Here is a 288,358-nt window from a genome sequence, read left to right on the forward strand (position 1 = left end):
ACAAATCCACCCACACAGGAATCAGCACCATAAGAGCCCACTTTGCTTGTGGACAGCAGGGGAAGTGACTGAAAGCTGTCAGAGAGCAGAGCAAGTGCCATTGTTCCCTCTCGGACGCCTCCCCCACATCCAGCATCACACTGCAGCCACATGGGTTGCACTGCCCTGGTGAACACCTAAGGCTTCGTCCCTCACTACGTAACAGGTACATCAAGACAAAAAAAAAAAATGGCCCAAATGAAAGAACAGATCAAAGCTTCAGAAAAAAATACAATTAAGCGATGAAGAGATAGCCAACCTATCAGATGCACAGTTCAAACACTGGTAATCAGGATGCTCTCAGAATTGGTTGAATTTGGTCACAAATTAGATGAGAAAATGAAGGCTACACTAAGTGAAATAAAGAAAAATGCACAGGGAACCAATAGTGATGGGAAAGAAACTGGGACTCATATCAACACTGTGGACCAGAAGGAAGAAAGAAACATTGAACAAGAACAGAATGAAAAACAAGAATTCAAAAAAAAATCAGGAGAGGCTTAGGAACTTCCAGGACATCTTTAAACATCCCAACATCCGAATTATAGGGGTACCAGAAGGAAAAGAGGAAGAGCAACAAGTGGAAAAGTGATATGAACAAAAAATAAAGGAGAACTTCCCCGATCTGGCAAAGGAAATAGACTTCCAGGAAATCCAGGAAGCTCAGAGTCCCAAAGAAGGTGGGAACCTTCCCAGGAGGAACACACCAAGGCACATCATAATTACGTTAGCCAAGATTAAAGATAAGGAGAAGATCTTAAAAGAAACAAGAAAGGAGACAATCACCTACAAAGGAATTCCTGTAAGGCCGTCAGCTGATTTCTCAAAAGAGACCTTACAGGCAAGAAGGGGCTGGAAAGAAGTATTCTAAGTCATGAAATCCAAAGACCTATATCCAAGATTGCTGAATCCACCAAAGCTTTCATTTAGAATGGAAGGGCAGATAAAGTGCTTCTCAGATAACATCAAGTTAAAAGAGTTCGTCATCACCAAGCCCTCATTATATGAAATGTTAAAGGGATTTATCTAAGAAAGAGAAGATAAAAAATATCAACAGTAAAATGACAACAAACTCACAATCATTAACAACCACACCTAAAACAGAAACAAACACAAACTAAGCAAACAACTAGAGCAGGAACAGAACCACAGAAATAGAGATCACCTGGAGGGTTATCAACAGGGGAGTGGGAAGGGGAGAGAAGGGGAAAAGGTACGGAGAATAAGTAGCATAGATGGTAGGTAAAAGAGAGAAAGGGAAAGGGTAAGAATAGTATAGGAAATGTAGAAGCCAAAGAACTTATATGTAGGACCCATGGACATGAACTAAAGTGGAGGAATGTGGGTGGGAGTGTGTATGCAGGGCAGAGAGAAGTGAAGGGGGGATAATGGGACAACTGTAATAGCATAATCAATAAAATATATTTTAAAAAACATAGTATTGGCTGGGTGGGGTATTTTGGGTAAAGGGGTTCAAAAGGTACAAACTCCCAGTTATAAAATAAATGAGTCATGGGGATGTAATATACAGCCCTTAGCAACAGTTAGCAATACCATATCGGACATTTGAAAGTTGCTAAGATAGTGAATTAGATCTTAAAATTCTCATCATGAGAGAAAAAATAACTATTTATGGTGATGGATGTTAACCAGACTTATTGTGGTGATCGTTTTGCAATATATAAAAATATATTAGAAAATAGTCTGGGAGTTCCCCCAAAGATTAAACAAACAATTTCTCTGTAACCTAACAATTCTATATGTCGTATATTTGAGAGAAATGAAAACGTATGTCCACACAAAAAGATGTATAAGGATGTTCATAGCAACATTACTCATAATAGCAACTCAAATGTCCATCAACAGAAGAATAGATAATTAAAATATGGCCTATTATCTATACAACACAATAATATTCAACAATATAAAAGAACGAAGCCCTGGCTTGCGTAGCTCAGTGGATTGAGTGCAGGCCTGCGAACCAGACAATTGCGGTTCGATTCCCAGTCAGGGCACATGCCTGGGTTGCAGGCCAGTACCTGGCAGGGGCCAGTCCCCAGCAGGGGATGCAGGAGAAGCAACCATACATTGATGTTTCTCTTCCTCTCTCCTTTCCTTCCCCTCTAAAGATAAATAAATAAAATATTTTTTAAAAAAGAATGAAGTACTGACAAGTGCTACAACATGGATGAAATGTGCAAATCTTATGCCAAGTGAAAGAAGCCAGTCACAAGAGACCACACTTTATATGATTTTATCTCAATATTTGGAAATAGGCACATCTATAGAGATAGAAAGTGTATTATTGGCGGTCAGGGGCTGGCGGGGGGTGCTGCTGGGAAGAAAGGGGGAGTGACAGGTAAGGCGTAAGGCTAATTGGTACAAGAGTTTCTTTTGAGAGTGAGTGATGGGACTGTTCTAAAGTTGTCATAATGACTGTACTACTCTGTGATTACACTAGAAACTCTCAAGTGTATATTTTAAATGAGTTGATTGTATGGTGTAAGAATTATATCTCAATAAAACTGTTTTAAAAAATTAGAATGGGCTCCTGTTTCTCCCATTTCCCCCTCTGGTTAACAAAACTTTCCTGCTCCTCCTTACTAGGAGGGGCCCTCCTTCCCTTTTCAGATCAATGCACAAAATTATTTGAAACCAGAGAAGACATAATGCCCCATAAAGTTGCTGGCTCATAATTTTCCAGAGACAGAATACACACATGTGAGCTATAAGTGTTGCTAAAAAAGTCTGCTTTCCCAGTATCTGCAGGGTTAATAGCCAGCTTAATTTCTTCATGACAGAGGTGACAATATTATTAACAAATATTTGAAAGTCAGAGAGAAGGTAATCTACCTCAAGAATAAATTTCAATATATTAAAATGTCACCATATTTGCTAATTCAACTATTTTATTTTATTTTTAATTGAATTTTTTGGAGTAATATTAATTCACAAAACCATAGGCCTCAAACTTGACTCTGAGTAAAAAAAAAAAGGTCCTTCTTTCCAATTTGTGATCAGGCTTTGGCTTTCCATTAAAACATAATTTTTTAAGAAAACTATCCCACATACTGAAAATGATAGGAGGTCACTGAACAAAGGTCTTCTCAATTCAAAAGCAATAGTGGCCACTTAATATTTCTACTAAAGCAAAAATAAGACAGGAAGAGATTCGTCTGCAGCAAATGACTAACCTACAGATTTCTTGTACCCACACAGAAAATTATTTAACAGTGAAGTTGTAGTTTCTCTCTTTGAAGAGCTTTAAACGTAGACCTTGTCTTTACCCGCAGGCAAGGATTGCCCTGTGTTCCAGACTGTGAAGGAAGAAACATGAGTCAAAGTGACCTGTGAGCATACTCGAACAGCACGACCATTTGAACAACAAACCAGAGAAATGATTTGTCTTTTTGGAGCACTGCCTTCCTTCCTCCCCAAATAAACACTGCTTTGGGGAAGAGTCATAGGTCATTCATGAGTCTTCGTTGGTGGGACACAAACCAAGTGTCTCTACTGACTGATCTCTATACTCACTCATCCAGGCTTTGAATACCTCCTCCTATAAGACAAGGTTTCCAAAATTTATATCCCCAGGCCTGACCCCTCCCTTCAGTGCCACACTCCTATATGCAATTGCCTACTCAACATGTCCACATGGATAGCTTATAGGCACCTCAAAGTTAACAGCTATCATACCAAACTTCTGCTACTCAGTGATCCCCTCCACACACACACAAACCTGCTCCCTGTGCTGGCATCTCCATCTGCATTAATGACATTTCCTGCCGTCCCCTTGTTCAGGCCCAGACTCTTAAGAGTCATCATTGATGCTTCTCTTTTTCTCATGGACAAACCATTAGCAAATCCTTTCGTTTGTACCTTCAAAATATATCCCGAATCTGACTACTTCTCAACACTTCCACTATTACCTTAGGTTCCAGTCACCATCATCAATCCTAATAGCCTCTTTTGAAAAAAATCCTCACCAGAGGACATGCTTATTGATTTTAGAGAGAGGGAAAGAGAGGGAGAGAAACATCAATGTGACAGAGAAATATAGATCTGTTGCCTCTCCTACATGCCCTGACAGGGGACTAAACCCGCAACCTAGGCTTGTGCCCGGAACCAGAATGAACCCCACGACCTTTCAGTTTACTGAGATGCTCCTACCTGAGCCACACGGGCCAGGGCAATCCTAATAGCCTCTTAATTGGTCTCCCTACTTCCACCTTTGTCCTACCTTTAGCCTATTCTCCACAGAGCATCCAGAGAGATCTAAGTCACCATTCTCAAAACCTTTCTCTAACTCCTCATGTAACTCAGGGTAAAGGCTAGTCTTTACCAAACCCTGCATGATCCGGACCCCTTACCTCAGGCTTCAGTTCATCACCAGCTCACAGGCACACATGCACTCAAGCATGCACTCACGTGCGTATGCACCTGCACTGGCACACACCTGAATGCACTCACTGCTTCAGCCACGTTGATCCCTTTCCTGTTTCTTGAATTTGTCAGCACTCTCTCATCTCAAGGCCTTTGCCTCAACCATCCCCTCTTCCTGAAACACTCTCCGCCCCAGATACCCCTGATGACTTCCTCACCTCCTTAGATCTTTGCTCAATGTCACCTTCACAGCACTGAAAGTAAGCAGAAGGCAGTCAGAGACTTACTGATGTTAAAATGAGGGGAGGGTTTGGGTGAAAAACAGTGGGTTGGCCAAAAAGTTCACTTGGTTTTTTTTCATAAGATGGCTCTAGTAGCGCTTAGTCGCCCTTAACTTCCTTTGAAACAATTTTGATAGATTGTATTGTGACAGCTGTCATATCAGCGTGCATTTAGAATAAACATCAAAATTAGTGAATTTTTGTGCATCCACTTTAATATCAAAGATGGAGGAAAATCTGCAACATTATCAGCACATTATGCTTTATTGTTACAAGAAAGGTAAAAACGCAACTGAAATGGAAAAAGAAAAGATTTGTGCACTGTTTGGAGAAGGTGCTGTGACTGATCGAACGTGTCAAAAGTGGTTTGCAGGGTTTCCAGCTGGAGATTTCTCACTGGACAAAGCTCAGAGGTCGGGTGGACCAGCTGAAGTTGATAGCGACCAAATCAAGACATTAATTGAGAACAAGCAATGTAATACCACATGGGAGATAGCTGACATACTCAAAATAGCCAAATCAATAAAGCTATCAGTGAAAATGAAAAATGCATCCTTTATTTTACCGAGAAAACCCATACGGACGCTTTGGCCAACCCAGCAAATGGGAGGAAGTTCTGTGAGTGACACTGGTCTCTAACTGCTGCTGGAGCAAGACATTGGCAACAACCATTTAAGAGGCATCTCCCCTTCTGGGCTGCTCTGGGCTTCTGCCCTGGGGCAGATGAGTTGCAGGGTTTTTCTGGCACCTTCAGAAGGTGCTTACTGGCGAAGATGTTATACAGAGACGTTGACTTTCAATCCTTAGGAGCAACTTCTAAAACTGAATTGCCTCCTAGTGCCAAGCACTTATAAGCAAGCTCAAGACATGCAATGAATAAAATGCCTCTTAATTTTCTGATAGATTCTGAAGACATTTGTTTGTTTGGGAAGAAAGTAAAATATTACAACTTCACATACTGTCATAACTCAATTTACAAGAGGACACAGGTTTTACTAATAACTTACTAAACAGCATCAACCCTCCTGAATATGATTAAGAACTAGAAAAAAAAGAAAATGACGTGTTTTTTTTTTGCAATTGGAGTAGCTACCACAGAGTCCCTAAGATAAAGCTGATATACATGAGTAGTTGACTATCACAGCCCTACTCATAGTCCACTGACTCCTATTTTGAAGACAATTCTAACAAGTTTCTAGCTCATAACAACACATCCGAAGGAGCAACGAAGGAGGCAGGAGAGAGGATTAGGTGATAAACTGCTAGTTGGCATAAACTGTTAAAATAATAGTAGCAAGAAATGACAGCTAACAGAGAGGGGATATATGGAAAGACTAGAAAGCCAGGCATTACAAATTAAAGAGGCAGAACAATCTATGTCCAATATAATGTAGGGACAACAGCCCTCCACAATTTAGGAGCCCTCAAGGCAACACTATATACAGCACTTTAATGTTGGCTATTAAGAGGATGATAACCTTGAGTCATTAAGAAAGGATGCAGCCCTGGCTGATGTGGCTCAGCTGGTTGAGGGTCATCTAGTAAAGTGAAAGGTCACCTGTTGGATTCCTAGTCCGGGCACGTGCCTGGGTTTCAAGCCAGGTCCCCGCTGGGCACGTGCCAGAGGCAGCTGATCGATGTTTCTCTCACACATTAAAGTTTCTCTCCCTTTCTTTCTCCCTCCCTTTCCCACTCTCTGAAAATAAATAATAAATACAATCTTTGGGAAAAATTTTAAAAAGGAATTTTAGAGTAAATGTCCACAACTTTTATGCTAGGCTTTCTGGGTTCCCAGGATAACCCATCTAAGTAGATTTAAAGAAAGAAACTTCACATCAGTGCCAGGGGTTGTTTAATAGATGCCAGAGATGAGGGTGAGAAATAAGATTCCCTTCTTTCCAGCTCCAGATCTATATTGGCCAGCTCCTTCTCAATGTTCCACAAAAACCACATACCCAAAACTGAACTGAAAATCTGTTTCTCCTCTCCATTTCCTTCTTTAACGATCTCTCTCCACACCCAGTCATCCTAACTAGAAACCTGGAATTAACCTAGTCTCCTTCCCTGTTCTTCAAATCTCACACCTAGTCACCAAGTCAAACAAACTTTACCCTCTCAAATTCCTCAATCTTCTCCCCTGTACCCCATCTCCAGAATTGACTTAGTCCATGCCTACGTCCACTCTTGCCCTATTTCCTAGAATTGCCATCTTACTGGCCAATCTATTTTGGGTCCTCTTCCTCTCTGCTGCATACTTCACATGCTGTGTCCCCCACACAACTACCACAGTGATATCTGTGACTGGCAAGAAGCCCCACCATGCATTGTCATTGTGGACCACCCTGCACACCGTGCATTGTACAGCTCTAGCAAGGGCCAGTCTGTGTGAATGCAGCCCGTAAGGGTTTTTGCAGGGCACGACCTGTACAACCATATGGAGAAGGCATTGCTCTATCCCCCCACTTACAACACTCCAGTGAGTCCCCATTACCCTTCAAATAAAGTAAAGCCTTTTAACATGCCTTACAAAGCTCCGCCTGATCCAACCCCTGCCTACCTCTCCAATTTTGTCTCTCTTGTACTTTCCACAACTTACACTCCACTCATTTACAAAAAGTTTCCAAAACCTGTTCTGCTGCGGCCTTTCTGCTTCTTTCTGCACATCTTATTTCCTTTGCCTAGAATACCCCTCACCCTACCTATCCCCACCACACTCCACCCCCTTCCCCATTCCACAGGAAATTTGTATACATCCTTGAAGATTCAATTCATGCATCACCCTTTCCCTGAAGTCTTCCCTTAACTCCCTAAGTGGAGCCAATCTTTCCCTCCTCTGGCTGTGCCCCAGCAAGTCTGTTTTTTGGAAGCCAAAACTCACACAGCAGATCATACACAAGCACATGTAATTAGCTTATCACACTGTAGCATGTTTCTGGTAGCCTATAAATGCTCATTATTGAAATGATCTTCCAGAAAGTTCTGTACCACCATGAAAAGCTTTGTAAACCTATTTTAACTCTATGAATATTTTTCAAATACTTGAAATCCTTTTCACATGCAAGAGTATCGTGTTCTAACAGCACAGGGACAAGCCACTTTCAGGACACTCTGTTGGTCCACAGAGAGATAGACGGCACTGCTAAAAAGGCTGAAAGGCAGAAAAGTACTGCAAGCCCACATGAAAACACAGCATAGCAACTGGTGTCATTCAGGTCTGCGATGCATAATCCCAGGGAAAGGGGGCCTGCCAGTCCTGAATAAGGAGGGATATTTGACTGTGTGTTATGGCCACCTCATCTGTAGAAAACTACCACCAAATCTATTTTTTGAATGGCAGAACTCCCACTGAAAGACTTAGCTTGTGCTAAACCAAACGACAATACGAGCAGAGGAAGGCATGTCCATCCATTGCAGTACCTTTTAGGCTGGTCTGAAAAGCCCTAGCTGCACTTAAAAGTCGCGGAGGCGCATCTTGCTCTCGGCTTGCCCCTGCGCCCCCGTCTGCAGGGTCCCAAAGAAACCGAGGTCCTCCGAGCGAGCTGCAGAGCCTGCAAGCACCAACCACAAAACTTGGCACCTCCAGCTGGGTAAACGTCTGTGCATCGAGGACGGCAAGTGACCAAGCTCAGATTACACCGCTCGCACACCTGATGCAAACCGTGACAGCAGCAGAAAACTTTTTGTGGGTTTGTTGGATTTTGCTTGTTTGTCCTCGCAGATAAAAACGTCTGCCTTTGTAGTGAGGACCCCAACAGACGGGAAGCTCATGGACCAAGCGGGAAAGATGCACTAGCCAGGAAAAAAAAAAACCGGAGTCGCTGGCGGCACTGCTTATCTCCAACTGCGGTGCAGCCCGTCTCAGAATCCCAGCGGCTTTTTAGACTCGGTTTCCCCACACGTATTATTCAACCCCCTCCCCTCCCTTCTCCAACATTCGGGAAATATTACAAGGGACGTGAAGCCTCGGGAGGCTGGCTTCTGCTCTGTGGGAGCCACAGTTGGAAGATACCGTCTATTCCCATCTCTCTGGGGACACACAGGAGCGGGTGAGGACTGCAGAGGGGACCTGAACCAACGGCGGAGGAGACATCCTCACCCCGCTGCCCACACTTTCTCACGGTTCGCCTGTGGGCCATACCCTGCAGCAGCGGTGGCCGGAGAAACAACGGGAGCTGGGAGCGCCACCGCAGTGGGGCAGTGGGGACGGGTGTGCGTGCGGGGCGAGGGAAGACAAAGTGTGCAAGGCAGGCGGGCTAAAGAGGGAGCGGGAGAGGAGAGGAGCGCGCCAGCCAGCTAGGCAGGAGCCAGGGCCGCGGGAGGTGCGCGCAGGAGGGTACCTACCCGCCACGAAGACGGTTGGCAGGAGACAGAGGTAGCTGTTACTGCACTTCTCCACATGCTTCCCGCGCTCCTGGGCCATGGCCATGTCCACCTGCAGAGGAATAATCTGGGCAGTAGGCAGGGACACGCAGGCATCCTCCAGGCTTCTGCCACCCAGCAGAGGGGTCTGTGGCGCCGAGGCCTGAGGCACGTGCCGCGCCTCCAGAGTGGGCGAGCCCAGGTAGGGCCGGGAGCAGTCTGCCGCCATCCGCACGCGGGAGTCGGGGCTGGGACCGCCACCGCGGCAGTCCGCCGCTGAACTCCGCCCCGCGTCCGCCCCTGCGCGTCCACGCACAGCCGGAGGGGTCGTGTCGCCGGGCCCGTTTGGCCCAGCTGTGGCCAGCTCGCCTATCTCCCCCACCCACTAATCCGCTAGTGGGGCCAGGGGCTGCAGAGGTGGCACAGCACTGCACACAGGGGGGCCGGGAACTTGCTCCGAGTTTGGGGCCCCCGGTGGAGTGCTTCAGGCTGCTGCCACCGCGAAGGCAACTCCTCTAGGGTGAGCACACACGCCCCCGCTTAGCTTCTAAGAGGATGGGAGGAGGCGGGGATGTGGAGGAGGGGCTCAAGTAGCCAAAAGGGAGAACCCCTGTGGCGTCGCCCATTGTCAGGGAGGGAAGGCCGGACTAGGCCAGCACACGTGGTGGGAGGAGCTGGCCCGTCCTCGCACTCCCATGGCAACTCTTGCAAATCTTGGCGGTTCCTTAGCATCCTGGCCCGCACTGGCCAGAGCGAAGATTCTCCACTCGGGGGGAGTTGCTCAATGCATGCACAGGCAGGTGGCCCTGCCAGGACTGCTGACCCTGCTGGCGCCAAGAGGAGACTAGCCCTGGGGAGCATGAAAGAGTCTCTGCTGAAGCCGGAATACATGCCCTTCCCACCCCAAGCGCACGCACGCATGCACACATTCATTCCCATCTCTCGGGAAGGCTAAATCCCTTGCCCTCCAGATCCTTGATTCTTAAACTCTGGGGTCCTAGGAAGCCGCCTGTATAAATACCTGGGCTACCATGCCTCAGAGGCTTGAGTATCTTCACGCGTCTTAGGGCACAAGACAACAGGAAGGTAAAGGGAGGCGACTCTGCAAAGAAGCCTAATGGGAAAGGAAGGGAGCTAGAGCTCTTTCCTTTCCCCAAAGCCCCTAGGGATCTGGAAGAGGAAAGATGGGGCCGTGCAGGCCTGGAAGGAAAGGAGTGAGCAGGGCCTGTGGAATCCCTGGGGATCCCAGGAAGGTGCAGGAGGCAGAGACGAGACCAGGGGTTGTCCGTATAAAAACTACGCAAGTTTGAAACCAAGTCAGTGAAACGGATTCTCCCAGTTTCGCTCCAGTGCTAGAAGTCTTCATAGGGAATGCAAGTACCAATTCTTTATTTAATCCTACCCTTTTCAGAATGGGGTATCCAGAAAGTGGTCTGATGTTACATAGTCCAATCATTCCAAAAGTGGATCTTTAAGGTACTCTGTGGGGAGTCACTGGCTTACACTTGAGGAGAATAGGTCCACACGAAGTACAAAAGGCAAGAGTGAGTAGGGGAGGAATGCACGCACACACACGCACGCACTTGCACACGCGCGCGCGCACACACACACACACACAAACACACACGGAGACACTTGCCTCTAGCCAGCTTAAGCTCTGTCTGAATGTGTCAAGTCAATAGGCAGAATAGTTGCCAGCCTCTCTCTCTCTTGAATATGTGCAGAGGGGAGCGGAGCAACTGCTTTTAATTGTCCCCTCTGTTGTGGACAAGATGACATTGAAAATCCCACCAATGCTACAGTCATTCTTTTACAACAATTTAAGTTAAAAATAAATAAAAATAGCAGCCTATAAAAGTTGTAAATGACTATATAGGAGGATATTTTTTATAAGTGTGGGGTGGAGAAGGCTCTACTTAGCATAATAAGAAAGGTATGCAGTTGATCAACATACGGAAAGACATCCTGCTATATTGTCAAGTGAAAAAAAGTAAGATGCAAAACCATCCTTATAGTTTGATACCACTTTTATTTTTTTAAATATTATTTCTACCATCTTTATTTCAGCCTTTTGTGGTTTCCATTCCCATTCATTTTTTAATATACTTAATTTACTAAGTACGTAATATAGTAGATCTAGTACTTAAACTAGTGGGACTATTAGTACATGCATATCATTAGTGAATAAATAAGTACTAGTGGAGCAACCCACTTTTTAAATCTCATACATGTGCATATGTATAGAAAATAGTTGGGAAGGGTACAAACCTCTAACAATGGCAGTGTCTGGAGACCAAAAATGGCAATAAGACAATTCAATAGAGAAAGAATTTTTTTTTTCAAAAAGGGTGCTAGGACAACTGACTGTCTATATGCAAAACAGTGAAGTTGGGCCTGTACCTTACATTATATACAAACATTATTCAAAATAGATCAATAATCTAAATGTATTAAAATTACAAAACTACTAGAGAAAACAAAGGGATAAATATGAATGACCATGAATTGAACGGACAATTGTTTTTTAAATTTTTTATTGACTTTAGAGAAAAAGAGAGGAAGGGAGAGAGAGAGGAAAAAAACCCATCTATTTGTTGTTCCACGCACTCACACATTCATTGGTTGGTTCCTGTGTGTACTCTGAACAAGGATCGAACCACAACCTTGGTACATAGGGACGATGCTCCAACCCACTGAGCTACCCAGCCAGAGCAGATAATAATTTCTTAAACCACAGGCAGGAAAAGAAAAACTACATAAACTAGATTTCATTAAAAGCATTTTTAATGCATGTAAAAAAACACTATAAGGAAACTGAAAAGACAACTCATAGAATGGGAGAAAATGTTTGAAAATCATATGTCTGTCCAGAATATATAGAGAACTCTTACACTTCTAAGATAAAAAGACAAATAAAGTAACTTAAAAATGAGCAAAGGATTTAAGCAGACATTTTTCTAAAGATAATGTATAAATGATGGAGAAGGGAGAAGTACATGGGAAGATGCTCAACATCATTAGCCATCAGGTAAATGCAAGTCAAAACCACAATGCAATACCACTTCATACACTCTAGAAGGGTTATAATTATTTTATTTTTTATTTTTTCAAAAAGATTTTATTCATTCATTTTTAGAGAGGGGAAATGAGGGAGAAAGAGAGGGAGAGAAACATCTATGTGCGGTTGCCTCTCACACACCCCCTACTGGGGAGCTGGCCTGCATGCAACCCAGGCATGTGCCCTGACTGGGGATCAAACCAGTGATCCTTTGGTTCACAGGCTGGTGCTAAATCCACTGAACCACACCTGCCAAGGCAGGTTACAATTTTTTAGAAAGACAGAAAATAACAAATGTTGACGAGAATGTAAAGAAAATGAAACCTCCATTCACTGTTTATGGGAGTGTAAAATATTGCAGTCACTGTGGAAAGTAGTCTGGCAGATCCTCAAAAAAATTAGAATTAACGCATAACCCCAACAATTCCACCATGAGGTATCTACCCAAAGGGGATGAAAATGTACCCACACAGAGACTTGTACACAAGTGTTTACAGCAGTACTATTCACAATTGAGAGAAGGTTGAAACAACTTAAATGTCTACCAGCAGATACATGGATAAACAAAATGTTGTATATCCATATGATGAAATATTGTTTGACTTTAAGATGAATAAAATTTAAGTACATGCTACAACATAGATGAACCTTGAAAACAATATAGTTAAGTGAATGGTGCCAGTCACAAAAGACCACACATTTTATGATCCCATTTATATGAAATGTCTAGAATAGGCAATACAATGATAAAAAATAGAATAGTGGTTGCCGGGAAATGGGGAGGATGGAGGGATTGGGGGGTCATTGTTATGACCCCCTTCATAACAATGAAGGGGATTAGAGTTCTTTTTTCCTAGGGTGATGAGATGTTCTAAAATTGATTGTGCATATAGGTGGTCAATTCTATGAATATACTAAAAGCCAATGAATTCTACAATTTAATGAGTAAAATGCATGGTATTTTAATTTTGGGATTATTTCATTATTTATCTATTATTTATTTTGGGGGGTATTTTAATCACAATAAAGCTCTTTAAAATATCCTTAACATGCAAATAGTATTCATAAATTAATAAGAAAATGTAAGGAAAATTCCCTGACTGCTGTGGCTCAGTGGATTGAGCACCTGCCTGCGAACCAAAGGGTCACTAGTTCAGTTCCCAGTCAGGGCACACGCCTGGGTTGCAGGTCAGGTCCCTAGTAGGGGGCCCATGAGAGTCAACCACACATTGATGTTTCTCTCTTTCTCTTTCCCTTCCCCCCTCTCTAAAAATAAATAAATAAAATCTTTTTTAAAAAGCAGTTACGTGAACATCTAGATCTAGCCCCCCCAAAATCCACCCCCTGGAGTTCTCAGTTATATAGATCAATAAACTTTCTTCTGTGCTTAAACCAGTTTGTAGTTGAGTTTCTATCATTTACAACCAAAATAATCCCAACTAATGCATTATCATTGGTACATATAATCTCATTTAACTGTGAATTGGCGTCATGATACCTTCTAGGTGCACAAATAAACCCAGAAACACATGTTAATGCTGGGGAGCCTCTTTGACTGCCTAAGATAAGTAAAATCAAACAGGATAATGAATTAATGCTATTCCAAACCCTGACATTGACCTAAAGTTTAAGCTTTCTCAGGAAATTGCACAGAAACATTATTTCATTTGTTACTGTCTTTTAAAGTTTCCATTTGTTGCCATTTTAACAGCCAAAACGTTGCTTTCCAAGGAAAACGAAGTTTCAGAAGCAAATATTTTAATTTCCGCTGTTTGTTACAAGAAGTGATTGCTTGAAACTTTGCTCTGTTCTGAGGACACAATGCATTCTTTTTCTTTTTTCATCTTTTAGGTAATAGTGACAAATAAGCCAAATACTTTTTTTTAAAGAAGGGATTTTATTTATTTTTTTATTCATTGGTTTGAGAGAGACCAATTTGTTATTCCACTTATTTACACATTCATTGGTTGATCCTTTTTAAAAAGATTTTATTTCTTTATTTTTAGAGAAGGGATGAGAGGGAGAGAGGGAGAGAAACATCAATGCGTGGTTGTCTCTCCAACGCCTCCTACTGGGGACCTGGCCTGCAACTGAGGCATGTGACCTGACTGGGAATCAAACTGGTGACCCTTTGGTTTGCAGGCTGGCACTCAATCCACTGAGCCATACCAGCCAGGGTTAAGTTTTCACATATAAATATTGAAATCTTGATATTTTTTTAACTAAGAATATTTTTTCTCCTTAGAACACTGTTATTTTAAAAATCTAATCTTGAGAGTGAATACAGAAGTATATCCTGCAGTAAAATTTCAAATCAGAGGTACATTCATTTTCAAAGTGTTCTGAGGACCTCCCTCTGTGTAAAACGCTCCCAAGGTCTCTTCCTGTTGTTGAAATGGCTGATTCTGGGTTATTTATGAGGCTAAACACCTTTTTCTGTTTCCTAGTCATCTAGTTCTTCTCTTGGAGACTGTAACTTTGGTCTGTTTCCAGAGGCCTCTGATGGAATAAACTTAAGGTGGAGTGTGTGTATTAAAATAAAAGGGCTGGGGAAAGAAGGAAGTTATGGTGGGGGGTGATGACAGGAGAAGGGTGGGGGCTAGGGATGTTCTTAGGCCCAGTTCCCAGAGCTTCCTCTTGAACTTGACCACCTCCTTTTCTCTGATTTGAGTTCTCTCCATTTCCCTCCTGCCTTTCAATCCAGACCAGATTTCTTTTCTTAGGATCCTATCTCTCCTTTCTGATGGTAATTTATTCTACTCACAACCTTCTTTTTCAGTCATCCTATCTTGAGGCACTTAAGCCAGGACAGAACAGCCTCATCTGAGCTTCTCCTGGGAGGAACATGTTATAAGAGAAGATGATAATCATTTTTCAGTTTTTTTCTTTTAAGTATATTTTATTGATTATGCTATTATACTTGTCCCATTTTTCCCGGCTTTCAGTCACTTCCCCTGCTACTCACAAGCAAATTGGGCCCTTCTCGTGCTGATTCCCGGGTGGGTGGGTTTGTGTCTGTTCTAGGACCCTGTGGGTGTCTCCAACAAACTCTCCTGTGAGGCTGGGAGTCTCTCCCACTGCCACCTCAACACCCATAGGTTTTTTTTTTCAGTCAGAGATTTTGAGGCTTTATTTCCCCACACTGGAACCTTGGGTTGCATGGTCTGTCTCACTCCCCAGTTGTTCCTCCCAGTTTGTCTGCACTCAAATGTGGGACTGCCCAGTTGGCCAGCTGCTACCTTGCCATCCAGGTCCTCCAGCCACCACCTTGCAGCAAGTCCTCTCTGCTCCAGCTGCCCATCTCTGCCCCTCCTGCCAGTCTGAATGAATGTTTCTTCCTTAACTCCTTGGTTGTCAGACTTTCATACAGTCAGATTTTCTGGCAATTATGGCTGTTTTTTGTTTTTAAATTTGTTGTTGTCCTTCTTTTGATTGTGCAAGGAGGCAAAGTGTGTCTGTCTACCTACACCTCCATCTTGATCTAACGTTCCAGAATTCTTTACTGAGCCAAAATGTCAAACACATATGAAGGTATACTAAAGACATTCTGAGACATGCAAATAATATTTTAAAAACTTATCAATCATAAACTTTTCTTAAGAAATTACTAGAGAATGCATTCCCTCAAAATGCATATTAAGAAATGTGTATTATGAAAGATAGGGTTGCTGGTTTGATTCCCAGTCAGGGCACATGCCTGGGTTGCCAGCCAGGTCTCCAGTAGGAGGCGTGGTAGAGGCAACCACACATTGATGTTTCTCTCCCTGTCTTTCTCCCTCCCTAACCTGCTCTCCAAAAATAAATAAATAAAGCTTTCTCAAAAAATGCGAAAGCACCCTGGCTGGTGTGGCTCAGTGGATTGAGTGCGGGCTGCCAACCAAAGGGTCACTGGTTCGATTCCCAGTCAGGACACATGCCTGGGTTGTGGGAGCAGGTCCCCAGTGGGGGCCACGTGAGAAGCAATCATACAATGATGTTTCTCTCCCCCTCTTTCTCCTTTCCCCTCTCTCTAAAAATAAATAAATAAAATATTACTTAAAATATGCAAAAGAAAAAAAAAAGAAAAGAAAGAGGAAGACCAGGAATTTAGGAGGAAGACTAGGAATTTAGGAAGTCGTGATCCAATACAGATGCATAAACAAAGGAAATTCTAGAAAAAGAGATATGCAGCAAGTCTGGACTGCAACCAGTTTGGAAACAAAAGGACAGAGAGCTCTGAGAGGAAGTAACTCCCAACTCTTTCTACTTCTTTGTAACCAAATTCTTCACATGTTCCCTGAGGCGTTTGGTCCACCCAAACAGGCTTTAACAACTTTGCATATTAGAGAATAAAGAACTTGAGTCCAACCCCTCATTCGTAGAAGACTTCCAGGCTCCTTACACAAATATGCCACTTCCTTTTCCAGAAAGTATCTACCCACACAAATCAATACTACAGAACAAAATAAAATGTAAAGTTTTGCATCACTAGACACTCTACTCCAAAAAAAAGATAAGAAATGTCACCATATTCTTCTATAGAAAACTGTGCTCAAGTCCTATTTTTCTTTTTGTTCTCCAAGTCTGTGCTTCCCAGACACCTTCTAAGGACCAAAGTGATTTCCAGGCCTTGGGGGGCTTTTAAAAATGTGCTTAAAATGAACTGGACACAAATAGTGGAAAGGTCTTTTCCCCACTGAAAATGAATTTTGGGTGTCCAAAATTCAAAGCCAATCTTGTGTAAGTTCAGGCAACAATGAGGTAGTTTCTCAGAGACTAAGACTCTGGACTCCACAGGGAACCCACCAAGCTACAGCTATCCCAGGAAGCCCAGCCCCCCAAAACCAGATGAACAGATCTGTTCTACTAGGAATCCCAGGTTTACTACTGGTAAAGTCCTAATCCAGAAATGGGAAATTTCTGTCTGCAGGGCAGACGGAGAACTGGCAGAGAAATCTGAAGCAGGTTATCACAGTGTGTCTGTATAAATACGCCCTTAACAGAACTGCACTCCATCTGCAAGTCATTGGTCCTGCATCTGTAGGATTCTGAGGAAAAGACCACCGCAAGAAATGGAAATGACTGGCTATACTGGATGCTATTTTATATGAAAATATTCCAGGACTGACCTACTCATGCCTAAATCCATATCCTATATTAGTCTAAGGCAGCAAAATCCTTACTATAACTATTTGTCCTTAAGAGAGTCACTGCTCAGTCTGTTTCCTCAGCCAAAAGGAACCACAATTCATCATAGCCTGTCTCGCCACTTACTCTGTGAGCAGACTCTTTCTTGCTCTTAAACTTCAAATTAAACATGAGGATTTGGACCCAGGCTAGGTAGCTCAGTTGGTTAGAGCATCGTCTTGAAATGCAAGCTTGTTGGGTGGGTTCTGATCCCCGGTCAGGGCACATAAGAGAAGCAACCAATGAATGCATAAACAAGTGGAACACCAAACCCATGCCTCTCTCTCTATCCTCCCACATCCTCTCTGTATCTAAAATCAGTAATGAATAAAAATGAAAAAAAAAAGATTTGGGAACATGTGCCAAACCAACCTGCTATCAGCAACTACAAACTTAAAGAGGCCTTGACTTGAAGTAGAACTCAGGAAACATTTTTGTAAAGCATACACTGTATCACAACAGACAACGGGGACCTACAATTGTTTTATTTGCAAGGGCAACACCCGGCGAATGGAGCTTCCACTAAAATTAAATAGAACAAGCCTGAAAGATTCAAAGTAAAAGATTTTTGCTCAGAATGTACAGGGGTCCCTGACCGATGTGGGTCAGATGCTTGGGCATTATCCCACAAAGTAAACCGTCATCTGTTCAATTCCCGGTCAGGGCACATGCCTGGGCTGCAGTGCAGGCTGATGCCCAGTTGGGGCAGGTAGGAGACACACCAATTGATGTTTCTCTCCCTGCCCTCTCTCTAAAAATAAATTAATAAATAAAATCTATAAAAAATATATACAAAGGTCTGCACCAGAAGATCTTTAAGGTACCTCCCAACCTTAAGATACGTGTGCGCGTGTGTGTGTGTGTACACACATGTATGTATCCCTAAAGCCTTATTAAAATACTCTCACCCTTACTTAGTTCTTTTTTATTTTTTTTCCTCAGCTGAGACAGCAGAAGAGATGATTTATTGTACACACTACATTCAGCCACAGCTGAGACTGGAACTAGTCTAGAATGTCACAAGTCCAGGGCAAAGGACCAAAAGGGACTGTTTTTGTGTGAGCAACCTGGGTCTCTCAAAAGCATTTGCTTCTTCTTCCACTTGGCACAGAGGTTTCTTCAAGAGGATGGCGGAAAGGCTGAGAGTTTTGTACCTTTCTATCTTATCTACATATTTGAAAACATATATATATATATATGTATATACATATATATATGTATTTTCTTGTTATAAGATATATATATATATATATCTTATAACAAGAAAATATATAAAAGTAGACAACAGGCCCTGGCTGTCATAGCTCAGTGGATGGAGCATGGGCCTGTGAACCAAAGGGTTCCCAGTTGGGTTCCCAGTTTGATTCCCAGTCAGGGCACATGCCTGGGTTGCAGACCAGGTCCCCAGGAGGGGGCGCTTAAGAGGCAACCACACATTGATGTTTCTCTCCCCTTCTTTTTCCCTCCCTTCCCCTCCCTCTAAAAATAAATAAATAAAATATTTTAAACAATAAAAATGGACAACAGAATTAGACTAAGTGCTCCTTTTTAAAACTTAAGTCAGATCATGTCATACTATTACAAACTTGCATTGAAATCAGAATAAAATTCATCACCTTAACCTTGGCCTACAACGTTCTACATGAGTTCATCCCCCACTGCCTCTTTCATTTCAACTCCTACCACTCTCCCTCCACTTTAGCCACATGCCACATAAGCTCCCATCTCGGGATCTATGCATTTGTTGTTTACACTGCCAGGGTCCGCCTTCATCTGTATATACAAAGGGGTCCCTCTCTTGCTTATTTCAGTTCTCTACTCAAATGTCAACTTGTCAGAGAACTTCTCGCACTACCATATCTAAAACACAACTTGCTGTCATTCTCTGAATACGTACATTATTACATACTCAGAGCTTCCTTTGTAAAAAGATGCCATACATGACACAGAGAAAAATACTTGCAAATATATGACAAAATGTATTTTTCCTGATAAACAAAGAGCTTTTACAGGTAGGGAAGGGAAAAAATGAGCAAACTAGAAGAACAACTGGCAAAGGAAATTACTTGACAAGGGAAAAAATACAAACACCTACCTGTTTAAAATATTTAAACTAGCAAATATGCAAAGCACAGCAAATACTACTAAAAAGTAAGACACTATTTTCCTCTAAACCAGTGGTTGGCAGACTTTGTGGAGATCTAGGTGGTAGAAATTTCCATTTTGTGAGCCACAGTATGCTCTGACACACATTCTTCAGTGTCTTTTCTTTTCCTAAACAACAACTCTTTAAAAGTAAAGATGTTAACTATGCTGACTGGATTCCGCCCATGTGTCCCACTTTGCAAACCCATGATTTATTGGGGGGGGTGTACAGATGATAGAAGTTTTCTGAGGGACAGTTTGTCAATATGTATCCGAATTTTAAATGTGTACATCCTTTGCACCAGGAATCCCCCAACTTTGATTTTATTGGGTTGGCCAAAAAGTCCGTATGGTTTTTTTCTGTGAAATAAAAGACACATTTTTCATTTTCACCAATAACTTTATTGATTTAGGTATTTTGAGTGTGTTGGCTATCTCCCATGTGGTACAACATTGATTTTTCTCAATTAATGTCTCGATTTGCTCACTGTCAATTTCAACTGGTCTACCATGGAACATCATCTAGTGAGAAATCTCCAGCATGAAACCTTGCAAACCACTTCTGACACAATCAGTCACACCACCTTCTCCATATACTGCACAAATCTTTTCCTGTGTTTCAGTTGTGTTTTTATGTTTCTTGAAATAATAAAGCATACTACACTGAAAATGTTGTATATTACTTCCATCTTCAATATTGACATGGCTACACAAAAATTCACCAATTTTGATATCTTAAATACACGCTGATATGACAGCTGTCACAATGCAATCTAACAACATTGTTTCAAATAAAGTTAAAGACAACTATGTGTTCCTAGAGCCATGTTACAGGTTCACACTGACAAAGTTAGAACAGGACTTCAGATTAAGCTCTTAGAAATGAGAATACTAGCCCTAGTTGGTGTAGTTCAGTGGATTGAGCAGCAGCCTGCAAACCAAAGGGTCACTGATTCGATTCCCAGTCAGGGTACATGCCTGGGGTGCAGACCTGGTCCCCAGTACAGGACATGTGAGAGGCAACCACACATTGATGTTTCTCTTCCTCTTCCTCCCTTCCTTCCCCTCTATCTAAAAATAAACAAATAAAGTCTTTGAAAAAGAAGTGGGAATATTATACAGTTCAAATTTATTACATTTTTATATTTGAGAAAAACTGTTGATTTATTCATTTTTCTGTTTTTTTTTATTATAAAAGCAATACATGCTCATTGTGGAAGATTTTAAAACTATGAAACAGCATAAATAAACAGAAAAGCAAAGCCCAGCTTTGTCCTGGCTGGTGTAGCTCAGTGGATTGAGTGCGGGCCTGCAAACCAAACAACCTTGGTTCAATTCCCAGTCAGGGCACATGCCTGTGTTGCAGGCCAGTTCCCAGCAGGGCACGCATGAGAGGCAACCATACATTGATATTTCTCCCCCTCTCTCCTTCCCTTCCCCTCTAAAGATAAATAAATAAAATCTTTTAAAAAAGCCCAGCCTTAATGACATTATTCAATGGCCACTATAGTTAATGTTACAGCATTTTTTCTCCAGTCATTTTGAGACATTTGATTTTTTTTTACTAAGCATTAAAGCATACTCATTTCTCACTGGCAATATCTTTTTAATGAGTGTGAAGAAAAATGTGTCAAAACTTCGAATATCAAACTAGTGATGAAATGAGGCTAACAGATGACATTTGCACATTGTGTTTCTTCATGCTTCTATTGTTAAAATCTAGGGTCCTACTCAAAATTGCATTTTAAATACCACAAAAAATACCAACAATGAAACAGCAGAAGCAGAAATCAAGAAAAAAATCCCATTTGATATAGCAAAAACAAAAATAAAATATCTGGGAATAAACCTAACCAAGGAGGTAAAAGACCTGTATGCAGAAAACTACACAACACTGAAGAAAGAAATCAAGGAAGACACAAACAAACAGAAATATATACCGCGTTCATGGACTGGAAGAATTAACATCATCAAAATGTCCATACTACCCAAAGCAATTTACAGATTCAATGCAATACCTATTAAGGTACCAATGGCATATTTCACAGACATAGAACAGACACTTCAAAAAATTATATGGAACCATAAAAGACCCCGGATAGCAGCCACAATGTTGAGAAAGAAGAACAAAGTAGGAGGGATCACAATACCTGATATCAAACTGTATTACAAGGCCACTGTCATCAAAACAGCCTGGTACTGGCATAAAAACAGGCATATAGACCAATGGAATAGAACAGAGAGCCCAGAAATAAACCCAAATCTCTACAGTCAATTAATATTCTACAAAGGGGGCAGTAACATAAAACAGAGTAAAGATAGCCCCTTCAACAAATGGTGTTGGGAGAACTGGACAGCTACATGCAAAAAAATGAAACTCAAACACCAACTTACACCATACACCAAAATAAATTCAAGGTGGATAAAAGACTTAAATATAAGCCATGAAACCATTAAAGCCCTAGAGGAGACCATTGGCAGGAAAATCTCAGATATTCCATGCAGCAATATTTTTACTGATAAGTCCCCTAGAGCAAGGGATATAAAGGAAAGAATAAACAAATGGGATCTTATCAAAATGAAAAGCTTTGGCATGGCTAAAGAAAACAGCATTAAAATAAAAAGAGAACCAACTGTATGGGAAAACATATTTGCCAATGATACCTCAGACAAAGGTTTAATCTCCAAAATATACAAAGAACTCACACAACTTCACTCTAAGAAGACAACTAACCCGATTAAAAAATGGGCAGAGGACTTGAACAGACATTTCTCCAAGGAGGACATACAGAGGATCCAGAGACACATGAAAAGATGCTCGATATCGCTAGCTATCAGAGAGATGCAAATTAAAACCACAATGAGATACCACTTAACACCAGTCAGAATGGCTATCATAAACAAAGAAACAAACAGCAAGTGCTGGAGAGGTTGTGGGGAAAGGGGGACTCCAGTTCACTGTTGGTGGGATTGCAGACTGGTACAACCACTGTGGAAAATAGTATGGAATTTTCTAAGAAAACTAAAAATGAACGTGCCTTTTGACCCAGCAATTCCACTCTTAGGAGTATAACCCTGAAACACCAATCCAAAAGAACCTATGCACCCCGATGTTCATAGCAGCACAATTCACGATAGCCAAGAGTTGGAAGCAACCTAGATGCCCATTGGTAAATGACTGGATCAAAAAGCTATGGTACATTTACACAATGGAATTCTATGCTGCAGAAAAGAAGAAGGAACTACTACCCTTTGCAACATCATGGATGGAACTGGAAAGCATTATGCTGAGCGAAATAAGCCAGGCAGTGAAAGACAAATACCATATGATATCACCGTTAACAGGAATCTAAACAACAAAACAAACAAGCAAGCAAAATATGACCAAAGACAGTCAAATACGGAACAGGTTGACAGGGACCAGAGGGGAGAGAATCACAGGGGAAAAGGGGAAGGACTCACATGAAAAAGTATAAAGGACACATGGACAATAACTAAGGTGGGGGGCGGAAATGGGAGGGAGGTGGGGAGCACTGGGGGAGTGGACAGGGCTGGGAATATAAGACAGAAAACTGTACTTGAACAAGAATTAAATAAAATAAATAAATAAATAAATACCACAAAAATATTTTAGAAACATGGAAATCTTAGACAACGCTTAGACAACGCTAGAATTAGACAATGCTTTCAATCAAATGGTCAGAAGATTTCTTATAATCAAAAGGAAAGTCTTTATAGGAGAAGTATTAAATAGGCCACTAGTGGACACAACATTATTTACCGTTTGATGGCCCTTCAGTGATTGACAAGAAAGTTAAAACTGCTATTCAAATTTTACATACAGACCAATTTTAAGGCATAGAAAGAAAACAAGATAAAAATCTGTCATCCCTTTCTAGTTCCAAAATTATTAAATAGGACAGATAACTTAAATATCAGGAAGGGGCCATTCAAAAGCTTTCAGAAATATTGACAAATTGCAGAAATAATCTTCACCTGCCAAATATTTTTGTAAATTAAAATGTATTTTTAATTTATCAAAAAATATCCTGAAGCTTTCACATCAGTTTCATCTGTTAAACAATAGGACGCTATTCAATTAAAATTCAAAGCAAGTTTATATTTAGATTTCAATAGTACATGTTCATCCTTAAAGGTTATAGTTTGTTTGAAATAGCACAGCCATCTGTCTTGTGATGGCTCATATGAGTTTAATTATCAAAGAAGTCCAAGTGGAATTTCTCACACAAATATACATCCTGCTGATCTGTGCTAAAACATGACATTTGACTCTAATAGTTTGATTTTACAAGGCAATTACAGTCTTGAGTTCACTATTTTTCAGTAGTATAAACCACTAATGTCTGCCACCTTATACACTACATTCTATCACCTCATATAAAATTGTAAAGCAGTTATTACTTCTAGGATTTTCTTATTCTTGATTGTTGACCTGGCATTGCAATGATTGATTATATATTTAAGTTTTCTCTGTATACAATTTTCAATATATAGAGCTTATATAATGACTTGCACTCAAACAAAGTCATTTATTTTGGATCAATGACTTAAATCTTAAAAGGCAAGCCTATCAAATTTGTACATATCACAGAGTTTGGAGGTAGCATTATCCCAGAGATTATAGAATCAACATTAAAAATATCTCAGCACCTGGCTGGTGTAGCTCAGTGGATTGAGCACAGGCCTGCGAACCACACAATCGCGGTTCGATTCCCAGTCAGGGCACATGCCTGGGTTGCGGGCCAGTTCCCAACAGGGAACTCACGAGAGGCAACCATACATTGATGTTTCTCTCCTTTCTTCTTCCCTTCGTCTCTAAAGATAAATAAATAAAATCTTTAAAAATATATCTCAGCAAGTTGGGATAGTAGATTAAAAACCAGTGTAGCACCCTGGCTGGTGTGGCTCAGAGGATTGAGTGCCAGCCTGTGAACCAAAGGGTTGCCGGTTCGATTCCCGGTCAGGGCACATGCCTGGGTTGTGGGCCAGGCCCCAGTTGGCAGTGCAGGAGAGGCAACCACACATTGATGCTTCTCTCCCTCTCTTTCTCCCTCCCTTTCTTTGAAAATAAATAAATAAAATATTTTTAAAAAAACAGTGTATTGAGGACTACAGCTCAGACATAAAATTATGGCATTTTCATGACTTACCCATGTGGTAGCATGTCTGCATCTGTAAGATGACTTTGTGGCAGGTGCAGATCCAAAGAAAGCGACTGAGGAACTTTATAGGAAGGAAATCACTTAAGTGATATGTGAAGGCACGGGGACAGTGATTAGGCTAGTTATTAGGAAAAGAAATAGTTTGAATACAGAAGGTTCATTGAGTTCATTTGTTCATTCATTCAACAAATAGTGACCTCATACAATTTTCTAGACACTGGGGGGATACGTGGCGAGCAAAGCCAGACAGGGGTCTTGCCCTCAGGGAGGTAACAAGTGTAGTGGGGGAGAAATATGTACACCAATAAAGTGTATACTCTTATTTGGTCAAACTAAAATAGGGCCTATTTTGTGCCAGGTACTTTCCAAAGTGCTTTACTTATAGTTCACCTACATAACAACCATAGAGTGTAGACTCTGTTATCATCTCCAGTCTACAGATGAGGAACCTACAACACACAGTGGCTTGCTCAAGGTCACCCCACTAGTAACTAGCAGTACTAGTCACCCCTATGCTGTACTGCCTTGGGATGAGCACGGTGCAGATATAGAATGATGGAGGTGAATCTCACAGCTTTCTCTCAGGTGATTTTGGGTCATCAGTTATTCAGCATTTGCTCATTCAACAAACATTTCCTTTTTTTTAAGATTTTATTTATTTATTTATCTGTAGAGGGGAAGGAGAGAGGGAGAGAAACATCAATGTATGGTTGCCTTTTGTGCATCCCCTGCTGGTAGTTAGCCTGCAAGGAACCAGCCTGCAACCCAGGCATGTGCCCTGACTGGGAATTGAACCGCAATCATCTGGTTTGCAGGCCCGCACTCAATCCACTGAGCTACGCCAGCCAGGGCTCAACAAACATTTTCTAGGGGTCCTGCTCTGTGGCTGGCACTGCATCGGACAATAAGGACACAGTGATGAACAGGACTTATTTAGTCACTGCCTTCAATGGGGCCTGCAGACCAGCAGGCAAGGAAAATAGCGAACAAGTGACATGAAAAGGGAAGTACAGAGAGTGATGGGAGCAAATAGGTTGGGCCCCTGGCCCAGGTCAGGGAGCAAATGTCTCCATCACTCAGACTGCTCCTTGGCTCAGGCCCCACAGGGATCAGACCTCCAGGCTCCCCTCCAAGTAGGGAAAAATGGTATTCTATAATATCTATGCGAGACCAAGGAAGCACAAAGGATATTGTTTAGGGGCTGCAGACAAGGAGGAGAGAGGGCTTCTGCCTGGGACACCATCTAGGGAGAGCCAGCCTCAGTCACATGGTAGTGTCCACAGTGGGAGGTAGTGTTAGTGTCAGACCTTCACAGCAGCTTTGCGGATGTAGACGTGACCTCATTTGGTAAAAGGGTCTTTACAGATATAATTAAATACCTCGAATTCGGACTTCCTGCCTCCAGAACTATGAAAGGATACATTTCTGGGGGTTTTTTTCAGCCATGAAGTCTGTAGGATTGTAATTTGTTGTGCCAAACCTAGGAAAATAATGCGGATGCGTGGCTGGGCAACAGTATGTGTAAAGTTATCTGGGCCAACGTCATAACGTGGCTGATAAAGTAAACGTGGTCCTTGGCCACAGCAACAGAAACAGAGTTCACAGATCAAGGAAAGTAATTGCTCTACCATGGAGCTGCAACATTGCACTCTGTTCTTACTGCCGCCTTTGGGGAGGCACATTGATGAATGGGAGCCTAGTCAGAGACAACTGACCAGGATGGTGACGGTTATGGAAAGCTTGTCATACAAAGGATGAGTTGGAGGAAACAACATTGGAGGTGGGTATCCTGGAAAAGGGGTGGATGAACATGAGAGCAACCCTGAAATATGTGAAACAATGTCTTTTCAAAGAGGGTATCATCTTGTTTTGTGTTGCTCCAGGAGGGAAAATTAGGTCTAGCAAATGGAAAGTAAACATGAAGAAGTTGTCTAACAATTGCCAGTTATAGAAACTCAAAACACTGAAAGAATTTGTAAAAGAAAAATCTTTTGGATTCCTATTTCCAGAGACATGGCATGTGGTTCTGCCTCTGCGGTTAACTGGTTATATGACCCTGGATATACTATTTGCCCTTCTTTGAACCTAAGTTTTCTTCTATGTAGAATTAAAGGGTTGGGTCGAGTGCTTGCCCAAAGTTTCTTTGCTTTTGATTACTTCCCATTCTATGGTTTAATGAATGTGTTAAGATGTTTTACAATTTTTCCCTGGCTGGTGTGGCTCAGTGAATTGAGCTCCAGCCTGTGAATCAAAAGGCTGCCTGTTTGACTCCCAGTCAGGTTGCCCAGGTTTTATTCCCAGTCGGGGTACATTTTTTTTTGTCCAGGCATACCCATTATGTAGTTAGGGGCGGAGCCTTAGGTGTTCGCCAGAGTGGGGCAACCCACCTCCCTTTGCTGTGGTGCTGTGTGTGGGGTAGGGGTCTGAGAGGGAACAGTGTTACTTGCTCAGCTCTCTGATGGCTTTCAGTCACTTCCCCTGCTACCTACCCACAAGCAAATTGGGCCCTTCTGGTGCAGATTTCTGGGTGAGTGGGTTTCTGTATGTTCTAGGACCCTGGGGGTCTCTCTTCACTTCTCCTGTGAAGCTGGGAGTTTCTCCTGCTGCCACAACCCCCACATGTATTTTCGATCACACACTTTTGAGGCTTTATATGCATGGTCAGTCTCACTCCCTAGTTGTTCCTCTTGGTTTATCTGCACACAAATGTGGCACCGTCCACCCTGGTCCTCCAGCCACCACCTTGCCTCCAGTCGTCTCCCCTGGCTGCCCGTCTCCGCCCCTCCTACCAGTCTGGATGAATGTTTGCTCCTTCATACTTCCATGAAGTTCAATTTTCTGGCAGCTCTGGTTGTTTTTTCTTTTTAAATTTGTTGCTGTCCTTGTTTTGGTTGTGTGAAGAGGCACAGTGTACCTACCTATGACTCCATCTTGGCTGGAAGTTCAAAACACAGGTAATCAGGGTGCTCACAGAATTGGTTAAGTACACTCACAAAATAGAGAAGAAAGTGAAGGCTATGAAATAAAGGAAAGTGCACAGGGAACCAACAGTGATGGGAAGGAAACTGGCACTCAAATCAACAGTTTGGACCAGAAAGAAGAAATAAACATTCAACCAGAACAGACTCAATAAACGAGAATTTTTAAAAAATGAGAAGAGGCTTAGGAACTTTTGGGACAACTTTAAATATTCTAACATCCGAATTATAGGAATGCCAGAAGGAGAAGAGGAAGAGCAAAAAATTGAAAACTCACATGAAAAAATAATGAAGAAGAACTTCCCTAATCTGGCAAAGGAAATACACTTCTAGGAAATCCAGGAAGCTCAGAGGGTCCCAAAGAAGTTGGACCCAGAGAAACACACACCAAGGCACATCATAATTACATTAACCAAGATTAAAGAAAAGGAGAGAATCTTTAAAAAAAATTTTACTTATTTTTAGAGAAGAAGGGAGGGAGAGAGGGAGAGAAAGATCAATGTGTGGTTGCCTCTCACACCACCCCCCACCAGGGCCCTGGCCTGCAACCCAGGCATGTGCCCTGACTGGAAATCAAACCAGTGACCCTTTGGTTCACAGGCTGGCACTCAATCCACTAAGCCACACCAGCCAGGGAGAGGAGAGAATCTTAAAAGCAGAGAGAGAAAAAGAGACAGTTACCTACAAAGGAGTTCCCATAAAACTATCAGCTGATCTCTCAAAAGAAACCTTGCAGGCAAGAAGGGGCTGGAAAGAAGTATTCCAAGTCATGAAAGGCAAGGACCTACATCCAAGTTTGCTTTCTTCAGCAAAGCTTTCATTTAGAATGGAAGGACAGATCAAGTGCTTCCCGGATAAAGTCAAGTTAAAGGAGTTCATTATCACCAAACCTTTATTATATGAAATGTTAAGGGGACTTATCTAAGAAAAAGAAGATGATCAAAAATATGAACAGTAAAATGACAACAAACAACTATCGACACCTGAACCCCCAAACAAAAACAAACTAAGCAAACAACTAGAACACGAATAGAATCACAGAAATGGAGATCACATGAAGGATTATCAGCAGGGAGGTGGAGTGGGGAGAATGGGGGAAAATGTACAGGGAATCAGAAGCATAAATGGTAGGTGCAAAATAGACAGGGAGAGGTTAAGAATAGTGTAGGAAATGGAGAAGTAAAAGAACTTATATGTACAACCCATGGACATGAACTAAGGCAGGAGGGATGCGGGTGGGATGGGGGGTACAGGGCAGAAGAGAATAAAGGGGGAAATGGGAAAACTGTAATAACAATAAAATATCTTTAAAAATTAAAATCAATGAATGTATAAGACAAATAAATAATTTAAAGTGGAACTGCCTTATGACCTAGAGATTCCACTTCTGGGTATATATTCAAAGAAACTCGAGACACTAATTTGAAAGAATCTATGTACCCCTATGTTCATTGCAGCACTATTTACAATAGCCAGGATATGGAAGTAATGCAAGTGCCCACCAATAGAGAAGTGGATACAAAAGTGGTGGTACCTTTACACAATGGAGTATCACCGGGCCATCCAAAAGAACAAAATCTTACCATTCACGACAGCATGGATGGACCTAGGACAGGGGTGTCAAACTCGTTTTAATGGGGGGCCACATCAGCCTCATGGTTGCCTTTGAAGGGCCGAATGTAATTTAGGACCGTAGAAATGTAACTACTCCTTAACAGTTAAGCAAGAGCTCGGCGCTGCCGCCAGGTAGAAAACTAAGTGCCGGGCTGAATAAAACAAGGTGGAGGGCTGGATTCGGCCCTTGTGTTTGCCACCTGTGCTCTAGGGGGTATTATGCTCAGCGAAATAAGTCAGAGAAAGACAAATCGCATATGATTTCACTTATATGTGGAACCCTAAAGAACAAAGTAAACAAACAAATAAAATGGAAACAGACTCATACACACAGAGAACAGTTGACTGATGGTTACCAGAGGGGAGGGGGTTGGGAGACCAGAGCAAAGATGAAGGGATTGAGAAGTACAAACTGGTAGTTACAAAATAGTCACAGAGATGCAAAATGCCGCACGGGGAATATAGTCAATAATATTGAAATAACTATGTACGGTGCCAGGCAGGTACTGGAAGTATTAGGGAGAACACTTTTGAAAAGACGTGATTGTCTAACTACTATGCTGTACACCTGAAACTACTACAAAGTAATACTGAATGTAAACTGTAGAAAAAAAACTTTTTTAATTAAAAAACTCAGGGGTTTGCACACTCAGAGCTTTCCCCTCATCATTTCGCATGCCGTCTCTGGTCTTCCTCTCTGAAGAGAAGGGCAAGCTAGAAGGGCTGGTCAGCAGCACCCTCGGAGCCTGGGACAGCCTGGGCTGTTGGGCTGTGGGGCATGGAAATGAAAATAAAAAAAGAGCGGCAGTGTCCTGTGGAGTTTCCACAAAAGGGGAAGACAAACGAGAATGCAAGTTCTAGTTCCCTAGAATTCCATGCATGACAGGTTCAGCACAGGAAGCCGGTCGAGTCAGCCCGGAGCAATGCGCTGAAGCAAGGAGTATTCAGCCAGCTGCAGGTTTTTTTACATCATTCCTGAAGCTTTGGGGTGGGAAGGAGTGGGCACCATCCCCAAGAGCTCAGTACAGCCCAAGATCAGCATGCACGGAATTCTGACACACTTACTCACGTAAATCTTTAGTCAGTTACATATTACAATTTACAAAGAAACTTTGGGAGAAGAAGAAAGCGGATGTAATATAAACATAGCAGGAAGTAATAGTAACTGACAGTGGCATCAGAGGAGGTGCCAGGGCAACTATAGAAAGAAATCTGGTACCCACTTAAAGCCAAGGAGCGGGGGAGCATCCAAACGTGGGCATCACCATACTTCTTGCCTGGCACTGTATTGCATATCCACAGTGATGACCCAGGGTCATCAAGAGACAGTCAGGTGGTATTTTGTGCCTCCTGTATTAAGGGCAGGGGAAAAAAGGGCAACAGTATAAAAAGTCTTCCACTCAAAATGATATAGAGAACAAGTTTTGATGCCTGAATGGGTAAGTTTATCTAGAAAATCCAATTAGGTAGACATTGACAGTGGACAACGAGAGACATAATGCTGTTAAGGTAATGCAGCAAATGCAGGGGCGGGTGTGCACTCAATAAATATATCTAAAAATAGGCCCTGGCTGGTGTAGCTCAGTGGATTGAGTGCGGGTCTGCGAACCACACGATTGAGGTTCGATTCCCAGTCAGGGCACATGCCTGGGTTGCAGGCCAGTTCCCGGCAGGGGACACACCAGAGGTAACCATACATTGATATTTCTCTCTCTCCTTCCTTTCCTCTCTAAAAATAAATAAATAAAATAAAATAAAATAAAAAATAAATATATCTAAAAATAAATTTAGTTTCTGACCCTGCCTAGCCCCCTTCCTGCCAGTCCACCTAAATAAACGAATGAGTAAATGAATGAATGAAAGAAAATCGTTGTTCCTGGGGTCCCCCTTTCCTCAGGGTTGTACTATGTATGTATGGTACTTGGAGCTAGTGCGGTGTCCAGGCGTTGGGAATGGCTGAGGGCACCTATGTGGTCCTTACTCATCATCTACATACCTTAACACCTGAGAGGCCCATTCCCCCAGACTACACGGTGTCTCACACAGCCAGTTCTCCTGGCTCTTGCCAAGGCTGCCTAGGATCTTGTCTGCCTTCACACACCCCACTGTTGGTCTCTCCGTTCCTGCCGTTTCCCTGAAAGTGCTGCTTAGTAGGAGAGAGCAAGTCCTGCCTGCCCTTTGTACTCCAAGACCCCTTTGTCATTTCTCTTTTAGCAGCCCGGGGAAAGGCTCTGTAATTGTGTAATTGCAAGACACTGCAGGCCCACGACTCCCCCTTTCTCCCCTCTCCTCTGCAAACCTTCTACGTTCTTCTTAGTGATCTGCCTTCGGAACACAAGAACCGAGCTCATGAGCTTGGGACTGGCTGTCTGAACCTGAAGGTTTTAAAGGAGAAAACACGAAGAACACTGTTGTACATGGCAATATCCCCTCCTCTGTGAGCTCAAAGGCAGCTGAGAAATAGGCTCAGGCAACAGTCAGACATAAAGCAATGATCATTAATTAAATACATATTTGTTAAGTATTATCTACAGTGCCAGCATGGCTCTAGGCCATAGAAACACAGAACGGTCTAAAGCAGACAAAATGGCCATCTATTACTGGCAAAGTTGCACTTTACCATTTGTCCCAGCCTGAGGCTAAAATGAGCCCCCCCCCCCCCGCCGCACCGAATTGTATTTAAGGTCCATTTAAGAAGATGTGGTATATATGTTCTTGAATTTTGAATATGATGTAGGTAACCTTCATGTATCTAGATATGCTTACTCCTTTATTTAGCTCTAGTCTGTGTAGTGCTAAAGTGTCTTTATTACTCATTAAGAAGGCACTTCCTACTTCCATTAATCTGTGTATCCAGAAATCATCATCCGTCTTACACTAAGTATATTACAGAGCTGAGTTCACATTCGTTTTTCCACATTTTCTTCATCTGGGAAATATAAAGGATGGGGTTTATAAAGGAGCTAGAATCTAGTTTCTTAAAGTTGCATCTTTAATATACACTGTTACGACATGAAATTTGAACCTGACTCATCAAATCCTAGATGTGCCGGCTGTGGGCCTGTTTCCCCTCAGAGGCGCTCCCTGCTGCTCACCGCTCTGCCCTGCACCGTAGGGAGGGCGAGTGACCCCTGCAAACTATTCCTCAGGCTCCCATGTTAGCTGCCTGCAGCCCGTTGAAGGCACTGGCTGGAAGCTTGGGGACAGCCAGGACAAGGCAGTGTGTTTCTACCTCAGGCTGCATCTTCAACAGTGACTGAGTGAGACTGGGCCCCCAGCTGCACGACATGGCCGTAGTGATTCCCATTGCTGCCAAGCGACCAGGCCATAAGAGCCAGAACCTCTACTGCCTCCTTGTCCCACCAGCCTAACAATGGTTCTGGCCTCCTGCTCTTTCTAATCTGTGGGCCGCTTTGCATGGAGTCCCCAGTGGGGTTTTCAGCTCCGCCATCACATACGCTATCAATTCCCTATATGAAGTTCTCTCCATTTTCAATAAATGGGATGGTCTGTTTTCCACTTTGGTCTTTGATCCTTGTGGCTTAAAAACTATATTTACATCTTTCTCAGATCATGAAAGTGAACTCCATCAAGTGAGTGGGGAGGAGTGTGCGATTCATATAGTCACCCGTGTAGAGAACTTAGCTTTTGTTTCATTTCTCAAGTGAAATACCACCGAAAACTGCACTCCGATGATTTGTTGTGATGGCCGATGCAAAATGGGTTTCTTGGTCCAGTGTTTGCAGCATAGCGAGTTAAACAAAGTCCAATGGCTTTCTTTAATATTCTTTCTCAGAGGCTTTAATGTTCTAGTATGCATCGTAACTTCTCGACAAGAGACATTCATACACACAACTTCCCGATGTTATTTGCCCAGGGAACCCACTTTCTCCAGAAAACCTAATACCATTCCCTAGGACTCTAGTTTCACACAACCCAGCTTGTGAAATGCTAAATAACAATCATCTCAATCAGATTTTGATAGAGACTGGGGCAGACTCATTTCAGACGGAGTGCTGGTAATATCTCCATGTTCTTGCCTTAAGTACATAATTTAGATACCAGAGGTAGAGGCAGGTGACTAAACAAATGCCTCATGATTAAGTTGAAGGAGACTGCTTGTGTTCTCACTCACATGGCAGGAGGAAGGGGTAGGCTAAAACTTGCCTGGGACACCTGAATGAGCAGTACTTGGGGGAAGCCCAGTTCACGGACAAACCGGAAAGCCCTGGCCCTACTGCATTCAGAGGCCACCCACCTCCACGCTTGAAGTGTCGACGCGATTCCCGTGTATGGTTTGACTTGGAGTAGGACTAACTGCATCCTGATGGGCCCACAGGGAAATGACTGCACCACAGTCTGTTTTTTAATCGCTCCAGAATCCAGGAGGGCATGCATTAAGAGCCCAAACTGCAGTGTGGTGCAGCGGGAAAGGCATGGGTCAGACCTGGGTTCAGTCCTGTCGGACCAGGGGCGAGATAATGAACCTGTCTGAGCCTTTGTCTTTATCTGTAAAAATCTGGAGTTTAATGATCTGTACACAGGGCTGTTGTAAACATTAAACGAGGTATGTAAACACATTCCAGAAAGTGCTATGCAGATATTCGCTAATAATTTATATTTCAGTCTCCTCCATTCAGTTCAATTTAATGTTCCCTCAGGTTATTTTCAGGCCTCACTGTGTTTTAACTTTTTATTTTTACAAATTATAACTTTGAAATATCTTCAGACTTCAGTTGCAAAAACTAGAAAAAATCCTCATATACTTTTCACTCAGACTCACTCATTATATAAAATATGACATATATAATCACAGTACAATTTCAAATCTCAGAATATGAACATTATAACATATAATTGTACATGATGTATGTACCATAATGTTTGCTAATAACCCCACTTATATCCAATTTCTGGTTCAGCATCTGAGGACCCTACACTGCACTTAGTTATGTTGTCTGCTTAAGTGGCCGTTCCTTAGCCTTTGTCTTTTGTAATCTTTATCGCTTTGAAGTTTACAAGCCAGTTAATTTGCAGAATATCCCTCAGCTTGGGCCTGATACCGTCATGGTTAATATTAGTGCTTTGCATTTAACATCGTGATGCTTTATGTTTATTCATGCCACCAGGGGCGGTACAATGATGGGAACAGTATCCTGGTTTAAATGCATGAACTCTAGTCAGAACACCTGGGTCCCAGACCTGCCTTGACCAAACTGGGTGACCTTGGTTTGTGAGTCAGCTTCCTTAGCTGTCAAATGAATACATGTTAACGCCTATTTCACAGGGTTGTTGAACGACTATAAAGGAGTGAATATATGTAATAGTACAGTAGTTCTTAGGTGTGTGTTAGCTAATGTGGGAGGGAGCATTAGCTAATACTCCCGTATTAGTTAGGATTTAGTTGAGATTCAGTGAGTTTACTGTAGTAGTAGTCTCTTCATCAGTTTACAGGCCCTTGTAAACTGATGAAGAGACTAAAGCAGCAGCGGGCATTTTAGCCACGAGCATCCTCTGCGTCTCCCCACCCAGAGCCAGGGCTGAAGACCTGCCGTCGCAGGAACTCTGGCCCACCAAAAGGTGTGCTGCCCCTTTCAGCCAGAGGCCCACACCAAGCACTAGCTCCTAAGTCCCATGAAATGAGGACTCGGTCCTCACAGCAGTGATTTCTTCGGCATGACAGGTCCACGTACTAGAAACTGAGCCCGCATTTCCTTTCTCCATCCATTGCTGGGGAAAATGTGTCAAAATAATTTTGTTAAATGTCATGAAATGATTAAGTCCCCCTTTTTCCCCCTGACAACTACTTTGAGAACTCGGCCCTTCAAGCTTCATTAGTATGCATCCGGCACTTCAGCCACGGACACATTCACTGAATAACCATAGTGATAACCTTAGCCCCTAACCTTTGCATGTCCTTCTTGTTGAAGGGGCCAAGCCACTCAAGACTCTCACAATACTTACTTTATTGGCCAATCCGGGGCAGACTCAGCATTAAGGCAGCTCCCCGCAAGGTTGGTTGGGGGAAGGGAAGGAAGCCTCAATAGACTAATTCTAAGAGGGTGGAAAGAATCTAAGACACATCTATGAAAATTTGGTAAATGACAACTATTCATTTACAAAGTCAAAGCCACCCAAACTCTGAATATAAAACATGATGCTTTCATCTGAATACCAAATGACATTTTACAAAAGCAATGTTGATCTTTTACCTCATTCGACCACCCCTCACTCCCAAGGCACCATTTTGCAAGGGAGAAGACAGAAGATTGGGAGGGAAATGTCACTAAGTGGCCAAGCTGAAACTTTACCTCAGGTCTCACCTTCAAATACAGACCTTTTCCCATCTAATGAAACAAAGGGCAACAAAAAGTGCCAAAATGTAATGCATGAAATTACAGTGGAGAAATTTCAGTTTCTTAGCAGTGAAGGTGAGCAGAGTCTTTCAAAAGGGACTTCCATGTCTGAGGAGAGGAGGGGGGAGGAGAGGGGAGGGGAGGAGGGCGAGAAGTGGGAGAGAGGGAAAGAGGGAGAGGTGCACACACACATTTTGGACTGAATTCCAAGCTACTGTAAAATCCCTGCATCTTTGGCCACTTAAGGATCAAGTGATTTCAACGGGATGGAGACACAGACCATGTACCACACCATTTCTGATGCGTGGGCAGCAGCAAGTGCGCACTGCCAAGCACACAGTAGACTTTCAAAACGCATTTGCTGATTTGGTTGGGCTTTTATCTGTGCAGTGACAAGATACAGTCTTATTCAATCCTCCTGCCAACAGCGTGACCTCCACAAATTAGACACTGCCCTAAAGTGTCAGCTGAACGCATGGAGAAACGGTCAACCTTTTGTGATTTGTACGGGCAGAGAGGAAATTAGAAACTTATTTTCCATCACCAAACTGCTTCCACATTGTTTTTATGTCAAACAGATCTTTCCAAAAAAAAGAGGCTAAAATATCAATCATATCATACCAAAGTTTATTGATTACATCAAAGAAAATTTTTGTAATGAAAAAGGCAAGTTGCATTCATAAAAGATGGCATTCACATTCATTATAGAAAGCAACAACATAGATGTAAAAAATTGCCTAAGTGAAAAATGTCATATTGCAGTCCCATTTTGCAAGCTGAAAAATGATTCTGTCAACACGCATTAAAATCTACACATTTATATAGGCATGTTATTAAAAACGGCATTACTAAATTATTATGAATGTTGCAGATTTACGCTTCCATTCATACTGTTGCTGGTGTAAATGTAGTAGGTATGGAATTAATTTTCTCAGTTTAGTAGATGACATCCTCAAACAACGGACAGCTGTGGAATTACAAGGACATTGACAGTTCAAAATTATTCCAATGATGTAGTAGGATCCTACTATTACACTTTTCTCCTTCTCTGTCACAAAATGAGGTGGTTAGATCATAGTGCTGGGCCGACTGGATGGCTTACTTCAAGTTGTTCCATCTGTTAACCCCACACTAGCCGTTTTATAGCTCACTCATAAAATGTTTCTCAAAAAGGAGAGTTGGGTCCCCTCAGGGATCTAACCCATGGTATTACACGTCATGGCCATTGTAAGCTTGGAGTGCAAGTGTCATGTGTGGCTGAGACATGACATCCCCCTTACTCATCTTTCTCGCTGGCTGCAAGAAATTTTAATGGCTACCAGTTTTATTTCCACTACCATGGATATTCTGATCATGTCAAATCTGCAATGGCTCTGCATGAAACGACCTTCTTTACCCACCGTGGCTCTCTCATTTGTATTCACAGTCCCCAGAGTTTTTACACAAAAACAGTAACAGTACAGCAACGACAATAAAAATAAGAACAACAACAAAACATCCAAAGCTTTCTTGGGTCTCTCTTTTTAGCTCTTTGGAATAGGCAAAGAATATGTAGACTTTGCTTTTCGATACAGGCTACCAGAACACAGAATATGGACGTGAGGTGTGAATGACACCAAACAAAATATTCACAAATAATACTGACAGATGAGAACAAATGCAGTAGTGGGAATGGGTCAGTGATGATGAAATGGTTCTGACGAGTGAAATGATGTCCTCCTAAAATTTAAGAAAAGTCACACCTAAACACTAACACAAGCTAGATATGGAAGAATCAAATGTGCCATATGGACTATGTAAACACAGCAGTACGGATCGAACCCAATACTTTCCCAAAAGGGTACGCTATAAACACTAATAACAGTACAGGCAAACAGAAATGGAAACTGGTATGAACACTTTTTTAAAAACCCTTTCAATCTAGTAGTCAAATGTCACAGATATCCATAAACAGTATGTTGCATGTTTACATGTAATGATGACCCTTCACATTGACTTTTACGTTTGAAGTGAACTCATTAAGAGGCTAAAACCTCCTTTTAGCCCAGGAAGTCGAGGACTTGCCCAAGGTGGGTCTCACGGTTTAGAGTTAGACTGCTACCAGCCGAGTTTGCTGAGAGAGACAACATTTATGCCTCGAGTTGCGGCTTTGCAGGCTGAAACCCACTGTCTTGGGGTGGATCCATCCCTCCCAAATTGGCAATAAGAAAAGTGCTGAATATATGCATACATGTAGCCTCTTTCAGATTAAAACCCTTAAGTCTGAAAGAAGTTACTCTTACTTGCTCCCTACAAAGTTTTGAAAGACTGATGTGCAGAACGACCTTCCCTTTTATGTAAAGTGGTTTCATGGCTTTGCTCACCTAATCTCATCCCAGAATGGCTAATATGGGGGAAATCTGCTATAACTGAACTATTTTAAGGGGTTACTAAGTGACTGGAAATGTTTTATTTGCAAATCTAGTAGCCGCACACCCATTAAGTGGGGCTTATTCAGAAGAACAAAAATAAAATACTTTTTTTTTTTTGGATTCTCACAAAAACATCCAGGACTAACACTACTTCCACCTACGTGTTCAAGGTATTTGGGGGGCAAGGATATTCCATCCAGACAAACTCAGCATGTGGGTAAACGGAAAGGATTAATTATTCTATCTGATGCATTGATGTCATCATTTAGTCTTCCTGAATTTTCAAGTATGCCTTTCATATGTTGAAAATAATTTAAGATTATAATTCAGCAGGAACAAGAAATGTGATCCAAACAGCCAATTTCTTCCGCCAGGCAAAAAGAAAAGACAAATTAGCAAAATCTATTCATTCCCATTGCATGACTTCTATTTTATACTATTGTATTAAAATCCATTCACAAATTTCATGGGTTAAAAGAGCACCCATTTGGAAAGTTACTTTATTCTATTTAAAGCCGGAATTCTAAATATTCTTACTTTCAACTTTCATGTAATTCATAACTTAGAGCTTTGGCCATATTGGCTACTTACAATAACTGTAAATGATTATGATAGTCATTTGGTATTTAATGGACATTTATTCTGAACTCTAGACATAACAGAGTGGTTCAGTTTGTTGCATATTGAGTATCCTGAGATGATAACTTTTTGTAGTTGTTTCTTCATGCTTTCTTTTTTAGCTGTAACCACTGTCAATATGCTTGTAGGACAATAACATAGGCAGGTCAAGATTCTGATTCTGAAAAAATTTAAAATATACAGAGTTAAAAGGCTTATTTTAATAAGAGTACGGTGAAACCATCTGCATAGCATTGCCAAAAATAAATCAAGTAGTAAATTTGGTTACAATTGGAAAGCAACTGTCTTAAAGTGCCAAGTTTTATTCACATGCAGGGAAAAAGAAAAGAGTGACACAATCACCAGTTTTTAATCGTTTCGTCATTGGTCAGCAGAATCAGATTCAGATTCAGGCTTGCTTTCTGCTTTTGGACAGCTCCAGGGCTCTCCTAATAGCCGTCGCCACTGGGACTAACCTCCCACCGCAGATCCCGTCCTCTAGCCTGGGAGCACCTTGAAAACAGGGGCATTTTATTTCTATCTCCAGCGCCTAGCACGGTGCCTGGCGCGCAGCAGATGCTCAGGGCATGCTGAGTGGATGCATCCGTGACTGGTTTCTGGATGTGTGCATTTTGGCAGAGACTCGTCTGAAGATACACTGTTTGGAGAGACTGTTGTGAAAGTATTTTCCCTTTATTGAAAGAGACCTGTCTCCTCCCTGTAATGCTCAAGTTAATTTTCTTGTTGGCAGATCATGTATCTAAGGGTCAGTGGACTCTTCTGTTTTTCTCATTCATTGTCTTTTAAGGAAACAGAGAAATTTCCCTTAAAAAAACTGTACATTCTGCCCTGGCTGGCGTAGCTCAGTGGATTGAGCGCGGGCCTGCGAACCAGACGATCGAGGTTCAATTCCCAGTCAGGGCACATGCCTGGGTTGCAAACCGGTTCCTTGCAGGCTAACTACCAGCAGGGGATGCACAAAAGGCAACCATACATTGATGTTTCTCTCCCTCTCTCCTGCCCCTCTAAAAATAAATAAATAAATAAATAAAATCTAAAAAAAAACCTGTACATTCTTTTCTGTCCTCTAAATATTATCAAATGCTGTGATCGGGATGGGTTGTGATAGGCCAACGGATGCCTGAGTGAATCTGGTATGCTGAAAAGCAGAAGTCGTATGTCGAGGGAGGGAGCCTAACTTTGATTCTCTACTCTAAAATCCAACCTTTTCAAACCTGAGTGGTGGAAGGCTTTAATGGGGTGTGCTCTTTCCTTTCCATTTCTTTCCCAAGGAAGGTGCACCCTCCTTGCCGTGGCTGGAGTAGGAGTCCTGTACAGTACCTTCCATTTCTTTTCACGTTCCACATTCCCGCACTGCTCTTTCAGGTAGCAGGGTCATGGGGACTACTGAAAAGAAGGCTGCCACTGTCACACAAGTGACAAGCTCAGTGGGGTGAAACTAATTGCCAAATATTTTCCTTGGAGAACTAATGCCATGTGAATGTATATTCCTGGCAGAAATAAGTAGGTTAAAATACAACAAGTGCTAAAGAAAAGCACAACTTCCTTAGCTCTCTCTTATGTACTGTACGAGTTAAGGCCCTGGAGAGGCCAAAAGCAGCAGCAGGGTCTGTGACCCAGCCTAGTCCCCCAAACCACAGAACAAGCTGAAGACAGCAATCCAGGGGGATACAAAAATCACTAGAAAAAGTACAGCTAAAATGCACCACACAGCTTAGGACAGGACTATCTGGGACAAAAGAGTCAATCGAAGACTTTAAAGGCTCCTGAGAAGCAGAGTCATCACTGAGGGAGAACATAAGCAGGCAAGCTGCTCAAAATGGGGGCTGGGGGACCACAGATGGAGGCAAAAACCAGTCGGCTCCCAAAATAACATGGCAGATGCAGACTGTGATGAACTTGCAGGAGACAGAAGAACCGATGGAATCGATCCATTAGTTCAATATTTATTCTTTGCTGGAGTGTGAAGTTGACGGCCAGCAAAGGAGTGAGCCCATGAAGTGGACTCACAATTGTTAAGTTTCAAAACAAACTGACCTAAAATTTCTTTTACGATAAGCTTTAATTTTTATGTGTTCAGGAAAGACAGCCTGCCCTAAGCTGTATAGGGTTGTTTCCAAGCTGACAAGCTTGTAAACCTCATTCATGAGTCACTCTGAATACCCAAGAATGGATAAAAGACTGATGAAGGTCTGGGGTAACAGGCCCCTGGAGTGGGAAACGAAGTACACGTGGGGGAGTCATTCCAAGTACAAGGATTCCTCCCCTAGCGTGTTAATTCCTTCCAAATATTCTTTTGTTGGCAAATGAAATTTACTCATTTGTGGAGAAATTAATTATGAAGCAGTATACAGAATTAGGTTAGCACCCCCCTGAATGGCTTGGCAAGATTTTACCTCTGAAAGTTGAAACATTTAGCTTGAATAAAACTTGACATTAAAAGCGATTAGAGTAGACTGGCTCATTAATATATATTTGGGGATTAGACATTTACAAGGACATTAAATTTAAACCTGCAAACACACGGACACAGCACATGGAGATACAAACACATTAAATTACTTCCACATAATTCCCAAAAGAACATGCAGTGCTAAACTGACTTGATATTATACAGATGCAATTTTGGAATATTTATTTTCAATTTTTCAAATGACATTTAAAAATCAAAATTATACTTCTTGATCGGTATTAATGAGCATTTTCACACGATGGTACCGCCATTGACTACCAGCCCCTTACAAATGAAATATGTTGTATTTACTCTCCAGCTCTGAAAAATGCTGAACATTTTATTTGGGGGTTAGCAAATTTAAAATTCATATTCCCCATATTCCAAGTAATGCATCTTTATATTTTGGCAAAGAATAGTATAAAGTTCACCACACCAACAGCAGAAAAAATTTAGAGTGATATTTTCATTTTTTCTTTATAATGCTGTTAATCTTTTTCTTTAAAGCCAGCCCACTTAATACTAGGTACCTGTTACAATATATTAGATTCGTCTGAGAATGTTCGTAAAAGAAGTGGTCTGACTGAAGGTCTGGCGGACAATGAGTCAGATGCCTTTTTACAGCTCAGATTTCTCTGTAATAGTGAGGTAAAGATACTTAAAGGGTTTGAAGACTGGTTAACCTACCTGCTGACAAAAATGTAGAAGAAAAAAATCATTTTCTATAGACTACTCTTCTGGCTAAAAGAACAAATGATCACACTGTAGCAAATGCATAACATTTACATGAATACATTTAAAGAGCCAAGAAGTCTCCAACTTGAATTGTTTTCACGGTAGAAGTATACAGACATTAATAGTATGTGCCAAACTCGGGTTTTTGCCATGACACTGGTAGGTTATGTGGCAGATGAGTCAATATGGTCTGATTAGTAACCACGCCATCCTTTTGGTGAACACCTCTGAGAGTTGTGGCAGTGCCGTCAGGGTATCAAACAAAGAGAAATTTGTGCAAAACCTTCCTGTCTTGGCGAGCAGATCAGCTCTAACACACCGTGGCTCTGCTGTGCACTAGGAAATCAATGGAACCAGAGACTTACTGTCCGAGTGTCTGAAAATAATATCCTCTCCAGCGTGACGATTTCAGAAGATGAACAAATGATTAAAGAAAAATGACAAAATACTCTTAAGTATCAACAGAAGATATCAAAATGAGTCATGAGAAGTAATTCCTCATAATCAGAAAATGGTGTCAGGCAGATGAGAATGCAAGCAAGGTGGTACATTAAGAAAGGAAATCACCTTATTCACTCCAAGAGAAACTGTGACTGCTGGAGGTTTGGGAAAGCATGAAGATAGCAGATGTTCCTGAGGAGGGGAGGCGACTCGTTACCTTGTTCACAATTGCACAAAAGGTGGGAAATTGCAGTAGAAAAAAGAGAAATGCAGAAACCAAAACAAACAAAAAAAAGTAAATATTCTCTGAAATGTAAGACATTTAAAAAGAAACCTGGAGAATTTGAAGTCAAAATGCCATGTTATTTTTGAAGCCGTTACTTGCTCAAGTAAAAGTAGAAGTTAGAATTGGGAACGGTCTATTATGTGTGCAAACTACTATTTCTCTGTCTATGAATTTAAAATTATTTGTTAATGGGGAAAATGGACTATTTTGAATGAAATAATGAAAAAGTAGGCTTCTCACTGAAATAAGGCCGATCTCTAATCTGCATTTTACTAAGTCATTAATCCACTTCAAAATCCGTTGATCCGAGGTCTGTGCCCATTACCACTCTACCTTGAACCCGACTGCTTCCCCTATCCAACTGCGCACACACACTCTGAAGAGACTGCCTGCCCTTGAACAGCTGCAGGTTAAAAACCTACTCAACAACCACTGAGAAGGGTGGAAATGGGAGGGAGGGGGGATCACAGGGGTGGGATGGGATGGGAGTAATAGACAGAAAACTGTACTTGAAAAATAATTAAATAAACAATTGGAGGGAAAAAAACCCCTCCTCAAAACTAACCCAATGTACCAACATTTGGTGAAACCACGCTTTAGTCCCATCCACCTCTGAGCTGGTGCTTGACTAGCTCTATTCTAAACATAATGCGATGGGTTTCCTCCTTTCTTACGGAGAGCTCTTCAAAAGGGTAGGCTAAGGAGCTCTACAGTTTTCCTTTAAAATGCCCAGAAAAAAGTAAACACTGATAAAGTTTCACCAGAAAACCAAAAAGGTTATGTTTTTTCTTCTTATTCTATGCCTGAAGTTATAAGCTAATTTACAGACTTGCCCAAGGAAAACAGAAGATGAGCAATGGACTACGAAAATAAATCGAACAAATGTTGCTAATTACCCACATTATCTATGTAGTAGCTACCGAAAATAGGCTCAAAAAAAGAAACCAGGTAAAGTCATTTCTGTATCCAACAGAGTCCAATAAACAATTTTAAAGGCAAATGCTTGGATTTATCCCTGTTTTAACATTACTACATTTTTTCCTGTTAGTATTTTACCTTAAGGAAAGTTGGGGACATGTTGATAACATGGAAATTACAAATGAATAAAGCTAGAGAAATATTTCATTTCTAGAAAATTTTTGAAAATTGCTTTGTCTTCTATTTTGCGGGCACACACCACGATGAAGTCCCCCACCCTCATGTTTACTCTGCAAGCATTATCTATTTAAGACTGCAATATTTTGGTCCACTCAAAACCTTGCATCCAGCCATTAAAGCTAAACTTATTTCTATGAAGCACAAATTTTAGGGGCTAATAGATTATGTTACTTTATCCAGAAAAAAAGGAAGTATAAAACTACAGAAGGTGGTAAGGAACATGGTCATAGTATCTGAAGCAATCAAAACCATACAGCTGGCAGAGAATGGGAGATAATGAGCTGAAACAGTATGAAATTTCCACATTCCTTTGCAGTCATCTAGAGACCTTTGACACCAGCTCAGTTAGCAGTATATCAAAGAGGCCAATGCATAGAGATCCATCTCAACAGCCACAACGTTAGAATTCAACTTTATTTTTGTCTAATCCAGTTCACAGGACTATTATCCTCAGAACCATTGGTTGCAGGTGACCATCAGCATTTCAATAGAATGATGATTGTCACCAGTGTTATTACAAGGATAAATTGCGCTTCCAAAAGTCCCAAAGTGCTTTCTCCGGGAATTTTGCTGTCAGCCGACATCCTTCCTTGCCTTCCACTCTGAAAGAACTCTCTCCAGAATGGAATATTTCTGCTTGCTTGTGCAGACATCCAGTGCTAGGCATCGCCATATTGCGGGGCCCCTTCCTGCTGGAGTATTAGTGTCCCTATCTCTAATAGGCAAAGTCAAGCCTCCCTTTTTATTGTGGCGTTTTACATGGGAAAACTTCCATAAAGACATGTGGAAAATTCCTCCGTTGGTAATGAGAAGTGATATTTACTACCTGGCCAGAAAGTTTGGATATATTTTGCTGAGAGACAGCTCAACAATTGTGCTCAGAGGGAAACACAACTTTTGAAATACCAAAAATCCTAAACTTTAAATTTCCTCTGAAATTTCATCATACACTGTCAGCAGTGTGGCAGTGCAGCTTTGTCCATTTATAACCTATAGAAAAGCTCTATGGTTCTTAATGATGGAATCTTAGCTCAAAAATTAAGCACAGTGTGCCCTGGCAGGTGTGGCTCAGGTGGTTCGAGTGTCATCCCGTATACCAAAAGGTTGGGGGACTGATTCCCAGTCAGGCCACATACCTAGGTTGCAGGTTGGATCCCTGGTCGAGGTGTGTATGGGAGGCAGCCAACTGATATTTCTCTCCCACATGGATGTTTCTCTCTCTTTCTCTCTTTCTCTCTCTCCCCCTGCCTCTCTCTCCCTTCCTTGCTCTCTAAAACCAATAAACATATTTAGAAATTTTAAAAATAATTAGCCCTGGCTGGTGTAGCTCAGTAGATTGAGCACGGGCTGGGAACCAAAGGGTCACCAGTTCAATTCCTGGTCAGGGCACATGCCTTGATTGCAAGGCCAGGTATCCAGTGGGGAGCACACGGGAGGCAACCACACATTGGTGTTTCTCTCCCTCTCTGCTTCTCTTCCCTTCTCTCTAAAAATAAATAAATAAAATCTTTTTAAAAATGCTGAAAATATAACTGATGAATATATTAGCTTAATTATATCATTGAGTTAAATCACTGAGGACACCTATATCTGAAGATAGCAGAAACCCCCCCCCGACCTTTTAAAAATTAAATAGAAAAAAAGTTTTTCAATTACAGTTACTGTATAATATTACGTTAGTTTCAGCTGTAAAACCTAATGATTAGACATTCATATAACTTACAAAGTGCCCCGATAAATCTAGTACCCTCCTGGCCTCATACATAGTTATTACAATATTATTGACTATATTCCTTATGCTGTACTTTATATCCCCATGACTATTCTGTAACTACCAATTTGTACTTCTTAATCCCCTCACCTTTTTGAAGATAGAACTCTTGATAATGTTACTGCCACAACAGAAAAGGCCCTTATACAAGCCTTTTTCCTGGAGGCTTCAGGAGACAGTGACTCAGACACTGAGATACCTCAGTTGTCTTAAAATAAGCCATATCATTCACTCTACTGTTCTGCTTATATAATATGAATCCCCTTTATAACTTAACTAGAGTGAGACTCCTTATGAGCTGGGGGCCTTATCTGATTCATCCCTGAATTAGAAACACCTAGTAGAGTAGCTAATGTATAGTGGACCCTCAGGGAATGTGGGATAAATTGAATGGGAGTCACCAGAAAGCTGCTTCTGTAATTGTTACATGTAAATGGCTTAGCTTCTTTCTCAAAGCCCACAGAGCCAGTTTCACTACCTGCTGCTAAATTCCCTTCTCCAAGAGCCAGCCACGACCCATGTGAGGGTAGCACTAGGAGCTTAGTTGCCACAGACATTTCTAGCAATGGATACACAGTATCCAAGATGCTTACTGGTTGGTGGTCAGGGCATCTTCCACCTCTAGGTAGGGACAGATCCTTTACCCCATTAGGGAGCCTGTCAGGTAAGAGGCCAACCTAGTGGAAAAGAATCTTTCGCCTCTCTTTAAAACGAGGCCAATGCCTTAGCAAGGGATACTGAACAAAGTAGGGAGTCACTCAGGATGTCAGGCTGTTGGTCATTAAGATATGCTTTCTGCTTTATCTTTGAAGTGGCTTCTGCCTCTTTGACATGGCCAAACAGGGCCTTATGTAAACCTGTGACTTATCAGAATACCCATGGCTGTGAGGTTTTAGTTGGTCTTTATGCATTCACATTCACTACTTTACTCTTGTGTTTTCTCACAAGAGAAAAAATGGCAAAAAGGAAAAAATGGCATCACTGCTGAGTGCCTACAACATTCTGCCTCATCTGAAACTCTTAAAATCACACCGAGTCTGAAAAACCATTTAGCCTTTCAGACATTGGTTAGAAAGAGAGCTGTTCATCATTAGGTGGTTCAACATGTTCACTGGTTCAATGAGGGCAGGAATGAAGGAACGAATGATTGAATGCATGAAGGTGATGACGGGAAGTCTCCTCGTTGTTCCAGCACGTCAGCATGCCAAGCTACAGCATGGACACTAGAATTCTTCCTACAACGTACATAACCCAGGGCAAACAAATTGCATGCTGAACACCTGGCAACACTCTATGCTTGCTACGTAAAAAGGGCTGCAGTCCCAGGACTGCACGCTTTCAACAGAAATTAGGAATGTTCTCATCTTTATCTGTGACTGCTTTGTAGCCTCCTTCCATTTAACAATCATTTAATTTATATAAAAGTCATCTTCAGCCAGTACCTGATTTTTCCAGTATCTAATTTTAATAGCTCTTATCACCTAAGGATTTAGTTTTATTTTTTAAAGAAAGGGCCCAAGAAAGAGGATAAGATATGTTTGAAGGTATTGACTTCTGAGACTTTTTATCTCTACAGCACGAAGCTGGGTAGGAGCCATTATTTACTATGAGCTCCATTACCCCAAATAAGGAAAACATTTAGGACCACCCCAAAGTGTACTCCCAAATAAAAAGAATGGGAGAACACCCCAGAGATCCTTCCAAGACAAATTCTTCATTATAATAAGGTACCAAACCATTTTTTACTGTGACATTTTTTATTTGGTTCATGCAAATTGCCACTGGAGCCATTCTGAGAGGGTTACAGCAATCCATTTTACCTCTGTTCAACTGATACTAAAATATAATCACACAAGTAAATGTCCCTTTCCCATGCTCAGACTCAACACCAGGCTAGAGGGAGTTAGTCGGGCGTCTACTGGAAAGATGGAAGAGTAGACTAAGGCAGTCTTAGCCAGGTTAACTTCACTGTGTCCAGTTCTACCCATTAGGCCTGCAGAAGCAGGGAACTAAGGCTCGTTCTGACCACTTAACTGCACTGACCAGCCTCGTACAGCAAGAATCAATGTGGCTTATGCCACTGATAGTCTATTGCTCTCGGTGGGGGTCCATACTGACTTGTGTCAGTGATACACCTCTTTTATATATCTAATCACTGAAGATACTCCCACTATAATTATTTTAGTTCCCTATGTCTGCATAATGACAACCACTGGATTCTATCAATCCAATAGGCCAAAAAAAAAAAAAATCAAACAAAGCAGCATTGCGGCTACACTGGTTCAGAAATGTGATCAAATAGGTCAGATAGATATAGCTTAGACTATTTCCTAAAAATGTTCCCTTGGAGGGGCTACGAGATCCAGTTGGTGACAACATCATAGAAACAGGGTTTCATTTGGCCAAATGAGCTAATGTTGGCTGGAATGACATATTTCATTAACGTGTTGGTCAAAATTTGCCAGAAGTTTTTTGTTTTCCAGGCTAATCTACCCCTCTCACTTGAAAGGCTTTTCTAGAAACGGTCAAAAAAAATCAGGCAATGCAGGCGCCAAGCAATTAGGCTGACAGAGGGTAGTGACTTCTCATTCCCGCAAGAAAAAAAAAAAGTACAATTTAAGCAGCAAAAGTAAAACACACTTATAAAAGCATCTTGAATTTTTACAAGTGTGTTCAGGAGGGGAAGGATATAGAAACCACATCCAGGGGATTTTCTTTGGTTCAATTACACTGCTGGACAGACAGGGCTAGAAGCAACTCAGAGATTAAGCAGCACTATAATTAAAGGAAGGGGAAAGGTTTGGAAGAAGCAAATTGGGATTATCAACTGAAAAAAAAAATCTGCGAACGACCCACAAGGAAATTTCTAAGGTTCAAGCTGGAATGTTGGTGTGGAAATTCCTGGTGTGAAAATTTTAGGCTAAAGAAATACGTCATTTTGTCATTTAAAATTCCATATGGAGCATATGTGATACTCCGTATGGATTGCTAAAGGTCACACAGAACACTATGAAGGAATCTACTTACCACCTGTATTGGATAACGAAGTTTTTACTATACTTTTTATGCAGAAGAGGAAATTAAGTGATGAACCTGCAAGGAGGGGTTTAACATGCTGTAACTAATACAATTCTCTAAATGAGGCTTTTAGTTCACGGCAGATACTGAAGCTCCTTCCAAAAATCAGGTTGTAACATTAACTTAGTTCTTACCCTGGTGCTTCTTCTTCTTACACTCTTTAATACTATCAGGAGAATCTCGGGGAAAAGGCTGATAAATATTAGAAGAACTATGGCCAACCATGTGGATACAGAAGACAGCATTTGGGCAAATACAAAATACATTCTCTGTTGTTTGAGGAAAGGCCTAGAGTGGAAAGAAAATACATAATGGAAAAACAAATCAGTTCATGTCACGTGAAACAGCAGTGTAATTGAAACTGTGTTTTGTATTTACAAGGAATTTTCCTTATTTATATTAATAAAAATAATTTTCTGTATAACATTCCAAAAGTAGTAATCACATTTCATTTATCAAATGTTTGACAAAAAATGATAATCAAAAAAGAAAAAAGGTCCTGGCTGGTGTGGCACAGTGGATTGGGTGACAGCCTGTGAACCAGGGGGTCGCCAGTTCAATTCCTTCCCAGTCAGGGCACACGCCTTGGTTGTGGGCCAGGTCCCCAGTGGGGGGCATACGAGAGGCAACCACACATGGATGTTTCTCTCCCTCTCTTTGTCCCTCCCTTTCTCTCTACATAGAAAATTTTAAAAATCTTTAAAAGAAGAAAAATATATAATAAAATGCACTTGACTTTATTTTTTTAATCTTTAAAAATATGTTTATTTGTTTTAGAGAGAGCAAGGGAGAGAGAGGACACATGGATGTTAGAGAGACACATGGACTGGTTGCCTCCTATGTGTGCCCGGATGGGGGACTGAACCCACCACCTTTCGGTGAATGGGATGACGACCCAACCGAGCCACACCAGCCAGGGCAAATGCACTTGACTTTAAAACAACCAAGCAATCAACTTTAAAGACGCCAAATGGAAAGTATTTATTTACATTTGAAAATGCTAAGGCTCCAAAGATATGCAAGAAAAATGATGGTTAATTTTTATGCTAAATAGCATTTTTTCCTTGGCTGCTTTATTAATACAAGAGTAATTTGTGCTCTATATTCCAAATTTAAAATACATTTTTATAACCCCCTCAAATCCCTACATAAATACAAAAAGAACTGTAGAGCTTGTCTCTCTCAAACGGGAAGATTCTACCACAAACATGTATTGAGTACTAGCGTGTGTGCCAAGCAGCTTGACAGACAGAATATTGCCAATAGGACATTAAACCTTGGAGTTCAGAAGTCCAGGAGGACCCCTCGTTCTGATGTTGGATTTCATTCCAAGTCATGCACTGAACTACTGTTACGTGGCTACTGAGAAGCATAAACAGATTTTCTTCCCCTGCCTGAGCTGAACCACAGAGCTGCTGTTCAAGGTGGGGATTCACATTAGACTATCCTCCGATTAGGAGCCCTACGCAGATGACTGGTTGGTTCCATTTGTTAGATCCCATGTGGTGCTCACTGAAGATGAACTTGGTTCTCATTTAAGAATTGATGTTTGTGCACGCTTATGTAACATGATAGAAAAAAAAAAAAAAGCTTGTAGCTCTACACATATGAGGACCAGACTGAAGAACAAAAAGGGAGAATAGCCCTGGCCAGTGTGGCTCAGTTGGTTGGAGTGTCGTCCTACACTTCACAAAATGTTAGGAAGTTCATTCCTGGTCGGAGCACATGCCGAGGTTATGGGTTCTATCCCGGGTCAGGGCATGTATGGGAGTCGATTGATTGATGTTTCTCACATTGATGTCTCTCTCTCTCTCTTCCCCTCTCCCTAAAATCAGTAAACATATCCTCAAGTGAGGATTATTGTGAGCAGAATAGTAAAGTGGGGAAATTTCAAGAGGTTTGGGATAAACAGGCTTTCTAGGGTCTCTACCATACAGAAAAAAACTTCAGAGCTCTACCCAAACTCTAGTTTTGAAAAGCACCCTCACTGTCTAGGCAGTTAGTTAATTGAACTAGAAGGGCTCAATTAACACACAAATGACAGCTAGTCACAGAGCATTCCTTCACATGGCACCTACAATACTCTGTGATTAGTATCTCTAGATTTTTCTGTTTCCTTTTTATTTTTTTAACCTTTACTTCTTTTTATTTTGACGGTGTCTATAGATCTTTGCAGGGGAGTAGTAAAAACAGAAGATATCACAGGATTGGGTTTGGGTCTCAGAAATCATCGTCCCCACTGCCCACTCCCAAAGAGGAGTGTGTTGCAACGCCTCGGGGTTGAACGCACCCCGAGATATCAGCTGCAACCAGCATTCAGCTCCAGTTCCACATGGCTTCTAGTCACATTTTGCTGGTGGCGTTATTGCATGAATTATACAATCACATAGTAGCTCAACTCAGTTCTACTTAAGGACAACACTACAGGTAAGAAAATAAAGATTAATATTTTTAGTTAAGAATTGCTAGTGAACTAAAATAGGTATGATGATGTCAATCACTTAAAGGATTTCTTTACATTAATGAAGGATAGTACATGGTAAGAGTTAGACTCATAGAATTACGGTACTGTGGCAGAACTACAACTGCATATTACGTTTGGCCAATTAACTTTGATTCATTTGTATACTGTTAAAGAAAATAGAGGTTTAGCTTCACTGCCTCAATAATTACCTATACAGGTGCCAAATATATGCTGTAATTATACTGGTTGGAGCAGTACTTCCTTAAATGATTCAGTTTTTCATATTTTTATTTATGAAGGTTTTAATTTTTTAAAAGATTTTTATTTATTTACTTTTAGAGAGGGGGGAAAGACGAAGAAAGAGAGGGAGAGAAACATCAATGTGTGGTAGCCCCTCATGTGGCCCCCACTGGGGACCTGGCCTGAAACTCAGGCATGTGCCCTGACTGGGAATCGAACCAGTGACTCTTTGGTTCCCAGCCCATGCTTAATCCACTGAGCTACACCAGCCAGGGCTATTTATTAAGGTTTTTATCTTAAAAAAGCCTTTCAGAACACTAAGAATTTCTTCCAATTAAGTCTCAAGCAGTATAAACATGGTGCTCACATCTCTGTGATAACATGGAATGTGGTATATGTATGACTGTGCTCAAACCAGTGAAAATATGGACTTCTGGAATCTTTAGAGTTTACTCTAGTCATGTTCTCTGCTGCTGGCACCCTTATCAGGGGAAGCCGCGGGTTAATGAAAACAGCAGTGATATTAAAAAAAAACCACAGTTGTCCCTTGAACACATGGGTAAATGTAAAGCTGGCCGTATGTATCTGCAGTTTCACATACATGGATTCAACTAAATGTATATGGAAAACATTATTTTTGATCTGTAGTTGCAAGTCCATGAATGTAGAGAGCTGGCTGTCTGCAGTTTTATACAACTTTATATAAGGGATTTGAGCCGCCACGAATTTTGGTATCCACAAGAGTCCTGAAATAAATTCCCAGCAGATACCAAGGAATGCTGTAGTTTTACGTTTTTTTGTGAGTCAAAATATTGTAGGTGAAGCCCTGGCTGGTGTAGCTCAGTGGATTGAGCATGGGCCTGAGAACCACACGATTGTGGTTCAATTCCCAGTCAGGGCACATGCCTGGGTTGCAGGCCAGTTCCCAGCAGGGGACACACCAGAGGCAACCATACATTGATATTTCTCTCCCTCTCTCCTTCCCTTCCCCTCTAAAGATAAAAAATTTAAAAATATTGTAGTAGGTGGATTTTCAACTATGCAAGGAATTGGGGGGGGGGGGTACGGTTTGGTGTCCCTAACCTCCATGTTGTGGGCAAAGAAAGGTGCTGAAAATCTAACTTGTTTTCATTCCTTATAACTCTCCCAATCACAGTTATGTGCCCCTCAATGGACTGTAATCTCCTTGAGGCCAGGGGTACAGTCTACGTCTTTGTACCCCACAGAATACCTTGCACAAAATAAATCCCGAATACACGCTTATGAAACCAGAGTGAACGGAATGAATTTTAAGACCAAGTGGTAGATTCTGCCTTTATCTCTGCAAACAATGAGATGGTGATTTTAAGATATAACCCTCTGAGTATTAACCGGTGTATATTCCGTACCTCGAGCCCCTCTGTAGTGACATGAATGACAGCTACGTACCATAAAGAGAGAATAAGGGCCAAGTAGATAATAATGTACCTATCAGACACTATATTGTGTAGAAACTTTACAGGATGAGTATTTCCACCAGAAATCACACGGGAGGTCAAGCTAGAAATTAGTTTCACTTCATAGAGAGATGTTTACACACCTTCAAGCTGAAAGATTTGGGCAGAAGCTACCAGAAGGGAGGTCTTTTGAGGAACTCATGCAGTCCAAACTCGTACTTGAAATCTCCCTGAAATCAGCAGTGTTACTGTCTAGAAGTAACCTCCAGTCCATTTATACTGAATACTTGCCATCTTATATAATCAAAACTTAAAAGTATAATGTTTACATGTACAATATAGCTATACATATACCTATTTTGTTATTTACATATTACTCACACATATACATCTGCTTACCAAATAATTCCTCCCCAGAAGAATGAGAAAAACACATAAAAGGCTAAAGAACCCCAAATCACAAAGTGATTTATCCACGTCCAGAAATGAGTATCCAAGGCAAGCTGAAAAGATACAACACAAGAGATTTCATGATGGGTACAAATTGGTAATACACTATGGTATATGATTACTTGTATACAATATGATACCTATGGGGGAACCCGGCATGGGCCAGGCTTCCAGAAGAGAATGGACCTAAAAAAAGGACAAGGTCCAGGCTTTTCAAAAAGTGAGGATATGAAAGAGCTAAACTCTGCCCTAAGTCCTCTAGACTCTGGAATATAGGTATGGTCAAGCAAGAGATGTGGTCAAGCACGCGGCTAGTAGGGATGGGGCCACAGATGTCTCATTAGCAAAGGAAGGGCAAAGAACGAGGTAATGGTAACATCTAGGACTCTAGAGCCTCAAGGCCTCGGGCAGTGGCAGCCAGGGAAACGATGGCAAAAGGAGAAGTCTGAGCTGGTGGAGGTAGGTACACTGAAAAGCAGTAGAAGAGGGAAGGAGGAGCTAGGAAATGTAAACAAACTACAAAAAGAGTAATGACAGCTCAAAAACAACAGATGGGAGTAACTAAATACAAAGGCAACTGGCTCTACACACCTGCTTCATGTAGCAATGGATCACGGGTCTGACTATGTAGTATGCCTTTCAATTGCAAAAACCCTTATCTTTCAATTAAATTAATATTTTCAGTCATCTTAGATTTTAATTCCTTCATGTTCCTGTGAGGGTTGATTATTATTATTTTCAAATGCAATCTAAAACCAAGAAAGTATGGTCTGCTTCACTTGCTGATAATTTCTGGGCCATACGAATTAATATCCAGGGCATTTAATTATCAAAGAGGAGGTGGTATCTCGGCTTCCATACTTGCTGCGAGACCATGTTCCTCCGCTCTCTGATACAATTTCTCACCCATAAACAGGATACTGATAACATTGTTAATGTAGCCCAGTGTAGAATGCTCACCCTCTGGGCTGCTAGGAAACGTGTCACAATAATATCCATCCAAAGAACAGGGAGTGGATGCCTGCTGAGGGACTCACTGAAAGATGTTGCAGTAAGGCCAACTTTAACTATGAAAGGCACTTGGAAGCCCTGGGGCCATACACAAGGCTAGGAGGAAAAGGGGGTGGGGAGGCTTCCATTTCAAATCATCCTGTAAAACGCAGGAATAAATAACAACTAGCATTTATTGTACTGGGCACATTCTACGTGCCAGACTGCATTCTAAGTGTTTTATATGTATCATTCACTTCTCTCTCTCTCTCTCTCTCTCTCTCTCTCTCTCTCTCTCACACACACACACACACACACACACACACAATGCTAAAACAGGCAGGTGCTACTTTAGCCTCCATCTCAAAGAAGACGAAACGGAGGTATTGAGAAAGCCAGGGTTATATATACTCTGCTAGTGAGTAGCTAAACTGAGAAGAATTGTACCATCTCTGGCAGTCCTAAAATAGCCCTGAAATAGTAGATGCAAGCATATGCTAGTACTTTAAGGTGTAAGAAATTAACCAAGAATAGAATTTTAGTTCTGATCACTGGGCATATTAGAATTCATTTAAGGGAACTCGTTCTTGGACCCCATGTGAGGTGTTCATTCCTGGAATGATAAAAAGAATTTGATTATGCTTTCAACTAGATGAGAGCCCCAACTCATGAGCCTCAAGGGCAGCATTCATCAAGGCTTCGGAGCCATTACTACATTACTGCCAATGATTACGCCAAAACTACCCTTCTTGTGTGTTAGCTTCTATGTATTTCTATGCATTTGATCGTGATATAGGTAAATTTCAGTGATGAATACATTATATAAAATTTCATCACTTCCAAGCTCTTTTGCATACATATCCTGCTGAACTGTCTTAAGTACCCAAATTCATTTAAGGCCTGGCATTCTTAAACAAATATAGAACTTTAATATTCAAGTACTTAACATGGTAACACACACAGAGTCTGATTATATACCACTTATAACATCTAGAAGATAGCTGGAAAGAAGAAACATATTTCTAACATAAGTATAATGTATGAATTAAAAAAGTAAAACCAAATAAAGAGAATAGATAATAAACAGTAAAAAAAAAACCTCACAAATACTATACAAATGCCTAAATCTCCAATATCATACATATTTTGGTAAGCATTCAGACTTGGATGACAACCCATAATAAAAATAAAGCTTAAAAGACAAAAAAGACATATTAGTGAAAGACCAGAAAGTATTACAAAAAATGGTGTTAAATATAGTTGAATAAATAAAAAATCTAACCTTCAGAGTTACAGTGAATACTAAGACTGTAAAAACAATGGTTCCAAAAGTCCAGTTTCCATACACCTGAAAAAAAATTTATAATTACATGTACCAACAACACACAAGCCTGCTTAACAAAAATAAAAGCCAAGTTTAATCTGTGTATAACTGCGAAAAAAAGTTTGTATGAACTGTTTGGGGAATGTCAGGTCAAAAGATCAGGCCAAAATGTTGGGTTTTAGCGTGACCTTAGATTTTCTTGGCCAGGTACAGCCCATCTGTGGTTGGTAGCATTTATTTCCATTATTCCATGCAGCATCAAACAGGGAAAAGACTGGCATAATAAAGGCAGAGGAAAAGATCCTATGCCACTAACAGTAATGTCCATCAAAACAAGTCATCGCATGACTTGTCGCTAAAGAGACTGATACGGGCTTTTCCTGCCATAAAGAACTAAAGCTCTGAAAAGGGACTGATTTACAGACAAATGGACTCACATTTTGAAAGCAGAGTCTTTTGGCTGTAAATACTACAGCTGTCAGCATGTGCACATCAAAGAAAAGCAGATACCATGTATAAATCCAAACAACGGCAACGAATGGCACATATGCTTACCAAATGCTGTCAAGATCTGAGTGCATAACATTAAAACAGAAAATGAAATGTAAAAGGCTTTCAGAAACCAAAAACAAAAACTTAAGGTTAATAGAAGCAAAAAAAAAAATAACTCGATCAAATCATACATGGATGTTATGTTTTAAGTGCTGATAGCAGTTCTTACAACTTACTGTAAATTTAGCGAACATTCAGGATGGCAATATATACAGTAAAATCTAGCCTGGACACCATGAACTGACCATGGGTGACGAACTGGACATCGGCTGTGTGGAGGCTCCCTATGCACCACCTGAAGAATTTGCTAAGTAAAGGAACCATGCCAATAGGACTGCAGGAGAGTATCCACCTACGTCGCAGCAAACTTTTTAAAAAGCGAGAGTCACCTCTACATAATTCACATGCCAAATAAACAAAATAAAAAGTGCAAGTCACAGAATGAGTCACAAAGCTGAAAAAACTTGAGAAATCATAATACCGAATCCCTTCCTTTTACTGATGGGCAAAGTTGACTTAGAAAGCTGAAGTGACTTGCCCAAGGGCATGCGCAGATATTAAGTAGGGCATATTTCTTGGCAAGTGCTGCATGTACTTACTACAAAGTACTTGATCTGTATTTCCTAACAGATATGACTAGGTTCTAGACACTGCCACTGTGTTCGGTAAATTCTTTTTGAACGTTAACTTTGTTTCATATTATGAATTAAAAAAAAAGAATGACCTTAAAAGAGGAAGCCCCGGCCCTGGCTGGTGTGGCTCAGTGGATTGAGTGCGGGCCTGCAAACCAGAGGATCGAGGTTCAATTCCTGGTCAGGGCGCAGGCCTGGGTTGCAGGCCGGTTCCCAGCAGGGGATGCATGAGAGGCAACCATACATGGATATTTCTCTCCCTCTCTCCTTCCCTTCCCCTCTAAAGATGAATAAATAAAAAATCTTAAAAAAAAAGAGGAAGCCCCGAAACAGCAGACACAGTGAAAGCAGCACACAGCCACTGTGTGGCTGAAGAAGACCTGACCCCACTAGCAATTCTCTCCTATGGCGCCTCCAGGGCAAAATCGTCCCAGCGCAGGTGCTAACCTAGGTAGTCACCTGCTGGGAATGCACTGGTAGGAATGGTGTAGACTTTCTGGAAAACACTACACTACCATGCAGAAGGGGAGGAGGAAGAGAAGGGAATTCTAAAGGTATGACAGTTATTGGCCTTGAACTCCAAGCTTTGGAAGGCCACTATGAATAAGAACTGAGTAGGGCCAGACTTTGCTTTTAAAATAGGAAAAGCTTTGCTCACATCAAAGTGCAGTGGTCTAAAGTCTGAAATCCCCAAAACTCTGTTCATCTAATAAAAATTACAGCCAAGTTAATTTAAGCTTCCAGAAGGTTTACACGTAACCTCTCTAGTTAGCCATGCACATAGCAAGTGATTTTGTATACCAACACTTCTATTGTTCTAAAGAAGTTGTGAGAACTCAATACTGTACCTTTAAAGAATTTGCAAAATGATTATAGCTACAATACGTGTATGATCAATCCAGTGCCTATGGAAAAAAACGATTTTTCATAAGCCATGCTTACAATACTAAAAGAGTAATCACGTTTATCTACCTTTGCATTTTCTTCTAGGGATGAAGTCTGAAAAAGTAAGTAAGTCCCAAAGAAGAACACTGTCCCTTCAAAGGCAGCCAGTAACGTCCAATATAAGAAGGGGCCCAACTGCAGCATGGCATTGCCAGAAATTTTCCTATTGCGAAACAAACAAAAAAAAATACAGGTTAATGAATCTCTGTAGTCTGTTGATTTAAAGATACAGTGACATGCCAAGAGTGCATATGGAGTTTGACCCTGGTGTAATGAAAGGAGCTACCCCTGAGGGACCGAAAGGTCAGAGTGAACTACAAGTTTATTTTTGTGTAAATCACCTGCTGATTTTGATATTGGAGCCAACTCTCCGAGAACTTCTAAGCTAAACTTTTGGCCACCTGACAACAATAATATTGCTACTAATGAGGCCCCATTATTGAGTTATCATGTCAGAAAATTGGGTTAAGAGCTTGATATACATAGTCCATTTTTATCGATATAAAAACCATGCGACACAGGTAGTTTTATCAATCCTATCTATAAATAATAAGGAGCCTCAAAAAGGTCTATCATAATGCTTCCCAAACTTTGATGCCCCTGGGGATCTTTGAAAACACTGATGCATGGCTCCCACCGTCATTCTGATTTAATTGGCATGAGGCTAACCCGGGCACCAGGATAGTTTTAAAGCTCCCCAGTGATTCTACCGTTTGGGACTCACCAGTGGAGCAGCACACCGGAGTTCACTCATTCAGGGAGGGACAGACCTAGCCTACAGTCCTAGATTTACGTGACTCCAGATCATACGTTCTCAAATAAGCTACCTCCACTTTCCAACTACAGTTGTTAAAATATTTCTTTTAATCATGATTTCTTCCTGGGAATTTATCCTTGTTTGGTCTTGGGATGCCCTTTATCTTTCAATTGAGTCAAATCACATGCCTGAAGTTGTACAGTCATGCTTTGATGAATGGAAGGTGGATAGATCAAAAGTTTAAAATCTGTCAAAAAGTAACACAATCTTGTCAGTACAAGTCAGAATATTAAATGAGGCTACCAATTCTAATGGAGCAGAGCTACAGATAGAAGATGGATTTGTGCACAGATTTTTATTGGAGTCTATTTCAAATTACTCCTGACATTTATCAAAAGGTATTATTTAATGCCTCAAAAGCAGCACGCCAGTCCTCAATTCTACCAAGAATGTCACTGGGCTGTACGGAATAAGAAATACCCCTGTAATGTAAGTGCAACTGATCCTCATCCAGCTGGCACTGAGTACTGTGGGCTTTCCTGAAAAGGTGGTAAGTCCACGACTTTTACTTAGTAACATTTCTAGGTACATGAAGATATCTGAAATTCCGGGGACGCATAAAGCAATGCACTGCTGTTTGCCTTAGAAAAACTGCAGGAGGAAAAAGGTAGCTGCTTCCCAGAAACAAGCTCTCCCCACGGCCACTAAGTCAGATTCCCAAGGCAAATGGGAGCCACGGGGGCAGCACCTTCCTAAAGATCCTTGCAGGAACTGCCCAGTAACTGCCAGCCAGTGAGGCTTTTCAGAGTCACTGTCTTGGGCTGAGGCAAAAGTGGTTCCCATGTTTCCAGACCTTCTCTGGGAGTTACACTACAGACTGTGGGAAGACGGACGGGAGCATCATAGCGTGTTGGGTTTTATGTGAGGCTTTCCAGCTGCACCCAGGTAAATGGCCAAGCTGCCAGAAACAGACTATGGCGGCCACCATGTAGGAGAACATGAAAAAGAATATAGATCTGGGGAGCAGCTGACCAGCAGCACAGGCCCAAGCACCTCCACAGGATTGGGGGTAGCTGGTGGACTAGGACCTTTCTTTTGCCCTTTAAAGCTGTAGAAGAAACAAACTATGCCTCTTCCCTCTATAAAAGAACTAGTTTACTTTTAACATGTCTCTTAAAAATATGGAACTATCTAATTATGTTTTTTCCTGGTTTCCCATCAGAATGTATGGGAAATGCCTAAGTCAGTAAGTCCCTGGTGGTGAAATCTAAAATCTGCTACACAACTGCAGAGAGAGGCACATGCGCAGGCAAGGGCTTCGTATTTACAAAGGGATGCTTGGCGTACTGGAGCAGTCTACAGTGACAGGCTGACGGCAGGGTCTCGTCAGAGTAGGCAAGAAGGGAAACTGAATTTTGGGCTGGGCAACAGGTATGTCATGGCTTTCATTTCTGCATCAGATGTGGTGAGCATACTGTCTCTGCAAAACTGTTTAATAGTTCGTGACCTACACTTGCTGTTCAGTAAAACTTCCTGAAAACCCTTATAACAATTTGTACACAACAGTTTTCTTTGGCTTTTCAACATTCTTAATGTACAAAAGTGCTTGATACAGGCCTGAAGTGGAGGAGGGTGTTAGAATAAGATCAAATAGCTACTATCTATTGAAAACTTACTATGTGCCAGGCACTGTTTTTTTAAGAGACTTTTGCAGTTATTTTATTTACTTATTTAAGTTATTTACTTTTTAGAAAGGTGGGGGGAAGAAGGGAGAAAGAGGAGAGAAACATCAGTGTGCAAGAGATACATTGATTAGTTGCCTCTCGCACGCCCCCAAATGGGGACCTGGCTGACAACCCAAGCATGTGCCCTGACCAGGAATCGAACCGGCAACCAGCACTCAGTCCAGTGAGCCACACCATCCACGGCCAGGCGCTGTTTTTTTAAGTTCTTTTATGTGTAGTCACTTGTGTAATCCTCATAAAACCATTGTGAAGTAGGTGCTACTGTTACCTACATTTCACCAAAGATGAAACTGAGGCACACCTTAGTCCAGTAAGCCGTGCAAGGTCACACAGTTAGAGTGGCAGAGCCAGGACTGGCACTCGGGCAATCAGCTGGAGCTCTTGCTGGGACTGAGTGGAAGGGATTCTGCTCACTGCCGCCCAACCCCACGCCAAGCAGGGCAATAGCACTGTTGGCCCCCACTTTAGTTGTTGACAGAAGACGGATCACACTGTTGGCTCAGTGCTGGAAAAGCACCAGCCTGGTGATAAGAGCACAAGGCTGGTCTCCAGGAAGATTGAATTCTGAGTTTGGTTTGGCCTCTAGTTATACCTGTGTCCTTAGGAAAGTCATTAGTGCATCGTGGTTCCTCACTTTAAAAATAAGAGTATGGGTGCCCTGGCTGGTGTGGCACAGTGGACTGGGCGCCAGCCTACAAGTGGAAGGGTCGCTGGTTCGATTCCCGGTCAGGGCACATGCCTGGGTTGCAGGAGAGGCAACTGATTGATGTTTCTCTCCCCTTTCTCCTTCCCTTCCCTTCTCTCTACAAAATAAATAAAATCTTTTAAAAATGAGAGTATGGGAGATGATGCTCTGCAAGATTTCTACCAAGGTTTTTATGATTCCCCTCTAGATCTACCTATCCCTTTGCAACAAATACAGGGAAAGAAAGAGCGTGCTGAACAATGCCGTCAATGCAATGAACAAACTCTAGATCAGGGGAAACGCTGTAAGACAAACGATCCAGTTTCATCAACAAAAATTGCCAGGTTCACCTCAAGAAGCATGTTAACCAACTGCAAAATTATGTGCCCTCTATCCTGATTCAAACAAGCGTGCTATTCAAAGAAATGAGCCAGCTGGAGAAATCTGAACACTGACTGAATATTTGGTATTATGGACTTGTAAAACTTTAAGATATGATAGGCACTGTTATTTTTTAAGTCTTTATGTTGAAAGCATACACACTGAAATAACTATTTTATACGATGTTGGATATTTGCTTCAAAATAAGTCTGTGATGGAGAAGACAGGGTTATTCATGAAAAAGAATCGGCTCCGAGTTGATAATTGGTGAAGCTGAGTGGTGAGGACAGGGAAATTCATTATGTTAATAGTATTTTTGCTACTTCTGTGCATGTTTGAACATTTCCTTTAAAAATGATGATGATGTATTTTATAAATCTAGTTAAGTGTCTCAATTACTAAATGCAAATTTTATGAGTCATACCGGTCAAAGAAACCTTCCCTTCCTACATGTCAACCACCCACCTCTCTCATTTGCATTTGCCGTCCACTATTTAGCAATGCTTATTATCTGATGTAAATTAACATCTTCATCCTTAGCTTCAGGCATTACTTATTAAAAATCCAATAAAAGTACAGGTTAAGCAATTGGGGCTAGTTAGTGCCGAGTCCACCCATCCATACAGAAATGTGTGCATTTCCAATGGACACACGATGAATAAAATGGCTTGAGGAATTATTCTCTCCAACAAAAAGGTTTAGAATGGGGATAACAAAGGGAGAGAGGCTATGTTTCAAGGAGCAGTTTACAAGAGAAAGCCTAACAGAGCATCATCAGTTCAATCCATTATAGGTAGGAATAAATACTGTAAACTAACAAAGATCTTTGTGTGAGGCTTTTTTTTTTTAGTTAAAATATTATCTTCCTTTAAGACTCCAGAACTCTATGACAATGGAGGTTCAAGTTTTAGGAATTCATAATTTTGAATTACATGGTTTCACATGCATTCAAGTAAAGGACCTATACCTAGGAAATAGGAGGAGATCATTTTCCTGTTGAATGGAACAGAACCATGTGATCAAACCAGGTGAGGAGTGTGTATCCTTCCCACCTTCATATGAAGTGAAACCCACAACCCTGTAAGTCCGAGGGGGTTTTAACTGTAATGTTCTACTTACATATACAACCGGGGATCTGAGGTCAGAGTGTCAATGTTGATGTGTTGTTCCAGTAGACTATAAGCCAGGATGGGCAAGGATGTGAAGCAGATATTGTACATTGTAAGGTAAGCAGCATCATACAGTGGCTGAAATGATAACAAAGGAGAAAGAAACGTCCTGTAACAATCATCTTCAAGATGACGATTATGTGTTTGAAAAAAAAAATCACGGCCAAGACAGTTATTTTCACTTTTTGTAATAACAAAGGAAGTTAAAAAATTATTTTGAAATTATATTACTTTTAAATTATAGTTGACAATATTGTATTAATTTCAGGTGTACAATCCAATGATTAAACATTTATGTAACAAAATAATCACCCAATACATCTAGCACCCATCTGATACCACACATACTTATTACAATATTATTAATTATATTCCCTACGCTGTACTTTGCATCTCCATGACTATTCTGTAACTACTCATTTGTACTTTCCATCCCTTCCTCTTTTTCACCCAGCACCCCCCAATCTGAAAACTGTCAAAACGTTCTCTGCATCTATCATTCTATTTGTTTTGCTTGTTTATTGTTTTTTAGATTCCACATATAAGTGAAATCATATGGTATTTGTCTTTCTTTCTCTGTTTCACCCATAATACCCTTTACGTTCATCCACGTCATTGTAGATGGCAAAATTTCATTCTTTATTATGGCTGAGTCATATTCCGCTGTACGTATGGACCAGTTCTTTACTGACTCATCTACTGATGGGCACTAGGGTTGTTTCTGTACCTTGGCTGTTGTGAATAATGCTGCAATAAACATGGTTGCACACGTCTTTTCAATTTAGTGTTTCGAGTTTCTTTGGATAAATATCCAGCCCTGGCTGCTGTGGCTCAGTGGACTGAGTGCTGGTCTGCGAACTGATTCCATCCCCACTCTGTGCACATGCTTGAGTTATGGGCCAGGTTCACGGCTGGGGGTGTGCAAGAGGCAATTGATCAATGTGTCTCTCACACACTGATGTTTCTCTCTCCCTTTCCCTCCTTCCTCTCTCTCTAAAAAATAAATAGAGTTTAAAAAAATATCCAGAAGTGGAACTGCTCAGTTCTTTGTCTCTCACTAGTCTCTTTTGTCTGGTGTAAGTATTGCTACCCCAGCTTTTTTTTTTCTATTTCCATTTTCATGAAATATTTCCCCATTTTCTTACTTTCAGTCTATGTATCTTTCTACCTGAAGTGAGTCTCCTACAGACAGCATATGTAAGGTCTTATTTTCTTATCCATTCAGCCACCCTATGCCTTTTGATTGGAGCAATTAGCCATATGCATTTAATCATATGCAGGGTAATTGTTGATACCCTGGCCAAATGGCTCAGTTGGTTGGAGCATCATCCCTTACACCCAAAGACTGTGGGTTCAATTCCTGGTCAGGGCACATACCTAGGTTACAGGTTCGATCCCTGGTTGAGTTACATATGTGAGGCTACCAATTAATATCTCTCTCTTACACATCGATGGTCTCCCCCCACCCAGTTTTCCTCCAAAATCAATAAACATAACCACGGGTGAGGATTTAAAAAAATAAGTTGTTGAAAGATATGCATTTATTACCATTTTATTATTCAGATTTTTTATCTTTTTCCTCTTTGTAAAGAAAGTTTTGTAAATAAGGTCAGTTTAACTAGTAACTACAGAAAAAAAACTAACATATTGTGATGGATTTATCCATATACCCGCCCCTTTTAATAGAATCTTATTCAGAATGTTTACATGCTACTTGGCTCTATTTCTAATAAGTATTAATAACTTTCAAAAGACCTTTCAGCTAATAAAGGCCAGTTAAGTATAAGTCAGGAGCTTCTCAGGGAAATTAAATACCGGCAGTGGCTAACCTGTGTCACAGTTTTGTTTATTTGTTTAACATTTTTAAGACATTTCAGTATTTATTTTCAGAGAGAGGGGAAGGGAGGGAGAAAGAGAGGGAGAGAAACATCAGTGTGTGGCTGCCTCTCACGTGCCCCCCACTGGGAACCTGGCCTGCAACCCAGGCATGTGCCCTGACTGGGGATCGAAGTGGTGACTCTCTGGTTCATAGGCCTGCACTCAATCCACTGAGCTACACCAGCCAGGGCTGTTTAGTATTTTATATGGCTTTAAATATCTCCTTCTTCAGGATTATTTATAATAAGAAATGTGGCCATTTGCTAGAGATTAAATAAATGTATTCATGAAGCCAAAGCTAAATATATGTATACATGGTTATGACTTTCAACTCTTTCTGGTCCTGAATCGCCGAGGCTGCAGACCAGATTCTCCAACTGTCTGCTGGCTGTTCCACAAGCACCTGCAGCTCAAAATGTCTAAAACCAAACACATTAACTTTCCCCTTCAATTTGCTTTCTCCTGTGTTTCCTACAGCAGTGAGTGGCCCCAAAGTATCTGTGATCCGAGTGTCGACCTTGGTGCCTGGTACCACTAACGTGCTCAAGAAATATTATGAAATGAGCTATTTTCTTCCAACCTCACTAGCAACTCCTTCTCAGTCTCCTATTCTTCCTGAGCCCTTAGTTGGAGCGTTGCAGAACTCAGTGTCTGTAACTTTTATTTCTACTCACTCACTAGGTGACCTTGTTCAGTCCTGTGATTTTATTTTTTTTTTTAGTTTAATTCATTTTAATACATTTTAGTTTTTTTAAATTGTTTTATTGTTGTTCAGTTATGGTTGTCTGCATTCCCTCCCACCACTCCCCCCCACCCCCTCCAAACCCACCTCCCTCCCTTGCTTGCTTCTACCCTCCCCCTTGGTTTTGTCCTGGTGTCCTTTATAGTAGCTCCTGAAAACTCTTCCCCCTACTGTCCCCTACCCCTCCCCTCTGGTTCCTGTCAGATTGTTCTTAATTTCAGTGTCTCTGGTTATATTTTGTTTGTTTTCTGCTGTTGATTATGTTCCAGTTAAAGCTGAGATCATATGGTATTTGTCCCTTTCCACCTGGCTTATTTCACTTAGCATAATGCTCTCCAGTTCCATCCATGCTGTCACAAAAAGTAGGAATCCTGCGATTTTAATATTAGGTGTTCACAGCAAATTCCCTGATATCTATCTCCAGCCAGGCCTGACCCTGTATATGCAATACCCACTTGAAATCTCCTCTTGGGTGTCTACTGTATTTCAAAATTATGCCCAGAACTGGACACCTGACCTGTCCTTACCTCAAGCCTGCTCCTCTTGAAGTCTTGCCCATCTCAGAAAAGGGCAACTAAATCTTTCTGATGATTAAGAACCCAAATCTTGGATTCACCTTTGACTATTCCTTTCCCCACCTCACATCTAATCAATTAAGAAGTGTTTATTGGCTCTATCTTCAAATATATTCAGAACCAGAACACTTCTGGGCACCTCCACTATTACCACCCCACAAGCCTCCTAAATGGTTTCCCTGCTTCTCCCTTTGACCTAAACTCTATTCCAAGCCCTGAGCAGATCTATTAGAAATTAAGTCAAATCAAGTCATCACTTTTTTTCAAGGTCTGAATGTAGAAAAAAAAAAGAACATTTCTGGGGTGGCTATAAAGCCATTCTCGATCTGGCTTCTCCTATGTGTCTGGCCTCGTTTCGAACCTTTGTGCTCCTTGTTCATTCTACTCTAGTGGCAGTGGCTTCCTCATCACACCTCTAACATGTCAGGCACATCCCTCCCTGACTTAAGACATCCCTTGAACTGGTTGTCGGCCCACCTGGAACATCTTTCCTAAAGACAGTACTTCCTCATTCCCTTTACATCTCAGATCAAATGTGACCTTCTCAGGGAGACCATCCTTGATTTAACTTGCCACTCCGTCTCTCGGAGACACATTTCCTCCCCGTATCCTATTTTTTCCCTGTACTACCAATTACCTGCTAACTTACATTGTAAATTTATTATCTTTACTATTTCCTCATGCTAGGACTTGAGCTCCATGAGGACAGGGATTTTTATTTATGTTGTGACAGCTGTAGCCTGAGAAAAAGCAAAGCAGGCCCTGTCATCACAGAGCTGGCCTAACACCCACAGCTAGTCAGCGGTGTTCTCCTGCCCAACGGGCACAATTTCACAGAACTGCATATCACACAAGAACATTCTGTGACTATGATGAACCAAAACAGAAATAACACAACTCCACAACCACACCTGATCCAGAGAATGAATAGTGTCCAAATCACCCACAATGACTAACATCTCCATTCTGGCTAATATGGGTGACTATTGCTTCTTGACCAATGACGGCATTAGCCACCCTCTGGTCTTCATTCCTCCTGCATAGGATTTATGAAATACTCAACCATAAAATTACCCCTGCTTACCAAGAGCACCTTGTCTAGAGGAAGGCCCTATTTCTTAAATCCCCCTCCAAATTACCTAACTCCATTCAAATCTCATAAGACTCTCCTAACATTCTCTTTCTGAGAGGCCCCACTATTCCTCATGGTGTATATTCTTTCTCATTGCATCGAGCAATAAACCAAATTTGATCAACTACAAGTGTGTTCCTGGTAGTGTCTGCCTAGAGGGCTTTGACGATCTTGAGCTCTTAGAACTTGAGCTCTGAATGAATGAATGAGTAGAGACTGGAAGTTATAATACATATGTGAAAAATTGACCTAACATTTAAAATTTTTCTTTATGAAAAAAATCAGGGTATTCTCTGAGCCTCATTTTGATGAAAATACTTTACTTACTGAGTCCAACATTTTCCTACACTGTGCTAGATGTTGTCATAGAACCATTACCTGTGGCCTGAATAATGTCCTATATTCACCTGCATTTTCACACATATAAATGTTCTTTGGTTAATAAAATGCATTTTAAAAGATATTATTTATTTCGATTAATTATTAATTATTTTTAGATCGAGGGGAAGGGAAGGAAAAAAGAGAGGAAGAGAAACATCAGTGTGTGGTTGTCTCTCGTGTGGCCTGACTGGGAACTGAACCGGTGACCCTTTGGTTCACAGGCCGGTGGCTCAATCTACTGAGCCACACCAGCCAGGGATAAAATGCATTTAAATGTGACATATGTTAACACAGTTATGTATTTTCAAACAATGGCTACTAAGGATACACGTACTATCATCATGGGAGTTGTGTCAAAAAGGGTGAGAAAAATCTGAATAGAGCCTTAGTTCTTTCATTAGTTCACTTCAAAAACATTTACTGAGTGCTTACTAAGTGACCAGTACTGGGGCCAGAGAAGATTCATGCCCTTGTCTGCCCAGGCACACAAATCAGAGAGGAGAAGGCAGAGTCTGGGGTGTACTGAGACCTGGGGGAGCCCAGGGAAAGGGCTAACGCTGGCCTCCAGCAGAGACAAAACAAGATAACGTGCACACACAAGTCTCCATGAAGTTAAACACATGGCTTTACATAGAGCACGAAGAGACTTCCCATACAAAGATTTAAACTCAGCAAAAATATTCTACTGAATTACAAAGTACTCCCCAAAGGGGGTTACATTCCTTTTAATTCTCAAGGGAAAGGACTAGTCTGCTGGCATATAACACTGTATTTTCATCGGAAACTATCCATTTTTGCTAATGAGAAAATTGAAAAAATAACTCAGACTGATTGGTGTGCAATTTAGTCTTGAATGTCATTCAAACAAAAGAAGCATCAATCTACTTTTGTTCCATTATGGTACTTTGAGGTTACATGAAAGAGAATTGTAATTCTTAGATGCATAATTAGAGAAGATAGAATGTTTTCAAAACAAACAACAGGTTTACTTGACAATACTGTTTGTTAAACCTGTTATAAATTTTTCTTTTCATGAAGAAAAAAGATCAGTACTATTCTAGCTTTGCTAAATTAAGGGCTGCCTTTTGCTTAAAGGATCAGGATCCTGGTCACATTTCCATATTTTCCACAGCTCCCTCTCCAGGTTCGGAGTTGAAGAGAAGACCTGATGTGGACCTAAGATGAAAAGGGCTGACTGACTACCTGGAAGTATGCCAAAGATATTTGCAATCAAGGTTGCTACATTCAGCAGAAGCACCAGGCCAAATTCAGAACTAACGATATTATACATTAGGGCACCACCTCAGAGACCTTCCTTTTACCTGGTAAATTTTTCCCCTAAGTCTTAGGCCCTAAGACATCCACACAACTCCCTCATCTCCTTAATATCTCTGCCCAGATGTCTCCTCCTCAAAGAGAACTTTCCAAATCAGCTTCTCTAAAAGAGTGAACCCCTTCCCCAGTCATACTCTGGGGAGTATTGATGTATCATACTTTTTTTACCCCTTCAGAAGAGCACTTATTGGCACCCAATAATACATTTATCTGATGGTTGTCTGTCTTTCCCCTAGCACTATACTGCAAGCTCCATGGGGGTAAGGTTTTTTTTTAAGACTTTATTAATTTATCTTCAGAGGGGAAGGGAAGGAGAGAGGGAGAGAAATATCAATGTATGGTTGCCTCTCGTGTGTCCCCTGCTGGGAACTGGCCTGCAACCCAGGCATGTGCCCTGACTGGGAATCGAACCACGATACTCTGGTTCGCAGGCCCGCGCTCAATCCACTGAGCTACACCAGCCAGGGCTCTTGGGAGGTAAGGTTTTTGATCATTGTCATATCCCCAGCACTTAGTCTGGCACACAGTAGGCACACAAGAAATATTTGTTAAATGAAGGAACATACCAGTTGAGCAACTGAGGAAGCCAAATATCGACTATCCTATGTAAACCTAAGCAGTTAAGGTAACCTAAGCAGGCCCTAGACATCCTCAGGTGGGGAGCTCAGCTGCCTTTATTAAGAATAAATCTTTCAGTTCTTGATACATTTGTGCTTGGTAAGTATCTTTTAAAAGGATAAGGAAGGAACAGACTCCTTTCAAAATAAAAACAATGTTTTAACCAGATTAAGCCTATTTTCCTTTAGCATTCATTTCCCTACAATATTTGAAATATCTTACTCCTGCTTGCATTCCTCTAAACGAGGAATCAGAAACATTTTGGTCAATAGTAACCTGAATGTGCAAGAAAAACAGACTCATCAGAATTCATAAAACTCTTTGTAGCTAATACTATTAGTTTTGAATACAAGAAAGCGGATGGCACTTCCTACAGCTAGACGATTACTTAGTAAAGCATTCTGCTTAACTGGCACCACGTGGCTGGCAACATGGCGCTGATGTCAGCGAGAGCATACCAAATGGTGAAGGGGCAAGTTCAAGAGAAAGAGAGCAGTCACTTTCCATTGAGAAGAATACATTCACTTAAAAATACTGCCACGAAATTAGAACAAACTCCCTTCTACCATGAGGAATTAAGCATCCCTTAAAATTTAGAAGCTCAATCTGTAACACCTGTGGTGATGTTAGCAGTAGCTCATCTTGGCAGTATCAATGAACTGCTCACAGATTAACTACGAAAATTCCTGAGTCCTTGAGCATTAGAGCTCCTATATTTAGCTGTACTTGCACTAGAAGCAATGCAAACTCCATTTCAGTTGTTAAAGTGAGAAACCTGCCGGCTCATCCCACCACTTAAATATCAAGTTAATATATAGCATATTCTTTATGTAATAAATGTTCAAAAAACAATAAAGGCAGCCCTGACCACATGGGTCAGTTGGTTAGAACATCGTCCCATATACCTAAAGGTTGTGGGTTCAATTCCTAGTCACAGCACATACCTAGGTTATGGGTTCAATCCCTAGTTGGGGTGCATATGGGAGGCAACTGATCAGTGTTTCTCTCTCACTGATGTTTCTCTCTAAAATTAATAAATATAGCCCTGGCTGGTGTAGCTCAGTGGATTGGGTGTGGGCCTATGAACCAGAGGATCGAGGTTCAATTTCCAGTCAGGGCATATGCCGGGGTTGCAGGCAGGGTCCCAGCGGGGGACTCACAAGAGGCAACCATACATTGATATTCTCTCCCTCTCTCTTTCCCTTCCCCTCTAAAGGTAAATAAATAAAATCTTAAAAAAATAAAAATAAATATATCCTCAGGTGAGGATTTCAAAAAAAAGCAAAAGAAAACAATAGGGGACAAAAACTGCAGAGTTGTTCAAATAATCCAAGGTTTTATCCAGGAATCAAAGCTTTGTGGCCAGCTTAAAGGTCAATGTTTTTCTAGGAAATCAAACTGAGAAACTGCAAAGGTGTGAGATTTTATGTGATGAAATATTAAACTGTAGCATTTTAGGATTATTGGAAAACACTGTATACGCTAATACAAGGAAAAAAATAGAATATTCTTTAAAGCTTATCTCAATTCCAACCAGGTATCTAAATAACTTTAAAAATAAAGTAATAATAAGAACACTGCTAAAGGAAAACCACAAACATTTGCTATTGTCAAAATGGAAGCCAATAATATCAACTGTTGAGCCAAAAAAGAAAAAAAAATCTAACAACAAAAACACAAACCTCCTTTTATTTCGGTCATACTTCTCTAATAGCTACAATCCAATAAATGCTGAAAAAGGTAAATTATTAATAGCAAATGTAAACTACATTGTAACAAATAACTAGGGAAACAAACCTGTTGTGAGAATCCGCAGAAGAACTGGTACAAAAACTGTGGCAAAATGAAACAAAGGTTCTGGAAAAAAATGAAGAAAAAGGTTAATGTTTTCACTTAAGTTTTTGAACAAAACAGGAAACTACTCCAGATAGTTTAGTCGGTACTGAGCCCTTCTAATATCAGAAAGCAGTAAGTCTCTAGTCTAGAGTTGTAAGGAAATAACGGGAAAACAAATGACTAATTCATATTAATACCAACTTTTGCCCTACCAAGGCAGAAAAGATCTTACTTTATGAAAACCTCTTGTTATTTCTTTGTCCGGGGAAGCAATGTGACCATACACCACAAGTCCCTAATGGGACTGGCTTTTAAAACACAATTAGATCTGCAAAATCATTATAAAGTAGAATGACATAAAGCTGTGTGTGTGTGTGTGCAGGGGAGGGCAAAACTAAGTTTACAGTTGTTCATACGGAAAAAGACACGTAGGTTATGATTATTACGACTTTATTAACTCTGTGTTTTTACTCATAACTGTAAACCTGCTTTTGCCCAACCCATATTTTAAGTCAACTGATGCCATTAAAGAGCCAGGGAATCATTACAGTGTGTGTTGACACTAACACTATCAACTAATGCTTTACTGCCTTTATCACTGCCTCGTCAACAATCAACATATTAATACGGGTCATTTGTTCTATGCAAAGATGGCACTGTGGGTGATACAAAAACAAAACGAAACTTCTTATTCCTAAGTGACTTGTTTACAATTTAACTGGGAGAATACTGAACACAGATTTAAAAAACCCAAGCAGGGAATTCACAAGGCATTAAGTTTACTAGGTATGATTCTAAATACTGAAATTAATGTCTTCAGGCCAAACTATCAGAACTAATATTTTCAAATGAGTGCTACTCCTCAGGGCAGGCTGTGACCTTATTTGAGAGTTGCTTGTCCCCTGCTCATGTTGTCTGTGGATTTCTCTTTGGGCAGCGCTTTTAAGAACCCATTTTTGAGCCAGTCTCCTTCTTCCTGTCACACATTCTCAGTTGGTAATTTCCCAGGCTGGGAGACTTCAGGGTGTTTTTAAAAATCCAATGCATCCTCAAAGGATGCACATCTTCCTGGCTGAGGATGCTTAGGTGAAATGCTACAGGCTCTAGAGGATGTTCCTAAAGTGCTCCCCATGTTTTGAGTAACTCCTACAGCACAGGTGGAAAACACAAGGCTGGCGGGCCAAATGTGGCCCTCCACCCTGTTTCTACCTGGTGGCAGTGCTGAGCTCCTTGCCCCTAGTTAAGGGGTAGTTCCATTTACACAGTCCTAAAATTATATCCAGCCCTTTGAAGGCAACCAGGTGGCTGATGTGGCCCCCGGTGAAAATGGGTTTGACCCCCCTGTCCTAAGGCATCAGAGTGTGTGTCATAGCTCCAAAGAGCTCATCATCTGGAAGGGCAACATTCAACTGTATGCATCAGTTCTAGCAGAATGCAAAGTATCGTAGGTAGCGTTTCCAGAGTCATACTTTATTTTTTTTAAAAGTTCTGATGCTGCCCTGGCTGGTGTAGCTCAGTGGATTTGAGCGTGGACCTGTGAACCAGACAATCACGGTTCGATTCCCAGTCAGAGCACATGCCTGGGTTGCAGGCCAGTTCCCAGAGGGGATGCACGAGAAGCAACCATACATTGATGTTTCTCTTCCTCTCTTCTTCCCTTCCCCTCTAAAGATAAATAAATAAAATATTTTTTAAAAAGTCCTGATGCTGGAGGAGGCAGTGCTCGGTGGGGGTTATGGGGGTGCTTTGTGGGAAGGAGTGGTCTGACCCTCCCTCTAGAATGTAATTTCCATGAGAACAAGGCCTTTGCCTATTTTATCTCATTATGGATTCTTGGTGCCTAAAACAGTGCTTGGCACCTGGTAACACATTCAAACATAATTGCTGATTGAATAGAGAAGTTAACAGTTGAATTAGGTGCTAAAGATGAATCTGATACGTTGATAGCAGAAACCTAGGTACGGCCTTATATATTTTAAACAGATAAGGTGAGAGAGGGAGAGACTATGGGGTACCTTGAAAGCCAGACCAATCCTAGACAATGGAGAGTAGAGTTTCTGGAATACAGTTGAAAAGAGGTCTGTTGTTTTGTTTGTTTTTGAAAAGTGGCATTTTCCAAATATTAACCTGGCTAAATTATGCAAAGTAGATTGCATGGAGAAACAGAAAGCAAGACCTGCCACTGAAGTACTTCGGGGGTGAGGCGATGGCAAATTGAAGACGCAGAAAGGCTTCTTAGATCAGCAAAAGAGGGTCAAAAGTATTAGAAATCATCTTGGGACAAAAAGCAGCACTAAAAGAGGAATACCGCTCGGTCAGTAACTAAGAGATGACGGGCACAGAGATCCTATGAAGATGAGGGCACCAAGAACCTAAATAATCCCTTCCACCGGGAAACCCTCGACTGACTACACTGGTCAACATTAGCCATTTTAATGCTTGTTTTGTTTTCCTTAACAGAGTATTCCTTCCATCTGGTGGCAGTTGAATGAATTGCAGGTCAAAATTGAAAAAGAGGCAAACCAAGCTTCTAGAATTAGGGATCAGATGGTTGGCAGATCTCGATGGCAAATCTTCATGCGCGCTCCTACTGAGGGGAGGTAAGAGGGAATAACAACCCATCTCCATGCGCGGCTGTTAGGTTACTGAGTCTAAGGCCTGATAGCCCATAATTATGATGTACAGAGTCCTGGAATTAAAGTACAGCTACTGTGGAAATCTTGTTCTGGCACCTCCTAGCTGTCTCCAAAGGCAAGTTATGTAAGGTCTCTGAGCCCTAGATTCTACATATCCAAAATGGAAATGATACTAACTGCCTCATAAAATATTTGTGAGGATTAAATAAGAAAATACTTTTGTCAACCAGTGAGTTAAATTACACATACTGGGTTAATTATCATTACTGATCACCATCATATTTGGCCTGGATACCAGTTGATAATGATCAACAAGGTCTTAGCAAATATGTCAACCTGAGGTCAAGGTTACATATTTTTTTGAAAATATAAAGTTAATAAGACCCAGGTTTCATCATAGAAAACTGACACATAAAAGCAGTTGCTGAGCTTTCCCTCCTATGAAATACAGGGGAAAAAACACCCTAACTGCTTGAATCATTGAAAACTGGCACATTAACTTGATAATATACCTATAAATTGGAGTCTAATTAAGATCTTTGGGAAACTGTATTCTCTGGTAGACAAAAATAAGTATGCAGGCTCAGTTTAACATATTCTGATTGGTGCTAAATGAAAATCGAGGTGTTGTTGGGGAATCTACCTCAGTTTCCAGACATGAGGGATTGGGATACTGTACAATAGCTGTGTTTTAGGTGAGTATTTAATGTGGTGAAAAAATGCTCACAATATATTAAGTAAAAAGGGCAAAATGCAAAACAGTATGCTTTGGGGCTGACTGCTAATAGGTTTGGGGTTTCTTACTGGAGTGATGGAAATGTCCTGGAATTAGCGGTGATGGTTGCAAGTCACAGTGAATACACTAAAAGCCACTGTACTTTACACTACAGTGAGTTTTGTTCTTTGAATTATATCTCAATAAGAAGTGAAAAACTCAGTATATATAGTGCATAAAAATGATATATATACACATTCATTTGTATAGACAAAAAAACAAGTCACACGATGTTACCATTTGCTCTCTCTATTGGTATGCATTTACAGAGAACTTCAATTTCATTTTAGAAAACAACTTATGTATAAAAAATATTTGAGAAAAGACACTTGTATAATTCTCCTTTTATTTAGAGCATTAACTCCCTAAGGAACATCCTCAGAGAACCTCATCTTGAGGAGAACCATGCGTTACACATAATCAAAAAATCAAAATCAGGCAAGATTAGCGAGAAAAAACCCAAAGGGAACACAAATTAAAACTTAACCTGAATATATTACAAATAAATAACACAACCACACTGAAATGGTAGAAAAGGGGGGAAGTAATTTTGAAAACAGTATTTGACTATACATTTCAAGGCTAAAGACAAACAGAAGTAATATGCACACAGACATATTACTCAAGTTAGTGAGTCTGTTTGTCCCAAGAGTGCGTTAGCAATTTTGAAATTACTTTAAATGTACTCTAGGATTGAGTAAATAAGTAAACATATTGAGGGTAATGAGAACCAGGTTTCTTATCACTGGAGAAAGGAGTCACAAATAAGGAAAAGGGAAGAGTTAGAATGAACCTTGTGGTGTTGGCTGGCATCAAAGGTATCATCAGTATAAACTGAATTCATATACTGGATTTATACTGATACCTTGGCTTCCAACTCCATTTCCCAGTTCTGACCACTGAGAAGACCTAGGACCAAAGCCAGCTCAGCAGCAATGAATACATCTAGCACCCAGATCTTGATTTTTTATTTAAAAAAATGTTTACTGGCTTTACAGAGAGAGAGAGAAGAGGCAGGGAGGGAGGGAGAGGGAGAGAAGGAAGGAGGGAGGGAGGGAGACAGAGAGACATCAATGCAAAAAACATCAATTGGTTGCCTCCCATGTGTGCGAGGACAGGGAATCGAACCTGCAACCTTTTGTGTACAGGACAATGCTCCAACTGAGCCATGCCAGCCAGGACTTGATTTCTAAATACCATTTACAAATGGAAGAAACTAATCTAGGGTGGGAGCAGGAAAAATACAAGATGAGCCTAGAACACCAGTTGGTACCGGAAAAAAGGAAGCCTGCAAAAGGTTGGGGATGGGGGCAGGGAGTAATGGGGAGTTGCTACTCAATGGGCGCAAAGTTTTAATTATGCAAGATGAGCAAGTTATAGAGGTCTGCTGCACAATATTGTGCCTGTAGTTAACAACACTGTATTGTATACTTCAAAATCTGTTCAGTGGGTAGAGAGCTCTTACCACAATAACACAAAAAGTTAAAAATGATGGAGATACGTTGAAAGAACATAGGGGCCAAATCCATGACGATATGAGTAATAGAATAACAATAGTAATGGATTTTAACTCAGAAAAAAATATCTGTTTTAGTAACAGAGTGCTCTCTCCGCACCTCACAGAATCACAGGCTTTATGGTCCAGTAGAAGGAACAGATACAAATATACAAAGAAGGTATCATATATGTCTCGGAAGGGAGTGGTTAAATGTACACAGCAGAGTCAGGAAGGGCTTCATAGTTGAAGCCACTTGTGTGTGTGTGTGTGTGTGTGTGTGTGTGTGTTTCACTTCTAAGGGTAACTGCCTGTTTTGTTTTTTAAAACTGAATTCATCGGGGTGACATTGGTTAATAAAATTATATAGGTTTCAGGAGTACAGTTCTACGATACATCATCTGTATAGTGTATTGTGTGTTCACCTCCCCATGTCAAGTCTTCTTCCATCACTAACTGCCTGTTTTCAGGACTTGGGGATATGCAAGCTTGGCTTTTGTTTTTTTTTAAATTAACATATAATTGACATACAACACTGTGTAAGTTTAAGGTGTACATGTTGGTTGGATAAATTTTTATACTGCAACTGATTACTAGCATAATATTAGCTAATACCTCTGTCATATCACATAATTATCAACATCAAAGATGTAGAGTCTTAGCAACTTTGAAGTATATAGTACAATATAATTAACTACAATCACCATACTGTACATAAATCTAAAGAACTTATCTTTCAGTGGCAAATCTGTACCCCTAAGTAACATCTCCCTATTCCCTCTTCCCCTAGCCTCTGGTAACCACTAGAATGCTCTTTTCAAATGAAATTACACAGAACAAAGTTGTAGGGTCTTGAAAACACCATTTCAATCAAGTTATCAAAGTCAACATTATCAAGAATGAGACATATTGACCACAAGTGCCAAAAATGCATAGCCAGAATCTAACAGTAAGCAAACATTAGGCAAACTCAAATTGATGGAAATTCTATAAACCACTGGCAAAATTCCAATCTGGTATGTAGGCTAATTAATAATGTGCCAATTGAGATCAACTTACTAATCTTGATAACTATGTTGCAGGTTATCTAAGGTGTTAACAGGTGGCAAATTATTGGGCAAAATTTCCAGTCATTTTGCCACTTCTTTGTGGTCAGAAATGATTTTAAAATTGAAAGTAAAAAGTCTTTCAAAAAACTATGCTGAACATAATAAAGGACAGGAGATCACTTTCTGGGCCATCTTGGCTAAAAATGATGTGTACAGTTTAGGCTAGTTACTTCACCTTCATGTGTGACACGTTCATTATGTGTAAAATGAGCGCCTTCCATTATATTCATAGATACATAGGTACCAAATTGTGCTCTGGGGAACCTCTGGACAGGACAGGTTAGTTGAGAGAGCACACAGCTCTGGCCCCATCACCTTTTAGTCAGTGCAGCCCTGCTTCTATCTGTTGTTACCTGCGTCATTTCATTTGAAAAGAGAATACTAAAAAGAGTAGTTTAGAATAGTGTTCAGAATAAAAAGGGAACCAACTACTGATAGATGATACAATATGGATGAAACTCAAAAACATGCTACATGAAACAGGCCAGACACAGAAGAGTACCTATGATTCTATTTAGTACTAAAACAGGCATATCTAATATGGTTATTGCATAAATTATATCTAAATTTATAAATTATATGCTATATATTACAATACTATATATGTTAATATAAATCAGATTAGTTATTGGGTCAGGGGTGGAGGAGAATGGGAAGGAGCACATGAGAACTTTCTGGGATGATGCAAATGGTCCACTTTTAATTGGGGTGATAGTAACATGAATGTGTATACATTTGTCAAAGTAGAACTGTATACAGTTTTATCCTCACCTGAGGAAAGTTTTTCATTGCTGAGAGAGAGGGAGAAACATCGATCATCTGCCTCCCATAAGCATCCCACTTGGGCTGGGGCAATGGGGGGGGGGGATTGAACCTGCAACCTAAGTATGTGACCTGATCAGGATCAAACCCTCAACCTTTCAGTTTTTCAGTTTTCAGGCCGATGCTCCAACCAACTGAGCCACACTGGCCAAGGGCAGAACTGTACACTTTTAATGGGCACATCTGATTGTATTTCAACTATAGTTCAAGAAAGCTGGCTTAAAGTTTCATCTCAAATCTCTTGTATTAAAAGGAATTTCTAGCTTCTGATTCCATAAACGGATCTGTTGTAATGACCACACACTTCAGTATGAAGACAGCAAAAGGAACATGAGAAAAGGAGGAAAAACACCATGACTAAGCTGAGCCCACACTGGAGTAAGTAGCCTTAGGTTAAATTGCAAACATCTGATCACATACCTTATAGAAGAAATACTGTACAAGGTGTGCTATTCTCACATAATACAGATGTCCATGAGCCAATAGCAGTTTCTTTAAATGTTTAAACTTTGGAACAGAATAATCGCTATTCCTGGCTGCTTGGCGACCTTCTTTGCCTTTAATACCTAAAAAAAGAAAATCTCTACAGGGTGAGTATTTTATTAAATAAGCAAGACACAGGCTTGCTATTTTCATATTTTTAACTTGCTTACATGTGCCAGTTCAAATGTACTTTAGCTTAGTGGTTTTTTTAAGCAAAAAGTGCTTTAACCATGACAATGAGAGACAGCAATAAATGGTACAACAAAGTTTAACTGGTAATTACCTATTTCTAACACAATATACAACTAAATAGAATCATTATTTGAATCATTATAAGGCAAAAATTATCTTAAGAAAAAATTACATCTGGAAATTGTGTTAAGGCCACTTAGTGTTTAATTGTGCATGGCACAAGCCTGGGTACAATATTAAAGCAACCCAGAGACCTGGAGTCTGTGGTCTAGGAACTCAAAACTGAAGCATTACAATGAGATGGTGAAGTTCTTTCACTGAAGGAAACTCCCAGTAGCAGCCCAAGTTTCTATGAGCTCAAGAGGCTTTAGGCCATTGCCTCACTGGATAACCCATGAGTAGAACGAAGAGTTCCACACAACATAGGGTTACTTCCAAATGAGGAGAATTGGGGCATTTGGGAATCCAAACTGCAGTACAATAATTCAGAAGATAGTAATTCCATTATTTCTCCCCCTTCAAAAACAAACAGGCTTGCTGGCATATTAGGATGTCTGCCTACCAGCAGCCTGACCAAGGGATGAGTGGGGAATGGGACAAGCTGTGCAGAAGCTGTTGTTACGTGCCAACATATTAATTCAACACTACAGCCCAAACCACCCATAAATATCACTATGCGGAAAACCAGCCAAGCAATGATCACTTCTTAGTACCCAACAGTTAAGAATCTCTCTATAAAGATACAGCGCAGCAACATAAGCAGGAGATGTGGCCAGGAACAGAAAAACAACACAGTTTCGTGCGTGCTGCCCTAGTGAGAGCTACATGATCAATTGTGCTGCCAGCAGGTTTGGGAAATTCACTTTACGTGGCTCATGTAAAAAGATCCTCACACTTGTATTGCTATATCCCCCCATGTGTAGGTCGGTCTTTGGGATAGATACGTTACATGGGCATACGGGAACATTAATTCAATGAACGGTTATCATTCCCAAATTAGAATTCAGGATGAGCGACCCAAACAATCTCTCTAGAACATCACATCACACCACCTAAAAGCAATACTGATAGCTTACAGCTGCCATCTCATTAGATGTTTCTTACCTATTCCCACATGGGATTCCAAGATCATACTAACATCATTGGCGCCATCACCTATTGACAGTGTTATTGGGCTGCCTTTTAAGTTCTTCACCATTCTGACGATCTAAACATTAAATACAAAAGAGGTACAGAAAAGGTCAAAGTCAAATGTGAGATTGTACTGCATTAGAAGTAGATGCCTCATTCACATTTGTAAATGGAGGGCTCGCAAACAGAAAAGGAGTTTATGCATGTATGTACAACGGTCTCAAATTCTCAGAGGCAGGAGAACACAGCTTTTCAAAATACAATACCAGTGCCCACTTGCTTCTGGCTCTGTGAATGTACACACTATCAAAAACGCCTGCCTCTTATCTATATGAAAGGCCAACGTGTTTCCCTCTCTTTCATTGCTTCCTGTGTCCTCTGAGATTAGGTGTTGAATGTGTGACGGTGGAGACCAGAAAGCTGATTTGGGGCACCATGCATAGGGCTGGCGGAACAAAAGTGGGAAGTGACAGAACAATGTTTGGGGAACCTCTCCCTCTCTCCTCCCTGCTGACACCCCCACTCCCCATCGGTGCCCTCCACACCTTATTCCCAGGGACTTATCTAACGTTAAATTATTGCCTCGTGTAGCTGGCAACTACAGTTCTCCCACTGCCCAGTATCACTTCGCCTCTCCTATAGGTAGCTGCATTTGAAAAGGGGTCATCTTAAAGGTGGTGAGATTTGCAGAAAGTAGCTGAGATATGTATGTGTAAAAAGCCTGTCACTGTTCCTTGGGTGTCTCTTCAAGGTGCTGACACAGTGTAGCTGCACGCTGTGGTCATGGTAGGTACTGAATAAAATAAATCTTCTGGTGGAGTTACTTGTGGGAAGTGTATTGGGTAAGCAGCTGTCCTCCTAGTCTATGTTTTAGATAATGACTGCTCTATGTGTCAACCCTCAAAATCCCTGGGAACCTAGCAGCTTTTAAAAGCTTATATAACCCAGTAGTTAAATAATGCCTTATAAAATTTCTGGCCTCACAATTGCTTTTACCAGTTAACATAAACAAAATCCATTTTAAACACAACTGAAGTGATTAAAAATCATTTATACAAGGCTAAACCACCCCCTAGTCTTTTCTTTACACAAAATTCAGTTAGGTTTTATTTAGTATTAAATAGCATACCCCCAAAGCCACAGCCAATCAAACTGAACACAAAAATGATGGTATTGTGAAATGCCAGCTTTCCTCCAATCCCTCCTCTCATCCGGATTCTTTTACAAAACTTTTAAGACTGTCAGAAATAATCCGTGAGCCCTTGACGAAATTAGAGAACCCAAACTAAGTTGGTTTTTTATTGGCTACAATACTGGTTAAACTAATTGTACTCGTTATACTACATGCGGTAATGACTTGTACCTCAAGGAAGAAAAACTGCAGCCAGGAAAGGTCTAGGAAAGACAATGGAAATTATCAAGGGTGACAGCTTCTGCATAAAAATATAGATTAAAAAGATTAAAGCTTGTCTTCCCAGAAAGAGAAAAGGCTGTATGATCATGGACTATAAAATAATGAAAGACTTAGAGAGATAAACATGTTTTTTTTTTTAACTGAGCCCCAGGTCACCTGGATTAAGAATTTCTCTTCAATCTCTAGGATAGCTTCATGAAAAAGAAATCAATATACCAAAAGCTATTTATTGATCAACTATAACTGCATGTAACTAAATGTGCAAAACAATGTACAAAATACCCCCCAAAAATACAAGGCTTGGTCACACACCTTAAAAAGCATATGATGACGTAGTAGAGATAGGGAATGAATACAAGAATATTAGATAATTTTATTTACAATACAAAATAACAATATGCAATAATCTGTGCACGGGAATATATAACAGTGTCATCTAAGTCATCCATATAAGGTCTATGATCTCGGAGAAGGAAGAGGCTACTATATGCCACAGTAATCAAAAATGATTTTATAGAGGAGTATTTTGATCTAATCACAAGTGGCAAACACAAGGCCCACGGGCCAAATCCGGCCCTCCACCTTATTTCTACCCAGTGGCAGCACTGAGCTCCTTGCCCCTAGTTAAGGATTAGTTTCATTTATATAGTCCTAGAATTACATTTGGCTCTTTGAAGGCAACTGTGCGGCTGATGTGGCCCCCGGTGAAAATGAGTTTGACACCCCTGATCTAAATCACAAAAGACTGTTAAGGTTTATATGGATGGGGAAAAGGGGGTTGGGAGGAGTATTTCAGATTAAAAAAATGCCATGTTCTAAGACAGACAGCTAGATAAGTACAGCATACACTCAGAAAATAGAGCTGGCTTGAATAGATCCATGAGTTTTCATACAGTGGGAATGGACAGGTATACCTGGGGCCAGATCAACAGGGGGTGATATTCTGAAAGTGACGGGCAGCAGGGTGCAAGAGGAGGGGGAAAAAAAGCAAGACTGCAGGCAAAGAGAAGTTAGGTGGCTAGTTATAGGTGCAGTTCAATTAGTTGTTAAAGGCCTGGACTGGGAAATGAATGGACGGAAAAGACAGAAGATGTACTAGAAAACAGAATTCAGTGACTGAGATCATGTGGTAGGGTAAAGCATGGGGGAAGTCAACAAGGATTTCGAGGTTTTGTACAGTGCGCTCAGTAACAGATGTAGAAAAAGACAAGGGAAATGACAGTTGGGCTCCAGAGAAGGCCGAGTTGAGGCGATAATGACACACCCAAGAAGATGTGTTCAGTTAAGAAGCTACAGAGGTAAAGCAGAAACCCAAAGATTTGGGATTGGAGAAGTGACTTGAAAATCACCTATATGGCCATGACAGACGAGGCTGTAATGATAGAAATAAAACAGACTGAGGACTGCAGCACAGGGGTCCCGCATTCTTGGTGGGAGAAGCAGTACTGGGTCAGGAATTCAGACACTAGCCTGAGCAGTGGAGCAGTTAAAATCCAGGTGAGCAACTTGAACAACAATAACTGGGAGGGGAGGGATACTGCCTCCGACTAAAGGGTGAGATTCCTACGGATCCTGTTCTGGCAGGATATGCTTCCCCAGCTGATGCTAACTAGGGTTCTCAAGGCTGAACGAAAAAGAAGAGCAGCTGACTGGTGGGGATTGAGAGTGAGAAGAAAGCAGACAGCGACATTGCCCTAAATTAGGACGAGCTGTGTTTGTGTGTACACACACGTGCACGAAAGTGTGAGGCACGGGGTGATTTATATATAAAGGAGAACCCGAAAACACAGTCATCCCATGGGTGTAGAGCAAGCAGTTAAAGAATCTGAAGAAGCAAGACTAATACATACGAGGGAATACACCATAGTGTACACAGCAGTGAGAAAGCGTGTAACCGAGACTCTAAAGTTCCTTGGACCCAGTGAGTACAAGGGAGCAAGGCGAAGCACATCAATGCAGGCTGGAGGAGCTGAAAAAGACAGCCTATTCAAGTGGCCCTTGAACTGGGTTTTATTGTGAGTATACCGTATTTTTTGGACTATAAGAAGCACCCCCCCCCATTTGGGAGGAATAATGGTTGTTAATGGTACTGTCGAGTTCTGTTTACATTTACATTGGTGAAATATTATGTTATTTATGTTAGTAAATATTTTACCACATTTTTTGCTTCAAAATTTTCCCCCCATTTTCCTCCTCCAAAACCTAGGTGCATCTATGGTCCAAAAAATATGGTGATTATTAGGCCAAGGGGAATTCTGAGAGAATTCCGGATGAGAAAATGATGTGAGGAAAGCTTGGAAGTTGGCATGTGGAAAGGACACAAAGGGACAACAATCCACACGGGACACGGGAGTTACGGTGGACACAAAGTATGTAGGCACCATTTAGGGCCAACAGGGTGAACCCTCAGCGCCACACTGAGTCATCCGCCCTTCATCCTGAGGGACTAGGAAACTACTGTTTTTGAGTAGTTTCCTAGTGTTTGAGCAATAATATATGACGAGAGGAGTGTTTTAACAAGATTAATTTGAGAGTGTGGGGAAAGAGATTAAAAGAGGAATTATGAAAGCAAGGAAATCAAATCAGTCTCTGGGTAAAGTCATAAGGGCTTGGACTGGGCTGGAGGTAAGAGGTTGTAAAAGATGGCACCAGAATGACAGTTATGACAAAAGGTAGAACCAATAAAAGGACATGGTGACTATATACAGAGTGAAGAAGAGCAGGATCAGCTCTGGCTGGTGTAGCTCAGTGGATTGAGTGTGGGCCCATGAAGCAAAGGGTCACCAGTTTGATTCCCAGTCAGGGCACATGCCTGGGTTATGGGCCAGGGCCCTAGTGTGGGGCACATAAGAGGCAACCACACATTGATGTTCCTCTCTCTGTCTCCTTCCCTTCCCCTCTCTCTAAATAGCTAAATAAACTCTTAAAAAAAGAGCCGGCCAGAAGCATTGAAGACTTAGAAAGCAAAAGAAAAATGGCACTGGTAACAGAAATAATGAAGACATGAAACAAACTAGCCTGAAGGTCAAAACTTGTAGGATCTGTTTAGAATGCTAGAATTTAATGTGGCAGTGGGGAATCCATAAGGAGCTGTCTATAGGCAGCTAGAAATATGAGACATAATGAGAAGAAAAAATCAAGACTAGAGAAAACTGGTAATTAGGGAGAAGACAGAGGATGAAACCAAATAAAAAGACACTAGATTGCCTAGTAGGGGAAAAAAGTCAGGACTGGACCATCACAGAAATCAAGAATGGCAAGTTTTAAGGAGGATGTAATTGAGAGTGTCACCTGCAGCAGAGAATTGAGCAGGGGAACAGAAGCCAGCATGATGGATTGGGCAAGGAGGCCACTGCGGTCCTCCAGGCAACCCAGCAGAGTAAGATGAGAAGAAAGAATGGATGGGGCCAGGGGAGGCAGCAGACACAAATACTCAGTAGAGAAGCTTGGAAGGCAAGGAACTGGTCAGCCAACTGGAGGGAACAACAAGTGAAGCATAGGTTTAATTTAAATTGGTGTGAAGACTCCTGACTTTGACCACAAAGAGGATGATGCCAGGGAAGATGTCATAAGGTAAGAATGGCTCTTTGAAGAAGAAACAAATTGAAAGTGGACATTCGCACATGTGTAATAGAACTCCCCAGAATGGCATATTAACTAACATCCAGTCACCTGTGCTTTCTGTAACGGTGCCATCCGGCAGCAGAGCACTGCAGTGCACTTCATACAGATCTGTAGGAAAATGCTTTTGTAATTGTTGGAACTGGAGTCTTGACTAGCATTCAATATGAGTGACAATGTGGAGCCATCGATGATCAATCCATATTCCTGATGGTCTGTCCACGCTCTGAAAAAGAAAAATAATGCTGTGTTTGAATCTATTAGACACTTCTATTTAGGAGCCTGATTTCTTTGAAACTACAAAGAGAAGGATTGCACATGAGAGCCATCATCCATCTGCTTCCTATAAATTCTAAAGAAACAACGGTCTCAATGAATGGCACAACAGAGACTTTTCAGCAAATGTTTGATATTCAACCTGCCTATACTGATGATGTTAGGTTCTAAAAGGTGTAAAACTAATGAACGTCTAGCAGTCCGTCTCCATATGAGAAACTGAAAGTGTGCCCTGGCCAGTGTGACTCAGCCGGCTGGAGTGTTGTCCTGTAACTGAGGGATTACGGGTTTGATCCCTGGTCTGGTCTCAGAAGGCAGCCACTCAATGCGTCTCTCTGGCATCGATGTTTCTCTCTCTCCCTTCCCCTCTCTCTGAAAACAACAACAACAACAAAAATGTCCTTGCGTGAATAAAATTTTTAAAGGTCTGTTAAAAAAGAAACTGAAGGTGAATTTCGGAAATGACAGATCAAGCTCTGATATGAAGACAAATCATTAATCAGTCTAAAAAACTCCTTAACGATACAAGGAAAAGACAAAATGGTTTGGGGGTATATGGTCACAGAATACCTTTTCCTAATATTGTTCCTGAGTGACATAAACTATCAAGTTACCTGGCTTCTCAAGTAAGATGAAGTACCTAAAATATATGGTGTTCATACCATACAGTGCTATACGTTCCTTAAGTATCATTTTATACTAGGTTAGTGGTTCTCAACCATAGCCTTCCCATTAGATTCATCTGAGCAGCTTTAAAAAACTGGCCATGCCTAAGGTCTATCCCCAGACAAATTAAATCAGAGTATCTTGGGAAGGATTCAGCTATACATAGGTATGCTGTTTTTTAAAGATTTTATTTATTTATTTCTAGAGAGAGAGGAAGGGAGGGAGAAAGAGAGGGAAACATCCATGTGTGGTTGCCTCTCAAGTGCCCCTCACTGGGGACCTGGCCCACAACCTAGGCATGTGCCCTGACTGGGAATCGAACTGGCGACTCTTTGGTTCGCAGTCCGGCACTCAATCCACCGAGCCACACTGACCAGGGCTACATAGGAATGCTTTAAAAAGCTCTGTAGGTGATTCTCATGCACAGACAGGACTAAGAGGTACTAGGTACCAGGAAAGAAAAATGTACCCAGGGCCAAGTATTTAAGAACAACACTTGAGGGAAAACTTACAACTGAGAAAATTCTAAAAATTAATGTGTTATTTTTTTACAAAGAAGAAAAAAATAGTGATTAGTCAATATTAGCTCAGGAAATCTGGGGTGACATTTGAGAACCACTGCAGTGAAAGTAGTAGACACAGTTTGATCTCATCATTATAAATTCATTTGTCTAACTTGATGGTTCTCAAAGTTTAATGTTTAAAGGAATGTTGTTCAAGTTTCTGGGACTCTCGCAGATTCAGATTCAGTAGGTTTCCAGTGGAATATGAAATGCTGTATTTCTAACAAGCTTCTGGTGATAATGGAGCTGCTGTTCTTGGGACTAAACTCTCAGTAGTGGGAGCCTAATGAGCCTCATCTTCCCTTTAGTCTGTATTTCTTGGGTGTGTACTGCTAACACCATAACATTTTGTACTGACTCATATTTTCCTTCATAATTCTATGGCCATTTTTTTCACTAATTAAAGCAATTATCAAGCATGCGTTCTCCTTCTCTGCTCCCCTACCCACAGAGCTAACTTCATGCACAGAAAACGGTGGCTCAATAAGCAAGCAAGCAATATTGTAAGCATCCACTGTACCTAGGCTATGTAGAAGAATGAAAAAAATTATTAACTAATCTTTCCTTGGAGAACAGAAAAGGTCCTTGTGGTGACAGAAGCATATATAATAGACTATACCCAACCAAACAAGGTATTAAGTAGTCAATATCCAATGCCTGGCATAGTAAATACACAGGAAGAACAGTGGGTTCCTTGTCAGGTGTAATATCTGGAATGGAACTTCAAAAGACAGTGCAGAAATGGGTGTGGGGGGGGGGAATGTATGCTGTGCTGCCCCAGGAAAACAAGTTGAAAATGTCACTTGAGGCCTCAGATGCAAACTGGTTCTGTGGGTCATGGAGAAGCACTAAAGGTTTCCGAGCAGGGACCTGGTGTAGTCAGTACTTTACATTCAAGGCCCATTTGGCTGGCACGGGGGCTAGAGGGGTTCGAGGCTTGAGTTGCTACAGATCTGACGCGGAGCACTAGTGGTGACACTCAGTAGCTGACACTAGAATTTTTAAGGTGAGTGACACTAGTGGTGACATGAATAAGGCTCGGTAGCTGGTCTGAAGTAGAAGGGACAACGGAGCAGAAGCTGGACAAGGTGATTCTAGGTCTGACACCTATGTGAGCTGGGGAAAGAGGGAATGTTCAGAGCTGGGGAGTGAAGTTTTCCATAAGCCCTGGCTTTTATAAAAGTGCCCCAGAGTGGCTGCATGGACTGAACTGTGTCCCCTACCAAGTCCTATATTGAAGCCCTTACCCCCAATATGATGATGGTATTTGGAAATGGAGCCTTTGGGAGATATTTGGGTTTAAAGGCTGAGGCCTTTATGATAGGATCAGTGCCCTTACACGAAAAAGAGAGACCAGAGCTTCCTCTCTCTCTGCAGCGTGAGAACGCAGTGAGAAGGCTGCCTTCTGCAAGCTAGACAGAAGGCCCATACCAGAAGTGAGAAATTAGTTTCCACTGTTTAAGCTACCCAGTGGTAGCCTGAGCAGACTAAGACAAATGGACAAGTGAAAGGCATGTAATTTGGACTACCTTTATAAGTATCATTTGGCTAGAGAAAGGAAACACTAATCATAGGCAATTAATAAAAACCTGTTTACTCTCATTGAAACCCTAATACCAGAACAACAGCTGTTTTAGAACTGGCCGTAGCCTCATAAATGCAGGCTATTCATCTTTAAAGTTGGTTTAAACACGAAAGATGAGAATGTGGACATTGTTAAAGATACAGCATGGGCTCTGGAACTGGATGGACTTGTTCCATCCCTTATTAAATAGCTTTGTCATCTTGAATTAAGTCATTTCATCTCTCTGAGCCTCAGTTTCCCTATCCATAAAATGAAGAAAATAAGATTACTTTACTGGGTTGTAGTGAAGATTAAATGAGAATAATTATATAAAGTGGTTAAAGTTGTTCCTGGAGCAAAAAGCGTTCTCAAGAAATGGAAAATAGTATCATCTCGGGGGGGGGGGGGGTCTTTGAATTTAGTGCAGGCACATCCTGTGGCAATCCTGAAGAGGAAATCAATTTGTTTATGGCCAAGGTAAATTCCAGTAATTGGTTTAGGGGAGGCTAAGCCTTGGTCAAGAAGCAGAAATGTATAGAAAAATACATCACTGAATTAATGTGGATCAGTGGCTTTCCTTGAGATCCTTAGGTACCACAAGTTCTTCTGAAGTAGCTAGTTGAAAGCAGAGTTGAAGTGTCCGTGTTAACAAGAATTTGGTTCCCTTTGGAATTCTGGGGCATGAAAATCCACACAGAAAATGACTCGAGGGTCTCAAAATACAGGGAAACTATTACAAAGACCAGTTGTATTACATTCAGTTTAAGAGACTGTGAAAAGAAGCATTTTTTTCTTAACATGGATCAGGCCAAAATATCAATGCTAAATATCCAGAGCCTAAACATTGAGAAACTGAACTAATCCCTTAGACCTTGACAGGTGCAGTGTTTTCTTTTAAATTAAAGGTGAGGTAGAAAGGGCCAAATAATGTCAACGGGGCTGTTAGGCACATGCTCAGGGCAAGATTCAAATTACAAGAATAAAACACCTGCAAACACAGGATGATAAAAATTGGAGCCTCCTGCATAAGTAGCTGTGATTTCTATCTGTACCAATTCTAAATAAAAGAAACTAGCCCTGGCTGGTGTGGCTCACTGGCTTGAACGCCATCCTGCGAACCAAAGGATCGCTAGTTCGATTCCCAGGCAGGGCACATGCCAGGGTCACCGGCCATGTCCCCAGTAGGGGGCATGCGAGAGGCAACCACCCGTTGCTAATTCTCTCCCTCTCTTTCTCCCTCCCTTTCCCTCTCTAAAATAAATAAATAAAATCTTTAAAAATAAATAAATATAGGAAACTAATTCACTTTCTTACTTTTTAAGGCTTCTAGTACTTTTAGGAAATTCATGCACCAACTTCTTACGATATTCTATCAACAATTCATGTAATCGATCTTCTTTCCTTTCACTTTCTTCAATGGTCTTTGTGGTCAGTTCCAAGAGTTCAGTGCTGGTTTGGAAAAGGCGGCAGGCATAGCAGGTGGATTTGGCTGTCTCCATCTTATCCCCAGTAAGCACCCAGACTTTGAGACCTGCTGCATGCAAAGCTTCAATGGTTTCAGCTGCCTGATCTTGTAGCCTGGGAGCACAAAGGAAATCTTGTTATTCTCAAAAACTCCTGACAGGGATTCTGCAAGAAGGCTTATTAAAGAGAGTATGTTCGCAATTCACAGCATTTCTAGAATCCAGGCATGTTATCACAGTTGGTTTTCTTATACATCCTCTGCTCTGAGTGTGTTTTCTCTGGCATAGTTTTACTTATTAGAGTGAACTTCAAACAACAAGGTTTGGAAAAATTCATGACATCTCTTGATATAACTGGTTTCCTATGGCAGAATTAAGAATCATAATTTTTAGCTAAGATGTTCAGAAACTCACCAAGCATTCTTATTCATCGTCACATTAGCATATTACATTGTATTTTACATCTCACCACACAAATATTTAACATGGTTCAAAACAGAAAGGGCCAAAGATGTTTTAATAAGATATTGAGGGAAGTTAGTGAATCTCATCCCGGAGCAGCTTTAAGATTAGGAAAGTCAACCATCCTGAAAGAGAATTTAAGCATAATTCTGAAAGGCAGAGATAAAAGGAGCATGATGCTTTCTTTGAGATCCCTTTGGCAAGAGAATAAAAAATGAAATTAGACGACATGAATTTCACTAGAATTCCAGTAGCTTCCAATGTGGCTGAATGTATGTTTGTAATTTTTTGTTTGGTTAAGTCTCACAATTTGTACTTATAGTTTCTAAAAAGAAAATCCCCTAAAATATTAAGAGTCTAAAACTTTCAGGAAGATCATTGCTGGAACCCTACAATCACGTCTGTCAGAGCTCAACCTATTAGTTAAAGAAAATCATTTTAAAGTATGCAAAAACAGGTTCTAGTCTGTTCAACCAGGTTACAATGAACTCTCATATTATTTGCTCTACCTTGAACTTCCTTTCTGCTCATCTCTGTCAAAATTTCACCCATTCTACCAGGCACCACCCCAGGTTAAATGATGTCTCCAGCACAAAGCTCCCTACACATAATAAGACTATTTCATAAATATCCGCATAAATGGATGGCTTCATAAATATTCACAAGACCTTAGAGATGTCCAATTCATTCTTCTAAGCCACAAATATTTAACTTAAAAACCACTCCACAAACAGTTCAAAATCTGATGTGTAAGATAATGCAAAATAAAGATTTCAAAACTGAAAACTAATTACCAGTCTGAACAAATACCACCCCCAATGACTGGTCATTAAAATACCAAGAAGGCCATTTTTATTTACTTGTCTTCCACCGCAGTGGCTCCAATTAAATGCATGTTTGTTTCAATATCATCATAAGTCTTTTCCATTTTTTCTTCTCTGTCTTGTAAGGCCATTTTTGCTTCTATGAGCTGTCTGTCAATTCTTTCATAATCATCTGGAGCAATTTCTTTGAAGGCTACACAAAGTGTCCGATACCCATCCTAGAAGCAAAATAGGAGACCTCTAGTTATGCAAATATTAATAGAAAAAACACTCTTTAAATACTCTTGCTTTACCAAAGAAATTCTGACACATTTTTAGTTAAAAAAAAAAAGAAAAAATTACAAGTATAAAGGTAACATTCAGTTAGGCTCAAAATAACAAAATGATTATCTCTGGAGGTAAAAATAAAAGCAGAATATAATACAAAGATTCTTGAAAAGAATTCTTCAAATTCTGAAAAGAAACTTGCTATAGGATAATGTTTTATATTAAAATAAGAAATATTACTAAAGCCCCAAATCTAAAAATGGACCATAAATATAAGCTAGAATTCACGTAAACAGATATTTGAACAGCAATCCCATAAACATATAGTCATCTCCAGCATTTCTCTTTCTACTTCTTGGGGGTAGGGGCGCATGCTCACCACTGCATTTCGTTCCACATGGGCTTTAGTTGCCTCAATTTCATGATTTTGCACCCTGGGGAAAATTGCTGAGTCTGCTCCTTTACAAAAGAGAAGTATATCTCCTAAAATAAAGAACCAAAGTACTTGACTTAGAATTTTAAGACTGGTAGTGGGACTTTAATAACAGAATAACTATTAGAGTGGACGCTCCCAGCCAGCTGTTATACAAGTATATCCTGAGCCTGCCTTGCAATGCTCCCCCAAATGGAATGAGACATCTTGATCTGTTCTTTGTCAGGACAACATTCACCACTTCTTGAGACCAATGCGGACACAAGTAGTAACACAGTTTACAACATGCACCTCTGTTAAAATATACTTCCTTCCAGTGAATCATGAAAGACTGTGCTTGTGTCAAGAAGTTGCATCTGAATGCTCTTTGAAAATGCTATCAACCACGATCTATGGATCTTGTTTGACATGTGGTCAAAAACAAGATCAAATAATTTTATTTTTTTTAAGATTTTGTTTATTTATTTTCAGAGAGGAGGGAAGGGAGGGAGAAAGAGAAGGAGAGAAACATCAGTGTGTGGTTGCCTCTCGCGTGCTCTCTACTGGGAACCTGGGCCACAACCCAGGCACGTGTCCTGACTGGGAATCGAACTGGAGAACCTTTGCTTTGTAGGGTGGCATTCAATGTACTGAGCCACACCAGCCAGGACTCACTTTAAATAACTTATACAGATTAGCTTTTAAAATAGTGGCTTGATTGTTTTTACCCAAAACTTGAGAATACCTTGGTAGAACGGTAGTACAAGTGTAGCTTTATATCAGTCCATGCACCCTGGAAAGTAGTCACACTGAGCATTAAAAAAGAAACTTCATCCTTATAAGGCAAAATGCTGAATTCAACAAGTTAAAAAAAAAGCATAGCTCTGAGGTCAAGGCCCTTCCTTGACTTACCACTTCCCCGGACACCTTACCCTTTGCAGTAGAATGCATGTATGCATGTGCACAGGTAAAAACAGACAGTATTCCGAATGTTACGCACTTTTTTTCATTTTCTTTCACACATCCAATTTGTTTAAAAGTCACAAAGCAAATTCCACACTGACATAATGTAAAGTTGGATGTGTTCCCTGTAGAGTCTGTCTGTATCTTCCCACCCTCACGTTAAGGAATATGCAACAGATTGAATACTAGAAATTAAATTACTAGAAAATTAATCAAGGCTATTTTGGAAGAAACCACCTGGAAATACACACACACACACACACACACACACACACACACACACCCATGCACACAGATACAGAGGCTTCTGAGAGCCCGCAAATGAAATAGGAGTTCTCCCTATGAGTCTTGCTGAATTCAACCACCAACTACCCTGACTCCTTCCAAAGATACGGGGGAGGTCTGGGATGATGGTACTGCTTCCCTTGCAAAGGGCAAGCTTCTTTACTCTGTCAAAGAGGCCAGAGTGTTGGGGTAAAATTAGAATGCCCTTTGCCATTAGGCAAGCCCTTAGTTATTTTTAGCTCACCAGCTTCCAGAGAATGTAAAGCAGTGTGGAATGAGGAAGGTCAGGGAGGGATAACCAGCAACTCTACACTCAAGAACTTCTTCCCTGGGTAGTGTGGCTTAGTGGACTGAGCACCCGCCTGTGAACCAAAGGGCAGCCAGCTCAATTCCTAGTCAGGGCACAGGCTTGGGCTGCAGGCCAGGTGCCCAGTAGGGGGCGAGCAAGAGGCAACCACACATTGATGTTTCTCTCCCTCTCTCCCTTCCCCTGGACAAAAATAAATAAAGTATTTTAAAAACAAGAAAAGAAAAAGAACTCTATGGCTAGTAACCACAATCCCCACAACTGTACTGGGCTGCTGCATGTAGACATTATTGGTGATGGGTCAGTAGTACACAGAACAAAAAAGTCACCCTTTCAGGTCCTATTTGGACAGCCAGAACTGAGGAGTCGAGTTCAGTTTCCAAGAAAATGCATATCCTGTCATATCAAGGGTTCTGCCACTGACAATTTGGCAAGCTGAACGTATGTGCTTACTTACATACCTAAATACATTAAGGCCTGTACAAAAGCTACTGCTTTGCCTGCTGTTAGGTAATCATAAGCTACTACTGAAATGTTTTCTTTCTTGAAATTGTCAACATATAAATCGAAAATGGAAAAAGAGAAGTCACATTTTAAGAATACAGACCTGCTTGAGTCTTCACAATGACACTCATACGACGGCGGACAGAATCAAAGTTTAAGGTGTGAAGAAGTTCGTACCTTTATGAGAAGAAAAATGAGAAAAGTAAAATAACCAGAAGCAAGCTGAGAAAAATAAAACACTAGAGAAACATCTTAAGATATTCAAACATCTTAAATGAACAGAGCTAAGACTATACTTTCAGGGATCATTTCTATAGTTCGTTAAATGAACAGAGCTCTCCTCCTGGGGTAAGGGATGCTGGTTAAGGGCACAACTGGTGATTTCCTCGCAATTTTGAAATTTCCCAGCAGCTAGGACAGGCTGCCAGAGGACACCATTGTCGGTAAGGGGTATCTGTACCCTCTCGTTATAATACTGAAAATCATAAAGAGAGAGTAACTACATTGGAATGGGCGACCAAGAGATGTCCCAGCCGTATCTGGAGAGGTCTAGAAATTGTCCCACCCTGCCAATTATTTTAATCATCTATGGAATGCTAACTATGTGTCAGGCACATTGCTAGGTGCTAGAAAACAGACAAGAGTCTGCCTGAGTCCCACCCCTCAAAGGGCTCCCCATATGATAAGGGAGTCAGAGGGTCATGAGATGAGCACCTCCCAGTCTGCCAAACACTGTGACATAAAGGAACTCACAGGGGAGAGGTGGGGGCACAGAACAAAGACATCCGAAGGAAGGCTTCCTGGAAATAGTTGTACCTGAGCTGTGTTTTCTCCAAGTGATGTGGTGAAGAAAGGGTAGCATGGCAGACATACTGAGAGAGGAAAGAGCATGTGCAAAGGCACTGAAGCAGGAGAGCACATGGACCGTGGGAAGGGGGATATAAAGTAGTTCACTGAGGCTTGAAATCTCATTGATAGGGGAATAGCAAGAGAGCTAAGCAGCGCCTAGGAAATGAGAACATTGGGATTTGATCCTAAGAGCAATAGGAATGCACTGAAGAGTTGAAACAGTGGAATGATTATGATCAGATGTGTGTGCGGATGGCTGAGTTATATTAATCAAAGGAAAGAATGCAAAGGGGTAAACATAAGAGTTAATTATTAATAAACGATGAGGAAATAATTTTCTTGAAAATAAATAACATGAATACAAGCATTTGACCTAAAAATATTTATTACAAAGCTTATTTTCAATGGGAGTGAAGAGGTCACCGATTTTGGCTATGTGTGTGTGTAAGATATCTATCTGTAGCATTTCATTTGGTGTTGGCCCAGACGGGGGCACTCCTGTGAACTGGCTACAATCTGAACTGATGCTGATTCTGGGCTCCTGGCAGTCAGGCCAAAGAGCTTTCCTCTAGCTTCTGAGCATCTCTCCCCAAAGGGGATGCGTATTCCCTAAGCAGGTTTGTGAGACCGGTCTCATGAAAAGCTGTGAGCCAGAATGTAAGCCAGATAATTAAAATACAAGTTCAGATGAAGGAATTCGAATTAATCACAGAGCCTAATTCAAATCTGCTATTAAGCCAAGGTGGCTTTGTTTGCTGGGGGGACACTGACAAATCAGAGTACTTGTCCTGAGGCTCAATCCTGAGCATCTAGAACAAGACAGAGCTTCTAACACCAAAGCTGTCATGACTGGCTGGGCTTGAAAAACATCCCAGTTATTGGCTGGTATGTTCTGGACAGAAAGTTTCATGTATGTTCACTGATATTTCTTGCAACATGTGTTGGAGACCTGAAATGGCATTTTGATTTCAGAAAGAAAGCCCAGGCAGACTCTTATTCAGGCCACTGGACTCATATGTGAACCAAACTGGTATCTTTTCTACCTCAAATCTCAGTTTCTGCCATTCTATGAAAAATGTCGTTCTCCTTCAACTACATTTACATAAAACCTTGAACTGGGAGAGCAGAGTCCTACACTCACAGATGCAATCAGTTTCCTTTGCTGCCCTTACTGTGAACCCAACTAAGGTTGACTGCGGGGTTAAGACATAACAAACACACACACAGTGCTACTTACTCTTCTATTTCTTTTTTTTGGTTCTCTACTCTCATATGGCCATTCCGAGTTCCTAAAAATGTGAACCCATACCTGTCAAAAACAATAAAAAAGACCTTTGTATGCCTCTAAAGAATGATTAATTTCCCTTGCACTGGGGTTACTTGCGGTCTTTTCTTCTTTTCTTCTCTTTCATATGAACTCAATCTACAACTGTATTTCACTTTACTGGCTGAGATGATAACACAGAGTAAGTCAATGCCCAGTCACAAACTGTAATCAAGAAAGAGGCAATTTGTAATTTCAGTTCTGTAACGAACACACTCGATGACCTTTTAGCTACTTAATTATCTGGTGCCTCCTGGGTAAAATGGGACTGTTGTTCCCAAATGATGTCAAAATTGCTGGGAGCACTTCAGAAGTAACATGTTGAACAAGAAGTGGCCATTGTTATGATTTGCAAAATATAACATGAACATTTAGACTTCTGGCTAGAATGCATAAATAGTACTGTAAGTTATATCTATGCATTACTATTTTCTTTTTGCTCTTAATTGTTAGGGTTTGGGAATTTTCCATAAACTTTCAGATAAAGGAATCTGACTTTTAATTAAAGAATATGAATACTTACAAGATACGGTTATTGAAGCAAACAGGGGGAAAAAAAAACCTCCTGTCCTGTAATTTCACTTTTTCAGGACAAGTACAGGAAATGCCTTTTTTTACTCTTCAAAAATGCTAATGTATTCCTCTACAATTTCCCTCAGGGTTTTTAAAACAACTTTATTGAGTTATAACCGATATACAAAGAACTGCACATATCTAATGTGTGCGATTTGATGGCTTTGGACACCTGCAAACACCCGTGATACTAACACCACAATCAAGGCAAGAGACATATCTGATGCCTCTCCAAGTTTCTTTTTGTCCCCCGGTCCCCCTTTTTTTGTCATTTGTGGTAGAAACACTTAACATGAGATCTTTCTCCTAACAAATTCTGAAGTGCTAAAATACTGTATTGTTAACTATAGGTACAGCTTTGTACAGCAGATCTGGAGAACACATGCATCTACAATAGTGTAAGTGCTTACTTCGTAGCTCCTTTCACCAAAGCTATTTCATCTGGTGAGGAGGACATATAGGCTAATTCAGCTGATTCTGTAGCTCCATCAACAGCATCATTTGCTTTAGTTTCTACAGTATGGCACAAACACAAGGCACGCAGAAAGAGCTCTTCTCGATTCTGTTAAACAGTAACAAAAAAATAACTATATTATTTTCACTTTGATTGCATGGTAACTAGTCCGTGAACAGAGATATTAATATGAGAAAGTTATAACCTCTGGCAAATTGAGTTAGCAGAAATGTATAAATTCTTAATACTCAATTGAGCTATACAGTCTCCTAGTACCTAACGGCATTCCTGGTTCTCAGCTAACATGCCCCAAGGGCTGTGTTAACTCATTCAGGTTAGTGTAACCGCAGCTCACACCAAAGCAGTGACTTCTTCAGGGCCTAAAAGAGCTCATTCATTATCCAATTCACAATCTGACGGTAGCACAGGCACAGGGGGACTCTGGTTCATTTAATGCCTAGACACTCCTGGGACTTGAATGGTTTGAACAGACATCATTTTTGGAGCAGCTCAGATTTTAAAGACAAAGCACAAAAATTACGATCACATAAATGGGGAAGTGAAAGCTTTACCCAAATGCAGTTTCCCATAGTTCTCTCCACTTATAAATTCTACAATACTTATTTACAAATTCCAGAGGTGTTAGTAAAACAAGAAAGGTGAAATGAGAGAACAAATGGTTACTCAAAAGTCTATGTCACAGGCCCAAATTCTTCATTTCTACTCCGCAGGGTTAACACAGGCATACAAAGATTGATTTCTGAAGGTAAAATAGTAACAAAGAAAATGGCACCTTATCTGCTTTGTCAAAATATGTTAAGGGTCCATCAGTTTGAGAGAGTCCATCAGTACCCTGAGTTACACCTCTGTACTTGTGCCCGTCTATGCAGCATTCAATGAACTCCATGCTGTTTTCGGTGAGCGTTCCAGTTTTATCCGTAAATACATAGTCCACCTAAAAACAAGGACACAAACACACATTTAACTTTGTTCAGTGTGATTCGTTTTTAGCTGGGTATAAGGCAGAGCAAATTCCATATTCATAGAAAACACCTTTTCTGAGACTTCTTGTCAAATGCCAGGCAGTTACAGAACCAGTATTATCAAACGAATGAGAAATGAACAAGTATTTTTAAAGACAGCAAAACAGTATCACATGTCTGAGGTAGACCTACTGAAATATAGATGGTTAATAGAAAAAAATAATGTGTCTGTCTATTTTATCAAAGAACCCTTCGATTTAATACTTATTTTGATATAAAGAAGTTACATAAGAACAGTCAATTTTTCAAAGGGGAAAGAACATACTGACCACTTACTTGATGTGTGCACATGTGTGCACACCCACCCACCCAAATATATACATATATTTGACCGGAATGTAAACTAACTGGGATATAATAAAAGTTTTCCTTAAAAAGTAAAATATTCTATCAGTCTGCTGGATTGAAGTAAAATGCACTGTTTCATATAACATGTGTAAGAGCCACAAAATATAGATGGGACAGGGGAGATGATAATGTTAAGTTACTTGATCAAGAGACACAGTAAGTCAATAATGATCAAAAACATAATTGGAATTTCTTTTCATGTACTATGTGTATTTTCAGACACATATCAGAAAAGTTTCCAAACTAAAAAAGCAGAGTTTTATGATAGGTTAAAGTATAAAAGAAGCAAATTTTCATAAATAATAGAAGAAATAAGCTACAAAGTAAATTTTCCATGTAAAATAAGTCATTTTGAACATTTCTATTTTATCTCAGTTTTTTATCTCTTCTATTTATAACATCTGGCTTTTGGAAACCCACAATTTTATCCTCCTTTTGGCAATCTATGCTTAAATAGTTAAAATTATGGGCTGACAGGAAAAAGCATAAGCCCAAGATTAAGGTTTCTATTATGTAAGGGAGAAAGAGACGAATGCCAGAAGTAGTTGCTTTCTAATTATTTTTCAAAGCTTTTTACGTTAGCAGCACTGGTACAAATATAGCATTCCAATCTTCCTTTTTTTTTTTTTTTTACCTCTTAGCCAGCCAAGTTTGAATTCTCTCTTTAAATTAATCCAAGTGGTATTATTCCTGTATTGTTAAGATTTCTTCCAGTTAAATGAAAAGTCTTTGGGGATTTTTTTCTGGTCAACATTATTAACTTCCCTCTCCCCCTAAAGGTTATCCTTGCTTGTTGTACCTCCTGTGCTAGGGCGAACACTAATTAACCCATTAGGAAACCTTTTATGAGTGTCGAAGGTGGTCATTTTAAAACTATAAAGTGTGATTGTTTGCAGATACAGAATAGGTTGCACGGTATGGCTCTGCATACAGTAAAGCTCAAAGGGATAGGCCGATAAACTATAACCTAATATAGCAATTATCAAACTGCAGTGTGCATCGCACTTACTTGGAGGGTCTTACTGAAACTCAGATCAATGGGCTCTATCCCCAGAGTTTCTAATTCAGTAGCTCTAGGACAGGGCCAGTTAATGTGAATTTTTAGCAATTCATCAAGGGATGTTAATGCTGCTAGCTCCAAGATCATACTAAAGAATCACTGCTCTAAATACACCTTATCCTCAGGAAAGCGGGAGGCGAGGATTGGCTGTTATTAAAAAGTAAGTATTCTCACATTAAAGGAAGACAGACGGCTGAAGACTGGTAGACTGCTCCTTGCCTCTGACTCGCAACAGCCTCTTCCTCTTTAATTGTGGGTTTGAACCACAGGAAAAGGCCCCTCTCTATCAACAGGCTCAAATCCACCACTTTATGGATCGAAAACCTAAAGTGAGATAGGTGTTCTAAGGTAGAAAGACTCTGAACTGAAGGCTGAACACATAAAATTGCCTATTTCACAGTTCAAAATTGGTCAACAACGTTCAACCTAAAGGAACACTTAGAATGGAGTGTGGCTCTAGTACCTACTAACTTTGTGACCTTGAGGAAATTCTCTTCATCTCTCTGAACTTTAAACATTAGCCTTAAGTAACTAAACCTGCTGCAAAAGGCTGTAAAGAATACAAAATAAAGCTGGACAATAAATACGGTGGTAAACTATGATGTGTTACACAGACACTGACAGTCATTGCTATTGACTTAAGCAAAATTAAACATACCGGCCTCTCTGTATCATCCCCCCTTCCCTAATTTTTTTCTGAATCATTAGGATTATATTGCTATAGTTAGGTAGGATATGTGAATTTCTCCAACTAAATGGTGCAAAGCTTGAGAGTTTCTTGTTTACTTCATAAAAATAACCACCAGCCCTGGCTGGTGTAGCTCAGTGGATTGAGCGCGGGCCTGCGAACCAGAGGATCGCGGTTCGATTCCCAGTCAGGGCACATGCCTGGGGTGCAGGCCAGTTCCCAGCAGGGGACTCATGAGAGACAACCATACATTGATATTTCTCTCCCTCTCTCCTTCCCCTCCCAAGATAAATAAAATCTTAAAAAAATAAAAAGAAAAAGAACCACCAATACCAAGAGCATATCCTACATACACAAGAGTTCAATACATATCACTGGGTTGAATGGCTGGCATCAGAGCACACCCTCAGCCGCACCATTAAGCACAGCGGCAAGACTGGGAGGGGATATGACAAAGGAGGCCATCTCCACGGCATGCTTTGCAAGACAGGTTAAAACCATTTGTTGTCGAAAAGACCGATGTCTGACCGTAAGGGGCCCCATCCTTTCCCAACTGAACTGGGTGAGCAGTCTACTTCTTTTTGTTTCTCAAGTAACACCCTGTCCTAAACATATCTCCCTACTTTTAAAAATAGTAACGTGGGTCCATTTTTACAGATCTTATGCCAAGTGTTCGCAACGGTGTTGATGAAAACTAACTGACATTGCTTTTAGCAACATACAAAGCCCTATGTATCTTAAATTATGACTCATCAAAGAGGAAACTGATTATATTGCATTTTGTGTGTCATGTTCCACTGAAAGCTAAATGAGCTGAGAAACTATTTCAAGACTTCTTTGCCATTTTCATTCAGGGAGTTTCTACACGTGTAAGCTGATAATGATGGCAAGTTGGGGTTTTTTTTCCCCACTGCATAAATTGAGGTGGTGGTCTGGTTATATAAAGTAAATGACAATCACACCCAGAAAGCAGGTTTTGTTTGGAGAAAGAAGTGGTGGATGAAATGAGGACGGTAGTTTCTCTTCACTGATCAAATTTACCAGATCATCACCCAAAGCTCCACTTTACTTTCTGCAGTGTGAATATAGTCTAAATGATAGGGATTACATTCCCATAGGTAACATGGACTCTGCTGAGGCAGAGATCTGAAAGGAACAGGAAAGAGTCTTATCTAGTGGAACCTGGCCTGGATATCCTGCTTGTTTCTGGTGGGCATTAGGTACCGCATGTGGAATGATGGCTGTTTTATCTGCAGTAGCCTGAGCCTCACTAGCCATGTTCATCTTTGGATAGGTTAATCCACACAGCCAAGCAATGAATTTGCTCAACTGAATCAGCTGTCAGGCATGAACCAGTGTGACTCAGTTCACTGGGCATCATCCTGCAAATGGTTCCCGGTTCAATTAGCAGCCAGGGCACTTGCCTGGTTTGTGGGTTCAGTCCCCAGTCAGGGCGCGTGCGAGAGGCAACTGATCAATGTTTCTCTTTCACATTGATCTTTCTCTCCCTCCCTTTCCCTTTCTCTAAAAACAAATAAAATCTTTAAAAAAAAATTTCAGCCATCAAGGAAAAAGTTCCCCAGAGGTGGTTTGTAATTTAATTTTTGTTTTTCATGCAAAAATGCTGCTAATTAATGCCTTTTATAGGAACTAGAGTAGTTTTGCTCATATACCTCTGTCCCTGATGAAAATTTCCGGTTTTAAAAAGGCTAAAGTCAGCTGTTGCCACTGAAATCACTTATAAAAGCATCTTCTGGGAACTGTATCTAAAGGGAAAGCATCCATTCCTTCATTTCTTGTTGTATCTTTAGTGACTTAGTATCACTGTGGATGGCAGACTCCATGGTTCAGAATCTTGGAGTCCCGAAGTCAGGTTTCAACCAAATTATATTTGGAGAGTTTTTTCCCTCTTGTGACTGGAGCTGTCAAGAGGGTACTTTGGTTTATATAAAGGCTGTGTAAAGAACAGAAATAGAGAGCGGGGGTGGAGGGGGACTAAATTCAGGAAGAGAGTTTTGAAATGTAGATGCAAATTGGCACCATTTAAAACAAGTGTGAGGCCCTGTTCCAGCCACACAGTTCCATTAACTGAATTTGCATCTCACAGTCACAGGAATGACATTTCCACATCCCTGACATTCTAAATATCATGAGAACCAAATGCAGCCAAAAACTTCCCTGAGCTGGTGAGGATCACTGCGTGACACAGTAAATTGAGACAAAGGGGAAAAACTCCCTCAGTACTGATAAGAAAAGCACCTAGGAAATTGTCACCTGAAGAATTACAGCTAGATTGCATTGCGTGGGAAAACGAATCCACCCGGGTCAGAAACAAGGTCACAGCCTGGGTTACATTGGTATGGGAAGCAAAAAGCATTTTGAGGAGTGCATGCCCTCACATTTTTCCTTCATTTAAATGTTTGAACTAGAATAAACAACCGCTTCTAGGTCCATATTCCATCTGACCAGAAATGTACTAAGAAAATGTCAATAGGACAACGCTGGTCAATCTAATTCATAGAACAAAAATGCATTTATAAAATTGCTTTATTTTACTTACTACCCCATATTCTATCCACAAATGGTCAGAGTTGGTGCTGAAGACTACATGTTTCCTGTTCCAAAAGCAATAACCCATAACCTGACAGCATCACCAGAGGAGTTTTACAGAGAATTTCTTTAACATTCAAATTCAACATATAAATCAAAATCTTCACCAAAAATGCCAGCAAAATGACTGATGTTATAGTTATGAAACATTGTGCGCTTTCATTCCATGTCTGTATAAATTTTTCTCTCTGAATCACATTCCCAAATGTGAAATGGTTACATATATTGGTAATCCAAACTACAAGAAAAAGATACTTTAACTATGTCAATTTATTTTAAGTAAAAATAAGTTCTAACCTGACCAAGTTCTTCATTAAGGTCTGAAGTGTTAACCAGGGCTCCTTCATTAATTTCTTCATCATAAAAGTCTTTATCCCATGAAATAAAGAAGGAGCCCAAGAATTTCTGCATTTCTACTGTGACATACATGGAGACAGGAATGATAAAGTTGAACAGAACCATAAATGAGAGGAAGTCGGTGAACATTTTCAAAACCTAAAACAAACAAATAGTTCACACTAATTAGATGCACAGTTCCACTAAACAAGAGTACTATAAAAAACTAGTTAACTTTCTATTTTTTTTTACTTTCTATCTTTTATTTCAATGCTGAAAGCACTGTTTGTGCTATAAAGACAAAACTTCCCAAAGACACTAACTAGATCATTGGCCAAGATGATTATTACAGTATGTGAGAACATCCTCAATTTTGTCATTATTCTTCCATAAACGTACATTTTGACTCCATACTTTTTTACTTCCTTAAGTTGTCTCCTCCTACCCCCCCTCCTCCTACCCCAAGATAAGAATGTAGGAGCAAAGTTTATATGCTGGCATTCATTATGGTCCTTGCATAATAAACCACAAGCTCATATTATATATTAACATGCCAGCTTCTTGCCCCAATTATTTAAAACTCAAAGGCATCATTATCTGAGCAGCATTTCAATAAAGGGTGGCATGTTAAGAAAGTGCTATAGTTAAAACTTTCAGCATAAAACAAATTACCTTAAAAGTATCCCGCTCTTTCTGGGTCTTTTGGTTATACCAAGGTTCATCATTATATGGCGTACTTTGCCAAACATACTTGAGAGTAGTGCATACTGCAGCTTTGGTCAGTAAGATAAATAAATACACAATCAAGAAGGCATTAATGGACCTGGAAAATAAGATATTATGAGTTTAAAAACCATCTAGTTACATAAGATATCAACGGGGTATAAATTAAACTATTCAGTTTTCTAAAGCTTTTCCTATCTATGGTGTGTGACCACAGCACAAGCCTCTATGTATGTATGAACCTTGGTTATCCGTGCTGGGGTGTTAGTCTGAGGTGGTAAAATGGAGAAGCCGTGCCTGACCTGTATGTTGGTGACCAGTGCTCCCCAAAGTGCAATGGCTGACTAGATTCACACACCTTGAGTAAGGATCCTATAAAATGATAGGACACACACATGTGCACACACCATTACCTACTCAACCCTAATAGGAGGAGGAGGTTGTCTGTTTCCCTGAATCCTAAAGTACAGGCTGGGAGAGCAAATGTGAAATCCTCAAGCTTACTACAGATTCTTTTAGTTTGCAAGTAGAGCTATGGGGAGGGTGTCACTGATGTGCTGGGTATCCATGCCAACAATAGTCAGGTCCGGGCCGGGTTCCACTTCAACACTTGCCTGGAGACTATCATCTACATTGTAGAAACTCCTTAAATATAACAACCATAGGTTGTTAAATATAACAACTAACATAACAGCATTATCCAGAAGCAAATAGAATATATTTATGTATCAACTAAGCTCTGCCTTTTTGTATCTATGTGAGCTTAGGTAACTCACTTATCTCTGAGATGATTTCTTCACCTGTGACGTGAATGGGCTAACAGGAATTACTTCATAGAGCTGCTTAGAGTATTAAACAAAATCAGAAATACAAATCATTGTGCACAGTTTCTGTAACATTAAAAGTGCTCAAACTGGTAGGTAGCTGCTATTATAATTGATACTGTTTTTTCCTTATGGTTCTTATTGGAATTCCTGAGAAGTAACTACCCTGGTTCAATAACAACTAAAGAAATTGTGGTGCACACTAACTTTTCAACAGCAGAGCGTTTCTGAGATTTCCCTTGGTAGTTCAAAGCCATTTTGGTTTCCATCCCTGTGTAAACAGCAACTCCTAAGAAATAAGAGAATAAAATGAAAACTAAGTTACAACCAACTCCCCACCTCCCTGGATCTATGCATTTTTTTCCATCTTATAAAAGTAGGAATTTTAAACCCTCTTGTATTCAACAGTTGATATATCATTTACAGTATAATTTTAATTCTACCTAACATGGCATCCTTCAAGGTGGTTTACTATCTTATAAATTCCTGATACCAAAAAATAAGCTAAGATTCAATGGCAAGTATCTATGTTCAATTTTTAACATGTACTCTTCAGGCGCAGGCTTTATAAAGTGTGTTTCTGATAAGTATATCTTAAAAATTGTTCACCATATATCTTCTTGGTATTTTTCAGTGTAGCTCCTTTCAACAAGAGATTTTCAGGTCCCAGAGACCTAAACAAAAAACGAACACAGCTAAATAGAAAAATGAACAACCCAATAAATAGCACCATCAACTTTGGGGACATAATTTTCCCATACATCTGTGTCCTAGGTTCAGAATGTATCTGTCTACTTGTATCACATGCTTACTCCCCAGGACCAGCCGAAAGATCCTTCCCTCTGAAGTTACTTGAGGGTACAGCACAGGTAAAAGCGCTATACGGGAGTAGCCAATAACACACAGAGGTAAAGAGATGCACAGAGAGATAGAAGGGTTACGAGCCATAGACAACAAGACCAGAACAGGACAAAGTAGCAGACAGCAAGACACAGAAAGAGGTGACAGATAAAAGACTGGGGAGGCAAATGTCGAGGTGGAAGAGACGCGCTGACATATTTATAGAGAGGAGAGTAAACCCGCCTTTGGGGGGATCATTGGGCAACCGGGCGTATGGTATAAAGGCGGGAAAAGTGGAAAAGGCTTTATACCATACCCTTTGAGTATGGTATAAAGGCCAAGTGGAAAAGTTGAGGCACTGGATGATAGAAGAGGGGGGAAAACACCCCCTTTTATATGAATTCCTTTGTTACAAATGATTAGCCTTTTATTTTACTTAAGTCTAGGTAATTCTCCCAGCATTTTATCCACTGTCCATACCCGCAATGACTTTCCCTTAAACCACTGAACAACCAAGGACAAAATGGTGCCTAGAACAGATCTGGGAACATCAAAGTGTCTGGAGCTCTGCAATTCTGGGAACCTTCGGCATCACTTCTAATACCACCCTCTCCCAGCCAGGACACACACTCTACACAGAAAAGCCCCTACCAATGAAAGGGTTCGTTATTTAAGACCCTCTAGTGGGATACTGGCTAGTTACTCCAGATTTATTCATCTTCACATCTCTCTTTCTAAAAAATGTATTTGGCCATTTGAATGGACTTAAAAGCGAAACATCCCCCACCCCCAGACAGATGAAGGAATAGGAAACTAACCTCGCAACAGCCTCAACGCTATTACTATAGATACTGATGCGCCCAACAAATCTGCAAATAGAAGACAACAGCAAATGAGTTTTCTATATCCAGGTAAAATCTATGTATCACAAATATGAAAATGGATCAAAATATAAAGAATGCAAAAGAGATAAGGCTCGGAACTATGCATGTCCATTATATTTCTGAAAAAAGGTTATGAAATAACGGCAAGGTGTTTTACATTTTAACCCACTTCTTAAAATAATATTATAAGAACGCAAACAAATATTCTAACTTGGTTCTGAAGATTTCTTTGGCATGGTATATGCACACAACACCCCTCTCATTTATACTTTATATAAATAATTGGCTTCTGTTTCAGATCCACGTGAAGAAAGTTTTCTGGTGCTAACACAACTCTCAAACCCATCATTTACTTCAGTAGTTCTTTGGCTTGAGCAAAAGAATCACTGAGGGGCTTATTAAAGTGCAGATTTATCAGGCCCCTACCCAAGAGTATGATTCGGGTGATAATTTGCATTCCCAACCAGTTCCTAAGCGATGCTGATGCTGCTGGCCTGGACAAGCCTTTGAGAACCACGGTATTAGTTTTAGACAGGGAATCCTTATTATCTTGGAAAATTCCAACTGTCTTGCAGCTGATGTCATTACTGAGCTTGACCCAATCACTTAATATGGCTAGACATATGGTAATCTGCATTTCTGAAAGAATGGGATAAAAAGGCCTGACCCCCTCCTTAACAAGAGTGTTATAGTTTATAATCTGCATTTTCTTTTTTCAGGAAAATGAAAATTACTACTGTATTCCAAAATACAAAGCTTTGCTAGTTCATTCATCATATATTAATTGTGCAGGTACTGTGCTAGGTGCTACAGATACACCGATGAGTAAGAAAGACATTACTTACCCTAAGACAGGCAAACAGGCAATTTCAAAGTAAGTGATTACACCACCAGGGTAGTGAAAGTACAAGGCACTCTGCAGTCACACAGTAAGGGCACTCAATCTAGTCTAGAGAATTAGGACTAACCTTCCCTGACCTAAAAAAATTCTTTCATATTTAAGGTAACTAGGAAGTTTAGGAGTTGCCCTGGAATTATGCAAGGATGTATATTTGTCTCTAATTCAGTCACTCCCTTTTCTGTGATTTCCATGGACCTTTGAATTCACCTCTCTTACCTCACTGTACTGTAAGTCTAGCTTTACTGTTTTATCTCCTTTGCAAACTGTGAGCTCCTTGTAGGCAGGGAACAGATGTTTTGCTTTGTGGTCCTAGTTCCTAATAGCAAGGTGGACACGGAAGAAGGGAAAGAGGGAAGAAGGAAGGCAGGGTAGAAGGGAGGGCACTGTTCTTGTAATAGGACCACTACTGGTATTTTGTTTCTCCACGACTGAGCATGCATAAGCTACATCCAACCCTCTGACCCATTATGACCATTAGCATTCATTAACGAGACGGCTGGAATAGGTAATGGATGCCGCCTGCAGCGGTGTAAGACAATGAAAGTAGCTGGCACACCCGGGGAAAAACTGTTACTCTACCTGAGTTGATACCATGCTCTAATCAACCAAACTGGCCAGCTTAAAAATCAAATTCCAAATTCCTGACAACCCAGTTACTGTTCATCACCACATCTACTCCAGAAAGCCTAAGTATAGTAAAACAGAGGCCATCACACCATGATACTACTCCCTTCACTTAACTGTTTACTGTGGACCAAAAAAAGCTTACTTAAAACATGCAGTTCTTCATCATCATCATCATCATCATCGTCATCACATAAAAGGACAGAGTGCCTACTAATTCCATGGCTCCACACCCTCTTCTATCTTTGATGCCAGAAGACACACAAAGTGATTTATTTGTTTTAGTTACCTCTGGTTAATGCATGAGTTTGGTAGGTCAGTCTTATGGGATAATATCATTTTAGGATTTGATGGATGGCCACGTTTACACATAACAAAAATAAAAGGAACATCAAAAGTAAGATGCTTGAGCCCATAATGATTTATCTTGGGCTGAGAGTGAACAAGGCTGATCTGATTCATTTCTCTGCCAGAAGGAAGGAATAAGCTCATAAAAACACAAATGAGAGGAGGCTGGTAAGTGGTGGGTGTTTCTTTGCAATACTGGTGGCAAAGATAGGCAGAGCCAACAGACAGCAGTAAAATGAAACCAGGTGGTGTTTACTTGTAGAGGTCAGGTTGAGGCTGTTCGCATTCAATGGCTGCTCGGAGGGTATCAATGGATTCAGCTGTCCACAGTCCAACGGTATCACGCACTGCATAATGTGTCTAGATGAAAGCAGAAGAAAAAGCAAAACCAAGAAAGTATTTCTTTTCATAGTCATGCACCCACCTGATTCCAGAAACACAGTAGGTTTTAGTAAGAGGCCCTGGCAGAGTGATACAAGTACTGATGCACATTTCCAAAGTCTCGAAATATATTACAAATAATCAGAAAGACGAACCTGCTGCAAGGGGATTCCAAAGATAATGAAAAAGCGAAACGCTGTTCTTGATACTGATAGCAGAGAGAATTCCATCTGCAGCATGTATGTGGTTAACTGAAACCCCCATAAAAATTTAACACATTTATTTTTACCGAGACCTATTATTTTGCTCACTCTAGTGTATGGTGATGTAAATATCCACATATGAATTGAACCCCTTTTGGTCATAAGACTGCTCATATCTTGCCAACAGAAAGAAAAATATCAGTAATATAGTTCCATTATACCAACAGCTTAATTAATGATCTTGAAAATGCTCAAAGTGGCTACATTTCATATAAGGAGCAGGAAGATGATGTGTCTTGCTTTATTCTGACAGAATATTCTACTAGTGTGCATCATGTACTTGATTCACGCAGAACCCAAGGCAAGCTCCAGTGAACCCATTTATAAATCATCAAAGAAAGGCTGGCACAGACTCAAAGACTGTACCACTTCCGCAGAAGGGAAAGCTGTTACCTAGTCTTTGGGGAATATTAACTGCCAGAGCTATATTTAAAACTCTCTCCTGACTTTGAAAACCTATGTACTTTTGGCTGATTTGACTTTTGGATCAACTTAACATTTTCCCCTTTTAGGAAATCTTTAGGTAGATTTCTTGATTGTAATGTCGACATTCCCTCGAATACAGCTTTGTTTTTGAACAGTTTAAATGGGACTAGCTTATCATCATACTCTTAAAGTGTAGAATGTAGTCATCTACGGCATTTCAGGTCCTTTTTCTTAGACTGAGTCCTGGTTCTCAACTCAAGATGGAATAAACAAAGGAGAACTCACACGTATACACACAGAGGTGAGCACATTAGTATCATTTCTTAAAGGAAGCATGTAGAGGACACACATTCATACCCCATGGAACTCTGGACAATGACCAAGAACTGACTGTGTCAGAAAGTACCAGGAAAGTAACTGATTTTTCCAGTTTGAGCAAATTTACTTTAACAGATTTATAATTCTTCCTAGTTGCAATAAAGCAAACATTAGACAAACTATGCCCTAAGGTACTATTTAAAAAGCAATCAAATTACTCCAGATTGGTTTTCTATATGCCAGGAACAAGCATTTTTAAAGAAAAATATTCATCACTTTTAAAATAAAAACAGATCACACTGTAAGGTGAGAATAGCGGAAATCATTTTTATAGTTATATAGTTTCAGCTTATGATTACTCTCGTTTTTAAAAGCCTACATAAAATACTGAGTGGGTTACGTCACTATGAAATGCAGGCAATGCTATTAAAAATCTGGTGACTTTTATTTGGGACATGCAGTTTCCTCACCCTGCTATCCTTTTCCCCAAAGTTAGGAATTTGCTTAGAAGCTCAAAGATAATTATGTAAGAGCTGTCCTCAAATACAAAACTCACACAAATAAAATAAGCTAAATGATTAGGAGGCAGTGAAAAGGAGTATTTTCTTTCTTTCTTTTTTTTTTTTTTTTACAGATGTCGCAGGTATGAAATAAGACTGAGCCACAGGAGAAGCACAGCCCTTTGGACTCTCCTGCAATTTCTATAGCATTCACTCATATCTTGGAAGCACTTAGAGCGAAGCTACCAAGAGGGTTTAAGAATGCAAGAAAAGGAGTATTTCCTGATGAACTATCCCGAGTTTAAAATGTTAAGGTGCGGTTGGCATTACCTTGCAATTGGATTCCCCATCAAGACTGGCTGTAGTAACATAACAGGTTCCATCACTAGTGCAGGAAGATAGAAGGATAAGGTCACAGGGAAAGGTCTCATCTGCCCGTACTTCTACTACATCACCGACCTAGAATGGCAAAAAATATAAATATAAATATTCTTAATTCCAAACAAAGCATTCATTGTATGCAAGCCAAAAGAGTAGCAAGAGACCTCTCCTGTCCTGAGGCTCAGAAAGTATCTCAGCATTTTACGCTGCATGAAAGCTGATGAAGGCATATTACACAACATCCATCAACCCCTTTATGAATGCAAGAAAGGTTATGAGGACTTGCGATACTTTCGGGTTACCTTAGTTCTAAACTGTAATATCTAATGAATGACACTTCTGCACCCAGGGACCCATGTGCTCTCTGATGTTGCTGGCACTGATGTTTCTTAAGACAGTGATCATTATCACTTCATGAATGAGTTGAAAAAATCTACATGTCTCAACTTGAGCACCTCATAAATACCGGGCAGTAACACTCCACCTCTGCATTCACACATATTTTAATGTGTTTTCTTGTCAATGTGTTAACAGCTATTTTTGTTGGGTGCCAATTCCTTCTTCAGTGCTCAGAAAACTGTTAATTACAGGCACCTATTTTTCTCATAACATTTGAAAAATTCAAATAGGTCATTTTCCACCAATTCACCTGCTATCGGAACAGTCAATACAGCAATGAGAAACAATTTCCTCCATGCAAGTACCAAAACCCTGAGTAGAAAAAAAAAATGAGAGAAGAGATCATGAACCCTTTCTACTACAGATAATTTAATAATGTAGGAGTAAATCAAAATGGTTGAGACTTCCAGTAAAGATGGCAGCAGAGGCAAACATGGCTTGTCTCTTTGCACAACTACATCAAAATTACAACTCAAATATTTAACAACCATCACCCAGAACCATCAGAAATTGAGTCGAATGGGTCTGACAACTACAGAAGTAAAGAAACCACATCCATACAGACTGGTGGGAGGGGCTCAGATGCAGAACAGACTGGTCCCTCATCTACATGTCATGGATGAAACTTCAGGAGGGATATATTGGGAATGAGGAGTCCCAGCCCCACACGAGGACCGACAGACCAGTGTTCCAGTCCCAGGAAGACAAGTCTCCAAAACTTCTGGCTGCAAAAATCAGCAAGGATTGAGTCTGTGAAAGAAACTGCTACCTAAGCAGTTCCCCTTCAAGAACTAACACATGGACTCACCTACCCAGACTCACTCCCTCTGAGCTCCAGCACCAGGTAGTAGCTCGAAAGGCACTAATGGTATACAGGTCTGGTATCAAGGCAAGCAAAGGCCATTGCACCTTTTCTAAACCCTTGCCCCACAGAGCTGGCAAGCTGGTACCGTACCCGAGGCTCCATCAATCTGGCTACCACTCACTGACCCACCTTGGAGATCCCGAGACTCCGCCCCACCCAACTCACAGCCTACCCAAGCTATTTTTCTGAATGAGCTGGATTTGGCTCATGCTTCACAACTTCCTAAACCCTGTCAAACAAGCAACAGCAGGCCTCCGTGAGCCCCAGGTCTGGCACTAGCAGCAGCCAGCCTAGTTTCACAGCCTGGCTTCACCTGGGAACTTCCAAGCCCAGCACAAGAAGCAGCCATCTCAGATTGTTTTATACCCCAGGAAGGGTGGCCCCAGGCAGAACACAGGTGGGGGCTGAGCTTGGCCTGCACCACCAGTGAAACCCCAGAGCCTGCAGACCCAGGGAACAGCTACAGACCATGTTGGAGCACCACCACCCTGACCCTGCACCGCTGATCCTCCACAGAAGGTGGAAGTTGGGGCTAAGTGGTCACAGCCAGTCCTTGTAGCCAGCTGGCCCGGTTAAATCCCTCCCATTGACCTGCCATCAGCAACCAAGGCTAAACTACAAGAGGATGGTGTACTCACTCATACCTCAAGTACCCAGCTTGGGTGATACAGTAAGCTATGCCGCTGGACCCTACAGGATGCCTATTACATTAGGCCATACTACCAAGACATGGAGTCAAAGCAGCTCTACCTAATACATGGAAACAAACAGAGGGAGGCTGCCAAATGAGGACACAAAGAAACATGGCCCGGATGAACAGGTCAAAATTCCAGAAAAGAGCTAAATGAAATGGAGATAAGCAATCTATCAGATGCAGAGTTCAAAACACAAGTTATAAGGATGCTCAAGGATCTCAGTGAGGACCTCAACAGAGTAAGAAATATCCACTCACAAGTCAAAGATACACTAATTGAAATAAAGAACAATTTACAGGGAAAACAAAAGTAGAGCGGATAAAGCCAACAATCCAATCAATGATTTGGAACACAAGGGAGCAAAAACTAACCAATCAGAACAACAAGAAAATGGAGACAGTATAAGAAGCCTCTGGGACAACTTCAAGAGGTCCAACTTCCACATCATAGGGGTACCAGGAGGAGAATAGAAAGAGCAAGAAATTAGAAATCTATTTGAAAATATAGTGAACAAAAAAAATCCCTAATTTAGTGAAGGAAATAGACATGAAAGTCCAGGAAGCAGAGAGTCCAAAACAAGATGGATGCAAAGTGGCAAACCTATTCCATGACACGTCATAATTAAAATGCTAAAGGCTAAAGATAAAAAGAGAATCTTAACAGCAGCAAGACAAAAGCAGAGAGTTCCCTACAATGAAGTTCCTATAAGGCTATCAGCTGATTTCTCAAAAGAAACATTGCAGGCTACAAGGGATTTGCAAGAAGCAGGGACCTAAAGCCAAGACTGCTCTACCCAGCGAAGATATCAATTAGAATGGAAGGGCAGACAAAGAGCTGTCCAGACAACAAAAAACTAAAGGAGTTCATCATCACCAAAATATTATCATGTGAAATGTTAACAAGACTTACTTAAGAAAGAGATCAAAACTATGAACAATAACATGGCAATAAATATGTATCTACCGACAATTCAATCTAAAAAACAAACTGAGCAACCAAAAACAGAGACAGAATTATGGATACAGAGAAGGTTTTGGTGGCTGTCAGATGGGAGGGTGTGGGGGAATGGGTGAAGAGGTGAGGGGAGTTAAGAGTAAATTAAAGTACAAATAGGTAGTTACAGAAGAGCTGTGGGGGATGTAAAGTACAGTATAGGAAGGAAATGGAGAAGTCAAAGAACTTATACAAATGATCCAGAGACATGAACAATGGTGGGGGGATTGCCTGAGGGAGTAGGGGGTCACTGGGTAGAGGGGGGGAAGGGGGAAAAATCAGGACAACTGTAATAGCATAATCCATACAATATAATTTTAAAATATTATAATGGTTAAAAGGTAAGACTTTTTAACCTGATTTTATGTCCCAGCTTTGCCACTTACCTATAGGACCTTGGGTAAGTGCCCTAGATGATTGTTAACTACCGAACAGGACTGGTTTGAGCATGAAATGAGGGCAAAGGTAGTGTTCTGCCAAGTCCTGGCACACGGACACCATCTGATAGGTATTAATTATAATTATTACCAATACCTTGTAACTAGTTTCCTCCCAACGTTTTGGGGGGAGAAAATGTAGGAAATTATCCAGTCCAGCACTTCCCCACGTTTTCCACACCGTGGCATATTCAGAAAGCACTTCTGTATAGCACCCTCAGATAACAGGAAGAAGCTGCTGGTGGCAGGAGACAATCAACTTTATGAGCTAAATAGTTAATATTTGGCACACCAAGCTAGACACACTCATTGTGAAATGCTGAACTAATAAATGACACACCTGCCTATTTGCTACATAATTTGGGAGATAAAGAGGAAGATTTTAAGGCCTATTCGGGAACAATTTTATTTTCTTTACCAATCTTCATTGGTTGCCAAGAGCGACAGCGTCAATAATTGAACTAACTTGTGAATAGCATTTTATTTTGTTGGGTCTTTCCTTCCTCAGTCACACAAACTTACGTTGCTTTCATAAAACCATAATTGGTGCTTAAATACACAAAAGAAAAAAGGGTAAATTTCTAAATCATGTTACAAGAAGGAAATACTCATTAAAGGATGGAAGGTGATTCTCAGGCAAGGAAAAATTAAGACCACAAACAAAGAATTTCTAAAACAACATTTAGGATTTGCTTATATATTAACTACCAAGGTCCCTGCATCTGAAGTGCAAATTGAGTCCTGATGAAATGGATATGGGCTGGATCACAAAGGTCATCGCAGGCCAGGCTTAGGGCTTTAGGGTTCACCCTGAAGGCCAAGGTGAACTGGGAAAGGACATTTAAAGAAAGGGAACAACACAGTCCAGTTAGATAATCAACTCTAGAGTTCTGTTTCCATTTAGCAAGTTGAAAGCCAGAAGAGAATAGCACTGTTCCTCAACATAAATATTAGAAAATCTACAAAATCGTATTTCTTTTTAGTTCATCAGAGAGCTGAGGTTGCAAGGCAACCAAGTGAACTGAATTCCAGACACTGAAAAGCTCCCCTAAGGAGACAACTGTTTCACAATAGACAAAAGCACAGGGTGAAGAGATGGCTTCCATAAATGTTCATAAGAAGAAAACTAGGTTTCTAACCAAATCTAAAAGGCTTGTAGCCAGGCGGTGAGGGACAAAAACCCTATGATCTCACCTTTAACTAGAAGCTAATCAACAAAAGGAAAAAGCAAGCAAAATATAACCAGAGTCATTGAAATTAAGAACAATCTAACAACAGGCAGAGGGGGGACGGGACATTAGGGAGAAGAGTTTTCAGGAACTACTACAAAGGTCACATGGACAAAACAAAGGGGGACAGTGGGAGCAAGGGAAGGAGGTGGGTGTGGCTGGGTTGTGGGGGAGCAGGGGGGAGAAAATGCAGACAGCTGTAACAGAACAACAATAAAGTAATTTAAATAAATGAACGAATGAATGAACAAATAAATGGCTTGGTAGGAGCTAACATGACATCAGAATCTATGTAAACCTGATAGAAATGAAGAGCCCATAACCACTCATCAGTTCTCTACAGGCATCCACTGGGTGCTCATGAGAAACCAGGAGGGTGGGAGGCTTAAAAGACCCTTCCTCACCAGTATGGGCATACAGGCCATGATGGGCTGTATGCCAGAATCATGGACCCTTTCCTCATTTGAGACAAAAGCCATCTGTCTAGGAGAAAGGCAAGAAATTCTCCCTGACACAATATCAGGGAAATGTCACTACTGCTACAGGAGGTAGAAGAAAAAGCCATCTGCTCCTGGGAATGGGGCAAAAACTCACTCTTACCAAGGACTTAGCACTGATAAAAGGCAAAGTTCAGCCGTCAGGGGAAGTGGAGTGGGAGTAATCAGGAAGTTCACCCTGAGGTAAAGGTATGTAAATCCTGCTTAATATTGAGATTAGAGCATGAGACCCAAGAAACCATTCTGTTCCAAACAGGAGCCCTACAATCAATGAATAACAAGAAAGAGCAATCTGCAACTGAAGGAGGGGAAAGGAATGAGAGGGAGGCATCCACAGCATCTCAGGGATGTAGGACCTGCAGAGGGTGGAAAAGGAACACTGAGAAAAACCCTTTTGCACACCAGGCCCCACACAAAGGACAACACAACCGCAACCCAGCACTCCAACAACCTGAAGTCCAGTGGTGCACTGAAATATCAATTGTTACAAGAAAACCAAAGTCAGCTCAACTCCAGACAAGACTGATGTAACTCCCGACACTAATGGACTGACAAAAGAGGCCTGACCACTTCAGAATATAAACACTGTTTACCTAGGTCTCTAGCATTCTTTTCTGTACAGTGTCCAAAATTCAACTTAAAAAATGAAAGATAGACAACATTCACGTGCAGATGAGGAATTTGGGCAGAGAGATGGAAACTATAAAAAATAATAGCAAATGGAGAAGTTAGAAATTAAAAGAATGATATCACAGATAAAGATTTCCTTCCACGGGCTTATCAGCAGACTGGATACAACAAAGGCCATGATCAGTAAACCTAAACTCTTCCTATATGTCTAATGCCAAAACCCATACTCTTTCCCTGACAAATAATCTGCATCTGGATTCTACAAGTTTTCTTTCTAGATTGTCTTCTCTGTGTTCTATGTGATTCCATCCAGTCTCATGGCTTCATGTGCTATCTACATGCTGACGAAATCCAAATTTCTATTTCCACCTAAACATCTCTCTCCTCCAGGCTTGACAATTCCATCTGGATGTCTAATAGTATCTCAGTATTAACATGGCCAAGACTGAATTCCTAGTTTCCCTTCACTCCCACCTGTCCCTAAACCTGTTCCTCTCCTTATTTAATAGCACTAGTATTCTGTTTAATTGCATTATTAAATACATCAAGTTGCTCATGCCAGAACCAAGAAGGCTATCTTTATTCTTTTCTTATTGTTGTTCAACTACAGTTGGCCCAATTTTCCCTCTGTTGATCCCTCCTGCCCCCTCAATCAGTCCCCACCCTGTTGTCCATGTGTCTGTTATTCATGTTCCTTGACTAGACCCCTCCCCCCCCCATCTCCCCACTTCCCCTCTGGTCACTGTCAGTGCGTACTTTATTTCCATGTCCCTGGCTCTATTTTGCTCATTTGTTCATTTTCCTCATTAGATGCTTCTTATAGGTGAGATCATATGGTATTTGTCTTTTACTGCCTGGCTTACTTCACTTACCAAAATGTTCTCCAGTCCCATCACATCTCACTCCCTACATCCAACATATCACTAAATCCTGATGTCCGCTAGTTGCATATAAGTTTCTTAACATCTCTGTGCCTCACTATCGTCAGTTATAAAGAGGGGAGAATAATACCAAAATACCAAAAAAGGCACACCCTACCTCCTAGGACTATTGTGAATTAAGGAGGAAATCAGTTAATATAATGTAAAAGTGAGTGCTTGGCATATTGATGTAATATATAAATGTTAAGTATTATTTTTATAATTATCTCTACTACTCTCATGCTAATATAAACTCTCACCAGCTTTTGCAGCAGCTATCTAACTGGTCTCCCTGATTCCACTTTTACCACGCTTCAGAGCTGTCTTTTTAAAACAGAATGTCTTCAGGGGGAAAAACAGATCAAGTCACTTCCTGACTCTGAACCCCTTCAAAGATTTCCCATTGCTCTGAGGACATGGACCAAGTCAGGCTTCTGCTCAACAACCACACATTTAGACACTTTTGGTTTATAAGCACCTCTTTACACATACAAATACCACAGAGAAGGCTCAATCAAATGATCAAACGGCAGTTCACACATCAGCATCAACTGATTTAATTAAGATTATACCTGACTGAGGTAAGCCTTAAGGCAATGAAGCCTACTGAAGGGAAGGTAGAAGATGGGTGTCTTTCTAAGAGGGTGGGTGTAACCAAAAATCAGAAAGAGAAAATGGGAGACAGAGAGATGATTGGGAGACTTCTACTTGCTTTGCAATTATATTAAGTGTACTCTGAGAAACAGATTTAATACTATGAATCATTTAGAATGCCTTGGTTCTTATGCTGAACAGCAATACTGAGTTTCTACCAACTGGTTTGAAAACTTCAAATCCTAACCACCCTAGTTCATCACACGGTCTTCCCCTCTGGGATGCAGAGACTGGAGGAAAAAAGAAGAAAAACAGAAAGACATTCTATGCTTGGCTTAGGTAACTCTCTGACTTTTTACCCTTCTTCCCATCATTCCTCTAAGATGCAGCACAATTTACTTATCACTGGGGCTATAGAGAACTTATGTCCAGAAATACCAGGTACTTAATAAATAATTCAGCAGTCATAACACTTGATAAAATTACAGGAAGTATCATTTTTATGAATTTATATGAAAGTCCTAAACCATTCTGGAATAATACTTTCACCTACTCGCTTCTCTTTCTGCTCCCCCCATCTTTTTCCCTTATTCTGGGCGAATTTGATTTGAATTATCTTTCATGTTTTAATCCATATTCACATAGAAATATTATTTCAAAATACCATGCAAAATCAACAAAATTGAAAAACCCTAGGGCAAACTAAGAAAAAAGAGACTCAAATACCTAAAACAAAGAGAAGAAATTACAACTGATGCCACGAAATAAAAAGGATAAGAGACAACAAACAACTGTATTCAGACAAGACAAACGGGACAACATAGAAGAAACAGAAAAATACGTGGAAACACAGTGCCCACCAAAACTGAATCATGAAGAAATAAAATATCTGAACAGATCCAACAGTAGTGGAGAAGATAAAAGCAAGAAGCAACAACCTCCCCCCTCAAAAAAGGCCAGAACCACATGATTTCATTGTAGAATTATACCTAGCAGTGAAAGAAGAAATGACACCAACCCTTCTAAAACTCTTCTGAAGAATGGAAGAAGAGGCAGTACTACTATATGTATTCTATGAACCCTAAAACCATTACCAGAAAAGCACACAAGGAAATACAACTACAGACGAATATCCTCAATAAATTTTGAAGCAAATGTCCTAAACAAAATACTGTCAAATCATTTCAACAGTACATTAAAATGATCATATGCCATGACCAAAATGGATTTACCCTTGGGATTCAGATACATGATGAGGTCTGTCTGGAAAAAGTCCAGCCATTGTTAACAAAACGAGAATGGTTTGTGTGACACTGATGTAACCTGGCAGCCAAGGAGAGTGAACTGGAATGCACATGTATGAACAATGATGACTCCACTGTACTAGTCAGTGGAGGAGATAGACGTTGAATGACCATGCAGCTGTCACAGTCAAAACATCTAAGCAAGTACAGCAATGAATCTGCATCAAATTTTGCATTAAGATTGAACATTCCTCCATGGAAACTATTCAAATGATCCAAAAGGCCACTGCTATGGGCAAATGGTGATTGGAAGCTGCATCATGACAATGTGCCTGCTCGCACATTACATCTCATGCAGAGTTTTTTGGTGAAACATCCAATCACACAGGTGACTTGGCCCCCTTACGGCTCAGATTTGGCACCCTGTGAATTCTGGCTTTTCCCAAAACTAAAATCACCTTTGAATGGGAAGAGATTCCACGCTGTCGGTGAGATACAGGAAAGTACGACGGGGCAGCTGATGGTGACTGGGAGAACTGTGTGAGGTCCCAAGGGGCCTGCTTTGAAGGGGACTGAGGCATACTGTCCTATATACAATGTTTCTTGTATCTTGTATTTTCTTCAGTAAATGTCCTATTTTTCATATTACATGCTAGATATCTTCTGGACAGACCACATACACACAAATGAAGAAAACCTATACGATCATCTCAACTGATTCAGAAAAAGCAATTAGTACAATTCAACACCCTTTTTATGATAAAAACACTCAATAACCTAGGAAGAGAAGGAAATGTTCCCAACATGGTAAAAGCCATATATGAAAAGCCTACAGCTAATATACTCAATGGGGAAATACTATTTTCTCCCAAAGCTTTTCCTCTAAGACCAGGAAAAAAAAGGTAGGATGTCTACTCCCAGCACTACTATTTAACATTGTACTGGAAATTCTAGCAAGAATAATTAGAATAACAAAAATAAATAAGAGGCATACAATACAAACTGGAAAAGAAGTAAAAACATCCTGGTTTGCAGATGGTATGTTATAGGTTAAAAACCCCTAAGAGTCCACAAAGAAAGTTAGAATTAGTAAACAAATTCAGCAAAGTTGCAGGATATCAAATCAGCACTCAAATATCCACCGCATTTTTTTCTTTTTAATATATTTTATTGATTATGCCATTACAGTTGTCCCATTGCCCCCTTCACTCCCCTCCACCCTGAACACCCCTCCTCCACCATTCCCCCCTTCAGCTCACGCCCATGTGTCACAAGTTCTTTAGATTCTGTATTTCCCATACTATTCTTGCCCTTCCACTGTCTATTTTCTACCTACCGTCTATGCTACTTATTTTTTGTACCTTCTCCCCCTTCTCCTCCTCCCACTCCCCTGTTGCTAACCCTCCATGTGATCTCCATTTCTATGGTTCTGCTCCCGATCTAGCTGTCCTCTTAGTTTGCTTTTGTTTTACGTGTGGTTGTTAAAAACTGTGAGTTTGCTGTCCTTTCACTGTTCATATTTTTTATCTTCTCTTTCTTAGATAAGTCCCTTTAACATTTCATGTAATAAGGGCCTGGTGATGATGAACTCCTTGAACTTGACCTATCTGAGAAGCACTTTATCTGCCCTTCCATTCTAAATGAGAGCTTAGCTGGATAGAGCAATCTTGGGTGTAGGTCTTTGGATTTCATGACTTGGAGTATTTCTTTCCAGCCCCTTCTTGCCTGTAAAGTCTCTTTTGAGAAATCAGCTGACAGTCTGATGGGAACTCCTTTGTAGGTGACTGTCCCCTTATCTCTTGCTGCTTCTAGAATTCTCTCCTTCATTTTAATCTTGGCTAATGTAATTATGATGTGCCTTGGTGTGTTCCTTCTTGGGTCCAACTTCTTTGGGACTCTCTGAGCTTCCTGGATTTCCTGGAAGTCTATTTCCTTTGCCAGATTGGGGAAGTTCTCCTTTGTTATTTGTTCAAATAAGTTTTCCACTCGTGGCTGTTCCTCTTCCCCTTCTGGTACCCCTATAATTCAGATGTTGGAACGGTTAAAGATGTCCTGGAGGTTCCTAAGCCTCTCATTTTTTTTAATTCTTCTTTCTTCATTCTTTTCTGTTTGGTCATTTTTTTTCTTCCTTCTGGTCCACTCCCTTAATTTGAGTCCCAGTTTCCTTCCCATCACTATTGCTTTCCTGTGCATTTCCCTTCATTTCAATTAGTTTAGCCTTCATTTGTTCCTCTAATTTGTGACTAAAATCAACCAGTTCTATGAGCATCCTGATCACAGATAAGTTGGCTATCTCTTGGTCGCTTAGAAGTATTGGCTCTAAGGCTTTGAGCTGTTCTTCTTGAGCCATAATGTTTTGGTCTGTTCGTGCCTGTTACATATGAGGGGCAGAGCCTTAGATGTTCACCAGAGTGGGGCAACCCAAGTCGCTTGGTTGTGATGCTGTTTGTGGGGGTGGGGTCAGAGAGGGGCAATGGCATTTGTTCCACTCTCTCTCAGATTTTAGTCCCCTCTGCTGCTTCCCCCAAGCAAACCAGGCCCTCCCCCCTGGGTGCTGGCTCCTGAGCGTGTGGGCCTGTGCACCCTCCAGGACCCTGTGGGTCTTTCCAACAAACTCTCTGTGAGCCTGGGAGCTTCTCCCAGCACCTTGACCCTGAAAGTTTTTCCAATTGGTGCTTTTAGGCTTTAATTCCTGGTGCTGGGGCCCTGGTTTGCACAGTCTGTGTCACTGCTCGCTCCTTCACCTGGTTTATTTGCGCGTGAAAGTGTGACCTGGGTCAGCCAGCCACCCTGTGCCCTCACTGGGTTTGCCCGTGTCCACCCCACACCTGGGATCTGCCAACCGCTGCCTGCGCTCCTGGGTTGGTCTGGCCACTTCTTCCTGCCCTACTGGCTCTGCCAGCCACTGACTCCACCCCTCTTACCGGTCTGGCTGAATGGTTCGTTGTTGTCGGACTTCTGTACAGTTCAATTTTCTGTGTTTTGGCTGTGTTTTTGTTACTAAAACTTTGTTGTCTTTAAATTGGGTTGTGTGAGGAGGCACAGTGTTTCCACCTACGCCTCCATCTTGGCAGGAAGCCCTCAATTGCATTTTATATACTAACAATGACCAATCCCTAAAGAAAATTAAGAAAACCCATTTACAAAAAAAACCCATTTACCGTCAAAAGGAACAGAACACTTAGGAATAAACTTAACCAAAACAGGTAAAGACTTGTACATTGAAAACTACAAAGCATTGCTATAAGAAATAAAAGATAACATAAATACATGGAAAGATATTTCATGCTTGTGTATTAAAACACCTAATATAAAGATGCCTATAATATCCAAAGCAATCCACAATGGAATTCCTATGAAAATGGCATTTTCATAGGAACTGCATTAGTTCCATGGCATTTTTTTTGCAGAAATAGAAAAAAAATCCTAATATTCATATGAAATTTCAAGGGACAATGCCCCCATCCCCAAATAGCCAAAACATTAAAAAAAAAACTTGGTTGCCTCACACTCCCAAATTTCAAAGCATACTATTAAGAACAGTAATTAAGATGGTGGTTCTGGCCCGGTCTGGTGTAGCTCAGTGGATTGAGTGCAGGCCTGCGAACCACACAACCACGGTTCGATTCCCAGTCAGGGCACATGCCTGGGTTGCAGGCCAGTTCCCAGCAGGGGACTCAGCAGAGGTAACCATACATTGATATTTCTCTCCTTCTCTCCTTCTCTTCCCCTCTAAAGATAAATAAATAAAATCTTTAAAAAAAAGATGGTGGTTCTGGTGTAAAGACAGATATACAGACCAATGAATAGACACCTGAATAAAACCTTGCATATATGGCCAAATGATTTGCAGCAAGGGTGTGAACATTATGCAATAGGCAAAGGACAGTCTCTCTTTAACAAATATTGCTGGAAAAACTGGATATCTCCATGGACAAAAATGAAATTGGACTATTACCTTATACCGTATACAAAAATTACCCCCAAATAAGTTGAACAACTAAATGTGAGATTTCAACCTATCAGACTCCTAGAAGAACATGAGGGAACAGATTCAGGACATTGGATTTAATGATGATTTCTTGGATAGAACACCAAAAGCACAGGAAAACATCAATGTTAGAAATGCAAATACATCGAACTTAAAAATCTCTTACCAAAGGACACTATCAACAAATTAAAAGGACAACCTATGAAATGGGAGAACATATTTGCAAATCATCTGTCTGATAAAGGGTTAATAGTCAGAATATATAAGGAGCTTCTATAACTCAACAACAAGCAGCCAGATTAACAATGGGCACGTGGCCCTGGCTGGTGTATGGCCCTGGCTGGTGTGCCTCACTGGATTGAGTGCCAGCTTGCAAATAAAAGGGTCAACGGTTTGACTGCCAGGCAGGGCACATGCCTGGGTTGTGGGCCAGGCCCCCAGTAGGGGGCACACAAGAGGCACCCCCTGCTGTTTCGCTTCTTCTTTTTCTCTCTCCCTTCCCCTCTCTAAAATGAATATAAAAACGGATATAAATAAAATGTTTTAAAAAATGGGCTAAGGACTCGAATAGAAACTTCTCCAAAGACAACAAATGGCCAATAAGCACATGAAAAGATGCTCAATATCACTCATCATTAGGGAAATGCAAATTAAACCCAAAATGAGATACCCTCTAACACCCATTAGAAGGGTCACTATCAAAAAAGAAAATAACAATTGTTGGAAATGATATCGAGAAGTCGAAACCCTATGCACTCTAGGTGCAAACATACAATTGTACATCTATTATGAAAAATTGTATGGAAGCACCTCAAAAAAATTAAAAATAGAATTACCATATGATCCAAAAATTCTACTTCTGGGTAAATATGTAACCTAATTTAGAGCAGGATATGTTTTTTAAAAATATTTATTAAAATTTTTTCAATTAGTTTATTTTCAGTATTACTTTGTATTAGTTTCAGGTGTACAGCACAGTGGTTAGACAATTACATACTTTACAAAGCATTCCTCCAGTATTTCCAGTATATACCTGGCACCATACAGTTATTACAATATTAATGACTATATTCCCTATGCCGTACATTACATCCCTGTGACTATTTTGTAAATATCAATTCGTGCTTCTTAATTCCATCACCTCTTTTATCCAGTCCCCCAATGTCCATCCTCTCTGGTAACCACCAGTAAGTACACTCTCTATGTCTGTGAGGAGTCTGTTTCAATATTATTTATTCATTTATATTGTTCTTCCAATTCCATATGGAAGTGAAATCATAGGTATTTGTCTTCCCTGACTTTTTGCACTGAGCATAATACCCTCCATCTTGGTCTAGGTCTAGGTCTACCCATGCTGTTGCAAATATAAGATTTTGTTCTTTTCTATATCTGAGTAGTACTCCATTATATATATGTACTACTGTTGTTTTTTATCTACTGGTCTACTGATGGACATTTGGCTTGCTTCCAAATGGCTATTGTAAATAATGCTGCAATGAACATAGGAGTACATATATTCTTTCAAATTAGTGTTTTAAGTTTCTTTGGATACATACCCAGAAGTGGAGTCACTGAGTCATAAGGCAGCTCCATTTTCAATTTCTTGAGGAAAAGTTATACTGTTTTTCATGCTAGATGCACCAATCTGCATTCCCACCAAGACTGTGGGAGAGTTTCCTTTTCTCCACATCCTCACCAGCACTTGTTGTTTGCTGATTTACTGATGATAGCCATTCTAACAGGTGTGAGGTGATATCTTACTGTGTACCACAACTTTCTTATCCACTCGTCTATTGATGGGCACTTGGGTTGCTTCCATATCTTGTCAAAGCAGGATCTTGAAGAGTTACTTATACATGTGTGTTCATAACAGCATTACTCACATAGCCAAGAGGTGGAAGCAACCCAACTGCCCATCAATAAATGAATGGATAAGGGAAATGTGCTATTCGCATACAATAAAAAATTATGTAGCCTTAAAGAGAAGAAACGCCTATCATATGCTATCCTGTGGATGAAGCCTGAAGACCTTATGCTAAGTAAAATAAGCCAAAAATGCCACTTAGAATTGAAGGGCAGATACAGAATTTCTAAGATAAGAAAAAAGTAAAGGAGCTCATCATCACCAAACCATTATTATATAAAATGTTAAAGGGACTTATTTAAGAAAAAGAAGATGAAAACTATAAACAATAAAATGGCAATAAATACATCTCTATCAACAACTGAATCTAAAAAACTAAGCAAACAAGAAGAACAAAGTCAGAAGCATGGATATGAAGAACATTTTCATGGTTGCCAGATGGGATGAGGGTGTGGGGGAGTAGGTAAAGAGGTGAGGGGATTAAGAAGTACAAGTAGGTAGTTATAGAACAGCCATGGGGATGTAAGGTACAGCACAGGAAATAGAGTAGTCAAAGAACTTATACGAACAATGGTGTGGGGATTGCCTGAGGGAGTTGGGGGTGCTGGGTGGAGGGGGGCAAAGGGGGAGAAATTGGGACAACTGTAATTGCATAGTCAATAAAGTATAATTTAAAAAATAAAAATACTAGCCCTGGCTGGCGTAGCTCAGTGGATTGAGCGCGGGCCTGCGAACCAGACGATCGCGGTTCAATTCCCAGTCAGGGCACATGCCTGGGTTGCAGGCCGGTTCCTTGCAGGCTAACTACCAGCAGGGGAAGCACAAAAGGCAACCATACATTGATGTTTCTCTCCCTCTCTCCTTCCCCTCTAAATAAATAAATAAAATCTTTAAAAAAATAAAATAAAATAAAAATAAAAATAAAAATGCTAAAATAAAACTGTTGGAAGCAAAAGTATTATTTTATGTAGACAACTTTGAAGTCTTACAAGAATCTTAGGTAATAATAAACATTGATTAGTTCCAATAAAACTAAAATGCCTGAGATAGTAAAAAATAACAACTTTGGAACTCTAATGCATTGCTGGTGGAACATAAAATGGTAAGCTGCTATGGAAAACAATTTGTAGTTCATGAAAAAGTTAAACATAGAATTACTGTTATCACCAAGCAATTTTACTTCTAGGTATATAACCAAAAGAATTAAGAACAGGTGTTCAAACAAAAACTTATATATGAAATACTCACACCAGCAATATTCCTAATAGCCAACAGATGAAAAAAAAGCCAAATTTCCAAGAACTGGTAAATGGATAAACAAACTGTGGTATAGTCATACAATGTAATGTTATTCAGCTGTAAAAACTAATGAAGAACTAATACATGCTACAATATGAATGACTCTCAGGAACATTAAATTAAATGAGAAGGCAGCCAAAAAAGGCCGCTGAGGGTATGATTTCTTTTATATCTAAAATAGGTAAATCCATAGAGACAGAAAGAAGATTAGTGGTTGCCAGCCCCCGGGGGAGGGAAGAATGTGGCATGACTGCTTAACAGCTTATTGGGGTTTTGGGGGGTAATGGAAATGCTCTGGAAGTAGACAGTGTTGATGGGCACAACACTGAGAATGTACTGAATGCCACTGAATTAACTGTTCATTTTTAAAAGGTGTGTTTCCACCACAATAAGAAAGAATGGGCTACAGAAATTAATACCTTGATTTTTTCACTCTCTTTTCTAACTCGCTTTGCATTTTCAATAATATAAACAGTTTTCTTGTTGACTTCATTGTCAGCTCTGTGTCTCAGCCAATCCTCATATCCCTAGAAGGATAAAAAAGAAACACAAAACCCTATGTCAAGCTCACACAATAAAGTTATTAATTTCTATAATCCCCTACATGAGCTGCCAGCAGGTATTTACAATTACAGTATTTATTTCAATTCATGATGCTAAAGAGACAACACTGTACATTTTTACAGAATAAATAAGATAGGCTTTCAAAATAACCCTTAAGTAAATACCTTTATTGTATTAAAAGATTCCTTCATTCTATATTTTAACTATTAATGAAAACAGGCATTAGAGCCTTAATATTCTTCAACTGTGAAGGACAATGATCCATTCTTCTAATTTTACTCTTATTCAAGGTAATGTTAATTGTTTCCACTTTTGAATTAAGAGAATTTTTTCTGGATGGTATTTTCTTACACACTTAACGACAAATATTATTACACATATATTTTGCCATGTGTAATGCACTCCTGTGCATAATGTGGAGCCATGTTTTTGTATGCATTATATGCAGGACTATTATATGCCCATTATTATACCCATGGTATGTAATCATTATACCCATGTATATGCCCTGGCTGGTGTGGCTCAGTGGATTGAGCACCAACCTGAGAACCAAAGGGTTGCTGGTTCAATTCCCAGTCAGGGCACATGCCTGGGTTGTGGGCCAGGTCAGGTCCCCAGTAGGGGGTGTGCGAGAGGGAACCACACATTGATGTTTCTCTTTTTCCCTTCCCCTCTGTCTAAAATAAATAAATAAAATCTTAAAAAAAAAACAAAGCATGTATAATCATCATTTTCAGTGCATCCTTATAATTTGGGCATAAAAGTACACATTATACAAGGCAAAATATGGCATTCTTCTGCAGTCAACTACTGGAACGATTATCTCGGAGGAAAGTAAATTGTCCCAGGGACAGAATAGAAAAGGCAAGCTAGGATTATTTTGGCAGAGAATCTACAATTTGTTTTAAAGATCAACAGTGAAACTTCTACACTGACTTAGTGATAGAAGAAAATAAATTGCTGTTCATTTTTTAGAATTAAAGGTAATCAGGGGAAAGTCTAATGGCCCATTTTTCTTTGGGCTTTTGTCTGAAGTATATTTAAGGAAAAAGAACCAAGGAAGGAGGATATTCATTTGTTTTGAAACAACCTCCTCTCCTTGTTTTTATATCACTTTCCTTCGTTTCTTTATAATATGTCTGTACCTTTTCAGATATAACTGTTTAAAGAATCCTTTGATCGCTTCCCCCCTTTTTTCTCAATTTCTATATTCATTCCTATTCTGTCACTCTTTATGACAAGGCAAGGCTACCACTTCAGTGAGAAAAGAAAGACCCTAACACGAATTAGTACTGAGAATCAAATGAATCAGTAAGAGCTTTTGAAATCATACAAGCAATTTTGTGGAGTAGCAATTGTATGATATTAAAGAAAATAATCCTGACAGCCTAAGGGAAAGAACATTCATTCCAAAAGTCTTCATTTAGCAACTAAGAACTCGATAAAATATTCTTGTAGTTTCTGTTAGGAAGACAGAAGACCAGATAACCCCAAGAGGAAAGGAAACTTTGTTCTCAATACTGCTAAGGAGACCTTTATTTGGAAGTTGAGACACTGTTAAAAGCACTTTGATAAGTACTGTCTAAAAGGTACCATCATATAATATGCTCAAAATATTTCAAAGACACTGTAACCATGCAGGAATTTCATTTCTTTAGCATAACCTTTTTTTCCCCTTCCTTTTCTTTTGATTAAAACTGACCTCATCTGGCACCCTGTCTCACCTGCCTCCTCTTCCATGACCACTCCCTTAAGCATTAAGCCCTCAGGACAATGAGGTTCTGATCAGCATCAAATTTCCTCAGGAACAAAGCATCAGGTCTGTTGACCACAGAGACAGTTTTGGTCAAACCAGGGATAACATCTAGGCCTTGGCTGTGTTTCAGCTCCAGGCCCAGAAACGCAGCAAAACCAGACCATGCGATGCCACGGCTGGACCAGCCATGCGGATAATATACCCCTACGCTAGTGCTGACCACTCAGTAGAGGTTGCAACCCTGACTCCCTTCGTCCTCATGACAAATGTTATCTCCCTGATATAACCCGTCCCCTGGAAGCCATGGGGGAGCGAGGTCTTTGACCATTAGCTCACCTATGACTCTGGGCATGGGCTACTATCTAAAAAGAAACCCTTACCTTTCTTGCTGCAGGCAGGCAAATAGATACCTTCAGCGTCTTTAGTCCCTTAATAACATCAGCATTACAAACTGGCAGTTGTCAGCTTTGATAAGAAACAATAAAAGTCTCCTCTACCCACCATCCCCTTCGGCATCCTCCGGAAAGTCAAAAAAGTTAAAGTATTTATGCTCTTGAGTTCTCTGCTATAGACAAACAAAAAAACAAAAAAAGCCCACTAGAATAGAAATTTTTGTGACAGACATACCACAATGAAAAAATTAATGCACATTAAAAATTTGCCTCCCATTTCCTAACTAAGCTATACCTTCCACCTAGTCTTTTTTTTTCAAGTTACATTGCCACACACAAATATTGAGAAGAAAAGGAGCAAGAAAACTGAGCATGTACTTTACAATCATTTTAACAGGTTTTCAACAGGAACCAAATATAAGTTAAATCCATCAGAGACAATGCCCACTCTATACACATTTGAAAAAAAAGAACTTTGACAATGAAATTTAAACCAGACAGGAATAAAATACAAGCAAACTGTAAATAAGAAATTTACCTGCTTGATGGCTGTAACAGCTATAACAAAGAAAAGTGGAAGTCCACTGGTAACTGGGCTAGTTGGTGTGTCTACTGTGACCTAAGTAGAGACATTAAATTGAAAGTAAAATGAAAATAAGCTAATAACTTACATGTAGCACTTACTTGCTGCAGAAATTTCAGCCAGAATGCAGACAAAACACATTCTGGTAGCAGGATGAATGTTAACTTTCATTAAAACAAAAGCAATCCACATAGCAGTTAGTTTAAGAAAATTGTTCTAAATCAGGTTGGGTTTTCTTTTTTTTTTTAATATTTTTTATTTATTTATCTTTAGAGAGTAAGGGAAGGAGAGAGGAAGAGAAACATCAATGTATGGTTGCTTCTCGTGCATCCCCTGCTGGGAACTGGCCCCTGCCAGGAACTGGCCTGCAACCCAGACATGTGCCCTGACTGGGAATCGAACCGCGATCGTCTGGATCGCAGGCCCGTGCTCAATCCACTGAGCTACACCAGCCAGGGCTCAGGTTGGGTTTTCATCCCAGCATGGATTAACCCTTTTACTGAAATACACCCATTCATTTACCACCTACTTTTTGAGCAACACTCTGTCAGCCCCTGCGCTATTATCAGCCAGGCTCTAGAGATGCTGCTTTAAACAGATGGAGAAAATTCCCTGACCTCATGTAGCTGGCGGCTTAAAGGGAAAACGGGGCACTAAACAAATGATTCATTGAGATCTGGAGAATAAACATAAATTAACTGGATGAAAGGGGGTTTGCTTTCCAGAAACAGTAAACAGTGTATACAACGTCCCTGCAGCGGGAGGGAGTGTGGCACAGGTTAAAGAAATAAAGGAAGCCAGTAGCAAAACAGTGTGGTGTGAGATGGGGCTAGAGAGGGAGAGGGGCCAGACCAAGCAGACTCACTACAGTGGCATTCATACTTTTTTAAAAGTTATTAATTTGGTAGTTAATTTATTTATTTATTGACAAAGGGGAGGAGAGAGAGAGGGAGAGAAACATCAGTGTGTGGTTGCCTCTTATGTGTCCCCTCCTGGGGATGTGGCCTGCAACCCAGGCATGTGCCCTGACTGGGAATTGAACCACCGATCCTTTGGTTCTCAGTCCAGTGCTCAATCCACTGAGCCACACCAGCCAGGGCTAGAATTCATTCTTCATCCCACCAACAGTGGAAAACAACTGAAGCTTCTACGCAGGGAGAGGTCACATGAAGAGAACTACATTTTGAAAAGATTCTCACTGCTTCGTGGAAAAGAAAACGAAAGAATGAGAGTGGAGGCAGGGAGTCTATTTAGGAGGCTACTGCTCCGATCTAAATAAAAGATGATGGCTTGGATGAGGGGAGTAGCAGCAGACACAGAAATATGTTCCAGAGATATTTAGGAAGCAAACGTGGCAGGAATGGTAAGGAATTTCTCATGAGGGGTGATTAAAGATGTCTTCCAAGCATCTGGTTAACATAGCTGGTGGGTGTTGTCATCAGTCACTGAAAATAGGAGAGAGTAAAAGAGAACTAGATTTCATTTGAGGGACAGAGGACCACGAGCTCCATCTGCCCTCACAATTCATTGAGTCTCATCTCTAACCCCCATCCAGTCCTGCCCCTGCCCCTGCTCCCCACACTATGTTGCAGACATAGGCTTTGACATGGCGCCAGACTAACAGTCTCTAATCCTTCAAGGCTTCGATCAGAAATCATCTACTCTTTGAAGCTTTTTCTAGCTCCTCTTGGGTAGAAAAAAATCACAACTTCCACCATATCCCCATAGCATTTTGCTCATGCTATTTTTATCACTTCTACTACATTAAATTAAGTGGATACGCAACTGTTTTTGGCTATACCCTAAATTCATTAGGGATAGAAAAGCTGTATCTTGATCTCCATTGCATCTGCTAAAGTCTTTGTCGTCTGAACTACTGAATGGCATTTAATAGGTGCTTGGTATATGCTCACTGAATTGAACTGAAATTGCTGCACACCAAGTGGAATGACTGTTCTGAATGTAATCCTCTGTGCAGTTTATTGTACACTGTTCTGTAAGACATCTTACCATGAATGGAGAGGAGCTCCTTTTCAAATAGCCTATCATTCAAGATTGAAATTGGCTCTTTCCCATATCACAACCCAGATTGGTTTGAAGAAGTAGGGCTAAATTCAATTATAGCACCATTTACTCAAAGACTTAAAGTGAATAAACAGAAGCACTTAACATCAACAAGGTATTTGAGCAATTGCACTGGGTGTTTCTCCTTCATTTCAAAAAAATGAAGTGAGAAAAAAAGTACTTTCAATGTAGTAAAATTTTCAGAAGACGATTTTGGTTTTAAGGGAATGCTTTTAATAGCTTACAGACTTAAAAATGGAAGATGCAATTTAAAACATCTAAATGCCAGGCTTTTCCCCTTAAAGTAAATGAATGAAGAGCAAAACTGATAATCAGGAAGATAAGTGATAAATTTTCAATTAGGCTGAAACTAGTGCTTAAAAAAGGAAACTAGTAATCTATTTTCAATTTAATATACACCATTGTGTTTAACAGTAGCCAATACATGTCCTTCTGGCATGAACAAAGATATAAAATCTATGCAAGCTTTTTAAAAAAAAAAGAGTCTCAACAAGTTTTCTAGTAAAAATGATACTTATAAAATAAAAATGAAATATATAAAATAATATCAATTTTAAAATATAATTAATATTACAACTCTAAAAAGTATTATTAGAGAAGAAGATGGCGGCAGAGTAGGACAGAGAGGATTCTGCTTCCTCCCATGCACAGGAGAAAAACCTGGCTGATCTGCGGAGGAACACAGCTAATAGCCAACAATGCCCCAGCATACAGGAAAATAAGAGTCCAGAAATTGTAGCGGACACTGAAAGACCAGGCAGTGACGAGACGGCTGCAGGTCAATAAGGTCCACACAACCAGTGCAGAGGCTGTAGGCCAAGGCTGGGGCCAACGCCACGCAGGATGCCAGGGTCCTGGGCCGGGTCTGCCATGGACTCTTTGGGAGCAGGGGGATGGCAACAAGGTCCCTGGGCTCTGGGTCATCAGCTCCCTCCCTACCCGGCTAGGCAAGGTTGGAAAAACACTGGGAGAGACTTGTTTACTTGAAGTGTCAGAGAGAGGAATGGACACCAGGAGGCAAACGGGGGTGGGGGTGGGGGGCTTGATCAACCATGGAGTCTGTGGGCCCTGGCTTGAAAGAATTGAGAGTCGCCCTTGCATTCCCCCTTAGCACTGAGAAAGGTTCGAACCCAAACCTGCGGGACCAGGGAAGCCTGACTGGTACGCGCACCCACGCACACGCACCTACACCCGAGCCCACGGCAATGACTCCCAGGAAAAGACTGCTCTGAAGAGGACCTGGATTCCCTGAGTGGGGTGCTGGGGAGAGGCATTGGTCTGGATCTTGGGAGAGTGCTCGTGAGACTCGCTGAGTACACTGAGAAGGAAGAAAGGCCACACAAATCGCTCCTCAGCCCGCTGCAGCCAGTGAAACCAGAAAAAACGGTTTGGCCAGCTGGAAACCAACAAGAGGTGGGTTTTTTTATTTTATTTTAATTTTTTTATAATTTTATTTAAGTAATCTTTTATTTTTAACTTTATTATTGTTTTATCTTTCAACACCTTTTTCCTCTCTTTCCTTCTTTCTTATTTTATTCCTTCTTCCTTTCTTTCCAAACTTACAGCTTTTTCCTCTCTTCTGCTGCCTTTCCCCCCCAACACAAGTGGGACAGAAAACTTGGAACTGTGAAAAGACCAGAGTTGGACCCAAAGAGGGGGAATGCCAACAGTAGAGACAGAGAGACAAACTTCACTTTGCTATAGCAGAGAAACTACAAGTTACTGCATATTTGTATTATTTTTTTCATTATTCTTACAGCTTTTATTTTAATAGTATCTTTGTGTTCCTCTTCTTTCTGTATAGTCTTCTTTGTCTTGGCTGGATATATTGTATCATTTGACAGGTTTCCCCTGTTCTCTCTTTCATAGTGTATTGCTAGTTTACTGTCCCTCTACCTGTGATCCATTAGCACACTATTGAAGGTCCAATACTTCCTATTCTTGGTATCTCATAGATTCTGTCATATGATTGTTGCTCTAATATTACTGTGAATAATAGCTGCTACATACTATTGTATATACTACACAACACTCCTCCCAGATCTTAGCCCACTTCACAGTTTCCTGAACTCTATTACTGTAGTGATTAACTCTATTCTCTCACACACCACACCTATTTACTATCCTTTACTCTCACCTTACCTCAGAATCTGACCTCCCACAACCTCACTGCTTTCTAGATCCAATTCACAATCCTTCCCTCCCCAACAAGAGCCTTATCTTCCTTCCATCCTTTCTAAAAAGTGGACCAAATGGAAACATATACCATGTTCATGGATTGGAAGAATTAACATCATCAAAATGTCCATACTACTCAAAGCAATTTATAGATTCAATGCAATACCTATTAAAGTACTAATGACATACTTCACAGACATAGAACAAGCACTTCAAAAATTTATATGGAACCATAAAAGACCCTGAATAGCAGCTGCAATTTTGAGAAAGAAGAACAAAGTAGGAGGGATCACAATACCTGATACCAAACTGTATTACAAGGCCACTGTAATCAGAACAGCCTGGTACTGGCATAAAAACAGCCATATAGACCAGTGGAATAAAACAGAGAGCCCAGAAACAAACCCAACTCTCTATAGTCAATTAATATTCGACAAAGGGGACAGTAACATAAAATGGGGTAAAGACAGCCTCTTCAACAAATGGTGTTGGGAGAACTGGACAGCTACATGCAAAAAAATGAAACTCGAGCACCAACTTACACCATACACCAAAATAAATTCAAGGTGGATAAAAAGACTTAAATATAAGCCGGGAAACCATTAAAGCCCTAGAGAAGAGCATTAGCAGGAAAATCTCAGACATTCCATGCAGCAATATTTTTACTGATATGTCCACTAGAGCAAGGGACATAAGTAAAGAATAAAAAAATGGGATCTCATCAAAATTAAAAGCTTCTGCATGGCTCAGGAAAACAGTATCAAGATAAAAAGAGAATCAACTGTATGGGAAAACATATTTGCCAATGACACCTCAGACAAAAGTTTAATCTCCAAAATATACAAAGAACTCACATGACTTCACTCAAAGAAGATGAGCAACCCAATTAAAAAGTGGGCAAAGGACTTGAACAGACACTTCTCCAAGGAGGACATACAGAGGATCCAGAGACACATGAAAAGATGTTCGATATCGCTAGCTATCAGAGAGATGCAAATTAAAACCACAATGAGATACCACTTAACACCAGACAGAATGGCCATCATAAACAAAGCAACAAACAACAAGTGTTGGAGAGGTTGTGGAGAAAAGGGGACCCTAGTTCACTGTTGGTGGGATTGCAGAATGATACAACCACTATGGGAAACAGTCTGGAATTTTCTAAGAAAACTAAAAATGGATCTGCCTTTTGATCCAGCAATTCCACTGCTAGGATGATATCCTAAGAACCCTGAAACACCAATCCAAAAGAACCTATGCACCCCGATGTTCATAGCAGCACAATTTACGATAGCCAAGAGCTGGAAGCAACCTAGGTGCCCATCAGGAAATGAATGGATCAAAAAACTATGGTACATTTATACAATGGAATTCTATGCAGCAGAAATAAAAAAGGAGCTCCTACCCTTTGCAACAGCATGGATGGAACTGGAAAGCATTATGCTGAATGAAATAAGCCAGGCAGTAAAAGACAAATACCATATGATCTCACCTTCAACAGGAAGCTAAACAACAAAACAAACAAGCAAGCAAAATATAACCAAAGACACTGCAATAGAGAACAGGTGGACAGTGCCCAGAGGGGGGAGGGGTCGGAATTTCAGGGAGAAAGGATTTACAGGGACTAGTATAAAGGACACATGGACAACAATTAAGGCGGGTGGAAATGGGAGGGAGGTGGGGAGGACTGGGTAGGTGGGCTGGGATGGGAGTAAAAGACAGAAAACTGTCCTTGAACAATAATTAAATAAATTTTTTAAAAAGGGAAAAAAAGAGAAATAAACATCTATCTTGTTGTATTAAAAAAATAAGTATTTTTATAATAAGACCTGAAGCATCTTTTTCATCTCAGGGCATTTTAAGACTAGAAATCACTTCTAGCCAAGATGGAGGCATGGGTAGACACGCATTGGCTCCTAGCACAACCAAAAGAAGGACAACAACAAGCTTAAAAACGAAAAACAACCAGAACTGACAGAAAATCAAACTGTGTAGAAGTGTGACAACCAAGGAGTTAAAGAAGAAACATTCATCCAGACTGGCAGGAGGGGTGGAGACAGGCAGCTGGGAGAAGAGGACTGGTGGCAAGGCAGTGGCTGGAGGACTGGGGCAGGCGGGGCAGCAGCTGGCGGAGCAGGTGGTCCCCCATTTGCGTGTAGATAAGCTGGGTGGAATAACAGGAGAACAAGACAGACTTCGCAACCCAGGGTCCCAGTGCAGGGAAATAAAAGCCTCAAAACCTGTGACTGAAAAAACCTCTGGAGGTTGAGGTGGCAGGAGAAACTGCAAGCCACACAGGAGAGTTTGTTAGAGAGCCACAAGGTCCTCAAATATACCCAAAACAACCTCCCCTCCCTGGAATCAGGACCAGAAGGGCCCAAGTTGCTTGTGGGTAGCAGAGGAAGAGACTGAAAGCTGGCCAAGAGCTGAGCAAGTAGCATTGTTCCCTCTCAGACCCCTCCCCCACATACGGTGTCACGAAGCAGCGATGTGGGCTCCCCTGCCCTGGCGAATACCGAAGGCTCCGCCCCTTATTACATAACAGGCATGGCAAGACAAAAAAAAATGCCCTAAATGAAAGAACAGATCAAAGCTCCGCAAAAATAAAACTAATAGAAAAAGATATAGCCAACCTATCAGATGCAGAATTCAAAACCCTGGTAACCAGGATGCTCACAGAATTGATTGAATATGGTCACAAAATAGAAGAAAAAGTAAAGGCTATGAAAAGTGAAACAGAATTCCATCAAGATGGAGGCATAGGTGGAAACACTGCCTTCTCCCACAACCAAGTTTGAATGCAACAAAGGTTTAGTAAACAAAGACACAGCCAAAGAACAGAAAACTGAACTATACGGAAGTCTGACAACAGGGAACCCTTCAACCGGGATGGTAAGAGGGGTGGAGCCAGCAGCAGAGCAGGGTCTGGCAGGAAAGATCCCCGACCCAGGTGCACAGGCAGCTGGGGTAGCAGCGCAGATTCAGTGAGGGTGCGGGGCAGACTGACCGCAGTCACACATTCACGTGCAGATAAAGCAGCAGAGTGAACAGTGAGACAGACTGAGCAGGCCCCAACAGGCAAACCCAGCGGCGGAGGGCCGACCGAGGACACACAATCGCACGCAGTGGGGCGGAATGTGCAGGCCCAGAGACAGTGGCAGCGGTGGTGGGAGGCGGCAGACGGACCGCCATTGCTCCTCTTTGACCCCGCCCCCACATACAGCATCGCAACCCAGTGACTGAGTTGCCCCACCCTGGGGAACACCTAGGGCTCTGCTCCTCATACTAACAGGCACCAACAGTCCAAAATATGGCTCAAGAAGAACTCAAAGCCCCAGAGCCGATAACTCTAAGCGACCAGGAAATAGAGAACCTCTCAGATGCACAGTTCAAAACACTGGTGATCAGGATGCTCACAGAACTGGTTGATTATAGCCACAAATTAGAGGAACATATGAAGGCTAAAGTAATTGAAATGAAGGGAGATGCACAGAAAACCAATACTGATGGAAAGGAAACGGGGACTCAAATCAATGGAAGGGACCAGAAAGAAGAAAGAAACATCCAACCAGAAAAGAATGAAGAAACAAGAATTCAAAAAAATGAGGAGAGGCTTAGGAACCTCCAGGACATCTTTAAACGTTCCAACATCCGAATTATAGGGGTACCAGAAGGGAGAAAGAAACAGCCACGAGTGGAAAACTTATTTGAACAAATAACAAAGGAGAACTTCCCCAGTCTGGCAAAGGAAATAGACTTCCAGGAAGTCCAGGAAGCTCAGAGAGTCCCAAAGAAGTTGGACCCAAGAAGGAACACACCAAGGCACATCATCATTACATTAGCCAAGATGAAAATGAAGGAGAGAATCCTAGAAGCAGCAAGAGATAAGGGGACAGTCATCTATAAAGGAGTTCCCACCAGACTGTCAGCTGATTTCTCAAAAGAGACCTTACAGGCAAGAAGGGGCTGGAAAGAAGTATTCCAAGTCATGAAATCTAAAGATTTACATCCAAGATTGCTTTATCTAGCAAAGCTTTCATTTAGAATGGAAGGACAGATAAAGTGCTTCTCAGATAAGGTCAAGTTCAAGGAGTTCATCATCACCAAGCCCTTATTATATGAAATGTTACAGGGACTTATCTAAGAAAAAGAAGATGAAAAATGTTAACAGTGAAAGGACAGCAAACTCACAGTTATTAACAACCATGCCTAAAACAAAAGCAAACCAAGAGGACAGCTAGATCAGGAGTGGAACCATAGAAATGAAGAACACATGGAGGGTTAGCAACAGGGAAGTGGGAGGAGGAGAAGGGAGGAAAAGGTACAGAAAATAGCATAGATGGTAGGTAGAAAATAGATAGGGGGAGGGCAAGAATAGTGGGGGGAATATAGAATCTAAAGAACTTGAGACATGTGGTCATAAACTAAAGGAGGGAATGGTGGGGGAGGGGTGTTCAGGGGGAGGGGAATGAGGGGGAGAATAGAACAACTGTAATGGTATAATCAATAAAATATACATATAAAAATAGAAAGAAAAGTGAAACAAAGGAAAATGTACAAGGAAACAACAGTGAAGGGAGGGAAACCGGGACTCAAATCAATGGTTTGGAGAAGGAAGAAATAAACATTCAGCCTGAACAGAATGAAGAAACAAGAATGCAAACAAATGAGGAGAGGCTTAGGAACATCTGGAGCAACTTTAAACATTCCACCATCTGAATCATAGGGGTGCCAGAAGGAGAAAAGCAAGAAATTGAAAACTTATTTGAAAACATAACTAAAGAGAATTTCCCTAATCTGGTAAAGGAAATAGACTTCCAGGAAGTTCAGGAAGCTCAGAGAGTCCCAAAGAAGTTTGACCCAAGGAAACACACACCAAGGCACATCATAACTACATTACCCAAGATTAAAGAAAAGGAGAGAATCTTAAAAGCAGCAAGAGGAAAGGAGAGAGTTACCTACAAAGGAGTCCTCGTGAGACTGTCAGCTGATTTGTCAAAAATAAATCTAACAGGCAAGAGGGGAGTTGGAAAGAAGTACTCCAAGTCATGAAATCCAAAGACCTACATCCAAGATTACTCTATCCAGCAAAGCTATAATTTAGAATGGAAGGGTAGATAAAGTGCTTCCCAGATAAGGTAAACTTAAAGGAGTTCATCATCACCAAGCCCTAAGTATTTGAAATGTTAAAGGGACTTATCTAAGAAAGAGAAGGTCAAGAATACAAACAGTAAAATGACAACAAACTCACAACTATCAACAACTGAACCTAAATAAAGAAAAACAGAACAAAAAATGACCTATGAAACAGATTCACAGAAATAAGGATCACATGGAGGGTACCAGTGGTGAGGGGGAGGGGGGAAAATGGGGGAAAAGGCACAGGGAATAAGAGGCATAAATGTTAGGTACAAAACAGATGGGGGGAGATTAAGAATACTACGGGAAATGGAGAGGGCAAAGAACTTCTATGCATGACCCATGGACATGAACTAAGGTGGGAAGCGGGTAGAGGGTAGAGGGGAATAAAGTCGAGAAAAAAATGGGACAACCGTAAGAGCATAATCAATCATATATATTTTTAAAAGATTAGGAATGGACTGAAAATTTGTTTGAAGTAATTAAGTTTCTAAAAGTGGAATGCCTATTTGTGGAGCTCTTACCTGTACAAGGAAAATGATGAGGAAATAAAAATTTGCAATTCTTCTGAACTGTTCAAACAGATTCTTTGGGAGGAAATTCCAAAGTGTATACTACAAAGAAGAAAAAAAATACATATTATTGGAAAGCAAGCTAAAATACCTTAGCAATAATAAGTCATATGGGTCCCAGTTACCCCAACAGTCTGAAAATATGTTAAAACCCAAATATCACACATATGAATAAGCATAATTAGAGGTATAGTAAATAAACACTTGCAAGTAATAAAGTTTTCATTTTGACCATTACAACTGGATCATCTGGTCCCATATGTCTGCTTTCTCTGACGTGATTTAAATTAGGTTCCTTGTTCTGTGTCCTCACATCTATACTTCCTCAATTACACTCGTTGCAGTGGATAATTATATATGTGTGTTATTTTTAATTAAAATTTCTCCCTCGCCAGGCATGAGTTATATGGGCAGGCTGTTCATCAGTCTTTTCATTATTTCCCCCAACATCTAGCATGGTGTCTGACACAAAGTAGACAATAAAATTAGTTGGATGAATGAATGAACAAATTAATCTGTCTGGCTTAGCTAACCTTTGGAGTCTTGATCACAATCACAGATATAACTCTGTCCCTGTCAGTATCTCTGTGACCACTGAAGTGTACACATAACCCTGGGTCACACAAGGCTTTCACTTTAATCACCAACGACGTACCATCCTGTGCTCTGGTAACTGGTAATCTGTAAAGGTTTCAATGCTAAATTGTACGTGATCAGGAGGAGAAAATTCTTGAGGCAATAGTCAAATCCCATAGACTTTCTCACTGATAACTTAAGCTCAAGAACTGGGTCACTAAAAATCACCAGATGTCAGGCCTTATAGCTATCTGGTCTTTAATAAAGACCGGAAGATGGAAAAAACACGTTCCTTAACCCAAAGCAGTCCATACTAGAGTAGTCCAAAGTATCTCCATAATGTGAAAAAATATCCATTAAATTAAGTAAGGTGTATGAGAATTTACAGCTAACCCCTCTTTAAAAACCTTATGGGCTCAAGATTCCCCCAGGAAATACCAAGAAAAATGAAGACGAGCAGAGGGAAACATATTCAGTGATGTAGCTGCATTACAACCAACGGACAACCTACAAAGTTCTTCCCCCGCGGTTCAGAAATTCCCCAAGGAAGCCCATTCGAAATGAAGTGCACAATTGTGTGTGCCTGGGCATCGGTTAGAAGCGACTCCACACTTTCATCAGGTTCCCAAGGCAGCTTGTGTCAAAAAATAAAAAAGATCAAAAGCACTGATTCGGTCACACTTCGGAGCTGATGCAGTCCAGATTAGCACCTAACTATGACAACAACAGGCAAATAGCTGGCTTGTTGACCTTATGTTACATAACTAAAGGATTTTTTTTTTAAATCTTGGAATATCACTATTTTTTAACTTTTATATTTTATTTATTTATTTTTAGCGAGAAGGAAAGGAAGGGAAAAACAGAGAGAGAGAAACATCGATGTGTGAGAGACATATTGATTAGTTGCCTCTTGCATACCCCTAAACCAGGGTCTGGCCCACAATCCAGGCATGCAGCCTGACTGGGAATCAAACCATTGCCCGTTAAGTTTGCAGGCCTGCATCCCATCCACTAAGCCATACCAGCCAGGGCTAACTAAAGGGTTTTTAACTAAACAAACATTAGAAACTATTAAGCGTCCTCTCATGGATCTTAACACATAAAAGGAAACATTTGTTGCTGTTTCAAGGGCCTCACGGTGGTTCCTTTACCACTTTTCTAACTTCCTTAAGAATGGCTTCCTGTATGAACTATGGTTATTCCTTTTAGAGTAGGGATGTTACATTCATTTTCACTAGGGGCCACATCAGCCTCACAGTTGCCTTCAAAAGGCTGAAATAATTTTTGGACTATGTAAATGCAACTACTCCTTAAGTGTTAAGGAGTTGAAATTACATTCGACCCTTTGAAGGCAACCACAAGGCTGAAGTGACCCCCCATGAAAATGGGTTTGACACCCCTGCTTTAGAGGAAACTACCAGTATATGCCCTCCTCTTTCCTATCTGAGATCATGAATTATTATGAAGCGCAACAACATGGACAGACCTAGAAAGTGTTAATGCTAAGTGAAATAAGTCAGTCAGAGAAAGACAAATACCATACGATCTCACTTACATGTACAATCTAAAGAAAACAAATGAACAAACAAAATGGAAACAAACTCATAGGTAAAGACCATTTTGATGGCTGCCAGATGGGACAGGAGTTGGGGGAATGGGTAAAACACAAGAAAGGATTAAGAAGTACAGATTGGTAGTTACAGACTAGTCATGGGGATGTAAAGAGCAGCATAGGGAATACAGTCAGTAATATAATAATAAATATGTATGGCGCCAGGTGTGTACTAGATTTATTGGGGTGATCAGTAGTCTTGATCTCAGTCACTACAAAGCAAATATAATGTCAGCTCACAGGAATAAGGTGTTCATAGCATTTGTTTCATTAACAATCAGAATGGAGATTATGGAGGGGTCATAAGTAAGTTCTTGCTCAAAGAAGTCAGTAAGTATACCTTTTTTACTACCTTAACACGCCATTATAAACTTAAAAAGCAACACCAACATTTAGACCATGTTTAAAAATGGGTTCGCTGCCCTGGCCAGTGTAGCTCAGTGAGGTGGAGCATCGTCCCATTAACTGAAAGGTCAGGTCCAATTCCTGGTCAGGGCACATACCTAGGTCACAGGTTCGGTCTCTAGTCAGCATGGGTGCAAGAGGCAACTGATGGATATTTCTCTCTCATACTGATGCTTTCCTGGCCCCTCTCTCCAAAATCAAGAAACATATCCTCAGGTGAGAATAAAAAACTAAAATAAATTTTAAAAATGTGTTCTACACAAAAATGCCAGCTTACCAAGTCTATATAATGCATTTTACATCTATCTGCTCTGTAGTTAACTAAACTGTGGATCAGCCCCTCAAACATCAACCACTTATTAAAGGAAGGGGTTAAAATGAATTAAATCACAGTTTGAGAGTCTATTATGTCAATTTACGCAGAGGGAGGCTTTAGAACATTACCTGTTTTTACCTAAGGTCCAAAAATTTTCCGATTTAGCACTAAAATTGGTGACGGTGTACTAAGGCTCTAAATAACTTGTTCTACTGTGTCAGTACATCACATGGGAAAGGGGAACAGTTAAAAAGGAACTAGTAACTATTTAAACTAAATATTAAAGTTAATGGCCAATTGTGAAGGAGCTATCAGAAGGAATATTGACTTTTCTAAGTAGTAGGATTTGGATGTGATGGATCAAAATAACTGTATTTTAAGATTAGTTGTAAATAAGCAGAGCTCTAGCTTGAGTAAACTGTTCATTCTGTTTAAATTACTGTATTCATTTGATGATCGGCTCTCCTTATTACAGGCATTAAACACAATTTTGAGCATCGTAGCAGTCTACTTTCATTTCTATGACCAATGATAAGCAGAAATTTCTCTTGTTAAGTATCACTCTTTCTACCATAAATTCAGAAGAGCAAAAAGAGTAACCAGGAGATTACTGCATTAGGATTTAGTAACTTTAGCTAAAAAGGCACCTTCAAGGAGTTTGATAAGACTCAAACAAAAAGACATCTGATAAATTCTACAGGCAAATCTGATTTTTAAATTATTTAGTTATTATTGTTCTACTACACTTGTCCCAATTCCACCCCCCCTGGCTCTCCCCTACCCCACGCATTCCCCCTACCCACCCACCCTTTCGTCCATGTCCATAGATCCTTTATCTGATTATTTTTATTTTTTAAGTTTATTTTTTAAATTGTGGTTCAAATACAATTGTCTCCATTTTCCCCCTACCACAGCCATCCCCACTTCTCACCCTTGATCCCACCTCTTCTCCTTGGCTCTGTCCATGTGTCTGTCCTTTACAGATGTTCCTGAAACTTCCCCCATTATCCCTTTCCACCTCCCCTCCACTTTATCTGATTTTTAAAATGAGGATAAACACTCGTGTAATTTTAGGCTTGAAACTTTAATACAAGATGTCCTTTTACATAAGAGTACTCAGATTAACTTGGGCACGTGGTACGTGGTACGTGGAGAGAGGTACGTGGAGATCACTGATTCTTATCCCACTGAATGGCCTTCAAGATGAGGCTTAGGGTTTTTAAAGGAAAAAAGAAAGTAGAAGAGAGGAATACCATGAAAGCTAAAGCAATCAATTCTTCTTATGCTACAAGAGGGGATTTCCAAGAGTTTCCTACCAACTACAAACTTCTGGTGATTCCCAAATAAGTTTTTCTAAAGAAAATGTTTGTGTTTACCAAAAGAAAGGAATACTAATTTTTTAAAGATTTTATTTATTTTTTAGAGAGAGGGGAAGGGAGGGAGGAAGACTGGGAGAGAAACATCAATATGTGGTTGCCTCTCACACAATCCCTCCTGGGGACCTGGCCTGCAACCCAGGCCTGTGCCCTGACTGGGGATCGACTGGCAACATGGTGGTTTGCAGGCCAGCACTCAATCCACTGAACCACACCAGCCAAGGCAGAACAACACTAATTTTATAAGTAAAATTTCCAGTAGGTCAAAGGTTTTTTTTTTTTTATCTTTAGTGCTCCTTACATTAACAAGATGTATTCCCAGTGTTACGCTGGCATTACTGATGACATTTATAAACAAACAAAAAGCAATCAATTACGAGAAAATTATTTTTATTACTGAAGAGTTGAGAAAGAAAATCAACACTTGCTACAAAGTTAGAAGGCAGCTAACATATACTATAAATTGTTCATTTCTTCATTAAAAGATTCTGGTGCAAATGCAGACAAAAAGACAATGTGAGGAAGAAAAAGTCAAGTTATAAAACTAATGCTCTCTCCAGGATGGATCCAAAGGCCTCCTTTTTTCTTTTGAATGTTTCACATTCAAAATACATGAGACTGAAGAAATCAATAGTACTGTTCAGGACTATCATAACAATAATCACAGAAATATAAGTATGACAGCGACTACCATTGAGTTGTTACTATAAGCCAAGCACAGTGCTTAAATGTTTTCTGTGGGTTACTTTACTTCATTCCTTATCACAATCCTATAAGGTAAGTACTGTTAATATCCCCATTTTACAGAAAGAAAATTGAGACAGAGAGGTTAAGTGACTTATTTTAACCTCAAACCCAGGTTTTCTGTCTACAAGGATGAATCTCCCCACCACTATACACTGTATACTATCCTCTTATAATACTCACTGTATTAAGATTTCATTCTTTTTATGGTTGGTATGAGGGGGGACTCCCTCCTAAAAAATAACTGGAATTCTTTTCTAGAGGGTGGGACCCTTGTAGTACAGGTTTCCCCCACTAGGTGAGTATTCCAGCAATCCACCTGTATCAGTATACCAGCTGGCGCTGTTATGAGAGGCTGTGTTTGACCTCAGTGAAATTTTTTTGAAGACTCTTGCAAATCATTTGCCTATTTCATGATGGGTGATTTACAAGTATCTGCCCACACCACACTGAGTGTTCAGCAATTTTTGACCCAAAACAGCATGACCCCCATGCCCCGCCCTCCCTGTTCACTTGATCTTGCCTCAAGTGATTTTTTTGTTTCCCTGATGAAAAACAGTCCTCAAAGGGAAATGTCTTGTCAATGTAGAGGAGGTGAAACAAAAAACAGCAGAAGCACTAAAATACACCAAAATCGACAAGTTCAAAAACTGTTTTGAGCAGTGTAAAAAAAATGTCTTGATAGGTGTATTACATCAGGTGGAGAGTACCCTGGCCCTGGCTGGCATAGCTCAGTGGATTGGGTGCAGGCTGCAAACCAAAGGGTTGCCAGTTCTATTCCTAGTCAGGGCACCTGTGGGCCAGGTCCCCAGTGGGTGTCATGCGAGCAGTGACCACACATTAATGTTTCTTTCTCTCCCTCTCTTTCTCTTTCCCTTCTCCTTGCTCTAGAAATAAATAAATAAAATCTTTAAAAAATAGGAAAGAAAAGGGCTTTATCACTAACTCAGCTTAGAGACCATGTCACTTACTTTCTCTGGGTTTACTTTCTCCATCTGCAAAGTGAGTTGATCTTAGGATCTTTCAGTTCTACGAGTCTATGATTCTGAGTCAAATAACTACTATTAATTGTTTTGTTTTCTTAGATATTATGGGGTAAGTCACAATTTTCCGTGAAGGCCTACCTTGGGCACACATGGAAGTTACTGGCTGAAGATAAATTTTCTGCCATAAGGTTAAAAATTAACAGGAAAGACATTGTATCCAACTACACTCATAGTGTTCTACAGGCCAAGAGATCATAAGACAACAGTTTTCACTCATTCTGTCCCTATTTTACAGAATCTCCTAGCTAAGCACAATCTGCACTGCATCACTACCCAAAGATAAATCACATGTACATTTAAAAACTAAAATGTTAAATTTTTTAAAAATTGCATAATTTTGTGTTGTGGATCCTAAGATGTTTGCAAATATGCAGTGAACTGCCCTGGCTGGTGTAGCTCAGTGGATTGAGTGCGGGCCTGTGAACCAGGCGATCACGATTCAATTCCCAGTCAGGGCACATGCCTGGGTTGCAGGCCAGTTCCCCGCAGGGGACGCACGAGAGGCAACCATACATTGATGTTTTTCTTCCTCCCTCCTTCCCTTCCCCTCTAAAGACAAATAAATAAAATATTTAAAAATATATATATGCAGTGAACCAACGGTCACCAACAGTTCAGCTACGCCTTGTCAGGGTGCGTGAGTGAGTCTGGGAAATGATCAAAATCTGCTCCCTGGTACAAGAGGTGGCAGTGGGTTAACCATCCAGTACCTAGCCCCTAATCTGGTCAGCCAAAGGTAAAGGTTAAGATTAGTAAACTAATACTTGTAGAAAGATGACTATGGGTACCAGGAACTATAAGGAGTGCTTTCACATATCAAATATTAGCTCTATTTCAGGGAGGACATTCAAATTTAGGGATTAATTTGGTCAAGGTCACAGAGCTGGTAAGTGGTCAGGCCAGGATTTAAACTCAGATCTTCAGACTCTTAACTGCTGAAGCACTGTACCAAGAAGGGCACACCCTTAGAACCCAGTAGTGTACTTGAGAAGCTCCTCCGTGAAACAGAAAGAGATACAGATGTCCTTCCAGGAAAGCACTCTCCAAAGAAAAGGTAAATTACTTACCAACTAGTCCATCCAATTAAGGGCAATACAGGAAGCTTTGGGCAAGTAAATAATTCCTACTGTTAGCACACTTTATGGCTTAAAGTAAGACGCATAATGAACAGACACTGTGAATCATAATGGAAGGCAAGTGAAAGATGCTTCAGCTGTAACAAGGTGACGCTTTAAAAAAACTGTCTTTTGGTGGATTAATGATCACAGTTGGTTTATGACTGGTATAAGTGCACATCCATGTACACATATATAAATGCACCAGCTTCTTCAGAAGCATACATAAAAATAAGTGCATTATCTGGCTCACTATATGAATATATATTGAGTTAAAAACTTACCTTAGATGAGACTATCCTATTATCACAAAACCTTTGTGCAATGTAAACTTCTGCTGCTGAATCTGGATGATTGCCCACAAACACGGTGCGTGTACCAACTCGTTTCTCTTCTCCAGCACACTGACCAAAAGAAAGAGGAAAGCAGTCAGTGTTTCGTCACATTTCACCATGCTTCTACAGGACTCAAACTTCTTGTCTAAGCATGTTTAGCTATGGTCTAAAGAGAAAGAGGAATAGAGAGAGGGCAAAACTTGGTCAGGAATATCAAACTCCACTAAGCTCTTAGTTGCCAATTTAGTGAAAGTGTTGCTTGGGCCAACTGTTCTGAGGCCAACACTGTTATCCTAAAATGTTTAAATTAAGCCAAGTATCCTAGAGAAACAATAATTTTTATTGTCAGTCATTCTTCTTTCATCCACAGAATCTCAACCATCACCATCACGGCAACACACCAACTTAGGAAAGGTCTGGCTGGAAATATTTAATTGTTTTACAACTATTGATGACAGCCTTGTCAACACCCTTACCAGACCGCAGAAAACAGAATGTAAATTACTCCTAAACTCAAAATAATTACTTATAAGAATACAGAAACACCATGACTGTCCCTATTAACAAAATGATCATCTATTTCTACAAAGAAAATTTGTAAGTTCTTTAGCTTCACAGGAAAGACATTCCTTTGTGATCTCTACGGGCCTATTGTCAAAAAGTCCCATTTCAAGCCCTGGCTGGGGTAGCCCAGTGGATTGAGCACAAGCCTGTGAACCAGAGGATCACGGTTTGATTTCCAGTCAGGGCACATGCCTGGGTTGCAGGCTGCTTCCCTGCAGGCCATTTCCCAGCAGGGGAAGCACAAAAGGCAACCATACATTGATGTTTCTCTCCTTCTCTCCTTCCCCTCTAAAGATAAATAAATAGATAAAATCTTTTTAAAAAAGTCCCATTTCAGCCCTGGCTGTTTTAGCTCAGTGGATTGAGTGCCAGACTGTGAATCAAAGGGTCACTGGTTCAATTCCCAGTCAGGGCACATGCCCAGGTTGTGGACCAGGTCCCCAGTAGCGGGGCGAGCAAAAGGCAACCACACGTGGCTGTTTCTCTCCCTCTTTTTCCCTCCCTTCCTCTCTCTTAAAAATAAATAAATAAATAAATGGTTTTTAAAGAGTCCCATTTCACAGAATATATCTCTAAAATCTCTTTTACTCTTTTAAGAAGTAGATCTGCTGAATCTAGATCTTCTAAAGTTGAGCTCCATTTTACCTCAGCCTTGTATTTCACTGAGGCTTCACTCTATTTTTTTTCTTATACAAATTTGGGGCTGTCTCCTTTGATAGTACTATATTACTGTGTTTGAGACAACCATATATTTAAGTAAAAGGAAGTATGACAGAAACTAATACCCACTTACATATTTCCATTATTTTTGAAAAAGATAATCCCTCAACATAAAATGTTTTAAAAGTATATAGCCACAAAGACTTTCCTTCCTTTCCATGATCTATTCAAAGGTCAAAGATGTAAACCTCTACCTGAAAATAATCACTCTAAACAAAACCACTTGCAAAATTCTCCGAATGTCTGTGTTTGGATGTACGCTAGCCTGAATTTTTTGTGCCTTATGTATATAGTACAGGAAACATGCTTTTTTACTTCTAAAAAATAAAAATGCTCCTCAAAATATAGATAGGTAAGACCTTTTGCCTCACCATCTTTTATTTAAGTGTATTAAATAATTATTTAGTGGGGGATTTCCTTCAAAATCTGTAGGGAATCAACTGAAGAGTAGTTGAGATAAGCTGAGGTAGAAGAGATTGAGGCTATATATAAAGGTAACTTCTGGGGCTAAGGGAGGTTGTGGGAATCTCTACCCATGGCAAGCTGGCAAAAAAAAATCAGTTAAGTATCAGTGCTGGATAGCTCAGCTATTTACCCATTGGCCTAAATACAGGGAATTGGAACAACTGATTGTACAGGTCCTTCACAACCCAAGAGTAAGTGATTAGGGACGAGGTGGCCGAGTGGTTAAAGTCAAGAGTAAGTGATTAGCAGGTAAATTTTCAAACAATTTCTAGAAACAAAAAATACCTTTACCAAAATGGTAGCTATAAACATTTTGATTTAGGAACTGACTTTTGTTTGCATCAGTAAAATATCGGGTCTGATGCAGCTTACCAGTAAGATCACTAAATTTTCCGTAAGATCCATTTTGCAAAATGTAAACTAAAGTGAATATGCCTACCAAAAGCATAGTTTATTCTTCTTCACACTTACCCTCACCTTCTGTTCCAAGTTACAGTCTCACTGTATAGTCTCTACAACACTTGAATCATATAACATGGCATTTTGAATTACAGAAATTGTTGAGCCCATATATACACTGCAATTTACAACATTTTGTTTAATCTTCATATGGTGGTTTAGTGTTCCACACAAGTGAGAGGTGGCACAGAGTAAATAAAAAAGAGCTGTCTTTAAGGCAGTTCTCAGATCATTCTGCAAACAGAAAGGAGAAAAGTGAAAAGACAGTGGCCGAGGGTCAGTGAGTGCTTTCTGCAGGGCGTTGCACACGCTACCAATACAATTTGTTTCCCTCAGTTAACAATGGCCACTGAGTAACTCAAAACAAAACTGAACTAGTACTTCCCCAATTCTGAAATGTCTTCAACTTTCTTCTCTGGCAGGTCACAGCACTCCAGAGAACAAAAGGAACAAGCAAAATGCAATTTTTCAGGCACATGATATTTTTTATGAATTCTGTACATCTGAATAGCATTTACAGTTTCCCTAAGTGCTTGCCCCATACATTACCTCTGGAACTGCTTTCAAAGAGGCTGAAGTGACCTCTATCTCCATTTAATTGGACAAAATGGATTAAAATTGGTATGTTGTGGGGGGGGGGGCAGATCCTGACAGTGAGCATTATTAGATAATGAAATAGAGGCCTGAGAGCTGCAGCTTGTCCGCTCCAGAGGATTTTCCATGAAAGGGCAGACTCCTCAGCCCAGGCAGGATTGAGTTTAGAGCTTCCTGAAAACTGAGGGTGAGGTTGGGTGAAACAGATAACTTTTCCATGCCTGTTTTCACTCTAAAATCTGATGAACCTGCAATTTCTGGTGGAATCTGCTCTGTTTAATGTTTTTCGTCTGCATATAAATGGCAATGCTGAACTTGTGTAAATTCACTGTAATTTTCCACTTGCTACCAATGTAGTGTTAAAACAGTGGTTTTAATTCCTGGGATTTTGAATAATGCAGGTGCTTTAGCCAAGGCAGAGAAGAGAAACTCCAAGAAAGAATCAAAATAATTTCACATTTGGATGGCATACGATGTAGTCTGGAGTGGATGTGTACGATTCCTACCACCTTATAATGAATTTTAATCTATTAAGAGGCCATCCTGTGTTGAACTGCTTCCCATTCAAATGTTTTTTAAAACAATTTTAAAAATTGAAATATACTGGCACCAATTCTATTTTCATGACACATCATACACTATAATGACAAGTATTATATAAAGAATATTAAAAAGTATATTTATAACATACGGATTAACAGAGAAAGCAATTTAACTTTCTTCCTCAGGATAAAAAGTTATCCTTTTGTACTCCTGACTCATAGCTCCACAATATAAACTGAATATTGTTTTAGCTCTGCCTGGTGTGGCTCAGTGAGTGGGTTGAGTATCATCCCATTGGCTGAGGGGTCGCTGGTTCAATTCCTGGTCCAGGCACATGCTTAGGGTGCAGGCAGGGTCCTGAGCTGTGGACTTGCGAAAGGCAACTGATTGATATTTCTCTCCCTCTCTCTGTCTCTCCCTTCCCCTCTCTCTAAAAATAAATAAATAAAATCTTCTAAATAAATTAATAAATAAATAAAAGAAAGTAACTTTCACCAGAACATACTCTCTCAATAAAAATCAGAGTAGAGTGGTACTATTATTCAACTAGCACCATCTTAAAATCCTACGCTTTTGCAAGTCTCAAAACACAGAAAGCTGTTGGAAGTGTAATTTGTTTCTTGATTACCTCTAGACCAGTGACTCCATAAGAACTAAGGGAAAATAGAGACCTCCACACAAGACTGTCAGTATAAAAGCTGTCACAGGATCTGAAACAGAGCTCACTCTCTCCACACTTTCCAGGTGTTGGCTGACTTAAATATATCACTTACTCATAAATCAGTGATTCTTACTTCTTGCCACATATTGGCTTTAAACATAATACTAATACCTGCATATTTTATTCAAAGTTTGATTTAATTTTTTGGAAGCTCCCCAGGTGACAATTCTAATATGCAGCCAGGGCTAAGAAAAATGCTATAGAATTATTGCTCATTGACTTATTGCTCTTAACTAACATCCTACAAGTTTTTAGCCATAATCCTACACTTTTAAGTGATTAAAATAATGTAAACAATTTGCTTTTCACAAGGTATCCCCTTCCAATATTTTAAGCTGTTCACAAAATGAGATTCTCCTTCAATACTTACTTTGCACGTGGCTAATATACCATCGATCATTCAGATCACTGATAAAAATTACAGGCCCTAATATAATGCCAAACAACTCACTCTAGCAACAACTCATCGCTGATGTCATTCTCGGCAACCACTGCATTGCTTTTTATTTTTCATCAGACTGTTCTTTGTGAGTTACTAAAGCAAACATAAGAATTTGCTAAAAAAATGAACAAAAATTGTTATTAAAAGTTGAAACCCTGGCAATGACTTAAAACTGTTCTCTGCACGCCGGCCGCACAGCTATTTTCTCCTCTGAAGCACGAGTATACTCAAACAGTAGCATCAGTTTTACAAAGTCCAAACGAATTCAAAATTAAAAGAAAGAGCATTTCATCAAACTTTTAGCTATCTATTAAAATGTTCCCCAAAGTCAGCATTTTTGTACGAGGGCAGGAGGGGTGGGGTGTGCCAGGAGGGCACTACACTGCCAGGAGGGCACTACACTGCCAGGAGACACTTCCAGTGAATGTTAAGCTTCTCGGTTAAACTTGCTGCAATGTATTCAGTGGTCAAATGGCTGAGGATTCCAAGCCCGCTCCACTATAACAAGTCAAAATGAGTAATCTGGATGTGTAATTGAGTCATAACTTTAAAACGAGCCCTAAAATTCTACTTTTCACATTTTGCTTTTATTACATCTTTTTTAAGTGATTAAGCTGTCTCTCCGTCCTTTGCCAGCGGCAGTGAAGCAAGACGGAGACAAGATATTTTGTATCTCCTTGCCTTTAAAACTTAATTATGGTTATATTAACCAAAAATCTCAAATACCTGATCAAAAGACAACTGAATATTCAAAGTACATCCCTAGATGCATAGATTATCTCTAATTGGGTATTACCTGGTGGCAGCACATTTAATTGAATAGAAATTGCTACAGGAAATGGATTAAGTCCCACAAAAGCACACACCTAAGTCAGCAAGCACAATGCTTAGGAAAAAGCAGAGACTGTGAGGACTTGGATGAGAACACCTTGTTGGAAGCTCAGAGTTAGACTTGCATTATCTAAATGTGATCCACAGAGCAGTTCAATTTCACCAAGAACAATCAATTCTAAGTGTTTCCAATCTGATACAACTCCACACCGTGTCCTCACCCCAAGGACCTCAGGGCTAGAGAAATGTGGCTCTGAAGATGAAATACAACTCTCTTACAGGATGGCTAATAGAGACTCAAGTAGACAGAGTAAAATGCTGCAAGCATGTAGTGATTCAAGATTCTTACAAGAATATTTTTTAATGATTCAGAGATTCTTCCACTTATAGAAAGTAACCTCGGACTCTTAAAAGTTCATCCTGGGCCTTCACTGTCTTTGTTAACAGTATTTCTCCTAACAGAGAGCCTGATAATACTCTGGACAAGGTATGTCCAGAAAAAGTCCAGCCACTGTTAATATTACGAGAATGGTTTCCATGACATCAATGTAATCTGGCAGCCAAGGAGGGTGGGCTGGAATGTGCATGCCTGTACAATGATGACCTCACTGTACTAGTCAGTTGGGGGCAGTACAGGCTGCTGAGTGAGCATGTGTACTGTATGGCGTCACATTCAGAATGACTGAAGAGCAACGAATCTGAGTCAAATTTTGTGTTAAGCTTGAACATTCCTCTATGGCAACTATTCAGATGATTCAGAAGGCCGCAGCTATGGGCAACTGGTGATTGACAGCATCATCACAACAATGAGCTATCACATCTTGTGCAGAGTTTTTTGGTAAAACATCCAATCACCCAGGTGAATCAGTATCCATCCCTACAGCCCATATTTGGTGCCCTGTGACTTCTGGTTTTTCCTAAAACTAAAATCACCTTTGAAAGGGAAGAGATTTCAGACCGTTGATGAAATTCAGGAAAATACCACAGAGCAGCTGATGGCAATTGGGAGAACTGTGTGAGGTCCCAAGGTAGCTACTTTGAAGGGGACTGAGGCGTCATTGTCCTGTATACAGTGTTTTCTGTATCTTGTATCTTTTTCAATAAATGTCTCTATTTTTCATATTACATGGCTGGATACCTGCTTGACAGACCTCGTATACACACAAACTTAACTAGAGGTAAACTGAACACATATGTATGTCTACAAGGCCTCAGAAGTTAACTCTTCACTTTCACTACCCACATCTATACACCAGTTTAGCAAACTTTTAAAATCTAATTTGGGAGGTACGTAACTTTTTTTTAAAGATTTTATTTATTTTTCGAGAGAAGGAAAGGGAGGGAGAAAGAGGAGAGAAACAGCAATGTGTGGTTGCCTCTTGTGCACCCCCTATTGGGAACCTGGCCTGCAATCCAGGTATGTGCCCTGACTGGGAATCGAACCAGCAATGCTTTGGTTCCCAGGCCAGCACTCAATCCACTGAGCCACACCAGCCAAGACCGTACATAATTTATAAGGCTAGGAACCAAGAGGTTGACTGACAACCCAGCTAAACATTTCCCATAGTCCCGGGGAAAAGGACAAAAACATACATGCAAATAGAAAGCAAGTATAATGAGGCCCAGGACCTCAAAGCCCAATCTGGCTTAAAGATAACAGAATAAACTACTACTGATTACAAGCAGCAGAGGCAAGAGGGATCACATTGGAATTTTCTAATCCAATGGCAGCTAAATCCCTGCAGATTAACAAGTAATTTGTACTAACCCCTGTGATCCTTGCAAAGTTTCCCAGAATGTGGGAAGCAATTGTGGCTTGCAAGTTTGTGTAGCCCAAGGCAGGCAGCAAAGGAAGCACGGGAGGGCTGGGCTACCTCTTAAGGCTTTCAAACAGCATTCTGGTGGGCTGACCCCCATTACAGCATTTTACATCTTTTTTGTTACTGCTCTTTTCAAATGACCTGGTTTGCCTCTATAACTTTTGATTTTAATGTATTATTACTTTAAAAAACTAGTATCCTGCACCACATGGTACTTTCTCCTCATCTTGTGAAGTTCTTTCCTAAACCGTGCCTGCAATAAATGGGCCATGATAGGAAGTGGGTTTAAAAATCAAACTTCTGAAGAAAAGTTCAATTGAACTTCTGGTCCTAGGCAGGTAAGTAGTGTAAGAGGAAAAGGTATAATCTAGGTGTTCACTATGATACACTGAGTCCTCCCACTGTGAGAGTGACTGTAATACCATACATACATTGAAGCTTCAAAAATGTGCACCCAAATAATCACTTTCTAGGTCACCAGAGGAAAATTTTTATTACCGAGGTAAACTGTGGCTAGAGCAAAAATATATATATTGTAAAAGAGGTGTCTGATGTCCCAAAAGGGTTTTATCTGCCATTTCAATGATAGCATCATTACTATAAAATTGATAATAAGCAAACCTCTAGCAAGGTCTAGCCGTTGAAATACATGCTGGAGTACATTGGTGAAACTAATGAATGCAATTTTTCTGGTATTGTTAAATATATCATACAGAAAGAAAACTATCTCGGAAAAAAATGTAATTAATTTAAATAGCACATTCAGGCCATATCTTTGTATTTTTTAACATCCCCCCCCTACAAAAGAAGTAGGTAAAAAAGCAAGTTTCCATTGTGAAACAGCTGAGCTGAATAAGCAAGGAAAACATAGGGGAGGGGCCCTAGCCTCACAACTCTAGTCACTTCCTCGGCGAAGCATTGCTAGCAGTATCTTGGCCAACTCCTCCGCTCCCGTGACATCTGAAAGAAATGTCTGTTTTTGAAAAGAGTATCCTCCCTAGGTGAAGGCTTTTGGGGGCAAGGTTTGGAGAGGACAGGATAAACAGTAAAGATATGGCCCTGGGAAACATATAGGGCTTGGGTGAGCTTCTATTTCCTTAATAGTAAAATAAGGTGATGTCACTGAGAAGACTACTTACAGTACAACACTTGGAGATGAATTTAAAGGGCTCCAAAGGCTGTTCACATTCGATGAGGTTTGTTAACCAATTATACAATTTTTAAAACTTTTTAACTTACTTTATTTTTTTAAATGTTTTGTTGTTTATGGCATTACAGTTGTCCCAATTTTTCCGCCCCTTGTCCCCCTCCCCACCCCCACTTCCAGTCAGTCCCCACACCATTGCCCATGTCCATGAGTCTTTCGTATATGTTCTTTGACTAACATTTTCACCATTTATCGATCGGTCCCCAGTTCCTCCCTCCCCTCTTAACAGCTGTCTGTCTATTCCACCATTCTATGCCTCTGGTTCTATTTGGCTCATTGGTTTATTTTACTCATTAGATTCCCATTATAAGTGAGAACATATGGTATTTGTCTTTCACCAACTGGCTTATTTCACTTAGCATAATAGTCTCCAGTTCCATCCATGCTGTCACAAAAGATAGGAATTTCTTCTATTTTTCTGCTGCACAGAATTCCATTCTGTAAATGTACCACAGTTTGTTTTTTTTTATCCACTCATCGACTGATGGGCACTTAGACTGTTTCCAAATCTTGGCTATTATAAATAGCGCTGCTATCAACATAGGGGTGCATCTATTCTTTTGAATTGGTGTGTCATGTTTTAGGCTTCTTGGGGTATATTCCCAGCAGTGCAATCACTGAGTTGAAAGACAGTAAAAATTCAAATATCTCACATAGCAATATTTTTGCTGATATATCCCTAGGGCAATGGAAATAAAAGAAAAAATAAACAAATGGGACTATGTCAAATTAAAAAGCTTCTGCACAGCTGAAGAAACCACCAGCAAAATGAAAAGGGGAACCGAATGCATGGGAGAACATATCTGCCAATAATACATCAGACAACAGTTTCATCTCCAAAATATATAAAAAACTGACATGACTCCACACCAAGAAGACAAACAACCCAATTAAAAAAAATGGGCAAAGGACCTTGAATAGACACTTCTCCAAAGACATACAGACGGCCTACAGCCACGTGAAAAAGTGCTCAACATTACTAACCATCAGAGAGATGCAAGTTAAAACCAAAATGAGACATCACCTCCCACCTGCCCAAAAGGCTATCATTAACAAATCAACAAACAACTTGTGCTGGCGAGGATGTGGAGAACAGGGAACCCTTTTGCATTGTTGGTGGGAATGCAGACTGGTGCAGCCACTGTGGAAAACCACATGGAATTTCCTCAAAGCATTCAAAAGCGGAACTGCAAACTATATAATTATTAAAACTCCGGGAACTGGGCTAGCACAGAACTAGGAAATGGCCTCAACATAACTAAGATGTAAATGTTTTTATTTAAAGCAAGAAAGTGTCTGGCTTTGCAGAAGAGCTAGAATAGGCAAGTCTGCTGCCACCCCTGTACAAAGGGGCAGGGTGAGCTATGGCCCAATGGCACAGTGCCTGGTGTTTAAAACACCATTCATTAGTGTTAGACAGCTACAGATGGCCAGGGAGGCTGACAGGTGGCATGTCTGACCTCCAGTGAGGGCCACTCAAGGACCCAGAGCCTGTTGGACATAATATTAAGCCATCAGTTCTTTGGAACTACTGATTTGACACCATGGGAGTAAAACCAGGAATGCATGTCTCCCTTTGGGACAGAGCACATGGTCATTTGAGAACTGCACTAGAATTACTGACACTGTCCCTTAATCTCCCTTCTCTCTGCTAAAGCTTTGGATTTAAAGCTCCTGTCCATTACAAACTTCGGGTGTGGCTATAAATTTAACAGGTGACCTGTTTGTAATTATTCCTAAAACATGCCAGAAAGAGACATTAGAAATTATCAATAAGTACAAAGTACAACCTATAACTTTCCGTATATTGAACCAGAGAAGGAAGAGCACTTCGAATGAGTAGCTGATTTCTTTATGGCTTAATGGCATTATTTATGGCTTGTGTACAATAAAAGTTGTTTTTTATTTTTGAAATTTTAATATGCCTTTGAGTACCTCTAACTGGGCAGTCCAAAGTAAGACAAATTGGCAAGAATATTACAATACATCACTCAATGTTTCCTAAACTGCATTACATGGAATAAGTTGATAATGATGTTCCTTAGCAAAGGGGGAAAGAAGGCTGCTCCTACAATCCTCCTCCTGATTATGCACAATGCATATTCATATAAAAGCTCTAAAAAGTCTTAAAAAAAAAGAAACCTCTTTATGTTTGGTTGGCATTTGCCATAGAAATCTCACCCCCCCCCCCGCCAAAAATCCAATGTATGACACAGTTTGGACTCTGCTACTCTAATATATTTCTTTCTTTTTTAAAAACATTTTACTTACTCATTTTCAGAGAGAAGGGAAAGGAAGGAGAGAGAGAGGGAGAGAAGCATCAATGTGTAGCTGCCTTTTGCACACCCCCTACTGGGGTAGGGACCTGACCCACAACCCAGGCTTGTGCCCTGACTGGGAATCAAACTGGCGACCCTTTGTTTCGCAGGCCCATGCTCAATCCACTGAGCTACACACCAGCCATGGCATTACTCTAATATATTTCTTAATCAGCTATACTGGCAAAGCATTCAAGGGTATGAGGTAACTGTTAAATTTGTGATAATGTCTCTACCTGTATGCCAAAAATAGATAAGAAAAATAAAGTGTCTGATCATGATCCCAGATGGGTGTGCTTTTGCTTTTAAGCTTAATTATGAGTGGCAAGGGACCAGGAGCTCTTGGTACGGATGTCTTCTACTACTGATTGGACTGCGTGTGTCTTGGGGGAAGTCCCATATTGATTTCTTCATAGGTAACTGGAGTAGAGTTTAACTAAATAATCTAATCAAGCAGATGCAGCAGAATTGGGTCCCAATCTTCTACAGCAATAAAACTTGAAATGTGGGCCCTGGCCAGGTAGCCCAGTTAGTTAGAGCGTCAACCTGATATGCCATGGTTGCTGTTTTGATCCCTGATCAGGGCACGTAAAAGATAACGAATGCATAAATAAGTGGAGCAACAAACTGATGTCTCTCTCTCTCTATCTCTCTCTCAAATCAACAAATAAAAATTTAATGAAACAGAACAAAAAAACCCTTGAAATGTGATTTTGGTTCTTGTATTATTTCCTTCCTTTTTCTACCCAGACCCCGAAAAACACTAAAAACCTTTCCAAAGGTAGGGATAAGATGTTTAAGGATAAGGAATAACTTACTAACCAATATGCAATGAGATGATAGTATATTCAGGATGAAATGTACTCATACACTTCAAAGTGGAGAAGAAGTGAGAAATAAAGGAAATGGTGAAAATTCACAAAGACCAGGGAAGGGTTCATGTGCCTCCAGGGTACTAATTTTGATATATTAGAAGATACAGTGGCTCTTTCCAGCTTTAATGATGCCCATTTAAAACAACACAGTCAATTTATTTAATGATAACCTTTAGATGTGGGGAAAAAATGAACGCCTTCTCAAATGTGCCTGTTATGGAAGGAAAACAATTGATTTCTCTGATAAAATGGAATGAGATTTCCCCTGACTGATGTTGCTCAGTTGGTTGGCCAACCTCCTGCAAAGTGGAGGGTGGCTGTGCAATTCCCCACCAGGGTGTGTGCGTGGGTTGGGGGCCCAATCTCCAGTTGGGGAACGTGCAAGAGGCAACTGATTGATGTTTCTCTTGTACACAGATATTTCTCTCCCTCTCTTCCTCCCTTCCCCTCTAAAAATAAACAAATAAAATATTTAAAAACAGAATTTATGTCCTAGTACAAACAACTTTAAGTTAAAACAGATTAGGATTAGCACTGGTTGGGTAGCTCAACTGGTTAGAGTACTACTCTAATACTTCAACGTCGTGGGTTCGACCCCTCATCAGGGCACATGTAAGGATCAACCAATGAATGCATGAAAAGTGGAAAAAGAAAGCAATGTTTCGCGCTCTCTCTCAAATCAATTAAAAAAGATTGTGAAAAGCAGGTTAGGATTAACTCTGTAAAAGCAACTATAAAAATTACAAGTTTTACTTGAACAAAAGGTTTTTGCTATAAAATGAAACACACACAAAACTACCCAAAAGAACCATTACAGCGCACACGTTCAAAATGTATGACTTCGAAAAACAAACCTTACTTAGAACTGTAAGTCATACCACCCCCAAACAAACTATTTTTTAACCAAATAAGACAGACAGCAGTTTGAGATTCTGTTCAAGTATATGACTGAAAAGAGCAATGGGATTACTTCCGAAGCACACATGGGGTCACATCCAGAGCAACTTTTAAGAATTTACAGCTGATGTTAAAAATACCTGGCAGGCTTTGAACAGAAAAAATGCTTTCAGCTAAACCATGAAACAGCATAGTAGTTGTAGCATTAAGTCACTGTCACTCAGTGGAACACAAGCAGATTAGTTATGACCAATACTTGCCAATTCAGTGTTCTCCAAGACTCAATTCTTCTGACTGCAATGCATTTCACTCTACTTCACGTTATTATAAAAGGGAGATATGTATGCAAATCTGTCAGTACATTTCTGAGTCCATTCTTACTCTACTTTGTAAACTCAGATGATGTAAAACTTTCTAAAATCGACAAATAGAAAATAATGAATAATAGCATCAGTTAAGGGTGGAAAAATGGCAGAACCCGATCTTCAAAGGCTAGAAATTTAGGTGTCAGATTTGTCTTTTAGACCTCATCTTCAATCCTAGAAATGGTAGAGAAGAGGACAAGGTGGGGTTATCCTAATAGTTGCAAGACTTTCTTAGAAGGCAACGTAGCAGAATGATGTGGAACATAGATTTTACGGATTGAGAATCCAATACTGTACAGTGTGCCTTTGAGCTTAACTACAATTTTTCATAATGTTGAGCAACAATGTGATGAGGTATCAGAGAATGAAATATTCATTGCAAATAAAAGAAGGTTCGTTCATGCATTTTATACTTCTAGGATGGTTAGAGTTTTAAAAAGATACAGAAAGTAAAAAGTGTTGGTGGGGACACCTTGTGAAATTAGAACCCTCATACATTGCTGCTAGGAATATAAATAGTTCACCCTCTGAGGAAAACAGCTTGGTGGGTCATCAAAAAGCAAAACAGAGAATTACTACGTGAACCAGCAAGTTTTCTCCTATATATATACTCAAAAGAATGGAAAACCAATGTTCAAACAAAACCTTGTGCATTACTGTTCATAACAGCACTATTTACAATGGTCAAAAGGTGGAGACAACTTCAATATCCACCAACTGATGAATACACAAAATATAGTGTATTTATACAATGCAGTATTATTCAGGCATACAAAGGAATGAAGTATTGATACATTCTACAACATGAATAAACACTGAAAAATTACACTGAGAGGAGCCAGACGCAAAAGGTCACATATTGTATGATTCCATTTATATGAAATATTCAAGAGAGCTAATTTCATAGAAACAGAAAGCTTACTGGTGGTTATCAGGATATGGGGGAAGGGAGATGGGTACAAAGTTCGCTTTTGAGATGATGAAAATGTCATGGAACGTGACAGAGTTGGTAGTTTCATAACGTGAGTATATTAAATATCACTGAATTGTTCACTTTAAAGTAATTTTATGTTATGTAAAATCAGTTAAAGAGTAACGCTCTTGACTCATAACAAGTCACAAGACAAAGTTGTTAACATACATGATTGATGCACTCATTCAACCAATATATTTATTGAGCCCCTAGTATGCCCAAGACACTAGGAATAGACTGATGAATTAAAAAAAAAGACACAGTCCCTGCCTTTAAGGAGTTTAGGGCGGGTGACCAGACATTAATCAACAGATCTGTTGGGTGACAAGAATAATGACTGCAGAGAATGAGCGCTGACCCAGCCAGGACCACATAACAACCACAGGCAACACAAGCCTGATCATATCGCTCCTACAGTACCCTCTTCCCCATTTTAATGGTTTCTCACTGATCTTAGAACTGGAACCTAAAATCCTCACTCTGATCTGCAAGGTCTTACACAGTCAGGTCTCTTCCTTCTGCTTCTCCAACTCAAGCCTCGCACATTCTTGCTTTCTCTGTTATAGCCCATCCGTGTCCTTTCCATCCGAGGTGAGCCCCAGGCCCCTTCCTGCCCTAGGGCTTCCACTCCACTGCTTCACTCTGTGTAGAATATTCTTCTTCTCCTCTTTACCTTCCTGTAATCACCATTCAGATCTCCCAACTCTATTCTCTCACTAAAGCTTTCGCTGACGGCACTCAAATAAAGAGAGACTAATAACTTGTTCCCCCAAATCTGTCTGCTAACAGGGAATTTACAATGAGCAATGAATGCAAAGCATGAAAAAAATCTCAATTCAGCTTTTCAAAAAACCATTACTCCAAGTCTCCCCAAAATTCTCTTCAAATATTCTTGTCAACATGTACCCAAAGAAATCCTTTGTGAATTCTTTGCCTTTGTAGAAAGTGTTTTTCTAACATGCTGATTTGTTTCAGTAAAAACAAGACCATGATTGTGACAATAACTCTTTATAGTCTACTTATACGTTAGCTCATTAATCATAATTTAATGTGACTGGCTATTGTGATACCTTGTTAATTGATTTATACGCACTTCAGACAATTTGATCCTGAGCAGTATTCAGATTCATCATTTCTAGTTGATTGAACAGTTCATTAAAATGGGTGGTTATGATCATTTTCATTTTCTAAAAAAGTCAGGCATCAGACCAGGAATATAATCCTCAATATAAAAATATTTCTATGACTAAAATCAGATTAAACTTATAATACTTTGATTTCCATGAACACAACCTGCCATAACGCATAAGGACAAGTTGTAAGAGATTTTCAGGAGGGCCCACCACCTAGCTAGTGTGCACTATGGAATGAAAGCCAGGACAAAGACCAACATAATCCAAACCAGGCAGCCATGTGCTGTTCTTTCCAAAACCACCTCATTTAATAACCATAAACTGGGCCAGGGATTTTTCAAAGCCCTGATTTGCCTGCAAGCGGAGCAGAGGGAAGCATCGCTGAACTATAGAAAGCCCCGCGCAAAAAGACTGTGTTAAAGCCCTTGAAGGACATTTACACAATATTTAACAATCCTCCTGTGCTTTTTGGAAGTAAAACTAAATTGCACTAAAACATAACATCGCAATGATTAACAAAGATTAGCTACTTGTACATAATTTGACATAACAATTAGTAATAAAGCTTACACAAAGTGTTTACTAATAAATGAGTAAACACTAGCATGTAATCAGTACCACTATTTCTGGAATCATAGCTTCTAATCTCAAAGAACGCTACGGAAGGCCAGGAAAGAGGGTATGGAATTTAAAACCTGAAACGCAAAGTCCAGACACTCCACTCCAAATAGAAAACAAGACTAGTGCTTTCCCCCCAGTATTTCTCACCTGCACCCCTAAGTGTTTACAGATACAAAATGCCAGTTCAGGACTTGGCTCTAAACACTGCTAAGATCAAATAGCTGTTTCTATTTGATTACAGCAAATACATCCTATGAAACCATTTCCTAAAGGTTAAGATATGCTAGGGAAGGAGGACTGCAGGCTGAAATGGCTGTCAGTACAATGGGTTGGGAAAGAAAGCTATTTGTTCAAATAAAACTCCAAATGTGAAGATAAAAATTCAACATTCAAGACCAACACAGGGAAGACCAAAGCCTCCCCTTTCATTAAAACCATGTGAGCCCTGGCTGATGTAGCTCAGTGGATTGAGCGAGGGCCTGCGAACCAGACGATCGCAGTTCGATTCCCAGTCAGGGCACAAGCCTGGGTCGCAGGCCAGTTCCCAGCAGGGGACTCACGGGAGGCAACCATACATTGATATTTCTCTCCTTCCCTTCCCTTCTAAAGATAAATAAATAAAATCTTTTTTAAAAAAGTAGTTCTAAGAAAATGACTTTCTTAAAAGAAAAAACCAAACAAACAGGTGAGTGAGTGTTCTCCCTTCAGCTTGTGCTAACCCCGTACTGAGACGGCAGTGGGTGTGTTGTAGCAAAACAACTCCAGCACGTACATAACAAGTGAGAGATTTCAATCACAAAATCGCCACTTCTCAAAATGTTTAGCTTCCCTGATAGGAGAAAGGTCACCAAAAAATGAGGCTTTAAAAATATTTTACACACACATACCATCTTAATCTAGAGTTGATAAAATAATAGAACCCAATAGATGATTTTTCAAACAGTGATTTGATTTCCCTAGGGGAAATCTTTCTTCCTAGTTCCCCCAGCCAACTAGGTTCCTGGGACTGGGAAATCTCAGAGGTTACAACTCAAAGATGACCCCACAGCCCTAGGCCCCCAAGAATCTTGCGTCGCCCAGGGTGTATGGGCAGGTTTTAAATCCTTTACCCTCTACATCCCCCCTGCCACCCTGGCCAGCCAAAAAGTCTCCCCCATTGTTTCACGCTTCCACCTTCTGCCATGGTGGGGCGTCATCAGTCAATGAGCGGGGGTGAGGGGGTGGGGGGTGGAAGAGACTGGAGTAAATCCCAATCATTTCGCTCCTTGTTCCTGGACTCTACCTCTTACTGACTAGGGCTGCACCCCAGTTCTTAAACTATAGTTCCGGAGGTACAATCTCATTCGATGGACAGAAAGAACACAAGCAAGATTTATGTGAAGGAAGTATATAAATCCATCTGCAGCACACTGCTAAGGAAACCCAGAAATTAGAAGGAAGGATAGACTGCTGAAATGCAGAGGCTAACTAGAGCCAGCCAGAGTTCACCTAGGAACATTTCCAGGTTAGTGCATGTCCAAGCCTTGGGTAATTTTGGCCTCTTCTGATCAAAACCATCAAATTTGTCTTTTAATTTTCATTGTTGGTATTAGAGATGTCCCCACCCACTGCCCCACCCCCCTTACCTTACCGCCACACTGTTGTTGGTTCATGCATATAGGTTCTTTGGCTGATCTCTTCATCTTCTTTCATCCAGCCTCCCCTTGCCTCCCACTGACAGTTGTCGGTCTGTTCCACGTGCCCGTGCCTATGTTTCTATTTTGTTCGTCAGTTTATTTTGTTCATTAGATTCCACATATAAGTGAAATCATATAGTATTTATCATTTTTAACTCTACTGTATACTTTTCATGCACCATTCTCCAAAACAAAAGTTGGATAAAGTGACAAGAGTACTTTATTTTTAGTCACATACAGCGCTCGGTTTCAGGACCCCTCTAAGGCAGCCTGACTTCCCTAGCCATTCTAACTGTGTTCTCTGCTCGCAGTTTCCCCAGCAAGAGGGCTCTGCTCTCACCAAACTGATCTCCTCTCTCGTTTTTCCCCTAAGTATCTCAAGTTTATTCCAAACTGCTGCTCTCCTGGACTGGAATTACCTAAATTAGTCTTCTTGAAAGTAAACTGAAGGTTCGGCTATGCCAAATTCAGCAAGCTAATTAAGAGACCCTAATGCAGGGAGGGGTGCAGATACATAAAACTGGCAAACCTTTCAGCAGGGGTGTCCGACCTTTTGGTGTCTCTGGGCCACACTGGAAGAGGTTCTTGCGCCACACATTAAATACATTAAAACACATAAGCACAAAAAATCTCATAATGTTTTAAGTAAGTTCATGATTTTGTGCTGGGCCGCATTCACAGCCACGCTGAGCACATGCGGCCCTCGAGCTGCAGGTTGGACAGCCCTGCTTTACAGATTGGTTTCCCTCTCAAGGTGATTGGCCAGTGATCCTGGGAGCTGTGTTTTATTCTCTTAATATACATCTGGGATTTGCTTCCTCGCCAAGGGTAAGCAAATGTTATAAGCAGATGAAGAATTCTGTAGGTGGAGAGATACAGGGTAGACGGACAGAATGATGAAAGATTATAGGCAAACAGATACGGTGCACTCATTTGACCAAACCAATCTAGCCCCTAAATCACAGTATCATTTAGAGCCATTGGAGAGCACCAAGAAACATGAAGCTATAACCTAAGATAAAAACATACTTTGATCAAGGCCAGACTCTCAATGTTTAACCACTTCATAAATATCTTCTAATGGCAGTATTCTTAATGCTAAAAAAAAAAAATCAGAGGCATTCTGACATTTGCTATTCTGATGACCTTGTTTCAGAGTGGCGATTACCAGGTTGTTTCAAAGTGGCCATAAATGAGATGGTGAGTAAGAGGAGCGTACTGGCTAAATGTGTGGGTTCTGGGGCCAGATGTCTGGGCTCAAATCCTGGTTATTCTGCTTACTAGTTAAGTGACCTTGGGCAAATTCTTTAACCATGTATCTCAGTTTCCCTATCTGTACAAATGAGGGTGATATTGATAATAGGGCAATTGTGAGACAGTGTCTTCACATAGTAAATACTCAAACAATATGAGTTACTGTTTTATATAATATAGTATAGGAAAAGAGCAAATTCCTTTGCTGACTCTAGTCAGTTGCCTCCACCACAGATTAAAAAATAGCCCATGTAAAAAAATGTAACCCTAACACAAATAGTTGAAATACATCTACAGGGTTACTACACTTGAAATGCAGCGGCACAAATGAAATCAATGTGAACATATTTGTAACTAGAATAAAAATAGATACTTTGTAAAATGGAAGCATAAAGGAAGTATGCTGACAAAAACGATCAGGAGTATTTCTTTAAATGATGTGTGTCATGCCAACTAGACAATACTTCTTAATTAGTATATATACATGAGACAAAATAATACATTGCAACTTTACTCAGGACTTCAGTGGAACTAGAAGACCTACACTTCATTCAAAACTCCTACAAAAAAGAAACTAAAGCCAACTTCAAAAAGGCTCAGGACTGGAGTCCAGAGAGTATGAGAGAGTGGAGGGCTCTGAGTTAAGGCACTAAGTTGGAAGCAGAAATAAATAGCATGTGTAATCGAATGCACACAACTATGAACTAGCACATAGCTCCACAACACCTGCTGGAAGTGAGAGGAAATCACACACACAAGCGGACAGTGTGAAGAAACCTCCCGGCAGCCGCGCCCTTTCTAAAGGGAAGAAGGTGGTCAGAGCACAGAGTGGCTCTGGACAGAGAGGGCCATGAATTTATACCTGGAAACAACTGGCTTCGGAAATTCACCAACTTGACATTTTGTTGCGAATCCAATTAAATAACATGTGCACAGGGGGGTTGTGTATTTGTGAGATTCCCCTAAACCAAGTCGTATCTACCCACTTTTAGCTGAAACAGATGTTTAAAGAGCATCTAAAGAGCTAAACACAGTGATAAGCACCATTCTTATGCTAAACTCAAGAGGCTTTCTTCACCAGAAAGCCAATTCTGAGCCTCAGTTCCCACTGGGAGTCTCAGTTTTCCCATTAATAAAATGTGGCTCCCAGCTGGGACCCCTGCATCAAGTCTTGCTTTTCACTACGCGGCAGTGGCTCCATGTTCTGATTTTAGTGGCCGAGGGCAATATGAGACTGAACAAAATCGGTAACCCTTTCCGGAGCTTCTGCTTTTAAGAGAAGTGGAAAAACTGCCATAAATATTTCTGCCTTTTCATTAATGTGTTCTTATTAAGAAATGTTTAAAGTAATTTATTTTTAATATCAGGAGAGATCAGGTACTTTTAAGAGAAAAATGTGAGTATATAAATAAAGGGTGGAGCAATGGGCAAAGTCTAAATATAGTTCACATATTCAGGTGAGTAGAGAAAATAAAGAGAATCTGATGGGCCTAACACTAAGTATAAACTACACTAGAGTTTTTAAACACTGGAGTACTCGAGTACCCAATAAAGTTTATAAATAAAATACTCTAAAAGATGACATTTAATATTGTAGTCACCTTTCAGAAACTACTGCCTTTATCCATAATTTCTATTTAAGACCCACGGTAGGCCTTTCCAAATAACTGTTCCTGGCAAGAAAACACTAATTCTCTGCTTTTCTAAGTTTTCATCAGTACAACTAAAATCCTTAAACATCTTTGCAATCACTTTGCAAACATGTGTATGTTTGCCAAATAGCCTCTCCCAATCATTTTTGGTATATTTCAATGGATCTGAATTGGGAATAATTAAACTTAAGAAACAAACTCCCACTTGAACAATTAAAATTTCTTAAATTAAAAAAAAAAACCTTTCCGAGCAAAAAGAAAGTTGTGGCCACTATACAGATTGCTCAGACTACTATGTAAAAATCTCTACCATATCAATTCTATCATGGATCTTCTGATTTTAATGTGGTCCTTCAAAAGTAAGGTTGTCTCATATATTTGTATTTAAAAGTCTATAGTAAAAAGCCATATATCACTTGACCTTAAGAAATAGCAGCTCTTTCATGAACCCAGATAACCTCTAGCTGTTAACTGGTATACTAATATAACACACAGAAGAAAAATTTGCTAAGGGTTTTCAACTTTACTATTGTTCAGCTGTTTCCAACCTAGTGAACACTGGATTTCCTTCTTAAATAATCCCCCCACCCCAAAGAATTCCTAAACAACTAAACTGTAAGATTTTGTGCCGTTAAGTGGCTATAAATCTCAGTAATAATCACCTTTGGACTTGGTTTAGTTGACTGAAGTCTATCTGATGATCTAGACCAAAGAATATCAAAACTGGCTTTGCAAATGTTTAAGCAAGATTGGGTTGAGCAACTGTCTGTGGCATAATGTAATTCACCATGTAACTCCCAAGGTTTACTTTTGCCAACATTATTTCTTCTTTTCTTTATAAATACATAAGTAGATCAATTTATTTACATGAATGAAGACCCAATCACCAAGCTTCCATAGTGAAAGCAGGCTTTGAGCTCTGACGGTGACGCTCGAATACCATGAAGAAATTCCTTCACCCGCCCCTAGGAATAAACATGTAAAATCTGTCAAGAAAACATTTGTAACAATATGAGGTAATGAATGTAGAATACACGGACAACCCATCCAGAAACTAAATTTTCCAAGTTCAAGAAATATTTTGCTGGAAAGATCTGCACCTTTGCTCTACTGTAGCTAACTAGTCTGCGGTGACAGATTAGGATTGGTTAATACCTACTGCTTTGTTTCTGACACCTCAAAAAACAACAGCTGTCTCACTATGCACCTCCCACAACTTTTCAGCTTTTACTCCCACTACAGTGGTTCTTTAAAATCTCTAGTCTGCCTTTTATCTTTATTTTTTATGTATTTTTTTCAATCATAGTTTATATTAGTCTCTATTAGTTTCGGGTGTATGGCACCGTAGTTAAACAATCACATGCTTCAAAGTGTTCTCCGTGATATTTCCAGTACACTCCTGATACCATACATCGTTAATACAATTGTTCACTATATTCCCTGTACTGTACTTCACATCCGGTCACTATTTTGTAACTACCGATTTGTACTTTTCCATCCCTTCATCTTTTTCACCCAGCCCCCTAAACCATCCCCTCTCCTCTGGCGACCATCAGTCTCTTCTCTGTACCTATGAGTCTTTCTGTAAAACCTCTAGTGTCTTGATCCCACCCTCAGTTTCTCAAAGTCCTTGCCTTCACTTTCCGTATGACGTCTGAACACCATGTTCACTTGTGGAACTTACCAGCCCCCTTCAATTCCTTCCCAGCCTGGCTTTCTGTCATAATTGACATTCAAAATACAAAATCCAGCCAGCCCTGGCTGGTGTGGCTCAGTAGATTGAGCGCTGGCCTGGGAACCAAAGGGTCGCCACTTCCATTCCCAGTCAAAGCACATTCCTGGATTGCATACGGGCCAGGTCCCCACTAGGGGGCGCTCAAGAGGCAACAACGCATTGCTGTTTCTCTCCCTCTCCCTCTAAAAATAAATAAATAAAATCTTAAACAAACAATCCAGTATAAGTCTCAGATACTGTTTTCTTCATTCCTGCGTGAAGGAAGCTGAGAACCATTTTGATATAGCCACACTAATGTGAAGAATGATACCATTACAAATCCCTCAGTGCCATTCGACAAACCCCTCACTTGTCCTTGTTCATCTCATTCTCCATTTACCCGAAGGACTGAGTTCAAAGCTTCATGACTGTCCTCTGGTCCCTTACCACACTGTTTCCTATATGGGTGACCTTGTTCCTATAAAACCAGGCTCATTTGGTGAGCATTTCTTCACACTTCCCTGGTGTGTGCACATCAGCTCTTTCCCTCCAATTTTAAATGAGGGAATCTCTCATCCTGCTCAAGACCAATAAAGAGCCTCCATATATGTTCTTGATCTCCACCTTTTTGCACCAATAATTATCCCACCTCCCCTATACTGTCAACCACATAATCTATACTCTCCCCCAATGGTTTCTTAGTCGAAATGCTTAAGCCCTCATTTTCTTAACTTCGCACACATGCATGCACACACGGGACACACTCTTGTTGATAAAGTACCCTTTTCCAGCCTTATCTCTCCTTCCCTACAGAGACCCAATATCAAGTAAAGCTTCTTTAAGGCAGGGATTTTGGAAGAGTTTTTGTTTTATTTTGTTCACAGGCATACCGCTAACCTACAGCAGGGCCTGGCACATGGCAGGAGCTTAATAAATAAGTGTTTATTAAATGAGTCACCTCCTAAAAAGAATGCACTCACTATGTCTACTTCCTCACCTCCTTATCACTCTCTCAGGCCATTCTATAGGCTGGTTCCTGCCCCCACACCCCCACAGCTCTAACTTGCCAAACTGAATGCACAGTTCCCTACTTACCCTTTGTCTAGTACTGACACAATTAACCACCTTCTTCTTGAAAGACTGTTTTGTCCTTTGCTTGCATGACATCACACCTCCTCTTTACAGCTCTCGACACTCCCTGTTGAGTCTCCTTTGCCAAATCTGTTTGTCTTGCCACCAGACTAAATTACTAAATGCTGGTGTTTCCGTAGATTCAGCCCTCAGCTGTCTGTCCTTCACCACTCTGTACGCTCTACCTAAATAACACAATCCATATGCGTGGCTTTAATGAACATCTATACGCTGATGGCACTCTAGCTGCAGACTTCTCTTCTGAGCTCTACAATCATAGGAAAACAATGATAACCACTTACATTTGAGAGTTTACATACCAAAGCACAACTCTAAAATCTTTTTTTTTAAAGATTTTATTTATTTATCTTTAGAGGGATAGGGAAGGAGAGAGGGAGAGAAACATCAATGTATGGTTGCCTTTCATGCATCCCCTGCTGGGAGTTGGCCTGCAGGGAACTGGCCTGCAACCCAGGCATGTGCCCCGACTGAGAATCGAACCGCGATCGTCTGAGTCGCAGGCCCGCGCTCAATCCACTGAGCTACACCAGCCAGGGCACAACTCTAAAATCTTAATGTTTATACTGTCTCCACAATCAGCCCATCAGAAAGGTACTATTATTACCGCCATATACAGATGAGAAAGTCATGGCACAAAAAGGAAAGCAACTTGCTCCAGGGCACACAGTAAGTGGTGGAGGTGGTCAACACAAGTACCTTTTTAAAATAGCAGCTTTATGGAGATATAGTTCACATACTATAGAATTCAGTTAACAGTGCCATAATTATTATGTTTGTGTTGCACAACCATTACCACAATTTGATAACATTTTCAACACCCCAAAAAGAAACCCAGTACCTGCAAGCAGTCACTGATATGGATACTTTCTAACTTTGATTTTTAGGTACATTCAAAAAAGAAACAAACACAATGTGTTAAGCTGGTCAAGACAAAATGATTTCCCCCTGGCTGGCGTAGCTCAGTGGATTGAGCGCGGGCCTGCGAACCAGACGATCGCGGTTCGATTCCCAGTCAGGACACATGCCTGGGTTGCAGCTGGTTCCTTGCAGGCTAACTACCAGCAGGGGATGCACAAAAGGCAACCATACATTGATGTTTCTCTCCCTCTCTCCTTGCCCTCTAAAAAATAAATAAATAAATAAATAAAATCTTAAAAAAAAAAAGACAAAATGATTTCCTTTCTTTTAAAGTGTACAGTTATGCTTCTACAGTACAAAAGTTTATTTTGTGTTTAAAATGGGAGTTTTCTACCAGGATTGGATTTACCCATATAGTACAAGACATCCAAACAGGAAAAAGCTACACATTCCTCTATCAAGGCAAATACGGCAGCCTTTGTGTGCTACTGGAAGGTGGACACTCAATCCTCACACAAACGGTAAAAGGAGTATCTTTAGCGGACAGAATAAAGAACGACCTCTTCTTACATACAAAGTTTTATACAATACACGTGTCTAATTACATGAAAAAATAAAGCCAATTGTATAAAGTCAGTAGAGTATGAAAATGGCAATTATCAACAGCATATATGGCACAAATTGAAAAGAAACTGCGTAACAGAAGAAAATGCAAAAAAGGCTTTTTAAAAATAGAATTTCATTAGACTTTTAATGACTCTAATTAGAGAAAGTATTTGCATGCTGCTCCAGGTGGAGATGCAATGAGAGCGAAGCTGCCCCGCTGATGCCAGCTTCCCTTGCCCAGTAACTGCAAAGCACTAAGGAGTTATTTCCAATCCAATTTACTGTTTAAGGACTTGGGACAGACCAAGAAAGAAAAGGCAATAAAATAGATATGTAGGCTTTCAACGACATGAGAAAAAGTCAACCAGAAGAAAAGCATCAGTGTTCAATTTTATGAAATGGAATTCTTTCCAATGTTTGGTTTCCGCCTCTCTCCTCTCTGATCTGCACCTAATTTGGGGTTCAAAATGTACTGCTTCCCAACAAGTCAGATTCATATCCCACAGAAACTAATAATCTTGAAGCCATCATTGGTTTAAAAAGGCAGCTCTTTATTTCCATCTGGAGGAACAGGAACTCAACTCCTGCCTCTGTTCAATTCAGCAATCATTCATCAAGCACCTACTATGCCCCAGACTCTATGGTGGGTTCTGGGGACCAGAGAGGAAGAGGACAAAATTCCTTTCCCTCTCACTAAGTGGGAGAGGAAACATACATGTAAATGAGGCAGAAGAGGAGACCATGATAAATAGTGCAGCCTGGATGTAACAAGAATAATGTTTTTTTAGATCAAACATCCCCAATTTTTGTTCTAGAAAATATGGTGAGTCCAGCTACAAAAGCCATGTGAGTCATGGGAGAAAGAGGTTAGTTTCTAAAGAAATCGAGAGGGTAAATCTGAGAAACATAAAAGTATTCCTTCACTCACTAATTCATGAAGTACCTACTGTATGCCAGGCTCAAAAGCTATAAAGGTCTCAGTTCAGTGAGCACAATAAACAAACATTGATACTGCATGCTGAGAAGTAGAGATAATAATAATGATAATAATGGTTAATATCTATCAAAGATTTAGTATGTGCCAGGTATCATTCAAAGCATTTCCTATGTATTAACTCATTTAAAATAAAACCGCTCTATGCAGTAGGCAGTTATTCGTTTCCCCACTTTATGGATGAGGAAACTGAAGCACAAAGAGATTATTTCACTTATCCTGGGTCAGGTGCCTAGGAAGGAACAGAGCCAAGGTTTACATGTGCACACTCAAGCCTGCATCCTTAACCCCAATACTAGAATGTCTTAGGCAAATGCATCAATCAAGATTATGTAATCCTGTTAAATAATCCTCACAGCAAAGCTACAAAATAGGTTTTACCACCCTAATTTAGAGGGGAGAAAATTGAGGGACAGAGAAGATAACTAAAGCATTCAGTTATCTAAAGTCTTCCAGTTAAGTAGTAGAGCCAGAATATAAATACAAATCTGCCATAAAGCTCTTTATATATTAGAAATGCCAGCTGTAAGCACGCTGAAAAAGTAAACCACCATGTACACAGTCCTTCCAGAGCAGCAGTATCGCACTGAAAACAGAGTATTTAAAATGCCTTAGGCACATGGTACCTTGGGGAGTAACTGCTGCAGCATCTGTGTCTGCACTAAAGAGTTACCACAGAAACTGGTAATTCCCGAGGACCAGCAATACGTGTAGCACTTTGATTTGTTTTGATGAGAACAGAAATCCGGCCCTGGCTGACGTAGCTCAGTGGATTGAGCACAGGCCTGCGGACCAGAGGATCGCGGTTCAATTCCCAGTCAGGGCACATGCCTGGGTTGCAGGCCGGTTCCCTGCAGGCCAACTCCCAGCAGGGGACGCACAAAAGGCAACCATACATTGATGTTTCTCTCCCTCTCCCCTTCCCCTCTAAAGGTAAATAAATAAATAAAGAATCTTAAAAAAAAAAAGAACAGAAATCCCCTGGAACAGAAGACAAACAGGACATAAGACTGACACAACTATTTTGTTGGTAATATAGTTGGAGCAGTGGTTATTACACTGCGTGCTACATAGCACCTTGTTCAGGGAGAACTCTGTTACCTGTGGACTTTGATTTCAAAGTAATTTTATCTATTAATTCTACCACTTCGAATACGTTCGTTTTCACCATTCCTGAGAACCATGCAAAATGGCACTCATCAGGGCCACGCAGCAGCCCCAGTGGTATGCACTGACTAAGGAGCTTATTCAAATGCAAATGACTGATGACACATAAAAATACTGCTTCAGAATTCGGGGAGAGAAGCTAGAACAATTTTGTTAATGGAAAATGCAACATTTCCACAAAATGCTGAAGTCATTAAAAAAATTCCCTAAAGTACTTTTAAAGAAAATATAGTAATAAAACAAGCATTTTAGAATAACTGAAACATGTAATCATGTTAAGGATTCTCTATACATGTAAAATAATGTAGTTTATAAAATCACAGGGTATGTGTGATATGAATATTAAAGTATAGTTTTAGAGATATTAATTTTTAATTTGCTTCTTGAGTATATTTTCCAGTACATTTTTTTGGAATTAACTTCTTACAACTAGAGCTACAAATTTCTCAACTTTGAGAAAGCCAAGACAGGTTTAACTTTGTGCCAATTTTTGAAAAGTAGCAGATCCACTCTCCCCATCCCAGCCTAGAATCCTATAATAGAATCAATACTCCTCAAAAACTTAAGGGTCTTCTAACATCACACACTGAGTGAGCTTACTGCTCCAATAAAGATCAAAGTTCAAAGTTCCCATTTTTGTCTACAATGGTTATGGCTTTCCTTTAGATATTCACATATCTAATATTTATTTATCAATCTATTTATTTATAGACAGAGGGGAAGGGAGGGATGAAGAGAAGGAGGGAAACATCAATGTGCGGTTGCCTCTAATGTATACCCTACTGGGGACCTGGCCTGCAACCCAGGCCTGTGCCCTGACGGGGAATCAAACTGGCGCCCCTTTAGTTTGCAGGCTGGCACTCAATCCACTGACTGAGCCACACAAGTCAGGGCCACATATCTAATTAAACACAAACTGCTATAGTGATTGTTAAAAATTCTAAACACTAATAAAAAGAAAATATTTTTTGAATAATTTGTTTAAATCCCATTCAAACATTTATTTCAGAAAGAATTATTTGATATTATCGAAGCATGCAATATCAGATGGGACTCTGGAAATTTAGAGATAAACATGTAGCTATAGTAGGTACCTCTAAAGCAATGTCCTAAAAGAGAAACAACAATAATGAATACTTATTGAACATTTACTATACACCAGGTACTCTTGTAATATGTTATATAGGCCCACTTATCTAATCTTCACAAAAAAATGTTCAGTAAATATGAGTACTGGGCCCGTTTTACAGAAGAGGAGATTCAGACGAATTATGTACCGTATCCACGGCCAGACAGATTAAAAAAAAAAATCACGTGTTGTACATGGAAGTAGGCATTCTGGCTACAGGCAGTACACTGCCAACATACAGTTGACTCTTGAACAACAAGAATTTGGACCGCATGAGTCCACTTATACACAGATTTAAAAAATACTGTGCATGTAATTTCTCTCTTTATGATTTTCTTAATAACATTTTCTTTTCTCTAGCTTACTTCATTGTAAGAATACAGTATATAATACACATAACATACAAAATCGGTTTATTGACTACATGTGATGGGTAAGGCTTCCATTCAACAGCAGGCTATTAGTTAAATTTGGGGGGAGTCAAAAGTTCTATATGAATTTTCAACTGGGGGGGGTGGCACTTCTAACCCCCACATGGTTTACGGGCCAGAGGCAGATGAAGTAAACATTCTTTCAATCATTCCACAAATATTTGCTGAGTGCCTACCATGCACCTGGTACTGGTTTCTGCAGTAAGAATATGACAGTTAAAAAAAGAGACAAAAATCCCTTTTCTCATGGAGCTTATATTGTAGTGGGAGAAGACAGACAACAAATAAAGCAAGTGAAATACATAGTGGTAAGGAGAGCAAACGCGAGGAAGAGAGTAAGTGTTGGGGAAGGTTGCAATTTTAGATAAGATTGCAAAGGAAGGCCTTCCTGAGAAGATTTCATGACTAAAGGAAGGACACGCACCTTTCTTACACAGAGACACTGAGAAACTAGAGCAGGATTTCCCCTCATGACTGCAGTCTCTAAAACCTTACCATCTAGAAGAGAAGACAGATACTCAACTAGACCACAATAATCCAGTGTGGTGGATGTAACATCAGAAGAGCTACGAACAAGAGCGGGCAAGGAGGGTGACTACCTCAGACCCAGTTAGGGGTCGGAGAAGCCTTCATGGATGTGATGCCTGAAGCAAGTCTTACAAAGATGAATAGGGGTTGGCTAGGCTAATAAGAAGTAAGGAGGAAGAATGCAGAGGAATTGGCAGGTCCAAAGGCCCAAAGGCCAAAGATGGCATTGGATGATTAAGTGATCTCCAAGTTCTCCTACTGTTAGAGAAAAATGTATAGAACAAGAAAGATGTTGAGAGATGAGGAAGGACAGGGACCAAGCACACAAGTGCACGTGACCACATTCACTCTGCCAGGCCCTACTGAGGGCCTGGACCACAGCCGCTCACAGAGGATAGTAAAAAGCAGAGGGAATTGTTTGAGAAAAAAGTAATAGGACTTGGAGGTCTATTGCTTGACTGATGGTAAATGGGAACAACATTCACTCTGACAGGAAATACAGAAGTATCAGATTTGTGAGTGGAGGTGATTATGAGCTGTATAGACACAGTGCTGCCTCTGAGGGACCTGCGGGAAAGCCACGTGGACCTCTTCAGTAGGCAGCCTCAAGTATAAATCTGTAGCTCAGGGGAGAAGACTCACTGAAGAAATAGATTTGTTCTTCATCCCCATAAACTTACCAACTGAGGGCATGACATTGGAGGAGATCGCTCCACCTCTAAAGGTCACGGACAGACCTTTAAAGAACAACAGTATTTTAAGGGCTCTCTGTTGTTTTATAATGCTGGACAATATATAAAATTCACATGTTTAAAGTTATAGTTCAACGGTTTATAATATGTTCAGAGTTGGGCCATTATTACCATGATTCAGTCAGTTTCAGAACATTTTATCCCCTGAGACCCTGTAACTGTTAGCAGTCACGCCCATCCCCCCTTTTCCTCCCTTCCCCTAATCCCTGGTCATCACTAATTAACCTTCTACTTATTCTGAACCTTTTAAATAAATAAAATAATATACTATGTGGTCTTGTCTTACTTCTATCACTTAGCATAGTATTTTCAAGGTTCATCCACCTTGTAGGTATATCAGTACTTCATTCCTTTTTATGGTCGTACAAAACATTCCACTGAGTGGATATAGCACTTTTTATGTATGTATGCATTCCTCAATTGGTGGACATCTGAATTCTTTTCACTTTGTGCCTATTATGAATGCTGCTATAGACATTTATGGACAAGTCTGTTGCACAAACATGTGTTTTCATTTCATTTCTCTTGGGCACACAGCTAGTAGTAGAACTGCTGGGTACTAAGGTAATTCCATGATTAACTTTTTGAGGAACCAGCCAACTGTTTTCTACAATGTTTGCACCACTTTACATTCCCACTAACAGAGTGTAAGTGTTCGGATTTCTCTACATCTACCCCAACACTTTCATTTTCCCTTTTTTAAAAAAAAGTCATCCAAAGTAGATGTGAAGTGCTATCTCACTGTAGTTTTAATTAGCATCTCCTGCACAATTAATTGTGCTGAGCACCTTTTCATGTGCTTATTGGCCAGTTGTACATCTTTGGAGAAATGCCTATTAAAATCCTTTGCCCATTTTTCAATTGGATTGTCTTTTTATTGTTGAATACACACTGTGTTGGGGCCTTCACTCTGCTGCTACCTATAGGAAGTTGGACAAGTCTTTAATCTTTCTCTAATCAGCTGGGAACAATAATGGTACCTATCCACAGTGTGAGGATTAAATAAGATAATGTTGGTGATCATTAAATGGTAACTATTATTGCTCAAAATATTTACACACATTTTTACATATACAAAGGTGGGCAAAAGCAGGTTTATATTAACTACAATACAATAATTATACAATAATAAATAAATACAAGAGTATTTGAAAACTCTGTGTACTCACAACTATAAACCTACTTTTGCCCACTTCTGTATCTATTAAGTGTGCATGATGATAGTTTTCCTTCTTACTATTCCAAAACTTCTGTTTACACTGGTTTTAGTTTAAAATTACAAGTTATCAAATAGGAAAACTTCTGATAATACCATTAATCCAATTTTTAAAAACGGTATGTGATACTACATAAGAGTAATAAAATAAAGAAGGATATTTGTTAACACCACTGTTTATAATAATAAAACAATAAATAATTCAAATGTCCATCAGGAGGGGGCTATTTAACAATAGATTACTGTGCAACTGTTAAAACATGAGTAGCTCAAAATGTACCAACATGAAATTATCTCTAACACACATTAAATGAAAAAGCTAATCAAAGAATATTATGCATTCTGATTCCTAGTGCATGAAAGAGGGGTGTGTGTGTGTGTGTGTGTGTCCTCATATAGATATAAAAACAATCTGAAATTTAACAGTGGTTACCTCTGGAGAATAGGGCTATGAATGAAGCAGGAATGTCAACTTTTTTATACTTTCTGGAGTTTAAGAATATTTAACCACATATAATACTTTGCAATTAAATTTTAAAAATCCTGAGTCCTGAACAGTGCAGCTCAGTAGGTTGGGCGTCGTCCCAGAAAATGAAGGTCTCCGGTGTGTTTCCCGGTCAGGGCACATGCCAGGGTTGCCCGTTCAGTCCCCAGGCGGGGCACTTATGAAAGGCAACCAATCAATGTTTCTCCCACATCAATGTTTATCTCCCTCTCTTTCTTCCTCCCTTCCCCACTCTCTAAAAATAAATAAATAAAAATCTTAATAAAATACTGATTGCTGATTGTCAACCAAGTTTCTCAATCATATCTACCCAAATTTACATAAAATGCCAGTGAGAGACAGAGCATGAATGAAATCACGCTTATTGATTTTAGGATTAGATAAAAATTGATCTAAATTTTAAGTTATTATGAAGTACACTTCAGTATTTTAAGACAATCCAAGGAATTAAAACAGAGGAATGCTATCTTTAAATATCTAAAAACTGATTTGATCACAATAACTTTCAGAACAACAGCATTTGAAGTAACTGACACCAAGCTTACCTTTGATCACCAAGATGCCAGGTGAAAATCCAATCATACAACAGTTCCTAGGAGCTACCAAATATGTCTTTTTTATTGTGATTTCCCTACGGCTCCACTGTACTGTCCTCTTACCTGCTCTGAATAATTGTAAAAGAAATTTCCATTTGAGTAGTGTTCCACTGTACATGTACCACATCTTTTTATTAAATCATCTATTGAAGGACACATAAACAACCAAAGTGTTTTGATCAGAAAAAAACAAACCTTGTTATCTTTTATCCCCTTTGAACTGCATTTCTGGTGATTTTAACGGCCCTAGAATTTTTGACCCCACAATATTTCATTCTTCCCTGCCAGTTCCTTAGCCTGGATTATCCCCACTATCCACCTGTCTGAATACTCCCAGACCACAGAATGTTACTGGAAAAAATACTGTAATGGAACTAAAGGCACCTTTGTTCCTACTAGATGATTTTATTGTTGAGGATCTAGAATGAGCTTTACAGGTTGCATTCTAAACTTACTCCCCTTTTCTGATACACTGAAATTTTCTCTCTACACTTGGCAGATATTATGTATCATAAGTGGAATAAAGATCAAGGACATCTGACTCATTCCTGGTTATCTTTATTTCATCATACCTTTGTCTTTTTAACATAGGCTTTCTTCCTGTCCATGCATTTCTGCTTCTCTTACCCATCTGGATGAATGTGACTTCTTTAATTCCTCAGCTCAATTTTCTGACGATTCTAAGTGGTATTTGTTTTGTAGTCTAGTTGTAATCTTTGCTGTGTTTTTGAGAGGAGGCGAGCTGTTTACCTACGCCTCCATCTTAACCAGAAGCTATTCAGAGATTTTGATTTGCAGGAGTCTCCCAGAAAGAGAAGAAAAAGGGAGTCGGTGAGGGAATTGTGTCTTCAAATACTTGAAATGAAAGTATAATACCTATGTAACCACACAATTCAGTTTTCTAAGTATTAGTAACCTGTGAGCAGTTCACTTAAAAAAAATGACGGGAGGAAAAATAAAGCGGGGCTTCAGCTTTCATAATCATCACTTTTAGCACACGCTTTGCTTTGTCCAAAACAACCCAAAATATACAATCCCATTAAAGTTATTGAGTGTAATGGATTTTTAGTGTGATGCAGCAATTGGCATGAATTCATGTGACTGAAAATGTATTTACTGTCCAAAGAAACATCCAACTATAAAGATTGTTTCTCCTTTCAGTGCAGTTTTCTTATCTGCAAATTGCCAAATATAAACCTAGTTCTATATAGTGGTATGGACCTCAAGTGCTTTAAGAGATACAATCTCTCATTCTTTAAGGCAGGCTAAATTCTTGCAGACCGGTACAACCACTATGGACAACAGTATGGAATTTTCTCAGAAAACAAAAAATAGATCTGCCTTTTGACCCAGCAATTCCACTGCTAGGATTATATCCTAAGAACCCTGAAACTCCAATCCAAAAGAAACTATGCACCCCAATGTTCATAGCAGCACAATTTACAATAGCCAAGCACGGGAAGCAACCCAGGTGCCCATCAATAAATGAATGGATCCAAAAACTATGGTACATTTACACAATGCAATTCTATGCAGCAGAAAGAAAGAAGGAGCTCCTACCCTTTGGACAGCATGGATGGAAAGCGTTATGCTGAGTGAAGTAAGCCAGGTGGTGAAAGACAAATACACATGATCTCGCCTTTAACAGGAACCTAATCAACAAAACAAACAAGTAAGCAAAATATAACCAAACACACTGACAGGGCCCACAGTGACCAGAGGGGGAGAGGGGAGGGAATTTCAGGGGAAAGGGGGAAGGGTTTACAGGAACTAGTATAAAGGACACATGGACAAAAACTAAGGGGGAATGGAAATGGGAGGGAGGTGGGGAGCACGGGGGCGGGGGGTGGGCTGGGATGCAAGTAAAAGGCAGAAAACTGTACTTGAACAATTAAAATAAAAAATAAATAAAACTGTCTTTGACTTTATGTTTCAACGCTGAGTATATGCTTGTAAATCCTGGTTTGATTTGTAACATTTTTATGTAAAAAAATCAATAGCAAAGCTGGTGGCTATGGAGATTAATGGCATACTGTTAAAGTCGGTTGACTCTATCAGAGAGAGAGTTGAGTGGTGGTTCAAGGGGAGAACTGCAAGTTATTATTTAATGATTAAAGAGTTTCAGTTCTGCAGGATGAAAATAGTTCTGGAAATAGATGGTGGTGGTGCTTCACAGCAGTATGCATGCACTTAATGCCACAGAATCATACACTTAAAAGTAGTCAGGAGTGTAAAGCTTTATTTGTATTTTACTACAATTAATAATAACTAACAAAAAGCTCCAGCTGGCATGGCTCAGTGGCTTGAGTGCCGGCCTGCAAACCAAAGGGTCACTGGTTCTATTCCGAGTCAGGGCACCTGCCTGGGTTGTGGGCCAGGTCCCTGGTACGGGGAGTGAGAGAGGCAACCACACATGGCTGTTTCTCTCTCTCTCTCTTTCTCCCCCCTTCCCTTCTCTATAAAACTAAATATTTTTTTAAAAACTAAATATTTTTTGAAAAATAACAAAAAAATTAAATTGGCTTGTTTCTGAAATATTTTTTTTAAAGTTGATTTGCTCCAAAGGCAATGCAGTTGTGTGTGGTTACCGTGCCCACAAGGAGTCATTAACCAAGGATAACTATGATTCCAGCTTCTTTTTTTTTAACTTAAAAAAAATTATTTACTAATTTTTAGATAAGGGGATGGAGGGAAGGGGAGGTGGGGGGGGACACATCTGTTTGGTGTTCCACTTATTTATGCATTCATTGGTTACTTCTTGTATGTGCCCTGACAGGAGATAGAACCCACAACCTTGGCATTGTTGGGACAATGCTATAACCAAATGAGCTGCCCAGCCAGGGCCTTGATTCCAATTTCCTGAGCCGGAGACCTACTAAGAACAGAAACAGAGTGCGGATGGGAGTGAGTAGCTTTCCTGGATAAACTTCCTGCTCTGCTCCTAATTAGTTTAGTGATTTGGACAAGTCATTTCAAACTCTCTGACCCTCAGTTTCCTTTTCTGTAACATACGGAAAATAAACAGTACCTATCTTCCCCAGGTTTTTCTGAGAGTTTCCTGAGAAAATACCTGTTAGAGTACACATCACACTCAATAATCCCCAGCTGTTACTAGCAACCACATAAATATACAAAGTTAATTTTCCCAAACTGAACAGAGATACACATTTGTTCCCATTTTGGCAAAGGTGTAAGAGGCCAAGTGGGTGTGTGTGGCTGTATGCCAACACTCAATGCTGATTGTAGGTGTTCACTCAATGGCTGACCAATTATGGGGATATTTGGGCCCTACGTTGAATCCAGGCTTTCTCCAAGGATGTTTCTGAGAAGGTCTGCAAGAGAATCCCTAGAGAACTTGTTCAAAATACAGAGCTCTCTGCCCCCAAGCCACACCTAGTGAATCCTAATCTCTGGAGGTGAGGAGGTTTGGGAATCACATCTACACTGGCTGTGAGCAGACAAAATGAGGGGAATTTGAGGGCATGGATGGAGAGGAAAGGAAACTGAAAGGGATCTGGGCTCTATAGGAAGGCTTGCTGATTTCTCTTGCTTTGATTAACTTTACTAGCAGATGGTGCTTGGATCTTGACATCTATATCCATAACTAGCCAAATGCCTTGCCTAATTTAATTTTTCTTCCCTCTCATACTACCTTCCTTCTCTCGATCTCATTCATTGATGGAACGCACACCAGACAAAATTTGAACGCAACCCTCTCACCATACTACTTTCATTACCCACTTGTTTACTCCCATTGTGGGAAAAGAAGATGAAAAAATATATATTCTCAGCATACTACTGCAGACATTATAGGCATTTTACCTATTTCTGAGATCTACTTGATTTCTCATCTGGCTACTTAAATTAAGTCTTGGTATTGCTCTTCTCTTTAGCCAAGAAAAGAAAATCACCTTCAGCCCTCACTGGTGTGGCTCAGTGGATTGAGCACCAGCCTGCAATCCCAAGGGTTGCCGGTTCAATTCCCAGTCGGGGCACATGCCTGGGTTGCTGGCCAGATCGCCAGTAGGGCAGCGTGTGAGAGGCAACTACACATTGCTGTTTCTCTCCCTCTCTCTCTTCTAAAAATAAATAAATAAAATCTTTTTTTTTTTAAAAAGCACCCTTGGCCCTGGCTGGTGTAGCTCAGTGGATTGAGCGTGGGCTTGCAAACCAAACAACCGTGGTTCAATTCCCAGTCAGGGTACATGACTGGGTTGCAGGCCAGTTCCCAGCAGGGGACGCACGAGAGGCGACCATACATTGATGTGTCTCTCCCTCTCTCCTTCCCTTCCCCTCTAAAGATAAATAAATTTTTTTAAACAGCACCTTTGAAGACCCTTCCTCAGGGTATGCAAGAGACCACCTGGAACACTATTAACCTGAACAGCACCCTGATCTTTGGGGAGGTGTGAAATTTTCTTCAGACACAAGACAAGGTTCAATAATGAAAAAGGAAAAGTCACAAGATATCCCTGAATTTGTCTGGTTTTTTTTTTTTGAGAAGTGCTTCTATAGCTCATTTTTCCTGTCAAGCTGCACAGCAGCCTTATACATTTTTTACCTAACAAGGAAACACAATACTTCATCTGCGGTACCAGGAACTGACAAGAGTCAAATGGTTGACCATCAGCCACTAAATCCATCTATAGCTTAGAATATAACAGAAAGTAGAGTAGTCTGGGAAAAGAAACAACATGCCCCCTCAAAAACACTTACTAGAAAAGTTACTGATGAAGTATCAATTGAAAGAAAATGCCAGTCACTTTTCTAACAAGTAGAACAGCAAAAGAAATGGTTCCCCGTCCCCTAAATGTTTACATACAAGAGATCCTAGAGAAAACCATTATCTCCAGAAGCACACTCCCAGCCACACTGTTTTTTCAAGTGCCCTTTCTAAACAGAGCGGTAATCTGAAGTAGAAAGTGCAGCTCAAATTCCAAATACAACAAACTTATTTTACAAGAAATCTTAGTTGTAAGTGATAACCCACTTGCATCTTGAGCTTTAAAGCAGAGATAATAATATCGCCACCTCAGAGGACCTGTGAAAGTACTGTCAGAGATATACATGTGTGTAAAGCAATTTAAACAGCACCTAGCGCTGCTAAGACAACTAAAAACAGTAGCCGCTGTTATTTTTGTTCGTTTTTGAAAAATAGTTACATGCAATAAGGTTTTACACAACCAAACATTCTCAGTGAACCTTGGTAATTTGCTGAAATGGAATGCTGACTTTAAAAACCAAAATACAGTCAGAGGGTTCTTGAAAACAGACAAGAAACACTAGCACATGAGCAACGCCCTACCTGTGCCATCTGCAGGACTCAGCGGTACCAAGGAGTATGAGGCTCAAAGAAAAACTACAATTTCTGCCCTGGGGAGGCTGACACACCAGTAAGGAAAAAAACAAACACTGCCACTGCCACTGCCACATACGTGAGACCAGACATCATGCATCTGTGTTCCTCTCTGCCCACCTACCGGCAATGATTTCCTAAAGGGCTGTCACTCCATTGCTCCTGTCTCAGAACCAATTCCTCCAGAGTCCCTGGCCTGGGTTTCTGTAAGCCCCATGGTCTGTATGTGGAACCAACTTATTGGAGCGTTCCTGTAGTGGTGTTCTTCCACTTAATTGTTTCTCTAATTGTTCATACTTAAATTTCCTTTTAGCATCTCACAGGGAAGTTAAGAAATAGCCATTAACATTAATGACCAATATAATTTTAAGACACAACTTATCGCCTTGCCAGGCACAAGGCAAATGATCCTTAAGGCAGCAGCCATAAGCTAAATAATACATGTGGCCAAGAAGAGATACGGCAATACAAGAGCAATCTCCTTATTTGTGGCTCACTGAGAGCCATTAACCAAACCACCACTCATTAGCCACAAGAAATACACACCTAATGTTAACAGGGCTAGAGAGAGCCCTACACAGAAGCAGTTTGGGAAGTTGGAAAGAACTTAAAAAGTGACTACAGCCTAGTGTGACAACGGATAACGTACTTCCACAAATGAAACATGCTCCACAGATCTTTTGCAAAGATCTATTCTTTGCAACTGAGAACATACTTTTGCTCTGTTTTTCTTAGATTTGAAGATTTTATGTATTTATTTATTTAGAGATAGGGTAATAAAAGGAGAAAGAGAGGGAGATATACAAGAGATACATTGATCAGCTGCCTCTCGCACACCCCCAACCAGGGGCCTGGCCCCACAACCCAGGCATGTGCCCTGAATTGAACTGGCGACCTTTTGGTTTGCAGGCCAACACCCAAACCACTGAGCCACACCAGCCAGGGCTAGAACATACTTGCTTAACAAAGAATGACACAGAATGGGAAAGAGAGCACGAGTTTTACATTTCTAGTCAGATTGCAAGACTTTGAACCCTAGTTCTCCTTTTAGGCTTTATGACCTTACATTGTTTAACTTCTCTAAGCATCAGTGCCTTGACCTGTAAAATAAAAATATAGTACGGAGTCAGTAAATAATACACAGGGGCTTAGCACAGTGTCTAGCACATAGTCAGCACTCAAATATTAACAGTAAATTAAATACTGGAAATGTTAGTTGTTGACAGAAAATAAATTAACTTTAAAAAACTGTGTAAAATAGAAAGGAATACTTAAGGAAAAGCAAGCTTGATCATATGATTCAGTATATGATTGTGTCAGTTATGAAGAAAATTTGACACCTGGAGCTTTAAATGTATTTTACACATATTCATTGAGCAAATCTTAATGAGCACCTACTAAGCATTAAGCAATCTGTTATGTACCAGAGACAATAACAGATGCTAATAAAAGAACATAGGTAAAATACTATAATGAGCACAGATCATAGGGATGGGAGGAATTCATTCTGTCCCAAAAATGTCTGGGAGGGGAGATCCATGACAGCTTCACAGCAGAACTGACATCCGAGTTGGGGACACCGGCAACTCCAGAAAGCAGAAGCAAGTGCCTGGACATCTACGGCAAACACCTAGAGACATCTGAGGTATCTGGGAACCTGTGCATAATTCAGTATGGCCAGGCACGGGGATATCAGGGAGAGTAGTGGTCACAGAAAGGAGGCTGCGAAGGTACATCTGAGAAAACCCATGAGGGAACTTCTGCATTCCCTAGGCTTTAGCATAAAGGTAACCAGATATGGCAAGACTGATGGTTTTAAAGCCACCCTTGTGATAAAGAAATACAAGGAAGTAACTACTTTAAAAGTCAGAATAGCAACTTCCGGCCAAGATGGAAGCATAGGCAGAAACACTGTGCCTCCTCGCACAACCAAGTTTAAAGACAACAAAGTTTTAGTAACAAAAACACAGCCAAAACACAGAAAATTGAACTGCACGGAAGTCCGACAACAACGAACCATTCAGCCAGACCGGTAAGAGGGGCGGAGCCAGCGGCAAAGTTGGGGGGGGGTAGGCGCCCAGGTGCGCGGGAGTGCAGGTGGCGGTTGGTGATCCCAGGCGTGGGGTGGCAACGGGTGGACCCAGTGAGGGTGCAAGGCAGCTGGCTGACCTCGGTCACACAGACCGCTCAGGCTAAGGCTCCAGTGCCAGGAATGAGAGCCTGAAAGCACCACCTAGAAAGACTTTCAGGGTTGAGGTGCTGGGAGAGGCTCCCAGGCTCACAGAGAGTTTGTTGGAGAGATCCACGGGGTCCTGGAGAGTACACAGGCCCATACACCTGGGAACTGGCACCTTGGGGGCCAGGTTTGCTTGTGAGAAGCCAGCAGAGGGGACCAAAATACAAGAGAGAACAGAACAAACACCATTTCCCCTCTCTGACACCGCCCCCACATACAGTGTCACAACCTAGCAACTGGGTCGCCCAACCCTGGTAAACACCTAAGGCTCTGCCCCTCATACGTAACAGGCATCAACAGACCAAAACATTATGGCTCAAGAACAGCTCAAAGCCCCAGAGCCAATAATTCTAAGTGACCAAGAGATAGGCAACCTTTCAGATGCACAGTTCAAAACACTGGTGATCAGGATGCTCACAGAACTGGTTGATTTTAGTCACAAATTAGAGGAACAAATGAAGGCTAAACTAACTGAAATGAACAGAAATGCACAGGAAACCAATAGTGATGGAAAGGAAACTGGGACTCAAATCAACAAAGTGGACCAGAAGGAAGAAAGAAACAACCAAACAGAAAAGAAGGAAGAAACAAGAATTCAAAAAAATGAGAGGCTTAGGAACCTCCAGGACATCTTTAAACATTCCAACACCTGAATTATAGGGGTACAAGAAGGGGAAGAGGAACAGCCACAAGTGGAAAACTTATTTGAACAAATAATAAAGGAGAACTTCCCCAATCTGGCAAAGGCAATGGACTTCCAGAAAATCCAGGAAGCTCAGAGAGTGCCAAAGAAGTTGGACCCAAGAAGGAACACACCAAGGCACATCATCATTACATTTAGCCAAGATGAAAATGAAGGAGAGGATCCTAGAAGCAGCAAGAGATAAGGGGACAGTCACCTACAAAGGCGTTCCCATCAGACTGTCAGCAGATTTCTCAAGAAACCTTACAGGCAAGAAGGGGCTGGAAAGAAGTATTCCATGTCATGAAATCCAAAGACCTACATCCAAGATTGCTCTATCCAGCAAAGCTTCCATTTAGAATGGAAGGACAGATAAAGTGCTTCTCAGATAAGGTCAAGTTCAAGGAGTTCATCATCACCAGGCCCTTATTATATGAAATGTTAAAGGGACTTATCTAAGAAAAAGAAGATAAAAGATATGTACAGTGAAAAGACAGCAAACTCACAATTATTAACAACCACACCTAAAACAAAAGCAAAGTAAGAGGACAGCTAGATCAGGAGTGGAACCATAGAAATGGAGATCACATGGAGGGTTAGCAACAGGGGAGTGGGAGGAGGAGAAGGGGGAGAAGGTACAGAGAATAAGTAGCATAGATGGTAGGTAGAAAATAGACAGGGGGAAGGGCAGGAATAGTATGGGAAATATAGAATCTAAAGAACTTGTGACACATGGGCATGAATGAAAGGGGGGAAATGGTGGGGGAGGGGTGTACAGGGTGGAGGGGAATGAAGGGGGGAATAGGACAACTGTAATAGCATAATCAATAAAATTATATTTAAAAAATAAATAAAAGTCAGAATAGTCACTTGGGAAGGAGGGAGGGTTTATGATTGGGAGAGGCCCCTGAAGGGACTTAGGGAGTGATTGACAATGAATTCACAATGAACTGTCTTCACTTGAGAGAAGAAACAGATATCAGCAATTATGTATGTTAGATTAATTACAGAATGGGCCATAGCAGCCCAAAGAGTCCCTTTCTGCTTTATCACAGAATAGGCACTCACTAAATGAGCAACCCACTTTGATAATACTTACATAGAAATAAGATTTTACCCTCAGACCCCTGTATAATAATAAAAGCTAGCTACCATTTATTGAACAAATACTTTATTCCAGGCACAGTCTAAGCCCTCAGCATACATTACCTGATGAATCCTCACAGTGAGCCTATGATACCTTTATTCATCTCCACATTACAAATCAAGAAACTTGCATCCTTTCAAGTGGCTACTCTGGACAAATAAGACATGAAGAAGACTGCATAGGACAGACTTGGGCCTGAACAAAAAGAGCCTGACTCACCCTGGCTGGTGCTGTTCAGTGGATTGGGCGTGGGCTTCAAACCAAAGGGTGGCTAGTTTGATTCCCAGTCAGGGCACATGCCTGGATTGCAGGCCAGGTCCCCAGTAGGGGGCGCGTGAGAGGCAACCACACATTGATATTTCTCTCCCACCCTTTCTCCTTCCCTCTCTCTACAAATAAATAAATAAAACCTTTTTTTTAAAGAAGCCTGCCTCATACATGGCCCAACCCAAATCACCAGGGGGTGACTATATTACATAGAGATCAAGGGCTAAATCTCCAGTTGCTGAAAAGAATGATTCTGTCTTATCCCTCAGTGTGTCTATCTCATCTGACAACACGTGGCAGCAGCAGGCGGTTGGCAGTGATCTGGGTTCCTGGCAAGCTCTCTGTTTCTTTCCATAAAAATATGACCAACATCTGGCAGAGTCAGCAAATGTCAGGATGAATGGGTCTCCACTAATTCATACATTTATAATAACCTGGATTGTCAAAATGGGTCAGATTCCATTACAGAATTACAGCTCAGCTACACTTAATGTTGAACATACATGAGCCATTAGCTGGAACTTTGAAATCTCTTTGCTCTATGAAAATTTCTATTCTGGTAGTAGTTGTATGAGATTTGATCTTTATCACTTTTCCTGGCAGCAGTAAAATTCCACTTCCATAAATGCTCTTTCCCCTCAGGAAATACTCTAAACATTTTTCTCAACAAAGTTCTCAAATATGAACCATTTTCAATTGCCAGGAAGACACTCCTTCCCCCACTGTTTTGCATCATAGTAATTTCCCTAAAATGACAGTTTTGGGGCAAGACATACTTGAAAAAAATTAAAAGACACAGCACGTTCTTCTTTCTCCCCTCCCCCGCTACGGCTTTGCTCAAGCAGTTCATTTGGCCTCAACAACCTTCTCCCATCTATCTTCTTGTCCATGTCCCACCAACTCATTCATCATTCGACAAATATTTCCTGAGCACTTACCCACTAGTTTCTCAGTCCTGTAATAGGTAGTAGGGGTTCGAGAAAGTTGTATTAGGAATTAACCAGGCAGAGATTAGGGAATGATCATTGTATGCAGTGGGACCATCATGTAACATGCTGAGAATTTCCTTCAAGGAAAAGTTTTCCAATAGAGCACAGGTGGCAAACACAAGGCCCACGGGCCAAGTCCAGCCCTCCACCTTGTTTTATCCATCCAGGCACCTTGTTTCTACCCAGGGGCAGGGCTGAGCTCCTTGCCCCTAGTTGAGGAGCAGTTCCACTTATACAGTCCTAAATTACATCCGGCCCTTTAAAGGCCACTGCAAGGCTGTTGTGGCCCCTGGTAAAAATGAGTTTGACACCCCTGCAATAGAGGATACATTTAAAGCTGGCCTTTTCAAGAAAAGTAGGAGGACTTAAAGGGAAAAGGAAAGGCATATATGCAAGCTTGGAGGAAAGCTAAATACAAAGGCCTCGGAAATTCATCCTAATGTCTGTACTGAAGCTACTCTTCCAATGGACTGTACCTACCTGATTGACACCTGAGTACAGCAGGAAAGGACTCCACTGAATGCTGACTTTGGACTCGCCAAAGGGTTTTCTGAACGCCCCTTCAACTGCGCCTCTTTCTTTCAACTGCACCTCAGTCTGGAAAGCTTCTGCCTAAACTACTACTATCTCCCCTTCACTAGGGGTCAGACTTACATGGGCTAATGGTATGCCTACCCTTCCAATCTCCCTTCCCCATTCTCTCTCACACAGGCAGTTTCCCTTAATAAAATCCTTGCCATCCCTTGCCACTGTGGCTCAGTTGTTTGAGGCATAGTCTCCTAGACCAAAAGGTTGTGCGTTTGATCCCCGGTCGGGCATACATGAGAAGGCGACCAACTGATGTTTCTTTCTTTCTCCCTTCCTCTCTAAAAACAATGAAAAATGTCCTCAGGTGAGGATAAAATAAAATGAAAATGAAATCCTTGACAGTTTAATCCTAAATCTATTTCTCAGAGGACGCAGGCTAACACAGCATTCTAGACACACTGTGTAGCATGAGTAAACACCCAGAGGCATGAAAAATCATGAGGTGCGCTGAGCATCCCAAGGAGTGGCATGTGTCTGGCGCTTTCTATAAAAGTATAGGTATAGAGGGCAAGGGAGCTGGGACAAATCAGAGCAGTCTTGTATGTTCATTAACAATTTTGGATTTGAGACCTTCCAGTCAAGATGGTGGCACAGGTAAATGCGGTACTCAAATCCTCTCACAACCACACATCAAAAATTCAACTAAACTGGAGAACAATCATCATTCAGAACTGCCTGAAATCTACCTGAATGGAAGTCCAACAGCTAGGGATTTAAAGAAATAACATTGAGACTGGTAAGAGGGGCAGAGCCATGGAACCGACTGGTCCCACAACCATGTGTGGCAGTTTAAAATAGAGGTGGAACATCCTGGTTGTGGAGGTCCTCCTGAGGAGCAAGGGGTCCCAGTCCCGCAGCAGGTCCCTAATCCAGGGTTCCAATGCCAGGAAGAGAAGTCCCCATAACTTCTGTCTATAAAAACCAGTAGGAATTGTGGCTGAGTGATGAGTGCTTTGGGAGTCCCAGGCACTTCCTCTTAAAGGGTCCACACACAGACTTACTTGGACTTAATCCTCTGAGCTCCAGGGCTGAGACACCAGCATAAAAGGAACCAGAACATATGGGGAAAAACTAAATTGTCTGGCATCAGCACAAGATTGGGGGTGGGGAGGGGGCAGCTTTCTGCTAGAGAGAAGTGCTGGCAGAGGCTATTGCTCCTTTGCTGAGCCTTTCCCCCACAGAGACAGGTGGGTGCCATATCTAAGTTTCCAACAACCTGGCTCACACTGCTTTCCCTAGGCCTTGGGATTCCCTGAGATCCTGCACCACCCAACTTGCAGGCCCATCCAAGCTGCTTCCAGTGGCTTTTCCATACAACTGGCCTCTTTTGCCTCATCCTTTGGACTTTCCTACAATCTCTCAAATAAGCAGCATCTGTGCTCTGTGTACCCGATACCTCTTATTAAGTGGCCCTGGGCCCAGCACTAGCATCAGCCAGCCTTGGTTCACAGCTTGGCCTCTTCTGGGCACCTCCCAGCCCAGCACAAGTAGAAGCCATCTATAGAACGTTCTGTAGCTTGTGTCAGGTGGCCCCAGGCAGGGCACTAGGTGGACATCTTCAGACTATGCCAGATTACAACCCTACCACCTCCACAAGTGACATACTCAAGGGACAAACTCAGTGAGCACCAAAGCCCCACTGAAACAAGTCCTGCTCAGCAGGGTCTACTGCACAGAAGCTCCACTGCTATAGTCACAGAGAATCCTTGCAGCTGATTGGCCTACGTGTCAATCCCTCCCAGTGATGCCAACAGCAATCAAGGCTCAACTACAACAGGACAGTGCACACAGCCCACGCAGCCCACACAGGGGGTGCACCTGGCATCATCAGCTTGGGTGACAGTGGAGGCTGCACCACTGGTCTCTACAGTATACCTGCTACACAAGGCCACTCTACCACATCTGGGACGTGTACCAGCTCTGCTTAATACACAGAAACAAACATAGGGAAGCAGCCAAAATGCAAAGACAAAGACAAGTCTCAAATGAAAGAACAGGAGAAATCTCCAGAAAAAGAACTAAATGAAATATAGGCAAACAAACTACCAGACACAGAGTTCAAAACAATGGTTGTAAGGATGCTCACAGAATTTAGTGAGAACTTTAATAACATGAAAAAGGACATAGAGACTATAAAACAGAACAAGTTGGAAACAGAAGATACACTAAGTGAAATGAAGAACAATTTATAGGGAATCAACAGTAGAGTAGATGACACCAAGAATTAAATCAGTGATTTGGAATATAAAGAAGTAAAAAACACCCAATTGGAACAGCAAAAAAAAAAAAAAAAAAATCCAAAAATATAAAGACAGTATAAGGAGCCTCTGGAACAATTTCAAGCAAACCAACATTTGCATCATGGGAGTTCCAGAAATAGAAGACGGAGAGCAAGAAATTGAAAACCTATTTGAAAAGATACAGATGGAAAACTTCCTAATGTCTTCACACAAAGGAAACATACAAATCCAGTAAGCACAGAGAGTCCCAAACAAGAGGAACCCAAAGAGGCCCACAACAAGATACATCATAATTAAAATTCAAACAGTTAAAGACAAAGAGAGAATCTTAAAAGCAACTAGAGAAAAGCAGTTAGTTACCTATAAGGAAGCTGTTATAAAACTCTCAGCTGCTTTCTTAACAGAAACACTTCAGGTCAGAAAAGAGTGGGAAGAAATATTCAATGTGATGAAAAGCAAGGACCTACAATGAAGATTACTCTACCCAACAAAGCTATTATTTAGAATCCAAGGAAGGATAAAGAGCTTCTCAGACAAGAAAAAGCTAAAGGAGTTCATCACCACCAAACCAGTATTACATGAAATGTTAAAGGGAGGGCAAGGAAAAGGAGAAGAGATCAGAAATATAAACAATGGCAGTAATTACATATCTATCAACAGCTAAACCTAAAAATCACAATAAACTATCAAGGAAAACAGAAACAGACTCATACATACAGAGAACATTTTGACAAACTCCAGATGACAGGGGAGTTGGAGGATGGGTGAAAAAGATGAAGGGATTAAGAAATACAAATTGGTAGTTACAGAATAGTCATGGGGATGGTAAAGTACAGCATAGGACACACAGTCAGTGATATTCTAATATATATGTGTAGTGTCAGATGGGTATGAGATTTATCAGGATGATCACTTAGTAAGTTATATGTCTAATCACTAGTATGTACATCTGAAATTAATATAATATTGTATGTCAACTGTAATTGAAAAGTAATAAATGAACTGAAAAGGAATCCTGGACTTGACAAGATTTTGTACAGCAAAGGAAACTATCAGTGAAATGAAACCCATAGAAACGGAGAGCATATTCACCCATATATCTGATAAGGGGCTAATGTCCAAAGTTTATAAAGGACTAATAAAACTCAACACTAAAAAAAAATCAAACAATCAAATTAAAAAATGAACAAAGGACCTGAAGAGACACTTCTCCAAGGAGGACACACAAAGGGCCAATAGACATATGAAAAGATGCTCAACCTGACTAATCATTACAGACAAATTAAAATCACAATGAGATACTACCTCACACCTCTCAGAATGGCTATCATCAATAAATTAACGAATAACAAGTATTGGCAAGGATATGGGGGAAAGGGAACCCTTGTGCACTGTTGGGAATGTAGATTAGTGCAGCCATCATGGAAAACAGCATGGAGTTACCTCACAAAATTAAAAATGGAACTGCCTATGACCCAGTGATTCCACATCTGGGAATTTATCCCAAAAAACCTAAAACACTACTTTGAAAGAATATGTGCACCCCTATGTTCATTGCAGTGTTATTTATAATAGCCAAAATTTGGAAGCAGCCCAAAAGTGTCCATCAGTAGATGAGGGGATAAAAAAAGGTATAGTACATTTCTACAATGGAATACTACTTGGCCATAAAAAAGAACATCTTACTATCTGTGACAGCATGGATAAATATGGACAGCATTATGCCAAGTGAAATAAGCCAATCAGATAAAGACAAGTATCATATGATTTCACACATATGTGGAATCGAATGAACAAACTGAACTAACCAGCAAAATAGTGACAGACTCATAGATGGAGAGCAGGCTGATAGTTGTCTGGGGGGGAGGGGTGGCTGGGAGTGTGGTGGAGAAATTGCGAAAAAAATAAAAGAGGAAGAGAAAAAACTCAGACACAGACGACAGTGTGGTTATTGTCCAGGGGACTAGGGGAGGAGGGCAGTAGAGTGGAATAAATGGTGACAAAAAGAGACTTGATTTGGGCTGGTGAACACACAATGTAGTGTAGAGATGTGTTGTGGAACTGTGCACCACAAATTTCTATAATTTTGTTAACCAGTATCACCCCAATAAATTCCAGAAAAAAGAACAAAGTTTGAATGTTTGAATCTTAAAAAAACAACAACAGCAAACAAGAATCTTGGATTTGGTCCTCTGAGAAAGACAGTACCACCAGAAAGTTTTAAGCAAGGAAAGGGTATGTGTTTTCAAAACACTATTCTGCTTGCAGAATGGATCATGGACTGGAGAAAGCAGAAAATGGGAGCGTCTCTATGTGTGCTTCCATTTCGTCTGCTAGCTTTTGAGGTCCTAAAGAGCAAAGATCATTTGTTTTGGTTCTATCTCTATGGACCAATAATGCTTACAATGGTGTTTAACACAGAGTAGTGACGCAAGAGGCCCTGCCATATCAACCAGGCTGGGCCTCAACTCACTGCCCCGCCCCCCCCATTTTAATTAAAACCACTCAAAAGTTTGCCCCGGCTGGTGTGGCTCAGTAGAATGAGAGCCAGCCTGCAAACTAAAGGTTCGCCAGTTTGATTCCCAGTCAGGGCGCATGCCTGGGTTGCGGGCCAGGTCTCCAGTAGGGGGTGTGAGAGGCAACCACGCATGGATGGTTCTCTCCCTTTCTCCTTCTCTTCCCCTCTAAATATAAATAAATGAAATCATTATGAAACACTCAGAAGTTTAAGGATCAGCTGTTGAACATTCCTGCTTTAACACTGGGACTCTATCTAGAAAATCCAGAAGAGTTAAGTTACAGATATAAAGGATATAAGTTATTACTAAAACATTAGTTTTTGAATATGTGTGAATTCAATAAAGTATAGAGAGCCAGATAAGGCTCAAGGCCCAGAAGCATGTGCACAGAGCACTGCATAAAAGTCAGAACTGAGTTCTGGATATTGGTACTGTATCTAATGAACTTTGGGAAAACATACCCCTAAGGTCTGGTTTCTTTTTCCATCATAAAGAAGAAATAAAACCTACTCTAATTTATTTAATGAGAATATGTGGTCAATGTGCTTTGAAAACAGTAGAAGGTAAAGTATTGTACTGCCACTTAAAATTTTAAGAGGGTAGAGTTCAAGGGTTCTTACCACACATACACACACAAAAATACGTAAGGGCAGGAAGAGACTTTAGAAGGTGATGGGTATGTACATTACCCTAACTGTGGTAATGATTTCAAGGATTCATACATATGTTCAAACCCATCAAACTGCATACATTAAACATGTGCAGTACTTTTTAAAAAAAATCCCACCTCAATAAAGCTGTTTAAAAAAACTAGTGATAGCTAATTGTGATTTGCAACAACATCAAGGGATGGTGTGATATCCAAAAATTCTCAAAATGCAATGAATTTCCCTTTAGTTTCATCTGTCAAACATCAAATTTGGCTGAGAGGGTACTGCTATGAAATCAAATAGTAATCAGAATCAATTCCTGGAAGGCTATGCATTGCTGGAGCTGGATCCAACAGCCCTCCTGATGTCCTGGGCATTGAGAGGTCATTTGATGATGGCCTGCTGTCCTTTCACTCAGCTTTCTCACTGCTACCCCCCAAACCCGACTGCTGAAACTCCTGGGACCTAGGACCTAGGTTAGACAGTCACAAGCAGAACAAGCACAATAGGCCAGGTACAGAAGGTCACCAGGGTGGAAAGCCCTGGGTACCTAGCAACAGGCAAAACTGGGAAAACAAGGACCTCACTCCCAGGGTAACCTTTCCTCCCCTAGCGTATCATAGGTCATGCAGTTTAGACCCGGACCTTTCATACCACTGGTCACGCAGTGATATGCATGACCAGTGGTATGACCTTTCCCTGGCATGTAGCTAGTCCTGCAGGTTTAGATCCTTTTGGAGTGGGAATCAAGAAGGAGGCCCGGAGAACAGCCCCTGAGCATTAAGCCCACAGAGTAATGAGGTTCTGACCCACATCAAATACATTTAGGCCTCAGTTGTGTTTCAGGTCCGAGCCTAGAAATCAGCAAAACCATGGCTGACATTAGGACCAGCTGCAATGACTAATGAACCTCTGCCCTGATTCTGACCAATCAGTGGAGACCATGACCATGAAAGGACACAACTGGAAAGCTGATGAATCCTCTCCTGAGGTCTCCACAAAAATATCCTCAAGATGGAGAACCCAGTGTGGCTCTCTATACATACAGCACTTCTGCGCCTTTCCCCACCCACTTCCCCCAGGCACACTTTCCTTGTTTCTCTCTCCAAACCTCCAAGAGCCCTTCATTTGCCTCCGTAACTTGTTTCCTGATCCCATTTCTTCTACCTCTGTGACTTTCTAAACACACTTTCTCTTATAGTTTGTGTCTTGACTCTGAATTCTTTCTCAGCCTGAACTCAAGTAACCGAGTTTGCTCAACTGAGGTCCAGTCTGACTCCATGGGTCTAACACCTGGTGTCAATGCTGCCAACAGGCCCTACCGTGATCACCAAAATAAACTTACTGGAAAAGGCAATCATTACCTGCAAACAGCCTGAAGTGGTTTGTCTTAGTTCGAGAATAAAGTCACGATGACTTAGAAAGGTAGCTATCAATGGCTGGTTGCCTGTGTAAAATGAAAATGGCATCTCCAGCTCTCTGTGCTAAGACAACCACTTCCAGACCCTCCCCGCCAAACACATACACTTCTGAAACCCAAAGCATTTGACAGTACTTTTTAAATCTTGCAAATTTGCAAAGTGATTTAGTAACTCGCTGGATTCTTTTTGACTTAGGAAGGAGATGGGTAAAAAGTCGAGGAAACGAAGTCCATTTTTACAAAAAGGAACTTACTCCCAGCTATTCTGGCAAAAGAACTAGCCAAATTGTAGACATCATTCTAAGTCACATTTTCCAAACCCAAATTATTTATTTCCAGTTATAAAGCACATTGAGTAGTAGGAAATCAATAATGATGAGAGTAATGGACAACACTATATTGAGCACCTTCTATGTACAAGGCATTTTACGTATATTATCTATATTCATAATAACCCATGTTAATATCCTACATTTCAAAATAAAATGAGTCTCAGTGAGACCAATGTGCCACAAATCAAGTAAATGGCAGGGGTGAGATCCAAACCAAGATATCTGAAACCCCAGATTTTTAGATGGCAAGCAAAGTTGATGGAACATCTCTCCCTTTCCTAATCCAATCCATCTCTTTCCTACCCTCCTTGTCCCTGTCCCTTCATGCCCCCTCCCTCCTACACATATGCATGCACTCATTTACACAGAAAGGCAATACAGTGTATGTAGCAGGCTGATAATGGGGTTTAATAAACAAGCCCACACTGAAGTTCTGACCCTTTCATTTACTAGATGCAAAATTTGGTAAAAATTACTTATGGACCTCGATTTCTCATTATAGTTAATTAATTTAAATACATGTACACTGTCTAGTACACAGACACTTGCTATATTTGTTGCCTTGTCCCTTGCTCTCTTGATAGCCTGAAGACCAAATGATGATGAAGTAAAAATACCTGTATAAGCAAGGCCAGCAAGTGGTTCTAGTGACTTATAAAACACATATGGTTAAGGAACTGTTAACAACTTTGTGGCATCTAACCACAATTTTTAGCCATAAAATAAAGGAGAATAATATATAATGGTCACATGGGATTTAGCCTATGAATGTAGGGTTGGTTCAGCACTCATAACTCAAACAATGCCATTCACAGTATCACCAACCTAAAGGAAGAACTTCCGTATGATTATTTACTTAGATGCAGAAAAAGTATGACATTCCTTCAACAGCTATTTACACTTTTTTAAAATACTCATTTAACTGAAAATAGAAGCAAACATCCTCAGCTTAATAAATAGCATCTATGGAAAACATACAGCTAACTCATACTTAATGGTGAAAGACTGAATTATTTTACCCTACTGTAAGGAACAAGGCAAGGAATTCACTCTTACCAGTTCTACACATCTAACCACATGGAAGACCTAGTTAACGCAGTAAGGCATGGAAAACAAATACAGATAAAATTGGACAGGAGAAATAACTTTTTTTTCATAGAAAACATAATTATCTAAGGATAAAGTCCAAAAAGTATCCACAAAAAAACTACTAGATGTAATAAGCAACTTCAGCAAGATTGGAAAATAGAATATCACTATACAAAAATCAACTATAGTTTTATATATAGCAGTGAAAAACTGGGGACTGAATTTTTATAAGCACCAATAAATATTCAAGACACCTGGATCAATCTAACAAAGTACTGTAAGATTTATACATTGAAAATTATTTTTAAAATTGATGAGAGAAATCAAAAAATACATAATTGAAGAGATAAACTGTGTTTAATGGATCAAAGGACTCAACATCAATACTGTGAATTCTCTCCAAAATTAATCTGTAGATTCAATTCAACCCCAAATAAAATCCAAGCAAGTTTTTTTTTAGAAATTTGCAAGATGATTCTAAAAGCTATAAAGAAACACAAATAATCTAGGATAACTAAAAACAATTTAGAAGATGTTAGAGAACTCAAACCAACTGATTTCAAGATTTACTATAAAGCTAAATTATCCCAGGCGGTATGATATTGGCAAAAGGACTAACACATAGGTATTCAATGGAACAGAACATAACAGAAATTGATACACACACACATACACACACACACACACACACACACACACGGTCAGCTAATTTTTGTAAAAGATGTCGAGTTAACTCAATAAAAAAGATAATCTTTTAGTGTTTCAACAAATGGTGTTGGGACAATAGAACATACCCTATATTTAAAAAATAAACCTTACCCTGGCTGATGTGGCTCACTGGCTTGAGTGCCAGCCTGTGAACCAAAAGGTAGTAAGTTTGATTCCCAGTCAGGGCACATGCCTGGGTTACGGCCCAAGTTCCCCAGTTGGGAGCATGGGAGAGGCAACCACACATATAAGTCTCTCTCCCTCTCTTTCTCCCTCTAGTCCCCTCTCTTTTTAAGTAAATAAAGTCTTTAAAAAAATAAACCTCCACCCAAAGCTCTCTATATACAGGGTCCGGCACAAATAATGGCCCCTTTTTATTACATAAAAACATTTTATTACAAAATCATAGCATGTAATTCTGTAACATAACAATATCACACTCGAGCACACCATATGACATTTCAGGTGAAATGTTCAAATTGCTGTCCAACTTGTGGCAAAACATTCACATACCCTATCAATCACACTCAATGATGTAACTTCTGCCAGACCCTGTATATACCACTTGGAATGGACCACAGACTGAAATGTAAGCCAAACCAAAAGCTATAAAACTTCTAGGGAAAAAACCAGAATTAAACCTTCATGATTTTAGGTCTGGTAGTTAATTCTTTTTTTTAAATTTTTTATTGTTGTTCAATTACAATTGCCCCCACTCCCCCCCACCCATACTCCCCCCTGCCCTGCCCACCCACCATCTCCCATATTCAATCCTCCCTGCCGTTGTCCTTGTCCATGGGTCCCCTACACATGTTCCTTGACTTGACCCTTCCCTGGTAATTGTTTCTTATGCAGGGCAGAAAAAGCATGAACCACAAAAGAAAAATGTGATAAACAGAATTTTACCAAAATTTAAAACTTTTGCTCTTTGAAAGACAGTAATTAAGACACAGACTGAGAAAAATATTTATAAAGCACGTGTAACAAAGGGCTGGTAACCAAAATATACAGAACCCTCCAAATCGTGTGTGTGTGCACATATATACACATACAGACACCTAACTCAAAATCATTAGTCATTAGGAAAAATGCAGAATAAAATTACAATGAGGTTATCACTAAACCACCTACTAGAATGGCTAAAATTTTAAAAAGACAGAGAAAAACAATGTTGGCAAGAATACTGTAGCAACTGGAGCCTTACTATTGCCAACAGGAATCAAAAACAGTACAGTCACTTTGGAAAACAGTTTTACGATTTCTTATAAAGTTAAACACACTTATAAAACCAAGCCACCCCAGTCCTTGGTATTTACCTAACAGAAATAAATACATATGTCCACACAGACACCTGAACTCAAATGTTTACAGCAACTTTATTCAAAATCACTGAAAACTTGAAATTATCCAAATGTTCATCAACTTCTGAATGGATAAGCAACGACAGCAAACTCTGAATAAATGCAATGCTGTGCATGACTCTCAAAAGCATTATGCTAAGTGAAGTAAGCCAGACTCAAAAGGTTATATATTCTAACTCTATTTATATGATGTTCTGGAAATGATAAAACTATAGAGTCAGAAATCAGACCAGTGGTTGCCAGAGGCTGGCAGTACCGGGAGGGGATTGACTACAAAGGTGCATGAGAGAACATTTTGCATGGCAAAAAAATTCTATTCTCTTGATTTCAGTGGTAGCTACAAACTATATCATTTGCTCAAAACTCATAGACTTGTACACACCTTAAAAAAGTGATTTTTACTGTATGTAAATTATATCTCAATAAACCTGAAATACAAAAACAAAAATACATACCACTTCAGAAATGGCCAACAATTTTAGGCAGAGATCTACAACTTATTAGAACTAAACATACAAAATTTTGAGTTTTTGGTTTTTAAAAAGATTTTATTTATTTATTTTTAGACAGAGGGGAAGGGAAGGAGAAAGAGAAACGTCAATATGTGGTTGTCTCTCACATGCCACCTACTGGGGACCTGGCCCGCAACCCAGGCATGTGCCCTGATTGGGAATCGAACCGGCAACTGTTTGGTTTGCAGGCTGGCACTCAATCCACTGAGCCACACTAGCCAGGGTATGGTTCAAGGTGTGTCAATACAGAATTTTGGCTGTAAGTTTATGAACCATGATTAAAGGACAGAAGACAGGGAGGACAAGCTCATGACAGTTTTCTGTCTTTCCCTGCTCATTGATAAAATTGTGTAAAAGAGGCCTCTAGTAAGAAGATGATAAATATGTAATTTATGATCAAAAGTCCCCATCTGCTATTTGAAACATATTAACCTAAAATGATAAATGGCCAGTAACTGCCTTCACCAATTGCTAGAGTTTGTAGATTACTCATTCAAAGGACTGCCTAATGGGACAGAAACTTGTTCAAGCACTAATTCTTAATTTACAAGTGTTCTGATTTATAAGAGCAAGGAAGAAGCATTTTCATTGCATGCAGTTTCCTTCTCTTAGTGTTGAAGAGACATAGGAAAAGCTTATCTTGGCAGCAGAGGCTGCAGGACAGGAGAAGGTAAAAACTTGTCCAACCGCCTCCACCCCTGCAGCAAAGGGCCTTTCTCCTTGTTTGGCAAGCTATTCAGTCACAGTTGCAGGCAGGTGTCTAGTAGTAGATAAGCCAATGTGAATGGTCCTGGGTTTGCAAGGAGCTATGATCAAAAACAATGGTAGAAGGCATTTAGGTAGCAGCCTCAGAGCTCCAAAGGAGACCTAAACTGGAAAATAGACTACAGAAAACTTGTCTTCATTTATTCATCCACTCATCCAACAAAATTTATTGACTGCCCATTCTAGGCCAGGCTCTGGGTCAAGGCTGAAGACATAGAGGTAACTTCCTGGTCTAGAGTATCTTACAATCTTCTGGTGGACAGGCGTGGGGTGTATGTATAAGGTCCAATAACAGACAACAGGATGAAGTTCACCTTAATGGAAGAGGAAAGCTATAGTTGTGATTTATTCTTCCTTGCACACCATTTTCTATTAGGCTCTCGGCAACCCAGAGTTCACTCACAACACAAGACAGGTGGTCATTTCAAGCAGCAAGAACAGCATATGCAGTAGAAGCATAAACTTGACATAGACAGGAGACTACACAAACTTCTGCAGCACTGACAACCTGATGGAAAATGGCATGTAATGAGACTGGGGAAGTAGGCATGAACCAGAAAGGTTGAGGGCTCTGTAAGTTGTGCCAAAAAATTCGATATAAGTTTGTGGGGGAGACCATGGAAAGCCTATTAATAAGAGTAGCAAACCAAGATTTGCATTTAGAAAGATGATTCCAAGGGCAAGTCAAGGATGAACAGGGGCAGAAAGGAGATGGAGGCCCTGGTCAGGTAGCTCAGTTGGTTGTGGGTTCAATCTCCAGTCAGGGTACATACGAGAAGCAACCAATGAATGCAGAGATAAGTGGAACCAATTAATCATCTTTCTCTCTCTCTCTCTCTCTCTCTCATCAGTCAATTTTTTTAAAAAGGGGTTTTAAAAGAAAAGCCAAAGGAGTACTGGAAAGTTGGTGTCCATTATAGAGCCCCTCCATAAGCCAACCTTGAGTCATGTAAAAGAAATGACCCATTCTTTTGCCTATTGCAGGCCTCTAGCTAGCAACTGTGATGATTTCTCTCTCCACCTAGCCCAGCCCCTGCCAGAGTAGCAGCTGCCTAAGGACAAGAGTGGTGTCTGTCTCTCTCTCTCTCTCTCTCACACACACACACACGAATTTATATCTAGTGCCTTGCTAAGAGTAGTAACTATGTTGACTGAATGACTGACTGAATTGATAGTCTGGGCCCCAAAACACAATTGAGAACTGTTGCAAAATGTGATTCATGGATTATTTAGGGAGTTGGTAAGCTACCCATCACATGGAAAGTTGAAATGGATCCCTCTGAAAGTCTCTTCAACTATGAAGATTGTATGAGTCTAGGCAACTCCCGAGAAAGTAACAAGTGGCTGAATATGAGATATGTGAGATATGTTCTAAAGAAAGACAAAAATATCAGAAAAATGAACTAAGTCAGCTGAAAGTTAACAGTACATTTTTATAAAGGCCCCCGAGAAAGGAAACCACTGATTATGATAATTAAGCTTCTGAAGGCAGTCAGTGTCGTAGATCAGGCCCTGTAATCTACGCAGACCCCTCTACACAGGAGGGAGGGAATGTCAAGTGCTTGGAGGTGGGCCCAGAAATAAGGTCTAGGAGGAATTCCAAGTAGGCAAGAGTGCATAACTGGAAAAGGAGAGTGGGCAGCAATAGGCAGAGGTGTAGGCAGGTGAGCAATGAGCATCAGGATACTCAGCATGGAGAAAGTAGACAGAACACAATTATTAGGGAAACCTGATAAAAAGCAATTAGTCAGTGAACATCAATATCTACAAAGGGCAGCAAAGACCCAACCACAGTCATGTGTCTAGGCAGATCTCAAGTTCCTGAGAAGCCTGGCTACGAAAGCATCTCTGCTCTTAGGGGAACTAGGGTACCGACCACTGTATGCAGACAAGCACTTCACAGGGGAAAAACAGAATAGGGCCCCATTTCTGGCATGATTTCCATGCCTTGTATTTCACAAGGCCATTCTTAATCACAACTAAGCAAAAGCAGCCTTACAAAAAGCTAAAAGCACACAAAGTCAGAGTGAGACTAGCTGACATGCTGATCAGCTGAGCTAGTTGTTTCCTAAAGTCTCTCTAACTCAAGACAGATTAAAGCCCAAAGCCTCGTTCACGGCTTGACCTACCCCAACTCTGTCCACCGAATTGCTGTGAAGACATGAAAGGCAGCAGGACCTCACAGCCCTCCGAACATCAGATAACATGACACGCGCCATGCGCAGAAAAGAGCTGCTTAAAGAATATCAAGGAAAGAGAAAGAAAGAGCCATGTGGAAGAACCAGGAAAAAGGAATATGGAATTCAGTGTATAAACAATCCCTTCTCTGTTCTCTTTCTCCATCCACCACCATTTCCTTAATCCAGAAGATAAATCTTAAAAAGCTCTATAGAGGATACAGAGACACATGAAAAGATGCTCGATATCGCCAGCTATCAGAGAGATGCAAATTAAAACCACAATGAGATACCACTTTACACCAGTCAGAATGGCTATCATAAACAAAGAAACAAACAACAATTGCTGGAGAGGTTGTGGGGAAACGGGGACCCTAGTTCACTGTTGGTGGGATTGCAGACTGGTACAACCACTATGGAAAACAGTATGGAATTTTCTAAGAAAACTAAAAATGAATGTGCCTTTTGACCCAGCAATTCCACTCTTAGGAGTATATCCTAAGAATCCTGAAACACCAATCCAAAAGAACCTATGCACCCCAATGTTCATAGCAGCACAATTCACAATAGCCAAGAGTTGGAAGCAACCTAGATGCCCATTGGTAAATGACTGGATCACAAAACTATGGTACATTTACACAATGGAATTCTATGCTGCAGAAAGGAAGAAGGAACTACTACCCTTTGCAACAGCATGGATGGAACTGGAAAGCATTATGCTGAGCGAAATAAGCCAGGCGGTGAAAGACAAACATCATATGATCTCACCGTTAACAGGATTCTAAACAAACCAAACAAGCAAGCAAAATACGACCAATGACACTCAAATATGGAACAGGCTGTCAGGGCCCAGAGGGGAGAGGGGAGAGAATCATAGGGGAAAAGGGAATGGACTCACATGAACAAGTATAAAGGACACATGGACAATAACTAAGGGTGGGGGGGTGGAAAGGGGAGGGAGGCGGGGAGCATGGGGTGGGGGGCGGGCAGGGTTGGGAATATAAGACAGAAACCTGTACGTGAACAAGAATTAAATAAAAATTATATTAAAAAAAAAGCTCTATGGCCTGTAGGTATTACCCAAAAAACTATTCATTTTTATATTTGTGGCTATATCTAGAAGAAAATAATAATTTGGCATCGGTTCCTTGGCCCATGCCCACAACTATATGTAAAACGTGTTGTGGGAAGATCGGATTCCCATTACATGTTTTTCCAATGTAACACACACCACGGTCATAATGTGTAACTGGGAGGGCAGCCCATGTTGCTACTCTCCTTTCCCATTCTGAACCACAGACTTGGAAGGTCTTGAAGGGTTTAAGCAATGCTCTGGCCTATCCGCTCTCACTGTACAGATGAAAATCTGAGGACCACTGAGGAAAGTTGCATTAAAAAAATTACGTAACACTCATGGCAAAGCCAGGAATGAAACCCGGCCATCTCTGCTCCTTCCATGATTGCACCGTCACCAAATCTGGTAGATATGCCTGTCACTAGGAAGCAAAATTCAGTGAAATGCATTCACTCCTAATGTTTAACCCTTCCCACCTGAGCTCACACACAGCCCAACGTAAAATCTCTTTCCACGTGCAGAGACGTTCCTTGATTCATGGCAGAATGGAAATCCCCCCATTAGAAGTTACACAGTTTAAATTATCCAACTTCAAAGCCAGAGAAAGCCTCGAGCAACACCATCTGATTATGGTATCTTGCTGCTGCGCAAAATGAATCAAATTCATCCTGGAGGCTCATCTGTTGCATGACACACTCATGTCTTGATATTGAAACTCTCTAACAAATTTCAGCACAAGATGTGCCGATGAATTCTTTGCTAGTACTTTCTGCTCTTCATCTGTTACTGTGACTAGCACTTGAAGAAATGTCAATGAGGAAGTTGCTTGACCCATAACATATATATATATAATCCTTTGTACTGACATGAAAGATGGGAGGGTAGAAAGGGTCTCATTTAGGGAAATACTTTTCACTGTTACTTCCAAATATAAATAAGTGAAAAGAGAAGGCAAGAAAGTCTAACTGGTAAATCATGAATAACTAAGTTGCGATAACATTTGAAAAATGCGAATTAAATGATCTAACAATAGTCATCTGTAATGAAATAGTTAATTCTTTAAATTCTGTGGGACTTTCCCCGTGGAAAACCTTTTCTGAGAAGTGCTTTAAGTTTCGTTAGGCACCAAGGACATGAATTAAGGACGGAGTCAATAGTGAGTGGGGCCACTGGTGACAGGTCCCCATGGCACCGACCCTGGTCATTCAGCACCATCACGGCTTTCATTCTTACACCCTCATCCTCTGCTACATTTGAATCTGGTGATTTCTAGGAATGAACCTTTTTGGGGACACATGCTGTATATTATTTGATTTGAACAAGCCTTGAGTTTATGTGAAGTAAAGCAATGTTCTTTTTTCAAAGCTCTCAGTTCTTAAAATATCAGAACCTGCAAAAAGCACATGCAGAGTCGTTGTTATCCCTTCAGATCAATAGCTCAGTCACTGCTATGAGATATCAAGAAAAGAGGTGGGAAAATAAAGCAAATCTTTAAGGCTGCATCTATTCTGGCAAATGAAGCAAAGCAGAGAGGTACAAACATATTAAAAACCATTTTAGGAAGTGAGATCCTGCCAAGCAAAAAAATCCTGGGCCACTCCATCTACCCAAATGTTTTCACAGAGAGTTTAGCTAACAGGCGATTAAATTCTAGGAGCAAATACAGGCAAACAGAGACTTGGCGGTTGAAATATAAGAGTAGATGTGAGCAACAGCTGGAGACGAGGAGTATTTGCAAAAATATATCGGGCTCCTAACTGCTCCGGAACAAATACTCACAAAAATACTCACTTTAATTTTAAATCCCTTCAGCTGAATAAACTTCACAATTTAAATAAACATTGGAAACATGTCAACTGCATATACCTATCTCCTAATTAAAATAAAACTTAAAAGGAGATACTAAAAATTAACAGAGAAGTCCCCATTCAGCAAGAAAGATACGATATGGCCCTGGCCAGCTGGCTCAGTTAGTTGGAGCATTGTCCTATACAACAAAAGGTTGCGGGTTCAATTCCTGGTCAGGACACATACCTAGGTTGCAGGTTTGATCCCTGGTTGGGGCGTTTATGAGAGGCAACATATCAAGGTTTCTCCCTCATCTTTCTCCCTCCCCTTCCTTTCCACCATCCCTACCTCGGTCTTTCAAATCAATAAACACATTCTCAAATGGGGATTGAGAAAAAAAGATGTTATATCGAATTTCATGTTTAAAAAATAATCTCTTGGGCTACACTTAGTGACTTGTTTCCAAAGAGTACAGTCTGGAAAGGAGGGAAAGAGTAATTACATCATGGAGGAATCTGGAAAACACTACTATAAACAGGCGACTAAATTCATCATCAACAGTTATAAGTCATATTGATAATATGTACTTGATATGGTGTGAGAAAAGTGGCACTTCACCTCTCCCCGTCTGGTCTTCCTCCCCAAACTCAATAGCCTCAGTCTAATTAGTCATGAGAAAAGCAGACAAAACCTAGTTAAGGGATATGCTACAAAATTCCTGACCAATACTTCTCAAAGCTGTCAACATCATCTAAACCAAGGAAAGTCTGAGAAACTGTCACAGCCAAGCGGAGTCTAAGGAGATATAACTAAATATGATGTAGTATCTTAAATAGGATCCTGAAACAGGAAGATTACATTAATGGAAAACTAAATAAAATATGGCCTTTGGTTCTATTATATCAATATCGGTTCATTATTCTGACAAATGTACATTAAGTGCAAGATGTTAATAATATGGGAAACCGCGTGTGGGGTATATGAAAACCCTCTGTGTTAACATCACAACTTTCTTATAAAACACTCTAAAATAAAAAGGCTTTTTAACACATTTAAAATTTGTTTCTTGGATATATCTCTCTTGTCCACTCAAATCCTGTGCTTCTAACCAAGTATCAGAAAGGGAATCAATGAGGCTTCGCCACCTGTTCTATGAGAAAGAAAGCTGCATTTAACTTCCAATGGATCAACTAATTGTCACCAGGAAGGAATGATTTTGTCAAAATACTGTCCTTGAGTCAAACATGGAGCAAACTTAAAATCAATGGCAACGTTGGGGATGAGTGACCTTTAGCAATGCAGTCAATCCGTCAGCAAAAACAGATGGATGGTGGAGCACAGCCCTGGAATCTAAACAGGGAAGAAACGTGTGCAATTAAACCTTGGTAATGAATGCTTCGAAATACTTTAGCCAGAAATCTAGAAACAACAACAACCTAAGCTTTAGCAAAAAATAGTTTGACCTTGTCTGAAAAACATTTAAAAAATTTAACAACAAAATGCTCCAGTGCTGGAATCATAGGCATTATCAGTTTTACAATCACCCCTGGATTTGGATGGCAGTAAATAAAAGCTAGGTTTACAGGAGTAAAGGTTAAAAAGTACTATGCAATTTTTAAAGTCCAGGTTTGGGTTGACTAATCAAGTAGATGCTGTTTACATTTCAGTTGACATCTGAAGACATGAACTGATACAAGGGAAGTGGGGGTGGGAGACTGAAAAGTAGTTTACTACCAACTGTTAATGTAGCTAATTTTGAAAGGTTTAAATTGAATCAACCCTCAGTCACAATTTTTTTTATAGAACACTGGTTCTCAAACATTACCATGCATCAGCATCACCTAGAGGGCTTGTTACAAAACAGACTGCTAGGCGCCACTCCCAGAGTTGCCGACGCAGTAGGTCTGATTCAGTGGTCTGAAGAGTGCATTTCTAACAGCTCCCAGGTGTTGAGGATACTTGTCTTCGATACTGTCTTTTGTAAGCATTCGAACATTAGAAAACCTAACACACTCAAATTTACATGATTTGGGACTTTTCTGCCCTTTTTCTTTAGCAACAAATATTTTTCGAGCACTTATTCCAGTGGCCAGCACCATATCAGACGCTGGCTCGAGTACAGAGAGCAGCGAATAGGTAAAAGCACACGGCCTTTAGATCTTGTTCCAGGAGAGGTAGCTAATAATTAGTTCCAAAACTCATTACTTATAATTTCAGAAAGACCTAAGTAAGAGAAGTACAAGGTGCTATAAGACCCTGTGAGATAGGGTGTTCTGACCTCAGCAGTAGTCAAGGGAAGTCCTCCTTAAGCAAGTGATGCTTGAGCTTAGTTATGAAGGAAGAAGAAAAATGGGTTCTTGGAGAGAAGATTCCACACAGTAGGAGCAGAGTGTGCGGTGGCATAATGGTGCCTTTCCACTATCTAAATATTTTCAGATACGGTCTAAGATTCAAGCATGTTAAAAACCAACTCGGGGCTACGGCAGACCTCATAACAACTCAGGACATTTCTTGCTCACGGACTTCTTTCAGAGCTTTATTTCGTTCACATGGCACCTTTCTGGGCAGCCCTTCGTCACCCTATGAAAGACTGGCAACCTCCCCCACCTGATACTTCCTATCCTTCCCTGCTTTATTTTCCCCTTGTCACTCATCACTACAAGACACTATAATTATATTTTTATTTATTGCCTGTTGCCCTGTCCACTGGTTGTCCACCCAGACCTGTTCTTCCTTTCTTCCTGAGCACTCAGCTTTTCGACCAGTAACTACATTTCCCTGTTTTCCTTGTGGCTAGAGAGGGCCATGTGACCACAATTCCTCCAAAGGTACATGTGTAACACGGATGTGTGAAACTTTCTGGTCATTTTCCTAAAGAAGCTTGCCCTGAACCCCTCTCTCCTACCTGCTGGAACCTGAAAATCCTGTGCTTTTCCCCTGCAGAGGAAAGCAGAAGTGCCCCACTAGCCTGGCATGGAATGACCTCATGGAATAGAGGCTGACTGATGACTCCTCGCCCTGGGCTAGTACGTGCCGCATCACAGACATCTACCTTTTGCTGGCCACTGCATTCTGGAGCTCTCTCTGTTACATCGGTTTACCCTTTTCCCTAACGACATCCTCCCATATTAAAACGTAAGGTCCATGGGGACAGAGATTTTTCTGTTTTACTCACAAGCGTACCCCTAACAAACAGAATGGTTTCTGACACATGGTAGAATACGCAATAAACACATGTGAACTGATTAAATGGACTTCATTATCACCACCATTCTGCATCTACAAATCACCTTGGTGGCTTCAAGAAGTTCAGATTAAGAGAACCAAATCGTTCCCCAGACAATGCCCCAAAATCCTGTACCTCTTTCACTGTCATCTTCCTTGCCCTTCCTCCACTGAATGTGCCCTTCAGCCACATTGCCCTCCTTCCAGTTTCCCAATGTGCCTGGCTCTTGCCCAACTCAAGGCCTTTCAAAAAGTTGGTTCCGATAGCTACTCCCAACCTGCTTTGCAGGAGTCCCTCATTCCTTCAGTTATCTGCTGAAATGCCATTTCTTCAAATGGAACTTCTCGGCCACCCTATCAAAATACACACCCTATTTCTGATATGTGTTTCTATTTATTTTATTTATAACTTATGGAAATGAGTCATTATAATGTTTTTGCTTCTTTTTCATTGTAAATTCAATTGCAATTCTATAGTACATGAATCACCTTTGTTTTTGTTTACCACTCGGTTCCCATTGCTCAGCATAGTGCTTGGCCTGTCATATGAAGTCAATAAAGTGGGGAATAAATAAACTGCACCAAAGATGGTGTTTTTAAAATATCTGAGGTAGACATGAGTGAAAGCACATGAAGCTTTCCATAAATGCAATCTTAAAATGTCTCTGACTACCAACCCGAGGATAACTTAAGTTTCTATTTATGGAACTATAAACCAATGCACATTTAGTCCTGCTTTTGTTTTCTGAGATCATCATTCCTCCTTCCCATTACTAGGTTTTAGTTGCTAATGACCAGGTGGAATTCAAATGATTCCTACTGGTGTAATGGGCCAAGAGCAGATTTTACCACGATGTCTTAAAAGCAGGTTCATACGGGCATATACAATTCCAAATAAATGGTTATATTTTGTGGGCCTGCCAACTGGCCTCCCAGGACCTCAGACCCAAGAACCAAAGTTCCTCTTATCTTGCAGGTCAACATTTCAGCTCATCAATTTGCTTCTGGATTATGTAATCTGACGTGGCCTACTGGAACTGTGTGGGCAAGAGCCAAACTGGGCACTCTGGAACACTGAAGGCACTCAAGGACACGGGCTTTTAAAAACACCATTTTTAAAAACTGTTTCCTCCTGTATCTTGTGAAGATACAAAGTGACACATGGGATAAAACTGCACAGAGCTAAACACATACACAGAGACACAAATGAGTACAAGTATAACAGGAGAAATACAAGTAAGATCAGTGGGTATTATATCCATATCAGTATATAGATCACTATCAAGATCCTGATTGTGACATTATACTAGTTTTGCAAGACCTTACCATTGGGAGAAACTAGGTAAAGGGTACATGGGATCTCGTATTATTTCTTACAACTGCACACATATATACAATTATCTCAATCCAAATTTCAATTTAAAAATTCTGCTTCAACATATAAAAACTCTATGTTGCAGAATTCAACTGGTTAAATTTTCTTAAAACAAAAAAAAACAGGAAGGAAGAGCTGGGGAAATGAGAGAAAGAGAAGTAGGAGTGAATTGAGATAAAAATGAAGTAGGAGTATGAAACTTCATAGTTGGGGATATTACTAAAAATATACTGTAATATCTGAAAATATACACACATACCTTCAGTGTACTTTCATAAGAACATTAACAAAATAAATAGAATAAAATACATGAAATGAGAAATAAAATACACATATGTGTATCTTCAGTGTACCTTCAGTTCACAATGTCAAGGAGTAAAGGATTGTTAGAGAACACCTAGCTCAATCGCTGCATTTCACAGTTCTGGCAAGGCTCAAAAAAAATTTACAAAACTTTAAAACTTTCAGAAAATGAAACAACTTTGGCATAGGGAAGGACTGCTTAAACAAAACACATAGAAGCACTAACCATAAAGAAAAAGACCAAGAAAATTAACTATGTTAAAATTAAGAACCTGTTTATCAAAAGACATCAAACAGCAAAAGTACAAACCACAAACTGAGAAGGTATCTGCAACAAATATAAGCAACAAAGGATTAATATCCTGAATATGAAAAGGACTCATAATTATAAACAAGTATAAGAAAGATAACCCAACAGAAAATAGTTAAAAGACATGGATAAGTATTTCAGAGCGGAAACATAAGTGGCCCCAAAACACGCAAAGATGCTTAACTTCATTAGTAATCACAGAATGGGAAAAAAAGAAGTCAGACAATACCAAGTTTTGAAAACATATGAAACAATGTGAACTCATACATTGTTAGTGTACGTGTATATCAGTAAAACCACTCTGGAGAACAATTTCACCTCTTCTCGTGAAGTTGTACATTTCAAGATTGAACACTACATGTGTGTCTTTCTGAGTGTATATGCCCAAGTGTGAATATGAATGTTTTTATATGTCTATGTGTACATACACACACACAGGGGAAAAGCCCTTTTATAAATACACACCAAAAGACATATTTTCTGATCATAACAGAAAAAACTGTAAAAACAACCCAAAGGTCCATCAACAAAATAATGGATAAGATGTGGAATATTCCCAAAGTGAAATATTACTCAGCAATGACAATGATTGCTTCATAAAACCTTCAAAGGAATCTTAAGAGCATACGCCCTGGCTGGGGTGGCTCAGTGGATTGAGCATCAGCCTATGAATCAAAAGGTTGCCTGTTCGATTCCCAGTCAGGGCACATGCCTAGGTTGCAGGCCAAACGCCCAGTTAGGGGTGTGTAAGAGGCAACTAGTTGATGTTTCTTTCTTTCTCTCTTTCCCTCCCTCTCTCTAAAAAAATAAATAAAATGTTTTAAAAGAAAGGAAATTTTTTTAAAAGGAATCTTAGGAATATAACACTGATTAAGAAAAAACAGCCTACTATTTCTGAAGGTCAAAATATAAAATCTGGCCCTGGCTGGTGTAGCTCAGTGGATTGAGCGCGGGCCTGCAAACCACACAATCACGGTTCAATTCCCAGTCAGGGCACATGCCTGGGTTGCAGGCCAGTTCCCAGCAGGGGACTCACGAGAAGCAACCATACATTGATATTTCTCTCCTCCTCTCCCTCCCTTCCCCTCTAAAAATAAATAAAATATTAAATTTTTTAAAAAATATAAAATCTGATGTTATCTAGGTTTGCATACATGCGTTAAAATTATTTTTAAAACAATAGAATGACTCACAGAAATAAGATTAATAGTTACAGAGTGAAGGAAGGCAGGGGGATGAGGTAAGGAAGTAGCACATAGGTAGATAGAATTATATTGGTAATGGTTTAATTTTCAAGTTAGGTAGTAGGTACAAAAGTGTTCCTTTTATTATTATGTATATACTTTCCAATATTCTTCAATGTGCATTGAATATTACATTTTTAAAAGAAAGTGATTTTTGTCCTGGCTGGGTAAGTTGGAGACTTGTTCCAATACACCAAGGTTGTGGGTTCAATCCCTGGTCAGGGCACATACAGGAATCAATCAATGAATGCATAAATAAGTGGAACCACAAATCAATGTCTCTCTCTCTAAAATTAATCAATAAAAACTTTTTTAAAAAGAAAGTGGTTTTCCTAAGGCTATACTTCTGTTTAGTGGAGGGACCATAACGGAGAAGTTTCCTGTTCCATACATCAAAAAAACGTTCACAGTGCTAAGTACCATATTTTGCCATGTATAATGCACACCCACTTTCTTGGCCTAAACTTTCAGGGGGGAAAAAACTTTCAATTTAATTTTTAATTCAATTTATGTATTTATTTATTTACATTTTGATACCAGTTTTTGTATTATAAAGGACTTTCAGCATCTATTTTTGAACATATTATGGTACAAGAAATTTTATGTAACAAATAATTACAAAACACAAGAACAGATACAAGGTATTTCATGTACTACCCATGTATAATGCACATCCTTATTTTTCCCTCAAAATCTGGGGAAAAAGTGTGCATTATACATGGCAAAATATGGTATATATTAGGAACTAAGGAGACATTTGTTGATGTAAAAGGAATTTTATGACTACTTAAGTTATTAATTCCAAACATGAATTCTCATAAATCCATTAATATGTCTGATTTTATTTTACTTTTTTTTAAAGACTTTATTTATTTATCTTCAGAGGGGAAGGGAAGGAGAGAGGGAGAGAAATATCAATGTATGGTTGCCTCTCACGTGTCCCCTGCTGGGAACTGGCCCGCAACCCGGACATGTGACCTGACTGGGAATCGAACCGTGATACTCTGGTTCTTATTTTACTTTTATTACATTGCCTTCATTGATATCTTTGATAAGTAATAGGTCCAAATTTTCACAAGAATATTTTAATAGCAATGCCTTACATTTCAAAACAGTGATATATATTCTACTGATACTTTTCATCAAAGTCCAGGGTCTAACCTAAATTAACAAATGGTTATGACTTTTAAAAGAGATTTATTGAACTTCATTTTGTGAAACAACTTGTCTGCTATGGCCATTATCCTTTGATTGAATCATTGCCTATAATAAAACATAGCAAGCAGAGGATTCTAATGCATAAAACTATTGGTTCTCAAATGTATACATATGAATTGCCTACTTACTGCCTCCTACTGTCTCCTAGCCACTGGCACTCAGACAATCAAAGAGATGCTTCACTGTCCACCATCGTGCACCTAACTGTGTTCATGAACAGAGAGGTGAATAAGTATCTTTGAGAAATAATGTTAAGAGGCCAATGGCAAAAAAGACCGTGGTGGTGCTCCCCAAGAAGCCCGCCTGTCATATTGTAGAATCACCAAAAAATGCTCTCTGCCATTAGAGGTGTTAACTAAGAAGTTAATAAAACCAGAATTGAGTTTGTCTATGCTTAGAGTACTAACAAAGGTACAGTCCTGCATGTGATCCCCCATCATGCAGGTCAGGGTAAAACGAAAAAGCACTTGACTATTAAAAGCCCAGAAATGATACAAACAGCACTTTCTAAAATTTGTCACTGTTCTCATTCAAAGTATAGACAATTTAGTTCACTAACATGACTATTAAAAAGGAAAGTGAAGTTTCAAGCAGAGTACAAATGACCAATCAAGAGATGAAGACCTGAAGAGTTTTAAAAAGTATATAGAAAACAGTGAAAAGAATTCCACTGCTTGACTGGGAAACCTAACAGAGTACAAAATTATAAACCTGGGGGTGGGGGGGAACTTAAATACATACGACCTAAAAGCCCTCATGATTCACAGAAGAGGAAACTGAAGATAGGGTACAGAGATGACCTTGAATTCCCTATTTTTGAACTCCCATTCACTGAATAATCTTACAACCAGTTGCTCGCTCTCTGTCCATTTCCTCAGCCGGAAAATGAAGAGATTGTGTGATTAAATGGTCTCTAAGATGCCTTAACAGTTCTAGGACTTGCTAAGACTTACAGACCTTGTAGAAGTCCAAACCTTTCACTTTATAGGTGGGAAGTCTAGCAAACTATTGTTATTTATGGTAAGATCTTCCATTCCTGGTCTATACACACTTTAGATTTGTTCACTTGTCCTCGCATGACCGTAGGACATAAGTATAATGGTTAATTGTATGTGCCGTCTTGATGGGGCCACATAGTGCCTAGATATTTGGTCAAACATTCTGGCTGTGTGTCTGAAGGTATTTCTGGATGAGATTAACATTTGAATTGGAAGACAGAGTAAATAAGAGCACACAGGTTACCCTCCATAACATGAGTAAACTTCATCTAATCAGTTGCAAGTCTAAAGAGAACAAAAGACTGACCTTCCTCTAAAAAGGGGGGGGGGGGGAATGGGTAATGCTCAATACATATTTGCTTAAGGAATGAAATATGATTCCTCTGTGTATTTCTAATCTTATTTCTCATTTATAATCATACACTTTTACATCTTGACTGAGAGATCAAATTGTTCATTCTTCAGACATCACTGTTGTATTCAGTTAATAAAATTATCTTTGCTCAGACTTTAGAAGTGAAGCCATTTACTCTAGACTCATATGCTGTGTTTTGTAATACATACAACAGAATCTCCCTCTTACACTTATGTTTTTAGGTATTTAATATTCCCTCAGGTAGCTAATAACTTTTTATATTTATTAGCATCACCATTTTTATGCACATAGTCATTTATTGGGTTAGCCAAAAAGTCTGTTATGTTTTTTCCATAAAATAAAAGCTGTTTTTCATTTTCACTAATAACTTTATTGATTTGGATATTTTGAGTACGTAGGCTATCTCCCGCTATTGGCTTCTAGTGGGTAGAGGCCAGGAGTGCTGCTAAACACCTTCCATGCATAAGACAGCCCCACCGCAAAGAATTATTTGGCCAAAATGTCAATAGTACCAAGAAACTTCTCAAACAACTTTTGAGATGTTTGATCAGTGACAGCACCTTCTCCATACACTGTACAAATATTTTTTTGCATTTCAGTTGCATCTTTATCTTTCTTGAAATAATAAAGCATAACACATCAAAAATGTTATATTCCAAAGACACTGAAATACAGAACGTGCTGACAGGGTCCAGAGGGTAGAGGGGAGACAAGCACAGAGTAAAAGGGGATGGACTCACATGAATAAGTATGAAGGACACATGGACAATAACTAAGATGGAGGGCAGAGATGGGAGGGGGGTGGGGAGCACTGGGGGGGCAGGGCTGGGAATACAAGAAAGAAAACTGTACTTGAACAAAAGTTAAATTAAAAAAATTAGAAAAAAAAACTTAAAAAAAAATGTTATATTCACCCTGACTGGTGTAGCTCAGTGGACTGAGCACAGGCCTGCGAACCAAAGGATCGCGATTCGATTCCCAGTCGGGGCACATGCCTGGGTTGCAGGCCAGTTCCCAGCAGGGGACACATGAGAGGCGACCATACATTGATGTTTCTCTTCTCTCCTTCCCTTCCCCTCTAAAAATAAATAAATAAAATCTTTAAAAAAAATAAAAAATAAAATAAAATTATTCACTTCACTATGAAACACATGAAGTACTTATTGTTTATTTTGTCTTTTAATAATTTTATCTCCATATTTTACAAATGCTTTATTTTTATTATTTAAAATTTTTAAATTTATCTTAGAGAGGGGAAGGGAGGGAGAAAAAGAGGGAGAGAAACATTAATGTGTGGTTACCTCTTTCGTGCCCCTTACTGGGGATCTGGCCCACAACCCAGGCATGTGCCCTGACCGGGAATTGAACCAGTGACCCTGTGCTTCACAAGCTGGCACGCAGTCCACTAAGTCACACCAGCCAGAGCTATATACTTGATTTTTAAATTAAAAAAGGTCATATTGAAGTATAAGTACTTTCAATGTTATAATTTTTGTGAGTTTATTGCACTTTTTGTTGGTTGCCAGATTTCAGAAATGACAGTGGTGTCTCATTTAAACCCTTAATACATGAGGATGGAAATAATCTCTTTTTATATGAATCAAAATTTGAAATGAGATTCCTTCTTTATATTATCATAAAAATTTTACCATTAATGTAGTCAGTTGTGCTATATTAGGCCGTTTGCAGAACTAATTATTCCAATCAGTACTTTGAATTTCTGATCCATGGCTTCATTGATATATTGCAGGTATATGGACTGGTTTTAGTGGTAAGTTGTCTTTGTATCCTTACCATTATAACAGCAACCACCAAAGTGGTAAGTCCCTCGCACTGTTTTAAGTGATTACAAGCATTAGTTCATTACACAAATTTGATTATTATATTAACCGGTGTTTTCCAAAGAAAAAGAACCATGTGTGTTTATATGTGTGTTACATGTGTGTGTGTAAATACCTGTATATTTCATATACTTAGTATTATTATTTACATGTACATATAAAAAAATAAGGAATTGGCTCACATGGTTAGGAAGGCCTGAGAACCAGGAGAGCTGGGGGTGAAGGCTAGCAGGCTCTACACCCAGAAGGAATCAATGTTTCACTTCAGGCCCGAAGGCAGGTTAAACTGATGTTGCAACTCAAAGAGAGGAGAACACAATGATGATGTCTAAAGAATGAACAACTTGTTCTCTCAGTCAAGCTCTAAAAGTCTCTGATTATAAATGGGAAATTAGACTAGAAATATAGAGAGGAATCATATTTCAGTCCTTCAGCAAATATGTATTGAGCATATCCTATGTCAGGCACTGAGGCATTCTCAACAGTAATAAGCAGAAACAGTCACAATCCTTATCTTCGTGGAACTATGAGTGAAGCTTGATACTGTATGGGTTAGCAAACAAATATAAAACCAATTGTAATAAGAGTGTAAAGGAAAGGCTCAAAGTGCTAAGCTGGCATTGTCCGAGAGAGGGATAAGGGACGGCTTCCTCGGGGAAGTGATGAGTAAGCTGAGCTCTGAGAGATGTGTAAGAGTTCAGGCAACAGAGCACAGAGAGAAGCTTACCACACAAGGAAAATGGTATATACAAAGGACCTGTGGCAGACAGAGCACAAAAAGTGAGGAAGACTTTGCAGAAATAGGAAAATCCATCCTAAAATCCATACAGAATGTGGACCCTGACTATCCAAAATAATTCCCCAAAAGAACAGAGGTAGAGGTGTCCTACTTTCTGAATTCACAACATATTACAAAGCATAATGAAATTTTCATTACAAAGAGTAATGAAGATAATGTAGTACTAGCATAAAGACAGACATAGATCAATGGAATAGAGTCCTGAAATAAGCTGTCACATACACAGTCAAATCATACATGGTCAAATGATCCCCGACAAGGGTGCCAAGGCCACTCAACGGGGAAAAGTGAGCCTTTTCAAAACGTGGGAAAACCAAATACCCACATGCAAAAGAATGAAGTTGGACCCTTACCTTCCACTGTGCACAAAAATCAATTCAAAATAGACTAAAGACCAACATGCAAGACTTAAAATGATGAAAATACTAGAAGAGAACATAGGGGGAACGCTTCCACGGCACTGGACTTGGCAATGATTTCTGAAAGGGTCCAATTTATTAGGTAAGCAAGATAATTAAATAACTAGTCATTTAATATTATATAAAGCAGTCTCATGAAATAGTAACCCAAATGCTCATTCCACCCCAGTTCCTGCCATATTTTTCCTGCACCAAATCAGAAGCTCGAGGACCATCACCACTGGAGACACTGATTTCAGAATAGAGCATTTGTGGGGAGATTTCTATAGCTATTGTTGTCAAGGCAGAAAGCCACCTGATATCCATGTTTAGGGATCCTTTTTTAAAGCCTGAATTTCACCACAGCAAACATAAGGCACTGAAGATCAAGGTTTTGGTCTTTCTGCTGCATTTAGAGTTGAAAACCTATGCCCTCTAAATTAACTGGTTCCCCTGCTTAAGTACCATAAGCAATAACCAGCCAATTGCTTGGGTAACTGCCTCCACCTGGGGGTCCCCTGCCACCCAGTTTACATACTGCCTCCTCTATAAATCCCACCCCGAGCCACTAGAGCCAGACTGAGATTCAGTGCCCTCTTCTGAATGTCTGCTGCACTTACTGTGCGTGCCTTCAAAAGAACAGCACTGATGACCTGCTGCCTTGAGAGGAGCTTAGTCCTGTGTTGTCCTGTCTCTAGCAGACTGCAAGCTACTGGAGAACAGGGTTGTGCCTTACGTATGTATTTTTGGACCATAAGACACACCTAGGTTTTAGAAGAGGAAAATAGGAAAAAAAATTTTGAAGCAAAAAATGTGGTAAAATATTTAATAACATAAACAACATAATATTTCACCAATGTAAATGTAAACAGAACTCAACAGCAGCATTAACAACCATTATTCCTCCCAAATTTGGGGGGGGGGGGTGGCGGGGAGGAGTGTCTTATAGTCCAAAAAATACGGTGATTCTACAGCACCAAGTAGAGCAGGACGTCCAAAGGAAGTTTGTGATTCAAATGAATGTTTTCAAAAAAGAAGCCAAAGTAAATGGTGCATTATACTATAGATCCCTTAATCCATACTACATTAATTGTAAAGCTTAAAGAACATCCCCACTGCTTAGACAAACAGGTGTGGCTTACAGAATCTGCTCTCTCCAGCTGTTACTTATTTGTGACAGATCCTTCCTAGCTTCTGCTCCCCGTTGATCTGTAGGATTATCACCACTTTCAGGTTTGATTTTCTAATTTGTTTCTTACCCAAATCATAAGATAATTTTAATTTCCTTTTAAAAAAAATTCATTAATTTTAGAGAGAAAGGAAAGAAAGGGGGAGGGAGAAGAGAGAGAGGGAGAGAGACAGAGAGAGAAACATTAATTTGTTGTTCCACTCATGTATACATTCATTGGTTGATTCCTGTATGTGCCCCGACCAGGGATCAAACCCACAACAACCTTGGCCTATCTGGATAATGCTATAACCAAATGAGCTACCTGGCGAGGGCCTAATTTCCCTTTTTTTATAACAAGAGAAAAAGCTGACACTTAAAAATAATCAGAGCCATATCCCTGGGGTTTTCCATGACTATAAAACTGCAAAAACAACCCTGGAACAAAACAATATTTATAAATATTGCTATAAAATTCATTTATTAGTCCAATAACTTTTTTCTTTTGGCAATTTTTCCTACATAATTATCCTTAACTAAATACTGTTCAGCATGCCTGCTCTTTGGAATTGTTTCCCAAAACAACTTTTAAATCACTGCCTATGAGCTAACTGGTAGCCATGTATAGAATAGGATGGAGTATTGATGCAAATAAGTGTTGAAACTATGGGTAAATAGATGGAAGAAGAAGGGTTGTGAATAACAGCAAAAGTGCAAAAGTCAGAAAAAAAAATGAACATCCAAGAACCTGGTGATGCTCCAAAGAGGAAACCAGCAAGTGTTGACGCTAAACTAGCAGAAACATCAATACTTCCTGGCTCCCCCACTGGGTGCATCAATTTACCACCGGCAAGTTGCTCTTCTGCTGCAAGTGACAAATAGCAAATGTGTTCAACAATCTGAAAGGAACGACCCATAACCCAGAAGCATGGTTGTGTGCAGCAATGAAAAGAAGTTAGTGATTGTTGAAATTCTCAGTCTCGGCCCTGAAGACTACCTTAATGATCAGGGGCAAGTCATTTCCCCTCACTGAAAAATACCACTGTTTCCTAACATTAGTTTGTAGGACAGTGTTAACATAGCAGGCCTGAGACTGCTCTTCTTAAAATGCTCTGCTTTCAAGCTTGGTACCCAGCTGGTGTCTAGGGTATTGGATTTTGGGAAGGTTCCTAACACCCTAGCTGAGAAGAGGAGCTCACTGTACGTAAACTGTGCAAACAACATGGTTAATGCTAAATACCTGTTTTCCTTCTTGTAGTCTGGAATTTTGGCACATACCAGGCACAGGGTGTCTGTGTAACCAGCTCCCAACAAAAGCCCTGGGCACTGAGTCTCTGATGAGCTTCCTTGGTAGACAGCATGTCACACAAGGTGTCACAACTCATTGCTGGAGAAATTAAGCACAACCTGTGTGACTCCAGCGGGACAAGACGGTTGGAAGCTGCGCCTGGTTTCCTCCCAGGTTGGCCCCATGTCCCTTTTCTCTTTGCTGACTTTGCTTTCTATCCTTTTGCTGTAATAAACCATAGCTGTGAATGCAACTATCTGCTGCATTCTGCGAGTTCTGCCAGTAAACCCTCAAACCTGAGAGTGGTGTGGGGAACCTCTGACACTCCTTGTAGTGTTGGACAGTCTACCAAATATCTTTCCAGCAACCTTGTGAAGTAGGTATCATTTTCATTCTGATATGTGAAGTAGGTATCATTTTCATACAGATAAAGAAAGTAAAGTTCAGAGAGGTGAACAGTATACACAGAAAATAAATACTGCGGTGTTTCTTATATATGGGCATTCTCAAAGTTTAGTGAACCAAAGAACTCTGGAGTGCTTGCCAAAAATGCCGTAGGTATGAGGTTCAGGAACCTGTATTTATAATAAACATCCCAGATGATTCTTATGCAAGTAGTCCTAGAACCACATTTTGCGACATACTTTGATGTGTATGAACTACAACGTCTAGTTTCCCAAGCTGCGCAGTAAATGGCAGAACCACGAGTGGCACTAACCCTTTTTAACAAGGCCGAGGCTCTTTTCACAACAAAATTGCTTTCAAATATCTCAAACTCTAATGTTCCTCTGGTTTGCTCTGCCTTCTTGCTATAGGTACCCACCCAGCTGATGGCAATTTGGTACAAAGAAAGGAAAGTGTCTTAAATTCCCAGCACCAAACACTAAATGGTATCCTGAAACCATATAATGCACACTTACCACAGAAAGTCAAAAATATACAGCTCTTGAACAGACATTTCTCCAAGGAGGACATACAGAGGATCCAGAGACACATGAAAAGATGCTCAATATCGCTAGCTATCAGAGAGATGCAAATTAAAACCACAATGAGATACCACTTTACACCAGTCAGAATGGCTACCATAAACAAAGAAACAAACAACAAGTGCTGGAGAGGCTGTGGGGAAAAGGGGAACCTAGTTCACTGTTGGTGGGATTGCAGACTGGTACAACCACTATAGAAAACAGTATGCAATGTTCTAAGAAAACTAAAAATGAACATGCCTTTTGACCCAGCAATTCCACTATTAGGAGTATATCCTAAGAACCCTGAAACACCAAACCAAAAGAACCTATGCACCCCAAGGTTCATAGCAGCACAATTTACGATAGCCAAGAGTTGGAAGCAACCTAGATGCCCATCGGTAAATGACTGGATCAAAAAGCTATGGTACATTTACACAATGGCAGCAGAAAGAAAGAAGGAACTCCTACCCTTTGCAACAGCATGGATGGAACTGGAAAGCATTATGCTGAGCGAAATAAGCCAGGCGGTGAAAGACAAATACCGTATGATATCACCGTTAATAGGAATCTAAACAACAAAACAAACAAGCAAGCAAAATATGACCAATGACACTGAAATAGAGAACAGGCTGACAGGGTCCAGAGGGGAGAGGGGACAGAATCACAGGAGAAAAGGGGAAGGATTCACAGGAACAAGTATAAAGGACACATGGACAATAACTAAGGTGGGGGGTGGAAATGGGAGGGAGGTGGGGAGCACTGGGGGGGCAGAGCTGGGAATATAAGACAGAAAACTATACTTGAACAAGAATTAAATTAAAAAATGATAAAAAATAAAAATAAAAAAATATATATACAGCTCTTTTGAAGAGTTAACACTACAATACAGCCTTAGCTTTCAAAAAAGATTTGATGTGCTAGTGGCAAGAGAAAATATAAGCTTATGCACAAATTTAATAAAAATATGGATTTGCTTATGATTTTAGAAACAACATGATAATTATAATTTTCTGTGAATGACTGAGAAAGGGGAGGGCAATAAAGTTTATTTAGGATACCAAATTATCTCTCTAGCTAATCAAGAAAACAGCCTTAAATAAATGCTTACCTTTTTAATTACCTTTTAAGTGGGCATCAAAGTATTATTTTTCTCATTTAGAATAAGCATAGTATAGTACTATGTCCATTGAAAGGGAAGTGCTTTGCACTTAATAGTAGCTGCATCTAAAATGAATGAACTTCTTGGTAGCTGCTTACTCAACTGATCATTTTTCAAATGTTATTACTGACTCAGACTGTGTTATCAATTCAGTTCAAACCAATTCAGCAAGTATTTATTTAGCACCTACTGTTTACTTGATGCTATACTAGCTACAAGATCAATATTAAGAAAACTGTTCTCATTTTCCCAATACCTAGGTGAAGAAGAAGGGACTAGGAAAATATAGCCACCATAATAGTTTAAGAAAATATATAATAGCCCTGGCTGGTGTAGCTCAGTGGATTGAGCGCGGGCCTGCGAACCAGAGGATCGCGGTTTCGATTCCCAGTCAGGGCACATGCCCGGGTTGCAAGCCAGTTCCCTGCAGGCCAACTCCCAGCAGGGGACACACGAAAGGCAACCATACACTGAGGTTTCTCTCCCTCTCCTTCCCCTCTAAAGATAAATAAATAAATAAAATCTTAAAAAAAAAAAGAAAGAAAATCCCCAATTACGTGAGACTTTAAAAAAAAAAGAAAACATATAATAGAGGAGCCAAAGAAAATAAATAATATCTGCTTAAATAGGGCAGGCCTCACCGGTTTTCCCATGTTCTATTAGATAAATATGGGGCAAAAAATGACAAATCTGGATACCCATGGTCCAACATCATCTCTAAAATCATAGATAACCAAGAAGTCAGCCAAACCAGCAATCCGTCCACACACCACAGAAATTGAGAGATGTCTGCCATCATGCTGGCATAGGGCATCTCGTGCCCTTATCTGCAGCACTGAGCACTCATTCATCACTAAACTGAAGCAGTGTTAACACATGCTGCAGTTGTGCTAATGTTTGTTTTACAATCACTGCAGATGTACCCTTACACCAGCCAAGAAGGTAAGTGTCAAGTGACCGGAAATAAACTGGAAAACTGCACCTAGTTCAACCTCCCTCCACCAAACCAGAAAATCCACTCTCCCCCATCTCAAGGATTCCAATGTAAAAGAGTAAAGCGTATAAAGCCCTATAGAGGTACAGGAAACTACACTACCTAGATGAAAATATAGTATTTTTATTTTGTGACCCATGCCTTCCTCTTTGGGAAAACAAATCAACGATGTTAGGCAAGCAGTCAGCCTTGATGATTTTTCCCATCAGTCAACAAACCAAAACTTGAAATCACTCATGGGCCAGTTCTTTGCATATCATCCTGATCCAGCAGAGTTAGAATGTTCTCCTTGGGGCCAGTGACCATCCTTTACCTTCTAGAACTCATAGCCCAGCTGGTGGTCAACTGGCAGAGGAAATGAGCTAAGTTGGACAGTTGTATGAGTATGAAAGGGCTAGCTTCACCTGCCTGAATTTCACCTCTGCTACAAGTTCATTAAGAGCACTGAAAACTACCTGATTTGTAGGCACTCAATATAACCCACTAAAAGGCTGAATTATGAGCAGCAATCATAAACAGAAGAAGCCAAAAGTAAACTCCCATAAAAGGCATTTAGAAGAGATTCAGTGTTTTATGTTGCTTAATCAGTAAAAGGCAGATCAGGAAAAAAAGACAAAACTTGTTTTCAGGTTCTTTAATACACAACTAATTTAATAAATATTTATTTCAAGTAACAGAGATTCAATAGATTTCCCATCTCACACAGGATTCAGCCTGAAATAAGTCAAAAGTGGGGAATTCTTGTCTAGATTGTCATTAAACCTTTCAACTCATGTGAAAATGCTATGCAATCACTAAGAATTGTATGTAGAGTAAAAGACAGGATGACATAGAAGTCCCTGACTCATAAGCCTTAACTAGTCCAGACTTCCAATTAAATATTCCTTCACACAGGGGTGTCCAACCTGAGGCCCAAGGGCTGCATGCAGCCCAGAATGGCTGTGAATGAGGCCCAACACAAAACTGTAAATTTACTTACATGTTATGATTTTTTTGCATGTGATTACATGTTCCAATGTATTTAATGTGTGGCCCAAGATAACTCTCCTTCCAGGATGGCACAGACATGTGAAAAGGTCAGACACCCCTGCTTTAAAGGAAATAAACTGTATAGGCAAACCACTATTATTTATTTTAACAAATAAATGTATGGAGAATGGAGATGTTGACTGGAAATAGGCAGTGCTTTTATTATACTCAGAAGCATCAAAATCATCTGAGACACCCCTTACTTGCCTAAATTTTAAAATCCTACACCAAACCCACCAATTTCTCCCTCAAAACTCTCAAAAGGGAAGTCATAACTCATCAGAAAGAAAATTATGAATGCAAAGATGGCAAGGCTGTGTCTTTTAAAAATACAACAAATCAGGCCTCCCGGTGCTTACCCCAGGCTGTGTTCTTACACTGCCTGTACAGGAAGAGGAGGCAGAGTAAACCCACCCCATATACACCTTAGCCCAGGCCCTTTGCCTGGTCTGTATTGTGAATGGGGGGACATGAAGAAAAAAAAATACAACAAATCACTCTTTATTTTTTACATAGCTTTTTAAATTCAAATACCACACTGATCACTCATGATCCAAGAACATTCAAACAATAAGCCAAAAAGAAACATGTTAAAGATTGGTCTTCAAACATTAGAACCAATGATGCCACGCTTGCCTCTGATCTCACAGGCATAAAACCATATGTACACCCCAGTGGCAACCAAACCATTCAGGAAAGCTTCCTTAATTGTGAGCTGTTTTGAAGATACCAATTTGAGCACTAGTGACTATTTTTTTTTCTAATCTCTGAAAAGCTGTAGGGATCTCAGCAGGGGTTGGAGGAACCAGCTCAACCATGGAATAGTGCCAAAATGTGGGTAATCAAGGCTTTAAGCCAAAGCATCTTTACCAGTGAACATGAGGGAAAAGGGGAAGAGCTGGTTACAGACAAATTGGGCCATGCATGGTTCAGGGATGGAAAGTCTATGTCTTTTAGCTTGAGATTTGAGATCCTGGAGAAATAAATGGCCCTTTAAAAATGATTCAGCAAACACTGCTAAGCCATAGATGCTGCTGCTCCCAAGACATAGTTACTTCCCATTTCAGGTTTAAAATATAAAGCCCTGTCCTATCATGTAGTATCTAGTTTTCAGTGACCAACAACTACAAACGGCACCACTATAATTTATTTCACATTCAAAGTCAATTTCAGACTTCAGTCATACAAAAAAAACCCTGTAATTTTGGTAAGAAATCATAGTCCCATCTCTGAAATATAAAAGCAATCACAAAACAGCATACAACTTGGACTACTCTGCTGTGCAAATCTCAGTTCAACCTAAACCTTTAATGGTAGCCTTATAGCAATTTCAATGGAAGTGTCCTCAAATAATCTACACCAGGCAAAAGGTGAAGACACGTGACTTTCTGCTCTAAAGGAGGTAAAATTTGGCCCCCCAAAATTTTGAAGTTATTCTTTAGCAACAAGTATTCAATAGCACACGTTTCACATTCAATCAGATCATTTGTAGACTAATTCCTTGCCCTAGGCCTGAGCTACAACTCCTGAGAACCTGCCAGTTTACCACACTGGTAGAAATTCCAAGTCTTACCAGAGTCATGGTTCCATAGAAAAATGTGAGCAGTCGGGTATTCCAGCTGAAACAGTGAGGTCAAAGCTCATTTCAGTGTGAGCTTAAGTAATTCTCTGCAGAAAGACTCTGGACGAGGATGCAAAGTACTAGCCTCAAATCTGCACGTTGGCACCTCAAGGACCGCTGAAAATTCTACCGCATGCCCTGGCTTTCTGGGCCAACACTGCTTAATTACTACTCTGATACAATGCAGACAGCTCTTAGCAAAATTAAAGCAAAAGGGGGTTTTAGACCAATACTTGTGTTATTTGATTTCAAATGTTCATATTCTCAAAAACTAATAAGGATGTCAACATCTTAATTTTAAGGTAATGAATTTATTACAAACCAGAGGCCAGTTGTTTTCCACTATAAGATGTGAAAAGATTGCCCTTTTCCCAAATATTACAATTAGCTTTTTGTCACCTCTCCCCTTTTGTCACCCCCAAACAATAATCCAAGATGCCAAGAATCTATGGGATACAGAACTATGAAGTAGAATATTCCTTTAATTTTTCAGGGTAAATGTGAGAAACCAATTTTAGTCACTTGCTGTATAGCAATGCATCCTATACAAGCCAATTCCTATGGATTTCAAGATCCTTGCTATGTACAACCCATACTGTTCTGTGCCACATATAATCTGCTTCAATGTCATAAGGTACGTTTATGGGTGAGGTAAACATTTAGAAAAACATTAACACAGCACTCTTGTGATAACAATATCCTAAAGGGGGATGTATAATCCTTTCTTTTAGCCAAGGTACATGTGTGAAAGTTTCAAATGCAGAAAAAATTAGAGCAAACTCAACCGATGGTGAAAAATGTCAGCAACGCTTTGATCAAGAATAAATGCACTGGGACGGGGGTGGGCTGGGATGGAAGTAAAAGACAGAAAACTGTACTTGAACAACAACTAAATTTCAAAAAAGACAAGAAAAGAATAAATGCATTAAAAGAGTTAAATCGACAAGTTCTCCAACCTATATTTTGAGGGGGTTGTTCGGGAGTGCACGGCACTCAACCATTTTTCCTGAGGACAGAAAAAATCTAAACTTAAAGATGAACCCCTTCTTTCACATCATTGGCAGGAATAAAATCCTATTCCCGCCACCTCATCTTGCAATTAAGGAAGTTGCTACAAAGAGCAGCATAGAAGTCATGGTCTCTGTTTTGCTCCATTCTTAACGTACCCTCTAGGAGTAAAAGAGGTTACTCAAAAGGCACTAGGCAGAAATTGCTTTTCCCTATGCCCAATTCCCTATTCTGCGGACTTGGAAGCGGGCAATGGGCAGAAGAGTCCAGCAGCAGCCTGCCTTCTCCCAAGGGTTCAACGTCTGGGGTGTTCGGCGGCAAGGCTTCAGACGCGACGCTCAGCAGCCGCTGTGTCGCCTCCTGGAGTCTCCACATCCACCCAGCCCACCCTGACAATCGCCCTAGCTTTATCAACCCCTAAAGGTGAGCTTTTTAGTCTGGGTCTCCAAAGTTTGCCCAGCCTCCGACCATCAACCACCCACCGCCTGCCTGGCCGAGCCCCGGGCAAGGCTGAGTCCTCCCCTGGCCGCCAGGCCCCTCAGTCCCCAGGGTCTTGGGGGGCCACAGAGACAGGTTTACGTTTACCTCCATGTGCTCGCAGCAGAGGAAACAAAAGAAAGCCACCTCCCTGATAATAAAACGCCATCTTCAACTAATTGGCAAACTGAGGGGCCTCTGGGTCGGTCCCCCGCTATCCAGCCCTAGGCGACGCCCCCCACTCTGGTCTCAGGTGGAGTTTGTAACCACCCCGGGAAGCTCTGCTTAAACCCTTCGGGGTGGTGGGGGGTGGGGATCAGGGACTCTAAGATCCCTACCTGACTCCACACCCTGGTCACCGGGACAGCGGTGAGAATTAAAAAGGGGTGGTAGTGTCTCCCATAAATTGACTTAATCTTCTCAGAAAACTGTTCTGAGGGACCCAGTGGAGGGGTTGATGAGACAGCGAACCCACCCGCGTGGAGTCGCGACGAGTGTACTTACAAAGCTATTAAAGCTCCGGCGGAACATCGCATCCAAGGCTGGGGGCGCCGAGCTGGGCTCTGCCGGGCTGTATGGGAAGGTGCCGTCCACAGAACACACTGCAGCGTGGGCCGGTGGCGCCAAGCGCACGGGAGGAAGGATAACCCGCCACCAGCCCGCTGCCACCGCCCTCTTTGGCTCTGCGCGCTGCCCCCGCCGCCCCCCCGCGCGCGCCCCAGCCCACCCCACACGCCCCCGCCCCGCCTCACTCTCGGCCCGCGCCCCGCTAGTCCTGGGGTCTGTGGCCCTGTAGCTCCCCCTTATCTGGCTCCCCGCCGCCCCTGCGCTCCCGCAGCAGCCCGCGGAGAAGGCGCACCCGAAGCGCGAAGGAGGGAAGGCGGAGGAGTCCTAGACTCCTCCTGCCCTGAGGGGACGCCCCTATCTCTCCGCTGGCGCCGGACTCGGCCCCCCGCGGTCTGCACTCTTTACCCGGAGCAGTGCCACCGCCCGCCCTCCCCGTTGGCCAGCCCGCGTGCTTCCGCCCCACTCCGGGCTGGCGTGGGGGGCGGGGGGGCGGGGACTCTCTGAGGTACCTAGCGCCTCACCTTGCCTCAGCCCGGCACTACTCCACTGGCCCCGTAGCGAGTCACAGCCTCCCCTGCCCCGGCCCTAACTCCGCCACGGCGCCGCTTCACTCGCAGCCCCTCCTAGGTCCGCGACTGCCGCCTCGCCCCACGCTTTCGTCCCTCACCCAGGCTGAGGAGCCACGGTGCCGCCCAGCAGCCCGCCCCGAGCCCACGAGGCAGCAGGTCTGAGAGCAAGGAGTGGCAGGGCACTGTAGAGACCCCTGAGCAAGCAGGGCAGGAGAACTAGTTATGAAAGCCGCCCCGTTGTCATCTGGAAAGGCGAGGACCACCCCACTACCCTCGCGTAGCTCCGCTCCCACCTACGCGGCTGTTCCCCCCTTTAGTTCTTTCTCTCGTCCTATCGCCCACCTAAGCCATCTTACTTCCACTTTCTCAGAGCTAGTTAAGTCAAGCTTTGTGTCGCCAATGCGCAGCAGGGCGGGATTTCCCTGCCCCTCCACCTCAAACCCCGCCCCCTCACCTCCTTCCCCGCCCCCCGCATTTCTTGCGGAGGAGCCTGGGAGTTGTAGTACAACCCTACCTCTAGTCTGCCTTGTACTGCGGGCCCGGAGCTCCCCCACTCGCCCGTGCAGGGTTTGCCCAGAGGGTTGATGGAGGAAGTGGCTGAGACCGCCTGGCCCAACCGTGGTTCTCTGCACCGGCTGGATGTGGAGGCCAGGAGCGCTGGGTAGATTGCGCGCGATGGGATATGTGAGAGGGATAAATGAGACGAACCCCGGAAGGCTGGTAGCTGTCTCTAGGGCGTGGAAATTGGAAAACCCTCTACGCCCTCGGCTCCTAGTTTAGAACTGGAATTTGCGAAACTAAAAATGAGATATGAAAGCTGAGGCTAGAATTGCTCCGAGACTGGGCATCCCAACCCCCACCTGTTTATGGCTTGCCCCGAGGCCGTTAAAGAACTTTCGAATCCCTCTATAAAAGTAAGGAAGAACTAAGTGCACTTACCAGAGCCTTCTGCCGTATCACATTCTCGTGCCAGTCTAGAGCTGAGGACAGGGTCCAGCTACGCAACGGGCTTCCCCTCAGGTGGTGAAGGACCTTTAACGCTGTTCATAGGCTCTTCTTTTCCTCTTAGGGGTTCATACTCACTTCAACAAACCATTATTGGGCATTTTCTTTGTACCGTGCAAAGTGGTAGGGGCTGAACTCAGTGACTACCTGAAAGACCTCCTCAATAGGCTGGTCGCAGTCTAGTCAGGGGATACCTGCTGGAGTAGAGGTTCAAAAGCGGGGGGGGGGGGCCGGGGGCGGGCAATATTGCATCTGAAAAGGGGGTCTGGGAAGCTTTTCTGAAATCGCTGAAGCTTAAACTGGACCTTGAAGCGTAGAGAGATTATACAGGAGCTGACAAAAAGAGCCGAGTTGAGCCAAGCCCAGGGTGGAGGGACAGGTCCGTGAGAAAGTACAGAACGAGCTAAGAAAAAGAACACAGTGCCCTGGCAGGCGCTCAGGATGTGTGAGCGGGGGTGGTAGGCATAAACCCCCAAAACAATCTTCAAAAATACACTACGAAGTTTGAATTTGATTCTTTGAGTGAGGAGCCCATCCCCAAAGAAATGCAAATGAAAGACGTAAGGTATGTTCCGAAACCACCCTTATTGCCAAGAAGTAAAACTGTAGAAATCCACTTCTTTCCCTATTGTGGTTTCATCAATTTGCTCACACTTGAGGGCGTATCTAATGATTGTTGAGGTTTATGTTAAGTGTATATTAATGAGATATTAGGATATTTTATTTTATTGCAAAATGGATCTAAGCTTTTGCTATCTACCATTTGAAAGATCTATTTCCAAACAGAGTTTATTTTCTGGCTTTACTTTTATTGAACACAGCAACTCATGTAATTTAACTCACTAATTATTTGTTGAACATCTACTATGTAAAAGGCCCTGTTCTAGATACTGAAATTTGGGGTGGAAGAAGTTATTGTTGTTTGTGGTAGGCATTAGATTAGAATCCGTATCAATAAAATGTATCCTTATCAGTAAAATACATAATAGGAAATGAATTTAATAATAATTACTGTACTTTCATATACAATTTTTAAACAAATGGAAAAATGTGCTTTGCTTATGAATTCAAACAGATGAACTTAAAAATTAGAGAACTGGACATTGTTTTGCAGTGTTGTCTCACACACCGTTGTGTATTATCTCACATGCCATTGTCCTGTTGCCCAGATTAAAAGCAAACCATTTAGCCCCAAGATATAGCAGCTATGTTTGTCATATTTTCAATTGTTGTTATAGTTCCATTATCTCAATGTCCTCCTAGTTTACTTCATCACAGTATGTATATATTCATAGGTTTAGACTAATTTGCTTGAGTATAAAAATCCAATTCCACACAAATCAATATATGCTCAGCAAAACATGAAATTTATGCAAGGTAATTTTTTTCCATATTCAAACTCAACCTGAAATTAGAGTTGCCCTCACACACGTTTTAGAGTTACTTTCATGTGAGTTGTTTTTTAAGACAAGAAGGACTTATTCTTGTTCTTTTCAGTGCCTCTTCACAGCTTCTAAAGAAAACCCAGGTGTTGTAGAAAGCTGTTGTCAATGACTATGAAAAGCAGACCTTCAGCCTGCATTTTTATTTGGCCAACTCCATAAACAGAACTGCAAAAACTAACTTCCAGCCTAAACTGTCGGAAGCCTTGGTATATATAACACCAACTCTTGTGGTGTAGCAGCTGACTGCAGCAGAAGCCCTGATCTCCTGCTGGCAGGAATTGTGAGGAAGCAGTCTTTTGTCCTTTTCACATCTTGGCTTAGATATAATGCTTACTATAGGATAAAGGGAAGGGAACGTTTTCTTCCTTGACTATTTTAATTCTGCTGCCCCATTTCTGGGCAAGCCTCTCATAAGCCCTTCTTCTCTGTTGATCCCCTTGTTCTTTCCCACCTTTTACCTCAACCCCTCAGAAATCTCACCATGGCAAATAGGCAGAATAAAATCTCAGGCACAGGATGCAGTCCACAATTGTGAAGGAGGGGAGCGCACTGCTTCTGCAATCAGCCAGTTGGTCAGCAATTCAGGAATCCAGCAAGAAGGGGATGGTAAGAAGGAGTCACTTCCTTATTCTAATACTAAACAAAGAAAAGAAAAAAGATGGAAGCTGTTATATCAGCATCTAAATCAGTGCCATCAGCAAGTTGAAGAAATTCAGGTGTCTCTGCTGAGCTTTCAAACATACCTCACAAAACTACCTTTTGCCCATTTGAAAATTTTTTCTCCCTTCCAAGACTTGCCTTAATGTTTATTTTAGACCAGTTTTACTGATATCTTTCTATCTGTCGGCCCTCTCCAATTCATTTTTTACACTGCAACCACAGAAATTTTTGGAGGACAGATCAGATCAAATCATTCCCTTGTTTATGACTTTTCAGTAGCTTCTTGTGACTGTTAGGGTAAGTCCCGAATCTGGCTTTACCATCATTTACATGGCCCTGAATTCTCTGACGCCCGCCTTCCTCTCTGGCCTCAGTGAGCCTACTCTCCCCCTCACTCACCAAGCTCCACCCCACTTGACACCTTTCTTCCCTTGAGTTTCCAAAGATCCTTCTCCCTTGACAGCTTTTGCGCATGCAACCATCTCTGCTGGCATGCTTTCACATGGCCTTTGCTATTCATCTTTCAGATCTTAGCTAAAATTACACTTTGTCAGATGAGATCAAGGCTACCTGTTATAGTGCTCCAAATAGTTCATATTAATGACATGGAGGGTGCTGACAAATGAAGTTACTAATCATGGAGAACAGCAGAATTCCAGGGACATCGTGGATTTTCTAGTGTTGTTTTGCTTTTCAAAAAGGGGAAGTTGGTGTATTCTAGTAATCATGATGTTAAAGGGATACACATTTCTAGAACCGACTGTTAAAAGGATAGGGGTTTTTTTTACAGTAGAAGGGAAGAGGCAATCACTAGGAACCACAGTGAAGTCACTAAGGTATAGTTTGGCCTTCAAGATTGTGAGAAAATTACTTCTAATTCAGAATGCTACCTCCTCCCAGACTATATGGGGAGGGTAGACAAAGAAGGGGTTAAAAAGGTTATGGCATAGGAAGACAAAATCTTTATCATCCATAATAAGAAGGCTTTAACTTAAAATATATCACTATAGTTAGATTGTTTAGAAATAAAGAGGTAAATACCAGAAGAAACAGCTGAAATAATGGAAAGTACTTGCCTCTAGGAGCACAAATTGAGAATAGAAAAGAATGGGATAAGGGACTTTTATTTTCCCTCTTTACAAGTCTTATAACTAACTTTTAAACTATGTGCATACATTATTTTCATAAACATAAAAATTTGCTCAAAATATAAATCGCATTTGAACCTACAAACAGGAAGTTGGAGAGCATTCTAACCAAGAGAAGTGGTGACGATGTGGAGATAAAAGTGTTCCAGCAAATGGTAAGTGGACCTGCCTACAGGAGGGAGCAACAGGTCCATATTGAGGATTAGTAAATGATATAAAATATAAACCTCCCTTCTCAGGAAGCCACTGGAATATGCATTCCATCACATGAGAGACTAAACCAAGAAACATATGTGACCCAGAAAATGGGGTGTGAACATAAAAGAGAAGTGAAGGGAATTCCCTAGATGATAATAAAATTCAAGATATATAGTCATACCCTATGTCATACCTAGAGAGCAACGACACCCAAAGAAAGTAGGAAGATGGAGGAACATAGGAAGGCTTTATCTAAAGGAAAAAATTTAATTAACTGATAGACTACCTGCTATGTTTGACCACATGGAGAATAGTATTCAGAAAGGTTTTACAATTGTATGAGACAATTACTGAATAATTAGCGAAAGATACATAGAAAAGGCAGCCAACAAACTAAGAAAAACCAAGGCAGTTTTTAACACCAGGAAAAAAATAGAATTTGCTCAAGACACTAAATGAGTCATGATGAAATGCTACTCGGCTCCAAAGTAAAAGACAGTTACATAGCCATAACAATGAAAACACTGCCTTATTGATATGCCAAATCCTAACTCTTGTAGGATGAAGGGAAAACAAGTCAGAAAGTTTGGTGTTATAAGAAGTCTGAATCTTTATTTTCCATAAAAAGACATCAATAAATGCTATCTAAAAATCAAAAGATCAAGAAACATCAGTATAAGTATGTTATATAGAAATGTAGAAGTGAATACTAGAAGAAACAGCTAAAGTTATTAAAAGTGGTTGCTTTCATGCTACAGATCAGAAGTTGGGAGAGATGTAGGGTTCTGCTCTTTTTGCTTATAAGTCTTATTAATCTATTTAACTTTTTAACTGTGGATATGCATTACTTTCAAAACATAAAAGTTAATAGGGAACATTTGAGATCTTGCTTCCTGGCAGTGCCATCAGTTTGGTTCAAATAAACTCATAAAAATTGTATACAAATTTGGACTTCTTATTTTTTAGAGATTTTATCTATTTATTTTTATACAGAGGGGAAACAGGAGGGAGAAAGAGTAGAGAAACATCAATGTGTGGTCGCCTCTCGAAGGCCCCCTACTGGGGACCTGGCCTGCAACTCAGGCGTGTGTCCTGACTGGGAATCGAAGGGGCACCCCTTTGGTTTGCAGTCCGGCACTCAATCCACTGAGCCACACCAGCCAGGGCAAAATTTGGACTTTTAAAATTTTTTTATTTATTTTTTAGAGAGAGGAAAAGGGAGGGAAAAGAGAGGGAGAGAAACATGTGCAAGAGATACATCAATCAGTTGCCTCTCGCATGCCCCCAACTGGGGACCTGGCCTGCAACCCAGGCATGTGCCTTGATGGGGAATCCAACCAGCGACCTTTTAGTTCACACGCTGGCACTTAATCTATTGAACCACACCAGGAAGGGCAAATTTGGATGTTTCTTACATCGACATTTACTTGGCATTGCTGGCAGGATTCTGAAGAAGCCCATTCAGGACCATCCTATGCTAGGTACCAGCACAGGTCCATTGTGCCCCACTGTTTCTCCACTTCAAATTGGGTGAAGTTGGAAAGGACATCAAATAAAGACGCCCTCCAACCTTGTTGGAAGAAACTCTATCTGCCACCTAACCATGCATGGACACCTACCCTTGCCTCTGCCTACAAGGGACATCAGCCCTGGCTGGTGTGGCTCAGTGGATTGGGCGTCAATCTGAAAACCCAAAGGTTGCTGGTTCAATTCCAAGTCAGGGCACATGTCCAGGTTGCCGGCCAGGACCTCATTTGGGGACAAACAAGAGGCAACTAGTCAGTGTTTCTCTCCCTCTTTCTCGCTCCCTCTCCTTTCTCTAAAATAAATAAATACAATCTTTTTTAAAAAGGGACATCAAAGACTCCTCTAGGATGAGAAGCTGTTAACATCAGAGATAGACAGCTATCCCAAGACGTTGGCAAGACCTGTATCCCTATGGATTGATGCTAAACTCAGAACCATTTTCCTTAATTGTCTCTACCTGTCTGCTAATGATATTACTCATAATAATACTTACACTTGTTCTTGGGGTTTTTTATATACTCCAACTGTTTATGATTACTGAACATGTATAACTGTTAGTACTTTTTAATGGCTTACTTAAATGTTATATTAGATGCAAAATATAGGAAAGTAAAATTAATAAATATTTTCCCAGCTTTACTGACATATAACACATAAGTAAATAACATTTTGAATAGGCAGGAAGGAGGGAAGCATTCTGGCCAACTGAAACAGCAACTCTAGGAAGTACCAAGTTGACCTCCCTAGGGGAATATGAGTTCACGCTGGGGAGCAGTAAGAGATCATTTGAATAGCTATCCGTTATTGAACCATTGCTGTGTGCCAGCCACTGTGCTAAGCATTTACATGCATTATCTCATTCTCACTAACGTCATAAGCTTCCACTATTATCCTCAGGTTATAAATTAAGAAACTGAAAGGTTAGAGAACTTGTTCAAAGTCATAGCTAGAAAATAACAGCGAAGAGTCAAAACGGGTCCACCTGACTTGCAGTCCATGCACTTAAACACTACATTTGAAGGCAGAGTTGCCAAGGTTTGATCACTGATTTAATTTATGGGACAAAGGAGAGAAGGAAATTCAAAATGAGTGCAAAGAATTAAGGTCGGTGAACTCGGAGAATGATGTTTATCCATTTATGTGTCGCAACAAATGGCTTTTGGAATATTGACTATATCCAAGCAGTGTGACAGAGCTATGGTAACGTACCTGAGAGATATCATCCCTGCCCTCACAGAGCTTACCTTCAGTCATGCATGGGAAAATCACTCAGGGGGAATATCAGTGAAGAAAATGATGAGTTCAGTTTTAACTATGTTGAAGTAATCAAATGCTCAAATACAAGTGTCCAGTATGCAAGGAAAATGTAGTATTAGAGCTTGGTGTAAAATGCTCTAAACCTCCAAAACCTATTCTTGGTCAAGGGAAATCAAAACTTTAGAAAAGCTATTTTCATTTAATGCTTCAGAAATCCTGCATGAGCTTTGAGAGTACAGTTTCAACGGTAGTTTGCTGGAAGCCAGAGTGCAGGAGTTTATAGGTATAAACTGTTCATGTGCAAAGCTTGGTGGTGGAAAAAGGGAAAAAAAGCACAATAGCTGGGAGGGCCATCAGAATGAAGCAACTTTGTTTTCTAAGCTAAAGGAGACCTATACATGTTTAAAAGCAGAGTGGGAAAGATTCTGCTTTTAAAAGAAAGGGGAAGAAAAGATTTTAATACCACATGATATCACCTTTAACAGGACTCTAAACAACAAAACAAACAAGCAAGCAAAATGTAACCAAAGACACTGAAATACAGAACGTGCTGACAGGGACCAGAGGGGAGAGGGGAGAGAATCACAGGGGAAAAGGGGAAGGACTCACAGGAACAAGTATAAAGGACACATGGACAATAACTAAGGTGGGGGGCGGAGATGGGAGGGAGGTGGGGAGCACTGGGGGGGCGGGACTGGGAATACAAGAAAGAAAACTGTACTTGAACAAGAGTTAAATTAAAAAAATAATAATAATAAAAAGAAAAGATTTTAGAAAGAGAAACAATTGAGAAAGCCGGGTGTGAAATGAAGTCAGAGGGGATGGACTGGAGAAAATGAGGCTGAGGTTTGAGAAGGGAGGAGGGAACCCTTTTCCTCTAAGACAAGAAAGAAGGCTGAGAGGGGAGAGAGGAACTCAAACAGTTGTTAGAGAAAACATGCCCAGGAATGAACAGTCTCAGTCTTTTGAACAGAGCTTAGATTTTTAGATTTTTTTTAAAGAAGGGTCAACCGGGGAAGGGGATGGAGCTTTGTAAGAAAACAAAGAATTGAATTTGAAGTTTAGGTCTAAAACTTCATGAATTGGAGGGGTATTCAACAGCTTTATTTCAACCACTTTCTAATGTTTAAAATAATTGTAGGTTGCACCATCCTCCAGTCTTTCTGATCAATTAATTCAAATTTTATCTCACCCAGGCCAACATTTAGATACTAAGACTCAGGCAGGATGCCATCAAAATCCATTAAAAATGGCTCTCTTCCCAGCAGTGATAGTGATGCAGACACCCTTTAACTATCAAATCCAATCTTGAATTAATTAATATCTCTGTTGGTGTCTGTTTTATTTTTGAGTCATATAGTTCTCAGCACCTCACTTTCTAACATTTCTTAAATTCTATTTGACATTCTTCAGCAAGTATTGAGTCTGCTCTACTTGAAAAAGAATTTGCCAGTTTGGTTTCAGTTATTTCTTGTCACAGGGTATAACTAGAATACACAAACATGCACGAAACTGAACAAACACAAGGGCTTCTTGAGGACAGAGGCCACACCTTATTTATATTTGTCCCTATTTCCCAGGGAAGAGGGTGACACACTGTTGAAGCTCAAGAAATGTTGACAAAAGCCCTGGCTGGGGTAGCTCAGTGGATTGAGCACAGGCCTGTGGAGCAAAGGATTGCCGGTTCGATTCCCAGTCAGGGCACATGCCTGGGTTGCAGGCCAGTTCCCAGTAGGGGACACATGAGGGACAACCACACATTGATGTTTTTCTCCCTCTCTTTCTCCTCCCCTTTCCCTCTCTCTAAAAATAAATAAATAATTTTTTTAAAAGGGGAAAAAAGAAATGTTGACAAAATAATGAATGATTATCTATATGCTGTTAACAGGAAGAGAACAAAACTGAGATCCAGATGTCAACTCTGGCTGAAATCTAGAGTTCCCCTTGGACCAAGCCCTACATCCTCTGGGCCTTGTTTTCCCCGTGGGAAAATGAGAGGATTGGATAATGTATTACTTCTGAATTTTTATATCATTTTTAAACAGGTAACATTTCAGGTTTTCAAGTAGCAATATTTAGATTGCTGTTAGAAACTTTCTAAGTCCCCAGCCAACCAGATATGCTACTCACAGTTCTGTCCATTGGGAAGATTTCCCTTCCCCAGTGTCTTTTCGGAGTACCCTATGGTGGGGTTGTAGTGTTGGAGTCCTTCACTTTCAGGTGGGGCCAGCTTAACTATGCAAAGTTATGTGCAAACTGGGCTCATGTATTTCTTTTTTATCTTCAGACATTTGGTCACAGGTAACTTATCGTGAGACCACGGGTATGAATTGAGGGAGGGGCAGCAGTATGGCAGGAAGAGGTGCCGCGGGAATCTGGGCCACCTGCTTATTAAACTAATGCCTTCAGAGACTGCTCAGGCTCCATCCCACATATACATCTTCCATGATGTCCATGAGATGATGAAATACTTCTGGACACCCCAGAGTTTACAGCCAGGCAGATTAGATAACACCGTTTGTGATGGGAAACCTGGGTCCTTACCCTCACTTGGCCAGGCATTCAGTCTCCATTGGAAACCATCAGCAAACCAGAAGATTCTTCTCAAAGGGAGAACTCCCAGCAAAGTTGGCAATCAATTGAGATGAGCAAGGTGGACACCCAAGCAGGTTTCTACTAAACATTCTCAAACTCCCACGCCCCTATTTTTAACACCGCCTTTTCCTAGCCCCTGCCTTGGAGCCCAGGGCTCTTCTGCAATCCTGCTTTATGAATAGATGAATGAGATCTGATAAACTTCTTCAATCTAAGAATTAGGGAACTTTTTCAAGTGTTTAGATGTTTGTAAAAAAACCACAGGGACTGAGCAATGCTGAACCAAAGTAATGAGTTCATGGTAATGGGATTTAAGTATTCATAAGTAAACTTTTTGGTTGAATAGAGAGAGGTCACTCACCTACTGCCTCTCAAAGCACCTTTTAACTGCCAACTACTCTGCCCAGTAACTTCTGCTTTACTGTTATGGGGAGGGCCAAGTGTACCCTCTGCTCCAGTCATCCTACCTTTAAATATTCAACACCTCCCTCTTACTACACCCTCCCTACACCATACTACCATCCCTGTGGTTTATGAAAATATTCCTGGTCAATCCTCAGTTGAAAAGAGAACAATTTTTTAAAAAGACTAAACCCATCAAATAAATGAAGTGCTTACACTGTACATTTCATTCAAACTAAAACTGCTTCCTCCCTTTTGTACAGGCCTACTTACAGGTTGTCCAGTATCACCTAGGCAACAAGATAGAATGTGGGCCTCAGAACAACATGTTCTTGTCATTCTTCACCAGAAGTTAATCAGATCCTACCCTGCAGAACACTACTAAGACTACGATTTGCCATGTCTCAACTCCTTCTCAGCAGTAAGTCATAAATAATAATTAGGCTATTTCTCTGGTAGCTCTCATTCCATAACTACTGGTCCATCTTCTGTGATGAATGGCTTTTACTTCACCATGGGGCAGGCGTGTTTGCAATGGCCTGCAGGTTTCCACAAATGTTTTCACCAGATCTAATCACTATGAATCTCCAGCAGACCCACTCCCTTCCCTATCCCAATACTGTTATACAAATGAACTTGCATTAAATGAATGCAAAAGTCATGGAAACTGTGGAGTAGAGTATATAGATCAATTGTGTGTATATTTGACAGACAACAGCTTTCTTTCTGTTTAAGCATTCACTAGATCATTTCCTTCTTTATCTCCTTTGAGCTGCCACCCTGTTACTCCGAAGTCTACCAGATAGTTGGTGTTCCCTAAAGCACAGGGTCCCTTGATAGTTGCCCTGATTCACTCCAGTTTATGAACTATGCTTCCTGGGTGGTGCGCATGTGTGTAATATGTAGAGTCCCTGGTATCAGCAATTTGTATTTAATAGAGAAATTTGAGACTACTTTACTTTTTAGCAGTCTGTAAAGTGCCATATTAATATTGATTGGTATTAATTATTGTTATGTAGTAGGAAAAGTCAGTATCTTCTTTGGTTAAAGCCACAGTTGCCTCGGGAATATATGGTAATTTCCCTAATCGGCTTTTATTCTTGGCTCAGATCACAAATAATATTCATGATTGTGAATGTACAGAGAATTTATTTATAGCCTTGACAGTTTTTTGAACTGTTTAAATATCAACATAATCCAAATGAAGCCTGCCAGGAAAATAATTGATTCATATTCATTCTATTGGTGACCTTCCACAGAAAGAAATAAAGGATTGCATAAATACAGAACAGGTAGAAACAGGCAAAAGTTCAGTAGACTGGTGTTATTACAGTTGATAAAATTATGTATGTTTTGATTTTTTCTGGGTACCTCATATTTCCACAATGTAGTTCTACAATGACCTTTGGTACCTTTTAGAGGAAGACATATACTTACTTTCATTTCTTCCCCAACTGCAGGGATGGCAAATATATGGCACGTATGTTGCCAGTCCCTACTCTCTCATTCATAGCAGGCAGTGCTAGCCAGTCTTGGCATTCTTTGTCATGAATTTGAAAGTAAACCATAATCTTTTGCAATCCAGCCCTCTACACAGTTATGTGAATAGATCAAGAGTAGTTAACCTGAGATAAAAGCCATTTGCCATTCTTGTTCTAACCTTAAAACACCATCCCATATCTTATCAAGGATCAGTGGTGTCAAGGAGTAGAAACTCAATCTGTCTTAGGAAAGGGAAGTTTATTATGTGAATACAACAGCACTGGCTGGTGTGGCTTCGCTGTTTGGAGCATCTTCCTGTACACCGAAAATTGTTGCAGGTTCAGTTTCCAGTCAGGACACATACCTAGGTGTCAGGTTCAATCCCCAGTTGAGGCGTGTATGGCAGGCAAGCATTTGATGTTTCTCTCTCTCTCTTATCAATAAACATTTTTTAAAAAAGAATACAACAGACACTTTTACAGGTATCTGGTCTATGAAGTACAGTCAGGCCACAGAATGATTGAAGCCAAAATTGGCAAATTGCTTGCTCTTTCTCTCAATGACCATGTAATGGCTCTCCTACATTATCTGTCTCCTGTTTCCTTTGACTGTCATTTTCTACTTTCTAACAGACATGCCTTCCTGGCTGGACTCTACATGTTATTTAATTCAAGCATCCACATAGTTCTGTCACTAGAATCTCTGTGTCTCTTATTGAAAATTCTTGCCTTGGCTGGTGTAGCTCAGTGGATTGAGCATGGGCTTGCGAACCAGAGGATCACGGTTCGATTCCCAGTCAGGGCACATGCCTGGGTTGCAGGCCAGTTTCCAGCAGGGGACGCATGAGAGGCAACCATACATTGATTTCTTGCCCTCTCTCCTTTCCTTCCCCCTCTAAAGATAAATAAATAAAATCTTTTTAAAAAATTCTCAGGAAAACAAATCTGATAGCCAACAACTTTGTGGTTTCCTAGGAGGTCAGTTGTATACTTTTGGTTCAGCCAGGGTTAGGGGAGTGCAATCATTATATGAAGTTCTGTCCCTCAGAGAGCTATGAACATGCCAGGTTAAACCTCAACAAGTTGTGTCATGGTGAGCAAACCTACTCTCCAATCTGATGGTGTGTATTCTCTGTTTGTCCTCCCTGAGTAAGTTTGCCAGATAAAGCACAGAAGTCCCAATTAATTTTGTACTTCAGATAAACTATTAATATTTTTGACATATGCATATCAAAAACTGAATAGAAGCTGTTTGGGTGCAGAGTCTGATTAATGTGCATTCTATGTGCATTATGTAGTAGGATGTTTAGAGCACCATGAATATAGATAACAAATGTCACAATTTCCAAAAATAACTTTTCTGGAAGAGTTTCATCAAAAGAAGGAGTTGAAGGACTGTTGAGCAGGGCTTGTGGCTTTTGGATAGGATTTGTTTCAGGTTTTCTACACCACTGATTCCTCTTCAACAACCAAATCAAAACCAAAGTACTGATTACAAAGGACTGAATTATTCATTATGGCTGGCAGAGACCTGATAAGTAAACACTGGGTGCTGCTAAGAGGCAGAATGTGGATACAACTTAGACTTTCGACTTAAGAAAAGGGCCTCCAACCCTTCATGTGAATTGCAATTTTGTGACCAACTTGCATGTTCCTATGTGTAAGAAAGGATGGGTGGTGGGGAGAGACAGAGACAGAGAAATAGACTCCAGTCCACTTACCCAACCAGCAAAATGAATGAGGAGCCCAGGTGTACCTCACATAGCATACCTGGTCAGAGGTTGTACAGAGAGCATGAGAAACACAAATCACCCTGAAGGCAGTGACCTTACCCAATAGTGACATGGAACCTAATGCATGTTACACTCTGCACAATCAGATTAGTCATTTTTTCCAGTGGGGAGGAGTCAGTGCTAGGGCTGGGGTGTGAGAGGACACTTCCTCTCTAGTATTTCCCTCTTATTTTTCTCTTTTCTGATGTTAACTATTATTAAGGCAGTAGCAAACTGCACCAAATATATTAGTTTCCATTGACTGTCATAACAAAGGACCAGGTGGCTGAAGCAAGAGAAATAGTTTAAATTATCTCCCGAGGATGTGTTTATTGATTTTAGAGGGAGAAGAAGGAAGAGAGAGAGACAGATAGACAGACAGACAGACATTCATCAATGTTAGAAAGATACATTGACCAGTTGCCTCCTGTATACATCCTGACCGGGGATTGAACCCACTACCTAAGCATATGCCCTGAAAAGGAATTGAACCCATAACCTTTGTGTGTATGGGGCAATGATTCAACCACCTGGCCAGGGAAACAAGAGGAGTATTTTATCTTGCAGTATTGAGGGCTAGAAATCTGAGATCAAGGACCACATTCTTCCCCCCTCAAGGTTGTAAAGAAGGATCTTTTCCAGGCCCTTCTCCTTGGCTTGTAGAAGCATAACTCCAATCTTCACATGGCGTTCCCTCTGTTTGCTTGTCTGGATCCAATTTTCCCCTTTTTATAACAATACCAGTAAGATTGGATTAGGGGCTCACTCTACTATAGAATGACCTCATCTTAACTAATTTCATCTGCAATGACCCTGTTTCCAAATATAGTCACATTCTGAGGTATTGCAGTTAGGACTTCGCTATGAATTTGGAAGGGGGTACAATTCAATCCATAAATACCAAGGTATTCCATTACTCTTAAACTACATATTCCCTGCAGCATCTCTTAGATTTGTCTGCCTCTTATTTAAGTACTCCTTACAAAAGTGTTTCAGTGTAGATGTTTGTGTGGCAGGCCTTATATGCTTGAATAAAACCTGATACACATTACCTGTGGTACAACAGAGTTGTACAACAAAAGGTGAGCTTTAGAAAGAGAAACAAAAACAAAAACACTGACATACATATATATGTATGTATGTATAAAAGCATATATAAAAGCACAAGCATACACATATGCATATATGCCCCCACACGTGCATACATGCCTGCATGTGTGCACATGCATGTGCGTGCACACTTGCGCGTATACATGTGTGCATATGGGCATGCATGGTGCCTGTATGCACACACATGTATATCCTGTCCCGATGAAAAATAGAAACATTGTACAATGATAGGACACTGATACGACAATGATACCTCAGTCCCCTTCCAAGTAGGCACCTTGAGACCTCACACAGTCCTAATCGCCATCAGCTGCCCTGTCTTATTTTCCTGGAGCTCATCGATGGTCTGAAATCTCATCTCTTCCAAAAGTGATTTTACTTTGGGGAAAAGCCAGAAGTCACAGGGTGCCAAATCTAGGCTGTAGGGGGGCTGAGTCACCTGGGTGATTTGATGTTTTGCCAAAAAACTCTGCAAGAGCCCTGGCTGGTGTAGCTCAGTGGATTGAGCACAGGCCTGCGAACCAGACGATCGCGGTTCGATTCCCAGTCAGGGCACATGCCTGGGTTGCAGGCCAGTTTCCGGCAGGGGCCAGTTCCCAGCAGGGGATGCAGGAGAAGCAACCATACATTGATGTTTCTCTTCCTCTCTCCTTCCCTTCCCCTCTAAAGATAAATAAAATATTTTTAAAAAAACTCTGCAAGAGACATGATGCATGAGCAGGTGCGTTGTGGTGAGGAAGCTGCCAATCCCCATTTGCCCATAGCTGCAGGCTTCTGAGTCATTCAAATAGTTTCCATAAAGGAATGTTAAAGCTTAATGCAAAGTTAGATGCAGATTCATTGCTCTACTTGCTTGGTCATTTGAATGTTTCAGTCACACAGTCCACATGCTCACTCAGTGGCGTCTACCGCCCCCACTGACTAGTACAGCGAAGCCATCATTGTTCACGCATGCACATTCCAGTTCTACTCTCCTTGGCTGCCAGGTTACATCGGTGTTGTGCAAGCCATTCCCATTATATTAACAATGGCTTGATTTTTCCTGGACAGACTATATATGGGATGTCATGGTCACAAAAGAAACGTTTTTCCCAGTATTCCAGCATCCAGCATGTAGTTAGTGAACAATGGAGGTGTTCTTAGGGGGACTGGCTACCATATAAAAGTAGTTTAAAGCTCTAGAGCACCATAAATCTCTATTTTAGACTTTTATAGTTTAGTGCATGGTAACAGTAATAGCAGATGAAAGTGGTGTGAATTAGAGTGGTATGGTAGTCCAGACTGGTGTGCTGACAATCCACTGGTCTAGCAGTTGGGATATGGGTCCTGAAATAGCTTTCTTCTATCACTTTACTCTTTTAAGTGACTATACAGTATGTCTTTATTGTTTCCTCTGGTAGCCTCAAAGGATCAGCAGAGAAAGCAGAGAAAGGTCTAGTTTTGACAGTTTCACTCATTGCCATTGCTGTTCTTCCCATCAAAGTAAAATATATGTTTCAGATTTATGGTAATTTATTTCTTCATCTACTTTACCAGATTTTTCAATTTGCGGTTTTGATTAAGGCACATAAAGGGATAATTCTAAACAAGTAAAACTATCTGAAAGTTCTTTGATGTAAGTTATCATTAGTTCCTGCTTATTATAAAGATGATCCTTTTTATGCATTGTATAAATACCATTTTTGGACTATAAGACACACTGTTCCCCCGAAAATTTGGGAGGAAATGGGGGTCCATCTTATAGTCCGAATGTAGCTTGCCTGGCTCACTGTGTGTGGGGGGGCAGCGGTGGAGTGGGGTCACAGGAGGCAGGAGCAGGGTCGCTGCTGCATTTTCCTCCCAAATTTGGAGCTGAGGGTGGGGGGCTGGAGGGGTCGGAAGGGGTGCATCTTATAATCTGAAAATAGATATTACAAAACTAATCATGTTTAACCCTTGTTTTCTAAGGTCACAGCAGCATAGGAATAATTGAGGGTTGTATGTGGATTACAATTAAGGAGATATTTGGCTGAAATACCCACAGAGCTATTTTCCTATTTCTGTTTTCCTTCTTTGCTGCTTCTGATTCTTAAGGATTGCACATAGTGAGGCAGGGACTGTAGCATTTTGAAAACTGATAAATTAAAATGAAATTTCATTCATTAAAATGAAATTTTTTTTCCAATTTTTTTATTTAATTATTTTTCAAGTACAGTTTTAAAATGAAAAATTTTAATAAGGCCCTGCTTGATGCCACCATAAACATCTCATCTCTGGTGTGTCACTTCTTTGTCGCCACTTAAAGATCTGTGATCCCTGGCACCATACCACAGTCAGCTCACCTCCCCAGTTCTAGCCAAAAATGCTCTTCTTGCTTAGTGAGCATTCCTTCAACTCTTCACAACTCTTCTCCCTTCCCCACAGGAGGGTAGAAGAGAGAGGATCTCTAAGCATCCTTTCAGCTCCATACTTATATAATTTCATGTAGGAAATACAGGGGTAGGCAAAAGTAGGTTTACAGTTCATATGGAAAAATGCAAATAATAAATGAATAAGAAGTAGTATGAGAATAAACTCTATTTCCCATACTCACAACTATGCACCTACTTTTACCCACCTCTGTCTGTGTGAGAGATGTTTGAAATAGGACCGTTTAGCATTTTTTAAGTTATGGGTTTTTACAAAGAGTTGTACTAAATAAAATTAGATGAATATAATTCATTTGAGTCCCATATCCAGGAGCAAGGCATGAATCTTGGAGATGAGTGTAAGGAAGGTGGATTCTATGAAAACGGAGTGGGGATGCTCTGAGAGGACAGGCCATGCTTGAAACTGGCTTCACAGTGTCTCCTGGAGAATTGAAATGTAAGGAAGCCATGGGCTGACTGAGCATATGGCTCTGACTTGTTGAACAGAAGGAAAGAAAAAGAGTGAGAGAAGGAAGGAGTGAGGTAGCATGAGAGATGAGACGATGCTTCAATGAGACCAAAACATAAAAATTCACTTTCACTGTCTCTGGTTATATTTTGCTTGCTTGTTTCTTTTGTTGATTAGGTTGCACTTATAGGTGAAATTAAGAACAAACTGACAGTAACCAGAGGGGAGGTGGGAGGGGGAAAAAGCAGCGAATAGGGGGAGGGGTTTTCAGGAACATGTATAAAGGACACCTGGACAAAACCCATGGGGGGTAGGATCCAGGGTGGGGAGTGGGGATGGCTAGGGTGGGGGGGGAATGGTGAGGGGAAAATGGAGACAACTGTACTGGAACAACAAAAAAAAAATAGAAATTCAGGACTCTTACTTAAATCAGGATATTACCAAGAATTACTAGAGACTATTTATTAGAGTGATAGGAATTAATTATTTTAATTATTAGCTGGGACAAGTTTTGATTGGTAATTTTTTAACTAAAATTCTCTGACTCATGGCACGTAGTTTTTTAATATTTGTTATACTGTTTTTATGCATGAAGACCCTAGTGAATTCACTTAGAATTTTGCATATTAAATGAGCTTCAAATCTTCTGTAGACTCCTACTCTATGATTAGCTATGGCTTAAAAAAAAGAACATACATAGTCATGCAGATAACTTGTTCTTAAGATGCCATTATCATTAGTTGCCACTGGCAGTTAGTCATTTTATTAGATGTTAATATTCACAGCTTTTAAAGTATTATAAGTCTCTAGCTTCAAAATGGGAAAGAGAATAGAGCATAGATTATTTGGTTTTGCCTACCCAGACATCAGCTGGATTTAATCAGAAAACCATACGATCTTGACTTTTGGTGTTTTCCAAACCACTAACAGCTTGGATTAACTCCAAAATCATCCTAAAATAAGAAACCAGATTAGCCAATCAAACTGTGATTGTGATTTAAAAAATCTTAGTCTTAGCATGCTGTCAAATGCTGATCAACTTCATCTGAACAAAAGAATCAGAAAACAAATTAGCGGAGGGATGGAGAAATTTGAATACTGACTGGATAATTGATATTAAGGAATTATTGTTAATTTTTAGGTGAGATAATAGTATTTTGTCTATGTATTTCTAAAAGTAATTGTCTTTTAGAGATATAAATGGGAATGGGAATGGATAAGAGTATAAATGAAACAAGATTGGCCATGTAGCAATAATTGCTGAATCTGAGCAATGCTTATTTATATGGATGTTCTACTTGCTCTACTTTTGTATGTCTTTAATTTTTTTCATAGTAAGCAGTTTAAAAATTAGATTAGAACTTTTGCTCCTCTTTATGAATTTTTAAAAGACCAGGTTAACAAACAATTCTAACACTTTACAGCTGGTATTTTTAAAAAGGGTAGTACCAGTAGTGAATCAAGTCTGTAATCTCCCCCAGTGCTTTGTATATGCATGTACCAATGCTTAAAACTTTTACATATAAGCAGCTACTTAGTGGCACCTTTGAATCAGCAGAACCGCCAGTAGAGGCAGGGGCTATGGGGAAGTCAGATCTGAATGAACATAAGACATCTTTTTTTAAGTATTTTATTATTTATTTATCTTCAGAGGGGAAAGGAAGGAGAGAGGAAGGAAACATCAATGTATGGTTGCTTCTCGTGCATCCCCTGCAGGGGACTGGCCCCTGCCGGAAACTGGCCTGCAACCCAGGCATGTGCCCTGACTGGGAATTGAACCGCGATTGTCTGGTTCGCAGGCCCTCGCTCAATCCACTGAGCTACACCAGCCAGGGCCCAAAAGACATCTTTATATACCTCCCTAAAGGCTGGGGGAATGGCCCGGACTGATTAAAAATCAAGAAAGGATTTTGCTTACACCAATTGATTGGGTGATCTGTGAACAGCAGGTTTCCTAGAAGCTGGTAGTGAGAAGGCAGTACAGCATAAGGAAAATTTGAGCATCAGCAAACCATAGATTCATATCTGAAATCAACCAATTACTAGATGTGATCTTACTACATGTTAGAGAACTTTAGTTAATTTACATAATCCCCCATATAATGGGGGATTGTTGCAGATTAAACAAAATATGTGACCTGTGAGAAACTATTAACATAGCAGGCATGATTGTTTAGTACTTTTATGTCTTCAAGGGAACCTGGAACCATGATTGAGCATTGACCAACCTCTGGGAATGTGGCTCTCAGGATGTCTTATGTTAGCAGTTGCTGACTATGTTTTGTACACGTGGAGCAATGGACCATGCCATATTAGGCTGTCAGGATTACTTTGCACAAACATCAACATTTATGATGTGCTTCTGACTTCATTGTTAGGATCCTGAATTTCAGTTGCCATGACCGGTCATGTACCATGATTTACCTAAGTGACTACTTCTCAATAAAAGCCTTGGACTCAGGGACTCAGACAGGCCATTCCAGGCAGAGACATTCTGCACATGCCATTCTAGTTTGTTGCTAGAGAGAAAGCATATCGTGGGTGGCCCTAGATGAGGAAATACTCAAAAACGTGTGTCTGATGTCTCTGAATTCCTCCTGATTCATATCTTTTTTTGCTGTTGCTCCTGGTCTGTCTATTTTTGCTCTAATAAATCTTAGCCATGAGTATAACCTGCTATTAAGTCTTGTAAGTCCTTTCAGTGTGTCAGAAAACTTGACTGCAGCCTTCAATTGCAAGCTAGCTACTTGCATCTAAGTTATGCCTGCTAGTTGTTATAAGGAACTAACTTTACTGTACTAGAATATAGGCCAGGAATTGAGGATTTTGCCTACTTTTCTCAACCATGCCCTTGGAAGAAGAAGTCAAGAGTAACATCTCTTCAGTGGGGAAGTTAGAGGGTATAACTCCAGTGTTCTCCCCTGTCCACCCACCCCTGCCCTTTCAGAGTGGCGAGGCACCATGTAGGGAAAATGGGTAGATGATCAGACCTCCATCTGGGCCCTTTGGAGAATGCACAGCAGTGAAAACCCTTTTTACTGTTTTGAAGGGTAACAAAAAGAATGAAAAGCCTTGTTAGGAGTAATGCAGACTGGAACACTTAAGACTGGTGTTATGGAGCCCCACGTGTGCATGCTGGAGGCTGGAGCTGCACTTTATGTAGCAGTTATAGGAAACAGTAGTGTTACCAAAACAGCTATCAGGAGTTTCCCCAACTCAGCCAGAGCCAAGTACATACAGTCATTTTTACCAAGCACAGGGCACTATAGAAAGACAATCTTAAGCTGTGAGAACTTATGTAAACATAAAAAAATAAACTTACTTGGGTTGGGACTTTGAAGGCAAATCCAAGGGAAGGAGGGGTCCAGGGTACCCATTTTTCAATTCCTTTCTAGATTTGTGTATGTGTGTTTGTATGTTTATGGTTCCCACTCAAGTGACCAGATCTAAGTAAGATACATCAAAAGAGCTTTCTGCCTCTAAAATGCAATAATAATAACAATACAATCATTTGTTATGCAGTACATTTAATTAATATTTTTCAAATAAATTGCCTTCAAGATGGACAGGACTAATCTCCATAGTGATTGCCAAGTGGATTTTCCCTCTATATAGTGTATCTTAAAGATGGTGGGCATAAAGTAGTGATATAAGTTTGCTTCTTAACAGGTGGTTTTTATTTTTATTGAGACCCTAATTCCTACTTTTATTGAAGTTAAGAGTGACTTTGTCAAGTTTTAGTCAGAAGTAATGGTTATTTTTCTCTCACCATCACCATCATTGTCATATATCATTTTATCACTGTCACTCACATTGCCATAGAATGTATTGTTTTTGGAATCTACCTTATTAAAGGACTTGGCAAAAGGCTTGACTTTGTGTGCAGAAGGGGAACTTTGAACATTTCTCTTCTTGGCCTCAGAAATATCATTGACAAGAGACTCAGAAATATTTCTGCGAACAAAGCTTTTCCCCCTATAGTACTGGAAAGAGTTGACTAAGTGAGACTTAGATAACATGTCTACCATACCAGTACTAAATGACCTTTTTAGGTTAGGACACCTGGAAGACTTGGTATATTTCCGAAAACTGGATGACTTTTGTAGCGAGATTTGATTCTGTGGACAGGTTTGATAAGGTGTTTCAGTTGCCATCAGTGGATATTGTAGACTGGCTGGGGAAGGTGGCCTGACTGCCCTATTTGGAAAGGATGAATGAATTTGACTGCTTCCCTTATGGGCATAAGCTGGCTTATGTGACTTAGATAGACTGTATTTCCTAGATGACTTTTTGGACACTCTTTTGGGCCTTGATGGCTTAAGTAACTTTTCTGTACTAGATGGTGTAGATAGAGTTTCTGAACTGGATGATGACATTTCCGGACCTGAAGGCTCAGATAACTTGTCCATATCAGCTAGCATGGGTTGTCTTTCTGGAATGCATGAATCATCTCTCTTGTATCTAGTAAATGATAGTATGGATGACTTGGATAACTTGGCTGCCACACGTTTCTTGATCCTAAAAATATAGAAAATTTAGAGCATGATAATTTAAAACAAAAGAGTGTTATTGCTATCACCAAAAAATATAAGCTACTGTGTCAGTTTAGACTTTTGCTCTTTTTTTGGCTCTACTAGGGAAATTGAAAACAGTAAGAATTGGAGTGTGGTGAAATCCATGACTCACATTACAGATATGAGCTCATGTTGAATTCATGCTTTTGCTTTTTCTTCACAGTATTTTACTGTTTCAACCACTTTAGATAATTATATAGTTTACATATGGAATAATACAAAGTTGTTTTAAATCTACTATTCAGAGAGAGAATTTAATTTATTCCAGAAATTAAACTTTTTATTTAAAAAATCTCAAGTTGAGGACTTCTGGTCAAGATGGAGGCTTAGGTAGATACACTTTGCCTCCTCGCACAACCAAAAGAAGGACAATAACAAATTTAAAAACAACCAGAACTGCCAGAAAAACCTAACTGTATGGACTTCCAACAACCAAGGAGTTAAAGAAGAAACATTTATTCAGACCCATTCATTCATTCATTCATTCATTCCTATTCATTCATAGGAGGGGTAGAGATGGGCAACCAAGACAGAGAGGATGTGCAACAAGGCAGTGGCTGGAGGACAGGGCCACTGAGGTGGTGGCTGGCAGATCGGACAGCTCCACATTTGCCTGTAGATAAACTGGGAGGAATAACTAGGGAGTGGAGACAGACCTTGCAACTCAGGGCGCCAGTGCAGGGAAGGAAATAAAGCCTCAAAACCTCTGGCTGTAAAAACCTGAGGGGGTTGTGATGACAGGAGAAACTCCCAGCCTGACAAGATAGTTTACTGGAGAGATCCACGGGGTCCGGGAATGTACACAAACCCATCCACCTGGGAATCAGCACCAGAAGGGCCCAATTTGCTTGTTGGTAGTGGGAGAAGTGACTGAAAGCTGACAGAGAGCCCAGTCAGACATTGTTCCCTCTCAGACCCCTCCCCCACATACAGCAAAGTGGGTTGCCCCACCCTGATGAATACCTAAGGCTCTGCCCCTAACTATGCAACAGCCATGATGAGACCCCCCCCAAAAAAATGTCCCAAATGAAAGAACAGATCAAAGTTCCAAAAATAGAACTAAGCAATGAAAAGATAGCCAACCTATCAGATGCAGAGTTCGAAACACAGGTAATCAGGCTGCTCACAGAAATGGGTGAGTATGGTCACAAAAGAGAAGAAAAAGTGAAAGCTATGCAAAGTGAAATAAAGAAAAATATACAGGGAACCAACAGTGATGGGAAGGAAACTAGGACTCAAATCAATGATTTGGAGGAGAAGGAAGAAATAAACATTCAACCTGAACAGAATGGAGAAATAAGAATTCAAAAAAAATGAGGAGAAGCTTAAGAACCTCTGGGACAACTTTAAATGTTCCAACATCTGAATCATAAGAGTGCCAGAGGGAGAAGAGGATGAGCAATAAATTGAAAACTTATTTGAAAAAATAATGAGTGAGAACTTCCCCAATCTGGCAAAGGAAAAAGACTTCCAGGAAGTTCAGGAAGCTCAGAGACTCCCAAAGAAATGGGACCCAAGGAAGCACACACCGAGGCACATCATAATTACATTACCCAAAATGAAAGATAAGGAGAGAATCTTAAAAGCAGCAGGCAAGAAGGGGCTAGAAAGAGGCATTCGAAGTCATGAAAGGCAAGGACCTACATCCAAGATTGCTCTATTCAGCAAAGCTTTCATTTAGAATGGAAGGGCAGATAAAGTGCTTCCCAGATAAGGTCAAGTTAAAGGAGTTCGTCATCACCAAGCCCTTATTATATGAAATGCTAAAGGGACTTATCTAAGAAAAAGATGAAAAATATGAACAGTAAAATCACAGCAAACTCACAACAATCAACAACTGAACCTAGAATAAAAATAAAAACAAAAACAAATTAAGCAAATTACTAGAACAGGAACAGAATCACAGAAATGGAGGTCACACAGGGGTTTATCGGTGGGGAGAGAGTGGGGGAGAATGGGGAAAAGGTACAGGGAATAAGAAACATAAGCAGTAGGTCCGAAATAGACGGGGGAAGGTTAAGAAGAGTACAGGAAATGGAGAAGCCAAAGAACTTATATCTACAACCCATGGACATGAACTAAGGGAGGGGAGAGAATGCTGGTGGGAGGGGTAGTACAGGGTGGAGGGGAATAAAAGGGGAAAATGAGACAACTGTACTAGCATAAGCAATAAAATATATTCTTTAAAGAATCAGAAGTTCATACATAACTGATAAACAAATATCACAACTTGTTACAAGGGAAAAAATACTCTTTAGACCAAACTCATTGTTTTCTTGTTATATTTATGACATCAAGTTATCTACCCATGCATATTTATATTCACAATATTCCCCTAAAGCTAAAAGAAAAAAGCAGTGGTATATTGTAGTCATCAGTCCTTGGACTGGGAAATATTAGGGAACCACTACATTACGGCCAGAATTATCCTTTTATATGAAAGACAGTGACTGAAATCATGAGAACAGTCATAACTTTTCATCATGCTAATACACTTTAAAGTGGTAGATTATCCAAAAAGTTTGATTGTCTTTGGAATGCAGAACAACTCCTTCTCTCTCCCTCTTTTCATTCTCTCTGTCTTACTCAAACAGTCATGCCCTATTTTCCTAGACTCAATGTATAATTAAATTAATAGCCTGGGGCTCAGCTGAACCCTGAATAGGAGACCGCTTTGGCTAAAGTTGATAATATCACTGAGATTATTTAAGAGCTGATGTCATTTAAGTATAGGTATCCACCCACAGGATGTTGGTAGCACTTTAGAATTCTGCAGTTAACATTAAGTAACCACTCCAACAATGAAACCTTCATTATATGTACACACACATGCACACACAGCCTTTGCATTCTTAATTCAAAGTATAACACTTACGTTTCTGCTTTGGGGAAATCGTCATTCAAACAATTGTAATGGAGAAAACAAAAAGACAACATGATGACAGCTGTACAGGTAATACCAATTATATGAACGTGCAGATATCTTGTGAAATTCTCCAATTTGCTCAGGGTTGTTGGTTCAAGACCCTTAGTTCCTGTTGAAGAGACTGTATGACCAGAAAATGTGTTAGGTAGTGTTTTCTTCCATTTTGATAGTGGCCTGCCCCTATATGTCAAAATCTAATTTCTTAGGTTTATTAAAGCATAAATGTCTGACTGTTAATTTCTTCCCTCTATCACACCCTAGCCCCAGTCTAGAAGCCCCTCCTGGAAGACATCTCTGGCTAATCAACATAATTACCTGGGTTACCCATGCATCATGGCTTTTTTACCCCATTAAGATTTTGACTCTGTGTGAATGTCTTCCATGTTTGAATGTACTTGAGTGTTAATGTGTGTGTACAGTTGGAAAGAGGATGGGACAAGTAAAACCCTTGTTGAAATCTACTATGTGTTACATACCATGTTATCTTCATGCACATATTATTATGTACTTTGGTTGGGAATGGGGGTTAGTGGATTGGGGGGAAAAGGAGAGTGAAGGCAGACAACATGGCTATATTCTTTTTTAAAAAGATTTTATTTATTTATTTCTAGACAGAGGGGAAGGGAAGGAGAGAAAGGGGAGAAATATCAATGTATGGTTGCCACTAGTGTGTCCCCTGCTGGGACCTGGCCCACAACCCAGGCACGTGGCCTGACAGGGAATCAAACTGGCAACCGTTTGGTTCACAGGCCAGCACTCAATCCACTGAGCCACACCAGCCAGGGCAATATGTCTATTCTCTTTATGCTTCTATGTTGCTTGATTTTTTTCACATAGAATGAAAAGAGATATCCTAGAGATTCTTAAGGACTTACTAAATGGTAACATGTAAGAAACAGCAGATTTCTTAAACACAGCTAGCTTATCTAAGTGCTTCAATTCATAACACAATCATCATTTCTAGGTTTTAAGGTTAGGTTCCTACCTGTGGTAGAAGATCCACCCGTCTGGTTTCTATTTAAACAAGTACTTGTCCAAATGGACAAAAGTAGGACAGAAATAAAAAGGTTCATCTTCAGAGCTTCATTCAAATGCTGCTTCTGTCAAGGAAACTACTGTGTTTGACATGGCTCAGCCTGTTCTAGGGCTTTATGACATCATATGGTTTGTGTCATGTTCGGACAACATATCATCACCATGGAGAAGTATGGGCTTCTGTGTGGGACAAATTAAGTCCATTGGATTTTTTAAAATTTTTTAAAAGACTTTATTTGTTTATTTATCTTTAGAGGGGAAGGAGAGAGGGAGAGAAACATCAATGTATGGCTGCCTTTTGTGCGTCCCCTGCTGGTAGTTAGCCTGCAAGGAACCGGCCTGCAACCCAGGCATGTGCCCTGACTGGGAATTGAACCACGATGTCTGGTTCGCAGGTCCGCGCTTAATCCACTGAGCCACGCCAGCCAGGGCCTTAAGTACATTGGATTTTATTCTAGGAAAAATGGAGTACCAAAAATGGAGTTTCTGGCTAGAGAGTGATGTGATAAGATCTGTCCTTAGGAAACCCACACAGGCTCTTGTGTAGGGAATAGATTGGAGGGGCACAGGTGGAAGAAAGTAGTAAGACAGTTAGGAAGTTGTCCAGATGATAGAAGATGTTAGCTTGAAGCAGAGTGGTGGTGGTGAGGATGGAGAAAAAGCGGTGAATCTGAGAAATATATTGTGAGTTGGCAGAGCTAGATGATAGGTGGGCTACGGGTCATGAGGGAGAGAGAGGGAGTAAGGATGATTCATTCATCAGCCAAAAAAGTGTTCAGTGTCTAATATGTGATAGGAAGATTTGCCCTAGGTACTGAACACGCACATAGTCATGGTTTCTGCCTTCACAAAGTTTGAAATCTAGTTGGAGAGACAGACATGTAAATAAACAATCACTAGGCAGTGTGGGTGTGTAATGTCATGCAGGCTGTGCGGGGGACAGGGCCACAGGAACACACACAAGGGGTATGTATTCTAGTAGGGAATCCTGTATGAGATGGCCCTTGAGCTGAGGTGAGGGGTTTGGGGTTTTTTTTTTAAAGATTTTATTTCTTTATCTTTAGAGGGGAAGGGAAGGAGAGAAGGAGAGAAATATCAGTGTATGGTTGCCACTTGTGTGTCCCCTGCTGGGACCTGGCCCACAACCCAGGCACGTGGCCTGACTGGGAATCAAACTGGCAACCGTTTGGTTCACAGGCCAGCACTCAATCCACTGAGCCACACCAGCCAGGGCGATATGTCTATACTATTCATGCTTCTATGTTGCTTGATTTTTTCACAAAGAATAAAAACAGATATCCTAGAGATTCTTAAAGACTTACTAAATGGTAACATGTAAGAAACAGCAGATTTCTTACACACAGCTAGCTTATCTAATTAAGTGCTTCAATTCATAACACAATCATCATTTCTAGGTTTTAAGGTTAGGTTCCTACCTGTGGTAGAAGATCCACCCGTCTGGTTTCTATTTAAACAAGTACTTGTCCAAATGGACAAAAGTAGGACAGAAATAAAAAGGTTCATCTTCAGAGCTTCATTCAAATGCTGCTTCTGTCAAGGAAACTACTGTGTTTGACATGGCTCAGCCTGTTCTAGGGCTTTATGACATCATATGGTTTGTGTCATGTTCTGACAACATATCATCACCATGGAGAAGTATGGGCTTCTGTGTGGGACAAATTGAGTACATTGGATTTTATTCTAGGAAAAATGGAGTACCAAAAATGGAGTTTCTGGCTAGAGAGTGATGTGATAAGATCTGTCCTTTAGAAAACCCACACAGGCTCTTGTGTAGGGAATAGATTGGAGGGGCACAGGTGGAAGAAAGTAGTAAGACAGTTAGGAAGTTGTCCAGATGATAGAAGATGTTAGCTTGAAGCAGAGTGGTGGTCATGAGGATGGAGAAAAAGCGATGAATCTGAGAAATATATTGTGAGTTGGTAGAGCTAGATGATAGGTGGGCTACGGGTCATGAGGGAGAGAGAGGGAGTAAGGATGATTCATTCATCAGCCAAAAAAGTGTTCAGTGTCTAATATGTGACAGGAAGATTTGCCCTAGGTACTGAACACGCACATAGTCATGGTTTCTGCCTTCACGAAGTTTGAAATCTAGTTGGAGAGACAGACATGTAAATAAACAATCACTAGGCAGTGTGGGTGTGTAATGTCATGCAGGCTGTGCGGGGGACAGGGCCACAGGAACACACACAAGGGGTATGTATTCAGTGTAGGGAATCCTGTAGGAGATGGCCCTTGAGCTGAGGTGAGGGGTTTGGGGTTTTTTTTTAAAGATTTTATTTCTTTATCTTTAGAGGGGAAGGGAAGGAGAGAAGGAGAGAAATACCAATGTATGGTTGCCACTTGTGTGTCCCCTGCTGGGACCTGGCCCACAACCCAGGCACGTGGCCTGACAGGGAATCAAACTGGCAACCATTTGGTTCACAGGCCAGCACTCAATCCACTGAGCCACACCAGCCAGGTGAGGTGAGGTTTTTAATTTGTTGTTTAATGAAAACAGGAATTCTTTGAACCCAGAAAGGAAGGAAAGATTATTGTATTGCAGATAGATAAATCAATGTAGTTAAAACGCGGTTAAGGAAACTTCATTTTCCTATGGCCTAAATGAATAGTATGGGGTGGAGATAGCTCGAAATAAAGCTGGAATGGTTAAGCTGGGTAACCCTTATAAAAGTGTTTGTGTTAAAGGCTTTTCTTTAAATCTATTTCCTCATCTCTAAAATGAATGGAGAAGAGATGAAAGAACATGTCCTATAAGAGAGGCAATCTTTGAAATCATAGTTTTGGGACCATTACAATAGATCAAAATTAAATAGATTTTGGAAATTACTAATCATTTTTACCCTGAAACTAAATAATCCTGCTCCCCAAATACCTTTATATTTCAATAAAGCTGGGGGGGGAACCCAAAACAGGAAAATGTTTTTTATCCCTTTCTAAATAAAATGTTCTTATTTTGAGTGAGTCCTGTAAACTGAAAGAATATATCTGTCAAGTCTTTTTTAAAATCACGTTTTTTTTCTAGTATGAACAGACAGTTGATTGACAATGTCTTAAAGCCAGTATTTGAGAAATGGCTTTCAAATTATTTTAAATATTAACTTAATTTTCACAATGAATAAACACTACTTTTTTTTGCTCTAACATAAATTTACATGAGCTTATTTGTAGTTTCACATGAAAGCCGTGTTAGAATTTATTTCACTCAAATTCTGGGTAGCACTTTGATTAAAATTATACATAAAATTAAACTTTAAAATCCCTTTACTTGCTTCAGATGTTGTGATTGTTTTTTATTGTTGCCAGAAGTAGGCGGAGGCCCAAAGAGGTACTTGCCTCTGGCACAAAATTTAAGTGGTGCCCAAACACCCAGTAATCAAATCAATAATATTTTAATGCAATATTTAAAAATCAAAATTAATGCAGAAAAATCCATGATATAAAAAATGTCGAAGTTTTTTAAAAGGCAGACTTCGATCCCATACTTGTGCTTTCCTCATGATCCAGAGTCCCCATCTTTGGGCCATCCTTATCCTTGTCCTCTTTAAAAATCACAAGAGCAGGGTTCAAGAACATACAGTCCTTCTAAACAGGGCTGTGTTGTCCCTAAGACTCCTAGAAATCTCTTTGTCATCTGCCCCAGAACTCTCTGCTCCTGGGCTGCTGTTCGATTACTCCCCGCTTTTATCTTACTGTCTTGCTCCCACAGTTTGGCCAGCACTGTTCCAAGTTGAATCAAAAGTACCGAAGCTTGTCCTAGCTTCTATGTGGGAAGTTGGAATCCTTGGCCCTTTTTCTTGTAAAACTGAAGAACAGCTCTGGGTTTTCCTCCTCACGGCTTTCTACTGCCCTCATCTGGGCTTCAATTGTCAGTGCAATTCCACTGCTGGCCTTGAATTTTTTACCAATAGATTTTTTAAAGTACATTTCATTGATTATGCTATTACAGTTGTCCCAATTTTTTCTTCCTTTTATCCCCCTTCGCCCTGTATCCCCACCCTCCAACATTCCCCACCCCCTTAGTTCATGTCCATGAGTTGTACATATAAGTTCTTTGGCTTCTCTGTTTCCTATACTATTTTTAACCTGCCCCTGTCTATTTTGTGCCTACTATTTATGCTACTTATTCTCTGTACCTTTTCAGCCCATCTCCCTCTCCCACTCCCCACTGATAACCCTCTATGTGATTGCCATTTCTCTGATTCTTTTATATGAAATATTAAAGGGAGTTATTGAAGAAATAGGAGAAGACCAATAGGTTTTTTAAATTGAAAAAATTATTTATGTGCGTTATAAAAATTTCAAATTGTGCAGTGGTATTTAAGCTTCCCTTTATGCCTTCAGTTCTCATGACACCTTAAAGATTGCTCTAAATATTTCTTGCCCATGTATAAAATCTTCATCTTTATTTTTTTAAACATTTTTTTATTTTTTATTTTTTTAAGATTTTATTTATTTATCTTTAGAGGGGAAGGAGACAGGGAGAGAAATATCAAATGTGTGGTTGCCTCTTGTGCATCCCCTGCTGGGAACTGGCCTGCAACCCAGGCATGTGCCCTGACTGGGAATCGAACCTCGATCGTGTGATTCACAGGCCCGTGTTCAATCCACTGAGCTACACCAGCCAGGGCATCTTCATCTTTATTTTTAATTGCATTTTAAAATTGCATAAGGGATATATTAATCTATTCTCATTATGTAAAATAAAAAATACAGAAATATATAGAATAACAAGTTACGGAGTTCTTTTCTTCACTATACCACTGTTTTCCCATTCTAGAAATAATAACTCAAAAGCTTCATATGTACCTCTCAGATATTTTCTACATGTTTACATACATGTCATATATATGATGCACACACACTAAACACAAATGAGATCATTCTGTAAGTATTTTATCAAGGTTTTTTACATTTTTTATGTAATTATTGTTCAAATACAGTTTTCTGTCTTTTATTCCCATCCCAGCCCACCCACCCTGTGCTCCCCACCTCCCTCCCATTTCCACCCCCGCTAATTGTTGTCCATGTGTCCTTTATACTTCTTCCTATAAACCCCTCCCCTCTCCCCTCTGGTCAAGGTTTTTTTTAACTATGCAACTGTGAGCACACTCATGTTAATGGCAGCATTATTTATAATAGCCATGGGGTGGAAATGATCCAAATGTCTATCAAAAATGAATAGATAAACAAAATGTAGTTAGCCAAATAGTGAATATTATTCACCCTTAAAAAGGCATTAAGCTCTGAGACATGTTTCAACATGGATGAGCCTTGAGGATGTTATGCTAAGAAATAAGCCAGTCACAAAAGGCCAAATACTGTATGGTTCTTATTCTATGAGTTACCTAGAGTAATCAAATTCATAGAGACCAAAAGTGAAATGGTGGTTTCCAGGGTCTGGGTAGAGGGGAGAATGCAATGTTATTATTTAGTGGGTACAGAGTGTTAGTTTGGAGTGATAGAAAAGTTCTATCGATGGTTGATGGTGATAGTTGTACAACTGCACAACAATGTGAATTTATTTAATGCCACTAAATTGTATATTCAAAAATAGTTAAAATGGTAAAATTTAAGTCACATGTATGAGGTCCGTCTAGAGAAAGTTCAACCATTGTTAATATGACAAGAATGGTTTGCATGACATCAATGTAACCCAGCAGCCAAGGGGAGTAGAGTGGAACGCACATGTGTGAATGATGATGACTTCACTATACTAGTGAGCAAGGGTGGTAGATGCTATTGAGTGAGCATGTGTACTGTGTGGCTGTTGCATTCAAAATGACAGAAGGAATAGAACAATGAATCTGTATCAAATTTTGTGTTAAGCTTGAACATTCCTCTGTGGAAACTATTTGGATGATTCAAAAGGCTTTCAGGGACAATGCAGTGAATGCAGCACAAATAAAAATGGGGCACAAACACTTCGAAGATGGTTGAGAATCTGTTCAAAGTGATATACATTCTGGAAGGCCTGCAACAAACAGAACACCTGGGCATGTTGAAAGTGTATGGGCCAGTCTGGGGACTCCAAAACCTACTGTGTCTGAGATTTTGATGCAAGATCTTGGCATTGAAATGTGTCATCTCAAAATTTGTGGCAGCTGACGGCGATTCCAACAAAGGATTTTGCAGTGTTTTGAACAGTGGAAGAGACACTGGGAGAACTGTATGAGGTCCCAAGGTACCTACTTTGAAGAGGACTGAGGCATCATTGTCCTGTGTACAATATTTCTTATATCAACTTCAATAAGTGTCTCTATTTTTCATATTACATGGATGGATACTTTCTGGACAGACCTCATATTTTAGCACAATAAAAAAATTAGGAAAAAATTCCACACTACTAATACCTGAACAATTTCCTTTTAAAAGAAGCAAAGCCCAGGTAAAAGACAAACTTAAAAAAAGAAGAGTCAAATGTAAACATTTACAGTGCTAAGCATGACTGACCTAAATGACCACTTTCTCTCCTCAGTCCCATTCCGCTCTCCCAAACTAATGGCTTTAAAATAGTCTGGTGCATGTTCTTTGAGTTTCTTTTCTGTGTGTTTGCATACACTACAGAGCATAGGTCTGTAGCTACACTGGGTTAAAAGCTTGGGTCCACCATTTACCAGCCTGGTGACTTTGTCAAGTTAATGTTTCTGTACTTCTGGTTTCTTATCTGTAAAAGGAGCATAATAATAGAAGCATCTGAATAAGAGCTATAGTGAGGATTAAATTAAATAATGCATGTCACAGTACACAGCGTGTAATAAGTGGTCAAGAAACATTAGCCGTTACTATTGGATGTAGTGTCCATCTTTAGAGAGTCAGCAAAGTAGGCCAGCAAAGGTTAAATACCTGTAACATTAAAAGCAGAAACCAGGGACTGGAAGGAATTTAAGGATGGGTGCCAGAAAGGGCAACAGAAGAGCTCAAGAAAAGAAAGTGAGTAGCTGCCAATCGAATCTAGTATCCACATTTATAGAAGAAAGAGTAGCCCTGGCTGGTATAGCTCAGTGGATTGAGCACGGGCCTGCAAACCAAGGGGTCCCTGGTTTGATTTCCAGTCAGGGCATGTGCCTGGGTTGCAGGCCAGGTCCCTGGTGGGGAGCGTTCAAGAGGGAACCACACATTGATATTTATCTCCCTCTCTTTTTTTCCCTCCGCCCTCTCTAAAAATAAATAAATAAGATCTGTTTTTAAAAAGAAGAAAAAGTAGAGGAGATACAAGGAAACATAGATAGATGTGTAGTAATAAAGGAGACTTTAATACACTACTCTCAGTGCAAGTGACAGAAGATAAACAATATAATCAGCAGAGTTGATCATATATATGTAACTTTGTGCTCCTTTTTTTCTCTCATGAGCATAAGTTGTTCTATCTTCTTGGAATGGAAATCCATTATTTTGGAAAACCACTTCTCCCTACCTCAACCTGGTCCTGATAAGGACTAACAATCATAGAATCCCTCCCTCTTGGCCACAAAAGTGGGCATGTGGCTCAGGCTAGACCAATAATAGTTTCTTATCTCTGGCCACAGTGATTGGTTTGTAGTTAGCCATATAACTCAGGGCAGGCCAATCATAAGTCTTCACTAAGTTATTTCAAACAATTTGGACCAAGAAGTTCTTTTACCACCACTGGTGGAAACCTTGGCAAGGATGTGAATTTAGAGTGGCCATGGCCCCAGTTGGCAGGAGTAAGCTAATTTGCAAGAATAAAACCTGCACAAAGAGGAAAGATGGAGAACATTTTCCAAGGAGAGTCACAATTCTAGTTGTTCTTGAGGCCATCCTCATCTGTGCCTTTTTGGCGGTTTGAGTATATGCATCCAAATATTTCCTCTTTTGATTTACTGATTGGAATTGGGCTTATGTCATTTGCAACCACAAGAGTTCTAACTAATATATATTGGTGTGGTGTGGGGGCCAACGTTCATTAGAATTTCTCATTTCCTCCTATCAGCGGTTACCAGCACACCTCCTCTGCAGGCTTGAACTTTCTGGTAAGAAGGCTATTATTAACTTTCTCTCCTTATCTCCCTATTCTTACTAACATGACTTCCTTGCCAGTGCAAATGGGTGTGTGTTCTCATCTGTACACATTTACATGTATCCACGTTTGTGTCCTCGAGTGCGCTCACAAACAGGTACATAAATATGTATGACACCTCGGATGAGAACTTGTAGGAAGCATCTGTAGGACTGTAAATTATGTTTTGTTTATCTTTAAATCTCATATGCCTGCTAATATACTCTAGTTATTACCACATAAAGGGTGAGAAACAGTTTGACCTCAACTGCTGGTCTAGTCTCGATTTATTTGGTGACCGTCATTAATGAAATTGCAGTAAGTTGCTTTCTAGAAGGTCTTGAACATCCTCAAAAGGAGATCTTGACAGTTCAGTATCCATTTCACAGTTCTCTGCCTGTTCTGCCACGGTGCGGGCAAGGAACACAAGTGCTATGGAGATAATGACCCGACTTTCATTTGAAAAGAGCTCTAGTGATCAGACATTTTTCCCTCCAGGGGTGGAGGAGAGTGGGAAGCATACCACGAGAAAATATGAGTCCCAAATCAATGACGACTGACTGCTTTGACTAAACCTTTACAACCAGTTCAGGCTGCAGGATTTGCTCATCTGATTGCAATGTGTCTCAGAGGACTTAGTCCTTACTAGCACCCCTAAGTGACAGACAAGGAATTCCTAGAGTAATCCGCCCAGTGCCCAGCTGGGGTGGCATTTTTATTGCATTATTTTCTTCATTTCACAGATGAGCCTGCTGAGGCTCAGAATAGCTAAGTAGCATGCCCACGTTCCCAAGCTAGTAAGTGACAGAGCCAGAATGTTCTGAAAATAAACTGGGAATATACACAGGAAATATGAAATTAAAAGTTTCATTAAGAAACTACACACAAAAGAACATAGGTGACGTATACATAAATCATGAAGCTACGTAGTAAAATGAATACTCATACCTACCAACTAACCTTAGAGCACCATCAATGTGATTGGGTTTCCCTGTGTCTCTGTGCTCATGCCTCCCTGCTCTTAGGTGGTGACGTCTTTCCTTTCCCATGATTTTCATTAATCTATGAAAATCTATAACCCAGAAGTATGTTTACCTAGTTTTGCTTAATCCCCAAGTGTATAAAAATGGAAAATATTTTATATTTCTTCTGTGACTTGCTTTATTTATTTTTAATTTGGAGGCATTTTATTATGAATTTTTATTTTTAAACTTTATTTTTCAATTACAGTTGGCATACAATATTATGTTTTAGGTGTACAACATAGTGATTAGACATTTGTATAACTTACAAAGTGATTCCCCTGGTACGCCTAGTACCCATCTGACATCATACATAGTTATTACAATATTATTGACTATATTCCCTATGCTGTACTTTACATCCCTGTGACTATTTTTCATGGTTTTCCCCCAATCCTCACCTGAAGATATGTCTTTATTGGATTTTTTTAGAGAGGGAAAGGAGAGAGAGAGAAAATGAGAGACATCGATGTGAGAGACAATGATTGGTTGGTTCCTGTATGCACCCCGACCCAGGATCGAACCTGCAACCTAGGTATGTGCCCTGATTGGGAATCTAACCTGCAACCATTTGGTGCTTGGGACAATGTTCTGAGCAACTGGACCACTGGGCCAGGCCCTTCCCCCACCCCATGACTATTTTATGACTGCTAGTTTGTACTTCTTAATCCCTTCACCTTTTCCCCTAATTCCCCTAACCACCCTTGCATCTGGCAGCCATCAACTTGTTTTCTATATCTGTGAATTGGTTTGTTTGATTTTTTAGATTTCACATATACATGAAATCATATGGTATTTGTCTTTCTCTGACTTATTTGTGACTTGCTTTATTTACTCATAATTGCTTGTGACTTCCATCCATGTTGCTGTGTATACTTGAAGCTTATTTTTTCACTGATGTATAGGAGTGTATAATATGAATGTGCCAGAATGTACTCATCTGTTCTCCTGTTAATGGACCTTGGCTTGTTTCCAGCTTTTTTCCTCTTACATCCAGTGCTGCTATAAATATTCATGTATGTGACTTTTGGTGCATGTATATGTGTTTCTCTAGGGAGTACACCTGGAACAGAATGGCTGCATTATAGGGAATACAAACATTCAAGTTTTACATGATACTTTAATATTCTTCCCCAAAGTGGTTTAATTTATAGTCCCACTAGAGTGTATGAGTTTCCATTGGTTCAAATCCTTGCTACCATTTGAATAACGAGAACTTTAATTTTGGCCAAATTAGTGAGCAGAAAATGGTATGCCACTGTTGTTGCTAGGAGTTTGTCAAATTTGTATGTTTTCAAATTCAGTGGCATTAAACTGGATATCTGGATGGGGCAAAAGGACAGTGTTTGACAAGAGGGGAAATACTTGGGAATTGTCTTTGTCTGTTTGGGCTGCTATAACAAAATAACAGAGTGGGTGGCTTATAAACAAAGTAAATGTATTTCTTTTTTAAAAGCTTTTATTTATTTTAGAGAGGGGAGGGAGAGACAGGGAGAGAAACATCAGTGTGTGGTTGCCTCTCCTGTGCCCCTTGTTGGGCACCTGGTCTGCAGCCCAAGCATGTGCCCTGACTAGAATTTGAACCAGTGGTCCTCTGGTTCACAGGCTGGTGTTTAATCCACTGAGCCATACTAGCCATGGCAAATGTATTTCTTTTTTTTTTTTGAAAGTATGTTTTTATGTCAATTGAGAAATAATAAGCTTATGTATTTATTTCTATTTTATAGGCCTTATAGTTTTTTTCATTAAAAGTGTTCAATTACAGTTTATATTCAGTATTATTTTGTATTAGTTTCAGGTGTACAGAATAGTGGTTAGACAATCATATACTTTACAAAGTATTCCCCTCAATAAATCTAAATAAACCCTGGGACCATACATAGTCATTCCAATATTGTTGACTATATCTTGCATGCTGTACTTCACATCCTTGTGAATATTCTGTAACTACAAATCCATACTTCTCCATCTCTACCCAGTCTCCCAGGTCCATTCTCCTCTGCAAACATCAGTCTGTTCTTTGTACCTGTGAGTCCGTTTCTGCTTTGTCTGTTTGCTTACATTGTTCTTTGGATTCCACATATGAGTGAAATCATATGGTATTTGTCTTTCACTAACTGACTTATTTCACTTAGCATAATTCCCCCTCAAGGACCATCTATTCTATTGCAAATGGTAAGACTTTATTCTTTTTTATGGCTGAGTGATTTCTGTTGTATACATTATCGAACAGACAGGGGTGGGGGAAGGGCAATTATTGGCTCAGTCAGAGATGCCAAAAACTGTTACAGAACAGGGCCAAGTGGTTATGATACACTATTACTGAGAGGACCCACTAGGTTCTCTTGTCCTCCACCAGAGGAAAAACATCTCTCAATGCTAAAGATTTGTGAAAAGGAAAGGAAATGTTTATGTAAAACTATACAGACTTAAAGTAGTGACCTAATGTCTTCATTAAAGTATCTTAGAGTCCTTTAGGACAGCCACAGATGCACACAGTCCTTCTTTCTCCCCCTGCCCTAATTCGGGGTACCATATCTCAGGAAAAGAAGTAGATTCAGGCTCGCAAAACCATCAGCTGTGTCGTTGGCCAGGATCAAGCCGAGTGGTTCTCCTCTGCAAAGCTGTGGGGGTCTCCACTCTGCCAAAACCACGTGGTTTTCCTCTCCAAAAAAGCCGTGGGGATCCCCACTCTGGCAAAGCCGAGCGGTTCCCCTTTGCAAAGCTGTGAGGGGTCTGCACTCTGGTAAAACTGTGTGGTTCCCCTCTTAATGGCCGAGTCTTGGTTTAAATTGCCACGCCAATCCTCCTCTGCAGCCCCATTTCCAAGTCCTCCTACAATTAGGTACACTTGCCAGCACTCTCATATCCTTCCAACTTTACTGGGCTGCCATAGTGGGTCTGGGCAGGCGTGGCCTCATGGTATGGAGCCAATCTTCTCAAAGCTCTCATGCAGGCATGGTAACCAGGGGGGTGTGTTCCCCAGTTCCGTCTTGTGTGGAAGTCACTTCCCTCCCCCTGGCTCAAGGCTTGGCCATAGCTGTTTAACACATCTATGAAACCAGTTAAAGGTTATAGATATGTTAAGTGACCATGCCAGAGATTAGCTGCAAAGCTGTTGCTATGCAAAACATCTCTCCATGTTCCTGCTCCTTGTGTCCCTTTCCCCAACTCACACCTGTGGGACAAAGGGGCGAGGACATCTTATATGTCTTTCCAATATTTCTTGGACACCCCGAGTCTGGACCCCTTCCAAGTCCCTATTTGGGGCCCCCCTCTTTACTGCACCCTGTTACGATCCCTCCATTAAGATATACAGCCACTTTATAGTCATATAAAGGACAATGGACAGAGGTCTCATCTTCTTGTAACTACTTCTGGCTGGACATGGATGTCATCCTACCTACCCTTGAGTCAGGTGTGCCCTGAAAGGGGGGGTGTGCAGCATGGAGGGAGTCCTTCCTGGAAGGGGAAGGACCTTACAGAATCCAGGTCAGTTGGCTGTCATCAGAAAGTTGCAGGCTTGGTGTCCAAAGGCTGGCATTATTGGACCATTGGCATCCTGGTCGTATTCTGGAGGTGGCAGATCAGGCAAGAGAATTGGAAGGCATATTTAAATCATAACCACTAAATGACAGAGGCAGGGAGTTAGTTAAGTAAAGAATGGCTTATCTGGAGGAAGGTTTACAAGGCATACTACACCTATCCAAGACTCTTGTGGCCCACTATACTTCACTTGGGCTGAAGGGAATATATTGGGATTTCCCTCCTTTCAGATTTCTGGCTCTTTTCTGTCTAAGCCATTAGGACAGAAAAGGGAAAATCAACTCCAAAGTGAAGCCTACAGACCACCCAAACCCTTCACCAACCCAACCACTTAGTTCAGCCAAACCATTGAGTCTCAGGGGACAATGATAAAGATAGACTCCTCAAGTGAGGCCTATAGTGCAACCAATGACTCAGGGAATGAGGTCATAGGCATACACCTTATGAAAACAGAAGGAAGAACACACAGGTTAATTCATACTACAATCCCCAAGCCAGTCTCTGTGCCTCTGAGACTGTCTTTTGGGAAGACATTCAGTTTCAAGGTCCTTCCTGCAATGACATTTAACAATGGCAATTTGACGGGTCCTTTGCACCTGTAAATTGCACATCTTTGGTGATATTACACACATAGTTTCAACTTTCAAATGAAAACAAACTTTCAAGACCATTAGTTGTGCCATTCTGATGTCCAATACTGAGCATTGTGATTTTCCTTGAACCAAAATTTTTCTCCTTAAGATCATCCTCATTGTTATTACAGGAACTACTTTGAGTCCCACTTTTAATTTTGACTGTTCATTTGCATAAACACACCAATAACAGCCTGGATGACTTATGATCTTTAAGTCCACTTTGCTGGAACTCACACAGGGAACCTTTAGATTGACTTCTCAGTCGGCCCCTCAGGACACAGAGGCAGGACCACACATCTGCCATCTGGCTTCACCTGTAACAGTTGTTTCACTCAAATCTTTGAGACTCCATTGTGCCTCCAGGTTCCTTTTTAGCCATCTTTAAGGAAAGCAACCTTCATGCCTTCCTTGGAAAGACTGCCACAAACCACATAGCCAACCAAAGTGCCAGGCTTTGCTCGTGGGCTTTCGCTAGCTTCACAGGTCAATCCCAGTTCCTCAGGGCTTTCTGGTAATGACCAGAACTCATACATGCCTCCTTCAGGCATGACATTCCAGTCAAAATCTCAGTTAACAAAACCAGTATTAATGACTGGTCTTACTGAATTTATGCAAAGAACCCTTATGTCATCACTCACTCCTTTGGAATGCCAAATTCTGGAGGGATCAGGTAGGGAGAAAAATACAAAGTGTAAAGAAAAAAAAATCCTTTCCTTGCTCACTTTCCTACAGAGTGTGAAGTTACAACCTTTTCTGTAATCCTCAATTGTCTTTTCAGAGCAGATACAGAGCAAAATCCAAAACAGAGTTTCAGAACAACACACAGGTAGAGGCATTCTCTTGCACCAATGCGTCCATTGGTGCCTTGTAGAGATATGCTCCTTCAGGCCTGGTCTCATGGCAGAGACATGCTGCTTTGCCTCAGGCTGAAGCACTCATAAGCCCCAAATGACCCTTCCTGGGTCCTGAATAGCAAAGGCATTCTCCCCAACCGGTTACAGGTGACCTTTTCTAGGTCTTAGAGGTGACCTTATTAACAGGTCTTCAGGTGACCTTAACCCTTTCAGAGGGTTTCTGATCAGAAACAGAACCAATGGCAGAGAAATTTGCTCTTTCCCCACAAAACCAGAAAACAAGTAGTTGAGGTTCCTTTCCTCCAGGTTTAAAACTTTCACAACTGTTATACATATTTTTTTACTCATTCAGATTTAACCATCATTCACTCTTAATCCCTGTTCCTCTCCCACACTGGGAAGGACCATACTTAAACTCAGTATCTGGCAGCCAAAAGTCCCTAGCACTACAGGTACTTTCCACTAAAAGTCCTTAGATTCGCAGGGACATCCTACAGCTTTCTGAAGCTTAGACCTTGCAAATATTCTATAAATCAAATGGTCACCCTTGGACACCAGTTCATGACCTTCAGAACCAGTTGCACAGAGAACCTGACTGGTGCAGTGCTCACACAGCAGCAACACACAGCCCATAATCTGAAGTGAAACCTCAGCCCACTGCCTTGCTCAGTTCCAAAGTAGCAAAACTCTCAGATGACCCATCATCCAAGATGGCAGCGCTGATGCATGCTGGGTCGTCCAAGATGGCGACTTGCATGCATGACCTGTCCTCCATGGTGAGGCACTCAACGTGGCTCATCCTCCATTTTACCCAAAATGGCAGCGCACCCACATGGCTTGCTGTCCAATCCCCAACATACATGCAGGCTCGGCTTACAGAGCCTAGGGGTTCCCTTTCTCCTCAAACCTGAGTACAGGTTCCCTTAGTGCCACCTGGGCTCACCGAAACTGTATGCGAGCAGACAGGGGCAACCTGGAAGCAGCATGCTAACCAAACCATTATCCACAACTCCATTATTCCAAAACGGTGTTCAGAAACCAAGTTTTCAACCAAAAGACTTTCATGTCTTTGCTTCGTTCCCTGTTTCATTTCCTTTTTACCTTTCCAGGCATGATTAGGTGGCCGGTGCCCTCAGGAGGAGTGCAGAGAAATTCTCAGAGACTGGGAAAATTTCTAAGTCTCACTGTCCCACACCTGAGGGGGTCGGTCTGCCACGGACAATTATTGTCCCACCAGAGTCATCAAAAACTGTTACAGAACAGGGAGCCAAGGAGGGTACAATATGCTGTTACTGAAAGGAAACCCTCCACTAGGTTCATTTGTCCACTGCTAGAGGAAAGACATCTCTCAATGCCAGAGATTTGTGAAAAGGAAATGTTTATGTAAAGCTATACAGACTTAAAGCAGTGACCTAATGTCTTCATTAAAATATCAAAGTCCTTTAGGATACCTACAGACACACACAGTCCTTCCTTCTCCCTCTGCCCTAATTTGGGGTACTGTATCTCAGGAAAAGAAGTAAATTCAGGCTCCCAAAACCATCAGCTGTGTCCTTGGCCAGGATCAAGCTTCATGGTTCTCCTCTGCAAAGCTGTGTGGTTCTCCTTTTAATGGCTGCCGAGTCTTGGTTTAAATCCCTGCGCCAACCCTCCTCTGCAGCCCCATTTCCGACTCCTCCCACAATCAGCTACACTTGCCAGCACTCACATATCCTTCCAGCTTTACTGGGCTGCCATAGTGGGTCTGGGCAGGTGTGGCCCCATGTCCTGGAGCCAATCATCTCCAAGCTCTCACCTAGATGTTGTAACCAGGGGGTGTTGCCCCCAGTAATATCTTGGGTGGAAGTCACTTTCCTCCCCCTGGCTCAGAGCATGGCCACAGCTGTTTAACATATCTATGCAACCAGTTAAAAGTTATAGGTATGTTAAATGACCATGCCAGAGGTTAGCTGCAAAGCTGTTGCTATGCAAAACAGCTTTCCATATTCCTGCTCCATGTGTCCCTTCCCCCAACTCACACCTGTGGGACAAAGGGGTGAGGACATCTTATATGTCTTTTCAATATTTCCTGGACACCCCGAGTTCTGGACCCCCTTCCAAGTCCCTATTTGGGGCGCCCCTCTTGGCTGCACCCTGTTACATATGTACCACTTATGTAACAGGCTACTACAAATTGAGCTGTTATGACCATTCAAGTACATGATTTTTAATGTAACTTTTAATTTTTCTGCAATAAATATCCAAGAGTGCAATTGCTGGGTCTTATAGTTTCATTTTTTTGCATGTATCTGTTCAATTTTTCTAATACCATTTATTGAATATACTGCCTTTACCCCATTGTGTGTTCTTACCTCCTTTGTCAAATATTTCTTGACCTATATGTGTGGGCTTATTTCTAGGCTCTCTATTCTGTTCCATTGATCAATATGTCTGTTTTTATACCGCTCTGTTTTGATTACTATGGTTTGTACTATAGTTTGGCATCAGGTAGTGTGATTCCTCCACCATTGTTCATCTACCTCAAGATTGCTGTGGCTATTTGGGGCCTTTTGTGGTTCCATATAACTTTTTGAACTATTTGTTCTAGTCTGTAAAATAGGCCATTGTTATTTGGATAGGAATGGTGTTGAATGTATAGATTAATCTGTGTAGTATAGACATTTTAACAATGTTAATTTTTCCTATCTATGAGCATGATATATATTCTATTTCTTTGTATCTTCTTCAATATCTTTCTTTATTCTCCTATAATTTTCCAAGTACAGGTCTTTTACATCCTTGGTTAAATTTATTTCTAGGCACTTTATTATTTTTGATGCAATTATAAATGGGATTGTTTTCTTAGTTTCCCTTTCTGGTAGTTATTATTAGTACATAAATGCAACTGATTTTTAGATATTTATTTGGTATTCTATTACTTTGCTGAGTTTATTTTTAAGTTCTAATAGCTTTTTGGTGGAATCTTTAGAAGTCTCTATATGCAGTATCATGTCATCTGCAACATAATGACAGTTTTACTTTCTCCTTTCCAGTCTGGATGCCTTTCATTTCTTCTTGTCTGATGGTGGTAGCTAGGGCTTCCGGTACTATATTGAATAAAAGAAGTGAAAGTGGACATCCTTGTGTTGTTTATCTTTTAAGAGAAATGATTTTAGTTTTTTTCCATTGAGTATGGTGTTGGCTATGGGTTTCTTATATGTGACCTTTATTATGTTGAAGTATGTTTCCTCTATTCCCTCTTTGCTGAGAGTTTTTATCATAAATGGGTGCTGGACTTTGTCAAAAGCTTTTTCTGCATCTATTGATATGGCTGTATGATTATACTTCGTTTTATTTATGTGGTATATCATGTTAATTGATTTGTGGATATTGTAGCAACTTTGCATCCCTGGAATAAATGCCACTTCGTCATGATGTAGTTTTTAATACATTGCTGAATCTAGTTTGCTAAAATTGTGTTGATTATTTTTACTTCTATATTCATCAAAGATATTGACCTACAATTTCCTTTCTTTGTAGTATCTTTATCTGGTTTTAGAATGTGGATAATGCTGACCTTGTAAAATGACTTTAGGAGTTTTTGCTTCTCTTGAAATTTTTGGAATAGTTTGAGAATGGTAAGTGATAGTTCTTTGAATGTTTGGTAAAATCCACCTGTGAGGCCATCTGGTCCAGGACTTTTGTTTTGGGGGAGTTTTTAGATTACTGCTTCAATTTTATTGGTTGTAATCAATATGTTCATATTTTCTGTTTCTTCTTGATTCAGTTTTGGGGAGGTATATGTGTTCTAGGAATTTATTCATTTCTTTGAGATGGTTCAGTTTGTTGGTGTATAGTTGTTAATACTACTTTCTTTTTTAATTTAAATTTTTATTTTTATTTAATTCTTATTCACGTACAGTTTTCTGTCTTATATTCCCAGCGCTTCCCCCCGCCAGGTGCTCCCCACCTCCCTCCCATTTCCGTCCCCCACCTTAGTTATTGTCCATGTGTCCTTTATACTTGTTCATGTGAGTCCATCCCCTTTTCCCCGATGATTCTCTTCCCTCTTCCCTCTGGACCCTGTCAGCCTGTTCTCTATTTCAGTGTCATTGGTCATATTTTGCTTGCTTGTTTGTTTTGTTGTTTAGATTCCTGTTAACAGTGATATCATATGGTATTTGTCTTTCACCACCTGGCTTATTTTGCTCAGCATAATGCTCTCCAGTTCCATCCATGATGTTGCAAAGGGTAGGAGCTCCTTCTTCCTTTCTGCAGCATAGAATTCCATTGTGTAAATGTACCATAGCTTTTTGATCCAGTCATTTACCAATGGGCATCTAGGTTGCTTCCAACTCTTGGCTATCGTAAACTGTGCTGCTATGAACATTGGGGTGCATAGGTTCTTTTGGATTGGTGTTTCAGGGTTCTTAGGATATATTCCTAGCAGTGGAATTGCTGGGTCAAAAGGCACGTTCATTTTTAGTTTTCTTAGAAAGTTCCATACTGTTTTCCATAGTGTTTGTACCAGTCTGCAATCCCACCAACAGTAAACTAGGGTCCCCTTTTCCCCACAGCCTCTCCAGCACTTGTTGTTTGTTTCTTTGTTTATGATAGCCATTCTGACTGGTGTAAAGTGGTATCTCATTGTGGTTTTAATTTGCATCTCTCTGATAGCTAGCGATATTGAGCATCTTTTCATGTGTCTCTGGATCCTCTGTATGTCCTCCTTGGAGAAATGTCTGTTCAAGTCCTTTCCCCATTTTTTAATTGGGTTGCTCGACTTCTTTGAGTGGAGTCAAGTAAGTTCTTTATGATAAAGGTACTCAGAAAAAAGGGAATAGAGGGAGCATTCCTCAATATAATAAAGGCCATATATGAAAGACCTACAGCCAACGTCATACTCAATGGGCAAAAACTAAAATCTTTTCCACTAAGATCAGGAACAAGACAAGGTTGCCCACTTTCACCACTTCTATTCAATATATATTAGAAGTTCTAGCCACAGCGATAGACAAGGAAAGGAAATAAAAGGCATCCAAATCAGAAAGGAGGAAATAAAACTGGCATTGTTCACAGATGACATGATAGTGTACATGGAAAATCCTATAGCCTCTACCAAAAAACTGTTCAAACTAATAAATGAATTTGGCAAAACAGCGGGATACAAAGTTAATACTACTTTCTTATATCCTTTGTATTTCTGTAGTGTCAGTTGTTATTTTTCCTCTTTCATTTCTGATTTTATATATTTGGGTACTCTCTCTTTTTTTCTTGGTGAGTCTGATTAAAGGTTTGTATGTCTTGTTTATTTTTTTTAAAGAACGAGGTCTTGTTTCACGGATGTTTTTAATTGTTTTCATAGACTGTATTTTATTTATTTCTGCTCTTATCTTTATTATTTCCTTCCTTCTACTCACTTTTGGCTTTGTTCTTCTTTTTCTGGTTCCTTTAAGTGTAAGATTAGATTGTTTATTTGAAACTTTTTGTTTCTTGCTATGAATTTTCTTCTAAGATTGCATTCACTGTGTCCCATAGATTTGGGGTTGTTGTGTTTTCATTTTCATTTGTCTCAAGGTATCTTTTAATTTCTCCCTTGATCTCATTGTTAACCCATTCATTATTTAGTAATATGTTGTTTAGCCTCCATATTTGTTTTTCTCATTTTTGTGATTGATTTCTAGTTTCATACCATTGTGGTCAGTGAAGATGCTTGAGATAATTTCAGTCTTAAATTTACTGACCTTGTTGTGTTCTAATATGTAGTCTACCCTAGAAAATGTTCCAGGTGCACTTGAATACAATGTACATTCTAGTGCTTTGGGGGGAAATGCTCTGAAGACATCAATTAAATATATCTGATGTAGTGTGTCATTTCAGGCTGCTATTTCCTTGTTGATTTTTGGTCTGGAAGATCTATCCAGTAATGTCAGTGGGGTATTAAAATCCTCTACTGTGACTGTATTACTGTTGGTCTCTCCTTTATGCTTATCAAAATTTGCCTTATATATTTAGGTGCTTCTATGTTGGGTACATAGATGTTTACAAGGTTTATATCCTCTTGTATTGTTCCCTTTATCATTATGTAGTGTCTTTCTTTGTCTTTTATTATAGAGATTGTTTCAAAATATATTTTGCATGATATAAATGTTGCTACCCAGCTTTTTCTTCATTTCCATTTGCATGAAATATCTTTTTCCATCCTTTTATTTTCAGTCTGTGTGTATCTTTTGTTCTGAGGTGGGTCTCTTATAGACAGCATACATGATCGGATTATAGATGTTTATATAGAAAATAATACAGTAATTGATAAACAAAATACAAAAATAAACCAAGTGTTTCACATACTTAAAACTTTAAACCAACTTTTGCCGAACCATGTATATGTGGGTCTTGTTCTCCTATCCATTCAGCTATCCTATGTCTTTTTATTGGAGCTTTGAAGCCATTTACATTTAAATTGTTTACACTTAAATAGGTTTGTATTTATTATCATTTTATTCTCTATAACTATGTTCCTTTTTTTCCTTTCTTCTTCTTAAAAAAGACCCTTTAACATTGCTTTAATACTGAGGTAATGAAATCCTTGTTTTTTCTTGTTTGGGAAGCTCTTTATTTCTCCTTCACTTTTAAATGATAGCCTTGCTGGATAAAGTAGTCTTAGTTGTAGGTCCTTGCTTTTTGTCACATTGAATGTTTCAGGCTAATCCCTTCTGACCTGAAAACTTTCTGCTGAGAATCAGCTATCAGTCTTATGGGAGCTCCCTTGTAGGTAACTAACTGCCTCCCTCTTCCTGTTTTTAAGATTCTGTCTTTGTCTTTAACCTTTGCTATTTTAATTATGATGTATTTTGGTGTGAACTTCTTCAGGTTCATTTTGTTAGGGACTCACTGTGCTTCCTGGACTTGTGTGTCTTTTTCCTTCATTAGGAGAGTTTTCAGTCATTATTTTTTGGAATAGGTTTTCAATCTCTTGTTCTCTCTCTTCTCCTTCTGGTATGCCTATGCTGTGGATGGTATTATGTTTCATGTACCAAAGGTCTCTTAATTATCATCATTTGTTAAAATACTTTTTTTTCTTTTTGTTGGTTGATTGGGCATGTTCTACTACCCTGTTTTCCAAATCACTGATTTGATTTTCTGCTTAATCTAACCTATTATATATTCCTTCTAGTTTATTCTTCATTTCAGATATGTTATTTACTTCTGACTGTTTCTTTTTTGTGGTCTCTATGTTATCTTTTATTCTTACTATCTCTTTGTTTAATTTCTCACTGAGTTCATCCATTCTTCTCTAAAGTTCCTCGAGCAACCTTATAACCATTCTTTTGAACTCAATATCTGGTAGATTGCTTGACTCCATTTTATTTACTTCTTTTTCTGGAAATTTCTCTTCTTTCATTTGGGGTATATTTCTTTGTTTCCTTATTTAGAGTGCCTCTCTGTGTTTGTTTCAGTGTATTAAGTTGATCTGCTTTGTCCCCCAATCTTTGTAGGGTGGCCTTATATACTCCCATATTTTGCCATGTGTAGTGTATACTTTTTGGCCCAAATTTTTTAGAGAAAAATAAGGATACACATTATACATGGGTATAAGTATTACATACAATGAATATAATAATCCCACATACAATGCACACAAAAATATGGGTGTGCACTATACACGGCAAACTATGGTAGGTGTTTTGTGGGACCCTGTTGCACAGTCTCCTTTATTACCTGAGTTGGGTGCTCTAGGCGTGTCCCTTGTGTGGCTTATGTGAGCCCTCCTATTGTAGTTGTGTTTTGATTGCAGTTTGTTCATCTGTGCATGTGGTTGACCCTCAAGCTGGCTGACTGTGAAGATCTACCGTGACCACAGTGTATAAGCTACTATGCAGGTACTGACGACAGGAAACAAAATTTGCCTTAGCAATGTTTGGTGACTGCTGAGATTTCCCTTTGGATATGCTGCTTGTAGAGCTAATTGGATCTTCCTCTCATGTTTTTTGAAGCTTGCTACTTAGTGTGTTGGTTCTAGAGCCTCTTGGGAGGGATTCTAGTTCAGGTCAGTGTCCAACTCTGCCTGTGACTGGCCCTGGGCAACCAATTTGGAGCTACACTGCCATTCGCAGTTTGTGGCTGCCTCTGTTGGATGTGGGTGTGTGTAGGAAGGGCCAAGGTGTGGAGCAAGGACAGTTTCCACTGACACTGATCCCAGGGGCAGGTCAGCAAAAGGCCCAGAGAGCCCTGAGAGCTGCCTCTGAATTCCTCTTCCTGCCAGCTGCCTGTTAGGCTCAGCCAGTGAAAGAACCTCTGGCTTTATGCAAGTCCCATGAGGTAGGTGTTTAACGGAGCATTAATCACCAGGTCAGAGGGAATGGCGTTCACCAGATTGATAGAAATTCAAACTCAGTGTCATTGCTGGGTCTGAGTCTACTCAGTAATGTCCAGGACACACCAAGGCTAGCTGCCACAGATCTTAGTGGTGGGGCAGGATCTCAGGGAGGTGTCATGATGAAGCCAACAGTGTATACCAGGCCCCCGAAGGACAAAATTTGACTCTGTGAAGGGAGGACTTTGCACCAGCCAGGTGTGTGACTTCCATCCTAGAGCCACACAACTCAGTCTGTCTCAGATTCTGCCTGGACCTCCTGAAGAGCCCAAGCTTGGCAGGGTAGGGCCCCTGGCAGTTGGGAGGCTCGTGCTACTGGATCTCCCATGAGGGACTGGCTCTGGTCAGGCTTGCAGGGTGGTAGAGGTAATAGGCCCTGTTCTAGGGCTACACAACTCAGTCTCTGACTCCCCTTGAGTCTACCACAACCCCTGTACCTGGGACCCAGGCAGCTGACCTTTCTGCAGGGTGTAAGCTTTGCAGGATGGAGTGATAGGGAGTCACAAGGCAGGGCTTATTGCATTCCTCCAGGCTGATGCAATGTGGAGGGAAGTGCTAGAACCAAAAAAGATGGCATCTGTGGGCTGTGTGGGAGAGGAACTTAGCATGGGGACTTTCACGGCTGTTCTTTCAGCTCTCTTCCAAGAGCTACACACGTTAGTCTCTCCTGACATCACTTTACTCTGCTCTGAGCCACCCTCCCTCTACTGGAACTCAGAGTGAGGGGCTGCGAATGAGATTTTGTGTGCCCTGTAAGAGGGCACTTGTGCTTCTAGTAGACTCTTGTCTCTCTCTGGCCGACAGAATCCCTGATGATTTTCACAGACAGATTTCATGTGAGTGCCTCTTCCTGGCTCTAGTGCTCTGGGCTATGAAGTCTGGCATGGGTTTGTGACCCCATGCTCCTCAGGGGAAATCTTTGTAGCTGAGGTATCCCTGCAGATTTTCAGCTGCTGCATGTGGGTATAGGGCCAGCCCTTATCATATTTCCACCCTTCCTACCAGTCTCAGTGTGGCTTCTTCCATAAATCCTTGGTTATAAGACTTCTGTTCAGCTGGTCTTTAGTTGGTTGTTCTGGATGATTGCTCTATATTGTAGTTGTAATTCCAGCTTTGTATTGGGAGGATGTGAGTGTAACTTCTGGTTATTCCACTGCCATCTTGGACCCCCTCCCCCAAGAAATGTATTTCTTTCATTTCTGGAAGAGGGAAGTCCAAGATCAGAGTGCCAGTATGGCTGTAAGGGCCCTCTCCCTCAGACTTCTTGTTGTAACCTTACATGGTGAAAGGGGCTAGAGCTCTCTGGAGCCTCTCTTATAAGGACACTAATCCCATGAGGGTTCAACCCTGAAGACCTAATCACTTCCCAAAGGCCCCATCTCCTAATACCATCACAGTGGGCATTAAGATTTCAACAAATGAATTTTGGGTAGATACAAATTCTTAGACAATAGCATAAAGAGTTCTGAGTCAGGTCAGAGATTGGTGCATTATTAGAACAGAAAAAATGTTACCATAGATGGAGCATAATGAGTTCACGCCTGCTTAGCTAGCTGGCTTCTCAGTGTTATACCTCACATCTTGCCTGACTTGACGTGCAGAGTCTGCCAGACACCACCTGACAGTCCTGACCTCTTTTGACCAGCCTTCCATTATTTCATCAAATAATATGATGAAATTGTGTTTTAATTTAACCAACCTGAGTCACACTGGGCCTTATGCTTCTTATATTTTATCAGATAGCTTTAACATTTGGATGAAGTTCCAGGATTTTATTTTAAGAATGCCCTTCTTATAATTTCATCACAGGTTCGTTGTCAATTCTTCTTTGAGCATTTAACAATTTTAAAATTGACTTTGATGTGCAGGTGGACTCTCATGTGGAGTTCCAAATGATGTGTGAGAATAAATTTTTAGGATTTTAGTTTAAAACAAAAAAATTAGCTCCCCTTTCTTTGGTCTAGGACAGGGAAGAGACATTGTTAACTCAACAGGTTTGAATTATGGTTATCTTTGTTCTTTGGGAGATTTAGCTGCTGGCTGAACGAGTCTCATAATCTAACTCAGGTTTTAAAAAACATTCTGTGTATATTCCTGGAACCTAGAACAGTATTTAGAATTCAGTCAAAACATTTTCCTAACTCAAAGTGTAATTTGAAACACTATAAATCAAATGATCGATTGTGTGGGTTTATTTGCCTGCTGTGTATCTTTTTCCATCTGGGTTTTCTCAGATGATCTGCTGAACACAGAAAACATTTTGGGTAGCTATTTCCTCAATTTCTCCCAAGGAGAAATGACTAGTACCACTCCAGATGCATAGTAGCATAGCTAATTTATTTCATGGGGGAGGGGGATATCTTAGGGCACCAGGGCTTAAAGTCCTTGCAGAACCTCAGTTGAAAAATGCTGATTCAGCCCTGGCTGGTGTAGCTCAGTGGATTGAGCACGGGTCTGTGAACCACACGATCGTGGTTCGATTCCCAGTCAGGGCACATGCCTGGGTTGCAGGCCAGTTCCCAGCAGGGGACTCATGAGAGGCAACCACACATTGATATTTCTCTCCTTCCCTTCCCCTCTAAAGATAAATAAATAAAATCTTTAAAAAAACGAAAAGAAAAATGCTAATTCATAGAAATGAGACAATATCCACCTACCTCACAGAAATGCTCTGGGGTTATTAAGATAAAGTCTATTAAACTCTCATGAGAAGCAAACTTAATGTTATGCTCTAAGGTAATGTTGAGTTTTTGATTCATTACACTTAGGCTGAACCTTTTTAAAATGCTTGACTAAAAAGTGATATATATTTACTATTTTAAAATTTGGAAACCAACAAAAATATCACTCAGAAACATGCCACCTAAAGGTAGTCAAATGAACATTTAAGAATCATACCTGACTGTTTTATAAAAATTATTCATATATTTAATACAAGTGATATTCTAGAAGTTTGAAACTTAAAGGACAGCTTTCCCTTTAGCATTTGGTCGTCGCATAGACTTTTGAAGTAGAAATGGATTTGGGGGAGAAAACTGAGTTCCAGAGATTAGAAATAATTTGATCAAGGCAGGGCAGAACCAGGGCTGAGACTGCAGACTTCTGCTCCACAGCCTGGAAGTCTTTGCTTTCTCTTCACCATGCTGCCCATTATCGTAGGTCTGCTAACTTCAGGCTTTAATTAAATATATTCTTCTCTTAAAATACTAATTCTTTTTTTTGACAAGTATGCATAAGAGAAATCAGCTAGAAAATAGGGGGAGAGGAAATTTGGTTAACATACTGTTTGATTAATATCCATTCATTCAAAAGAGCTGTCCTTTTTTAAAAAAAAAAAACCTGGTTAGATTTATTTCTGGCTCAACTTTTTTTTTTTGTTATAAAAGTGAATTGGCAGGTTAGACACAGTGTTAGTGAGTGAAATAGACCTAATTGTTTTATGACATGTTTTTAATTTAATGTTCAACAAAGGTCAGTTACCCTACACACAAATCAATAAACAAACAACCAAAGCTGATTGTCAGGCAACAAAAAATACCACAAGTTGATTTTTGCCTGCCTGCTTTCTGAAGCATGGACTAATGCAATTTGAGATAACCTTGAATCTTTGTACAAGATATATTGAAATAGCTGTTGTGAAATAGTTTAGAGTAGCCTGTAAATGATTTCAGGTAGCCTGTAAATTGTGTCAGATATCTCAAAGTACCTTTCCAAATTCTGACTGAGTTTAGCAAGAGTTGAAGAACAGGCTCAGAAATACATCTTGGGATAGTAACAAAGAAATCAGATAGGACTAGAATCTTTTGGTTTGAGGGGCATCTGGAAGGCTTTCTTATCCAAAGAGCTCTTTCCCATCACATGTCAAGTGCCTGAAATTCCATCACTGTAGACTGGAGCCATATGACTAAACAACTGTCTTAGTGGGGACTAGTTTTGGGAACCTAGGTGAGGGGACTCAGAGGAGAGCAATTGCTGTGAAAGGCAGGTAGTTTCACAAGGTGGTCTTTCCAAGTCTTATCCAGCTCCTTGGAGAAAAAGGTATAGAGATGTTTGTCTAAAGTTTATTTTCCTTTTAAATTCAGTTCACGTCTAAAACAAGTCACTTCCCTGCTTCAACAGAGGTTTACTTTGCTTAACACACGACTCATGACCTATGTAAAAACGCTGTGCTTTGCCACACAAGTTATTCAAATGTACTGCTCTGCAAGGTCAAATTTGGATTTCAGTTCAATTAAAGTGAGAACTGTCTTAATATTTCAAAATGAATGTGCTTTACTAAAAGAAAATACTTTCATCCTTATCTGAATGACATATCTCAAGACTTCAATTGCCCTCATGAAACCTTAAAGCATCAGGACAGAATCTATCCTCATAGCAATGATAACACCTGTGTCTTAAGACTCACCTACAATAAAGTGTTAGGATGTGACTTGTGGTCTTTTATAAATGTTTTTAAGAATAAGAAATGTTTTTCCTTAAACATCTTCACCCAGCTTTGATGTTTTCTTAAATTGTGAAGGTATGGATTTTAAATGACCAATTTAAAAATATAATGAGCCGTAATCTGGCTATTTTCAAAATGTCTGACAGTGCATACTTAAATTAGTAATGAAGACGGGCAGAACAAACCACTTTATGAGAGAGTACTATAAGAGTAATAAATGTGCCAGCGAGGCTCTTGAAGTGGTTTAAATTATGCTACTTGTAAGCCATTATTACCAAGATGCCGTATTAGGACAGTGGCATTATGCTTTATGTTTCCCTTCTGCTTCCTGAGCTTCTTTTAATTCGGTGATAACATTTTTGCCAGTAGCTATGGTTGTGTGTATGCATGTACATTCTTCTTTGATTCATAAGAATATAATGATATTCCTCTTGCAATCTACAATGTGAAAAGTTGTCAGCAGTGAGATAATGATATAGTAGAATGAGGACTAGTTTGAAAAGTCTGGGAAAGTGGATTTTAACCCCAGTTCTGCCACCACAGTCAAGCGATGTCCCCACTCTGTCCCTTGGTTTTTCCATAGGTAAATGGAGATGGTGGGCAAGATGGTCTAAATGTCCCTTTTCAGTCCTCAGTCTTTTAAGGTTTTTTTTTTACCATGTATTTAATGATTACTCCATTCAAGCTCAAAATACTTGAGATTTTAAACAGTTCATTTAAGTTGAAAGACCATCCGTACCAGAGTTTTGGCTTGTTTGTTTGACTTGGAACAGGAAAATAAACACTATCTTTCTTTTTTTTAAATATATTTTATTGATTATACCATTACAGTTGTTCTATTCCCCCCCTTTATTCCCCTCCACCTGCACACTCCCTTCCCCACTATTCTCCCCCCTTTAGTTTATAACCACGTGTCTCAATTTCTTTAGATTCTATATTTCCCCCACTATTCTCACCCTCCCCCCTATCTATTTTCTACCTACCATCTACGCTATTTTCTGTACCTTCTCCCCTCTTCTCCCACTCCCCTGTTGCTAACCCTCCATGTGGTCTTCATTTCTATGGTTCCGCTCCTGATCTAGCTGTCCTCTGGGTTTGCTTTTGTTTTAGGTGTGGTTGTTAATAACTGTGAGTTTGCTGTCCTTTCACTGTTCCTATTTTTCATCTTCTTTTTCTTAGATAAGTCCCTTTAGCATTTCATATAATAAGGGCTTGGTGCTGATGAACTCCTTGAACTTGACCTTATCTGAGAAGCACTTTATCTGTCCTTCCATTCTAAATGAAAGTTTTGCTGGATAAAGCAATCTTGGCTGTAGGTCTTTGGATTTCATGACTTGGAATACTTCTTTCCAGCCCCTTCTTGCCTGTAAGGTCTCTTTTGAGAAATCCGCTGACAGTCTGATGGGTACTCCTTTGTAGGTGACTGTCCCCTTATCCCTTGCTGCTTCTAGGATTCTCTCCTTCATTTTAGTCTTGGCTAATGTAATTATGATGTGCCTTGGTGTGTTCCTTCTTGGGTCCAACTTCTTTGGGACTCTCTGAGCTTCCTGGATTTCCTGGAAGTCTATTTCCTTTGCCAGACTGGGGAAGTTCTCCTTTATTATTTGTTCAAATAAGTTTTCCACTCGTGGCTGTTTCTTTCCCCCTTCTGGTACCCCTATAATCCGGATGTTGGAACGTTTAAAGATGTCCTGGAGGTTCCTAAGCCTCTCCTCATTTTTTTGAATTCTCATTTCTTCATTCCTTTCTGGTCGGATGTTCCGTTCTTCCTTCTGGTCCATTCCATTGATTTGAGTCCCAGTTTCCTTTCCATCGATATTGGTTTCCTGGACATCTCCCTTCATTTCAATTACTTTAGCCTTCATATGTTCCTCTAATTTGTGACTGTACTCTACCAATTCTGTGAGCATCCTGATAAATAGTGTCTTAAATTGGGCTTCTGAGAGCCTGGCAATCTGTTGGTTGCTTAGAGTTATCGGCTCTGGGACTTTGAGTTCTTCTTGGGCCATCTTTTGGGCTGTTCGTGCCTGTTAAGTAGCAGGATCAGAGCCCTAGGTTTTCACCAGAGCAGGGCAACTCAGTCGCTGGGTTGTGACGTTGTATGTGGGGGCGGGGTCAAAGAGGGACAATGGCTTCCCTCCGCCGCCTGCTGCCGCGACCCCCACAGGCACCGCAGCCACCACCGTCACCAGGCCCACGCGCCTCACTCCACTGCACGCGAGTGTGTCACCGCTGTCAGCCCTCCACCCCTGGGTTCGCCCCCTGGGGCCTGCGTGGTCCGTCTCACTGCGCGTGAATGTGTGACCTTGGTCAGTCTGCCCCGCACCCCGACTAGTTCTGGGCTGCCTGCGCTCCTAGGTCTGTCCTGCCCGACCCAGCTCCGCTGCTGGCTCCGCCTCTCTTACCGTCCTCATTGAACGGTTTGTAGCTGTCGGACTTCCGTATAATTCCATTTTCTGGTCTCTGGGTGTGTCTTAGTTCTCCAAAACTTTTGTTGTATTGAAACTTGGTTGTGGGAGAAGGCACAGTGTTTCCACCTATGCCTCCATCTTGGCGGAAGTCCTAAACACTATCTTTCTCATGGTCAATGCAGTCATCTCTGACAACAGGCAAAAACCTTAGTGGAAGGAAACAACTGATAGGGCCTTCTGTTTACTCCACATATCCACTGAAATAGTGACACTGCAGAAACAGACCAGCAAAGAAAGAAAAGGGAATTGCTATGTAAATATCAGCAAGTATTAGCTCCTAGAAGTAAGAAGAGAAACATGGGGCTGGGCATGTGACTAGGTAAATTCCATGTAAAAGCTGCTTTCTCTGTCAATGGCTTAAAAGACGATGGGGGCTTTCAGCCCCAGTGCTGACATTAAGAAATACTTTTCCTGGCTGGTGTAGCTCAGTGGATTGAGCACAGGCCTGCGAACCAAAGGGTCACTGGTTCGACTCCCAGTCAGGGGACATGTCTGGATTGTGGGCCAGGTCCCCAGTACGGGGTGCATGAGAGGCAACCACATATTGATGTTTCTCTTCATCTCTTTCTCCTTCCCTTCCTCTCTCTCTAAAAATAAATAAAAATACTTTAAAAAACTGTTTTATCTGGGATTAACTGGAGGGAGAAGGTAGAGAGAAACATTTTCATGTGAGAATAGTAATATTAAGGTGGGTAGTCTCAAGTCAAATCCTAAAATTCAGGAGGATAAAATGAGAAAAAGCACTTCTATCATCTGAGTACTGTAGTCATATTTGAATTCTCATCTATGGACAAAGAAAGGGTCCATATTGGATTGACTTTTTTAAAATTATAACTGCCTTTAGACATGTGGGGGTCACTTATTTATAACTTTTATTTTGATATAATTGTAACCTTAAAGAAGGGTTACAAGAATAGTAAAAGATCCCTGGCTGGTGTGGCTCAGTGGATTGAGCACAGGCCTGTAAACCAAAAGGTCACCGGTTTGATTCCTTGTCAGGACACATGCCCGGGTCTCGGGCAAGGTCAGGCCCCCAGTAGGGGGAGCGCACGAGAGGCAACCACACATTGATGTTTTTCTCCCTCTTTTTCTCCCTCCCTTCCCTCTCAAATTTTTTAGTCTTTTTAAAAATAATAATAAAAGAACTCTGATAGGCCCATCTGCAAGATTTATCTGTTATCTACATTTTCCCACCATGTTAGTCCAGATCCTTTGAAAAACAGATGCCAATGTGGGTTTAGATGTGCAAGGATTTTATTTAGGACATGCTTGTGTGAAAGGAAATAAGAAGGGTGTATGGAGAGTCTGAGAGAGTAGTCAGACTGCAATGTGATTCTGACTTTGGATGCAGGAGACAAAGAGCAAAGCCTGGGTGGAAGTATCCTGGATTGCCACTAGTCTTAGGCATTCCCTGCCTTCAGAAAGCCTTTGAGCCAAGGTCAGCTGACAAAGGAGTCCTATATCTCCCACTCAGTCATTGTTGGGGAGTGGCTAACTGGAGGTGCGGCCTTGGCACAACAACCTCCCCTAGATTTCACAGTGTAGCAGCTGAGGGCCTTGGGCCCTGTAGTAGGAGATACATGTGGTGTGTTCTTATGTTCACTGCCATCCACCTCCAGGATCCAAGGTCTGCTTCTCCACCCAGGTTAGTGGAGAAGCTTCTGTGCACTTCCCGTCGGCATTTCTTTCTAAGGGGAAGCTTAGAAGAAGGTGGTCAGTCAAATGGATAATAACACCAGTTATTGCTGTTGGTCTTAGGGCCACAACTGACACTCATTCTCTCTCCTCCACTATCCTTTCTAAATTCACCTTGCCCCCAGCTGTTTCTTCAGCAGGTCTTAGTCCTTAACTGGTGGTAGTACCCCAACATTCATTTCTGAGTGGTGTGAGACCCTCTCTGTCTGGGATTACAGTACTTCTCCACTCACAGTTACGGTGGGGAGAGGAAGTACCAGGAGGTACCCATTAGGGTCACCTGGGATCCACACACAATTCCTCCATGCTGCCATTTTGTAAAGGTCACTCTGCCTCCTCCAGAACACCAGGATCTGTTATGCTTGCCAGGACGGTGACTCCTCTCACTCTCTGGTCCCTGGGCACAAAGAATGCAAAGTGTTCCGGAATCAGCTCTGACTTGTATCTGATAGTCCTTTGGGACTCTTGCCGTGTTCCCTGCAAAGCATGTGCCTCCTTTAGGGAACAGGACTTCCAGCTTTGCAGAGACTGGAGATGAGTCTCCCAGTGAGTCTTTAGGAGTAGAGGTATTTGGGGCCACTCCTGCTTCTACTCCGTGATTCCTGGATTCATGTATACCTAATAATAGAGTACAACACCACAAAGAGGTCTGTGATTTAACAAATACACTATACCTTCAAGGTTTGCTCTTTATTTTTAGAGTGTTTTTCCCAATCTGTCCTCTGCATGATGTGGTATCTGGTATGGCCAGTGGACCCCACTGTCACTGACCCACTCCTGCACCTCTTTTGCTACAAGGGGGTAGTATGGTCAGATGCTATGCCATGTCAGCAGTCAGGACTATGGATCACGAATTCCATCAGACCACAGACAGTGATGCCGGCTAAGGTACTGCAAGGAGGAAAGGCAAACTCACGCCTGAATAATTATCTATCTCTGTGAGAATCAACTTCTTGGCCCTTCCAGGATAAAAGAACCCAATATAGTAACTTGCCATCAGTGGCCATTATGTCTTTCAAGGAATAGTGCCATACAGTGTTGGTCTGCATTACAGACAAGTTGGGTGTTCAGAAGTAGCAACACTAGATTGGATTTCTTAAGTAGGAGTTAATGCTGCTGGACCCATGTGTAGCTTCTGTCTTTGCCAGCATGACCATACCATGCATGCATCCATCTGGAGTAGGTGGTGACAATGTTTAGCTAATGTTAACTGGCAAAGCTATTTTGTCTGTTTGGTTGTTCAGTGCCATTTCGATGGTGCCTATTCATACCTATTCCCATATATCCATCTACATGCCTCTATGCAGAACTACTTGTCTCTGATCTTCTAGTCCTTTTCCTTCCAGACCCTTGATAGATGGCTAGCCATTGGCCACTTCCCAATAATCTGTATATATTTTCACCTCAAGCCACTTCTCCCTCTAAACTAATTGGTTGACTAGATACACTGTTTGGTCAGACGTGCTCCCTGTTGTAGTCAGTCTGTGTGTGAGGGACAGTTATTTTATCATTCTATATCTCCCCCATGAGCCATTTAAAAGTAATAAAGACATCACGTCTATTTATTCCTAAATACTTCAAGCTCTGTTTCCTAACAACAGGATATTCACTATACAACCACAGTATGATTATAAAACCCAGAAAATGTGGCATTGAAATAATACTATTATTTAAACCATAATTCACATTCAAATTTTAAAAATTATCCCAATAGTATTCTTTTTTAAAGATTATTGTTGTTCAGTCACAGTTGTCCCACCTTTTTCCCCACTGCTCTCCTCTGCCCTACCCCACCACAGTCACTCTCCACCCCATCATCTGTGTCCATGAGTCCTCTTTTCATGTTTCTTGACTTGCCCCTTCCTCATCTTTCCCCCATTATCCCTCTCTCCCCCATCTCCTCTGATCACTGTCAGTTTGTTCTTTATTTCCATGTCTCTGGTTCGATTTTGCTTGCTTGTTTGTTTTGCTGATTAGGTTCCACTTGTAGGTGAGATCATATGGTATTTGTCTTTCACCAAGTGGCTTATTTCACTTATAATGCTTTCCAAATCCATCCATGCTGTCACGAAGGGTAGGAGCTCCTTCTTTCTTCTGCTGCATAGTATTCCATTTTGTAAATGTACATCAGTTTTTTTATCTTCTCATTTACTGAAGGGCATTTAGGTTGCTTCCAGCACTTGGCTATTATAAATTGTGCTGCTATGAACATTGGGGTGCATAGGTTCTTTTGAATTGGTGTTTCAAGATTCTTAGGGATCACTGGGTCAAAAGGCAGATCTATCTTTAGTTTTTTGAAGAAATTCCTTATTTTTCTCCATAGTGGTTGTACCAGTCTGCAATCCCACCAACAGTGCACTAGGGTTCCCTTTTCTCTACAGGCTCTCCAACACTTGTTCTTTGTTGGTTTAGATATGATGGCCATTCTGACCAGTGTGAAGTGGTATCTCTTTTTGGTTTTAATTTGCATCTCTCCGAAGGGTAGTGATAGTGAGCATCCTTTCATATATCT

At 40.5% G+C, this 288,358-nt stretch overlaps 2 protein-coding genes, 2 non-coding genes and 1 pseudogene across 10 annotated transcripts; 2 read left to right on the forward strand and 3 right to left on the reverse strand.

Annotated features, from left to right (window-relative positions):
- Positions 1-36,611: 36,611 nt before the first annotated feature.
- On the reverse strand, positions 36,612-229,196 carry ATP11C (ATPase phospholipid transporting 11C (ATP11C blood group)). 7 transcript variants are annotated; one of them, XM_037052626.1, is made up of 31 exons: positions 229,069-229,196; positions 228,166-228,232; positions 146,133-146,252; positions 138,611-138,700; positions 128,640-128,720; positions 125,809-125,916; positions 109,682-109,810; positions 107,720-107,823; positions 105,525-105,575; positions 104,476-104,540; positions 104,074-104,155; positions 102,992-103,142; positions 102,281-102,478; positions 97,028-97,189; positions 96,191-96,342; positions 95,121-95,192; positions 93,138-93,211; positions 90,943-91,046; positions 90,333-90,514; positions 88,862-89,125; positions 84,530-84,704; positions 79,417-79,519; positions 78,058-78,203; positions 70,762-70,821; positions 62,254-62,381; positions 57,594-57,729; positions 55,396-55,461; positions 53,073-53,176; positions 48,668-48,821; positions 41,595-41,699; positions 36,612-38,772 (listed from the first exon to the last, which is right to left on the reverse strand). In XM_037052626.1, exons 2-30 carry the CDS (start codon positions 228,190-228,192, stop codon positions 41,598-41,600), a joined length of 3,390 nt encoding a protein of 1,129 aa, XP_036908521.1. In that variant the 5' UTR covers positions 228,193-228,232; positions 229,069-229,196; the 3' UTR covers positions 36,612-38,772; positions 41,595-41,597. The 7 variants fall into 7 exon arrangements, with proteins under 7 accessions (XP_036908521.1, XP_036908519.1, XP_036908524.1 ...); XM_037052624.1 differs by having other exon boundaries at positions 228,750-229,196; XM_037052629.1 differs by lacking the exon at positions 41,595-41,699 and adding an exon at positions 48,483-48,548 and having other exon boundaries at positions 228,750-229,196.
- Positions 109,484-109,618, reverse strand: LOC118991422 (small nucleolar RNA SNORA14). The gene has a single exon (XR_005067419.1). It is a non-coding gene; the product is annotated as a small nucleolar RNA SNORA14 (small nucleolar RNA).
- On the forward strand, positions 197,024-197,101 carry LOC118991418 (uncharacterized; annotated as a pseudogene).
- Positions 224,898-225,029, forward strand: LOC118991416 (small nucleolar RNA SNORA51). Its single transcript, XR_005067415.1, has one exon. It is a non-coding gene; the product is annotated as a small nucleolar RNA SNORA51 (small nucleolar RNA).
- Positions 229,197-249,990: 20,794 nt separating the features above from the next.
- CUNHXorf66 (chromosome unknown CXorf66 homolog) lies at positions 249,991-254,826 on the reverse strand. The gene is made up of 4 exons (XM_037052620.1): positions 254,739-254,826; positions 253,703-253,772; positions 250,562-250,771; positions 249,991-250,207 (listed from the first exon to the last, which is right to left on the reverse strand). The coding sequence occupies exons 1-4, from the start codon at positions 254,824-254,826 to the stop codon at positions 249,991-249,993; spliced, it is 585 nt and encodes a 194-aa protein (XP_036908515.1).
- Between the last annotated feature and the right edge of the window lie 33,532 nt (positions 254,827-288,358).

This window comes from Sturnira hondurensis, unplaced genomic scaffold (assembly GCF_014824575.4).
Source record: "Sturnira hondurensis isolate 20B ecotype Veracruz unplaced genomic scaffold, ASM1482457v3 Scaffold0007487, whole genome shotgun sequence".
Lineage (NCBI taxonomy): Eukaryota > Metazoa > Chordata > Mammalia > Chiroptera > Phyllostomidae > Sturnira > Sturnira hondurensis.

What these genes read in the sequence shown, in the direction of transcription:
- ATP11C (XM_037052626.1), bottom strand. Translation starts at nt 228,192, where the DNA reads ATGTTCCGCCGGAGCTTTAATAGCTTT. An exon ending in AGCGTTGAGGCTGTTGCGAG is followed by an intron (nt 104,541 to 105,524) that starts GTTAGTTTCCTA and finishes TTTTTTGTTTAG; the next exon opens with GTCTCTGGGACCTGAAAATC. An exon ending in TACAGTATTTCTTCTATAAG is followed by an intron (nt 70,822 to 78,057) that starts GTATGTGATCAG and finishes ATTTTTTTCCAG; the next exon opens with AACCTTTGTTTCATTTTGCC.
- CUNHXorf66 (XM_037052620.1), bottom strand. Translation starts at nt 254,826, where the DNA reads ATGAACCTTTTTATTTCTGTCCTACTTTTGTCCATTTGGACAAGTACT. An exon ending in GGGTGGATCTTCTACCACAG is followed by an intron (nt 253,773 to 254,738) that starts GTAGGAACCTAA and finishes TTACCTGTACAG; the next exon opens with CTGTCATCATGTTGTCTTTT. An exon ending in AAGTTACTTAAGCCATCAAG is followed by an intron (nt 250,208 to 250,561) that starts GCCCAAAAGAGT and finishes CTTTGTTCGCAG; the next exon opens with AAATATTTCTGAGTCTCTTG.